The sequence below is a fragment of the Oryzias latipes genome, chromosome 6 (genome assembly GCF_053564925.1).
Source record: "Oryzias latipes strain Hd-rR chromosome 6, Olatipes_Hd-rR_3.1".
In the NCBI taxonomy this organism is placed as follows: Eukaryota; Metazoa; Chordata; class Actinopteri; order Beloniformes; family Adrianichthyidae; genus Oryzias; species Oryzias latipes.
The window spans coordinates 7,976,413-8,222,500 of record NC_136242.1 but is presented as its reverse complement, the minus strand read 5'-3'; the positions used below and the strand labels follow the sequence as shown (position 1 = coordinate 8,222,500).

Sequence of the window (246,088 nt, the reverse complement as noted above, 5' to 3'; positions counted from 1 at the left end):
GTAGTCATACATGATACATACATGATGTCCAGTTGTTTTTTTTCTTTTTTTACAAAGTAATTGTGCAATTGCGCTTCTGGCTTTTGGCATTAGGGCAATTTCTTTTATGTAAAAGGTGATTTTTTTTTTTTAGTTAGATAAATAGGAATAGAAATAACATGGAGTGAAATGAATGTACTTTTCAGTCTATCAAGGAGCAACACCGAGTTGCCAAAATGTTTATATTGCACTGCAAAAATGAAGGGTTTGATTGTTGATAATAAGCCACTGAGTCATGTCCTCTGAAAATATGCAAAACAGTGCATTTCACCATATTACTCTACTGTTTTGTAGAAAAGGATTCAGGTGTTGCATCAGTTTCAGGTCCAAGTGAGATGTTGTATAGGGAATTTAAGACAAATAAGTAGGAATGAAACCTACAGTGACTAAATTCTGCTCAACAGTCCCAGCGACTAGTATTAAAATATGGTATGAAAAGAAGAAGCTGCACCTTCTGCAAAAACACCTCAGAGTACCTGTCTGAAAATTCTACCTATATTCAGATGACCTCATTAGACAGGTGTCCATACAGGGCATTGAACTTTCCTGCTGGTCTTCATTTATGCATCAGTTACTCTGTCAGATCTCACCTTCTCCTCTGTGTCCTCCCACTCCACCTCCGACAGATCCACACTGTTGTAGTTCGGTTTAGGCTTCAGTTTCTTTCCATCTTTATACTGTTTTAGACAAAAGTCACGGCAGTTTCACCAGTTTACAACTTCCTGTATTTTTCTGAGCAGCTGCTGCTCTACAGCAAAGTCAGTCATGTGTAGCAAATCCGAACCAGAACTTACTAGAGGTCGAAGGTCTGGATGCGCCAGGATGTAACCATTGTTGTTGATGAGGAAGGCGTAGCCATGAGCTCCCAGCTGAAAGACAGCAGGACAACAGAGGTTGTTTCTTTTTTTTTCCAGAGATGTGTGTAAACCTGACCTTGAACAGGTGAGGGGGGTGTTCAGACTCACCATGTATCTGGGTGCCAGCTTCATCACTTCCATCAATGGGATGTCAGTTCCAACTACGCCAAGCAGAATCCCATGAGACAGCTGGAGACAGCAGCAACACAGAACCCTGTATTACTCTTCAGGTTTGCTTTTGTTTCCGATTCAGAAATTAAAGGACAAGAAACATCTGTCTGCATGTGGGTCCTCCACCAGAACCCAAACTTCTCTTTTTCTTCCTCACTTTTCAACAACAGCATTGAATCTTCAAGCAGAATTTGCAATAACAAGTCTTTACAGAGAAGTGCAAACTAGTAAAAAACTGGCATTTTCCTGTAAAAATACATGTGAGAATGCTAAAGTACAATAGAGAACTACAGAAAAAAGTATGCTGAAACAGTTCCTAAGAATTTCAGCTAATTTGCTAAAGAAGTGCATCATTTTCATGAAAAATTAGAATTAATAAAGGGTGTAAAACTTATCAAAATAAATATTTGGATCTTAAGCATTTATCTACATGGTAAATCATTGAAAAACAAAATGAAATTCTCAGAGGGGAAAGGTCCTGATGCTCACTGAAGCACTAAAAGCTGGAATGATCTGTGTAGTTTGGTGAGGTTACGGACTCAAAAACGAGGAAACCTGCTGGAGGAGCTCAGAATGTTAACATCAGTCAGGAAGATGAAGATTTTATGTACAGAGGAATTAGAAGAAGATCTCAAGAGTGATAGAAATGCAGGAGACAAAAAAGCCCCCCGCCCCTCCACTGCCCCCAGGGGGCATATCAGGTCATTAAGAAACAAAGCAGTGAGGTGAGTTGACAGCAACGAACTGCCAGAATAGATCATTGATCTCATGTAGGGTCATAAAGCTCCTGATGATCTGTGTTTGAAACGGTGAAAAACATGTAAAGCTGTCTTCTTGAGGACAGACGGTGGGCAGAAGGGAAGCTGACACATGAGTGGACGACTGCACTTTAGCCTCAAACTCACCGTCTCCTTCTTCCTGCTGAAGACTGGCATGGCCACTGATGTCATCAGCAGCAGACTCTGAGCCTTGCTGTTGAAGAGCTGTGACAGAGCAGAACAAATGGCAAACCATGTCAGTTTTCTTAAACATGCATGTTTGAAATGGTATACTCGTCATGCAGGAATGTAATGCTGCACTTATTTTGTAGTAATCCTTTAAAATAATTTGCAAACTTTTCAAAAACCTGTCAGAGATTTTCAGTCCTGCAGAGTGATTCCTCTGTGTTGTTTGCTTGATAACTACCTAACACTAACATTTGAAGCATAAACAAGCACCAACAGCCAACTACTTCACTAAACCACTGCTGTTTCTACAGAAAATAATAAAGGGAAAACTCCTTAAAGGTTGTCAGGTAGGAAAAAACAAACGTAAGGAGGATGTAAAACCAACCATTGCCTGAAAAAAGTATGAATCCTTCTTAAGCCTAAAGTCCGTGGAAGGTCGTAGAGAAGAGCAGCCACACCTTAAAGGGAGTGCAGGTGTGTTCTGCACTTCCCTTGAGCCACGTACAGCCACCTCCGGGGACGTCATGAAAATGGAACTTACATCGTTGTGCATGTGGTAAGTTTTGGTAAATTATTGGTAAGGCTACTGGAAGCTGCACACCTTATGACGCACTAGAGATGCTGCCGTACAGTGCCCAACAAGCGGTCTTTGACATAGATATACCTGCGTACCCTGTACAGGTTTGCCCATTTTTTACCTGCAGACAGCCCAATGTAGGGTTCATAACTCAGAGGGAGCTGCATGTCAAACCCACTGAAAGTGAGACAATGAATGCATAAACATTCTATTATAAAGTCAGGAAGCTACGTCTGTTTAGACTTTCAATAAAATGACTCATTTGAAACTGAAATGTTCAGGCAACTCATTTAGATACGTGGCACTCTTCAATGCTCAGTGGGAGGTCTTACAGGTCGTTATTACGCTCTATATCCGCTCTCAATTCTGTCTACTCACTATGGGTCAAACCATGAAGGTGAAGCCTTACAAAACCCCAGAAAACAATGTCTGTGTCAGTCAGATGGCCATCTATGGCTCTATATTCAAAGTGTTTTCACCTCTGTGCTCTTTACCTCATTTGTGTTGGGAAGCTGCCAAAGAGATGGAAGAGAACACCCAGAGGACAATGGGAGGATGAGTGCAGGTTTGTAGAGAGGAAACGTACAAATGGTCATGAAGACAGAGATGTGAAGGAACAGCACGATCACAACAGGCCTCTGAAAGGTGGTCTCTAAATGAAAATATTTACTAAACCCTTTCAAAGAAAAAGCTGCACGTATTTGAAAATTCTCTTGAACAATCAGGACATGAGCGTACCACAGAGTCCATGTAGGCCTCAGTCCAGATGATGTCGTGGTCATGGTTGATGACCATTGGCCGACTGAGAACATGCAGGTACTCCATGACGTTCTCCTGAACGTCCGCAAGTGTTGAGATGTGAGTGTAAAAACCTGCAGAACACATCCAGACTGAGTGTGTGCGAAGACAAAAACACCAGAATGACTCACACAAACTCACCCTTGTTGTTACAAGCAATCCATTTGGTGTTTTGGGCAAAGGTCATCTCCCTGCCAATCAGGTAGGTGAAGACTCGCACCTGCATGGAGACATTCCCACCAAGTTCCATCAGCATCACAAAGCCTTTGACTGAGATTTCCACACTATGTCAGCATGCTAACAAAAACAGTAAAAGAGCAAAGCTTTTATTAAATGTGAAAAAAGATATACTTGTTTGAACTGACAGGAATATACATGATGTGACCAAATAGAAAATAGAAGGACCAGAAAGAGATGTGGAGCACAGCTTTAGTCCTTACTCTGCGCTCAGGCCAGTTAAACTCCTCAAAGACAGACTCAAAGTCCTCCATGGCTCCGTCTGTGATCAGCATGATGGCCTGGTTACACATGCTGCCCTGACCGTTCACCCTCGCCTGCACACAAGCAGTTGGACAATCAAAGATTCTAACCATACTACCTTCTTCCAAGAGCAGAGTCAACCTCTGTCACCACAAACCTCGTTCAGGATCTTGAAGGACTCCTTCATGGCATTCTTGATTTTTGCCTCTCCTTTAACATGCAGATCCTCCACCAGCAGCTTAAAGTGCTGCAAGAGGAAGAAAGAGGGATTATGTTCTCTCCAACAGCTCTTTAACAAATACCGAAATCCAATAGCAATGCTGATATGCAGTCTCAGTTACAGTGTTGTGTGGACACATGGTTTTTTCCCGGAGGAGCTGTTGACACCAACAGAGCCTGGCTAACCAGCTGCAGGGTGAGCAACACTGAAGGTAATTGAAGTCACTGCAAAGCTTCTGTGATTACAGGTGGGCCCTGGGCTCCTCTGAAGGACCCCCTAACCGCCCTGACTCTTCATAGGACGAAGGTCCTCTCAAACTTTCGGGAACATAAATCTTGTATGGAACAGAATTTCTAGATGTCGTAAGGGGCAGAGGGAGTCTGGTTTGGGGGCTTCAGGATTTACTCTCTGCTTTTTGCAGATGATGTTGTGCTGTTGCCTTCATCAAACCAAGCCCCAGTGTACCCATGAACGGTTAATGGTCAAGTGTGAAGCAGCTGAAATGAGAATCAGGACCTCCAAGTCTGAGCCCATGGGTCTTCCCCAGAGAAAGTGGTTTGAACTCTCTGGAGGGTGGATAGCTCATGTCCTAAATGGAGAGGTTTTAGTATTTTGAGGATTTGGTTCACGTGTGAAGGAAGGATTGAGTGTAAGATTGTGGGCCGATTGGTGCAGCGGCTGCAGTCATGCTATCGCTGTTTTGATCTGTTGTTGTGAAGATGAAGCTGAGCTGAAAAGCAAAGCTCTGGATTTATTGATCTATCCATGTTGCTACCCTCACCTCTGAGCTTATGACCCACCTTGGATGAGGGGGAGAATATGGATAGATCGATAGGCAGACTGATTTGGACAGATCTTCATGATGAATTGGTCAATAACTGGAATGGAACTCTGACCAGAAGCTCTCAAGCCTTCTTTCGACAGGGAACCCTGAACTTGATCTGGAATTCCTCAAAGCCTGCTACTTGACATAGGCCTGACGAGTAAATTTACCTCCTCAGTCTACACTCTGAGAACAGCAAAAGCAAAAATCCAAGCTGCCGCCATGGTATTTCTGAAAAAACTAAAAATATACATTTGTTTTCTCTTACAGAACCCAGCCGTCACCATTTCCATTCTCTCATCTTTTTCTTGTGACATACTCACAAGTGTAACCTTTTTGTATGATAAAGCCATTTTAAGATTTGATTTTTTTTTTTGAAATGGTTTATTTCAAGCAATTAAGTAGAAATAATACACAACAGCAATATAATCATCAGTTATACATTCATACAGTAACTAATCAAACTTAGGATAATTTGACATATTAATAAATATTGCTTGAAAGGGAGTGGAAGGAAGCAAACTTATATAATCCCACCTCGTTATACTGTAACCATTTGATTACATGATTTATCATTATCCGGTTCCTAGCTTTTATCAGACAGGGGGCATGGTCAGCTCTCTTTTTTTGGAGAAAATCAACTTTTTAAGTACTTTGAAGATAGTTGTATTTGCAGAGAGGCACGCCACCCGTCCTGCTGTGTAACCCGGAACCGGAAAAAAAGATATGATAATTATAATGTCATGTTTGTAAAACACAGCAAACAGACGAACCAAATAAATCTCAACCCACATCTTGTCATCTTTGTGAATGTTGTTTGGGGTTTCATGTTTTTGGTGACCTCTGGTTTTAAAATGAGGTAAAACAGCAGCACCAAAGTGTGAAGAGCCTCTGGAACATTACAGACAGCACTTTGCATTGATGTTGAATCCTATAAAAGGATCAATATTCTGACAAAATGCACGCATAACAAGACATTTGTTTGTGGATAACGGTGGCGAATGTTTCTCTCTGAGTGCTGAGGCAAATGAAGGCCCCTTCCTATGGCAGAGGGCTTGCAGACTGTGGGCTTACCTCCCTGTTGTCTAGGTCAGCCTGCACTAGCGTTCCTTTGAAGCATGGCTCCACGTAGCGAACATAGTCGGTGTACTAAAATGAAGAAAAATAAAAAAAGCAGGACATTTGTGGTGCAAAGAAGCTACAACACTAATGTTGGTATCCCTCTGCAAATAAAAGAAACGCCCATGCCACTGACATAGCTTCAAATAAAAAAAACACAGAAATTACAGGAAATCAACTACTGAAAATCAAACTTTAGGCATTGCTTCAGACAGACGTAGGTAGTAACGCGTTACATTTATTCTGTTACATTTACTTAAATAACTTTGAGGGTAATTTGTACTTGGGAGAGTAGTCATAATACAACATACTTTTAACTTTTTTTAAGTACATCTCTGAGAAAAAAATGCGGCTTTCACTCCAGTACACTGGCCCTCTTGCTGCTCCTTACCATTACTTTGAACTGTATATAATCAAAATAATCTGCATTTGATCCTTTGGCGGAGAAACTTCCACCAAAGGTTCCGTAACGTGACTTCATGTGACCAATCATATGAAGCCACACAGTCGCGTGACTGCACGTCAGTGCTCCCCAACTTCCGGGCCGCAGACCGGTCCGCGGGCCACTTGGTACCGGGCCGCAGACAGAAAAAAAAAAGAACATACACTGACTGATCATTTCTGTTTAGTTTATTTTCTGGTAGTGAAGGCAGTTTTATTTTGAAGAACTACTGGATTCTGTTCACCACATCCGGCTGTCCTGACGCGTCACGTGATTTGAAGCAGCTGCTCGGACCGCTAAGTTAGTAGCCCAAAGCTAACACCCTAATAAAATCAAACAATAAAACGTATTTGGAAAATTTCTTCTGGGAGAAAAGAGTCAGAGAGGAAACTGAATAAGAGCTTCAACCTCAAAGAAACATAAAGCTGCTGTTTATAGACCAAACAAGAAGTTTTTCCTCCAAATGTGGATTTATTAAGACGGTTGTTCTCACGGACCAGAAGCTGCTCTGCCTGAAACGTGGCGACTGATTCTCGAAAGTCCCACACACAGTGATAAAAAAAATTCACATTTATCATTATATTTAGAAAATAGCAGTTTTTGACGGTTGTGTCGCTTTTTTAATTTTGCTTTTTTTATCCATTACACCTTAAAAGTTGTCACAGCTAAAGTTAGCATCTGGCTGTTTGCCTCCACTTGACGCCTTCATCTTCATCACAAAGTTTAAGTTTAAACCAGCCGCAAACATTTGACAGAAAATGAAAATGCAATCAAATAAAGTTGCCGACCTGCTGAAGATGTTTCTGAAATGAGGAAACTTGTAACATTGACAGTATGGGTGAATTAGGCAGGCAGCTGTTAAGAACCGCTTAACACAAAAAATGCTCTTGTGTTAGAAATGAATACACAATGAATCGGGATTTAGGTTAAAACAAAATCAATTTTTTTGCTCTTAAAGATGATCTGAGCCTGTGTTATAATGGGATTCTATGGAAAAAAACCTGTAATGCCGCTTTTATTGAATTTTTACAAATCAGAAACAACTTCTACAAATCAACAATTGTCCTTCACTGAATCTGCAAAAAAAAAAAAACTACTGATGTTTTCAAATTTTGTAAACTAAATTTCTTGTAGTAGCATTTTAACATGAAAAGTATGTTTTTCCCTAAAGCCAAGAATAATAAACTAATCTTCGGCTCCGTTAAGACCGGTCCGGGAAAATATTGTCTGACATTAAACCGGTCCGCGGCCTGAAAAAGGTTGGAGACCACTGTTGTAGAGAACAGCTTCATCGTGTGGTCGTTGGAAGGATCTGGAAATGACCATGTCACCACACACCAAACCCAAGTTTAGCAAAAACTTTCAACCTGGAGCCATCATTTGTAAGTACAAAGTGTGATTCATGAATGAAATGGATGCATTGTGTCTGGTTGTTTCTGCGAAGAATAATTCTCACAGCGATGACATTGACAAAGTCGTTCTCCCCCAGTGTGTCCAGGATGGTGTTGATGGTGTGCTTGGCGATTGTCATTTTCAAGCCCTTCATGCTGCCACTGATGTCTACCATGATGATGATGTCCTTTGGGGATGTGGCTGCCTGGATGTACCTACAAAAGCAGTGAAAAAGACAAATGATTAAACCAGCATGTGAATGACTCTGAACTGTGGCCCCTCCCTCTGTTCAGCATGATAGGATTTCAGGTAGACTTACAACTCAGCAGTGCTTGCAGAGGCATGCAAAAGCTGCAGCAGCTGAGCTGCAGAAAGGCAATGGGATGAGGTGCTCGGGAACATATGGAGTTCCCTGGTGTTATTTAGAGAGGCATGAATGGTCACATATGGTGCCATCTGGACTGCAGTGACCTGGCTAAGGAGCAGCTTAACGTGTTTCAGAGAGGATCAAGACTCATTTCAGAGCTGAGCAGCAATCAGTCTGCTGCTGCACCCACACACAGTCTGAGCAGCTCCTGCTCCCTGACGCTCAGCACGGTGCAAGAACAATGGTGTATGAGAAGATGACATGGCTCAGTAGGTAAATGTTGGGATGAAAGACCCAATGCTGATGTCCTTTTCCAGAGATGATTGTTGTTGTTCACCTTTCAGCATATCCCTTCAGGGAACGCTACAGTGAACCACCTTTCACTGATTTGGACAGGTGTTTAGGCCAGATGTCCTTCCTGACACAACCCTGTATTCTATCTGGGCTGGGGACCGGCAGAGGAGGACCCAGACTTGGATCCCGTTGTGGCTACATGAGGCAGCAGCTCCAAGGACCCACACTGGATGAAAGTCAAGACGATTTTAATCGTAAAATGAAAATTAATTATGTAAACCTCTGAATAAGAACTCCTCTGTTGCTGTGTTCTATGTCAGGGTGTTATTAGATTGCAAAATGACAACTTCAGGAAAAAATGATTTTAAAGTTTTCAGGGTTCATCCATCACATTTGATGCAACATCAGTTCAGGAGTTTAGTCCCTCCCCAAGAAAAATACTCCAGCTGTCTATTACCTCCCTGAGTGTCCGGTTGGTGTTGCAGCTACATAAAACTACACTCTGCACAACAGACTCCAGCTTCTGTCCGTAAACATACAGAGCCCAAACGAGTACAGTCTTTTCCAGGCTTTTTTATAAGGAATCCCAGTGTTGGATTTTTTTGGTTTGCTGTGTAGACCAGAGCATATGAAGTTCTGCACAACTTCCAATTGTTCTGCTCAGCTTATCCCTCCAACATTTCTGTAGTAATCCTCATACAGAAGATGATCCTGCCTGATTGTTCTCAATGCTCAGCACGACCTCCCACCCCCATCCCTCCATATTGAGCTGTTTCCAAGTCTGTTTGTGTCTCTTGAGAGTCTGATGAGGATGAAGAGGGTGTCAGAGAGGAAGTACTCTTTACTGCTGCTTTCCACTCACTCACCCACAAAGACCTGCACTCGCAGACCTTTCACTCGCTAGATCCAGAAAACACACAGAACAGTGTGAATAAGGTTGTGTTTTACCAACAGACGCAATAAAAGGTTTCATGATTTAAGTTGGATGATATCATAATGAAGTGAAAGGCGGGGACTCGTGGTAACCTGGTGACTGACTCGACATACGTTTGTATTGGCCATGCAGCAAAACAGAATTAATGATGTTGCTTCATGAATGGGTTGAGCAGTTATTCTTCATTTATTTGTGAGTATTTTCAAAGCTTTACCAAACTTAATTGTTATTATTCCGTATAAGTCATATTCCAATGAATGTATTATTCCATAAATGCAAAGAGTTCAGAAGAATTATGATAACAATAAACATTGTAGTCGTATAAAGCGAATGTAAACATTTTTTATTTTTTATTTGGATTTATTAATAGTGAAATTTGCGTTTTGGGGTTTGCAGAGCGTTCAAGATCTGATCAGATTATGGTTTGGTTTCCGTCATGCTTCCATGCTTTGACGTGCCTTTGGGCGCAACACTGAACCCCAAATTGCTCCTGGTGGTTATAGGCTGATGCCTGTGTTCTGCAGCGGTGTGTGCATGTGTTTATGAATGGGTGAAGGGGACTGGGACTGTAAAGTGCTTCAGGGCTTCTTAGAAGGTAGTAGCGTGCTGAATAAGTATGCATCATTTACTAATTTGGTCAGATTTTTAAAAATTTTCGGTGACATGACAATCATACACACCAATTCCTGTTCCTGCAGTCAAAAGCTACCACTCCATTGGAGTCTGGAGTCCATTTAATGCCTGCAAGAAAACACAAGGAATACATTTATGTGATTTTCAAGTCAAGAGTTAAATGGTTTTGCTGACCTCAAATCGGAAAATCCTGAAAAACAGCCTGACTGTTTTTCTAACCAGCCTTCTTCTTGTTTGGTCATTTAATCAATAAACTTGTTTAGAGATTATGAACAACAGTCAAAAATAAAAGCTCTAATGCAAATGCTTAGAAATAAATCGGAGAGCTAAAAAGCAAGCAAAAATGTCATGAATTAAAAAAACGGAATAGCATTTACAAGGCAGATAATAGAATTATACAGTTTGAACTTGGATAAACATACCAGGATAGATCCGGAAGAAACCATAGGAACTGCCAAAGTACTGCCAGGTGAGTGTGGGGTCTTTTTGGAAGTTACTAATGAAGACATCATTTAAGGCCTCTGTGTTGTAGATGGAGTTGAGAATGTTTGGATCTGCAAAGAAGATTGAACCCTCCTGGATTAGGCCTTTGGGATTGTTTAGGTGGGAACATGTGATGCAGAACTTGTCTCACCTTTATTGTAAACATTGGTGGGCACCTGGATGTCGCTCTGCAGAGTGTTCACTGGCAAGTTGTTGAAATGTTCGTTCTCCTCCAGGGGAAACTCTCCTCCCAGCTCCACATTATTCCCATCTTCATCCACAGTGTTGATCAGCATGGAGTTGTAGTAATCAAACTAAACAGCAGGAAAACGTGCACGAATGTGTGAAATCTGGCAGCTTTGCAGTACAGCTTTGGAGTCTGACACCAACGTTCATTAAAAATGCAGCCTAAAATATGTGACCTTTTTTCATTTTTTTCCCTGGAGGATGTTTAGCACCCCTGATGAAGCAGTGCAGCTGCAGGAGGGAACCAGGGTTACGAGTCTCAGCTCCAATCATGTGACAGTACTGTGCAGAAACATTTCTAAAGGGCATTTTGAGCAGCCAGCAGGGGCAGCTGTTGTAACTATGGGTTACATTGAAGAAATGGAAAAATACTGCTTTGTTCATTCCAATAATCTGTGCAAAATTACATTTGATTTAGTGTCATTAAGCAGTGGGTTGGTAGCTGTTGAAAATGAGCGGCACGGTTTTTGTATTGTGTTTGTATTGGACTGTTAACGCAAGTTAAAAAGATAATAGACTGAACTTTGATTTTGAGCTGTGTGATTTAGTCCAAGCTTGTTTACAATTATTCAACAGATATCTCGCATAAACAATATATATGATTTACATAGCTCCAAAGGTGAGTGGGAGAAACTTTTATGGTTTGGAGAACAATATCACAAAATTGTTATAATGTTTACAACTCCACGCAAATACATAATAAGATACATAATACAAATACATAATTACTGCATCATTCATTATCTGTTCCAATATTTAGACTATTTATTTTTCACTACATATTAGCTGAATATCAAAGTGATTACTGTACTTATTTCATGGTGCCTTTCCTTATATTCTATATGTTGACGATAACTTGTCCTTGTATTTTGCTTTAAAATGTTTAATTCTGGGCTTTGCTTTACATGGATCTCTAGCTGAACTCCACACATCGACACTTTTTGAATTGTTCTGATTGATGGTCGTTTGTGTAAACCATATCTCCAATATAATAATCACCCTTCCTTTGTGTAAACAGTTTTTGAATGTTGATAGGTAGTGTCCTGTTACTAGCTCTGTAAATGAGCTAAACAATAACTAAATAACTAATTATTTAGTTTTAATAATTAAGACTTTAAAAATAGATTGTTTGTATAATCACAACATCTAACATTATGCATATCCACAGTGCTTTATGTATGATATGAACTAGAACTGCTTTTTGGTCATGAAACTGCTCATAACAGCAGTTTTTGATGAACACTCGATTCTGATTGGCTGCTGGGTGTGCATTAAAAAGTGATAACGCATGCCCCAAAAATAAGTTCCGGTCACATAGCATAAAAATTCATATCACTGCGCAGGCTTCTTTAAAACAAACTTTATCTTCATCATCTGGACAAAAACAAGCGGTAAGAACTGAACTGATGCTTTATCCCATCCGGACGATCAGCATGCATACATACATACACACATACACATACACATACACATACACACACCCACACACACACACACACACACACACACACACACACACACACACACACACACACACACACACACACACACACACACCCACACACACACACACACACACACACCCACACACCCACACACACACACACACACACACACACACACACACACACACACACACACACACACACACATATATATATATATATATATATATATATATATGCAATGTAATAGTCCGCTTTTTGTGGAAAAAGTGATCCAAATCAGGGAAAAAAAAACAAGAATTAAGGACTAAAAAATGGTTAATATTTATTTCTTTTGTAAGTGACCATGGTATAAGCGGGTTTATGATTATACGTCCGTCGCGTCGGACGGTTCAGGCTTCCCCGGCGTGCGTTAAATTTATACTTCGTTGGCCATTAACCCTTACATAATGCACGCCTAAAAAAGAAGTTCCGGTCACATATCTTACATGTTCTGTATCACTGTTTTGGCTTCTTTCAAACAAACTTTCGCTTCATCATCTGGACAAAAACAAGCAGTAAGAGGAGAACTTTCTGTCTAAAATGTGGCACAGTGTGCATTTACTGTGTCAGTTCATTTGCAAATGTCTAAGTAATCCTGAGTTAATCACACAAAAACATACCTGAATCATTTATGGGTCTTTTTGGTCTAACTAATGTATTAAAAATAGTAATAAAGTTTATAATAGAATTTAGAGTCGACTTACTTTTTAAAAGGAAGTTGGATGTGTATCCATGGATCTGTGCCTGCATGCATTTCTTTAATTTCTTTTAATTTTTTGTTTACTTTAAAATCAGATTATGCCAGAAAAAATACCTGTTCTAAAGTTGGAAATCTTTAGTTTCCACGGCATCAACTGTTGAACAGCTTGTTCAAATACTTTTTATCTGGTTAACCAGCAGCTTATGTAAAGACCACCTCAGGCCAACCCAAGAATAAAGGCAGCGGGGAGAAAAGAGTTTTAACATGAAAACGGAAATGCCTGGGGCCTGAAGAGGGTACTGACCTCCATTGTAGCATTGTATTCATGGTATAGGTCAGAATCCTCTGCAGACTCTGCTAACCTCTGAAAAGAAACCAGAAGAGAATAATCTGACTGAAAACACAGTGCAAAGATAGAAAACATAAGGTTTGCCAAACACAAGCAGAGGAAGCTCCAAAATTCTTACTCAAGAACAAGACAATTTAAATTTAAAATGACTTAAATTTTGCAGCTAGAAGTCCAAAATCCATTAATTCTGTGTTTTTTTTTAAATTTTATATATTATATACATTATATAATATTATTCATTGATTGTTCTGACCTTCACAGACTTCATCTTGCTTCCCAACATGCGCTCGATTTCATCTGCATACTCCCTCACCAGATGGTTTCCATTCAGCTCCACAATCTTGACAATAGACTCCACATCTTTCAGTTTCTGAGGGGATACAGTCAAGGAAAGTCGTTAGATCTATAGCATCACAACTTTGATCATAAACATTCCTTCTCAGGTGACCAAGCCTGCAACTAAACGTACAACAAGGTGCATGTGAACACCGAAATTCAGTCTTATTGTCTGCAACTTGGGAAATTTAGTAAACTTCCACGTCATCTGAAATGGTTTGCACACTCAGTTTTTTGGTGGATTTACATTGTAAGTTATGTTGGTCTTATGGGCAAATGTACTCTGAGCTGATTTTATTAACTGGGACGGTTGAGGCTTTAGGGAAGTCTGCCCACACCTCTTGGTTTACAAACTGCTCCAAACTGCTTTCGCTTTTTTTCCACAGTTTCCAGAGATGAACTCCAACAGACTATCTTTTATACTTGTAAATATAACTGTTCACTATTTCTTGGTTAAATGAGAAGCTTGAAGTGCATCAACCCTCTGAATGAGCAGGTGGGACAACCCATTTGCAATCATGAATGTTTAAAACGTTAAAAATGAGCATGAATGAAAATTAGCACCAACATGCACCAAACTATAGCAAAGACTTGACAGTACTACTTCCAAACTAATTACTTCCATTAATTAGTCTCTCCCTGTGGTTCATTTCTTGCTCTTCTTTGCGTGTCTCGGTGAACTGTTTACACTAGAGTACAATACAGCAGAGCTTGTTCTCAACAGGTTTGATCATTTGATTGCTGACAGAGATTAAGGGAGCTTTGAACCGACAACACAAATAGAACTTCAGAGAAAAAACTGTTGCACATTGGGCTAGCTAGTGTGTATGTGCTCTCAAATTAAGAGAGTTGAAAACCTGACATTTCATTCGACTGACAGCTTTATTTTTACAGTGAACGACTTTAAAAGTGCTGACCTTAACTCAGCTTCCTCATCTGTTTGCCACTTTGGAAAATGTGTTTGCTAATTGAAAGCTGCACTTCTGGGTTACTCTAACAGAAAATGAATCTCATATTAATGTGACCGTATAGATGGGTAGAATCCGCCATGCAGTCCTTTCATTTTTGTCTGATAGTTTGAGTTTGAACTCAAAACAAGCAGGCGTGTTTGGCTAAAAGCTGTTCTTTTTAGCTCAGTGTATCTAAAAAAGGTTTATTTGAACTTCTCTCATTTGTCTTGTGCTGAAATGAGTAGTTTTGGATTTTGCGGTCTTTATTGTACTTTTTGTCTGTGCTTTAAATTTCTCTATAAAACATGTTAAGTTACAATGTGGATGAAAAAAACTACCAAGCAAATGTCTTGTTTTTCCTTTATTTGCAAGTAAATCAAGGCCTGAGATTTGAACTATTATCTGCAACAAGTCAACAGTCATTTGACCTATTTTGACTTTATTGACCTTTTGTAGCAGCAGAGAGCCAGAATACTTGACCGTTAGGTCCCGAAGCTGAACAGAGAACTCTGATGCCCACTGCTGAACCCTGAGGAAAGAAGAGCAAATCAGGATCAGGTAAGAACAGACAAAAAAAAAAACTATTTTGATTATGTTTGAATAATGTATATAAGTTATCTCATATTTGCTTTTGTTTGCAGAAGTGTCTGTGTCCAAATCTGTTTCACTGGGAGGTGGAGGTGACACCCTTGGGAGAAAACGATTATCTTTTTGTTTCTTTTCAGCATTCTCCTGAGAACCTGTGTTAGCTGTGTGTAAAATGAATCGAAGGACGCTCTGTGTTAGTTTATCCATGAAAATAGGCTTTGCAGGTCCGGAGATGATGTGAGAGGACTGTGGAAGCATGGACATGTTGCAATTATTGTTTCTGATAGCGCTGCAGCTGTGTTTTTATCTCTTTCCCCTTCTTAGAGCTCAGCGCATGTGTAACTTAGGGAAAACCCAAAACAACTTATTGAAAGGGGAGTGCAGCAGAATATGCGCCAGAGTGGAGAGAGATTGTTTACTGGGTAGATCTCTGTCTGCTCTCCTCGTAAAGCTACCTTGGTCTGTTTGTCTTTCTTTTCCTTTTTGAATTGTCATGATGTTGCAGGTTGTTTTTACCCAACAGATTTTCACATTATTTGATTGTAACATTTGAACAAAATGATGGTTGATAAAAGACTGATAGTGGTTTTCACTTTAATTCATAAGACTTATCACAAGGACAAAATGTGCATACCTTTGTTTTATGTTTTTTTTGTGCTGAAAAATTACCAACAGATTTATGAGTTTTAGATAAAGTTTTCAGTTCCTCCTGCTAATCTGACACTACTGGTGATGATAACAGCTGTTGCTCACATCACTGACTTGATATACTTAAAGGGTTCCCTCAGAGTTTATACGAAGTTGTGATAAAAATCTCTGTTGTGGTGTGAAAACATGTCAACTCAGAAAACCACCAGGACTTCAACTCAAAAAGTAAATTACAAAATATATGTAGACTTTCTATGCCCTGGGAAAGTTCAAAAAATGCCTAATGCATTTTGGATGATCTATTTATTTTGAAACTAACTACATGGACTATTGTGTGAGGAAATTGTGTAAGCGTCATGGATTGTGTTTTGGTTTCAGGGTCTTTATATGATTTGTTTCCTGCAGGTTGACTGCAGGACTTCTCCTGGATGCCCTGCCTCTCCTGGGTTCTCCTGGAGGTGTTCACCAACAGCGTGCTATGCTACATTAACAACTGCATAGACACAGTCACAGTGGACAAACGGATCCATGTCTCCCCAAACCAGAAGCCCTGGATGACTCAGGAAGTCAAACAGCTTCTGAGGAGGAGGAACGCCGCCCACAAGTCTGGAAACAAACCAGCTGAACCAACCTGAAGAGAGGCCTCAGAAAAGCCAAAGCAGGCTACAGGAGGAAGATTGAAAACCACCTTGACAGTAATGACAGCCAACAGGTGTGGTAGGAAATCCAACACCTCCAACTAAAGAACCAACTTTAGAGCTGCGGAAAGTGACATCGCACTGGCTGAGGACTTGAAGCTCTCCTATGCCAGCTTTTATCTCACTGCACCACAAACACACCAGTTCCACCGCACAGCCCATAGCGGCACCGTCTTCATCCTAGATGAGCATGAGGTGAGATGCACCCTGCATGCAGTCAATCTGAGGAAGGCTGCCAGTCCCGAAGGGTTTCCCAGGGCGAGTGCTAAGGGATTGTGTGGACGAGCTGACTGAAGTCTTCACAAAGATCTTCAACCAAGTCCTGGCACAGTCAACAGTCTCACTCTGCCTGAAGTTCTCCACCATAGTTCCCCAGCCCAAGATGCCTCATATCTCCAGGTTCAATGACTACAGACCAGTGTCTCTCACTCCAACAGCCATGACGTGCTTTGAAAAGCTGGTCCATAGTCACATAACAGCAGCCCCCCCACCAGGAGTGGCCCCACACCAATTTGCTTACAGGGCAAACTGATCCACGGAGGATGCTATAGCAACTTCTCTGCACGCTGCTCTCTCCCAGCTGGACCCTGGCCTTCAGCACCATTCTCCCACACAAGCTGATGGCACACCTGCCCACCATAGCAACACCATTGTAAAGTTCACTGATGACCTCACCGTGGTGGGGCTCATCTCTGAAAAGGAAGAATCTGTATACAGAGAGGGGCGTAAAAGTATATATGTATATATATATATATATATATATATATATATATATATATATATATATATATATATATATATATATATATATATATATATATATATATATATATAAACAGTAAAACAAAGTTTTACATGAAGTTTGTCAAAACCAGAAATGGTGTCATCACATACACACAGGTTGAAGGAGGTTTTCTTTCTCCTTATTCAATATTTATTAAAAAAATTTTTTTTTCTTTTTCTTTTGTGAGTAAATAAAAGGATAATCAAAAACTCAAAACTGCAAGATGGGTAAAATACATGCTATAGATGTAAAACACAGCATTTAAACTGTTCTGATATAAGATTTTAATATGAATATCTTCTCTCAGAATATCACTCAGCATTTTTGCAAACATTATGCTGCAATGAGTGTATGTTGCCATGGTGATTTGGCAGCTGTAAAAGGCCAGTAAATATGACGTGGATAAAGAGATTTAGATAATCTGATCCTGATCTGGGTCACAGGATGGACCTGGAGGTGTCTCTCAGGACAAGCTCATGTGACAGCACCACACCAATGCTCAGAGGGTGAAGAACAGAAGCAGGTTTGGTCTCACTCAGGTCATTGAAAAAGCAAAGGGAGGTTGTAGTGCGTTTCTTTAAAAATAACAAATGACCCATTGCTTCCAAATGGTCAAACAAGTACTCTTAAAGAGAGGGAGAAATGGAACACAAAAGTTTAGCTCTCAACAGGTTAGCTGTACCTTTGATCAGATGGCAGTGCACTCATTACTGGCAAACACAGCCCAGGCACACACCCCATCTCTATGAGATGCTTATAGGACATTCATGTTGTCATGGATGCATGGGCTCTCTTGATTAGTAAATCTGTGCAGCGTTGTGTGGGTTTGGGGGGAAGTACCTCTGAACTGTCACACAACTCTAAGAACATCTATTTAAACCCCACAAATGTGGGGACCACAGGGTATGTTTTAACTGAAGAAAGCCTGTGTAAATCCCAATGAGTTTCTTATTTTGATCAGGAATCTTTACCAGTTCTTTTACTTTGAGCTAATGTCTGGAAGTTGAGTTTTGGCAGCAACACTTAAAATTATTCTTTCTTGAAATGTTTCAACACTCATCCAAGATCCAAGTAACTTAATCAGTCTGAGTCAGAATGGTAAAATTTGTGTCTGACCTCCCTTAAGGTAAGGGTTATTAATAGGGGTGTGGATTGGCAAGAGTCTGGCGATACGATATGTATCCCGATACACGTCCCAAGAAACGATACGTAGCCCGATATTTTACTGGAACACTTTTTCTTTCTTTTAAAATAAAATTGTGACTCAGAAAAAACTGTACCTGAATTTCAATACGTCTTTTATTGTAATAAAATTGTCAGTTTCAGTTTATTTAATGATCACAATGTTAAGCACTGCAGCTGTATCTCATATATAAGTTGCTTTTACACACACAAATTCATAGTGCTTTTATTTTGGTAACTAAAATATAGAAAGGGGAACAGTCAACATTGTCTGATTTTCAAAACAAAATATTTTTCAGTATAGGAAAAAAAATGGAATGGATGTGCCTTAACAATAACCAATAAAGTGCTGTTTATTTCCAACATTGCTTAATGTAGCTTCTCCACTACTTTTAAACGGTTCAGCATCCTTCAAAAATAAAAGGAAAGAAACACAAATTCTTTCCATAAACATTAAAGTGTGATGATGAGGCAGCATGACAGAATTAAGGAATGTTGCTTTAATGTGGCTAAGATGCTTTGTTTACATGACAGTCTGCACTCCAGTGCGGCAGCTCACACGCGGTAGTAAACTAGTAACGGTCATTGCCACGACGTCTGCCTTTTTTCAGAGCTTTGCCGACAGAATTTTGACTGAGGCTCAGTGCATTAGCTGCTGTGCAGCTGCAGGGCTTCACTCTTCTTATCTGAGCCGCTACAAAGCACCGCAATCCACGTTTTTATAAGATACTGGCAGCAACATGGTACAGTTTTGGTTCAGTTCCCATCCTAAGTAAAAACCAAGTAGTTCATGTCTCATAACAAGCAAGCTGCCTCTAGCTGAGGTCTTCCTGTTGTTTTGTGCAGAGTAGAGCTGCTCAAAGAGGCTCAGTGTGCTCTGCTGCCAACTAGCGGTCGGAGGTTGAAGTGAACAACAAGAGTCAGACAATGAAGGAAGTTCAGAAATAATTCAATAAACATCGTCCTGACAGCATTTTGAATCAATAAAAGTATCACCAAATTACCTATGGCGATATATGAGGAGAACCAGCTTCTGCCTCTGTGTGTGGAAAGTTTAAAATGCTCCCATCAGCCAATGCTGTCACTCCCAGGAGCCCCACAGCTGTTTCCCATCAGTAATCACTCCCCAGCAGTATGTAGACAGTCGAAGTCTTGTTTGTGTCTCTGGCCTCCAGTATTCATCCACCATCCCCCTCTGCTGATCCTCGACTGATCCTCGACTGATCCTCGACTCTCGCCTGTCTCTGACCCACCTCTGCCAGCCTCATGACTCCGGCTCCTTGTTACAATAATGTTTGTATTGAACTTTCACAAATATGTATACATGGTTCTTTTTCCCAATTTATTGTTTTTTCTTATTTGTAAATAATTGTTATGTAATAAGTAGTTCAGTCTAAACCTGCTGCTCATTGGAAGTTATCTCCAGATTTTTTTCAAGCAACTGTTTTGTTCTACAGTTCCTTTACAGAACTGACTACCGCAACAGCTGGAATTTCTCTACAAGACATAGGAGATTTTTCATTATTATTCTTTTTAAATTCCTTTATAGATTTTTTTGTAAGAAAATATTTTTTTCATGCCAGCAAAATCACACTGTCTAAATGCATGGCTTCCTTTTTTATTTCAAGGTTTGGAAGGAGAGGGTTACTGAATTTTGCCAAATGCATTATTAGTATCTTCCCACATAATATCCCATCTCTTGTTTGTGTCAGCAAAATGTGTTCTCCACATTTGACCTATCCCCAAGGGGAGCGGTATGTCTCAGGTAATTGACTTCTGGAGGAGAACATCACAATACCCACCGGTGAGCATCCAGGGATCAGACATTGAGGTAGTGGACAGTTTTAGGTACCTGAGTGTTCACGTTAACAAGAAACTGGACTGGACTCACAACACCGATGCCCTGTATAAGAAGGGCCAAAATCACCTCCACCTTCTGAGGAGACTGAGGTCTTTTGGAGTGTGTAGGCCTCTCTTAAGGACTTTTTATGACTCTGTGGTAGCCTCTGCTTTCCACTACGCTGTGGCCTGTTGGGGAGCAGGCAGCACAGACCGGGACAGGAAGAGACTCAACAAGCTGGTCAGGAGGGCCAGTTCTGTCCTGGGCTGTCCACTGGACTTTGTGGAGGAAGTGGGTGAAAGGAGGATGTTGGCCAAGCTAAAATCCATTATGGTCAACACCTCTCACCCACTACATCAGACAGTGGAGGCGCTGAGCTGCTCCTTCAGTTGCTGACTGTTACACCCTCCATGTAGGAAGGAACGGTTCCGCAGGTCATTCATACCAACAGCTGTGAGATTGTACAGTGCCACAGTTTAAAGATGCATGTAAAAACCGGTTATCATGCATCCATAGCCCATCCAAATATTCTGTCTTTTACTTTATTTTATTTTATGTATAACACATGTTATGTTAAGTGTATATAAGTGTCTTGTTGTCAAATGTCATTACAATTTTAAACACCCTTTGATTCTTTTTGCACATTGCTGTTGTTTCTTCTTTTTTCCCTATTTTGCACTGAACTGCTGTAGCAATTGAATTTCCCCAACGTGGGATCAATAAAGAATATCTCTATCTAGGTTCAACCCCCTCAAGCTAACTCATAAGTGCAGAGTGTTATACAGGGATAACAATGGATTTTATTCCTACAACCTCCCAGTTGTAAAGCAGACCCTTTACCACTAGGCCACCAAGTTAACAATATGAACAATGTGTTCTAAATGTGCAAATTTGAATCCTTTGTGGACATGAGTCATTAGCACATGTCCTGATCATTTGAGCTATCTATTTTATAAAGTCTATAAGGTTTTGCACTACCGATTGAGAGCATGTAAGGACACTGTGCAGAGGCAGCGCCATTTTTAAATCCAGGAACTTCGCCAATGGCAGCCGGCCAGGTGTGTCAGGGTAAGAGGTGACTAAGCTGCCAGAATGCTGCTGATGACCAATGATGGACCAGAAACCAGAATAACTTTGGAACTGACAACAAGAAACCTGACCCCAAGTAAAGACAGCAGGTGTCTTTAATTTTGTTGTTTAACCAGCAAAGGCCCGTTGAGATTTTCCTTTTTCAAGGGGGTCAAGATGCAGATCACACCACACCCCAACACAAAAACACATCAAGGCTTTTCAGAATACCATCAAACCAAGACGGTTACGAGATGTGTTAGCTGAATTGTCCTTTGCAGAGTTTCCAGTGTGTCGGTGAGACATAAAATTGTATGCTTGTCCAGCACATGGCTGGAAGAAGACCATGAGACCTCTCATTCATGTTCACCCAGAGTTTAGGAATTGAAAAATGGAACACATTTGTCTGTGAGCAGACAGTTGAGGTTGATTTGAGGTTTCTTTTGAATTTGTTGTGATCTCTTGAAATACCAGAACTTATTATAACTGAGTTTTTGATGTTACAGTTGGTCTTGAACCCAAGACTTGATGTTGGTCCACTCATCCAAATGGCATCAGATGCTAAGATTCAACTTCGGTACAACGTCACCTTGATAACTGAGAACCTTTCTCCACTTGTCACAGTTCAATCTTATATTTTCGTTTTTGAGACTTAGTTCTAAATTCAGGTTGTTCAGAACTTTAAGCAGATGCAGCTTGGTTAGAGTTTTCACTTTATTACTTGCATTTAACCAAATGCTATGGTTATTTTAAAATTCCTTACATAGAATAATTGCTTAAATAGTTTTTAATCAAGGCAGCAGAAATTCTGATGTTTTGACGATCATGTCATGTAAATCACAGTAAGTTAATAGTGATCAGAAACAAGTAGTGATGGGTCGGTCGCGAATGAAACAACTCCAAGAGCCAGCTCTTTGGAGTGGGTTTTTTTTTCTGGAAGCCGTGTTCTTTTAAAAAAAAACTTTCTTTCAACCTCTCTTTTTTTTCTCTTGAAGTGCACATCTCTGAGCCATAGACATATACCCACTTATTTGAGTTTCACTATTCGCAGTCTCACATATTCGCAGATTTATTTCAGTCACGTGACTCTTCAGCTTCATCACAAAAGCTCTGACAACTCAAGATGCTTGTATGACACTTTTGCGTCCGAGGGAAGTGCTGCGCAAGTTTCAGGGGAAGGGAGGGGAGATGGAGAGCACGCTGGCCTGTCCGCCTCCAAGGGTGGGTTACACCGGTTCCTGAATCGCTATAAACAAAGTATGTGTTGCTGCATGGAGAAATGACATCAGCTGACTCAGAAACAGCTGGAAAATCTCCTGAAGAAGAAAGTCATGGAGAATAATTATTATCCAGATGAATGAATGATGGATGAAAGCGTCCTCTTCTGGAAGAAGATGACCTGTCACACTTAACTGATGAAGAAGAACGGACTCAGAGAGACACTCCGAATGTATTAAACTACAGTACAGTCTATTGACCTGAATACAAAAACTTTTGTTGAGCGTTATTACAATGTTCTTTAATCTTTAATAAATGTTTTACAGGTTCTTTTTAGTGAGCCTATCCAAAAGAGCCAAATCTCTAAGAAGAGCCAGGATTCCCATCACTAGAAACAAGCCCTTCATTTAGTAGAAATCTTAGCTTGAGGCACAGAATTTTTTTTTTCTTTTGTTAGAGGACCCAGAGTTTTAGAGTGCAGGAAGGATTCCTGCTGTCACATCTGCAGAGGCGGCCATCATTGTTCTATGTTATGTGGCCATTGATCTGAGGATCTGGGACATTTGCTGAAGGTAAACACATTCAATCCAGTTCAAACTCTTTTAGAGTGAAGCTGGTTGAAGATCGTGTTGGATTACGACAGGATTTAGGGCTAAAGGTTGGAAATGCTATCAAGCTGATGGCTGCATTTAGATCCCAGGGTGGACAGTGTTTGCTTATGCATGAGTGTCTCAATACAGTTGGAACAACGGCATAAAAGATTTGGCTGCACATTGGAGTCAGGAAAGGAGAAAACAGAGATCCTGAGGGGAAACTGCTGCCTGCTGGGACAAACTCCACTCTCTCAGGACATGAAACACAGGAAGACGTGAAATGACACGTGAAGCCCATATCAAATGTCAGAGAGAAGGTTCCTATTTGAACAGCATTCAGGCAAAATGTTGGAGCCCTCTTCAGATACAAAGTTGTTTTGAAGCTTAGTTTATCAAAAAGCTTGTATTGCCTTAACCCAGTTCTGCTGAGTTATAAATCAATTATTTACATGAGATAGAAGCACAAATGCTTTGATTTTGTCAGGTTTTTTTTGTTATGAAAACCCACAGATACCTTAGAGTTAACTGTTACATTTTCTAAGCCACTGATATCTATGTATAATGATGGAATTGAGATATTTATTCAAAAATTTATAGGTCTCAGGAAGACTTTTGTGTTTTGAATGAACACTGTGAGAATCAGAGTTGAAAGTGACTGCAGAGGGTACATACGTCTCTGGTGGGATCTTCATTTGAGCATCAGCTGTAATCCACAAGCAGAAAGCTCCCAGAATCCTCAAATAGGTCCTGATAACAAGTCTCCTGCCCTCCATCCCCTCTCTCGACAATCTGTAAAATTTCCTTAGTCCTTCAAATTTCTGAGAATAGCTTCATTAAATGAGAGACGATGTGCAAGTTAACTTGGATCTGTTTAGTTGAAAAGAGTTTCCTCATGTTGGCTTCAGACAGGAGACGGAGGTGCTTGTAGCTTTTTGAGCTTTTGACCCTGAATGCACTCCATCATGGTTACAGAGAGCTGAGGTGCAGCTGTCATCTTTTGCCGGTTTCCAAAAAATAATTAAAAGAAAAAATGACAAGGAGAAAAATCCCGATGGTTTAGTTAACAATCTGGCAAAAAAGTCCCATCAGAAAAAACTGAAACAGAAGTTGTTGGTTCTCTTAGGTTTTTACATAGTTCCTTATGTAACATGGGATGAAAAATTGGCTTCATTTCTCCTGCAGACGTTTGTGTTGTTGTAAATGTGGAAGTCCACAACAGATTTGCTCGCCTTCACTGTCGTCCAATTTGGAACATAATCCACTTGGATTAAAAGCATGGACAGAGAAAGAGAGGGAGGGAGATTAGAGGGGAGGAGAGAGCCTAGGGGAGGAGCCAGTGAAGCAAGGGATTGGATAAAGGATAAAGAATATTATTGGTAATTTGGATACAGATTTCTATAACCAATCAGAGAAGACTGAAGAACTAAACTGGTGTTCATTTGGAAAAGAGAAAACGCAAAAAAGCAAAAAACAACAACAAACAAACAAAGCCTGTAGCCTTACGCCAAGAGTTCATTAGTCAACAAAATGCATAAAAAGGACTCTTCTGCTAAAATCAAAGGGCCGCTAGATTGACTTTGCTCAAATTTAATCCAAGTCTAGCTTTTTCCAACAAAAACTGACAAACCTACGGAGCCCGAGTCCTGACATTTAAAAACTAAAATATATCTCGTTCCCACAAATTAATATCTTGTTCCCACAAGTTAATATTTCGTTCCCTCGAAATAATTAATTCGTGCGAACAAATTAATTATTCACGACATAAGTCATTAATAAACACGGATATGCTCTCTGTCAAGCCGCAAAAGCCGCTTTCAGCTGTAACTTCTGTGTCTCCCACATTCGTTCCAGAAAGGAAAAAGAAAAACAAGAATGAACAATTTATTATTGTCTCAATGGATGTAAGAAAAATATCATAAGATTTATGATACTGTTTTGCCATACGATTCACCGGACATAGCTCCTACTAGCTCTGCCGCGGAGCTCTTTTGCTTGTCATGCTGGCATTCGGGCAGCTGGCTGGTTTAGTTTCGAATAGGAATAAAAATATTCAGGACTTGTCTTTTATTAACATAGCAGACTTTAGGAGTCGCTTTACATTCGAAGGCTGGTTGGCTACATGCTAACTAGCCGATCATTTATCCTGTTATTCACGTCATAGATTTACAGCAGATACCTTCACATTTCTGTCTGTGTGTGTCTCATTACATTGCATTGAAGACACGGAGGATGTTTAGAGATCAGATTTATTTTTTCTAAAAAGCACAAAAGCATCGGTAATCACGTTCATTCATATGATCCCAGTACGCTCTCCATCCATCTAGCTGCAAAAGCCGCTTTCTGCTGCTACTTCCGTGTCTCTGTGAGCATTCAATAGGGGTAAAAATAAAAGCAAGAATGATCGATCTATTATTGTATTGATGAAAATCAGAAAAATATCATAAGATTAGGCTGGCTGCTTCGCCTACCGGACTTCAATGAAAAATTCTTTCCAGTGTGTTAATTACTCAGCCTAAGGAGGCTAAAAAGACCAAGTGTTGGGGTTTTTAGTACACATAGCTCGTAACATAGTCTCCAAATCTTGGTTGTTGCGCTCTACCTGTCAGTTGGTTTGAGGGTTTATTCCCGAACTTTGACCTTGATGCCAAGGAGCTTGCAGAATTCTCTCTCAAGTGCTGCTATTTCTTTAACTGATGGCAATTTCTGCAGGGGCATAGCATGAACCAGTTTAGAGAATCTGTCCATGATGGTCCTGGATCAAGGCTGGCGGCTAATCCTGAGCGGTTAAGTCCTCATTTGCGGTTTGCAGGGGTAAGTCTCTGGCGTGCGAACCTCCTGCTGGGTCTGATATGACAGGAGTGAAATGTTACAACGCCTCGTAGAGGGAGGCCCAAAAGCAGGAATTAGAGGAATTTAATAAAAAAAGCCAGAACATCACAACAAGGAAATATGCTCTTATAAGAGCAACTAAAGAGATGCTTTAAATATCACATTCTAAATGAGATTATTGCAAGCAGCTGGGACATCTGATGAGAAGCCCGGCCAACCTGCAAAGAACAAACCCAAAAACACAACGCTACAGGGCAAGCATGACAGCAAGATCCAGAATCCTCTGTCATTCTGACTTCATCTACACTACTCACACAAAAATTTGGTCTAGCCACAGTTCTTGCTGTGACCTCTAAGGTCATTGGCATTCATTTCAGTTGAAACTTTTTAATCCAAGTTTCTTTTTATTTGAGTATTCAGCAACATATACAGTGTAAAAGACAAACTTTTATTTTATTTTATATATACCCCAAACAAACAAACCCACCCTGTTGCACCATAAAAGAAAAATAATTCAATACAATATACAAGAATTTTACTGATTGGAGTAACAGTTTTACCCCTCAGAAAGAAGCGATGGATCAAAATCTTTGATTTTGCTCAGAACTGGCTGCCAGACATTAAAAAACCCTGCAGTACAACCCTTCATTGATAATCTGATTTTTTCTAAGGTAAAATGGCACATAAGATCGACAAGATATTTCCTAAAAGTAGGGGGTTGTTTATTTTTCCAGTGTTGGAGGATTAGCCTTCTGGCCAGAAGTGTAGTAAAAGCGATTACACTTTTGGATTTACTAGGAAGTTTACTATGTCATAGCTAGCAAGACAAAACAGACCCAGACGCTGGAACCCGGAAGGAGACACGTGAGTTTTGAGGTGAGTAAGAAAGTTTTATTTTTTCTTGATGATGTAGGCTGTAGGCGTAGCAGGAAAATCCGAGGAGGACCCACGACGTGGCTGGATGGTAGTCTGTGGCTCGTGGCGTCACTGGAGGAAACGACCGTGGCTCGTGGTGTGACTGGAGTATCGGCAGATGCTCGTGGCGTGCCAGGATGAAATGCAGAGGCTTGGATCTGGGAGTGTAGAAGACTCAGGCGACCACTCGTGGTAATGGTTTCCTGGGAACAAGGTAGAGAGCGAGACTTAGGCAAAGGCTTAGTAACGAGAGCTATGAACTTGACGACCATACTATGCACCATCAGGGGCAACGAACTGGCGAAGAATGGTGGAACTGGATCTCCTTTAGAAGGCAGGTAGGTGATGAGGTGAGTGGTCGCAGCTGTGTCGAATCAGGAGCCTAGCAGAGAGGGGAGGAGGAGGAGAGCTGACAGAGGCACCATGACACAGCAGAGAGAACTCTGATTCACCAAATAACGTAATTGAGGCCTCAGGAGCAATGTGTGTCCCCAATGCATCAGAAAGGAGTTGAAAATGTTGTGCCAGAAGGCCCCCAGTGTCGGACAAAACCAAAACACATGTGACAGTTTACCTGGTTCCATTTCACATCGATCACAATTAGCATTAAGGTCTTGTTTGATTTTAGCTAGCTTTACTTTGGACCAATGCAGTCTGTGAACCACCTTGAATCGTTTAACCCTTTGTCTTAAGCATATTAAATATTCTGAAGACCAGTCTGCCATACATCCTCTGATAGGTCTGTAGCCAAAATCTTCTTCCCACTTTCTTTTGGTATGAGTCAGTGGATCTGTGTTTGTAAAGAGGCAGATTGACATGAAATTTGTTGAAGATATAACCATTTAAAATCCTCATAACTTGATGTCTCTAGCCAATAAAGCAATGTACGGATATTGGCAGCCCAGTAATGGTATTGGAATTTGGAAAGTGACATTCCCCCATAATCTTTGTGGTATTGTAAAATATTTCTGCGATTGCGGGCAGTCTTTCCATTCCATATAAATGATGAAATCCGTGTGTCTAAGTTAGAAAAGAATGTTTTTGTTAAAAAAAGGTATCGACTGAAAAAGATATAGAAACTTAGGTAAGATGATCATTTTAACAACATTAATTCTGCCTCCCAAATAAATTGGTAAGGATTACCAGCGTTGCAAGTTGTTTTACACTATCTAACAATGGAATAAAGTTTGTTTTGTACATCTGTTTATAATTGCTTGTGATCCAAATCCCTAGATACTTGAATTTATGCTGGCTTAATTTAATTGGTGTAGAATTTTACACATCTTTTCGTGTTGATGGCTAAAATAGCCTGAGCCACTTGCTGATGACGAAGCTGATGGGCGAGTGTTTTACCTATCTTTTCCCCATGTTCATATGATTTATATCGACATTTATTTAAAAGATTTTGAATCTGCTGTGTTGTCGACAGATTATATTCGGTCTGAAGAGTTAGGCGCTTTTTGAACAGGTCAGGTGAAGGGGAGTTAGCTAGCATATAATCGAATTGGAGAATATCATTTTCAATCCTCTTAATCTTCTCAGTAAAACTTTTTTCATTCTAGCAATATAAGATATGATTTGGCCTCTAAGGTATGCTTTTAATGATTCCCAAATTAAGCCAGAGGACATTCCGGGGGTGTTATTACGTGTAATATATTCCTTTATTTCCTTTGAAATAAATTTAACAAATTCTCTATCTGAAAGCAGTAGAGTATTAAATGTCCATGGTCGATATTTACTACCTGGACTTGGCATTTTCAGTCATTAAAAATGGTGCATGGTCAGCTATAACTGTTCTTGGTATTCACACTTATTGACTAGAGAAAGTTGGTTGCTATCAAGGAAGAAATAATGGTTTTGTGGATTTAGGCGAACTACGGTCAAGGGAATGAGTTAGTACACAATTTATATCACCTCCGAGAATGAGATGGTGCGAATCTATGTTTGGTATTCGGGAAAAAATTCCAGTAAAAAGAAACACCATTGTCCCAACTAGGAGCATATATGTTTGCCAGTTTAACAGGAGTATTATTCAATCTTCCCACTACTATTGTATATCTTCCAGACGGGTCAGCTTCTACTTTTGTCATGTTAAAAGAAATTGATTTTTTAATAGGAATGGCTGTACCTCTGGATTTAGAATGAAAGGTAGAATGACCAATGTGTCCCACCCATCCCCCTTTAAATCTGGAGTGATCATAGGTGTTTAAATGAGTTTCTTGGATGAAGGTGATGTCAGTATTCAGCTGCTCCAAATGTGAGAGCACCTTTCTACGTTTTAATGGATGATTTAGTGATTTGACATTCCAGCTAACAAAATTAACTGGGCAACAGCCATACTGATTATTCAATAACTGACTAGCCATATGCTGTGAGAAACAGTATGATGCATTAATCTGGCCAAGTAAATACAATCTGTAAGACATGAGATCTCATCACTTTAACAGAAATAGATACGACAGATGAAAACAAAATAACTTTAGGTGCAACAGGTAACCCACCCAAACCCTCACCAACAAGAACATGGTGATCATAAACAACCCTCTTACAACAAAATCCACACATTATGTGCTTGTTAGAACTCTAGTGTCCAGTTTGCTCTGCAAAAATATTTAAGATTAGAAATACCAAAAAGCCTTTTAACATTTGACATTTAGATTAAATGTCCATGTAAATGTTGCACGTGAAGAGGTCACACACAAATAATAAAAATAAAATATAAAATTAAAAAAATAAGTAAAGTAAGTAAAAATTAAAGTTATAATAGATAAATAAATAATAAAAAATGGAGGAAAAAGTATGGCTCATTCCGATCATAGTTTACCTATTTATTCAGATTACCATCCTTTTAGTAATCATATGGAGTAAAAGTATGTTTGTGTATAACAGATGAGCATTTCCGTCAGTCTCCCGGTGTGACAAAAAACCCCACAGGAATAACAAAGATGCGTAAAAAATGGAGAGAAAAAATAGTCAAAAATGATCACTCCTCAAAGAATATTTTTCTTCACATTCGTCATGGCTTGTGCTGCATCCCTAAATCGCTTTTCAATTTCATTGTGTGTAAACCGCAGCTGTGCTGGGTGGAGCAGCCCATAACTCACGTTCTCCCTTCCACACAGAAGCTTTTTTACCTAATTGAAGGCCACCCTGGCGCTGGCTACACTCGGTGGATAATCGGGAAAAATGAAGATGGTGGCACCTTTGTAGAGGAGAGGACCTGCTGCTCGGGCACGGCGGAATATCTCAGTGTAATCCTGATCGTAGTGCATCTTCGCGACGATCGCTCTGGCTTTCCCATCTGCTTGTCTCGTCTGTAGAGCGTGGTGGCATCTGTCAATGAGCACTTCTTTATCGATTTTCAACACTTCTTTCAGTAGCTTGGCGATTGAATCGGGTATGCTTGGGACTTCCTCGGTACCTTCAATATGTGAATTTTTGATCTCTGCAAGCCATTTCAGTGGAAACTTGTTCAAACTTTAGCTAAGATGTTCTGGACAATAGGTGGGGCAAAGAAAATCTTCACACACTGCAAAGCCGACATAAATTTCAGTGTTCTCGACCAAATTTACAGGAAAATTTAAGAATGACTAAAGGCCCGTACACACCAGGACGAATTTCGCGTGCGATATTCGCCGACATTTAACGCCTCGTGACTAAACAAATGGCACCAATGTGAGTGTGCACACCGACGCGTAAAAGTGTCATTTTTTAAAAAACGCCTCGGGTTCGTTTTTTTGGTTTGACGCGCCGTGTCAAAAACTATACGACCAATAAGAATGGCGCTTTTCCACACGTATCTGGAGCTTATGAAGTTACAGTAAAACACAACTTGGGGGCGCTCAAACACAAAACTGCCTTTCTGAGCACACATACGTCACGGCGAAGAAGATAGACGCCAAATAGCATCTACACTGCCGCAAAGAAATAATGACGGACATTCTAAAATATCCCCGAAAACGCTCATGATACATTTTCAGCTCTTGTACCAGTCGATAAAACTCCCCATGTTCTTCTCTTCTCGTAACTATGGGATGTACCCAAAATCGGCGTCTTTTCCGGTGTCTTTCATCATTCAACAGAACAATAATTTCTTCATCGCTGGAACTGGACCTAGAGCTGCTGGTGCTGGAAATATTCATGTTTTCTTTGTATGATTCTGACAAGCGCGTAAATACTTGCTCTCTTCTGAGTGAAAAGCGACTTTAAGAAGCGTAAAGTTGCGCAGCGCCACCTTGTGTACAGGAGTGTTTCTGTTTTAGATTAAGCGCCATCTAATGTCAGGGAATGACATTGCATGTTCGCTCGGCTCATCGTCAGTGAAAATCGCCTGGGTGTGAACACAAAAAACGTGGCGAAAAACGCTGGCGAATAACGGCTGGCGAATATTCGTCCCGGTGTGTACGGGCCTTAAGTCAGGAGAAATTAACAGCTGCTTGGAGTGATTTCCAGGACCTTTCCAGACATGGATAGGGCTGTACGTAAAGTGCAAGTCAGACCCCCAAAACCTTTAACAGGCTGGTTTCTGAATGTGTCTGTTTATTCTTTCTAGAATGTGTGGCATCATTATAGATGCCAGACAGGAAGTGTTCTGGACTATAATCCGTCTCCCTCTTGTCATTGGACCAACCCCCACCACTGACACATTTCAATATTGCCACCTTGGACCCTAAATAGAGCCTGTGTGTCATAGTCAGAACACGAGACGGACCCAGATGCTGAAACCTGGAAGGAGGAGACAGGTAAGTGGTAGGTAAATTGAAAGTTTTATTTTTGATGGACCAGGAATGTTGTGGCTGGAGATCTTGACGAGAGGCGTGGCTGGAGTTCTTGGCGAGGAGCGAGGCTGGATATCTTGAGGAGCACAGAGGCTGTGGCTCTTGAAGGGAGGAGGCGTCGGCGTGAGTGGAAATGAAGCTGCTGCTCGAGGTGGTGTCAGACTCAGGTGACTCTCGTGGCATGAGAAAAAACCTGAGGCACAAAAACAAGGCAAGGTTAGCGAGGCATGAGGTAAGGGGGCCAGACGTAGAGCTCAGAGAGACTAGGTACCATCAGGGTTAACGATCTGGCGATGAATGCTGGAGCTGGATCTCCTTATGAAGAGCAGGTGGCTGATGAGGTGAGTAGTCACAGCTGGTGAGTCTGGAGCAGAGCAGAGCTGGGAGGGGGAGGAGCACTGACAGAGGCACCATGACACTGTGACTGAATATGGGGTGCTCATGGGCATGTTTAGCGGGGCATCACCACATGTGGATGTGCAATCACCATTCAGTTTCGTCTGTTGTCCTGAACTCAGATAGGTGCAATGACGGTGAGTATTCTGCATTTCTAAGTTATTGTGTACATTTTAGAAATGCTATTTGGGTTAATTGTTTATGTAGAAATGATTTGTGCTGCATAAGAAGGTTTGTTGATCATTTCTAAAGGCTAATTGTATTTATGTTTCTGTTTATAGTTTCACACTTCCCTTTATTAGACGTCCAGTTTGGCACACCAGTCTTTCCTAGGAGTCTGACTTTGAGGAAGAGTTAAGCTGGCTGTGAGCACCTGACATTGCACTCCAAGTCAACGATAGGCTTCAACAGCTCAAAACCGGTGGTGAGAAAACCAATGGTGCAAAGTGGAGCAAAGAGAAATGAATAAAGGCGTCCAAGTTGAATCATGCAAGCCAGTTTAAGAGATGGACAGCTGAAGTCAGTTATAACAGATTTCCCATCCCAATTAAACTTGTACTACTGTAACCTTTAATCTTTATATAGGCACCCAGACATTTAAACATTTCACATTTGCATGGTTCTGATGAAAGACCTGTAAATTTGTTTGGCAGGAAAGGGTCCTAGTGTTTATTTGGAAGTCACACTGACCTGTGAACGCGGGTCTACCAACAACAGCTCCTAAAATCCCATGAATTATTAATCAGAGTCACAAGAATAACCACAAAGTGATCAATAGATCAGGGTTAGGGAGGTTGTGATCCTGCCGCGTGACTTCAGCTGCACGGACAACTACACTATCCACTTCTATAGACCTTAGTGGTGCTACATCTCGGCCCAAATTTCAGCGGATAAACCCAACAAACACACTATCAGCCATGTGACCAAAGGAGACTGTAAAACTGTTCCAAAAAAACTCTGACAAAGAGAAAAAAACAGGACAACTCCACTGATGCATATCCTCACACACCAACGTCCTTGTGTGCAGGCAGCCTATTGAACAGCCAACAGCTCCCTCTGGTGTGTTGGATGTGACATGAAATCTAACTCAACTGTGCAGAAACAAAAACTCTCATATTCCTGCCACCTTTTCCAAAATTTTATTTTCCTGACTTCTGGGTGAGTGCATTCACTCTAATTCATGCCTCGAATGCATGTAGAATTAATGACTGAATAGTTTTCTTCTCTGGTCTCCCAAAGAAGTCTGTAGCTGAACTTTGGCTCCTTCAAAATTCAGTTGCTCACCTGTTGACTTTCATAAGGAAGCAGGGAAACATCGCCCCCTGCCTGTGCTTGTGGGACATTTTGATTCCTTTAAATGCAGGTCAGTGCTACAAAATAAACAGTGCTGTATATTTTAAAAGAACTACAAACTATATCCTTACATTAAAAATATGCGTATGTGTGTTTCCTTGATTGACTATTGAACACTTAATGTTGTATAAAGCCTAAAGTTTACTGGCACACATGCAGAGCAGTTATTTCTACAGAGAGAAGTTTCAAAACAAAACCATAAGAATGTATAAGACTTGATGATGACATATTTAGGACTCAAGTTCAGGCCTAAATTTTAATTTCAACTATTAAAAGTAAGTTATTAAAGTACAATTCAACTATGTAATGAAATCATCCTGTGATTGAAAGAACTTTGGTTTACACAGAGCACAAAAACCTGGAAACATATCATTACTGCAATATAATATTTTATAAACAAGATAATAATAGTTGATTAAACTGTAAAGTTGTCATTTCTCATCACTGTCTTATGATGCTGAAAAAACCTAAGATCATTTGTCAAAAATGGAAGTTTTATTGTTTTTTTAAACTGAAGGCTTGATGGACCATAAACAGCTTATTATTGCAAAGCCCATAAAAGTAAGCAAAACCAAAGCAGTAAGCCTGAGAATGGCTGAAACAGCCAAAAATAGGAATACGTTAAGCTTTTCTCATTATTTACACAACTTCTGTATGACACCACTGTCAACCTGCTTTGCATTAACCCTTGTGTTATCTTAGATGACCCCACCCTTACATTGACGTGTTCTCCCTACCATGACAAAGGTGGATAAAGGTGGAAAGATTTCATGTAATCCATGGACACCAGTGAAGATCACAAATCATTGAAGAAAAAAGGTTCAGTGCACTGTCTAGTGGGTCTAGATGACCCAACTCCCAATGGTAAAGTGCCTAGGATAGAACAAGGGTTAAGCTTTCAAAGAGATTTTAGCCTTTTTGTGGAGGTACTGGATTTTGTAGAGTCGCACACAAACATCAGTGTGTGTGCACATGCGTAAGTGAAAAAGGTTGTTGGTGGAGTTTAACCTGTATGCTTTTATTTTCAAGACCAGCATCCCTCCAAACAGTCAAACCTGTGGGTTTGCTCTGAACTTTCTCATAGACTTGAGCTCAGAACTGAAGCATGCGTGTCGTGAAGTCCACATGTTCTTCTGGCAACAGGTTAGCTGCTCAGATAATACAGTTTAGTGTATTTCGACCAGTAGATTTTCTACTCAGAAAACAGCTGCTGAGTTATCAAAGAGCAGTCCATCATCCTTGGCCTTGTGCTAACACACTACCACACTAATGAGCGCTCTTGTGTGTGTAAGTGCATGTGTGCGCCCAGGGCTTCATCCCTCTTATATGAAGGGCTTAGCTGGCCCAGAGCACAATGACTGCATTGAAGAGAAAGCTGTCCCACGTGGCTTGATGTTGTCCAAGTGTTATGGAAGGAGTGTGTGTGTCTGTGGGTATGTTTTGGGTGGTTGGGGGACCTTTTAGGGGAGGGGTTGTTATGGGAAGAGACCCTGATCCCTGCAGCTGTCGCCTGGCACGCTCCATGCTCAGGGAGAACCGACTGCTGATATCAATGCCAGGGGTCCTGCTGCGGGTGTGTGTGTGGGGGGTTGTCATCGGGGGGCATCTGGAAGGGGGTAAATGGGAGAGGGTGATGGGTAGCAGAGCAGTGAAGACCAAAACACCATCGAACCTTAATGTTTTTCTACCTAGCGGTGAGCTAGAGGTCATAGAAACTCCATTAGGTTTTTGTTCAAGTATTTCAGTTCGGTCTGACCCCGGCATCAAACGCAGCACAGGGAATCTCTGTCAGAAACAAGGTTACACATCTACCACCCATTTACATGAAATGCTTCTCTCTCGTCATTTCTTTGTCATTCTATATCTATGAAAATCACTAACAAAGAGACAAACAAACAAAACAATTCATTGTCTTGTATTTTTATTAGTAGTGTGTATCTCTCCTTCTCAAATGTTTTGAAACTCCTCTCTATACATGGTCACCTACAAACAAGCAAGATTTTTGTCTCTAGCACACCTGTAACTTCTTCTGTGGAGGATCCTCTGTCCTCCACAGGTTACCTGTATCAATGGTTAATGTTTGAACTGGTTATCTATAGAAAGACACCTGTCCACAACCTCAAACAGTCACACTCCAAACTCCACTATGGAGACCAAAGAGCTGTCTAAGGACACCAGAAACCAAATTGTTGACCTGCACCAAGCTGGAAGACTGAATCTGCAACAGGTAAGCAGCTTGGTGTCAAGAAATCACCCGTGGGAGCAATTATTAGGAAATGGAAGACATACAAGACCACTGAGAATCTCCCTCCATCTGGGGCTCCCCCGAAGATCTCACCCCGTGGGGTCAAAATGATCACAAGAACAGTGAGCAAAAATCCCAGAACCACACGGGGGACCTAGTGGATGTTCAATATTCAATGTGATTCATATTCAGAGTTTACTTAGCATTTAACAACATTTACATTATGTGACAAACCTTACAGTGACACTAATTAAAAAGCAACCCTGTTTTAAAAAATTAAACAATGTTAAATAAAATATTGTCACAAAAGACATAAAACCCAGCATGAACAAGCAAGTTTTTTGCAATTAAAAATTGAATACATTTTACAGATCATGGATTTCTGTCTAATTTTGGTCATTTGTTTACCAAAAACTGTTCTGAACTTGACATTCGTTTTTGCTTTTAATCAGCAATGCCTATGCTTATGCCTAATTCAATGTACTGTATTGAGACAGTAATGCATTATGTCCATTAGAAACACCACTTCCATTCTCACACACATACTGTGGACCCGGATGGCTGCTGCTCAGTCTTTCCCTCCCTGTTATCTTCTTTTATCATCTGCTTCTTCATAAAGAAATCTCCAATCTTTTGTGAGCTTTTCATTTTTTTCCTGTTATTTCTCTTATGTCCAATGTTGATCCTAAAGAAATAAAGAAACATTTTCTATCAAAATAAATTTTTTTGGTTAAAAGTCTGACTTTATCAGTATAAGGACGAGTGTATTCTAGTCCCTAGAGTCTCCTGTCGTTCAGGTTTGAGATGTTTCCTGCTTCAACAGACCAGTTTCTGATTAATTCTAAAGTGATTATCCCCAAGCTGTAGTAACCCATTAAATCAGATGTAATGAAATGGGTAAATACCTAAAATCTAAAAGGACTTAACAACCAGGATAGGGACTCCATAGGAACAGTGTTGTCATGTATGCCCACAAATATACTGTCGTTTCGTGTCAACAATTTTCAAGTCCTATTGATAACATTTAAACTGCCTGTAGGAAAATTGCTTCCATAACTTTTGTTCAGGCTGGTACTGGTATGGTAACACTGACATGGAATTTTCTCCTGCAACCAAACCAGCAACTAAAATCGTTTTTTTTCGTTTTTAATGCTTGAAATACTGTTTGTTGGTTAAATATTCTTTTTTAAAATTTACTTGTTTCATTATATTTTGATGCCATTGACTTAACTTAACTTAAAACTGTAAAATCATCGTGTGAAAATTGCTCCTTTTGGTTTCTGCCATGAATGTAACTTTCCAGCCTTTTCTAGTATGTGGTAGCGATGGTTGGGGATGGGGGCAGCTGGTAGAGGCACGTCACACGTTGGTGGTTCGTTCAAGGACGCTCTGACGGGTTTCACTATAGAGAAGTCTTTCAACATGTAATTCTAAACCAAGTTTCAGTGTCTCAGCTTGGGGGGGGGGCACGTCTGAGCAGCGGGGGGACCCATGTGCCCCCCCAGCTGGACACGCGCCTACCCGAGGACCCACACTGGAATAGGCACATCGCCCCACCTGGGACCCTGGCTTCCCATATGCCTGTGCTGCATCCAGCCGCTCCAGGTGTTGTTTGAAATTATCATTAGTTTAGTGAACACAACACACATCCCTCACTGTTATTGACCCAACTTTATCACAGCAAGTTTGTGATTGGACGTCTTTTTGTTTACATCACATGCACATAAAAAGGTAAAGACACAACCAAAACATTTGATATTAATTACACGTTGAAAGACTTTTATTTGTTGTGCTTTTATAGCAGAATTAACCCTTGTGCTATCTTAGTTGACCCCACCCTTGCATTGACGTGTTCTCCCTACCATGACAAAGGTGGATAAAGGTGGAAAGATTTCATGTAATCCATGGACACCAGGGAAGATCACAAATCATTGAAGAAAAAAGGTTCAGAGCACTGTCTAATGGGTCTAGATGACCCAACTCCCAATGTTAAAGTGCCTAGGATAGCACAAGGGTTAAGTACTGTGGGAATCCAGAATGAGATGTCCACGCATGTGGATGCCAGGTCTGCAGAGGTTAAAAGCCGAACTGAGCCTCCAGAGTGGAAAATTGGTCTCTAGTTTCAATAAACTAAAAAAAATCTCTTATACTTACAGTTACTTGTTATCCTTTTTTACAGTTAACGATTACTGCTGATCCTCTTTCCTGTTACATTTTTTAACCAAGCACCTGGGGGATCCAGAACAACATACCAAACTGAACTACTAAAGTGAACTCCATCATTTGATTAGCCAGACACAGCTGACTGTCTCCAGCAAAGCAGTAAAATGTTGAAAATGCTCTGACTCAGTGTCAAACGGGATGCTCTGTTGTTCATCTGTGACTGAATTTACCTCAAGATGTAGAAATACCCAAGTGTTTCATTGTTATGTACTCACAACAAACATACAAGCTCACATAAGAAGCATGCATCAGTAGTTTTATGAACTATGGGATTTGGTCATCTACATCAACTCCTCTTTTGTTGCCATGTAACTGCGTCACAAGCCACCTGTGAGCAAATAATCATTTCATTTACTAGTAAAGGTTTGATCAATTATTTTCTGTATTTGTACATGCACACGTTCAGCTTTCCAGAGAATTTACATACAAATACAGTTTTACTTGGTTTATTAATAAAGAGCATTTTTACAATGTAAGTCAAATCTCAAAATTAGTTAAGAGAACATCATTTTGGGAAATCTGAGACAAAAAAACTGTAAGGAAAAATGTCTTTATGAGGCTCAAGAGACAACATTAAACTGATGTGTTGCAGTTCATGCCTCCAAAAATAAGTTTATTAGACACACAACAACTAAAAAGGTTTGTGGTGGCATGTGCTCCCCCACCCCCCTTCTCCCTTGGTAACACCTCTGGTTCCTGATGAGCAAAGCTTGCCTCACAGTTGGGTTATTATTTGAGCGCTGGCATCAGGCCAACAGTTGCTGCTTTGCCTGTTGTCCTTTCCATCGCTCTGCCCCACCACCTGGAGCTGTCACTTCACTTCATGTCCACAGATGCTCTCCAGAAGGAGACGGAGCCTGAAAACGTAACAAATGGGATTCACATGGCAGCAGGACCTAAAAATCAGTTGGAAGCACCAAGGCGTTCTTTGCTCCAATTCCAACAGAAAATAATGCACAAGAAAAAGCTAAAGGGAGTCAAGGAAATGCAGGAGATTATAGTGAATTACACAACGGCAAAAGTCTGAAGCCACTCCGCTGAAAAACAACAGAAAAAAGATCTGCATGGTAACCGAAGAGTTAGAAGGAAACTGTGATCACTGTATAAAACACTTTCACATAGCTAAATAAGCCAAACACCCTTTTACTACTGCATGTGGAAAACAACATTTACAGGATCTTCCTGTCATTTTTTGTGTTAGATTTTAATGTAAAACTTTTCATTAGTGAGTAGTGCTCATTAGAGAGTAGAAATTCAGAGTTTCACTTTCATGTTCTAATGTCTAGCTTTTTTGTACTCATGTTTTATTGCGGTTATTCATGAAAAAGGTTCTGCTTTGACTGTGGTAAAACCCATAATATTCAGTAACGTACAGTCAAATATATTCAATTTCCATTTTATCTACATAGCCCAATATTACAGCAATAGTCGTCTCAATAGGCTTCATACCGGTAATTGTATAACAAACATGAAATCATAAAGAACATAAAGCCATGGAATTCAATAGGTAATGGCTAAACGTAACTAAACAGACTAAACTTAACCGGACATCCCAACCCTTAGACCAGGAGTGTCAAACGCAAATTCACAGTGGGCCAAAATGAAGCAGTGAAGTAAAGTCACGGGCCAAACTTCATATCTATTGAAAAATGAACTGCAACTAATATGTAAGGTTTAACCTTTTCTTATGGAAAAAAACTTTAGTTTTGCTTAAACACAGAATCTGGAACAACCAAACTAGTTATTACAAACACATGAGAAATGAAATTTAAAATAAAATAAAAATAAAATAAAAGACAAATCAGTGGTATTCTTATTTTATTTAAATAAATACATAAAGTATGTCCTTTGCCAAAGCCAACAAGTCAAAGTCAAAGTCAGCTTTATTTTCATCTATGCTGCATACACAAGACATACAGCACAGATGAAATTGCTTTCCCCTGTCCCCACAGTGCAAGCAGCTTTTAAAATAATAAATGAAATAAAATAGATAAAATGACAGTAAAAATAAAAAGAATAACAGTAATCTAAACAGTGCAAAAGAGCAATGAGATGGTAAAAGTGGCAGTTTGAAGTGACAACAGTGCTGAGAACAGTAAGTAGATGAGTCAGTGGTGGCAGTCTTTGGTGAAGATGATGTTCTGAACTGGTGTGAAAGTTTTCAATGTGAGTTTGTAGCAGGGAGTGGAGGGGGCAGAGGGGGGAGGGCAGGGAGGGAGTTGAGTGTCCTTATTGCCTAGTGGAGAAAACTGTCCTTGAGTCTGCTGCTTCTGGCCTGGAGACTTTGCAGTCTCCTCCCTGATGGCAGCAGGTTGAAGTGTCTCTGGGATGGGTGTGAGGGGCCCGGTGGGAGGGGCCCCCTGCAATCCTGATGGCTTTGCGGGTGAGGCGGGAGTGATAAATGTCCGAGAGGCCAGTGAGAGGGACACCGATGATCTTCCCTCTTCAGTTTGCGGAGGAAGTACAGGTGTTGTTGGGCTTTCTTGGCCAGTGATGCAGTGTTGTGGTTCCAAGACAGGTCGTCGGAGACGTGCACCCCCAGGAACTTGGTGCAGCTCACCCTTTCCACAGCAGCACCATTGATGATCAGTGGAACGTGCTGGGTGGGAGTTCTCCTGAAGTCCACAACCATCTCCTTTGTCTTCTCCACATTCAGGTGGAGATTTTTGTCTTTGCACCACAGAGCCAGCCTGCTCACCTCCCTTCTGTAGGTGGTCTCATCGTTGTTGTTGATGAGACCCACCACTGTTGTGTCATCCGCAAACTTGATGAAGAGGTTGGAGCTTGATGTTGGGGTGCAGTCGTGAGTCAGCAGAGTGAAGAGAAGGGGGCTCGGCACACATCCTTGGGGGACCCCTGTGGTCGTTGTGATGGTGCTGGAGGTGTTGCTGCCGACAGTCACACAGGGAGGTGTTGAGTCCTAGTTGGTCCAGCTTGTGGATGAGCTGCTGGGGGATGACTGTATTGAAGGGGGAGCTGAAGTCAATGAACAGCATTCTGACATGAGAGTCTTTTGTTTCCAGGTGGGTGAGGGCTGAGTGGAGGGCTGTGGAGATGGCATCATCGGTCGAACGGTTAGACCGATATGCAAACTGGAAGGGGTCCAGAGTGGGGGGGAGGCTAGACTTGATGTGCTGCATGACCAGCCGCTCAAAGGACTTCATGAGAATGGGGGTGAGAGCGATCGGGCGGTAGTCGTTGTAGCAGGAGGAAGATGACTTCTTTGGGACCGGGATGATGGTGGTGGTTTTGAAGCAAGCAGGGACAACAGCCTGGCTCAGTGAGAGGTTGAAGATATCGGTGATGACATCTGTGAGCTCATCGGCACTGTTCCTCAGGATACAGCCAGGAATGTTGTCAGGTCCTGGGGCTCTCTGTGGTTTTATCCTTCTAAGTGAGCACCTCACGCTGTCACATGATAGCGTCAGTGCCAGGTCACTGGGAGGGGGAGGAGTCTTCTGTGCTGGGGTGCTGTTGTCTGCCTCAAAGCGGGCAAAGGAGGTGTTTAGCTGGTCCAGCAGTTGAGTCATCGCAGGCCTGTGGGGCGGGCTTGTAATCCGTGATGGTCTGAATGCCCCGCCACAGGTTCCCAACAAAGGAACCAAAAATAACAATGTCAGTCAATAAAAATCCAACATTTCAACTTTTGACAGACCATGCCTTGCAGTAGAAGAAGTGCAGAAAAAACAGATATATTCAAGCGAAGTTTGCTACACTCTGATTTACTCTGCGCATTGGTCTACGCCAGATACCTGCCATCTTTTCTTAAATGCTGTGTCTTCAGCTTTAACTGAACAATTCAATTCAACAATTCAATTCAACTCTACAATAACTCACAGTGTAGCAGATGACTTTTGCACATTGTTACCTGTTTACCTGATTGTAAATAGTCTTTAAATTATTTAAAGATTTCTGCTACATTATTGTTTTTTTTATTTTTATATTATTCTGTATTCTCTCATGTTTACTGCTATGGCAACACACAAATTTCCCATGTGTCTGATTCTGAATTCTACACAGGTGAAATGACCCACATGCCCTTGTTTACCTTGCGTGCAGAGGAGAGGAGGAGGTTGTAACTCTAAAAGAACACATGCAAATAATAATGGATTAGATTTATCTGTGCTTTTCCAGACACCCAAAGCTCTTACAATGCGTCCATTATTCCTTCACTCCCCATGTATACTTGGTGATGACAGAGGCGTGGCTGCCAGTTCACGCCTACGGCCCCTTTTGACCATCACCAGTGTTGCCAGATTGGGCGGTTTTCCGCCCAATTGCGCGGTTTTGGTTCTAAATTTGCGGGTAAAAATGGCTTTGGGTGGGTATGCATACTTTGGGCGGTTTTAGGGTCGGTTCGGCGGGTTTTTCCCCTCATGAATATATAATAACGGACTACGTTAGGCTGTGTGCCTGTTGGAATCCTATGTACTGAAGCTCCGTGTACGCACCAGGCAGAGGCGATAATGGGCTCTGTCATTAGAACCTGTTGGGGGTGTGCAACGCCCCTCCTCTTAGAAATTGTGTTCTTTAAAGGATGATACCGGGCTAGAAAACTGTGACTCTATCTGGCAACACTGACCATCACTGGGACATTCATTCACATTCACACACCAGTGGAGCCACACTGGAGGCAGGGAAGGTGAAGTGTCTTGTCCAAGGACACAACGACAGTTGACTGGGGGGAGCGGAGATCGAACCCTTCGATCATTGGACAATCTGCTCAACCGCCTGAGCCACTACTGGGAATTTGTCAGATGTGATTTTTTTAGTTGAACTTTACAGCAGAAGACTTTTACACACAGATGCACATTTTTGGTGCGCAACTTCTCACATCAAATCTACAAGCTTGTCCATTTTGGAACCTTAGAGGACAAAAGAAATTCACCATAAGGAGGGCTAATAAGCATGAATCATTTTACGCAAACGTTCACTCACCATGTTGCGACTATCCCTCTAACTTTTCTTCGCCAAACAGGAGAAAATGCTCGCAACTGGGGAGTGTTCATTTCTGACCCTTCAAAATAAAAGTCTATCGGGATAGACTCAGTGTTCTATCAAGAAAAAGTTATAGCGCAATATATCTTGGTATCGTTTTATTGCCCAGCCCTACCTGAGCCTATGTTACCTTAATTTAATCCTTGTAAATAAATCCATGGGACTTTGCTTCAATGTGCTTGTGGTTCTTCCCTGCTACCGGGTTTCCTCTTGCTTGCCTAACTGTGACAGCCTGTCTGTTAACCCACACCAACAAAAGAACACACATCACTGCAGTTTGAGCAGCACTCCAAAGGCTAACCTTTTTAAAATTTTAATTGTTAGAGCTCTTAGATAATCAGGTTTTGTTGGTTATTGCTCATACACATTTTAAAACTAGAGGGATCATGAGTTCTGAACGATGGCTTCCTGTGCTCCTCCAATGCAGATGAGATTTTTTAAATGGAATTGAAGTTTTAATTTCAACAGGCCTTTATGCTATACGTGTGTTTTTTTGTAATTTCAGGTTTTTATCTTTAATATGCATTACTTCCTGTGTTCTCATTTTTACGCATTTTTGCCCTGCATTGTACTGCACTTTGTGATTCTTTCTGGGAAAAGGCTTAATAAATAAGCTTTACTAACTAGATCAAAAATACTGATAGGAAAAAAACAGTAATACTTCTAAAACAAAGTTCCTGGATCTGGTGGACCTTTGACGGAACCGGACCAGAGGCTTCAAGAGTGCTGTTTGCACACCATGTTCACTATGACTGTGTCAATATGTCAGTGCGCGGTATCACTGTCCTGGTTCAGCAGAGCATATTTCCACTTCTGACAAGCCAGAATTCCATAACCTGTGTGACTGTGACATCTTCTGTGAATAATTGAAGGGAACAGAGTTGGTTAGACATTTTTTCGCCATGCAGTATAGAGCCAGGGCAGTGTAAAAGTGCAAAAGAGTCCCCTGCCTAATCCAGCAGTTTTAGTGTGGTGCAGCTGTCCACGGCTGGAAGAATTAACAAATTGTCCTGCACATGCTCATGTTCATTCAGCTGCAGGAACAGATGTCATGAAAGTCAAGTGAGTGAGGAACAAGTCAAACTCCTCCACTTCTCTTCCACACACATGTAGTGCAGTCGGAGACCTACACAAGTGTACAGGCTATGACAGAGACTCAACTCCTGAATGTAAAAGAGGCAGAAACAAAACTTTTCTTCTTTCTGTTCCCTTTTATTTCCCATGTGTAAGATCTAATGTTATTGTTGTTTCACGGAAATGAAAAGAAATAAAGAAATTGAAAATTTGAATTGAGACAGATGAAGGCACGGTCCTAACAAAAACTTTAAAATGGTGAATATGCTGAATTCCTGCAAACATTAATCAATAAAAAACAATGAGGTTACCTGCAAAAAAAGGATGAACTGGAGTTTTCTGTTAAACAAGTTGTGGAAAAATCATAGCTGCATCTAAATTTTGTAAACCTGATTCTGCAATGGAGATAATGCCATGTACAAAGCAGCACTTAAACAGTTTTTTGTTTTTGCTGAGTGAGGAAGAAGAGACATTGAATGACACACATTCACTGAATATTACAACATTTGTTGACTGTAAAGTCGCAGATGTGTCAGAGCTACTTAAAAAGCTGCAACAAACAATAAAAATGTGAGGAAAACCAATGAAGACATCTGTCAATAATAATACATTATTATGTATAAAAGTTATAAGGTTGACAGGTTTGTAGAACATGCAAATAAAAGGATTACCAAGAGAGACTCTTGAGGCTGCACAAAGACCAGTAAGTTCTGAATGAAAGCTGACACTAGCTTATTGGGTAAGTGACTGCTAGCTGTAGTTATATCAATGGGACTGTAAACTCTGTTAACATCAGATTGTGTGGGCGTGCAGCCAGCCAGCTCAGCACATTTCCATCCAGATCCTTTCCTACTGTTACAGGCAAGGATCTGGATCTTCTCATGTATGTACTTTCAATGGATGGGACAGAGCATTGATTGTAAAATTAACGCCAGCGATCATGGTGGACAGAAACGCAGATAACAGTCAGCATCACTGCCAGGGCTGTTAGTTTTGAAGGGGTTGTCTTGGCTGCTTATGAGTGGAGCATCTGCAAGAGTCTTTGTAATCTTTGGAAGATTAAGAAGGTGACATTGACGAGTGTTTTGAGCGAATAGTCATGGGGAAGACGCACGCCGCCTCCTCTCCAACTTCAAAGCGCGGACATCAGGATGACTTGCCTGGAGCTGCGTCCTCTCCCGGCAGCTCCTTCAAAGGATTCCTGGAGTCCATTGATAAAGCTGCTTTGCTTTGGCTCACTCGCCCTAGTGGAAGTTCTCCACAGAGAATTCCAGGCGCCACGGGAGGAACTGGAATTCTGTCAAAATGAAGTCATGGGGCTCGTTGTCGAAAATCGATGGCTCAGAGACAGGGTGGAGAAGCTTAAACAGAGCAGCAAATCTACCGCAAGTTTAAAGAGACGGTGGTGTCATGATTTGAACTTGTCTTGTTTTTGGTCCTTGTTCTGTCTTGTTTCTGTTTCCTGTTTTATTTTGAAAGTCCCCTGTCTTGTCTGGTTTCTTGAGTTTTACTTCCTTTGGTTCCCATTCAGCCCTGATCGTGTCCACCTGTGTCTTGTCTGCCCTGTCTGTATATAAGTCTTGTCTCTGCCTTCCTCCTGGGTTGGTCCATTAGTTACCCCTGTTATGGTGTTCATGCCATGTTCCTCGTCCATGTTTCATGCCACGCCAAGTAAGTTTTTGTTTCCTTTGTCATCCTGCTCTGCAGCGCTTTTTGTTTGTTCTTTTTGTGCATTAAAACCCACTAGCCCTGATCCTTGCCTCCTGCCTCTGCATCTGGGTCCAACCGGCTCTCGAGCCACCTCACCGTGACAGGTGGTGGACCTCCAGGCCCATAGTGTGAGGGACAACCTGGTTGTCTCAGGCATCGTGGAGCAGCTAAGTAAAGTACCCAAAAAACCCCTGAAAACCTTCATCAAAGACCAACTTAAAATCCCAGAAGAAACAGCCAACAGAGTCACCTTCCACCATGTCCATCATTTTGGTGGTAAAAAGCTCAACGGCCAAAGACCTGACCGTTCGTGGCTAAATTTGAACATTACTAACAGAAGAACTTTGTCAAGAGCCACGGACGTGAACTGAAAGGAACCAATCTGAGCATAAATGACCAATTTCCATTTCTTTTTTCAATCTGGAAAAGGTTCATTCAGGCTGGTTCCAAGGCGGTCATCTCAGTGGACAAGCACTCCACCTGGACAGAGTCTCCACCTGGCGGAACTAAGCTCAAGATTCAGGTGATATCAGTCCACCACACTCCACGGTGGTGCAGTGGTTATAGCTCTTGCCTCACAGCAAGAAGGCCCCTGGGGACCTGAAACAGAACATCAATGGGGGATCTTTTTGTGTGGAGTTTGCATGTTCTCCATACCATGTGTTCCATACCATAGGTGTGAATGTAAGTGTGCATGGGTGTGTGATTGTGGCCCTGCGACAGACTGGCAACTTGTCCAGGGTGTCCACAGCCTTCGCCCGGAAGTGGCTGGTATAGGCTCCGGCAGCCCGGTGACCTTTAAAGGGAAAAAACGGCTCAGAACAGGGCTGGGCAAACTACGTTCCTCGGGCTGGATCCGGCCAACCTCCATGTTTGGTCCGGCCCACTGAACAATATCAGAAACCCATGTGACATTTTACTCCCGCCTTCTGCAGTCCGTTCTCCAACCTGAAACCCTCTAAAAATCTCTGTCAAACAGAACAGAAGACAGTCTTTCCTTTCTACGTCGCAGTTCATCTTTCCCGGTTTAGCTCATTGTTTTAGAGGAATTACGCTGTTTTTTTAAACAGAGCACCCTGTTCTGTGTCCCGATTGGCTGGAGACCCTGTCAATCAATCTCCTCTGTGCCGTGTCTCCTGTACAGAAACGCGGAGCTCTACAGATCTACAGAAATCTGTGATCGATCAAATCTTTGTTTTCATTCTAAGATCCTGGATCTAATTTCTATGAAGGTTTGAGAATTTAAACAAGAGAGAAAAGGGTGAAAATGTTCATGTCTGTCTGAGAAAAGTGTAGAAAGTGTGCAGTGAGGAGTTTTACTGCCATAAACTTCTGTAATCAGCATCCTCAAAGCAAAGATTGCATCTCTTTCTTGACATGAAACCATACTGCTACTCACAAATGTTCACTTCTGTTCTTCATGTAGCTTCAACTACTCTTTTCCATAACTTCGTTGTATGGCTCATCAGCTTTATTCCTATGCAGTTGCCACAACTCTACACATCTCCTGTATTCTTAAAAATGGGTACCATCACAATACTCCATCACTCAGGCATCTTTTCACCACCTAAGATCCTGTTGAATAACCCAGTCAAAAACTCCACTGCTGTCTCTCCCAGACCCTTCCTTACCTCCACAGGTACATCATTAGGACCAAGTGCCCATTCTGCTCTTCATCCTCTTCAATGCCCCTTTCACTTCACCCTGACTATTCTTTGCTACTTCCTACTCTACAAGGAGCGGGAAGTAGCTCTTTCCATTATACTCCTGGTACCTGTACATTACAATCTCTCTGTTTTTATAACCTGTATTGGTCAGTTTTTCCCTTTTTACTAACCAACCTAGCATACAAGTCATCATAATGAATGAAACTGAAGGAATGAAACTTTATAAATATACCACTGTACAACTCCTTCAGGGTACTAAAGTGCTTCAGAGAAAAAGAAAGACACAAGAAAGTTTAAAATTAGAAAAATTAAGAACAAAAATTACATAATAAAGAGCATAACACTATAAAAAGCATTCATTCATTCATTTTCTTAACCGCTTTTCCCTTTCGGTCACGGGGCTGCTGGAGCCTATCCCGGCCACTTGTGGGTGAAGGCAGGGAACACCCTGGACAGGTCGCCAGTCTGTTGCAGGGTAGAATGTCCACAATCACACACTCATTCACACCTAGGGACAATTGAGAGTTGCCAATTAACCTATGAAGCATGTTTTTGGATGGTGGGAGGAAGCTGGAGACCCCGGAAAGAAGGAAAGTACACACAGAAAGGACTCCCATTGATGTAGTTTTTAACGTCCCCCAGCCGGGACTTGAACTGGAGGCCTTCTTGCTGTGAGGCAAGAGCGCTAACCACTGCGCCACCGTGCAGCACACTATAAAAAGCAATTAGTATTACAATAACTAAAAGACAAATAAGATAAACAGATCAATTTAAAAAAATAAAAATGTCCACCAACAAATGAGAATTAAAAGCCATTCTAAAAAGGTAAGTTTTCAATTGACACTTAAAACTGTTAAGGTCTGATGTCATGTGCAATTCTGCAGGAATGTTATGAAGCCCCTTGTTTGAGCTTTGACACCTCTACTTTCACCATACGCTGCATCTCCTGTCTACTCTCCACAGCCCTCTCAGTGCCCCACTTCTTAGCTAGCCTCTTGCTTCGTATACACTCCTGCACCTCCTCATTCCACCACCATGTCTCCTTTTCAACTTTTTTTTCCTGGTGACACACAAAGTACATTCCTACCTGTCTCCCTGATCACATTAGCTGGAATAATCCAGTCATCTGGGAGTACCTCCTGACCACCCAAAGCCTGTTAAACTGCTTCTTGAAAGTCGTGCAACATTCTTCCTTTTTGAGATTCCTCCAGTTTGTTCTCTTCTCTGCCTTTGCCCTTCTCTGCCTAACCTTTCTTAATCTTCTTCATCACCAGAGTCATCCTACATGTGGCAGGATGAGTTAATTGGGCCTCACGGTGTAGGCACTCCCATCCTGGTGCTGCTAATGAGCACCTGGCCACTTAGAAAAGGAGACTTTTGCTTATCTCACCCTGTTCCTCTCAGTGATATCCCGCACTGACTGGCATGTTTGTGATGCGTGCCTCTTCGCCCTGCATGTCCTCTGGTTGCTGAGGTGATGCCCTGCTGCCCTTCCTTCGGTTTGCCTCCACAGGGTTTTTGAGGAACCTGCTGCTGCTTGAACGTTTTTTTCATTGGCTGTTATTGGGAGTGTTCAACAGGGTTTTCACAGGTCCCTTTCATCCGCTCCACTGGTCAGCCGGACAGTCTCCTCTCCCACCTCCTTTGTGGCAGATGACATGACTGCGCAGGCGCTCCTGGGACTTGGAGGCCTGTTGGGACTCGTAACCATTTAACCCTCCCTGGCTACCTGCAACAGTGACTGACTGGTTCACATGTTTGCGTTTTACTTTTGCTTTGGTTTTCACAATGTGTACCTGCATTTGAGTGGGGTGTTTTTGTTCTGTTTTGGTTTTTGTTGAGTACCAGCTCTGTTTGCAGGTGGGCTTGAGGCCCCTCGTGTTTTTATTCTGTCTTTTAAACCTATTTATAATTAATCTTTCATATTTGGAACCACGTCTCCACCTGGTTGAGTCCCCATATTTATTAGTGTGCCTGAACCACTTGTGTTGCCACATACACACCACCATTCTATGCTGTCTGGAAACTCTCTCACCTACCACTGCAGTAACTGATCTCCTTTGAATTACACCATCTACACAAAATGTAGTATCTGTGTGGTTCTAACACCACTCTTACAGGTCACCCTGTGTTCCTGCCTCTTTTAAAATAAGGTGTTCACTACAACCATTTCCTTTTTTTTGTGCAAAATCAACCATCTGTCCTTCTACATTGCTCTCCTGGATACCAATTTTGCCAATCACCTCCTGCACCAATATGTCCATTGAAATCGGCACCTATGACAAGATATGTACCTTCTATGTCTATTAAAAAGAAGCTAATGAGATATGAAACACAAACATGAGCTAGTTAAACATATTTGGTTCATATGTCTTTAAATCTGACTTTGAAGGAGTCAGTGCTTCATCAGCCAAACTCAATAGACATCACTGGTCTGTAGTGAGGGGATTTAATATGGGTGGCCGTGGTGCAGCGGTAAGGCGGTCGACCCATGATCGTAATATTGCAGTTTCTTTTCACGCCTTGCACACCCATGAGCCAAAGTGTCCTTGGGCAAGACACTGAACCCCACCTTGCCTCTGGTGGGAGGTTGGTGTCTGTGTTTGGCAGTGGAGCAGCCACCAGTGTGTGAACGTGTGTGTGGGTGAATGGGTCTGTGACTGTAAAGCACTTTGTCCTTGTAGGTAGAAAAGCGCTATATAAGTATACGCCATTTACCAATATTCAGACTGCAGCATGCCATCTCTGGGTTACAACAAATGCAAATGTGGTAAACTGGGTTTTTGTTGTAAAGAAATCGTTTTGGATTTTTAAAGTAGGAATGCATGAGCTCAGAGGGAATTTGCCAAATATGTTTGCAAAATGTTGATAAATACAGTTCCTAAAAGCATACACAGTCTGTGTAAATATTACTCTGTTGTTGAAATGGACTTGAAGGGACTTGGATTTGACTTTGGACTTGTTGGTCTTGACTTGGACTCAAGTTGGGACTAACCTACATTGACTTGGGACTTGACTCAGTACTTGAGGACAAAGTCTTGAGACTTACTTGTGACTAGCAAAATATTGAGCTGTCTCTAGGTGCTTTAACGCTGGCACACACGGAACAGGAGCAGACAAAAGCCTTTATGTCAGAGGACATGGTGGGGCGCCAGAGGAAAGCGGTCCTCTTCATGTACTCAAACTTCTTGTGATCAGTCCACACAAGAAATGTGTGTTTGTCCACCTCCAGCCAGACCATTCCTCCAGGGCTAATTTGACTGCTAGCAGCTCCATGTTTCCTGTGTCGTAGTTTCAGCGGTGATGTTGCAGGAAAAGCAGAGCAGAAATAAAATTTGTTGTTGGACACTCTCTGTGATGGTTCATTGTTTAAAGACAGTGCTCGCTAACTCTGTTCCTCAAGCTCTACCACCCTGCCTCGTTTCCAACTTTCCCTGGACTTTTTGTTGCTGAAAACCTGAATCGGGTGTGTTCAGTGAATCAGAATGAGGAGACGTGATACAGTTAATTATGATACAATGCAGAAAGAACTGGCAGGGTGGTAGATCCCAAGGACCAGATCTGGACTGACCTTTCTTATGCTCTCGTAACCCTTGTGCTATCCTAGGCACTTTAACATTGGGAGTTGGGTCATCTAGACCAGTGTTTTTCAACCTTTTTTGAGCCACGGCACACTTTAACCCTGACAAAAATCCCGCGGCACACCAGCATCCAAAAAAAAAAAAAGCAGAAATTCATGGTCTGTATTGATCGACCCCCCCCCCCCCGCGAAATCTCACGTGGATTTTTGTGATGATTGTGGCAGAAAAAGCAGGAAGTTGCGGCTGTTTTTTTTCTAAGAGATGAACCACCAGCTAAAGACGAGCTTTAGCTGGTATTTTTGTTAGAACTGAGCGACTTTATCAGCAGAATTAAGAACAAGGAAGTGAAGACTTTAACCACTTCTGATTGGTCAGACTGATGACATGTGATTAAGCCTTCAAGAATGATTGGCGGAGACAGTTAAAGGGGCGGGACTTTTCCTTACACAGTCAAAGCTGCAGCTAAATCGCGGTACCGTGATTCTTATCAAAATGTCTTTAATAGAATTAAATAAACACAAAGAAAAAGTCATTTTAAGATCTTTTATATTCCTAACTCCTCAGTGTTTTATCAGGGCCTGTTTGGATGAACACAGAGCTGAAATCCTGGAGATGGAAAATGTTTTTACATCAGTGAATGAGGGCAATTTCTCCACGGCGCACTTGACCATCTCCCACGGCACACTAGTGTGCCGCGGCACACTGGTTGAAAAACACTGATCTAGACCCACTAGACAGAGATCTGAACCTCTTCAATGATTTGTGATCTTCACTGGTGTCCATGGATTTCATGAAATCTTTCCACCTTTATCCACCTTTGTCCTAATAGGGAGAACACGTCAATGTAAGGGTGTGGTCATCTAAGATAGCACAAGGGTTAATGACAAGATTGTTTGTGTGTGTGTGCAGTAAATTACTGAAATAAAAGGCATCATTTTGTGTGATTAACAAAAAAAAAAAAATCTAGTGTGGGTCTTTAGCCAAGACCCTTTACGCTGTTGCCTATCAGGGTCTCCCTGTGCCTCCCTGTGTTGTCAGGAAGGGCCTCCAGCATAAAAACTCTCTGCCAAACCACCTTTGCGGATCATTGAAGGCTAATTCGCTGTGGCGACCCAAAAACAGGAGAAGCCAAACAGTAAACATTTTGTTGTTTAGTCATAAAACGGTGTCTTAAAAGACTGTGTCAGCTAGTGTGTGTGACAAATCTCTCTAATAAAGGAATTCTTTAGGCACTCAGAGGAATCAGTCAGATCTCTTACTTCCAACTTAAGGTGAATTTTACAAAAAAATAATTTTTTTTATTGACACATTTACACCACACAAAAACACAAACACAGTTCAGATAAAAGGACAACTTTGAGTTTATTGATTGTTGAGGAATGTCTACTGCCTTTTCAAATCTTAGAGTAAAAACAATGAGGCTGAAAGCTGTTTTAAACAGACAAACAGACAAAACAAGTTGACCTCATTTTGACAAGTATTACGAGCAAAAGGTTCTCTGCCTGTTATCGTTGATTAACACAGAAGGTTCAAAACACCATAGCACAAAATAAAACTGGAAAACTGCTTGGACATTTTTCTTTACAAATAAATGCATGCAATGTTCTTCCGCTCCCTAAATAAACTGATGACCCAGCAGGATAAATATAAAAGCTCCTTTCACTGTGGCAAACTCAGAGTGGAGCAAATATCAGATGAGGGCAGAAGATTAAAAAGCCATGCCACAGTGCTGAGCATGTCTCAAAATGAAAACAAGCATTCAGCTAACGTCACAGAAAGATATGATTACAAGGGACGGTAATAGATCCACGGAACGAAGGCAGCAAGTATCTTCCTGTTTTTCCCAACTCAGCTTTCCAGATGATGTGGAGGAGGACTAGTGGAGGTGTATCAGTATCTGCATGTTGCCCCTCCTCTGCTGAAAACTCTGCATGCTCATCATTATCTTGATGATTTAAAAAGGATCCATCGTCACACGTCTTTACTGACAAGTTAAACTCAGGAGAAGGTCACATTCTCCGTTCATTCACTCATTGAAGCTCAAGACCAAAATAGTGTTAAAAGTCATCAATCAAACAAGTGAGCCAAAGGTCAACAAAAACTGGCAGCTGAAATGACTGATATAATATAGCATGGCAGGAAAATAGTCCCGGAGAACTTTGGAGCTCTTCAGAACCAAATGATTCTTTGATAAACCAGCTTTTCTCAAATCCTGTAACGGGGCAGAATACACATTGTGCCAAGCTTCTGCAAAGACCGGGTTGTCCACATGATGGCTTTTCTTTCCAGATGTCTCTCACTTCAGCCAAGCAGAATTACAATGGCTGGATCACTGGTTCTTATGCGTGGCAAAGTGTCTTTAGGCAAGAACCTTTTCGCAAACATTGCTCATGGTGGCCCAAAATGTAAATTGCTTTAACATGTTGACAAGCTTTAATATCTTTCAGGAGTCAATCCAAGAGGTTGACTTTGGAAGCTTGAGATCAGTTTCCTTTGCAGTCTTTCCATGTTGGAGTCTGTGTTGCCATGAAGTGAAAGGAACATGAGAATCGAGCTGCTGCAGAGAATTTTGACTATCACAGGGGTGGCAGATCAACCAGAAAGGTTCCTGCCCCCAAGTGACAAACACACCCCTGAACACTGCCCCCAAGTTACAAAAACGCCCCCTTAACACTGCACGCAACCCAGCGAGCGCGCAGGAACGAAGTGCGTATTGAACACATAAAGAAAAGGAGGGGTAAAAAGGTCTGGCAAGCCAAGAAAGCAGCTGGAGTTTGTCAGTATTCAGAAGGTTAACCTGCCCCCTATTAGTGCAAAGTAATATATGCTGGTATAGACCTGATTGATGCCTAAGTATTTTGCACTAAGTATTAAATAAATTTCAGTAAGCGTGTTCAATACTTATTCCCTGTGCCATTTCACTTTATTACACATAACTTCATTTATGGACATAAATGTTTGGATTTCTTTCTATGTGTGCATTACTTGGGTTGATGCCAACATCTAGTGAAAATTTCATGTCAATAGCTCGATTAGAAATATGTTTTTTGAGAGAAATGTTGACGTGTTCAATACTTATTTTCTCCGCTGTAAAAGCTCACTCCATGGAGAAAGTGGGTGTTTGTTTTAGTCTGGAGGCGGTGCTGGCAGGGCAGACTCTTCCTGGAAGGGGCTGTTCTCACTGGTCTATGCCAGCTCGGGAAACCCACTCGTTTTTGTGGATTAGGAGGGGTTGGTGCTCAGATAGCAGGTTTTTAGAGGAAGGCTCGGAATTATGGAAGCATTTGTGTCTCAGAATTCAAAATAAAAGTCTATGCGGGAAACGCTTTTTAATTTTCAAAATAAAGCTGTGTTTGTATGGAAGCATTTCTGTAGCATAATTAAAAATAAAAGTCAATACCAGAAATGTTTTTCAAAATGAAGCTGCATTTGTTGACTCAAAAATAAAAATAAATCCGCCAAACCGCTTTTTTCTTCTTCAACACCGCTAATTTTGTCACTTAATTAAAATGATAAAGAAAATGGTATTTGACATTTCATTTTCAAGAAGTTCTCTAGTAAATGTGTTGCAAAATTCGATTAGAAATATCTAATTTCACAAGTGAATGCTTTTTCATTTTCGCAATGTAACTGCATTAGTTGACTCAAAATTAAAAAGAAAAAGCAATCTGCCAAACTGCTTTATTTATTTATTTTTGAGTCAATTGATGCAGTTACATTGTGAAAATGAAAAAAGCATTTATTTTCGTCCATTTGTGTCCGAATTGCTTTTAAAATCCAGGGCGCTAGATAGTCCTACACCATATAGTGTTTTAGTGGTTAGGGGTTAGGGTGGGAAGTCAGACATAGGTTAAGACTTGAACCTGCCTGAGTTAATTAAAATTACTGCCCTGTTGGTATAGTGCAGGGGTGGGCAAACTACCGCCCGCGGGATGGATCTGGCCCGCCTCCATGTTTGGTCTGGCCCACTGAACAATGTCAGAGACCCGTTATTTATTTATCTGGCCACACGATCAAGACCTGCATAGAACGTGACATTTTATTCCCGCCTTCTGCAGTCCGTTCTCCAACCTGAAACCCTCTTAAATTTCTGTCAAACAGAACAGAAGACAGTCTTCCCTTTCTATGTCGCAGTTCATCTTTCCCGGTTTAGCTCATTCTTTTAGAGCGATTATGCTGCTTTTTTTTAAACAGCGCACCCTGTTCTGTGTCCCGATTGGCTGGAGACCCTGTCCAGGTCCAAGATCCTGGACCTAATTTCTATGACGGTTTGAGAATTTAAACAAGAGAGAAGGGTGAAAATGTTCATGTCTGTCTGAAAAGAGTGTAGAAAGTGTGCAGTGAGGAGTTTTACTGCCATGAACTTCTGTAATCAGACTCCGTGGATTTCACCGATCACGATTGCTTTTAGAATGTAACTCCTGCAATAAACGAGGAGATCTGTCCTGATGAAAAGGTAACGCAGATATATGAGTAGCTGCAGCAGAAGATGTAGAAATGCTTGTTTCATTATTACTGGATGAGAAACAGACGTGCAGGACACAGCTAATCAGTTTTAGTGCAAACTATGAGACGTGTGAGGAGCAGCTGGCCTCAAAGTCTCAGCGGGAAAATGACGGGAGAGGATTGATTTTTTTTTTTTTTTTTAATGTATCAGTATTGTTTTTCCTGACTGTTTGTCTTTTAAAAATCACATAGTTATTTGGTCATTTTTTTATTTCATAAATAGTGTTATTTATTTCATTAAAGGATCATGAATTATTTAAACTTTATTATAGGGCTTTACAATAAAAGAAAGATCACAGAAGTTTAAAGTTTTAAAGAAAAAGAGTTATTGTGGCCTCACAAGAAAAGGTTTGGGGACTCTAGCATCCATGTGGTGTTGGAAGATTTGTTGTTTTTCATTCTTACGATTATGCTAACACCACATGAACGCAGCATTTCTCTAAGTTTTACATGAGGTACAATTGGTGCAATTGGCTCTAAAATGAGAACAAAAGTTTTAACCCTTAAAACTCTAAAATTCTCTGTAAAATATAAATTTTAATCCAAATGTTTTCATCCAGCTTCCTTGTTATTTTTTTTTCTTACTCCACACATCTGCTCCTGGTCCACTTCTATCCAATTTTTGAACCCTATGTGGCCCGCCAGTCAAAATAGTTGCCCACCCCTGGTATAGAGTTAAAGTATTTTGTGTTCTACTTCTTGAGTAGAGATCAGAGTATAACATGGTGGCAGCGGCGGAGAACTTTGTTTGAAAACCAGCTACGGAGTTTTGCAGCACGTCTTGACTCGTGAGAAAATCGGAGACCGGCAATACATAAAGCTATGGAGGGTCTGAAACCTCCTCATCCTCTCTGTTTTGAATCCCGTAACCTTTCATGGATTTGGAAGACCTGGAGAGACAAATTCATTTTTTATATGGATCTAACTGTTCCCGCCCATGATGAAAAAAAAAAAAAAAGTTAACCGTAACATTCTGCTTCATGAACGGCGGAGTTCAAGCATCCAGTTAAAGCTTTTGTCAGAAGGTCAAAGCTTTTAGTCTGAAAGACCTTTTAGTCTGAGAAACGTCTTTCCTGAGTTCCTGTACAGGCACAGAACAGACTCTGAAACTGATCTGCTGCCCGAATCTAAAACAAAATGAAAACCAAACAAATCCCGACCTTTTTCCCATGCTGCATGTCTTCATTATCATTCCATAAGAAAACAACAAACCTACCAGTGCTGATCAGCGACCATAAATATCAAACAATCGCTGGGTCCAGATGGGGAGGATTATGCCGCCTTAAGGTCATTACAAACACATCCTCTCCTTAAGCTCTCAATTCCCCTCTCAGCGTATTGTAATGCCTCACTACGGATCATTTTTCCATATAAAGTCCCTGTTTACCCAAGACCCTTTAATGCCTTTGTTTTGCTTTATTCAGGCAGATAAAAGTAGGTGCGTTCGTTTAATTTCAACTCAAATGAGCCAAAAATACTGTGAAATCAAACAGTATGGGGCTTGAGTGGGACACTTCCTCAGTTGTGGTTTCTTTTTCGCCCCGTTGTCTACTTTAAAGTGAAGACAGTCTGTGCTTCATGCTCAAAGTAGCTGTCAGAAGTCCGACGGCATATATAACAGCCTGTAACCTGAGAGCAAATGGGCTTAGGCTTCTCCAACTAGAGTTTTGATTTCTATTAGATCTGTGTCACCTGATACTTAATGGGCCATGAACTAAACATCTACATGGGATACTGAGAAGATGAGGAGGAGAGCCTTGAAATCTGCTGTGGTACCTTGGCACTGGTGTTAGATCTGCAAAACAGCAGCCAGGGCTAAGTAATACCACTGGCTGGTATCCCGATCAGACATTTTTGGAATTTGATTTTTATCAAATGACATGAAAACTATCTCTTTTGCGTGCTCTGACCAGGGGTCTGACACGTTTGCTTTGTTCGAGCCATCAGAGTCAGAGCTCCATGCTGGGCTTCTGGTCTCACCAGATTTGGTAGAAGTGCAGTGACTGACAGCACATGTCCCTGTGGTCAATGTGGGTTCTACGGGTGTGGGACTTCATCCACGTACCATGATTGGTATTGACCCCAGCCAGTGATGGATTGAGACGTCCTCAGTCAGGGATGTGCACAGGATCATAGGATAGCAGTGGCTCAAAGTTGTAAAAGGGCAGCAGAAACACATTATTTTTGTTCTTTAAAGGACATGGAAATTAAATATTTAAAGCAAAGTAATAATAGGTTACTACTCAGCTACCAGTCACCATGAGGTCTTTTACTTCATCATAGACTTGGAAGACATCAAAGCAATAAAACACTGGAGGCTGTTTTATGTTGGCAGAATGTGCTGCTGGCATAATCAATATGAATCAAGTTAAACACGGTAATATTTTAAACACAGACATCAAACAACTTTCATCCCCAGAATGCTGAAATCATCAATAATATTTTGTGATTCCTTCCACAAGCAGCATGTCACACAGCTCCCTCCACACCGGTCCTATGACTGTGCCATCGACCTTCTGCCCGGAGCAATGCCCACTGAGGACGGGTGTACCAGCTTTCACAGCCTGAGTCAGAGGCCATGCAAACTTACATCCTAGAGGAGTTAGCAAAGGACTTCAGCTGACTGTCAGCATCCCCAGCCTCCGCCAATGTTATCTTTTTCAAGACGAAAAATGGTTTTCTGAGGCCGTGTGTTGACTACTGCTGCCTTAATGACGTGTCTGATAAGTACCGTTAGCCCCTGCCTCTGGTTCCTGCAGCTCTTGAGCAGCTCCGCACAGCTCCCTTCTTTACGAAACTGGATTTGAGATGACCTCATCCGCATTAGAGCAGGGGATGAATGGAAGACTGCCTATTCAACCACCACTGGACACTATGAGTACCTGGTAATGCCCTTTGGTCTCTGTAACGCCCCCTCTGTTTTCCAGGCAGTTGTCAATGATGTCTTCCAGGAAATGTTGCAACACTTTGCTGTCGTCTACACTGACAACATCCTGATCTACTCGGACACATTGGAGGAGCACGTTGCGCACGTTTGACAGGTGTTACAGTGGCTGATCAAATGTAATCTTTAGCCAAAGGGAAGAAATGTGAGTTCCGTAAAACCTCAGTCACATTTCTAGGCTATGTGATCAGTGCGGGGGGCGTGCCAATGGGCCAGGACAAGGTGGAGGCAGTGCTGCAATGGTCCCAGCCGACCTCAGTGAAGGAGCTGCAGCGGTTACTTGGGTTTGCAAATTTCTACCAGCACTTCATTTCACCGCTTTAGCACGATGGCCACTCCTCTCACCTTTCTACTTAAGGGCGCTACCAAAGGCCTGTTCTGGACTCCGGCTGCCACTGAGACATTCCGGACACTGAAACAATGCTTTACATAGGCGACCATCCTTCATCACCCAGGCCCAGTCATGCAATTTATTGTGGAGGTGGACGCTTCTAACACAGAGGCTGGAGCCGTGTTTTCACAGCGTCATGGTCAGCCAGTCAAGATGGTCCTGTGCGCCTGCTTTTCTTGAAAACGTAACACTGTGGAATGGAACTATGACGTGGGCAACCGGGACCTGCTGGCCATGAAGGAGGCATTCTTCAAGTGGCTCCCATCTCATTGCTGCTGGATTGGACACAGGTGTGCACTAGAGGGGCGTGCAGATGAGAGACTTGTTTTAAGGAACAGTGGGACATGAGAGAAGCTTGCTCTAAAGCAAGGACATGGCAGCGTGCTTCCTCTCAACTTCTGGTTGTGCTAATGGCTGCCCAGGAAGGGCCAGACAGCGGAGCGAAAGGAATGCAATTGGAGGAGAAGCAAATGTGCAAGGGTCTGGGCATCAACGTGAGTCTCACCTCCGACTACCACCCTCAGTCTAATGGCCAAGTGGAACGCCTGAACCAGGAGATCACCCGGTTCTTCCGTACCAACTGTAATTAACATTAGGAGGACCGGAGTCGATTCCTAGTTTGGGCTGAATATGCCCAGAATTCCTTAAAGAAGGCTCTAGCCCTTTCAGTGTGTGTTTCAGTCCCAAATATGAACAACAACACAAACAGATCACCCTTTGTCTTATTGTCTCTAGTTGCCTCCTGAATACCGCACCTCACCCACCTTTCACGTCTCTCTGTTGAAACCCGCCAGTGGACCTCCGGATGGGGGGTCACGGTCTGAACCCGCTGACGGCGGCATGCCCCCCTTGATGGTGGATGGCAATTCAGCCTATCTGGTCAGGGGAATCCTATACTCCTGGCGCTGAGGGGGTTGGCTTTTCTATCTGGTGGATTGGGAGGGGTACAGCCCAGAGAAATGCTCCTTGGTCGCCGCTGAGATCCTTGACCCCTTCCTGATCAGCGCCTTCCACCTCATGGTCGACTTCGGCGTCGGAGGTCCCCTCACCTCCGGAGCTGCTTGCAGGAGGAGGGCTCTGTCAGGAGTCTGAGTTCTGTCTCCCCCTCTTGTCACCGGTGGGAGCCGTCTCCTGAGTTCTAACCACACTACAGCTCCCAGCAACCAGCGCAAATTTCCTGGATGAGCGCATCTGACTCTCATTGACTCAATCAACCACAGCATACTAAAGCACTGCACTGAGATTGTTTGTGCCACTCTGCCTTCTTTACCGTGCGTTGTATTTAGACCCAATCTTCAGTCTCCTGACCCTGTTTCTGACTTGTTTGCCTGCTGCCTGCCCCGGCTCTCACCTGGATCCTGACTACCTCGTCTCTCCTCTGATAATCTCATGTCTATTATTGGCTCCTGCCTGCCTGACCTTGATTTAGCTTTGTGGACTTTAAGCTGTACTAATAAAACCAGCTGCAAACCAGCCATCTGTCCGTTTTGTGACAGATATGTTTTCTTTAAATGTATTAATACTAAAGCTACATTAACAGCATGCTGAGAATCCCTTAAAATAACTAATTCTGATTCTAAATTGAGGAAACTGACTCCAATTTGGACCAATCCTGACATCCCAATGAATGAGAAAATACTTAACTTCTCAACCTGGCAGGCATATTGAAACATATAGAAGATATAATTCAAGAAAAAACTTTTGTATCTTTTGAAAATTTGAAGGAAATATATGGAATAAGTAATACCAACCTCTTTAAATATCAACAATTGAAGACAGTTACAAGCACAAGGTTTAAATTGAATCAGATGAATTTGACGCCACCGGAATCAGTGAATATGTTTTTGAATTTATCATCATATAAACTTCTGTCCAAAGTATATTTATTTCTAAATAACATTGGAAATGAAGTTACAATGCCAACTAAAAAATGGGAACCAGACCTGGGTGTAGAAAGAGCAGACAAATTTTTTTTCTGCACTTTTCCCTTAAGACTAACCAAACATCTCAATCTGCAGCTCATACAATATAAAACTCTTCATAGGACTCACTACACAGGACAAAGAATGGCCCCCTTTGCTTCCGGGGATTGGTGGTTTTCCACTCACCCGGGGCTGCAGCGGGCCTTGGGGAGGGGACTTCCCAGGGGCTGAGTCCCTTTGCTTCGGACCCTGGTGGTAGGGTTAGAGCAGCCTACCTGTAGCCCAGGTGCTTTCTGTCAGGGTGGTGGGGGCGGGGTCGTCGGTCTCCTGGGGGGTGGGGGGTGCTTGGTGGGGGTCTTCTGGTGGAGTTGGGGGTCTGGCGTCTGGCCTAGCTCCTCCCCGGCCACGTGGTTTTGAGTGGCTGGAGATGGTAACTGGTGAGATCAATGGCGCCCTTGCTGTGCTGCCCCCTTGACCTGGCGTGTTCAGTTTGGAGAGGGGCTCCTTTAACGCACTTGAAGAGTAACAAACAACCCTGATGGTAAAAGCTTAACATGTCCATCACAAGAGGCACTCAATCTCAATCACTGCAATCATTTGCTGGACAGGACAAAAAAAAAATAGTTTAGTAACGGCAAAAACAGGATGAAGATATTGTAAAGGAAAATAACAGAAAACTGGAAAAACTGGTAAAAAGCGCAAAAACATGACTTGATTTCTTGATATTAGCCTTGACTTTGGTTTTTGCGCCAGGAATCCAGACGACCCCTGTTCCCCCTATGACATGTCTGACCTCTACCCTAACCGCGCCTGAATTTACATTCTTCAACAATCCTTTAAGCTCAGCAGCCAAGATCTTCTTATCCCCTGATCACAACAGACCTGTTGACACGTCCAACTGAGTCCCAGGGCAGTTTGTGTTCTTGGGATTGATGCACTGAGGAAGAAATCTCCTCAGGAAAGACAAGCAGAGGAAAAGGGCTGTCACACAGACTCCTCTGACTGCTGCTGAGTGTTTTCCATGTGAACGTACAGCTTCATTAAGAGGGAATAAACAAAGTGGGGATGGGTCAGAGGTCAAACATGACATTTAAAGGCCTGAACACCTGCAGAGTAAAGCGGTGGAGTTCAGGGGGACATTGACTGCACAGAATGTCAATTTGATGCATCTGGAGAAGAGTCTGGCAAAGCAAAACCATTTGATAGGTTTCACTTGACATCAGGGGCTCAACATAAACATCTGTGCTTTAAAAGTTTGACCAATGTTTTTCAAAACGTACAATACATATGTGTATAGCTGCAATTGTGAGTAATTTTATCTTTTTCTTTCTATTTCTGTTTTTTATGTCTTTTTTTGTCTTGTCCAGCAAATGAATAGACAGATTGCAGATTTTATGTTCATATCTTGATATTTATGTCTTTGCACAGTGAAAAAGCAGGTGTCCAGACTTAACTGGAAGAGGCAATAGCAAGTAAAGAAAGTGTATTTGATATTGCATAAACCACACAACACGACAGTAGTTTCTTGTAAAAACAAACAAACTCAGAGCTGTAGACAAACACACCACTTAAGATGCAACTGCCCTGCAAAAAAACCAAATTATAACAAAACATGGGGGAGGCAACACTGCAAATAAAACCACACACTGAAGAACAGCTCCCACTATTAAACAAACCCCCCCTGTCTGTTTACAACAGTTGGGTCTAGAGGTCCCATGATTAAAATGATTTAAAAGCCTGTTCATTAAACTAGTGACAGTACTAAAATACAAAAAAAGTTAAAGGCATATGTAGTGGAATAGTTTAGTGGCAGATTTAAAAAGAATTTGATGGATGAAAATCAAATAAAACTTAAATCAATGTGCTTCAGTACATAAACAAACTAGGACATAATTAACATTAAAATACAATGTGGACATGATCGGCATTCTGACCAAGTTCAGTTTATGTTCAAACCCGACATTTTGCACACCGCTGTGTTCCGTAAGATTGAGGCTTGTTGCAGCCCATAAAACCTATTTTAGATCTGGTACCCCACCCGCTGCAGCCTTCCGGAGGACTGGAGCTTATCACAGTGCATAAAACAAGTTTTGGGACTCAACACGCTGCACAAACATCAGTTTGTTTGGGCTGTGTCTGAATTCCCCACCTAATCCATAACTACTAAAAAACAACATAGTGTTGGATTATGTGGTGCCCTGGAATTTAACAGCAATTGGAACAACTTACTCACTACTTTTTTTTTAAAACGGCAAATATGACATCACTGATTTCACAAAGAGATAGTCTGATCAATATGAGCGTTTTACTATGACTATTTGTGAATCCACTGTGTTCAGATGATGAAACCATTGATGGTTTATTAAAAAAAAATATATATATATATATTTGTAACCGCACGGTGGTGCAGTGGTTGGCACTCTTACCTCACAGCAAGAACGCCCCTGGTTCAAGTCCCAGCTGGGGGATCCAGAACATAACGCCAATTTCTATGTAAAGTCCTACCGTCCAAAATCCTTCATAGGTTAATTGGTTAGTCTAAATTGTCCCTAGCTGTGTGTGATTTGGGGCCCTGTACAGGATGCCCCCTGTCTTCGCCCACAAGTGGCTGGGAAACCGTTTTGACCCTGAATGGGACAAAACTGTTAAGAAGATGAATCAATGACCATTTGTAACTGTTTTTGTGGGACCAGACTGAAAAAATGAGAAGGGAGGAAGAGAAAGGGGTGTTAGAGAGGGGGGAGTAAAATCATAAATCAAGAAGCAACAAGTTGCTGGAAGTTTATAATCATTACTGTCAGCTGTAGATGTATAATAAATCTAAAATGGGCGGGGCCTATCCACACGCACACTCAAATGTTACAAACATACCTGCTCGCTCCAAAAATGTTCACGTAAAACAAGTAAACATGTACATGTCACAAATACCCTTCACACGCATACATTTCAGAATCTCAAAGAATGAGGGAGCGCAATCCCCACACCAAGACCCCCACCGCAGCAGCGAGGAGAGAACAACCGCCCACCGGGCAATCCCAGGCCAGGGCAGGACTGCCACAGGGGCCCCCAACCAGGGAGGTACAGGGACACGGAGAGGGAAAGCTCCAGCCCAACCAGAAGATAAGAATCCCCAAAGAGTGTTGTAAATATGGCTTGAACAGGTTTACCCACTGTTGGAATTTTGGCAAGACCCAGTGCTTGAGGGCAAGTACCAGAACCTTCACCACAGCGACAAGACTCCCCCAGGCTCAGATGTGATGTGATCCCCGGCTCTTGGTCTTTCCAGGGAACTCAGGGATCCCTCTCCCTGAATGGAGAGGAAGCCGGCACCCAGGGAACACGGCCGCCGCTACAGATGGCCTGGTTCTTCCGCCAGGGATGGGGTATGGGACAGAAAATCAGAGGTCCCACCTTCCTTGTATGCATGTTTCTGTATGTGTGTGTGTGTTGAAGTGTATATTATTATGGGGAAAAGTGTGTGTGTACTAAAGGGGGGAGTTAAAATTAGCAGGTAGGGCATTGAGAGGACATCTCCTGATTGCTCACAGTGATGTCCAAGCTCCCAAGGGGGACCACTGGCAAGTAGCTACTCCCCCTGAGGTGCACTGCAAGGATGACCCCCCCCCCCCCCCCCCCCCATCACCCTAAAATTGTGTCTGTATTTGCCAATATAGCAAGCATCGATTTTGGAATTGCAGTTTCGGACAGCACTACAAAATGGCGAAAACCACTATAAAAATCACTAAGTATGAGTGATATTTCTGCCACAACGTTGCACACAAAACTTTCTAAGTTGCAAGTGAAAATGTTAAATATTTGCTTTTTAATTATTTTTTATTTTGCTTTTAAAAACTTTTTTTGCTTTTGCAAAACACTTTTCGCATGCGTTGTGTCAAATCTCGCTTTTTTCCTATTTTTGATTTTGCTGAGTTAAGTTTCTGTTTAGCGTGACAAAACTGCCATCAAACAGCTGCTGATTGGTCCAGAATCTAACCAATTAAATCGCCACATTTATCTAACATGGTGCATGCTACCAAGGCTCAGAAACCGAACCAGCTCTTCTTACCCTCAATGTTTTCTCTTTGGATGAAGACGTTTTCATTTTTTATAATTTTAGCAATAATTCATGCTTTCTTTCTTTTTTAGCTTTGATTATTTTTTTTTATTAAGTCAGATTTGTGAATTTATGGCTGAGGATCTCCTGAAACTATAAAATTTATTTGCTGACATTAAATCAACCGGCCTGTGTGAAATATGTGAATCCTGCAGAGCAAATTATTGTTAAAAAGTTTGATTTTCCGTAAACCTTGTGTTATCCTAGGCACTTTAACTTTAACAAAATCAAAGATAGGAAAAAAGCGAGATGTGACACAAAGCATGCGAAAACATGTGTTTTTGAAAGTTTTCGAAAGCAAAAAATACGTTTCTAAAGGAAAAAACATTTAAAGGCAAAAAAAATTAAAAGCAAAATAAAAGATAATTGAAAAGCAAATATTTAATATTTTTATTTGAAATTTAGAAAGTTTTTTGTGCAACGTGGTGGCAGAAATATCATTCCATATAAGTAGTGAGAAGTGAAGTAATTTGGACGCAGCCTATAAAGTGCACTAGTCCCCCATCACCGAACAGAACCTATCACCTGGTGCAAAGCCCTCTCTGGGTCCTAGTGCCCCAATAGTTACACCTGGTTATATTTGCAAATAAAACTGAACAAACAAGGTTATCCTGTGGCTGGTGCGGTTGTGCTGCCTCTGAACACTTAAATGAAAATCATAATATGCACGGAGAACTCTGCCTCATTACTATCATGTCAGTATTTATAATTCATGAGCCTTTTTCTAACACAAAAGATAACAGTGATGTCTGAGACATGATGAATAAATTAGCACAGAACTCAAATGGACAAGTGTTTTCATTGTTATATTTAAGTTTCTGTCATTTTCTGACAAATGTTTTGTATTCCCAAAATGTGTGCAGATTTTAAAAGGCAAAATAAGTAAATTAAAAAATTATAAACAGCTAGGTTTTCTACCACGACTTCTACCACCTTGTTTATTTACAAGGGAAGGGATTCAGCAAGGTTCACTGGAACAAATCTTTGACCGTTAAGGAAAAAACAAAAAGTCCTCAATACATGACCAACTTTAGCTCATAAAATTTGAATACCAACCAGAACAACAAGAAAATAGAGGGAGTGATTTGACTGAAATAATATGCCTTTTTATTTGATATATACATCTTAAGGAAAAAAACAGAATTTGCAGAAAACATCAGTTTCTAAGATGGAAGCTTGTCATCAAAGAAGACAGCGATGCTGCACCTCCCATTTTAACATGCTGACACCTACGGTTGTTAATGTGGCAGCAAAAAGTTTGGGTTGCAGCTTAAGTTGAGGCTGATCCACACGTGTCATACTTTAAGATGAAACTTTAAGATGAAACGGAAAATCACAAAACGTTTCTTTCTTCAAGATCAATTTCTTTTAGTTGATGTTGCAGCCTTCACGCATGAATCTCCTCAGCCAATACTTTGTAGAAGTAAATTTTCCTGATGCATATGGTTGGTCCTAATTATTTTAAGAGAAGTCTTGGTCAGGCATGAGTGTGGCTGGATGCCTCAGGCCTCTCTGTCATAAAACTTGCTCTAATCAATTACAGAATACAGCTGCAGTGTGTCGAGGTGATAGTGTTTCTTGTTCAGAGCACCTGCTGTCAGTCGTGATCACCGCCCCTGACTCACAGTTGGCTGGAGTACTTAGACGGCACTCACATGGGTACAGATCAGCTTACAGAGCGGCGTGCGTGCCAACACTCTCCTCCACGCACAGCCTCACAAACGCCGTCATTTTATTTTCGTGCCTGCCACAATTTCACACGTCTTTTCCCGGCGTGGTTGACTAATCCCTCGCGGGGGGCCAGCTGGGCCACAGCATGCCGGGCTGAAGGTGTCACGAGTGTTGAGCGCACAGCAAGATTTCATGTTTCTGTGATGACACTTCTACCAACAACAACCAACAACAGCTTCTACAAGTCTTTTGACTAGAGGACTCCCCGCACCAAAGACCAAGTCAATCACCACAATATATCAAGAACGATCTGAGAAAAATTCAACAAACCTGTGATGTGATAAACCAATGCTATGACAAACTATAACAATCAGAACTAATCACTAACGTCATGTGAACAATTAGAAAATGACTGGAGACCAGCAATAAATGTCTGCTTTTTTTAAGCTACATTTTACCGTCATGTTATGTAATTACGGGACACCAAAAGATCAAAATCTGAACATGGCAAGAGTTATCCTGCCACCACCTTGTAAAATAATTTTTTTAGGGGATGTTTCTTCTGGAGGGTCAATGTATCCAGCAGGCCACAGGACAGCAATGCAGTCTTCATTGACTTTGGCTGCCTAAACATTAATCTTGTGAAATGCTTAAGTGTGTCTGCTGTCCTCCATAAAGAGAGAAACGCTTATGTTAAAATAAAAACAAACAGCTTGACAGTGCATTTATTTATTCATTCATTTTCCAAAGCCTACGAATCCCTGTCCCTTGCATGAACTCTGTGAGTAATTGCAAGTACTTTACTGTACATATTGAAAAATAAAACTGGGATGAAAGTATCAAAAGTATCAGTAGTATCAATCCCATCATGCTTATATCAATACCCACCTCGGTATCAATAGGACTTGTACTTGGATCGATCTATCCGTCCCTTCAGCTAACCCAAACACATGCATCACTGGAAAGATTGATTTACAAGGCATTTAAACTTCATGCATAAAAAATTATGCTCGCATCCCTTTTTTCAATGTTGAGGTTTTGTCAGTCCACTAGTTAAGGTTTTTTCTACCTTCAACCTGATTGGTCAGAGGGTTCAACTATACATTATTTGCATTTGTGCAACAAGGACTCTGATTTGTTGTTAAAATGAATGTAATATTTAAACTCAAGAAAATGAAGCAAAAACAATTTTCCTTCAAAACTTTAGGTAATATAGGTCCTTGCAAAAGTTCTTCTTCAGAGGAGCATAGGATGGGCTGTGTGCTCAGGATGAAGAGGGGAATGAACCCCCAAAGAAAGCTTACAGTGTGTGGGACTTTGCCAAATAATGTGGTTTGTTTCATCTGCGAGTTAGTCACAGCTGTTAAAGCTCCTCTTGCTTCCAGTGTTGTGTCAGGGCTTGTAAAAAACGGGGATTACCTCAGCAGTGGTGCTTGGTGAATGCCAAGACGGAGACATTCCTTCCAGTTTACTGCTTGAGCTGGATCGAGGGCCAAGCTTTGGACATTAAAGACCAAAGTTCCTCTTTGAGGTGTAGTGACTGTCAACCCACTGCACCTGACAAATCACAAGTTATCAGGTCAAAGCAAAACACCTAAAACACACTAGAATCTTGCACATAGATTTTTTTTAATATAACCTATAGTATTAAATAAATGTATGACATAATTTGTTAGATTTTATGTAAATACATCAAGCAAAGAGCACAATTTACTGCACAAAATTGTACCTTTGTATCTTTTAAATTGATTACGAATGAAACACAAGAATAAGTAACACCAGATTGCCCATGAATCCCAGCTAAAAGGTCAAAGTCATTGCTATACTAAACTGACCCTGTACTAATTTCTAGTAACCCTAAATTAATTTAGAATAGAGTTGAGAATTATGGGACAACAATTGACTCATGTATACCTGAGAGAACTCAATAGGTATAGTCGGAATTTGTTGACCAGAGCAAATCATAATGTCGGGTGCCACGCTACAACCAGACCACCTGTAGGAATTCTACCTAAAAATCTCCTAAAACACAGCACAAACGATTATTCTTATAAAGAAACATGAGACAGTTATGTTTAATTTAACAAGATGCATCTATTCAAGTTGAAGTCATCAAAGCTATTTAAACAGTCTCCTAAATTCAACCACACACACAGAGCACAGGACTCCAGCTCAGTGGTTTCATGATAATGTTACAAACTTTACCAGGAAAAAAGGGAAAACAATAAGAAAAGACAAAACAGTGCACCAAATATCAGAAATTGCTTCGATAACCACACACACTAGCTCATCATCTCTCAATTCACAAGAGAATGGTCCGATGTGGCAGCATTTCCAGTAACAGTACAAATGACTCTGTAAGGCTTTATTCAGACATTTGGCCCGCTTTGAGTGAACCAGAGTTCCTTTCCCTCGAAAATCTGGAACACATTTTTAATCTGAATACACCCAAGTGGACCCTGGTCCGGGACCAGGAACCGCTCTTGGACCCATCTTTTGAAGTTGTCTCATTCATTCGGCTTCGGCTGGCTCTGACATTTTGTTGTCTGAATATAATCCGTCCTCGGAGCGGCACAACTGGACTAAAACGGCCACTGTAGGACAAATGTAGAGCAACAATTGTTGTGTCATCAAAGAGAAGAAAAGTATAACACAACTTAACATGCTTTTCTGTGTCTCGTTACGCAGCATTTACTGCTGTGACGTCATCCTAAAAGCTACCTTGTAGTTTCAGAATTCTCTCAAAACACCACAATGTTGAGACACAGCAACTCTTTGAAATGTGATTGAATGAATGCAGGCTCATTGAAACAACTTTTAGAGTGATCCACATTGCTTCTCAAATTTCCCCATAATCTATATGTCATAAACGCTTATCAGTCTACCTTAGTCTACCTAGCTCAATCTGGACCAAAGTAAACCCACAGTCAGGGCTGTCCAACTCAATTACTCAGGGAGCCAAAATCTAAAACGAGGGTCATGGGTCGAACAGGATAAACTTTCGTCGAACACACTAAAACTAAGTCATAAAAAGTCATAAAATTGTGAAAACCTGCACACAGATTTTAATTAGCCATTAAATTATTAAATATATTTCCTTTTGCTTTAAAAACCTGTTTCATTATTTAAAAACATTTTAAAATGTTCATTTTTGATCAGGTTGAATAAGATTATAATTTTATGGCTTTTTTTAGAAACTCAGATTTCAAAATTAAATTTTCCAAAGTAGCTTTGTTTTTATTTCCCATTGCTGTTTTCAGAATTACTTATTTTTTCACGATGATCATGATATGTATTCTCTTTTATTGTGTAAAAGCAGCATACCCATTATGATTATCATGCTGCTTCCAGACAGCGACGTGGAAAAATGCCATTATAACACTCATATTTAAGAAGGGAGACAAGAAAGACCTTGCTAATTATAGACCAATCAGCTTACTCTCCCAAGTCTACAAACTCTTCATGAACATCTTGAAGAATAGGATGAATGACAATCTGAGAGACCACCAGCTGCCAGAACAAGCTGCCTACAGAAGAGGTCATTCAACTATCGACCATCTGGAGTCAGTCATGTAAATATTTGAGAAAACCAATGAGTATAAAATACCCATTTATATGGCGTTTGTAGACTATGAAAAAGCCTTTGATTCTATCCTGCACAAGGCTGTTTTTGAGGCGCTAAAACAACACAGCGTAGAGGATAGGTACATCAACATCCTGAAAGAGACATATGGTGGAGGCACTGCTCAGGTTCGGAATGAATTACTTAGCCGAAAGATTAAGATCATGAAGGGAGTGCGACAAGGACACACCTTGTCACCAGTGATGTTCACAGCAGCGTTGGAAGAAATATTCAGGAGAATGGAAGCTGAAGCGGGAATTAACATCAATGGAGAGAGGATGAACAACCTGAGATTTGCAGATGATATCATCTTATTTGCAGAAAAGGAAGAGGATCTCAGAACAAGGAAGGGAGAAAAGATGGCATGAAAATGAACAAAAAGAAAACCAAAATCATGTGCAATGAAATAGCAAGGAAAAGGAGAAGGAAAGGAATAATTGTGGATGGAGAACAACTGGAGGAGGTGGATGAGTATAAGTATTTGGGAAGACTGCTAACACCCGGAAATGAGATGGCGAAAGAAATAGACGAGAGAGTATCATCCGCTTGGAAGAGATTTGGACAGTACAGCACGTTTCTGAGAGATCAAAAAATGCCCATGTGTCTCAAGAGGAAGATCATGAACACTGTCATACCGCCATCAATGACGTATGGAGCTGAGACATGGTAACTAACCAACCGCCAAAGAGAGAAACTGGCAATCACCCAGAGGAGCATGGAACGATCAATGCTGGGTGTTACGAGGAGAGATAAGGTCAGGAACGAAGACTTAAGATCAAGAACAGGGGTGAAGGATGTCATCCAGAAAGTGATTGAAGCCAAAGGCAAGTGGGCAGGACATGTAGCCCGAATGAAGAACCACGAATGGGCTAAGAAAACAACAGAATGGACTCTGTGGGACAGGAAGAGAGGAAGGGGAAGACCGAAGAAAAGATGGAGAGATGACATCGAGCAGAAGGCAGGCAGCACGTGGACCCAGAGTGCCCAAAACCGTGATGAGTGGAGTAAGATGTGGAGGCCACCCGCCAGCAGTGGCGTGACAGGCTGATGATGATGATGATGATGGGCATGCTGCGGACGACAGGTGGTTGCGAACACTTATCCAACCTGTAAGAGTAAGAAAGGCTGGAGTAGGGGAGAAGGATTTTTCATTTTTTTCACCCCCCAAAATTTTGCACACTGCGCATGGAGCACATTAGTGCCATTATGTCATAAATCTGTGCTCCTTGCGTGCAGCCTGACTGTTAGAAATGAAGAAATTAGACAGAGTGTAGTTTGTATGGACATCCAACAGGGGACCTACAGACACTTTTGCACACCTCGACATTTGTGCATGGTCAGTAATTGTGGCTTACAATTACTTAATGCTTTTACCATAAGCATGAGCACAGGACTAGGACTAGGATTAGGTATAGAGATAGGGCTAGGACTTTAATTCATCCCACAATGGGGGAATTTATTTGTTGCAATAGCTAAAAAAACTAAGAAAAAAAACCCAGTATAATACAATATATACAATGAAGTGTCTATGGGGCATGGTCTAATGGCTGATGTGCAAAAGAGGTCCTTCATGCAGCGAAGGGTTTCAGTCTCAGACTGAAGAAGCTGCTCAGTGCACCCATGGTGTCATGCAGAGGGTGACGAGGATTGTCCATGATGGATGCGATCCCCTTAAAATGCAGACGCTCCTCTCTACAGCCCTTCGGGTTTTTGGGTTAGGACAACCCAAAAACCCACAGCAAAGGTGTATATGAAGAAGGCTAAGAGTCAAAAACTGAAATATATATATATATATATATATATATATATATATATATATATATATATATATATATATATATATATATATATATATATATATATTCATTCATGAACCAGAAGCAGGCTCCCCCGATGCTACTCCCTGCTAAATGTAGCTCCAAGATGAATTAGTTTTAATGTTACGGAAGGTGAAAGGGAGGAGCACCCAGACGCAGAGAGGAGGGGAGGCAGGAATTCCAGGGAAGACGGAGCTTTACTAAACAAACCAAAAACTACAAAACAAATCCACTGCAACAGGCAGGCAAAACTCTAAACTTGAAACAAGAACCACACAGGAACTCGTGGTATGACATAATATGGACCAGCACAGGAGGAAGGGAAAGACAAGACTTAAATACATAGAAGGCAACAAGACACAGGTGGAAACACTCAGGACTGATGGGGAAAGGTAAAACTTGAAACAACAACAAAACAGGAAATGCTACAAAATAAAACAGGAAGTAACTCAAACAGGCCCAAACATAAAACAACTAGAACATAATGGCAAAGAACCCAAAACCGTGACATTTAAACAAAGCAGAAGTAAAGATGAAGGTACAGATGGATAACTGAACAGGAAAAATCACTGATATGTCTCAGTCCTTACAGTATTTATGTGTTTACTAGCTGGTTAGGATTAAAAAAAGGGGTTTCTATTATTTACTGTGATGTTAATATAGATTCGTTGATGTTAAATTGTTTCCATCTCTTTGCTTGTAACCCCTTTGAATCTTCTGATCATATGTCCCACAGTGACCTGAGCAAACATCTCAACAAAATCAATCTGAAGTTAAAACAGGTAATATTCAGCGGTAAGGGGGGAGAAGTCAGCTGTGCACCACCTTTGACACAAACACGTCCTCAGAGTGCTTTCAGAGACTAACTGCAGCAGATATCCTTCTCTGCCTTAGCATTTTTTTGTTTTCTGCCGCAGATAAGGCAACAACCTAACTTTTAAATGGTTTTGAAGTTATTCTAAGATAATTTGAGAAAATGCCCTGGCATAAACCTTTTCAGAGAAAACAATAATAATAACATGGATTGTGGTCATTTCAGGATGAAGAGTATGTCACAGTGTACATTAGTACATGGTGTTTCAAAAGTTCTAGAATGGAGGAGTAGGTGGGTTCAGGAATTAGAGGGTTATGGGTGAGGAGGGGTAAAAACAGCATGGTGAGGCAGATATGACTTAAGCTTTATTTATGAAACCCCAGGGCTGGGGTCATGGTTACTTGGAGCGACATGGGGTTGTTAGCTTGCCCAGTGGGATTGGAAGCTATTCTTTGGGTCAGAGGTCTGTGGGTGTCTGTGGGGGTGTGTGCGAGGGTGGGGCAGAGGGGGAGGCACAGAGGTGGTCAGATCAACAGGTGGGGACCACAGTGGGGCCACACCTGCCATGTCTGTCATTTACCATAAATGTGTGCTCACAGACGGTTTGAGCATGTGTGACGATGTGCGTGCTACATACAAATACTGGATTACAAAAACAGAAATACAAACAATGATGAAGACGATGGCAAGCCCTGCCATGATGAAGCAGCAGCAAATACAAATCTGACTTCTTCAGTGGCTTTAGTCGCTCAGAACGGTCTGAGTTTTGGCCAACGTGTGGTTTGCTCCATTACATTTCAAATGAAAACATCCAGGAAGCAGCCCAGCTTTCTAAAATCAAATACTCATAAAAACTGCTGTCACTCCCATGTTGTTTATGGCGAGCATGTGCAGAGCAGGCAAGAAAGATACACGAGAAATAGGTAGCAAAATTTATTTTTTAGTAACAATGTACTTGAAGACTTTTAAAAGATGAGGCAATTTCAAAGAAAATGAAATTATATATTGTATTAAAAAGTATTGTATTTACTTAGAACTGTCAGTTTTTTCCAAATACTCTCAAAATAAACACACATATTTTCTTAACCCTTTGTACAGCTTTGCCAAACTATTTCAAATAAGCTGGAGTTTGGAACCTTTAATGAGACAACTTTGAAGACTTGATCTTTTTATTATTTGTGAAGCTAGTTAGCTTTTTGTGTTTTTAACCAAGACAGCTAGAGTCATGCTTGACTCTTTTTCTACTGTGTGGCTTTAGATGCCCAGGTTACACAGCTGCAGAACAAGCCCGGTATAGCTTTGCAGTGGGTGTGATGAGCTTTTACCTGTATGGATCGACCTTTTAGAGGTTTGTTCTGTAGTTTTCTTAACCTGACTCGTGTTTTTCTTTATTACTTTGTTTGATTTTGGTATCTGGCTACCTGGTTAAAATAAGGCTCAGTTCCCTGAGATGCACTGGACTTCCTTTGGAATGTCCTATTTTAACATGTTAATGACCATTTGATCGAGGATTGATGATTTGATTGATTGATTGATTTATTTATTTTAGTGTCAAGCACCAAAGGTGCCCAGCCCACATAGGCTTACAAAGACACAAACAAAAGACAGACAGGTTTTCCATCATTTTAAATAAAAGATCTTACGGCGTTCCCAAGCTTTCAACAAAAAATGAACTGTTTTAAACACATTAAACTAAAAAACAAATGTTTCAATCTGTCTTCATCTGACATCAAACAAAAATAAAGAAGAGAAATATTCACTTCTCAGATCGTGATAGATGTACGGAGCCGGGACACGGAAACATAAAATGGCATTTTCTATTTCATTTAGGAGTCAGAGGGTACAAATGGACTGTGTCCCATTTCAGCCTTTTGTAAAATGTCAGCAGGAAAAACTTAGTGTTGCCTGCACCTTTTCTTATCTTGATTTTGTAGTCAGTGTTGGCACAGTGAAAAGACAAATTTGATCTTATATTTTGATCTTGATTCTACATACTTGCATAAGCTCGCACACACACATGTTTGCACTGGGCCAGCAGATCAACCCTAGAGGAGTTTGGTGGTCCTGTGGCCTGTTCTCCATGGCTGTTCAGTCAGATGTCTGGCTCCGTCCAACTCCTTTGAGCCCTGCCTCTGAGTGTTTTTATGTGCGTGTCTGTGGAAGTGTGCACATACATTTGCTGCGTCAGTGGCAGGTGCAGATCACACAGGTCATTGTCCTGACAGTTGCAGTGGAGTCACAACAACACATGCAGCACAGAGCACAACGTGACCTCTGTACATAAAGCAGCACAGTCATGAACAAAACCTGCAAGACTTTAATCAATCATATCATCATTTTACCCAACATGACAGACTTAAAAGAAGAAAAAAACTGAAAACTGAATTACAATTTTGGTGACAAATTTACTAGGAATTTGATTTTATGAAATTTTGTAAAAAAAAAAAAAAAATAGGCTTTTTAGGTTAAGCTTACTTTTCTTTCTGTTAAAACATCAGCATTTGTATGAGAGACTTTCTACTACTTACGTAATGTATCATTTTAAAATGCCACTCTTTTATCTTGAAACCTCCTGTAAATTGTCTTTGGATAGTGATTTAATAGATTATTAGGATTCAGAAGGTTTTAGTAGCACATTGTTTAAACAGGGATTCCTGCTTAGCTAACAACTGACCAATCAATAGTCTTCTAAAACACGAGCTCTATGGTTTAACTTATACGTACTAATGAATTAGATGGTAGTCTGTTGTTTGTTCCTGGGTACCTCAGCTCAGATTCTGAGTACCTTCTGAAGGGTTTCCGGCTTTTATGGTTTTATTTTAGCATGCTAACAGTTGGGACTTGATGAAAAGTCTAAGAGCCCCATGAGAAAGTGGACACAGACCTCAGCTGTGCAGCTTAATGCCGTATCCGTATGGTACAGACACTAAGGCTCCTTGTGAAGTGTAATTTCATGGTTCCTTGACACATTTTGCCATAAAATTTGTATTTAATTTTTTTAACTGAAGTTGTTCAACGCAACTTTATTCCTATCCCAATCATTTTATAAAATGTTGTTTTGTTCAAAGTTGCGTCTAAAAGTACGTCTGTATTATTTTGTACAAACCAGTAGTTATGGAAGTTGGTCTTTTTGTAAGGGTTCTAAGAATCATTCTGAGTTTCTTCTCACACTTGGGCAAATGCCACATTGAGTGATAAACCAATCTGTCCAGAACTTTATTCTCTCTAGAGGGCGCTAATCCTGCTGTCTGTGACTGTGAGCGTGGGTTCTGAAGGCCAGGGGGGGACCTCAGGGACTATCCAGTTGCAGGCCTGCAGACTGGCTGGCACCCTCAAAGTAGCTTCTTCATCCTGGAGACAGCTGTTGTCTCTGTGACGACACAATCAGCCAATCATGTAGCAGCTGGGAGGGTGATGGTGTGGTGAACTTGGCTCGTCCACCCATGTTTGAATGATGGTTGTGTGTAATGCTACTCATACTAAGTAAAAAATTTAATGTTAAAAATGCCTTTATTATTGACAATAACTACAGTGATTTGCGGTTTTTGTAGGACACATCCTTTGTTTGCTGTCTTTTTGCTTCTTTTAATGTGTGTTAAAACATGCCTGTGTCTGCGTGCATTTGCGATTGTGTGCATTTGTGTGAGAGTTCTGTGGTCCAATTGGCCCTGAGCAGTAAACACCATTCCTTCAGTCCCACTGTGGCAGTGGAAAAGACTCCACATTCATTCAACAACAAGGAAACAAAATTCTGGATGTGATCCTGCAGTTAAAGGCTGGATGTATGTAAGCCTGCTGGGACGGGGCGGTATAGGCTTACACACCACTTTAAGGGGCACTTTCTTTTACATCCAAAATTATTCTGGATGAGAAATCCACTGGGGAGAAGAATACAGTCAAATATACAAGTCAGTTATTACATTTTGCCCTTGGATGATTGTAAAGGTATGTATCACAGCTGAGCCAGTAATGGTGAGCAGTGGGGATGATCTGTGTTTTCCCTAAAAACATTGAAACATTTACACATACATTTCAACACAAATAAAGAATAAACAATCACCCTCTTTGAGTGTCAGCTCTTCAGGGCCTTAACAGTTGAATCTTGAGTGAATTATGATCCCTGTGAATGCTGAAAGTAATATCAAATATAACCATAACCCCAAACATGCAGTGTTTGCTCTTGAAAATTTTCTAAAATGATTAAAGATTCTCTGCTTCTTAGATTTAATGAACACCAACTGACACAGTGAGCAACCTTTAAAATATGATGAATAATCCTTTGAAAAAAAAGGAAGAGCAGAGTATTCAACCCCACTATTATTTCCTGGCACAACTTTTGAGACAAAACTGATGAATCACAGCTAAAAGCTTTTACCTGTTTAATTTGAAAAGCTGTTCTTTTTTTTTTTATTAAGATACCACAGACAAAACTCCTGCTGAATAAACTGAAGATGTTTCCCAAGATGAGAGAAATATAGAAGACAGCCAGAGTGCAGTCTGGGATTTAATATTGAGGCAGCATTGTCTACAACCCAAAGTTACATATATTAAACATGTAGCTATTCTTATAAAAACAGCTCAACCCTGTGCCCAGTTTAGCAAAGCTTAGCATACATAAAAATGCATGTGACCTCAATAATGTGCAAAAACACTATGTGTAACTGCAGTGACTTACCAACAGTTGCCAGTAGTGAAGTAGGAATATAGGTGTTTCTGGCAGAATGCATAAAAAACTGCAAGGAGGAGATGTGAGTAGATCAATATTCATGCAATATAAGTCTATCAAAAGTGATGCAGGATGGCACCCTGTGGATAATATTTTGGAATGCCAAAAGCAAGGATTGTTGCATGAGGAATTATTGCATTTACAATTTTTTAGCTCCTGAAAGTCTTATGGACATAATATGGAGCCAGGCATGGTAATCAACACTGATGGTACTCACATTTTTTTTTTTTTACTTGTCCTGTCCATCAGACAGATTTTTACTGTTACAATGGGGGTTATGTGTCCCAATCGGCTGTGATGTAAATAGACACAAGCGCTGGAACCCAGAAAGATCACGCACGAGGAGTGACAGAGAAGTGTTTAATTTAGTTTATGGTAGTTTGATGAGGAGTCCGAGGATAAGTCACCATAGCGGAGGACTGTAAGACGAGAATCCGAAGGTAGGTGGTTTTCTTTGGGTAAGGTGGAGCGTAGTGAAGATGGTATTTGTAGCTGGTGGAAGCGTGGCGTTACGAGGGGTGAAGTTGTGGCATGGCTGGAGTTTCCGGCGTGGCTGGAGTTGGTGGCTTGGCTGGAGATTTACGACAATAAGACGGTCTTTGTGGTCTGGAGCTTGAGACTGAAGCCAGGTCGGCACTTGTGAAAGGTTGTGTTCTGTAGACAAGAATGATAACGAGGTTACTTGAAGAGCAAGAATAGAAATTGGCTTATTAAACAAGAAAACACTGTGTACCAAGTACTGGACTATAGTGGGCGACGAACTGGCGATGAATATTGGAGCAAGGCCATCTTAAATATTGGAGGCCCGTAACCCTCCCAATCCACCAAAAACTGGAAACCCTGACGCCGGACGTCCAGAACCCGACTTGCAGTGAAGGCGGGGGCGCCGTCAATGATACGGGCAGGAGGAGGGGCTGCGGACGGCGGGCAAAGTGGACGCTCATTGACCGGCTTGATTTGGGAAATGATGGAAGGTTCTTAAGAGCAGCAGGTAGTCAGAGATGGACACAGGTGGGTTTGATGATCTTGTCAATTTCATAAGGGCCAATGAAATGTGTGGCTAGCTTCCGTGAAGTGGCCTGAATGGGAATGTTCTTGGATGAGAGCCACACCCTCTGACCAGGTTGGTAAGTGGGCCCTACCACCCTGTGTCGATTGGCGATTTTGCAGTTGTTCTCCTTGGTGCGGAGCAGAGGTTCCCTGGTTTGTCTCCAGATGGGCGGTGGAGATGGTGTTGGACTGAGGGCACCGCCAAATCGACTTCCTGAGACGGAAACAGAGGTGGTAGGTACCCAAGGGAGGCCTCAAACGGAGAAAGCCCAGTAGCAGATGAAGGATGCGAATTGTGAGAATTCAATTGTGCGAATTAAATCCACACCAGGTAGGTAGACCAGTCAGAGGTGTTTTTGAGCCGCTAGGAAACGGAGTGCCACTTCCAACTCTTGCTTGGCCCGTTCCGCTTGACCGTTAGACTGGGGATGGTATCCTGAGGAAAGACTGATGGTAGCTCCGAGGGCTGAGCAAAAGACTTTCCACAGCTGTGCCACCCACACCCACAGCCATGTTTCCTGAGGGCAGAAGTGAAGTGGTACTCACGGGAGTTGTAGTCACATGACTATTCAGATCCATCAAAGCTTGAGAGATATTGTCAATATGACAAAACAGATCTTGTTGAACAGAGGACATTCGGGCCAGATCGCCGACTTGACGTCCCCGGAGAGCGCCTTGCTGGGAAACAGCAAAGCGCAGATCTTCCAGGTCAGCTGGGTATTGAGTTTGGAAAGTTTATTCTGTCATGATCGGCTGTGACGAGAACAGACACAAGCCCTGGAACCCAGAAAGATCATGCACAGGGAGTGACACAGAAGTGTTTATAATAGTTTGTGGTGGTTTGGCAAGGAGTACGAGGATGAGTCACCAGAGCGGAGGACTGCGAGACGAGGATCCGAAGATAAGTAGTTTTCTTTGGGTGAGGTGGAGCGTAGTATTAACGGGGCAGGTGAAGATGGTATCTGCAGCTGGTGGAAGCGTGGCGTGCCGATGGGCGAAGTCGTGGTGTGGCTGGAGTTGGTGGCTTAGCTGGAGATTTACGACGATCAGACGAACTTTGTGGTCTGGAGCTTGAGACTGAACCGAGGTCGGCACTTGTGAAAGGTTGTGTTCTGTAGACAAGAATGATAACGAGGTTACTTGAAGAGCAAGACTAGAAATTGGCTTATTAAACAAGAAAACACTGTGGACCAAGTACTGCACCATAGTGGGCCCATCGAGACGACTGTTGTTGTGATTTTGGGCTATACAAATAAAATTGAATTTTGAAATTGAATTGAACGAACTGGCGATGAATACTGGAGCAAGGCCATCTTAAATACTGGAGTGGAGATGAGGGAAGTGCCGCACACCCCTGACCCCACACAAGGAGAGAGGAGCCAAGAAAGCGCCGCCCCCACGGAGCAAGCCCCGGTCCCCACCCCTAAGTGCCTGGGAGAACTTTGGTCAGGTCTCGACGAGACAGAGGCAGCCGACCAGCCGGGGCAACCACTGATTGCCTCAGTGAAGACCCCAACCCGCCAAACCTCCAAGGTCCCGAACGGATAGTGACCCACCCCCCCCTCCAACAGGACCAACCAGCCTAGCCGCCTGCACCCCCAGACCCTGTGGCCAAGTGGGCGACGCCCGAAGAGACCGCGGGACCCAAGGGAGTTTCCCCGCCCCGTCCCAGAGCCAGGGAGGGAGTGATCCCAGCCCCAGATGCAGATGGGAGCAGACCCCCCACCAGCCCCCCAGCACAGGCAAAAAAACCATCCCCCAAGCCAGGCTGAACCCCCACCCAATAATTTTTAGACTGTAGGAGGAACCTGGAGTGCTCGGAGAAAACCCACTCATGCACGAGGAGAACATGCAAACTCCACACAGAAAGATTCCAACTGGGATTTGAATCAGAACATTCTGGCTGTGAGATGAGAGCCCTAAACACTGCACCACCACGCAGTCTAAAAAAAAAGGAAACTATCAAAAAGTATTGCGAAACCAGGCTAGAAAACATGAAAGAAACGCCATCAGATGAAGCTGTTCTACCTTTTTATTTTAACATTTACTTGATCTTTACTCACATTGTTCATTGTTGCCATTGATACGATGTTGCCTCCATTCTCAAAGGCATACATGCCCTTGAGTGCTAACCTATGGTGCTAACCAGTGTGGCTAAAGTTGCCCATGAGGTTCTAGAGGGGATTATTTGTGCAAAAGTAAAAACATTTCCAGAGGAGCCAAGTACTGTTCTTCTGTGAGCAGAGTATCCTGCTGACAACAAGCCGGCCAAACAAAGAAGTTAGGTCAGCAGATGGAACCACAGCACATAACCCGGTGCTGAAAAATAACAATCAGATTCCGGCAACATTATTGCAGGAAGGTTGAAAACTCCAAAGGACTTGCAACCTTTGAAACCATCTACTAAACAAAGAAGGTCAGAAGAAAACCCAATCATTTTTTCGGGGAAGTTGCCACAGAAAAGCAACAAAAGTCATGTGGTTTGAAATAATATCCTCATTCTAAATGAGTGAAAGCTGCTTAAAAGCTGAGGTATTGTAAGACGGTTAGTGCTGGCATGTTTTAGCTCAACAGCTGTCAGTACACCACAACACTGTAGTAAGCTGAGTGGAAGATGAACAAAGTGGAGTGAATGTCCAGATGCTGTTTAGAGAGGTCATGACTTTTGCTCCTTAGGAAGTGACCCCTCACCTCTGAACAAGTTCTTATGCACCAGAAAGTGCTGATGTATGGAGTGGATGCTGGGAAACACCAATATGTCCTCACAACGGCAAAGAGTCAGGTGTGTGTCTGTAGGGTCTTTCGCTTGCCTTGTGAGGACACTTTTTAATCAATATAATGCGTTTTTTGTGAGAAATATAATACAAAGGTAGGAAAACTAATTTATTCAATGTGATCAAAGCCATTGCATTTTGCTTTATTTTAATTTTTAGCTTGTCCAGTCCAACAGCTGAGCTGACAGATCAGAGCTTAAGTCCTCTTGTGTTGCACAGATTTATTGTTACAATAGGGGGTAATGAATTATCTGACACATATTTGTATAAACCCCATTTGTATTTGAGGCTAACCTTTATTCATGTTATTGCATCCCTGTTGAACAAAAGAACCTTCTCTTGCATTTTGTATGATCTGTAACTTTTTTCATTCATCTGAGAAACAAACGCTTGCTTTTTTTAGCAGTGAAATTTCTACAAAAACATGTGAGATGAAGACAATCAACCATCAAATCCTCCGAAAAGAGCAGAGCCCACTCGCCCACGCATTGCTGAAACAGGATTCTGCATTCTGCTTTTGTATTCTGACTGTCCTGTGCAGTTGTGCTGTAAATTGATTATAAATTGGTGTGCTTGCATTGTTGAGCTTTACATATTAATGAGAATCCACTAATTACATTTCTTATCAAATTGGAAAAGATCTGCTACTGAATGTGCTGCATTGATTCCATGTTAATTTTTCTAGCAATGCAAAGCAGCTTCTGAACTATTACAGGTCAACCACAGAGTGAATACTCATCTGCAGAATCTATCTCTCTTCCTTCACTGACTAAATGCCGTCAGACTGAGGTGTCATTTTGCTGAAGGGGGATTAAAAAAGCAAATAATTAAATTTTTAGACACAGGCATCAGAATCAAAGAACATTTTCGATTTTATGTCAGCATCAGTGGATTTTGACTAATGAAAGTTTTCATAACGTCTCCATCACTTCAGGTGATTTAACAGGATGTTTAGCCAAGAAACCCGTACACTTTATCCCTTCAGCCATTTATCACTATACAATGCTCTGATCCATATTTTTCTTAAACTTTATCCACAGCTACTGGTCAGCAAATCTTATTGCTGTTGCAGCAAATCCCAGCCAGACAGTCTTCATGAACACTTTTTTATGTATACTGTATATCTATTTTTGCTGAACTGGAAAGCAGCAAAATCTTTAGGTTGGCCTCTACAGACAGATTACCCACAACCCCTAGCTCTCTGTTACTGGTACTTCCTGGTCAAAAGGCACTTGTCAGTATTAAAGTGGATCATGTGGGAAGCCTCTGTAGATACTAGGCTTAGGCTGCAGCAGATGAGTAAACATGGGTCAGGTGTCAGTGCTGAGCTGGCTGCTGGCCTCTGTGCAAAGGCAGCTTTTGAGTTCTCCTGCTCAGATATCATACAGACCCATAAATGAGCCTCTTCACATTTCCGTCACTCTGATGGACAAGTAGGGGCTGGAAGCAGAGAGGCAGACAGTGACTTGGTGTTCATGTCTCCTGCATATTAATCAAACCAATGAGTGTGAGCAGAAGATCCCTCAAAATTAGTTTCCATATGGGTTTGTCAGCAGTTTCTGTGGTGGCCCTACCTGTACTTAAGCGGGCCCTCAATGGGCTGGCTCACTGTGCCAGCCAGCCGCCCAGTGGACGGCGTAGCTACCTCTACTGGCCCCTGGGCGGTGCCGCTTGCTTGCTCTGCCGGACCCTAAACAGCAGGGTTTGCTACGCTGTCCACTGGACGGCCGGCCCACTGAAAGCCCACTTAAGCCAATGTAGGCAAATAGAGGTGGGGCCATCAAGGAAACTGAGGACAGACCCATTCGGGGCCCACATTTTATGCCCACTTTTAAACCATATGGGGCCCACTTGCTGGTTGGGAATACACTTAATAGTTCAAACAATTATTTTGCACGGCAAAGGCTCCTTTAAAACCTAATGGAATTTTTTTCTTTTTTACCCATAATTCAGTGATATTGAGTTTTAATTTGACAATTGTGGAAATTGATCTTGCAATTTGAACATCCATTTTGCAATTTACAATTCAGTATCCGAAAGTGTCATTTTAATTCCTTGATTGTTTTAAACGTATTTTGAAGTGACTTGAGCACATGGAATATGTATTTCCTAGCAAAACTCCAGCAGGATTAAACATCTGACCTCTGCATTGATTCAGATTGACTCTGTTGAGTCTTTTAAATCTCAGATCAAGACGTTTTCATTCAGGAGAGCTTTAGTTGATTTTTATAACAGAGTTTAAGGGCCACCCAAAAAAAAAAAGAAAAAAAAAAGTAAAATTACGAGATTTTATCTAGTAAATTTAGGAGATAAAAACTCGTAAGTTTACGAGTTTTTATCTCCTAAATTTACGATTTAAAATCTCGTAGATTTGCGAGAAAAAAGTCATAGATTAACAAGGAGGAGACACCGAAGTTGTCTGTTTATCGGGGCCTAGCTTGAAAATGAATTATGTGGAGCCTTTTGTGAAGCTTTATTTCCGGATAATTATAGGTTTAAAACAAAGAGATTTTGAACCTTTTGGCAACTCAAAATCAGATTATTTTCAGTGAACCTGGCTTTCCGGGGTTCGGCGTCAGTAAAGCGGACTTTTATCTGTAAAATAAGGAGCGCAGAGTCACGTTTGGTTGTAGAGGATCGCTGCAGCCTTTATTCTCCTTTTCATTCACATAACCTGAAGTTCATCTGTCACGTTACGTCATAAACCTGTCATCCGAACACCAATGCGGAAGTAAGCAGTGTTACATACGCCCCCTCCTCCAGATGAATCTGTCATGGTGCCTCTGCCAGCTACTCTCCCCCTCCCTCGCCTGCTCTGTTTTTGGACGCGACCAGCTGCCACCACTAACCTCATCATCGCCATTGCCCTCTTAAGGAGCATCTGGATCTTCATTCAACGCCAGTTCGTTGTTCCTCCCACGGTGCATAGTCTGGCCCGCTCATGCTCCTGTTTGTTGCCAAGCTTCATGTTAGTCATTGCTCCTCTCGTCTCTGTCTCAGGAAGAATCATCTCTGGAACTCACCTGGTCGTAGTCCTCTGGCTTCACGCTGTCTCACCTCCGGAATCCTGCTGCCGCTCTCCCCCAGCCAGCCGCCGTGCCTCCTCTGGAAAAAGCCATTACTCACCTTTCTATATAAAATCTACTAAACTTACCCCGTTGTCCGAGTCTCCTTCTGGGTTCCAGAATTTGGGTCACTCTGAACTCTAGTCAGATCATGACAGAAACCTCTCTTTCAACAGAAAACAATAAAGAGGAATGAAAATAGTCTGTTATATTGGCATTACAACGTTGAAAAGGGCAAAAGTGCTCCTCCTCGGACGTCACACAAACGTAGAGATCTGGTCTTTGGTGGAGGAAGAAAGGATTGAAGTGGACAGCTGCAGGGACACCGATGGCTTCATCGGGCTGCAGGGATCCTGCAAACCAACCATCAATAAATAACACTTTAATAACTTGTAAATCAAACAAATGAGCTTCCAGACATTTGGAACCTTATCAATAAACATTCAGCTCACCTATTCAACTGAGTTTAGTCGGTCTGATCTGCTGCTGCGCGGCCTTCACCTGCTGCTCTGCATGCTCACTTCCACTTCAATCGTAAATTTACGTGTTTTTTTCTCATAAATTTACGATTTTTTGATCTCCCAAGTTTACAAGATAAAATCTCGTAATTTTACTTTTTTTGTGGTGGCCCTAATACTCCATCGTAGATTTTTGTCCTTACTTTACTATGTTTCACTGTGTTTTTTTTATTATCATTTTGTATTTTATTACCTTTTTGCATTTTGATTGGATTTCATGCTCCTTTTGTAAAGCACTTTGTGATTCTGGGAAAAGACTATATAAATAGAGATATTAAATTCTATTGGTTTGTCTCTAATCTTTGAAAGTGTTCTATTTGACTTTCTTTGTTTTCTACCTTTATTTGAAGGTCATAAGACATCAACAGAGCCACACAAATGCTGCTATAATAAAAGAGTAAAGAAATATTGTACACATGGATAAGAGCCAACCCCTGGTTTTCTCTTACAGACTAAATACATCTGTTGTGGGTCCCTCCAGGACATAAAGGCAGAGGAGCCAAGGTGAGAGCGTTCTTTCTTTAATTCAAAAACCATCAGCACGATACTTGCTCCACGCAGGGCACATCAGGACATGACACCTCCGACCCCCCACCTTTTACATCCATCATAGGCTTCTTGGTGACTAAACTGTCTTTTAGGATTGAGTCTGAGTCTGGTGAGCCATCCAGGGTGAACCCCACCCTCACCCTACTGGACCTGGGATAAACGTCAGCAACCCTGTGAGCCAGCACAAGATAGCAGATATAGAGGATGGAAAGGTGAATAAATGGAATAAAAAATAAGTTTTTGTTCTGAGTGAACATGAACAGAGATGTTTTAGGTATTTGATTAACTCGTCGTATAGATTTCACAACAGTGTGTTGCTCAGTCGTCTAAGATCAAACTTTTTTCTCTGTTCTGCTTTAGCATTGAACTTGGCGCTCCCTTGCCTGTATCTAGTGAACTGTTTGACACAAAGCTATCCAGTTTCCAAAACAATTGTTAGTTTCCACACAGATGATGAAATGTTCAATGATGCTTGGGTTTCACTTCTTCTTCAGCCAGAATGCAACGGCCTGCTCTTTGGTATCCTCAAGGCACTTTGTCCACTGGGCCATCAACCTCCTGTGCAGATTTTGGCCCCATCAGCTGAAAGCAGGCCCCCGAGAGACGTTGATAATGTGACCCCAACCCAAGTGACAGCACTCATTGTCCTGCACTTTTCAGCCAAGTGTTAACAGAGAGTCTTAAAAATGTTCCATAGTCCAGACGTTTAAATGAGCCTTTCATCAACTCAGGGGTCATTTCTTTTTTCTCCTGAAGCCAAAAGCACTCCAAAGGAAGGCCAGCCACCTGCTGACATGTTAGTGTTGTTCTTCTTATCCCATGAATCAATTGTTAAGATTTTGCCCCAAATGAGATTTTTCAAAATAATCAACAGTGCCTTACTTCTAAGTTTTCTTTTGTTTTAAAACAGGAAAAAATGTGCTCAAAGGAATCTTTATTTTTTAGGCATTTTTATTTCTGCCTTTTTTATCTTGAATGCCTTAGACTGAGTTTGGAAATGATCTTTTATGACCATCTGGTCACAAAAACAAAACACAATGGCCCATAATTGTTTCCATTTGATTTCCAGAAGTTTTAGTTCATTAATGAGTATCATAGAAACTAATCATTTTATATTTACAAAACAGACCTAAATTGTACAAATGGCTGACCCTACTAGTCTGGTTTTGCTGAAGGTTCCTTCCTAAATCTACTATTTAGAACAGGGGTGTCAAACATCCGGTATTGGTTCAATCCAGCCCAGTCATGAAGAGTAAAAATTATAAGGATGTCTTAAAAAAAAGCACATTTCTAGTGTATTTCTGTGGCGAGCTATAATTCTTATAAGAAATAACCGAAATGTGCAATTCCGTCACTAAGGGGAGCAAAGAAAAAGGAAAATAGGTGAAACATCATATCTCTGCACATGCCAAAAGCAGAACCTAACAGCTCTGTGTCTGGGTAAGATTCAGTTTGGTTCCCAGCGAGCCTCACCTCTGTTACGTTGATTTAAGAAAGATCAGTAGTGACACAATAATGACCAAGATGTTGTCGCAAAGTAAAAAAGGTTGAAGTGAAGGGCACGTTACGTTTTCATGGCCTTGATCAGCAGGTAGAATAATAATCCAATATGGCCGATCATTGCGAGGGTCTTCGTCCTAAACTTCATTTTCATTTTTTAAAGCTGCTGGGGCCGCTGAGTTGCCGGAGACTGTCCCAGCAACTGCTGTGCGAAGGCGGGATACACCCTGGACAAGTGGTCAGCCTGTCTCAGGGTCCATGGAGCTGGAGCGATCGCGCCAGCTACACTGGCTGCTCTTTTTCTGCTGGCCAACCAGCCGCCCAGGGTCCAGCAGAGCTCGCTAGCCGGCAGGAGGAGACCCAGCAGTGGGATTGGGAGGCAGCCTGCTCGGGCCTCCTGACCTTTATGATATTTATTTTTATGTTCATCGAGACAGTGATTAAAAGACCCTCTGGTTTGATTCTTATTTTTATTTCTCCCCTCTTGGACTAATGCGGGACAGCAATGAGTCATCAAACTTGGTCACAGAGACACGGAAAGTGACCTTGATTCTGACGCAGCTCCTGCAGTAGATGGTGAGGCTCACCGTCTCGGCAGAGACTGAATGATCTCATGAACCCAGACATGCTGACCTGATTAGTGAGCTTTTTAAAATAAAGAAATCGGATCTCTAATCATCCTCCATGTCTTGAATGCTTTGTAATGAGATTTACGCAGACACCGCTCCGTGTAGCAAAAACATCTGGCAGTAGCTCCTCCCACTCGCGTCTGCGGCGTCAAATGCATTTTTGGTCAGCCGTCGAGCTGTTAATTTGACACACGTCGAAAGAGGAACGTCCAACGTGAATTTGATGCATGAATCGAGTCCGATGTGAATGCAGCTTTAAAACCAGGTTAATTTGTTTGTCTAATTCTTATTTACCGCCAAAACTCATCAATAGTGTTTCTCATGGCCTTGTTATCATTTTATTTGGATTTCTGAATTCTTGTTCTTGAATTTTGTTGTTACGAATGTTGTTGAGTGGGGGCTTGGATTTTTATAAGCATAAGCTTCTTCCATTCCCCTTCAAATCCTATTTTCAAAGTCGTGTGTAGACTTATTTTTTCATTAAAGGGAAATTTGGATTTGATTTGAAATAAATCTTGTACTACTACTAATAATTTTGATTTGCTGACTTTTCTTGGGCTTCGACCTGTTTTATAAAAGTACATTTTTGTATTACTTTTCTTATAATAGATTTTAATTGAACACATTTTTGACTGAAAAAGAAACAGTTGGGAAAAAATTACAGTATTAGCACATTTCATTTCCAGTCTGTAAAGACATCTATATACAAGTGACAAACAAGAGGATTTCTATGTGTCCTAAATTTAAGCCTGGAGACTTGAGTTCCTGTTTTTGGGAATGTGAACTATGAACATCATTCAAAGTCCAGGACTGGATTCCTCCTTAAAATAGAAACCTGGGTAAGGAGAGGCCTTCTGAAGGCCCGGAGTTCTGCTGGGATTTCCACATCCGCTAATTGGTTGTTTTTTCATAGCACTGAGACATTGAAAGAAGACTCAGAAATATCAGTGAAGTCTGTTTTAAAGGCACCCACCTGGTTTTAGTTTTTCATTATGTTGATCACTGGCGACATTTCCAATATGTTGGTTAAACTCTTTACCTCTTTACAACTCTATCTCTTTACTAATAGCAGAAATCAGAAAATATTTGTGGGTCTCTGATTTAAACTTAATCTTTAGAAAAATGGAAACACAGAAACATCTCACAGAAATAAAGTGACTATACGTTTCCAACAAAATAAGAAAATGAAGTAAGGCTAAATTTATTGCTGGGGAATAATTTTGAACAAGGTCACACCGAAGTAATCTGGAGATTTGAGGGTTTTTAGAATTGTTTTTACAGCTTTTAAAACATTTAAGTTTGGTGTTTAAACACACATTTGATCAAGTTTTTGTAAGGGAAATATGTCCAAAGATGACCTGAATGTTTTTACGCCTTCAAGAGAATCTAATTAGGCACCAGAAAGTATTTTTTACAATATGCACCACCAGCAGCAGGTACAGACAAAACATCATCAGAGGACGACTGTTATGGTGAATCTGTCAAGTGTTTCCAACATGAAGATGAATGAATTTCAAGAAAACACGTCGAAGAATATTCTAGCAGAGGGGTTATTAGGAGCCCTGTGCAGCTCTTCTGAAAACACAGAGCGTGCTCCTGTGGAAAATGCAGCCATTTCTACTTCTTCTCTGTCTGGTTTAACAGAGATGCTGAAGTTAGGCCCAATCCAGATTCCTCCTCCACCCGGCACAGTATCAGTGTAAAAATAATGTTCCTCGCCCAAACCAATAAACATTGACAGATATACAGCATGTTGAGGTTAAACCAGGGTACAAATACAACATTCATGTTTACTTTTTCTCACAATTTTTTATCTAACATCTCTAACAATACCTACAGCAATATTCCTCTTAACAGTGTGTTAAAGTACAAAGTATTTCTCATGTACAGTATATTTGTACATATAGGACAAACATACAGTTGGGCTTTCATTATAAGTTTCTTTCTTAAATAATTACAATTTTAAGTTATTTAAGGAATAAAAGTTTGAAGGTTTTTGTTTTTGAGTGGGGATTTTTAATCAATGATCAGAGTTAAAACAATAAAGTGAAAAAAAAGATTGCATCCCTTCTGCATACAAGTGTACATTCACTAATTTTGAAGGTTTTTGTCAATCGTGAGATTTTTTTACCTTTTCTACATGCATGACAGGAAAAATTTAACCGTGACCAGAGAACAGCTTGTACCTTGATTCAGAGTAAACCTAACCTTTCATTTGTTTCACGGATGGAGAGCCACCTGTTGTGTTCAGAAAATGACCCCCCAGTTAGTAGGACAGAGGTCACGATCACATACTTGTGAACGCAGACATTTGTGAAGGGAAGACACTGTCTGTGAGGTCTTTGTGTACAGAGAACTACTGTGTGTTCAGGATATTAATGAGGTCTGCAACTAAGTGAGCAAACTGGCTTAGTTGCGACTGTCCTGTCGGCTAGATACAGGCTGGCGAAAAATGGGCAAACCTGTTCAGTGCACGCAGGTGGAAAAAAAAAGAAATTTCTGTACAACACGCCTGCGTCTCACCTACTTCACCCTTACTCACTACCCTTACACACATTACTAGTACTGGGTTGGACCCTTTTTTTCTATCAGAACTGCCTTAATCCTTGGTGGCAGAGATACAACGAGGTTCTGGAAACATTCCTCACAGAGTTTGGTCCATGTTGACATGACAGCATCACACAGTTGCTGCAGATTTGTCGCCTGCACATCCATGATGTCACTCTCCCGTTCCACCACTTCCCAAAGGTTATGACATGGTGCCTTGTCCTGCTGGAAGTACCTATCAGACGATGGTTCACTGTGGTCAGAAAGGGATGGACATGGTCAACAACAATCCTCAGGTAGGCTGTGGGGTTTGAACCAAACTCAGTTGGTACTAAGGGGCCCAAAGTGTTCCAAGAAAATGCCACCCACACCATTTCACTACCATCACCAGCCTGAACCGTTGATACAAGGCAGGATGGATCATGCCTTTGCCATGCTTTCATGATGACGCGAAATTCTGACCCTACTATCAGAATGTGGCAGCATAGATGGAGACTCATCAGATCAGATGATGTTTTTCCAATTTTCTATTTTCCAATTTTGGTGAGTTTGTGAGAATTGTAGCTTCAGTTTCCTGTTTTTAGCTGCCAGGAGTGACTGTAAGGATTCTGTTGTTTTGTTTGGTTTCTACGTGGATATGGTCATGTTCTGAGATGCCCTGTCTGTCACACCGGGTTCAGGTTGTCCACAACTGATCTTCATTTAGTTATTCAACCTCAGTGTATATAAGCATCTGGTTTTCACTTCTTCTGAGTCCGATCATCTGCTCTGCTCTGTTCTGCTTTATCACCTTTTTTGTTGCTCCCATGGTCTTGTCATGTTTCAGTTTATTTACTAAATATTTTAAGTTTCTGTCAACAAGTCTGGTCTCTGGCATTTTGGGTTCTGCACCACCAGCCTGACCACCTTGGGCTCAGGAAGAGAACTTTTGCTGAAGTGGCAGGGTTTTATGTCAATGCAGTCCACATCATGCCACACCACATCAGTTGGGTTTTCCTGCAGCCATGTTTATATCATGTCATTTCACAACCAGCCTATACATTCCTGAACTCTACACCCTCCAGGGTGCTAGAGGATTCATAGGAGTTCTCTAAACTAGTCCACAAGTGTTTTGTTGATTTGGAAAAGGTATTTGACGGTATTCCCCGTGGAGTCCCGTGGAGGATATTCTGGGAGTGTGGGGTCCGGGGAGCCTTGCTGAGGACTGTCCGGTCTCTGAATAACCGGAGCAGGATCTTTGTTCGCACAGCCAGCTGTATGTCTGACCTGTTCCCGGTGCATGTTAGACTCCGACAGGGCTGCCCTTAATCCCCGGTTCTGCTCATGGTCTTCATTGACAGAATGGGCTCAGGGGCCTAGAGGAGGTCTGGTTTAGGGAGCAGGATCCCCCCTCTGCTCTTTGCAGCTGATGTTGTCCTGTTGGTTTCATCGAGCTAGGACCTCCAGCATGCATTGGGGCAGTTTGTGGCAAAGTGTGAAGTGGCTGGGATGACGATCAGCACGGCTAAATTTGAGGCCATGGTTCTTGACTGGAGAAAGGTAGTTTGCCATCTCTGGGTGGGTGGAGTGCTCCTGTCCCAGGTGGAGGAGTTTAAATATCTTAGGGTCTTGTTCACAAGTGATGGAAAATAGGAGCATGAGATTGACAGTCTAGTTGGTGCGCTATCCGTAGTTATGCGGTCGTTGTACCGGTCCGTTGTGGTGAAGAGAGAGTTGAGCCAGAAAGCAAAGCTCTTAATTTATCGGTCGATCTTTGTTCCAATACTCAATTATGGTCATGATCCCTGGGTCGTGACTGAAAGAATGAGGTCCCAGATACAAGCAGCTGAAATGAGCTTCCTCCCTTAAAGATGGGGGGAGAAACTTCTCCCCTACGTTCAGAGGAACCAGTGGAGGTGGCTTGGGCATCTAGATCGGATACCTCCTGGACGCCTCCCAGGGGAGATGTTTCGGGCATGAGTCCCCAGGGAAGACCCAGGACACGATCGAGAGACTTATGCCTCTTGGCTGGCCTGGGAACGCTTTGGGGTCCCCCCCCCCAGAGGAACTGGAGAAAGTGGCAGAGTTGAGGGAAGTTTGGACCTCTTTGTCTGGCCCCGTCTGCCCCAGAACGTGTCTGTCTCCACTTCAGTTCGCTTCTCGTACCCCAGTTCAGTGACTTTAACTCTCATGGTCTTCTGACATGAGTTTGAGTTTGCGAAGGAAGCAGTTAAAAAAGAAGAAGATGGAACTTGAGGTGAAGCAATCATTTCAGTCCAAACACTCAGAGGTACTGCCTCCCACCAACTCTGCCACCTTCTTCTTCTCTTTCATCATTCAGACTCCACACTACTTTCCTTCTCACACTGATCAAGCACACACATGCACTTTTAGCGACCATGATGGGTCAGATTCTGCTGCTCTGGGTGGGTCAGAAGACCCCCCACCCTGCTTTGGCTGAGTGCCGGGTGGCAGCGGCCAGGTTGGCGCCTGCACTTCTTAGAGAACACAAGGTTCACAGCTTCATCTGAGAGTGAAAAATGAGAACAAACCCTGTGGTTCATGAAACTTCGCTGGCACAGACAAAATCCATTTTCTTTGAGGTTTTTAATGCTCAAGCCTGTTTAAGAGGCAGAGGAAGCATTACAGAACATCTGAGGCATTCAGCTGGCTTCCTGACAGAGTCTAGATGGTCAAGCAGGCTAGTGTAAACTAAATTAGAGTTCAGCTCTTAAGCTGGTAAAAAAAAAAAAAAATGCAAAAACTAACACACAATAAGTGTGGAGCTTTGGAGCAAGCTTAGTTGGACACATTCTGCACCTCATACTTTTTAGAACCTGTGCTGTTTTGTGCTCAAAACCTTCTGACCTGATCTTTTTTACTTAACAAACTAGAGAAGATAAATTTAGCCTAAACGAAGGCTGAAGACTGTGGGACTGCTTCTTTTTGCCGTTTTGTAAATTTAAGTTACATATAGGAATTTGAGTGTATTGGCAATAGTCTTTAAAAAAAAACATTTTTGTTATTATTATATTACCTTCTCTAGCTTTCAGCTTACAGCAATAACCAGCATACTTGTCCGCAGTCTGTGTTTCTAAAAATCAGGAGCTTCAGTCTGTGCTAATACTATGTTGAAAAGTGAGCTAAATACGCTTTTTAACTTCTGAAAATGTCAGGATTTGCCCAATCAGAATCAAACCCTCAGCCTCAGCTCTCACTGTGCTTTTCTCTCCAAGTTGCGCAGGACACTTGATCCAAGTCATATCAGAGGGTTTAAACAGGCTTAAATGAGGGCTCTGGGGAGAGGTGAAGCAGTGAGTAGGAGTGTGTAGATATGTGTGCGGAAGGGGTGGGGTGGGAGGAGGCCCATGCTGGGGGTTGGGTGTGCAAAAGATGAATGACTGTCATCGGGAACCGAGGGGCATTCTGGGAACTGATCACACTGAGCCCTTCCTTATGGCTCACTATGAAATTGAGAGAGAGACAGGAGCCAAATGGAGCTGACAGCCCACTGGTTAGACTTTCTTTACGACCCCCCCAAACACACTCACACACTGAACCTGAGTCAAACCTCAACATGCAGTGTCTATTTTTTCCCTCCTCCATGATTTTGTTTGGGAAAAGCAAAAGCTCAAGTTTCTGGTCTGTTCCCGATCCCAACCCCTCTAGCTTTCATGCTTCTCTGCTGCGCCGAAACTCAGCTCCTTACAGTCTTCTGTCTGGCTGCAACAAAACTGAAAGCAGGTTCTGGCACATCAGAAGGAACAAATTAAAACAAACATGGAACAAATCCCATAATACAAAGAAAAAAAGCATTCTGCTTGACATTGTTGGTTCAAAAACTAAAGGTATGTGGGAATGTGAAAGATCAGACAAGAGGCGTGAATCACAGCTACAATTACAATACAATTGAATAGGTGAGTAACAACAATCATTTTAACAATGATTTGATTCACATCATAATTTGTGGTTGACATAGTTGATATTGTTTCATTTTGGACAAATCGATTTGATCCAGCCAAAAATATCCTTTTTATTTTCTAGGACTCTCGGCTCCCTCTCAGGTGGATGCAGGAACCTGATTGACCCTCTTTGCTCTCTGGGTGTGGAGAAGGACCTGCCGCTGCCTGCTATTGCTGTGATTGGGGACCAGGGGAAAAGCTCCGTGGGGAGGCGCCGCCAAGGTTGGCGCTGCCGAGAGGAAGGGGAGAGTCCTGAAAAATGTATTTAAAAAGTGATGGATGTTTTAAAAATATGCATGCTATTGGTAATTATTGCTAATTGATGATGGGGGCATATCTTTTTAAGAAAGTTGATAAAATGTCAAGTTTTTACTAGATATTATGGGGTCTGGGTCACGACCAAAAGACGAAGGTCCTGTTAACAAGCAGCTTTTTATGGCTTGTAGTGGCTTTTAATGGGTTTTAGGGTGGCTAGGTGTTCTTTTGGAGATTTGGAGTAAGGAGGCACCCAGAAGGAGCTCAGAGTGTAGCCGTTGTTCATTCACACCAAGTGAGCCAGTTGAGGCAACTTGGACATCTAGTCCAGATGCCTCCTGGACGCCTCCCTGGCGTGCCATGCATGTTCCACAAGGTGGAAAACCCTGGACACGCTGGTGAGATGACGTCTTTCAGCTGGCCTGGGAAATACCTCAGGATTTCCCAGGTGAACCTGGAAGAAGTGGCTGGGCAGAGGAAAGTCTTACCGTCACCTAGCCCAGGCAGGAAATGGATGGATGGATACCTGGTATCCAGAGTGATTGCTTATATATTGTGAGGTTTGAAAGGGGTGAGCCTGAACTCCAAACCTGTGCTTCATTGTGAAAAAAAGAAAACATGACAGTTGGCAATGAAACACAAATTACAATTTCAATTCATCTGCATTAAATAAAATCTCTCAAAACGTCCAGAGATCATTTTTTATTTTTGTCCATAAATCTGTTAAGTACTTTGTGATTTGTTTTAAATTTGCAAAAAAATCTTCATAAATAAAAGTTTAACTATCTGATAAGTTGCTATAATTGACTTTTAATTAAAAAAAGCCAAAACTTCACCTTTTTAAGGTTGAATCATTCAAGGCTCTAAAACTGATACTTGCTGTCAGTTTTAGTAGTAGTTATAGTTCTGTTAGGTTCTGTTGGGTTATTTTTTGCTGTCAAGCTGCTGGATGTTGAATCCATCATGGGGAACCGGCTGAAACCTGATCTCTGTTAGTTCCTGAGGCTTCTTGCCCTTCCTACCAGGTGTTTATGACAAGAACTCTACAGTTACAGCACCACAGTGAAGGCTGCTCTTTCCTGCCAACAGCCTGTTCTGTCCCTTTTACTCACTCTACACAGAACACCAGACGGAAATGAATCAACAAGATCCTGGTTAGATGCCAAAACCGGGATCGGCCTGAATTCTAGTTTCTGACACCATGTAAATGATTCAAAACGCTTGCAGCCAAGAATTTCACAAATTTGTGAATGATGAGAATATACTGAATTGCAGACATACAAGGTGTAGACGGATGCCCAGACGGATTTAACTTCATATTTATGAAGGCAAAAATGTGTTAATATGGACGAGCTTGTAGATTTGATGTGAGAACTTATAAAATAAAAAGTGAGAACTTGCGCACCAAAAACCTACATCTGTGTGTAAAAATCTCTTGCTGTAAGGGTACACACGTAAAAAAGTCAAACAATTTCTACAAATGTATGAATGTATATTTCAACAAAAACAATTACAACTGACAAATTCTCATTTGCATGTGTTCATTTAGAGTTACAAAATCAAATTGACAATTATAACTGCACAACTCTGCTGCCGCCAATCACAGCTCGCTACATCTGTTTTTGGACTTTTGACACATTCCTTGGAAGAAATTTGTATCAAAAATGATCCATGTCCGATAATGGAACAAGTGGTGAAGGGGGTTAGAAGGTCTAGGAGGGGGCAAAAGAGTCAACCAATCAGAGTGCTGGACACATATGTAGCGGCAGAAAATGGCTTTTGCGGCAGGACCGAGATGTGAATGAACCCAGACATGAAGACGTGATTTTTTAGAGCTTTTTAAAATAAATAAATCTGATCTCTAAACATCCTCAATGTCTTCTATGCATTATAATGAAATATATACAGACAGAAATGTAAAGAGCCTGTAAGTCCAAGTATTGTTCACATCCGTGTTTATAAATGACTTATCACATGAATCATTATTTCGTTCTCACAAAATTATTATTCCGTGGGAACAAAAAATTATTTTGTGGAAACAAATTAATTAATTCATGGGAACAAATGAACTAATTAATTATTTCCCTATTCATTCATTCATTCATTCATTCATTCATTCATTCATTCATTCATTCATTCATTCATTCATTCATTCATTTATTTATTTATTTATTTATTTATTTATTTATTCATTCATTCATTCATTCATTCATTCATTCATTCATTTTCGAATCCGTTTTTATCTCTTTCAGGGTCACAGGGCTGCTGGAGCCTATCCTGGCCACTTGTGGGCGAAGGCTGGGGACCCCCTGGATAGGTTGCCAGTCTTTTGCAGGGCTACAATCACACACCCATGCACACTCACATTGAAACCAATGCACAATTTAGACCAATGAACCTATGAAGCATGTTTTTGGACGGTGGGAGGAAGCCGGAGTCCCCAGTAAAAAAAAACACATGCACTGGGAGAACATGCAAATCCACATGGAATGGTCCCCCATTGATGTTCTGGTTCAGGTCCCCTAACTGGGACTTGAACCAGGGGCATTCCTGCTGTGAGGCAAGAGCGCTCTCCACTGCCCCACCATGCAGCCTAATTCGTTATAATCCGTTATTATTATCAAGTAATTATCCATGCTGAATATTGTTCTGTCAACAATCTTCTCTTTTTAAGATTTGAGACCCACTGTCTTGCATATTTTAGGAGGGACATCACATTTTGTGGTCACAGTTGATGATGTGTTTCTGATCTTAAATTTTCTTATTTGATGATGTGTTGGATGTATTGTCTGGAGGATCAGGACTGCAGAAAATGTGGTTTAGATAAACCAGTTTTCTTTATTATGTTATGTTTTGAGATGACAGACATAAAACTTTGTACAGCGTTACTAAAAGATAAATTTAAAAAGAATAATCTGAACATTGAATGAAACATTCATGAAACGAATGAAAAGTTTAATTAAGCAGATAAATGGCTTCAATATCAATAACTTAAAAGAGAAGGTGGCTTCCCAACAGGAACTGAGTTTAAATACTTTAAACTTTACTAGTTTAAATGCAGTAATCTGTCTAGGAGAAATGTACTATCGGAGGTATTAGATAAAATTGAGTCCTTGCAAACAGAAATCACTTTCCGTACAGAAGATCGGGTCTTTAATTACACAGTTCAAGACAACAGGTTCAGACATTTAATGAAACATTGGAAAAACAATATCTGAGAAGGTCTTAAGGCAAAAATCACAAGGCAGATCTTTAAAACCCAGATCTAGTCAGAGATGTAGCAGGATCTGATCACTTTAAAACTTGAGGACGATTATTAACACCCTCCATAGTAGACAATACCAGAGAGGAAAGTTGAGAGCTTCAGCAGCATCGGTTACATGGGCAGAATATCTTGATCGGATCAATGGTCGGGTTAAAATTCAACCGTGCACATGGGATCAGAAAACCTTTTTCCGATTAGAAGAAACGTTCACATGGGTCACACTTTCGATCGGAATAAATCATTTGGGCATGCGCAGTAGTGTCGAAAATACCGGAAGGAAAATGTGTCCCACAGTAAACAAACCTTTGCTGTCACATATATTTATGCAGCAGCTCGGTAAAAGAGGTGATCTTCCAAACGGGCTTTTATTAATGCTATGAATATTATGAAGTGCCTGTTCGCTCATCATTTTATATTTAATCCGTGTGGTCAGTGCTTTATTTGTGGAAGAACTGAGCTGGAAGAAGAACCCAGTGTTAGGACAGGCTAACACGCGCTAACATCATTAGCCTTTTGATGGACACAAAATCCAGGACCATGCGGGAAAAGCTGCAATCTGCAGCTTGGCTGCATGTAAATGTCTGGGAATAACATCAGCCTTTATTTTGTCGGGGCACAACTTTCAATGTAACAAATCACCCTCCCCTCAAACACATTAATAAATGCGGCTGCTCTGCTCAGAGAGGTTCACTCGGTCCACTGGCACCGGAGCCCGAACGCAGAGCTCGGGTGCCGGGTCCAGACCTCAGTGGACACGCTTCCCAACTGCATCTCCCTCGTGAGGGGTGAAAGAGAGGGGAGAGCCAGCGGGGTGAGAGCGGAGCGGTGCTTTTCACAGGGCATCCGCAGAGCAGCTGGTCGGTCCTATATGCGCTCCAAGGCTTTCTCTTAGCAAAACACCATCTATGCATGACGTAAACCAGAGCAGTAGTGAACTGCACTGTTGTTCCTGGATCTGAGGTTCGACTATCGGACAGACTCTCCTCTCCAGTACCCTGGCATAGACTTTCCCAGGGAGGCTGAGTAGTGCGATTCCCCGGTAGTTGGAACACACCCTCCGGTCCTTCTTCTTAGAAATGGGAACCACCATCCCCGTCTGCCAATCCAGTTGTACAGTTCCTCATTGCCACGCGATGCTGCAGAGACGTGTCAACCAAGACACTCCTACAGACTTGAGGTACTCAGGGCAGACTACGTCCACTCCCGGAGCCTTGCCACCGAGGAGGTCATTGACTACCTTGGTGATTTCAGCTCGGGTGATAGACAGCTTCACCCCAAAGTTCTCATTATCTGCTTTCTAAAAGAAGATGTGTCAGTGGGATTAAGGAGTTCCTCTAAGTATTCCTTCCACCACAATGTCCCCAGTCAAAGTCAACAGCTCCCCACCTGCACTGAAAACGGTGCCTGTAGAGAACTGCTTTCCCATCCTGAGGCGCCGGAGGGTTTGCCAGAATCTCTTCAAGGCCAACCGATAGTCCTTCTCCATGACCTCACCAAACTCCTCCTAGGACCAGGTTTTTGTCTCAGCAACAGTCCGGGCCGCATCTCGCTTAGACTACCGCGACAGGCTCCAGAGATCTTGCGACCACAGCTTAGAGCAGCAGCAGAGACAATGGAAGTAGAAAATATGGTCCACTCGGACTCAATGTCCCAGACCTCCCTCGGTACCTGTCTGAAGTTCTCCCGGATGTGGGAGTTAAAGACTTCCCAACGGAGGCCTCAGCCAGACATTCCCAGCAGACCCTCATAGTGCGTTTAGGTTTCCTATGTCTTTCCGGCCTCCTTGCCCGCCAGCGAATCCCACTCACCACCAGGTAATGATTGGTGGACAGCTCTGCCCCTCTCTTTACCTAAGTGTCCACGACACAAGGCCGAAGTGTGCCTGAAACAACTACAAAGTCGATCATTGACCTCCTGCCTAAGGCGTCCTGATGTCACCTGTATTAATACCTTCTGTGCTCGAACATGGTGTTCGTGCACAGAAGTCCAATAACAAAACACCGCTCAGGTTCCGATCAGGGAGGCCATTCCTACTAATCACGCCCCTCCAGGTGCCCACATGGGCATTGATGTCCCCCAGGAGGACAGTAGAGTCCCCCATTGGTGCACTTTCCAGTACCCCTTCAAGAGACACCAAGAAGTCTGGGTACTCCAAATTGCTGTTCGGCCCGTAAGCCGTAACCACAGTGAGAGACCTGTCCCCCACCTGTAGACGGTGGGACATGACCCAGTCGTCCACCGGGGTGAACTCCAACACTTGCCGGTTGAGATGGGGGCTCACTAGTAAGCTCACACCAGCCCGCTGCCTCTCACCATGAGCAACTCCATAGTGATACAGAGTCCAACCCCTAAGGACTGATTTTCAGAGCCTAGACAATGTATCCAGGTGAGCTCAACTAAATTTAGACGGTATCTCTCAACTTATCGCACAAGCTCAGGCTCCTTCCCTCCCAGAGAGGTGACGTTCCATGTCCCAAAAGGCAAGTTCCATGACCAGGATTTAGGCCGCCGAGGCACCCGCCTTCGACTGCCACCCAAACCATTTTGCAACGGCCTCTTTTGAGGTCTCCTACAGTTGGTGGGCCCATGGAAGAGTGGTCCCACGTCGCTCCTTTGGGCTGAGCCCGACCGGGGTCCGTGGGAAGAGCCCCGGTCACCAGGCACTCTCCTGCAAGCCCCAACCCCAATCCAATCCGCTGGCTCCAGAGCGGGGCTCTGGTGACAAATATCCGGGCCACATAATTGTGTCCTTGATTTTTCTTGTCATCAGAGGTTTCTGAACCGCTCTTTGTGTGACTCGTCACCAACGACCTGTCTGCCATGGGAGACCCTACCAGGGGCTTAAGGCCCAAACAGCTTAGTTCCTGGGATCACTCAGGCTCTCAAACTCCCCCACCATGTTAAGGTGGCGGTTCACGGGAAAAAAGGAAATCCGTATTAATATTGATACCACAGTCCATGAACAGATCACAATTCACATGTGAATTACATTTTCTGGATTTCTTCACTGAGCAAAACTAATTAGTGTAAAAAAATTTGTAATCCAAAAGCTTGTCATGAAACATTGGATGAAGTCCTGTCTCTATGCAAATTAACCAGAGATGTAAAACTAAAAAATAAAACCAGAAATCTAGAAATTACATAAAACTGAAAAACCCAAAGGTCTAGCCAATAAATGGTGAATTAGATTTGAACACTTTCCAAAAATTCTATGTAAGGTTATAATAGTTACTTCACCTCTGCATTGTCAGCATCATCTGCAAGAGTGGCAGTTCTCCTTCCTATTCCTGCTTGCAAGAGCACTGTTTCACCTTTTGGAGTTCTGGACGAATTGTCGAGTAAAAGGCAGAACTGGAGTTCTAATAAACGTGCATATGTTGGTTGGTCTTTGTGTTACAGGTGCCTTTCTGTTAAAACGTGCATGGTTTCCAGCAATATTTATTGTGCACAACACAAAATAACACAATACAATTCTGTTACAACACTAGAAAAATTAACTCACAACACGAAACAATAACTCACATGAAACAATAACTCACGACACAACAAAACACTTTAACTCACATCACAACACAATAACTCACAACACATCACTTTAACTCACAGCACAACACAACAACTGACAACACAATAACTCGTAACACAACACTTTAACTCACAGCACAACACAATAACTCAAAACACAACACTTTACTGTAACATTTTAATTTTCCTTGCCTAAGCTGACATCTAACTCTAGACCAGTGTTTTTCAACCTTTTTTGAGCGATGGCACACTTTAACCTTCACAAAAATCCCGCGGCACACCAGCATCCAAAAATAAAATAAAAACTCATAGTCTGCATTGATTTACAATCTCACATGCATGTTTGTGATAATTATGGCAGAAAAAGCTGGAAGTTCTAGCTGTTTTTTCTAAAAGATGTAATAAAAGTTAGTTAAAAGATTTGAAAACGCTTTGATGTGTGTTCATTGTGGTTTCAAGACGTTTAACAAAGAAAGCCTCATTGTGCGCTGTGACGCTGTCACTTTAACCCAATGCATCATGGGAGATGTAATGCCATCTGCCTCCGAACGCATAGACTCGCGTCTCTGAGCTTCATTGTTTTGTTCACTTGTTCCACGGTCTGATACCGGATTCTGTGGAAAGCTACACCGCTAAAGATGAGCTTTAGCTGTTATTTTTGTTGGAACTGAGAGACTTTATGAGCAGAATCAGAACAAGGAAGTGAAGACTTTAACCACTTCTGATTGGTCAGACTGATGACGTATGATCAAGCCTCCAAGAATGATTGGTGGAGACAGTTAAAGGGGCGGGACTTTCAGAAAACACTTGTAGCTGAAGCTAAATCGTGGTACCTTCATTCTTATCAAAATGTCTTTAATAGAATCGAATAAACACAAAGAAAAAAGTATGTTATGATCTTTCATATTCCATATTCATATTCCTAACTACCATATCCTGGATATGGTAAATGCTTTTAGATCAGTTAATGAGGGCAATTTCCCACGGCACACCTGACCATCTCCCACAGCACACTAGTGTGCCGCGGCACACTGGTTGAAAAACACTGATCTAGACTGTACGACTGGATAGCTCCAATATTGGTCACCATTTTTATTGCAATGCTGTTAGGCTGGGGTTGTGAGAAACTGAAAACTAGCCGGAGAAAGTGTAAACAAACGGTTGATAGAACATCAGCAGAGCCTTATATCCCTACCAACAGTCTCACTCATAACTCAGAGGTGTATATCTGATGAAGTCCTGTCACTCTGCAGAAACTATGTCCTACAAAACTACACAGGTTTTTGGATTCTGGCTAAAAATGGCATATTCATAATATCATACACACACTAAAATAAAAATTTCTGCACAATTTGCAAAATTCTTCTACAATGAACAAAACAGATTTACACAACAATACACAAAACAGACCCCTCTCCCTTGGTTTACACACACACACGCACACACATATTACAAGGAATGTGGGACCTCTCACCATCTGTCCCCTACCCCATCCCTGGCAGGGGGTATGGGCCCTTGGCAACGGCGGCCGTGTCCCTGAGGTGCTGGCTTCCTGGGCCCGGCGGCCCCTGAGGAATTCCTGAGTTCTCTGGCAAGACTAAGAGCCGGGGATCACATAATATCTGAGCCTGGGGATGTCTGTGTCCCTGTGATGTGGGTTCTAGTCCTTGCCCTTGTGCGCCGGCCTTCTCCAAAATTCCAACTATTGGTTAGCCTGGTCGGGCCATGTTTACAACACTCATGGTGGACCCCCACCAGTCTTTGGTGTCCTCCTCCTGGGTAGGGGTGGCTGGCCCCTGCCTCACTCTCTACTGGACCACCTGGGCGCTGGGTGGTTGGCTGCCTGGAGCATGGGGCAGGTCTCCCTTGGGGGGCCCTGGCCCGTGCCTGGGGTTAGGGGATTCTCAGAACTCCTAGCGTGGCGGGCGGCTGCCCTCCTGGCTGGGCTGGGGCCTGCACTCTCTCTCCCCTTATGCCTTCCTGCTCTCTGGCTTTGGGGGGCCCCATGGCAGTCCTGCTGGCCCTGGCCTGGGTGGCAGAACTGACTGCCCGGCGGGCGGCTGTTCTCTATCTGCTACCATGCGGGTGTTGGGGGGTTCTAGCTGATGCTGCTGCTGCGGCGGGGGTCTTTGTCTGGGGATGGCTGGACACTCTCCCTCATTCTTTTTACATTCCATCATCCATTTTAGAAGAACATAAACAATCACTCAAGGTGTTAACTCACCTTTGCATAAATAGTTAGTGCGTTTGAATAAAATGTTTCACACTAGTCAGTCAGAAGGCATAAGTATGGGTGTTTGAACATTAGTTGTATTGTGTACATGTTGACATGTGAACATTTTTGGAGCCAACAGGTATGTTTATAACATTTGAGTGTGTGTGGACAGGCCCCGCCCTTACAGACTTGTATTACATCTGAACCTACCCGTATGATTATGACCATCCAGGAACTTGTTGCCTAATGCTGTTTCATGGTTTTACCCCCTATTCTATGATCACCCTTCTACCCCCCCCCCCCCTCTCTAACATCCCTCTCTCCTCTTCCCTCCTCTTCCTTTCCAACAAAAACAAAAAAAAAAACTGTTACAGAAATTAGTAAGATGAATAAAGTTTGGCCTAAATCACAAAAGGGGTTTATTCAGACATACCTCTGGTTTGTCAGAAGATTCATAACCCCTGTTGTTAAAGTAAAATATGTCCAAGACAAGAGGCCTTCAGCTCTCATCTGTTTGCTCAGCTGTTGGACAGGAAAAGATAGGACAAAATAAATAAATAAATAAAACTCGACACACATTCAATGACTATCAATGACCACACTAATAAATTAATTTGATAACTATGGAGAAAAATAGAATCACTGGATTTGTAAGTGCGTCATTTATAATTTGTAACTCATAAAATATATTTTGCCTATATATTTTTAAGTATGGACACCTTGTGGCCGGAAGAAACTACCCAAATGGTTTGTTTACAACAAGCCAAAGAGACATTTCTCATGTTTACTGTTAACTTTATTTTAAAATAATGCAGGACTGTAGTAGGAAATTGTTCACTGAAGCCATCACATCTCTTGGAGCAGTACACGTGAGCAGTCCCACAATGTAATAAATGTAACAATATAATTGCTCAACTGCTGCCAATGATAATAAAAATAGATTAGATTTATCTGTGCTTTTCCAGATGATCAAAGCTCTTACAATGTATATCTCTGGGGCTGCCAGTGCACCAACAGTCCCTCTGACCATCACCATCAAAGTCGATTGTTGTAAATTTGTTGCTATGTGAGGTGTTTTTTTATATTGTTGTTATAGCAACAAGGCATCAAATTCTTGGAATAGTTACTTGAAGGATGTTTAATAAGTTATCTATTTTTTCTTTCTTTCAGCCATAACACAGTGGATACAGCCCTGCAATGACTAGACTTTTGATCATTGCTGTGTTTCTACAAAGCTACCCTCCCAAAACAAAAACACAAAAATGTTGTTTAGAAATGATTCTGGATGTTCTGAAAAGTTTCTGTCAAGCTGGAAAAATTACCTGAAGCTTTTTTTTTCTCCCACAAAGCCTCCTCCAAAATCTACACCTTACTTAATGAGAACAAAAGGAAGACACCAGGATCAGATGGTATTAGGTTGTTGAAAAATATTCAGTTGATCCGTGGACCATCTACCCTTTAGTCTCTTTACTCTGAGGTCAATAAGGATGTAGGAGAAGGTCATATCAAGAAGATAAAATTGTCAGATAAGAGAAATATCATTCCAAAGAACTGAACCCTTTGAGCAGTGTCAGCCAGATCACTGTGTAAATGCTCCAGCAGAGGGCGCCATAAATCCATAAAAATATTGCCTTTCCCAGTGGTTTATTAATTATTTTTTAATTAATCTGCCATTTTTAAAATGGCCGATTAATGGAATATGAAAAAGTTAAAAAAACTTTTCCTCTGATTTGTGGGCGGGACTGTTGACGGGGAAGTAATCCTCCGCTGATATCCCATCATGCCTTTGTTTACACTCTCCCACTAGTTTACAGCCCCTCACAACCCCAACTTAACATTAGCGAAGGAGTTTAGAGACGGATTCCAGCTCAGACGAGGAAAGCAAAGATGTACACGGATCAACTTGGATGCATCAGAAAGAAGCAGAGCAGGGAGCTTGTGGTGATTGTAGTTTCTACGTAACAACTATAAGCTTTTTCCAACGTCATTTTTTTATCTGCTCCTGATCCACAACAATTTGAAAAAAGTAATACTCAGAGACATAATTTTAATTGTAATTCATGATCAGAAAAAGTCTGCAAGAACATTTTAAAAAACACAGTTTTCATTAGAGTGGGTCTTTAAAGCAGGTGTCTGCAACGTCACGGCGGTGGAATGGTAATATCCGTGACTTGATAATAATGGAGAAAAAGAGAAAAACAAGAAAACAATATCAAGAGGACAATCAGGAGATGTCCTCCCACAACAATATACACTCCAACAAACACACACACATACGCATGCAAGGAAGGAGGGACCTCTGATCTTCTGCCCCCTATCCCATCCCTGAGGGGGGGGGGGGGAGGACTAGGCTCTCTGCAACGAGCAGCCATCAGGGTCCACAGTGAGTTCTCCAGATCAAGGTATGTGCGTGAGAATGGAAAAAGTGTGAGGAAGTGGTATTCCTAATGGACATAATAGAGTTCTATCTGAATACATTGACAAGGTCAAGTCACTGTAATCTTGTTTTTTAGCCAGGTTAAAAAGTAGTAGTATGTCACATAATTTCAATATTGTTACTTAAACTCTGAATGTGAATCACAAGCTGTAGTAGAACTGAACGTTTTTGATCCTGTAATGTACATGGAGGATCGTAAATCTCTGCCCTGTTGTATTTGAAATCTCATCACTTTGACGGTGAAAGCATTTTTAAAACCCTTACTTTTTTATATGTATCAGAAAGTATCAAGAGGGTTTGCTGTGGCTTGATTACATTTTCCGTTGGGTATTGAAACCATTTACGAGATGAGGACCACAAGCGTTTATGACAAAAATTAAAACCTGCTGCTTATTGCCTTGGGGGACTAAGACACACAATCAACGTTTTTGATGAAATATTGTGTAAATGTGCTCCACTGTCTGGTTGAGAAGCCAGTTAAATGGTTAAAGCAGCTGCTTTGTATCACTACAGGTATGTTTAAACCCCCATAATGTAAAGATATGAAAAGTAAACATCTTTGCAAAGTGTATTTGTACACAAAGAGCTGGAGTAGAAAGAAACATGGGAAAAGCTTTCGACTTCAACAAAGAAAGCAGCTTTCAACAGGCAAAATCAGAAGTTATCTTTATGGAATGTGACGTTCCAACCAAAATACTCCAATATTCCACAAGCTTTTATTATGGTGTTGTACTGCAGCTGCTGTGAACATAAATATGGCTGCATCTCTTTCAGTGACAGTCATTGTGTGAACATGCTTTGCTGTGTTCAATGTGTGAAGAGCAGCAGCAGCAGTAATTGCTTCTCAGGTCAAGAGGTTAAAGGCTAACAGACCACACAGAAAGAGCTGCAACTTTACACACACTACAAACATTACCCAGGTCACAACCTTGCTGTCTCATCTGAGTGTTTTTAGTCTGAGAATGATTATTTAGTCTCTGCATCACAGCGTTAGAGCTCACGTGAATCCACTCCACTCCTCTTACAAAGTCAAGAGTTTTATTCCGTTCTATTCAAAACTTTAAAGATTTTTTTCACTCAACACCACACAGATTGTTGATGAAATACTTACTAGTGTTGAGATGAGTTATGCTAATATTTTAAATGGCACTTCTAGTAGTTGACAGTTTTCTCATTTTCTTTTTAATTTACAGTAGGTGTTAATGACTTTTAGTATTTTGGAATTTTGTCTTTTTATGTTGCCCATAACTTTAATTGTCATGTCTGCTTGTTTCCATTGCAAACATTTTACGGTTACAGGTTCTATTTGGACCATATGTAATAGATGAGAGCAGGGCAGGCACTGCTTTGAGGCCGGTACTCAGTAACGGCACTTCTAAAAATAGCTGTTTTGTACTGGTAATTCTGGACTGCAAAACTTTAATTATGATTTGTATTCTTTTAAGAAACGCAAGAAATATTTTTTATAAATCATTGGATTATTCCATACCCGCCCACACCGCACACTTGCACCACAACTAGTGAATTGATTTCTGCATCAAGGCTTCGAGGCGCGTTAGAAGTAGTGGAGGAGTATTTTCTGCTAAGCTCAGATCAAGGCTTGCTACACTTAGGAGAGGAGCTGAAAATGATGACGTCCAAAGCTTCACTTCCCGGCTGTACCACGTGACTGATTCATGAAATGATTCAGAATGTGGATCGATGTTTGGGGAAGTATTCTGTCACAGGAACAGGCAGACGGCTGGTTCCAACTGCAGCAGGTTCATGAGCTCACCTAAAAGTCCACAAAGCTAAATCAGGGTCTGACTGGCAGGATTCAATAACAGGCATGAGATCATCAGAGGAGAGGCAGGGTAGTCAGGATCCAGGCAAGAGCCGGGGCAGGCGGCAGGCAAACAGAGTCAGAAACAGGGTCAGGAGACTAAAGACCGGGTCCAAATGCAACACATGGTAAAGAAGGCAGAGTGGCACAAACAATACTTCACACTGAGTGAGGCTGATTGGTCAGACTGATAACGATTCTGCTACTGCCCACCAAAGTTGGAGGGGATGGAGATGACGCAGAACAGGGAGTGGAGCACATCCCAGGGGAAACCCTGGGAAGAGTTTTACAAGGACTATCTATGAGTCCACTGTTTTCTGATGATGAAAACATGGAAGATTTGTGAATATCAAATTTACATACATTTTAATCAAATGAGAAATTGTTTAAATGTGTTATGATTTATATTCGCCTATCTAGTGAGCATCAAGGCACACTGGTTTTTCACAGAGACTTCGGGGGAAATTCCAGGCCACCGGAATTTGGAATTGTAGTTTCAGACACGGCAACAAAAACAGTGAACGACCTATCTAATGTGATAAGTAGTGAATAGTGAGCGATTTTGGACAAAGCCTTAGACTTTTTTTCCTGAACGTCTTCCTGTAGATTCTTCTCCAAACGCACTGAAAAACTGTCGACAAAGCTGTTGAACACTTGTAATGTTTTGTTTGTTTTTTCATAGATCTGCAGATGATATCAAATATATGGCAAGAGTGTTCTCCATTGTGATAGCCATAATTCCCACTGACGCCAAACACATCGTATGATAAAAGAATGCTCTCAGCCTTCCTAGAGGGGAGACTTCCCTGTTCACTGAGGATTACCAGTCCTCAATGTTCAGTTTCAGCCATTTACGTAGCACTTTGGCATCCATTTTTCATCCCCTACGCCCAACCCCACCCCACACTGATTTGTCACTGTGCTATAATTATCTCTCTAGTGAGGAAGGGCCATCTCAAAGGCCTTCTATGGGTCAATCTAATCTCTGAAATAAAACCAACAAACCAGCATTTGTTTCAACTTTTGTCCTACTGAGAATTGTTCTGCCTGTTTACACATTTAATAACCAAAAGAAAATATTTTCGCCCCCCCCAAAATACAAAGCAATTAAACACTTAGAATGTGAATATGCTTTGAAGTCCTACTCCAATCACTTTTTGATCTATTTTCAAAGCGTTCCCAGTGGCCTTTTAATTATGATTTTGCCATTAAGGTAAAATTAGAAAAGACCAGAGTTGTTCTCTAGAACCAAGTTTTTGCAGAGCGGCAGAAGTTCACCAGAAACTCGACTGTTGGCAGGTTAGTTACCCTCCGCTCATGTCCCATCATCCCTTTGTTTGCACACTCTCCAGCTAGCTCATGATTGAGGCAGATCTTGCAGCCTGGGCTGAAATTGAAAAGGAAATACACAAAATTTACAGCTATTTTGAGGACAAATATGATTCAAATGATTAGAATCAAAGATATAAATTGCATTCATAGAACAGGTTAGTTCACACACTTACATATTATTATTAGTGCTGCTTCACCTGCCTCCCTTGACCTCAGGTCCCAGTCTGCCCCAGGGCAGCTGTGGCTACAACCGTAGCTTACCATCACCAAGTATGAATGAGGAGTGAATGAATAATGGACACAATGTAAGCGCTTTGGGTGTCTTGAAAAGCGCAGATAAATCCAATCCATTATTATTATTATTATTATTATTATTATTATTATTATTATTATTATTATATCTCAATAAGGAACTAAAAGCTGCCAAACCGATCCCAAATCCCCCAAATCATGTCCACCCACCCAATGTAGTTTTTACCCACATAGTCGGAAACAAAACTGCTCAATTAGGTGGAAAACCCCCCAATCTGCCAACGCTGAATTCTCTGCTCACTAACTTTCTGTTGACTGTAACATTTCATTGTTTTTTTTATGACAGAGTTAAATAATAACAGAAAATTTTATTTTTTTAAGTGTTCAGCTCTGGGCCCCAGAGTGTTAAGGGGCCCAGGAAATCACCTGCCTTTCCCTAATGGTAAGTCCACCCCTGCCAAGACACATGGCGGTTTACTGATTTTACCTTCTCGTGCCCTGTAAGTCACAATCAGCCGATTCCACCTTCCGAATGCCGAGGCCTCCTGATTCTTTTTAAGATGTTTCTGGTTTGTTTCTTAAACCAAGGGTGCTTGTAGATTTAGAGGTACTAGAGTTACAGGTGAAACATGACACCATGACACCATAAACAGTCAGCAAGCATAGCCTCCAAATATTACAAAAAACCTATGAGAACAAAAATGACAGAGATCCATTTTAACACACAGGTGTCAAACTCCAGGCCTTGAGGACCAGGGCCAGCTCCTGATTGGCTAAACACAGCGGATCCAGCTAATCAGCAGCTGATAAGGCAGGATTTTTTTAACAACTAGCAGGCCCTCGAGGCCTGGAGTCTGAGGCCCCTCGAAATTTGAACAAAAACAAGGAAAGAGCAGCCGCTCTTCTATACATCCTGTTCAGTCACAGAGTTGCAGCAACCCAGCAAAGTTGGGTTACACAACAGATGGTTTACAATTCTATTTGCAGAGCAAAAAAAAGAGACCAAAGTTTCACATTTTGAGCAAAGGTTGCAGTGTTTTGTGTTGCTTTGCTTCAAATTTGTTTAAAAGAAAAAGCAACATTTTTATATAACGGTGGTCAAGGGTTGAATTGTAAAATTTCGAACTTTTTTTTGATTGTTCTTTATATCTGAGCGAAACATCAGTGATTGATAGAAAAGTTCAATAGGAATCCATATTTTCATGTTTTTCTCTGACTGACTGCAAAAATGGTGGATGTAATCTCATTAAGAAGGTGCTAAAGTTGCACTTTCAATCCAGTCAGGAAGTAATAATTAACGGATAGTTAATTACTGATGATTAATCACTAATTAATATTGTGTGTGTTTTTTTTTATCTATGTTTTTGTTGGGCTTGTGGTCTTTAGATGACTTTTGGGCATGAAAACCACAACTGAAACAGAGTGATCTGAGGGGCTGTGAAAAGAGAAAGCAAAATATTTGTTGCCAAACTTCCAAAAGAGCTGGAAGACATAAAATAGGAAAAACAAGAACAGAATAAAAAACTCTGAAAAAAACAACTGTTTCTCCTGCTTCTGTAGTGAAACCTGACAAATGAAATAAAAGACAGAAATCATCATTTGTTCCTAAGAAGTGAGGGAATAACTAATTAATGCATTCAATAAATGTAATGTTTTTCTAAGAAAAAAAAATGTATATAATGTAAAATACATTTCTGATTTCTGTTTTTAAATTCTCATCAAAACATTTGGATTCTTGACATTGACGTTGTCTAAAAGTGGACCTGACACGTTCTGACCCCCCACTCAGCACAAACAAGTACAGTACTGACCAATTATAGAGAGAAAAATAGTAAGAAAGAGTGAAGTAGAACAAAGGGTTCCCAGGAGGAAGCCGGCTCTTGTTTGCTTTAAAGAGCCAAGCGGTTGGTCATCATAGCAGCAGTTTATCCACATTCGCACGTTAGCTTGGATGTTCTGCAACTGTTCACCAGAACTGAGATGAACTTCTGAGCTGCGTTTCTACTTTTCAAACAATGCGATCGTCTCCAGGGTTTATCTATAAGATGAAGGACATCCTGCTCATTGACTTGCTGGGTCTGTGAACACGCTGAGGAAGAGGAGGGTGGTGTGTTCATCCAATAAGCAGAAGCAGGAAACGCAGAGGCGAAAAAAAGAAGTGAATAGAATTTTTTAGTCTATTGCAAAATATGAGATATATTTATGTGAGAAAAGAGCTTTTTGTCCAGTCTGCCTTTCTTGTTCCTGTAGCTATAAATAAAAAGGGCTGTGTGGTTTTTTTTTCTAAAAAAGAAAGACAAACTGTCAAAGCAGGAGTGAACATATCCTAAAATCAAATTAACTGATCTTTACCTGAATAAAAAAAACTGACTTGGCGAGCTCTAATTTAATCATCTCAGGATACAAATCCGATATTTCACATGGAAACTGACATTAAATGTAAAAAAACAAAAAAGCTATTGCGATGACAGAGAAGTGGGCGGAGGAGGATGCATTTAACCCCGCCCACATTGAGCCACGCCTCAGTCTGCACACTGCAGCCAGGGATGCTGGAGGAGTTCCCAGCTGCACCCTGCTAGTTGATGAAGTTGTCTGCCTATTGCAGTCACCTCGCTTCATTTCTCAGTGATGGAAACGTTCTGCGGGCTGTTTGGGTCTCTTTTCATGTTGCACACACTGCCTCTTAGTTTGAATTTATTGACCTTTCCTTTTTTCCCTGTTGTGAAGTGATTTTTTTTTTTGTTGTTGCTGTCAATAGACAAGCTTCAACTTATCCTTTTGCGTCCGAGCCTTTTTCTGAATCTGGGTTAGTGATGGCCAAATCGACGCCTCGTGAAGCACTGACCAACTTTGACACAACTGGGCTGAGATGGACACTCTGCTCGGATTATTTCAGTTAGAAACAGTGACATCTGCTGGTCGCCTCTTATTAATACATCCGAGCACACATGCAGTCAAAACCTCATGACTTCAAGAAGATTTTCAAGCTCAGTCGATGTTTGTCTTTTCATGAAATGTTTGATCAAAGGTGTAAACAAAGAACAGGAAAATAGTTTCCATATAAAAGCAGCTCCACAACCAACCTGTCCAGACACCTGAGAGAATCTTCTCCAGAACCGGACAGATCAAAGCAGAAAGAACCAGATCAGCTCCTCAAAGCTGAAACATTTATTAAGTAATATTTATGCCACCTTATTGCAAACAAAGCTTTCTAAGTTGCAAATGAAAATATTAAATGTTTGCTTTCAAATACTTTTTGGTTTCGCTTTCTTTTTTTTGCTTTTAAAAATGTCTCGCGTTTTCAGTTTAGTGTGACATATGGCAGCTATGTCACGCTAAGCTGAAACCTATGACACGCAAAAAAATTTTTTGAAAGCAAAGAAAAAGTATGTGAAAGCAAATATTTAATATTTTCATTTGCAGCTTAGAAAGTTTTGTTTGCTATGTGGTGGCGTAAATATAACTTGATAGACATTTGGAATTTCTAAATGCCAAATATTTAGTCTTTTCTTCGGCTTGCACATCTTTACTTTTATTCCGGATTGTGTTGATTCGCTTCAAACTTGTTTAATAAGAGCAAGATAAAAATATAAATAATTAAAAGTTGAATTGTAAACAGCTGGTTTTGTTTTTTTGTTTTTTTGCACGTTTTATCTGGAAGGAATAAATAACATACATATCATACACATGTATGAATAACAACTTTTTTTTTACACTTATTCATCTTATATGCTTCATTCTGACTGAAATAAAGCAACAAAAACCAAAAAAGTCTTTTGGGAGCTGAGAGGCTCTTTTTAGTGAGCCGATCCAGGATTCCCATCACAACAATGAGCCCACACTGGCAACAATGTCTGGTCTTAACAAACAGCTCGACTGCTGACAGTCAATGTGCTCGACATGTGATGACGTAACCACGCCTACTAGAGTCCCTGCTGAGCGACGCTTCTGGGTAAAAAAATTGATGTCAAGAGGAGGAGTCAAGCTGGATATCTGTAATCTGGGTTGTTGAACTCCATAACAGAGCTAGAAAGTTCTCTTATGTTTTACCCTAAATGTAAGGATTTAAAAAATAAAATACAACCGTTGTTATTCGCCAGGGGCCTCCGAACTCTAAAGTCCGCCACTGACGACAACATTTACCCTGAGACGCAATGCGAATGTGTGGGGGGGATCAACACCACAATGTGTCTCTTGGCCGCACATATTAAGTGTTTTTCTGTCTGGTCCTACGTAAATATGTGCAAATAACAAAAAGAAAAGTAGATTTTGAAAATTATTAAGATCATTTCTGAGTAGAATTGATGTGAATACATGAAAACCAAAGCACAGAGACACTCAGTTAGCATTATTTTCACAACTATTGTTGTAGTTTAGAATAAATACCGACTTTTTGAATATGGGAAAGCAAAACCTTTTTTTCATGCCATTTTTCTCCATTAAAACAACAACTTTGTGGTGTTTTTTAAAAAAAAAAGAGACTTCATTTGTTTTTCAAAATAGCTCTAAAAACAACCAAAGCTCGTCTTGCATTGCCAGCTTTTCACACATTTCTTGCTGCTCATTAAATGTTCTGCTGACAGTCTTTTCTTTCAGTGCAAACATTTCATTTGTCTCTGACATTCTGAATTGCCTCATTTTTCCTACTTACAATGAAAACAAAAAAAAGAGTGGTGTGTGCGCATGTGAAGGTGCGTTCCAGAGCGCGCTCCACGCAGTTTCATGAACACTCATTCGGTGTACAGACCGGACGGACCAGCGCCAGACACGCAGGTACCTGCAGGGGCGGTTCTTCTTTTCATCAGCGCTCCTCCGCCACCTACAATATATTTATTGTAATTAAATCAACTTATTGGAAGAGGTTCGATCTGCAAAATCAAAGCGGTTCAATTCCCTCAAATCTTGCTCCAGCCTTTTTGTTTTCACAGATCTGTTCCTATAAATGTCCATCTTGGTGTCATTTTATTCCGGCCAAAAACAAACCGCAATTATTCATTTCTCCTTAGTGATCATGTTTACAACGGTTGATAACTGTTTCTTGAAAAGACGCTACAAACACTATCAAATCCTAATTTCTGATTGGTCACAGCGCTGCGTTGCTGAGATTCAGCGTGAAAAAGTTCAACCGGTTGAACTTTCAGCGCGCGACCAACGAACGCTTGATTTGTTTGTAGGCTCCGCACCCAACTTAAAAACCTGCTGGTGATGTGCGACCGCTAGCCTTCCAGACGCCACAGCCCCAAATTCTGGTGTGTGCGCATTCAAAGAGGCGCTTGAACACGGGTGTGTAAGGCGGAAATGCGTGTGCGGCCTTCCTTTAGCTGTTCCGTTAACTGCAGGCCTCTAATTACCGTGCAGTTGTAACCCCTCCACTTACACACACGCACACCCCTGCAGCTGCCCACCGATTGGTCACACTCCTCTGACCCCTTGGCCCCCCTGCCTGCTGCTGATGTGCCAGGTATAAGAGGCTTCAGGTCAGCAGTAGTCCAGTTCAAAACTCCTGACAGGACCCACATTACCGGACCCGCGGATCGCGAGTCTCTCTTCGGTTTGCTGGATAGCTCGGCTCGGCCCGTTGATCTCAGTATTTCTTTTCTGCGGGCCTGTTTTGGACCGGGTCATGGAGCTGTCGGATATTCCTTTCCCCATCCCGGCTGCTGATGATTTCTATGATGACCCCTGTTTTAACACAAGTGACATGCACTTCTTCGAGGACCTAGACCCACGGCTAGTCCATGGCGGTCTGCTGAAGCCGGATGACTCCTCTTCTTCCCCCTCATCCTCTCCTTGCTCGTCCTCCTCCTCCCCGTCCTCCGTCCTCCATGTGCACCAGCGCGCGGAGGTGGAGGACGATGAGCACGTCCGTGCGCCCAGTGGCCACCACCAGGCGGGCCGCTGCCTGCTGTGGGCCTGCAAAGCCTGCAAGCGGAAAACCACCAACGCAGACAGACGCAAGGCAGCGACGCTGCGCGAGCGCCGGCGCCTCAGCAAGGTCAATGACGCCTTCGAAACGCTGAAGCGCTGCACGTCAGCCAACCCCAACCAGAGGCTGCCCAAGGTGGAGATCCTGCGCAACGCCATCAGCTACATCGAGTCCCTGCAGGCGCTGCTGCGCGCCGGCCAGGAGGATGGCTTCTACCCGGTGTTGGAGCACTACAGCGGGGACTCGGACGCGTCCAGCCCCCGCTCCAACTGCTCTGACGGAATGGTGAGTCCGCTGTTCGGACAAGCTGCGAAGGCTGGAGCTACAGCGCGTCTTTACGCATGGAGTCTTGACTTAGTTAGTCGTTTCATGACGGCACAAGTTTTTACAAAACTTCAGTAAAAAAGAAAAGAAAAAGGAAAGGCAACTTTCACCGTTTTAGATTCGATTATACAGGCGCGTTACTCAGTTAATTCAGAGGATTACCAGTTACTACCTCTCCCGAAAATAAGATTTTTAAACGTAAAACCTTTTCTTTTTTTTTTTTAATCGTGAAAATCTTTTTTACGTATTTCTTGAATAGACTGACAGCGTCGTTTGGAGCAGTTCGCTGCTTGAATAAAAATCGGTTATAATTTGCACCAAACATCCGGATTTATTCAAACGAATTTCCTTCATAAAACATACGAGTCCCGTCATTAGGATTTCTATTATTTGACAAATTTCCTTTTATAACGCGTGCGAAACACTCAGGAAGATGAAATAATAATATTGTTGCTGCTGTTTTGTGCTTGTTTGTTCAAAGAAAGCCCATATATATATATATATATATTCCAGTTTAAAAATACACGAGTGTTTACTATCGGAAAATATCCCTTGTGTTGATATTTCAAAAATGTGACATTGTGTAAATTGTGTTTTATTTACTCTTTTGGCGTGCTCTAAAAAAAGCATTGTGTTTTATTCCAGACTGACTTTAATGGACCGAGGTGTCAGACGACGCAAAAGGGGAGTTATGACGGCGGCTCCTACTTCTCCGAGGCTCTGAACGGTGAGCTGCGCGCGGGCCAGAGGGGGCCGCGTCACGCGCCAACATTTTACACAGGAAAGATCCGATTTGCGCTTTAACCAGCCGACAGCATTGCTCATCTGAAATGATAAAGCGTTTGCAATCTAACTAAATCTGTTCATGAAGCCAAAGATGTGCTTTTATTTTTGCTAAATAAATTTAGTTTTCATGAGGTTAAAGAAAACAATGACATTCTCTATAAATTCTATAAATGAGAAAAAGGATATATATATAGATATATATCTATATCTATATTTACAGCTGAGCAAGTATGTCAGAGCTGAAGGCCTCTTGTGTTGGACAAATTTTACTTTTACAACAGGACTTTATGGATCTTTAGACAAACACAATTTATTTAGGGGTTAATATCCTTCAAAGGGTGCATTATTAACGCTTGCCGTGTAAGCCTGCGTTGAACTGCAAAGTGCATTAAAAATATGAACACTTTGAAGTAAATCTACTCACTTATACCATGGTGACTTTCAAAATAAATAAATAGTCAACCAGTACTTTATTCTGGTCATTTTTACGGTTTAGATTGCTTTTTCACAAAAGCGAACTATTTGTCATGCGGTGCAGCCTGTTGTCACAGTAACATGCCACTTAGCCAACCTCGAGTGGTGCGGCAAAGGAAAGTGATATCTATGCTGATGATCACGATGGGTTGAATAAAGCATCAGTTCAGAGAGAAAGTTCTCCTGTCACTGATCATTTTTGTCCAGATGATGAAGCTAAAGATTCTGATACAGAACATTTAAGATATGTGACCGGAACTGCTTTTTAGATGTACATTAACACATTTTTATCCACACCCAGCAGCCAATCAGAATCGAGTATTTCCCTGGACAATGGTATCAATTGGTGTAAACCCCTTATGTATTTGAGGTTAGGCTTTATTCATAATAATTATGTTTATATGCATTCTTTGTTGGACCGGACGGAAAACAAGAAGAGAGAGAGTGGATGTTAGAGATGGGGGGTGGGGGAGCAGTGGATAATACAGAGTCAAGAGTGTCATAAGTAAACTGCATGACTTGGTTCTCACACACACACACACACACCCACACACACACACACCAATAAATAGTCTGCACACAGCTGTTTACAGGTTTTATTCACACATAGAGGAGTGACCTCACAGTCTAGTTTGAATCATGTTTGACTGACGGTGTTTTCTGCCGTAGGAGGCCACAGGAATGACCGCAGCTCCGTCGTCTCCAGTCTGGACTGCCTGTCCAGCATTGTGGAGCGGATCTCCACCGACAGCAGCTGCCTCCCAGCCACGGCCGATGCTCCTGCCTCCCCGGCCGCCGCTGCGCTCAGTGAGACAGAGCGCGGCCCTCGGGCCGCTCCGACCTCTTCTCCGGCCTCCAGCCAAGACCCGAACCTGATCTATCAGGATCTATAGACCCTGACACCCTTGATGAACAGCAATGCTGTGGCACCGTGTGGAAATGAGCTCACAGACATGGAAACTGTTTAATTAGTTTGGCTCTGCAGATTCTTTTTAACATTTTCAAAACTTCTGTGGTCTTCTTAACCTTTAGAGGCTCATTCCTGCCAGGAAAATAGTATTTGTTTTTTGTTCGTTTTTTTGTTCAGTCTTCTTTTTTCCTGAATTGATATCTTATCAGTTTCAAACAACACGCACTGATGAAAAACATGAAATGTGGATTTGTAAAAAATGAAAAATGTCTTAATGAAGTCTTTATTTTAAAAAGGGAGTTAAAAGGGGAACAAAAGTCTCAGTTTTTTTAAATGAAATAATTGAAAACAGATCATCTAAACCAGAATATCTGGAGATAAAATATGAAATAAGTTTATTGCAGGTGGATTTTACCATTCCCAGACAGGCATATTTTCCAGCAGAAATGAGCTTCTGTTTTCCTGCTTAAAAACATGTGAAAGAATTCAGAGTAAAAACTGTAATGCTGGTAATACAGAGGAATTCACCTGAAAACAGGCGGTTTCCGTTTTTGTTGAATTTTTATTTTAAGTTATGCAAAAATATTTAAGTCTTGTTTTCTGTATTCATTTGAAAATGGAGGCCAAATGGAAGCCGGTGACGCTTCAGAGTCCTTCAGGCCTGCAGGTTTCTTCTCTCTAAAAAAAATCATCAAGCAGCAACACCACAATATTGTTGTGCATTCATGTGCACAATAAAAGAAAAGAAAAACCAGTAATGAGAGTGCTGGTTCAGAAGATGAAACCTCCACCAGCCTTTAGTCTTTCATTTTCAGCCTCTGAGGACCATGATTCTGTACATATAATGTAAATAAGAGCTGATTTGTTCCAACTGAAAGTATTATGTATCCTATTTATTGTTTTGCTCACATGTACTTTTGTTTGTTGTGAAATGTTTATATTTATACACCTGAAAACTGTGTGGAAACCAATAAATAAATGGCCTTATTTATACGATGGATGTGACTGCCCATTTTTGTTCAGTTAGTTGGAATGTAGCAAGAAATACGGATATTTTTACTGACCTTAGAAAATGTCTGTATTAACATTTTTCTTCATTTTTATTCATTTTGTGGTGCCTTGAAAATAGATGAACCCAATACCACTTCATGTAACTCAGCCGCCCGCCCCCCACCTTCATACATGACCCTCTGATGGAAAAACTAATCACAGGAAAACAGCGCCACCCTATGGTCAGAGTAAAAAGTTCAAGTCTGTCAAAGGCTGGCGTGTGTAAACTAAGGGGCACTCGACAGTGCGCTGAACCTTTTTTCTTCAATGATTTGTGAACCACACTGGTGAAATCTTTCCACCTTTATCCACCTTTGTCATGGTAGGAATAACACGTCAATGTAAGGGTGGGGTCATCTAAGATAGCACAAGGGTTAACATTGGGATCTCATCAGTGATGCAAAAAAATTCTTGTCCTCATATTTAAAAAATCTTTAAAAGATCAATTAGAAACAACTCCAACACAACTAAAGGCCTGTTCACACCGGGACGAATTTCGCCGGCGATTTTCGCCGACGTTTAACGCCTCGTGACTAAACAAAGGGCACCAACGAGAGTGTGCACACCGACGCGAAAAAACGCCAAGCGTTAAAGCGTCAAAAAAAAAAACGCCTCGGGTTCGTTTTTTTTTTTCGACGCGTCGCGTCGAAATCTACTCGACCAATGAGAACGGCGCTTTTGCTCACGTGTCTGGAGCTTCTGAAGTTACAGTAAAACACAAATTGGGGGCGCTCAAACACAAAACTGCCTTGCTGAGCACACATACCAGCGAAGAAGATAGACGCCAAGTAGCGTCTACACTGCCGCGAAGCAATAATGACGGACATTCTAAAATATCCCCGAACCAAGCACCAGTTGGAGCTACTGGTGCTTGAAATATTCATGTTTTCTTTGTTTGATTCTGACAAGCGTGTAAATACTTGCTCTCTTCTTCTGAGTGAAAAGCGACTTTAAGAAGCGTAAAGTTGGGCAGCGCCACCTTGTGTACAGGAGTATTTCTGTTTTACATTAAGCGCCATCTAATGTCAGGGAAGGAAATTGCATGTTCACTCCACTCATCGTCAGCGAGAATCGCCTGGGTGTGAACACAAAAAACGTGGCGAAGAACGCTGGCGAATAACGCCTGGCGAATATTCGTCCCGGTGTGTACGGGCCTTAAGTCAGCAAAAAACACACATCACTGATTCACATCACTGAGCGCTTCTTCCACCACTGGGGGTTCACTCTGTGGTCAGCATGGACATGCACAGGATTTCAGAGGGGGAGGGGCTCAAAGTCGGAAAAGAGCACCCCCACCCCCCTTTTCATCCTTTAAACAATACAGAAATTGATAAAAAGTTTTAAATAAGGAACCTTCTCGGCTACTGTAGGTAAAAGTATTGCACTTGTCATTTCTTTTATGTAAACAAATTATTGTCAAAAAGTTTGTTCACTTTATCATAGACTTGGAAGACATAGAAAGCAGTAAAACCCTGAAGGCTGTTTATGTTGGCAATGTGCTGCAGGCACAATCAGCATGAATCAGTGCACTACAAACAGTAATGCTTTAAACACAAACATCCTACAATTTTCACCCCCAGAATGCTGGAATCATTACTAATAATTTAATGATATCATACTGTTGCAGCGAGGATTCTGCAGTTTAGTTCAGGTTTTCAGTGTTTTTGGTCATGTTCTGTCCTCTGTCAGTCACTCCGGGTCCTTCAGTTTCATTGTCCAGACAGTGACAATAAAAGTATATCTTATCTCATCTTATGTTATTCATCCACAGCTTTCCTCTTTTCTGTTCATTGTCTGGTTTTCAGGTCTGCATTGTCAGGTCATCTGCTTTTTGTTTCTCCACGGTTTTTGTCCTGTTTAAGTTTATTTCTCCAAGATGGAAGCGATTCTGTAGCATTATTAAAAATAATGGTCAAAACCAGAAATGCTTTTTCATTTTCAAAATGTAACTGCATCAAATGACTCAAAATTAAAATGAAAAAACAATACTTCATAATTCTTTTTCATTTTCTACTTAATCTAATCTACTCATCGATCATTTATTGTTTAGTTCACATGCCCCTGTTTGGTGCAGTGTATGGTCCCTCTTTCCCCCCCTGGAGAGCGGGAGTGATTCCAGATTCCAATTGGCTGGTCTGTGCCCCTGTACTTGGCCGTGGACCTTGCCTCTGGCTCATGTCACGCCCCCAGCCGTCCCCCAATTCTGTTCAGTTAAATTAAAAATAAAAGTAAAAAAAGAGATAAATGCAATGAATACAGAAGAGGTCCAAAAAAAATAATGATACAGACTAAGAAAACAGCTGGCAGAAAGATCTACCCATAAAATTAAACACCCTGTAGCAAACACAATAGAAACCAATTCCACAAAAATACAAGTGTTTTTGTAAAAACTATCAACAACTGTCTTCTCAACCTGGAGTGAGTAGCAACGGGGCAGATACTGGTACATTTTTACCACCACTAGATTTACCTCAAATTACAGATAATTAGAACACAAAAATGAATGTAATTATAAATAACTAAAGAGGAAGTTATTCTAGCAATTATGAGATTGAAGAATGGTAAAGCTAAAGGGGCAGTTGGATATAATTCTGAATGGTTTTAAATAATGCAACCCCAGCTACTCCCAGTAAAAGATTCAATTGTATAATTGAAAGGAAAACTATGCCACCTGCATGGAAGGAAGCCATAATTTTTGTAATTTCCAAAGAAAATAAAGATAAATTAGACTGTAGTTTCTGCAGGAGTTCATTAGAAATTCACCTCCGAGTTGTGGAACTGTTGGCGTGGAGTAAGCCTGCCCTAATTTCCTATCATCTTTTTTATTTATACTCTCTTTCACTAGCTTACAGCCCTTCACAACCCCAAGCTAATATTACCGGTGCTCATGCCGTTTCTTATTACAGGCAAACTAGGCTACCGCTGCAAGCTACATGCCTATTCTCTTATGAGGAGGATTAAAATGTCCTTTTTTTAACCATCTCCTGTGTTACTTACACCCCTTATGTGTCGGTACCGCAAAGGGTGTCACTTCGCATGCCGTTTGCGCATTTTCACGTCCACATACAAGAACTTGGTGTCTGCACTGGAAAATTCATAGTGTTAATAAATGTGCTGTGGTGCTTACCACCATGCTTGTTGATGTCATGAGCTTTGTCTTTGCAAGAGCAATTCTGTAATGTTATGGAGATCCAGACATTGAGCCAGAGGGATCTCCCCAGCCTCCTGACCAATGAGCTCCAGGACCATCAGGGACCTCAGGACCTGGACCTCCCTCTTATGTAAAAGCATCATCTGCTGATTTACATGGTCATCAGCCTGTTTTCACTAAACAACCACGGCAACAACCACAGACCAAGCCAGCAAGTCCTGGTAGAAAAGATGTAGTGAGTAGTGAAGGATTTCAGACACAAACACAATGATGATACAGGCTTTGCAGAATTCCAGGGGACCTTTGACGCTTTCCATTTGATTTATTCACTGTTTGCTGTAAAGCCAAAACCAAAACACTTTGTTACGCGTGGTTGGACTATATTCAGTTTGTATGAGTATTGTTTAACTAGATTATTATTAAACCTTTATGTTACCATCATGCTAGTATAGGTGAAGGACTTTGTGATGGCTGCCTACGCTGCCACACCATCAGGGCAGTAACCTCCTGCACCACACCCTACATATATCTGTTCACTTTATTTGTTTGCATATACTTTTAGATTTCTTTTTCAAAAGTAACACACATTTGATCATAAAATTTATTAAGATGTTTCAGTTTACTTTATTATAATTTGCTTTATTAATTTGATGTTATGCTTTGAGTTACCAGTGCTAAAGGGAACCATTGCTATTGCTGCTGCTGCTGCTGCCATCTGCTGCTGGAACAATCAAGTCAGGCCTGACACAAGAATGCTTGCCAGTCAGCAGAGGCCTTATATTCAGCAGGCAGCTAATTGGACTGAACCATCGCCCAGTGGACAAGGAACTCTTTTTGTGTTTCTTTACTTTAGTTTCCATTTTGATGGTCCTTAGTTTCATTCATTGTGTATGTTAATTTACTATAGGATGGACTTTAGTTTAGTTTGTTCTCTGTATTTTGTCTTAGTCTTTTTAAGTTCCCCCTTGTGTGTCTAGTTGGTTTGATCAGCCACTATATATGTTCCCTTGTGTTTGCAATTAGGGAGGTCAGTTTAATTATGTTGCTTTGTCTGTTCAGTTGTCCTCTGTTACATTTAAAAACTTGAGTTAACTTTGTTGCTTTGACCTCTTTTAAGGGCCCATTTTTGCCCATTTACACATTTTGAAGAATAAATTTAAATATTTTTGATTAAATTGTTTGCTGTCCTTGCCTTCTACTGCTCGGTCCACCACAGACTTGGACAATTTGCTAATTGCTAATTTGTTATGTAACCATTATATTTACTTAAGTCAGGCAACTCATGCGGTAAATAAATGTATTTTCACATTCTTTTAGTTTGGCATAAGGCTCCGTTCAATTACATAAGACAAGATCTCCGTAAAACTTTTGGGTAATAAACTACCCCTAACGGAGCTTATAGGTGGAAGCCGGGGAGAAGGGTGGGGCGACGAACGCAGCGCTTGCGGTAAAGGAAGAGAAGGAAAAACTTGCACACCTGGACTTAAATAGGATGCTGAACAGGTGAGTAGATTAAATTGAACCTTCCTAGGGAGGAGTAAACGTACTGCTTGAGTAGTCTGCCTGAAATGCTCTCAAGGTCGCTCACTTTATGGTAGCTCATTTAGCTAATTTGGCATCTACTGATGTCTTTAAGCTTATTTTGCTAAAATTGTGGTAATATGCTATATAGTTTTTTTTGTTTAATTTGGCATCTACTAAGGTTTTTTTTAAGCTAATTTGGCATTTAGCTCAAATTGTACATGGTTTCTTAAGAAACAACAAAATCTCTATCCTTGCATTTCCTCTTTCAGTATCCTTTTTCGCCATTAATTAACAATTTTGCTTACTTCTGCAATTTTTTCATGCAACTTGTGATTTTCTGCAATGTAATATAATTGCAACATTACAATAGAAAAGCTTTTCTGCAGCTTTACACTTACAGCCCTAAAAATTCAGCAAAGTTTCGACACACAACTTCAGGAATTTTTCCAAGTTTTTCATTTCAATAAACCTCTGCTTCTTCTGCTAAAAGTTGTGCAATTAAAGCAACCACCTTTAGCAATTACGCAATCAAACACATTTCTGCATTAAATGCAGACTTCCTACTTAAATTATTTCTCTCTCATAAGAAAAATGCCAAACCTGCGTGTCAAAAACAAAAAAAAATGGATTTTTTTTTGGAGGGGGACTTTAAATCAGTTTAACTTGTCTGAGTGGGTCAATTTGAAAGTAGCCTGTTGTGCTCATGATGTGTCTTACATTGGGCTGTATCAGTAGAATTAGAGGGTTAGGAATTTCTCCATTACAGTTTACAAAATGGAGGCCCACAAACAGAATCTTGCCTGGGGCCCCCACAAAGCTAGAAACGGCCCTGCCCGTGCAACAGAAATGGCAAGCTATATCGGAGCTATTCAGGCACACAGTCAGATGTTGGCTCAGATGAGAAAAACAGTGACGTGCGTGGATCTTCTTTGTCTGCAAATGGTCTTTAGGTCCCATTCAGAGTTCACGTAGTATGGCTTAGCTTCATCTGCTTATGGTCGCCATAGAAATCATGTGACTGGACAGCTACAGCTAAAATAATCATGACAGTTGGGGGAAAGAATCTTGGGGGTTGGTGGATCTGTGCAGATGAGACAGACATACAGAGATGGAAGGATGTTGAGCATGTTGGGGTGATGAAGGACAAAGATGGAAATGTGTTGACAGATTCCAAAAGTGTGAGGGAAAGATGGAAGGAGAAGGTTATACAGGAATCTCTGCAGACCAGAACGTTTGCAGATGACATTGATCTTTACTGCGAGCAGGAAGCAGGAAGCAGGCGGAGGTTTGTTCTGGAAAGGAGAGGAATGAAGGTCAGCTTTGTCAGGACAGAGAATCTGTTTTTGAATGAGAGGAACCTAAGAGGAACGGTAAAGTTAGGGAGCAGAGAAGGTGAAGGAGGTTCTTAGGGTAAACAGTCCAAAACCAATTAAACATGTAAATTTTCACCTTTTTTTTTCTCTGCAGACAACAACTTCTTGTAGTTAAAGTGATCAAATGCTTTCAGCTTCCTCAGTTGTCTTTCATACTTTGTATTTTTATGCTATTGTGTGCACATATTTTTATTTGTTTTTGTGCAGGAATGTAGAAAAAGTGCATTTTTATAAAATTTGCCATAAAATAAAAAATTGGATTAATGAAAAAAGGTCAAAACAAATCAAAGTCTTTTAAGCGATTTTTTTTTTTCATTCATTTGTTTTGCCAAATTAAAAAAAAAGGCACAAAAATAAGCAAGCTCTTTCTGTTTTTTTTTTACTAGACTGATTTGAGTTTTTCTGTTTGTCATTTCAAATGTATTAAATTAGTTTGCAAAGGAAAATTGTGTTGAACAAACGACCTTAAAATAGCAAATCTAAAAATACGGAATTTTATTGATTTTGAATAACAACAGATCTACAGACATGCCTTGAAGAGTCACACTTTATTTACAAAAATACTGAGAACCAGCAATGGAGGGAGAGGAAGCATGACAAAAATTTTCCTTCTTTTAATTGCTATTGAACAGCAGCTAAAGGCATTTGGTTGGCTTTTCTCCATTTGGCTTGGTAACTGCGGCGCAGATCTCAGAGACAATAGTTTCTTTGGTGCAATGATCTTCGCCACAGCATGCTGTGCTTCATCTGGCGTGTGTTGATCATCGTTTGGTTTTCGTGCAGAGGCAGTCTGAGCCAGTCTACTTCCTGCGGCGGGCAGCAGCTCCCTTCTTGCTGCTGTAATGTGAAACAGGAAAACAGAAGGAACGTTAAAACTGAGCTTGATGACAGCCTCAGGGTCTGCAATGGTAGCAAAGTAAAAGCAAAGGGCCAAGCTGTGCAAAAAGTTCTCATCACTTTCAACCCCTCACAGGACGCAGGTTAGTGTTGTACGCAGGGTTCTCCTTTATTTAGCTTCTCTTTTGTCATAATCATTTCTCCTTCCTTTGTGTATGTTTTTTGTGTACCATATTACCATATGAGGGATTTATCTTATTCTTATATTACATATGTGGGGAATGGTGTTTTTGTTCATTTCTTGTGATGTGTACAGCACCTTGAGCTTTTTCTTTGTATGAGAGGTGCTTTACAAACACAATGCATTTGAATTTTAAATCATTCAATGTTATAGAAAATTGTTAGGTCATATAATAGTTTCAAAATCACCCTAACTCTTCACTAATGGGCATGTGCACTTTAAATGAGATGGGTTGGATGTACAGTAACATATTTTACAATAACTGATAACAAAGTTGTGCAAGGCATTGCTAATCGACAAACCTGACTAGCCCACCTTTACGTGGCTTTTGTAGGTCATTAGGAATAATATCAGATTTTGTTAAAAAGGAGTGCAGGTTCTTTGTCTGTTTCAGAACTGTGAGGAGTTTGATATGATACCTTTTCATTTGGATTCAGATAAGAGAAGGAATGTAGCTGATGCAGTTGACAAGCTTGTCCAAAAAAAACCACGCCATGCTGCACGTACCTGGATTACTGGTGTCCAACAGCCTCCGTTTTCACACAGCAACCACATAGTTGCTGTAGTACTTCTCACAGTGAGAGTTGAAGAGTGAAAACATGAACATGGTGCTCGTGGAAGCACAGCAAAAAGCACCGTTTGTGGTCATGGCTTAGAGGCTACAGCTGGATCAGCATCCAACGCAGGTGAGACTTTGGCTGAATGGGACTTTCTCCCCTACCCCTCTGGCTCCTCCCTATGGCACCAATTGTAGGGGCATTTGAAGTTAGTGGTGCCCGAAAGTTATTTTTAAGCGGTGGCCGTAGAAACTTACGGCTGGGTAGCCATCCACTGGTAGGGTGTTTCGCATTGCGCTTTGCCGTGACCAGAAATGCATTTCTTTATGTGGGTGTCTTTGTTTCTGCATGACTTTTTACAGTTATAAACCCATTGTTGTTAGGTCCGAGCGCAGGCAGCTGACTTAGCTCACCGGCGACTACCGATGAAGTCATGTAGTGTTAGTGACGTAGGAATTTCTATAACTCCTCTTGGAGGACTAAATGTAGAGGTAGGAAGAAGTCAGAGAGGTCAGGACGCAATTCGAATTCAGCCCTAATGTTGTGATCATCTAATCCTCTTCAGCATAATCATACTTTAGATTTCAATCTTTATTTGGTTATTTATTTTTGCTATTCTTAGTCTGTTAACCATTTCCTGTTTAATCAATAATTTCTGTTATTTCTGGTTAAAGCATGTTTCCACCCAGAGAGCAGTGGGCGAAACATATCAGCTACAGTACTTACTGCTTCTGCAGTACATCGATGCGGTTTCTGAGGGTGAGCACCTGGAAACAACACGCATCTTTAACATTCAGCAGGTCACCTTTACCTGTGAGGGGACAACGGCCGCTGCTCCTGCTTTACCACAGGCTGCGGTACGTCTGAGGAGATGCATTATGGGAAACCAAGACAGTGACGGACCGTTAACTTACCTGACTGAGCACACACACCTGACAAAGACTCTGTGACATTAAAAAAATGTGATCCTGTTCTACAGCAATTACTACTTTGATTAAATATTAGCCAAGATTTACTTGAAGAAAGCCTCTGGACCACAAACAAATGAGAGTGTAGCTGTTTGCTTAAAGAAAAAAAGGCCAAAAGAAAGAAGTTGTCCTAAATTCCTACACTCTGTTTTGTTTGGGATTTGTAAATTACAATTTGTTTTTGTTTCAAAAGCTGAAAAAACTCATTCCTAATTAGTTTAAACAGCCTACTTGAGCTGGAGCTTCCTTTAGCCCTAAAAAGCATCAGTACACCTCTGGATTCAGGCGGGCTCAGAAGCTGCTGCATCCTCTCCCGACCAGCAGCAATGCTCTGACTTTTCAATCTTCCTTCATGCTGTCATGCAGCGAGCTTGAAGCTGGCAGCAGCTGTGCTCAGCTACTCTACTTACAATTTACTGAGTTCCTCCACTCTCTTACGCAGAGTTGTAACCTGAAGGGAATCAGAGTTCAGGGTGGTTCACATCTTTCACGTGATGGAAAGTGATCAAGAAGATTGTTTTCTTTCACTGATAATTCTATAATGTTCTTTAGCAAGAATTTATCCAAAGTCATTGTCTGTTTTTTGAGATGGGTGGCTCTTTATGACTCTTTTCCTGGTTCACCAGAGCACTTCAGAGAGTGTGCTTTTGTGTGGGCACAACACAGATTGATGAACATGTTATTTGAACAAACTAAACGTCACCAGATACATGAAGATACTTCCGCAATGCCCAGAGAAATTTTGAGTCCGTCTGTTTTGACATTTTTTGAAGATAAATAAAATGGAATCAAGGGAGCCTGGTGGGTATGTCCTTCATGGTCTGTGGATCAGTGGTCTGTGAGACCTCCCTGTATGACTCGAGTCAGTACAGTAAGACCGAGTCGAGCCGGGGAAGCTCAGGGCTGGAGGGGGTTGCTTTGGTGTGGAGCCGAGCTCTCACCTCATACTTCTGCCTCTTCAGTCTCTCCATGTGCTCGAACTTCTCAGACTCCAGCTGGCGCATCCATTCATACAGCTCAGTAATCTTATCCCTGCAGAGCAGAAGAAGTGATGCTACAGATCCACCTTTAAACACCATCAGTAAGTGTAAAATAAAAACCCATGAAATAAAAATAAAACGATTTCATAGCATTGTAAGGCTGAGGAAACTGGAAGGAAAGGGACTTTAACATTAACAACGCGTTTCTGCTTATTCAGGTAGTAGATGAGTGGGGAACTGGGTAAATGGAATACAGGAGTGTGTGTGTGTGAGACTTTTACTTCAGCTTGTCTTCACTCAGATGGTCGATGTTGAGCTGCTTGCGTCTGGCAGCGAGGATCTTCTTCTTCTTCTCTCTCTCAGTCTCTTTCTTTCCTCCTCTCTTCTGGTCAGCCTGTTTCACACAGACAGGTTAATCATGTTCACGGTGAATGTCCCCCAACACTGATGTGGGAGTGTTTTTGACAGACCTTCTGCAGGTGGCTGCTGTAGGTGGAGCTGGTCATAGCAGACTTCTTCTTGGCATCCTCCTCAGCCTTCTTCTTGGCATCCGACTCCTCCTTGATACGCCTCTCCTCCTGCATTCAACACAAACCGAGACTGTGATCCATGTGGTCAAACTCTGACAGGCTGGATCATGGATGAGACTGATCTTACAACTTAGAGCATCAAAATGAAACATCAGGGATAGCAGAGTTAGCAGAAAAGCTAAAGGGCTGTGTGACAACAGCAGACCTCACGTCTGGCCTGGCGCTCCTTGTCCTTCTCAGCACGGATCCTCTGCTGCTCCGCCCTCTCAGCGCGACGCTTTTCCTGAAGGCCAGAAGATTCTGGGTCACAGCTCAGACTCTTTCCACACGCACCTCTGTGTGTAATTTCAACTGGTGAAGTTCATCTTTAAAGTTAGAACTCACAATCCTCTCCTTCAGTGCAATCAGCTCTTCCTCCTCCTTCTTCCTGCACTCGAAGTGAGCATCGATCAGGCCCTGCAGCTCCACCAGATCCTTGTTCTGACGTTTCTTCTGGATGTCCTGCATGTGGAAAGAACAGATCCAGACTTAGGGGGAGAGACACACACGTTCCGTCATCAGTTTTTGATATACTCACATCAAAGTCCACTTTCTCACCATCTGGGATCTTTGGGGCCGTGGGCCTGTGGGAGATAGTTTGGCCCTTCAATATCAGTGTCAAAAATCACCTGCTGATTTATTGGTTGGCTCCAACCAGAACTTCTTCAGAAATCAATTAAAATTAAAATCCACGAAAAGCAAACTTACTTGAACTTTGGCTTCTCCTCTGTAGTTTAGGAAAAGAAGGGATGAGTACATGGTTAGAAACAAGACACATTATTTCAGTTTCCACAGGCATCACATCAATCAAAGTTTGTAGTTTTTATTCTGTTACAAGAAAGATTAATTAAGAAAGCATCCAAGGTTTTAAAATTGTGATTAGAACAGGTAAATGAGAGCAAATTATTTACATCGGGGATTCAAACAGAGGCGTTCAAACAGTGTGTTAGGGCACTATGTGGTAACAACCTTTCTTTGATTACACTCCAGTCTGAATAGTTAGTGTTGTATGCTGTTTCCTAACAATTTCAATTCTTTTGTACTGCTTTTTGAACGTTTTATTGGTGTCACTTTCAACACCTTTGCATGTCTTTTTTGGCTTGACCCCATGAGGATTCTTTTACAAGCATGGCACTTAATTGTCCTTGTTCCTTCTGGTTCTAGCAGCTCCACACCATGCAGGTGGCATGTCTCAAACTGTAGGTTTGCTGCACACTGAAGCCAAGGTTAGCATATTCTTCATTTCCTTTCTAAACTCAGTGAAAAGGGTCAGTGCCACATGGGGAGCACTCCTCAAGTTTGACAGAAAGGTGGCGCAGCTCCACCACAAGAGAAACGGATTTCAGGTCCACCAGAGGATTTTAGATGGACATACTTCCTCTTTAAAGACTGCATGCATCAAGCATGGAAGAAAGTCCAAAGTGTTAGTGTGAGAGACAGAGCAGACGTTACATTTTTAAAACAAGTTTCCTATGAGTTGACCACAATAATTATTCAAAAAAGTAAACCAGAATTAGGTAGTTATATATCAGGGAAAGTAAAACCATTGTTTAAAGCATTTATGGACCACCATAAAAATATCTCACAGATATATGTTGCTGTTGTACCGATTATCCATGTGTACATTTTTTTTCTTAAACAAACTGAGTTCCTGGTTTCACCTTCATTTTAGATAAAAACTACATTTCCTATTGAGATGAAAGGAGAGTAGGTTGATTGCTGTAAATGGATCCTAAAAACATAAGGTGTGTCAGATCCAGCTTGTTCAGTGTGTAAGGCTAACATTTTCAACCCGAGATCCTGCTGAATGTAGCAGAATCCACAGGGGCCCAATGAGCGCAACAGCAGAGGAAGACCAGTGAAGAGTGATGGTGACCATCTAAGAAGTTACTAAGATTTAGCTGCATGCTGAATGAAAGGAGGAAAAAAACGGTGATGATCGCACATTTCCTGAGTCTTACTGTCAAATGACGTCCTGGGATTAACATTCAGAGATACAGCAAGGAGGTTCAAATGGAAAAGAGGTCAAATATGCATGCTTACAAACTTTAGAGTGAATGTTTCATAAGTGCAGTCAGTCCAGCACACAATGAGCATCAGTTTCTTAAAAAAGCATGGGTGGCCTTCATTTTTGGTTCTTTGCTGAAATTGGTACCTTTAAAGATTATGCGGCTGATCGGAAGATTTTCAGTTCATTAATAAACAAATACAAGAATAAACAAAGCAGAAAAACCTGCTTGTAAAACGAGAAGAAACTGATCCTTGCAGTTACTTAAAAGAATCATGGGTTAAATTAGACTTTAGTCAGATGTGACTTAAAGGCTGAAGTCACTTTGAATCTGAAGCTAATGGTTCTTCCTATCTTTGCATAACAAAGTCAGAGTCCCTTTAGCAGCTATTCTGACTTAGGCTTCTTTTGCTGATATGTTAGTTGAAGTGATGAGCTGCTAAAAGTTTGATCATTTTAATAGTGTTTGATAGTACTATGCTGCTGGTTTTTAGACAGAAAATCCACAAGAAAGTCTCAGCCTCCCAGCCAGAGTAGTAAACCAGGAAAATTGAAAAAATAAAGTTGTGATACAAATGACTTACAAATTACAAAATATATTTTTTAACATCAGCAAACACTCACAGGAGGATTTTTGAGGCCTCTTTTATCAGCCACAAGACTAACTTTATGGGGGATCAATTTAACAGCTTGGCTTTAGTAGAAAGTTCTGCACTATAAGTTAATAGCGAAAGCAAAACATGTGTCTAGAGTTGAGAGGAAGGTGAAATGTGTCTAACTTTTATCATTTCATGCTGTTCCCAAGCTCAGAGGATGTTATGGGCCTGACTGGGTCAGGGAACCGAATAGTGGGGTCTGCCTGTCTGGCTTTAAGCAGTGGAGCACACCTGATGCCTGATAGAAAAGACCTCTTCCCCATCTTGGCACACATACCTTCAGGCTCAGGCTCAGGCTCTGCTTCTGGTTCTGGCTCTGGCTCTGGCTCTGGTTCTGGCTCTACCACTGGTTCTGGCTCTGGTTCTGGCTCTGCGGCTGCCTCTGGGGCTGCCTCTGGGGCCACCTCTACTTCCACTACTACCTCCTCTTCTACAGCTAAACGTCATGCAGCCAGGATGAGGAGGAGGCCAGTGAGAGGGTTAACGGAGGCAGGAAGGGAAGAGGGTGGAGGAAAAGAGGCGGATGGGGTGAGTAGATGGAAAGGAAGATGTGAGAAATGAGGAGGTTCATGAAGGGTGACGTTTTTGGGCAATGCCACCAGGTTGCAAACAGTTACAGGGGCGAAGAAGGTGTCACTGAACATGGCCTGAGATCGCCTTTGGGAAACCAGCACAGCTATTCAAGGACAGCCTGAGACAGATTTTGACCGGATGCTTCAATTTATGTATTTTCCGACTTTTGGGTTCTGTTAGTGTTGATCAGCATGCCACCAAAGGTAACCGTGGAGCAAGAAACACAACCTTCAAGAGTGAATGACAAATTAGTATCAGATCTGCCGACTGTCTTACCATCATATTCTTCATGTCCATTGGAAGAAAGAAAGGAGCAGAAGAACAACATCAAAAGATCCCATATATACCCACTCAGACAGAATACTCAAGTACAATGTGGGTACACTGAGGATCCATGCTAAGCATTCATTAAGCAGTCCTTCTGGGCTGATTGGAGCTCTTAGAATGAAGCTTCACATTGAGGAGAAAAAAAGCAGTTTTTTCATCTCACTGATCAGCTTTGGAGGACTGCAAAATTTCAGACAGTCATGCAGAGCTGCAGGATTCTTTGCCAACAGGTAAGCATAACACTGTGTCTGAGGAAGACAGATGTTGTTTCGACACACACGACACTGTCCTGTTGTTGGTGCTGCTGCCTGCAGTCATGCTTCAGCAAGACCACAATATGTGCTGGCTGCACGGCGCAAATCTGGAGGAGTCAAGCCAAACTGGCAAACATATTCTGTTCCTCAATGCAAATACTTATGGAAAATGAAAATGTAGTTAGGGACGTTTCAGAGGTTTTGGTGGGATTTAACATCGAGTTCCTGACTGCGCCTAAATCAAATGAATGATGTTTTGATCTTTTTAAAGAGGGGAGGGGGATGCTACTTACCCTCAACCTGTTCTCTGCAAGACAGAAGACAAAAGCAGTGATTAGAGGTAGAGTTTCACATTTATTCTCTTTAAGAGAAACAATGCATTGAACTTAAAAACCCCAACTCAGAATCTCCACACAAGGAATGATTAAAATATACTCCTGAAAAACAGGAGCGAGACCAGAACTGTGGTGTCTGACAGTTGTCCAATAGTTACAGATTTGGAAGTGCTGGATAAAAGCGAGTTGACTTACACTTCTTCTGTGTCAGACATGGTGACAGTGGACTTTGAAACCTGAAAATCCGAGAAAAGAAATGAACTTGAAGTCTGTTAGAAAGCATTTTAGGCCACCATGTTGTATTTTTAGCTCCGGGTTATGTTTCAGATGTCTTCAACATGTGCTGCCGACCCCGCCCTGATCAAGGCGTCTCTACCCAGGACACCTTTTTCTCCCAGCACACACACAAAATTCAGTTTGGATGAGTGCAGATTCATCTGAAGAATTTTTTTTAGATAAAACCTTTACAAGGAGCTTCTATTTGTTGTGAAGTTTGTCCCATCTGTCTCGGTTTATAATTATGAGTTATGTCTGACTGAAATGTGAGCCTCAGCTCAAATCTGCTTCACTTGTGATAAATGAGAAGGAGTCCAAACATAGATTTCTAGCAATGGTCAGTATTCAGCTGCCAAACAAGAAGACTAATGTGGCAGTTGAGCAAAACAGTATACCAATGAGCAAGTGTCAAAGGTCCTTCTTTTCCTGTCCTCTCCATCAAAGGTGCTGCAGATGCATTTGTGGTATCGCTTTTCCCAAAACCCCAGATTTTTCTCAACTCAAGATCCTGCAAGAATTCATCTGACTGTATAGAATGTAGCACAGGAAGCCGTTGAAGACAAACAAACCTGACCTGAATTTACTCAGAAATGAATCTGCATCTGATTTCGGCTTATCCTACATTAACCTCATAATCAGAAAAGACTTCATGAAGGTGCCCCAAAGTCAGAGGTGTTGCCAACAAACAGCTGTTCACAGCTCAGATCCAGTTTTAGCAGCCATGATTTTGAGGATTGGGTTCCATTCTCTGGACCATAACCCATAAATCCACCTTCATTCCCTTTTTGGGCCGTTCTGCTGTCACATGGTTCTTTCAATCATCCAGCTGAGGCTGCCTGTCTATGGAGGCCGGTCTTTGCTTCAGAATATAGTACAAGTCTAACAGGTGGTAGTTTGGGACAGATCTAGCTTCCAAATTTCTTTGTTGGGTCTCCTAAAGTCCAAAATGAAAGTCTCCAGAAGAAACAATTGACACTGAGAGATTTTCTTCAATGTGTTCCAGATTCTAAAGTGGTCGTTGTCAGAGCATGAAAGCATTGGGTACATACGTTCACAGCCTCACCAACTAACAGGCTAACATTAACATTTGAATGCCCATGCCTAAATGACAAAAATCAACCATTGGGTTTGTCCCTTCTCTTCTCATCATGTCACAGTTGACATTGGATGTCTGCTGGGGTGGAAAGCTGCTTCAAAGGCTTTAAGCCATCTGTAAATCCCCCAGGTATGACCCTTTCCAACATCCCTGGGCCACCAAACAAAAACAAGCTAACATCCTCATCTGCTCTACGCCTCTAAAACTCCACAGTTAAACATGGCCAAGAGCCAAACCCAGTGCTGATGAGTTCATCTTCTCTGTGTCCAGTGTCAGGACTCTAACATATTGATATGAGGCCGTTTTCTCTATGATCTGTCTTTTTTTCTTGGCCACAGTTTGAACCCAGCTGTTTCCTCTCTAAAACATGCAGTCTCAGCAGCTGAAGTTTGTTGATGTTTGGGAACATTCTACTATTCATGCTTTCATTCTCTCCCCACCTCCTTACCTCAGAAACGCTGACAGAAGTGAGCTCCCTGCTGGCCAAGACAGGCTGTAGGGTTCTGCAAACTTACCACGCTGATTATGTCCTTCTGTTATAGTGACACCCAATCCAGTGGACCTCCTCATTGGCTGAAGATGGGCTCTGATGTGAAGTCGTCCATGTCATGGGGCAGGAGTCACGTCTGCAACCCCCCCCCCCCCCCACCCTCTGATGGAGCTCCAAAAGGAGATGGAAGGGCTGAGTGCTTTGGAAGGAGACTCAAGTTTGGGAAAGGCTGCAGCCAAGATGGACACGGGATTCTATTCTGGGGCCACTGCATTAGGCAAGCACATTTCCTCTGAGAGTTAGCTGAGAGTTGGATATCAGTGAAGCATGGCAGGTGTTGTTTCTGAGCATTCACAGAGGATGTCTGCAAACACATCATGTTCACTGGAGCAGAAAAATGCAAATGAAACCGTTTAAGCTTCTAGAGAACTTTGTCTTGTTTGTTTTCTCATTATGTAGCATGAACGGCAGGCAGATGTATTTTTGCAGAAAAAGCAGGATGAATCATCTAGAGAGCTTCACAGCTGCTCCAGTTTGCTAGATGATGAGACTGAAGCCACGGCTTGGTTTGACTGGGTGAGAGATGACTAAAAATGTTTATACTTTCATTTCTTTAGCTTGTTGTCTCACTGGTAGGGCCTGGACACATCACAGAGTTAAGCAGCTGCTTATTTGGGGCTTTTTTTCCTAACCTGAAACACACTGTGCTTAGTTCACTGACTAAATCCAAGTCACCACCGCTCACTAGGCAGCTCCATGTGTTGAATACAGTCTGACTGCTGTACATCTTTTCTTACATGCTCTACAAAAGCCTACTCATCCAAGGACTATTTATCACAAACTAGTCTAAGCATTATGGATCCATGGATCCTCTTATGAAGCTCCTTTAGTCTGTTTTCACGAGTGGAGCCTATTCCTTATGTCATCAGGTGGCAGACAGGCATGACAGGTCTCCAATCCATCACACACAGAGACAACCATCACCACACAACTGCACAGACTCTACTGTAACCCTTGTGCTATCCCAGGCACTTTAACATTGAGAGTTGGGTCATGTAGACCCACTAGACAGTGCGCTGAACTTTTTTCTTCAATGATTTGTGATTTTCACTGGTGTCCATGGACTACATGAAATCTTTCCACCTTTATCCTACTTTGTCATGGTAGGGAGAACACGTCAATGTAAGGGTGGGGTCATCTAAGATAGCACAAGGGTTAAGTCTTCATTACAGTCTGAGGGCTGCCTGTTCAGTGCTTGTGTGTAGTCTTCCTGTAGTTTCCTCAGATAAAGCCTGACTCCCAACTGCCCTTACTGATGAATAAGTCAAACTTGTAAGAGGCACACAGAGGGTTGTAGAATGCTCCGTCAACCTGTGGACCAAAAATGCTCATGCACATATTTTTCTACGGGAATGCTGCGAGTGATAGTTATCCGACATGTAAGGCTAAAATGAGGTTAAAGTGGGTTAGCTGCAGGCATGTCATACGAAGTTTTCAGTTTTTTAACACTCCCCAAATCCTGCAACCAGCCTGTGAGGACTGTTCATGTGTTAAGCAAGCTCCTTGTGCAAAGCCTAACTGTTAGAAATGAGAAAATAAGACAATCAGAGTTTAGTTTGTGTGGACAATCTATGTGTGTTTATGCACTTGCGTGTATTACTCCCAAAAGGCAAGATAGCTCGTGCTGGTTTGCGGCGCCTTCCGTCCGTGAAACCAGTGTTCGAATCCGGGCTGCTCCCTATTCCCTTCTGTGCCGGTCCCAAGCCTGGATGAATTGAGAGGATTGCGTCAGGAAGGGCATCCGGCGTAAAACATTGCCAAGTTAACCATGCAACTCATCCTCGAATGAGAGGTTGTTTCACCGTGGCGACCCCTGATGGTACAAGCCGAAAGAGAAAGAAGGCAAAAAGCAAGCAGAAAGAAAACATTTTGTAATTCATTTAGGCTTGGTTCAGTAGTTAAAGGGTTAGGATGCAGCCACTCCTCTCTGCAACCCTCCACAGGCCCAGACAACCCAAAAACATGTGACTAAACGTCTTGTACTTGTACTTCTGCTATAGAGGGTTCCAAAGTCAGAACTGAGTGTAAGTGTGTGTGTTGTGCGTGACCCTTGTGATTGAGTGGTGACCTGTGCATGATGCATCATGTCGTAGTCTGAAAACAGATGGATTATGCTTTCCTGACTACTCTGACCTCAATCAGGAAAGCATCGGTTGCAGATCAATAGATTATAGTTTGATGACAGAAAAACCCATCAGTTGTAGCACACACCCTCTTGAGGATCTGAGGTCACTCAGCATCACAGAGGAAAAGTCAGTTGGTAGGATTTCAGTGTTTGATGTACTGGACTAAAATACTATAGCCGACCATTTGCCATGAAGTGACGTAAAGCATATATATAGAACCCCATGCACCTATGATTTTTTAAAAAAAATCATGAGGATTATGAGGATTTGACCTGACTCCTCTTATGTTACCATGCAGAAAGTTAATGTATGGAGCACAAAGTGTCAGAAAAAGTTTGAAACATCCAAAAATGTGGAAAAAAAAACATTTGACAGCTTAAGGTCATTCTGAGAAATCTGGAACCTTTCCGTTTGATTTAAATAATATTGCAATCCAATTGTCTTTCACTTCACTGACCTGACTTTCCAAAAAGTAAGTGAGGGGTGCTTGTTAGACCCTTTAGGAACCCCTGGGTGGCCCTCAGACCTCACTTTTGGACGTGTGGGCTGGTGTTGGGCCGGAGATGTCCCAGTCACTTCACTCTCGTTGCTGTCACTGAGTAGCTCCAGGGCTAAGGATTTATTTTTGGATGCCCATGGCGCCGGGTCCTTCCATTTGTAGGAAGGGGGGTCAAGTTGTGCTCGAAATGAACCTGCCATCCTGACACTCTAGGCTGGGACGAGTAGGCAGCAGCCGGGTGGCCCCTGAAGCAACTACCCTTCAGGTAAGCAGTCCATACCATTCCACCCTTTGTAGTCCAGACAGACTGAAAACCATAGTCCAGAGAGCTAAAGAGGAATCAGCTGCAGAGTCTGCTGTGTTTAAGCTGTGTTTACTGACCTAAACACAGGCAGGGCTGAGCTAAATGTTAGCCGGGCAATGTTTGCAATTCTCAGTGGCCTCAAAGCACAGCGCAGTTTCTATGCTCTAGTTGCAATGAGGCATGCCCAACACAGATCCCAATATAGATTGGAACTTCGATTTTAGTGTAGCATAGTTTTACAGAAAAAAGTTGTTTAGTTTGATATTTTTTAAAGAGTATTACATCTTGTTCTTTAAGGGGATCCAGCCTGGAGTGCTTTGGAAAACGGCTAAAAAGCTCTTACCGGGTAAGTCCAACAAGTGCTCAATTCAGCTAACTGTCTGCCATTTTTGTGTAGATCCTCATAATGTCACTGAAGGTAGAAGTACAACGCACTTTGGAGCTGGAAGCATTTACTTAAAGAGTCCAATATTTGGAATCTGCATAATGTTTTCATTACACAGCTATTATTACTCTTTCCTCTTTTGAACTTGGTCGTGAAGGCGCTCCAAATACCAAACCTAGCAAAGCCTTAAAAGGAAGACTGAGCATCTCATGTGTCAGTCAGGCAGAGAGTTCAGGAAGGAGGAGTTGGATGAGTCTCAAGCCACCACCCCCTGCCCCCACCCCACCCCACCCCACCCCACAACAATGCAAGCCTACATTTCACTGAGGTGACATTTAAGTGTGAACTGATTCTCTCACACTTGTTTACACACAGACTTCAAAATTTCAGGTATCGTGTGTGTGTAGCTCCAAGCTTCAGGACATTCTGTGAATAACCTCATGCGACGGCTACTTTTATTTCAGAATCACTGCACAGTGTCAAAGCTTAATAATTCTTATAATGCTTGCAAAATTGTAACTGATAGCAAATTAAAAGAAGGAAGTCCCAAAACATTTCCATGCATAAGACATCAGAAAAACAGGTGATCTTCAAACTGACCACATGAGCGTGCACACTTGTTTGTGCAGTCCTGAGAGGGACCTGATATGTATAATGAAGTACCAATAAATCTCAGTCAACATGGAATCTTACGAGGAGAGTTGGAGTAAAAATAAACAAGACAAGTTTCTGTTATGATCAGTTTTACTCATTTTTTTTGTTTTAACCCTTTTACTACCTTAGATGACCCCACCCTTACATTGACGTGTTCTCCCTACCCTGACAAAGGTGGATAAAGGTGGAAAGATTTCATGTAATCCATGGACACCAGTGAAGATCACAAATCACTGAAGAAAAAAGGTTCAGAGCACTGTCTAGTGGGTCTAGATGACCCAACTCCCAATGTTAAAGTGCCTAGGATAGCACAAGGGTTACAGAGTCTGTGGTGGGAGGAATCTGGGCATCTCTGCTCAGACTGCTGCGTCCCACCAAAGATCCAGCCCTTTGACCCGTTAGAAAAGGATAGATGGACAAAATGCTGTGCTGCTTGATATTACAAACAAAATGAGGGGTAACAAAACTCCTCCAGTTTTATTTAAAAAAAAAGGTCACACCCATTAACAGGCAGGAATCTTAGCAAAGAAGAATAAAAAATGTGTCTACCATGAAGGAACGAGAAAGGCATCAGCAGGTTAACTAAAACAAATTTCTGTAAGAATATATTTGTCTGTGTCTAATAAAGCTTCTGACAAGTGAATCATTTTAATCAAATGTAGGGGGAAAAACCTCATCCAGTGAGCATTGGCAAGATGCACCAAGTGTCTTTTAGCTGTCTCTTGTTTCATCAGTTTGTCTCTTTTGCAGGTTTTTTATATGCAGCTCAATTTTCCCAGATTGTTTTGCAGTCAAAAGATCCGTGTGAACCTGGTCAGATTCAGGATGCACAAGAAGCCAGACATTATTTATTTATGCCATCTCTAAACAGTTTCCCCAAAATCATATAACGCTCAAACTGATATCAAGAATCCACTCTGGAACTATGTGAAGGTGAAAAAATAGGATATTTAAAAATTCAGAAAATGCAAAACAAAAGACAACACAATCCTATTATAAAAATAAAAAAATTGACAGCTAGGCAAAAACATACTTTTGTTGAATATTCTGGACAATATCACAGTGACCTTAAAGTGAACCCTGCTTTCACTTTTCAATAGCTGGGAGAAACTCCAGCAACCCCTCTGACAATCCTTAGGATGTGGCAGAGAGAAGTGAGGCTGTAGAGATGCTTGGCTGTGCTGAGATCAGATGCAGACATGGCACCACCTCAGCAGCTGATATGATAGGAATCTGTAAAAGAGAAAGGCAAAAAATGTTTAGAAATGTCAAATACAATATGAAGTGTTGTATGTGTACACTTCAGGCCTGAATTTAAGTTTACAGAGAATAAGGGATATTACAGATTTGACGCTGAAGAAAGGAGTAGGGTCCAAAACACACCACCACCCCAAAGTAGAAATTGTAGTGTGTGGCTCAGAGGGTCCTGATAAGAGCCCTGTTTAGTGGTCTTACATTTTCACATTTAATTTAAATTAGTTTAAAGCACACTAAACTTAGCTTTTTCCTGATTGGTTATTTTTTATAATGGGTCATGGGCAGGCTCTCGGTTGATTGGCTTCTGTTTAGAGGCGGGAGATCTTTGTTTTACTTGAAATGTAACTTTATTTTCAGCTATCATCTGGAAAGACAAAGCCCTACCTGACTGTAAGACTTTGGTCTGTGCCAAACAAGTTTCACACTCTCCTTGTTAAAGCTGAACTGCATGCAAAAGCACCACCAAGTAAAACATTCAATACACTGATCTCCAGTATAAGTATATTTTTAATGACTAAACATCTTGATGATTAAAAAATGATTCTTTTTTAATACCTCAAAACCATCCGTTAAACACACTTTCAACTTTTTACATGAGTTTGTGATAAGCAAACATTATCATTTATGATTAGTGTCATCAAGATGTTATTTTTTTATGTAATTTTGTCCACTTGATTGAGGAGAGACATTTGTAAGGTTCAATAGCGGAAAAACTACTTCCACAATTTTAAAGGACTCTTTTTTTGATCATTTTAATCTCTTGTTTGCAGTGATGTACTGTTTCTCAGTGCACTTCTCTGTGACTTCTCACCAAGAACCAGCCGGAAATGGACAGGTTACTTGGTGAATGAAGCAAAGTGCAGTTTGGAGGTTTGCTTGTAATCCAGCAGACTTTTTTTTTGTGCGCCTGCAATCAAGTACTAGTTTCTGCAGTACGTAAATAAGAAAAAAACAACATGTAGGCTGTTGTTCTGTTTGTCACTGCACCAAAGATAACTAAAAACTATCTGCACTACAAAACATTTGGTGCCACATGAATTTAAAGTGTTTTTTTGTTTTTCACAGGGTGCTAAAATATTAATGGCTGTTGCTTATGGAACCATCGGCCGTCCAGGCCTGCTTTCCCAGCAATACGGTCCACCCCTGCTTCCCAAGCCAGGAAAGGACAATGCCCGACTCCAGAAACTACTTAAGAGGACTGCGAAGAAGAAAGCCTCTGCTCAGGCATCACAGTCAACTGCACCTTTCCGCTCCAGCTTATCCCCTGTAAATGAAGCAAGCCCGGATCTCGAGCGTAGTGACCATTTTACCCCTCCCAGAACACCAGAAACATCTCCCAGCCTCTTTGGTATTCAGCAGCCTCCACGGTTCACTGTAAGGCCACTGTATCAACATGTTCCTTCCCCTTATCCACAGCGAGCAGCTTTTGGTAGAGCAGCTAAAATGTCCCCTCCAACAGTGGCCCTCCCTTCATACTCATCCTCACAGCATGCTGCAACAATTCTGTCACATTCTACATCAGCTCATCATTCTGAAGTACCAACCTTGATGGAGCATGGCAGCCAGCCAGTGGTAGCTAAAATATCTCAGTTATATTCCATTATGCCTGATGTGATTCTACCAACTCCAGGCCCGTCGTCATATATACCATCAGAAGGTCATGCTGTTATTCGACCTCTCACTGTTTTGACCACAATTGTCAAATCAAGAAGTCCACGACCCACGTTTAAAGCAACAGAGCCTTCTAAATCTCCAAAGCCAATGTTTGAAGTCCCTCAAATTAGGATGTACACAGCAAGCACATCGTATTATGAGACAACCAGGACACCACCAGTATATGACTCCGCTGGATTAACAGCCATCGGCAGCACAGTCTCTCAAAGTAAAACGTCAACAGAGATCAAACAAAAAATCACAGAAGCATCTGAAGTCAGAGGAGGGGGGACCCCAACAGCTCAGACTCCTTCATTAAAAACAGATCCTCAGAGACATACAACTTTGACGGGCAAAATGGGTTCTTCACCATTTTTAGGTGTTGACACTTTTAAAAATGATGCAGCAGAAAGCAAAATAGCCACTTCAGGGCTTAAAACCAATGGATCAACTTTAATACCCATATTCCAAAGAAGATCCCCTGTGCCTGAAATCCAAAGAGCAACTCCAACATTTGACGTCCAAAGAGCAACTCCAACATTTGACGTCCAAAGAGCAACTCCAACATCTGACGTCCATAGAGCAACTCCAACATCTGTTGTCCAAAGAGCAACTCCAACATCTGTTGTCCAAAGAGCAACTCCAACATCTTACGTCCAAAGAGCAATTCCAACATCTGACGTCCAAAGAGCAACTCCAACATCTGACGTCCAAAAAGCAACTCCAACATTTGACATCCAAAAAGCAACTCCAACATCTGACGTCCAAAAAGCAACTGCAACATATGTTGTCCAAAGAGCAACTCCAACATCTGTTGTCCAAATAGCAACTCCAACATCTGATGTCCAAAAAGCAACTCCAACATTTGACATCCAAAAAGCAACTCCAACATCTGTTGTCCAAAGAGCAACTCCAACATCTGTTGTCCAAAGAGCAACTCCAACATCTTACGTCCAAAGAGCAATTCCAACATCTGACGTCCAAAGAGCAACTCCAACATCTGACGTCCAAAAAGCAACTCCAACATTTGACATCCAAAAAGCAACTCCAACATCTGACGTCCAAAAAGCAACTGCAACATATGTTGTCCAAAGAGCAACTCCAACATCTGTTGTCCAAAAAGCAACTCCAACATCTGATGTCCAAAAAGCAACTCCAACATTTGACATCCAAAAAGCAACTCCAACATCTGTTGTCCAAAGAGCAATTCCAACATCTGACGTCCAAAGAGCAACTCCAACATCTGTTGTCCAAAGAGCAACTCCAACATCTGACGTCCAAAGAGCAACTCCAACATCTGTCGTCCAAAGAGCAACTCCAACATCTGATGTCCAAAAAGCAACTCCAACATTTGACATCCAAAAAGCAACTCCAACATCTGACGTCCAAAAAGCAACTGCAACATCTGTTGTCCAAAGAGCAACTCCAACATCTGTTGTCCAAAGAGCAATTCCAACATCTGACGTCCAAAGAGCAACTCCAACATCTGTTGTCCAAAGAGCAACTCCAACATCTGTCGTCCAAAGAGCAACTCCAACATCTGACGTCCAAAGAGCAACTCCAACATCTGTCGTCCAAAGAGCAACTCCAACATCTGACGTCCAAAGAGCAACTCCAACATCTGATGTCCAAAGAGCAACTCCAACATCTGACATCAAACATCCGTCATTTGAAGCTGAAAGAGTTAAAACCTCCACTTATGAGTTTCAAACATCAAGAAACTTGGTGGGACGCCCTAGGACCCCAGCATATTATGTGACTCGGCCCACAACACCCATCTTTGAAGTCTCAAGACCCAACCCTCTTTTGTTTGCGGTGTCACCAATCACAGTAGAGTCAGAGAGGCCAAAAACTGATGAAACACTTTCTGAAGTCAGTAGTTTGTCTACTCATTTAAGTGGTAAGTCTGCAGAACTCCATAAAAGATTAGCAAACGGGGACATTTCATCTGTGGAGAAGCCTGATGTTAAAACAGTACAGCAAAGTATTACAGAGCCAAAGCCATGTCATGACCTAACAAAAGGAAGGATCTCAACTCCAGCAGATGGCGTTCAAAAAGCTGAAACTCCTTCACCTGGACCATTAATACGAGAAGCTGCTGTCTTTCAGAGGCCAAAGACTCCAACTTATGAAGCGTCTCGACTCATGACTATTTCACCTGGCTATAAAAGACCAAAGACACCGACATACGGCATTTCAGCTCCCAATGTGTCTGGAACAGCCATCCAGAAACTCCCAGCCCCGCTTTCTCAAAAACAAAAGTCTGCCTATCGTGGACTCACACCAGCTGAATATGCTGCTTATGGTGGAATCAAAACATATTCCCCAGCCTTTGGGATATCAAGTTTTGAGATGGCAACGACAGATGAAGTAAAAGCTGAAAAAGAAATACCAGGAGAGAGCAGTCAAGAGCCAAAATTGAAACAACAAACAACCAGTGAGGTTGTTAAGACTAAAGAAAACCCTGAAGATCTAAAAGAATTAGTCTTGGTTCATCATAAACTTTCTGCTATGCCTTCAACCCCTGTCATTGTAGTTTCTCAAGCAGCGGATTCCTGTGAAACAACTCTGCCAGAAGGGACAGAAACCGTATCTGTTGATTCTGTGGCAAAGCAAGATGTAGCTTTGGTTCAAACAGTGGAAAAATATCCAACACCCACATGTAACACTTCGGAAAGCCACGGGGAAGGATTTTTAACTCAACACACCAAGACAAATGGTGCTGAAACCAAACCTGAAGAAAGTAGCCAAGATCCCCTAAAAGCAGTGAAAAGGCTTCTTGGCAAAAACAAAGAATTTACAGCTGACGCAGAAGTCAAAACTGGGTCTAAAGCCAACATTTATGCACAGCAAGAACAAGAGGCTCAAACGTCTGTCACCACGATCAAACCTGAAGGTCCAAAGCCAAGTCTCAAAGCACTGGATCAGAAGACGACCACCATAGAATCAGACGGAGGAGACAAACAACGAGAAGAGACACCAGAAAAAGTATCAGAAGAGAAAAAGGAAACTGAGAATCTCTTACCCTCTGAGCCTCCCGTAAAAGTAATGCAAAAGCTTAAAAGTGCAAAATCTAAAGGAAGTGGTTGGTCTCGACTCAAGAAACACATGGTAGTGGAACAGGAAGAACCCAAATTTCCAGAAAAAGGTTCTCAGAAAGAGGTCACTGAGCAGGACCAAGATCAAGAAAGAATTGTAGAGGACACGCATAAGAATGAGCCCCGACTCCAGGATGAGAACCAACCTAAGGAGATGGCAACAAAAATGTGGGACGCTGTCCTCTTCCAAATGTTCTCTTCCAAAGAGAACATCATGCACCAGATTGAGCTGAACCAAAGTGAGGAGGACAAAAACGAGGAAGAAAACAATGAGCTGAAAGAGATACCTTCGTTTGCATACCGACTGCCTGTGTTGCTTTTTAGTCCAAAGTTTGATGCTAAAAAGCTGAAGGAGGCAGCATCACGGCCTGTGACAAAAATATCAACAGTGTTTGAAATGGGTTTGATTGGGAGGAAAAGTAAAGATGAGGAACCAAAAGACTTTAACAGAACAGCAAGAGGGTTTACGTCAACTTAGCTTTGTGTAAAGTGCCCAATTCTGAATCAGAAAATGTGTTTGGCAGAGACGAAGAGCCATCATCAGCAGAAATAATGTACAGGTCTAGATGTAGTCTCTGTGTAAGGAAATATTGTTTGTCAGATTGCTGTGGGAAAATCCCACCAGACCTTTGTACTTGACAATTACATATTAGGTTTGTAGCTGAAGATGGCTTAAAAAAAAGGAGCTGAATCTGTCTTAAATGATCGTTGAAGTGTTTATCTAATCTACATAGTTCACTTTTGTCTTTGTCATCATACATTCTCAATAAAAAGGTATTATTAGATCACTGGGTATTTATACACAGAGTGCTGTCTTGTTTTAATTGTTTTGTCTTGATTTTGCTGGTAATTACAACCCTTTGTTCTTTCAATGAGATGTGCATAAACATTAAGAATACCAAACTATAAAATGGTATGAACAAAAGGATTTGAAGTCTTGTGGAGTATTTTGAAGACTTGGGGCCCTGTGCTATCCAAGTGCATAGTGTGCAGACTAGGGTGTAGCACAACTGTTAAAGGTGAACTAAAACAGTGTTTTTCAACCAGTGTGCTGCTGAGGAGTTAGGAATATGAAAGATCTTTAAAAACTTTGTTCTTTGTGTTTCTTTGATTAAATTAAAGACATTTTTATAAGAATGATGGTACCGCGATTTAGCCGTAGCTTCAGCTGTTTTCGGAAATGTCCCGCCCCTTTAACTTTCTCCACCACTCATTCTTGGAGGCTTAATCACATGTCATCAGTCTGACCAATCAGAAGTGGTTAAAGTCTTAACGTCCTTGTTCCTATCTAGCTCAAAAAGTCTCTCAGTTCCAACAAAAATACCAGCTAAAGCTCGTCTTTAGCGGTGTAGCTTTCCACAGAATCCGGTATCAGACCGTGGAATTAGTGAACAAAACAATGAAGCTCAGAGACGCAAGTCTGTTTGCGTTCAGCGGCTGATGCACTACATCTCCCATGATGCATTGGGTTAAAGTGAGCATCTCAGCGCACAATGAACCTCTCCTCTTAACGTCTTGAAACAACAACGAACACACAAACAGTTTTTGAATCTTCTAACTTAACTTTCATTACATCTTTTAGAAAAAAACAGCTGCAACTTCCAGCTTTTTCTGCCACAATTATCACAAAAATGCATGTGAGATTGCAGAGGGGCTGTAGATCAATACAGACTATGAGTTTCTCCTTTTTTATTTTATTTTTGGGTGCTGGTGTCCCGTGGGATTTTTGTCAAGGTTAAAATGTGCCGTGGCTCATAAAAGGTTGAAAAACACTGAACTAAAGATCTTCTCTAACATTTATCCTAATAATGAACACACAGAGTATTGTTTGTGAAATAGTCTATCAAAACAATACAGTAATAAAATAAAACTGTGTTCAAATGGTTTATGAGATTATCTCATACACACTGTGAATGTCCACTCAGGTATGATCAAAAGTTTGATCCAGGTTAGAGGGGAGACGAGGTGGGAGCATGAGGATGTTGGTCAGAACAGAGAGCCGGACATCACTGTGCCGGTCAGTGAAGCTGAATCAGCTGGGAAGGCGGTCTGCTGTGAAGAAGGGTTGTTGCATTGGTTTTGTTTCATTTTACTGCAGTCAGTTATGCAGGCACTGTTAAATTGCTGGGACACAGAACAAATGTTTTTTAATTTATTTTTTTAGTTTACTGTTAAGTGATACTAATGAAGCTTTGGTTAATTTCTCCAGATAATCAGAGCTTGCTTACATGCTGTAATCAAGCAGCCTTCTGCCTTATGTTGAGTTATTTCTTTCTTGTTTTTGTGGAAACCCTTACATGCAGTTGTAAGATTTTCTAGATTTAAAATTTAACTTTTTCCAGTTCACTCAACACTCAAATACTTCATTTTTTAATGTAATTCAGATTTTTCTTGCATTTGGGTACATTTGCTTAACATGATGATGTTGCTCTTTGAATTGTGTCATTAAAAATGACTGTTTTGAAAAACTTTGCTTTTACTGTGTGAATCCATCAACCTTATGGTCTGTTGCTTCTTTTCTGGAGCACAGTTTCACACCACTGCTGAAGCTGCATTGCCATTTAAATGTTAGTGTAGTTCAGACTTATGTTCTCAGATTTCAGTCTCATAAGAAACAGCAAACCTCACATAAAACCTCAAGTTCTCTCTGCAACACCGCTGGGACAAGAGGAAAGCAGATGAATAAACCTTGGCCCATTTTCTACAGAAGTGCAAAAACACCTTTGTTACGTACAAAAGAAGGAACCCAAGAGGAGAGAGTAAAGTGGCTCCTCCACTAAACCCACAGTCCCTGTTACAATTCTCACCAGACTTGGATTGTCCTCCACTCTGGTCTTTTGCTGGAATCTTCTCGTATTTGCCATGGCCGGTCACAACAAACTTGAACTTTTTTTCAGCTGCTGAACCCTGAGGAGAGACAATTCAAAGCCTTAGCTATTTTTATTTATTTATTTCCTTAAATAAATTCTAAAGCAGTTTTTAAAATTATAACTGAAAGCATGTAGGTGTAAACTGCTGAAAAAGACATTTTCATTGCGTTGAATGAGGTCAGTTTAAGAAGCTTTTATCATTGCTACAAAAATTGAACACCTGAGGTGAAAAATAGCAAGACTTTAAAGTTGTCACAGTCACTACTGACCTTTAGTCTTTGTTCCTGCCTCCCTGAGTCTCCCATAACCTCCCACATGTTCTTCTTCTGCATCACATCTCCAGGCTTCACATCCTGACCAAATAGGATTCAGGAAACTTGGTTGAACAGGCAAACATTATTAGCTTACTCGACACACAATCATTCAGCCTCTGCCATCGATATAAAAAACTGATTTCAACAATGAGCAAATAATTCCTTTGGCTTTGCAAAAACACAACCCATATAAAAAAGGCTGTTGTATCTGATGGGCCCACATGAGGGAACCCTCTTGCAACCGTGTTTTGATTGCTGCTGCACACCGCACTGCAGCTGCTCTGAGCTGACCAGCTGCACATGGATGGACTCAGGCTCTCGTTTCGTACTTTGTCTGTCTGCCCTTTTCATTCATTCACTTATCCCTTTCGGGGTCACGGGGCTGCTGGAGCCTATCCCAGGTATCCCCCTGTCCAGGCAGGGGAAACCCTGGACAGGTCGCCAGTCTGTCGCAGGGTCACAATCACACACCCATGCACTCTCACATTCACACCATAGGGTCAATTTAGAGACCAATTAACCTATGAAGCATGTTTTGGACAGTGGGAGGCAGCCGGAGTCCCCGGAGAAAACCCACGCATGCACGGGGAGAACATGCTAACTCCACACAGAAAGGTCACTTGAGTGATTACAGAAATAACTACTGTTAAAAAATGTATTTACATTGAAATCTATTTCATTTGTTTTTGCTTATTCAGAGCCAAAAAAAGAGTGCAGGAGCAAAGCATCCTTCAGACAAACAATTGGAGAGAGTGCTTGGCGTGAGTGCAGGAAAACCATATGTCATGTTTGCAGTGACTTACTGCTGCTCTGCAGGCTGACGGCCTGCCACTGCTGTCTGACTGGCCTCTCACCCACTGGTTGATCAGACTGGCCACGCCCACCTTCAGACCCTCAGCATCCTGATTGGAAACAGCAGAAAGTCTAGAAAACACTTCAACATTACTCATCTTTCACTTATTACAAATTTTGTTTAACATTGATGAGTTCATTGCCTGAACTTGAAAAAAATTTCCTTTACCATGGATAATGCAAAGAAATACATTGTTTATATTTCCCTGCTCTTTATCTCGCAAGGGTTGGTTTCTATGTTAGAAAATGTCGTAACTGAAAGTCATCCACATTAAAAACTGGCTGCTTGAGATCATGCAGAGGTCTTTGAGCCCAGAATGAACATCGAGACAACAAGATCGATATACTGGAGAAACGAGCGGACAACTTGGAACAACACTCCAATATGAACAACGTGATTTTTCTGGATCACAGATCAAATTTCGGTCAATGGCTAACACAGCTAAAGCTATCAATGCTAAATGTCACAACACTTCTGATTCCGGTGAGAAGGACGGCATCTCTGTGGAGCAACAGGTTGAAGTTTTTCTCAAGTCTAAAGGGATTTCCCTGGATGTAAACACCATGGAGACCTGCCATCGGCTCCCCACGAGAAAGGAGACGGAAAAACCAGCGACCATCCTCAGGTTTCAAAAACACAAACTTCCTCTAATGAAGGAAAAAGCTCAAGGGAGCTACTATTTATCAGAGTGACCATCTGACCAGGCTGAATGCTAAAGTTGCCAAGAAAACCGCCCAGACTCTTAAGAATCATCAAAAACTTTAAACCTCTTGGACCACCGGACCAGTTGGTTGTCAACAACATGGAAGACTTTGAGAAGAGTTTGATCAGACATCCAAGTTATAATTAAATGGCGTATACTTATATAGCGCCTTACTTCCTACAAGAACAGTCACAGACCCATTCACCCAGTCACACACACAGTCACTCACACATTCACACACTGGTGGCTCTGCTGCCAAACACAGACGCCCGCCTACCACCAGATGCAAGGTGGGGTTCAGTGTCTTGCCCAAGGACACTTCGACTAATGGGTGTGCAAGGCGGGAATCAAACCTGGAATACTACGATCATGGGTCGACCGCCCTACCGCTGCACCACGGCCGCCCTAATTAACACAGAAATAAGTTAAATAACATTTGAAGAAAACCACTGTGGCAACTAAGATCTTCACTATCTGTAATTTTTTTTCAGCTGAGGTCTGACCTGCAGACGACAACCTCAACTAACTCAGTAACTCTGATAACAGCTGTTGAAAGACAAGGACCCTGTCGGCAGAACTTCAAAATCTCAGGACAGCTGTCAATCTGACACCAAAAGCAGGAACAGAACCTTGGACTCTTGACAGAATATGGATCTTTTTTTTAAATCTGTAATTTGGTTTAGCTGTGACACAGATTTTGACCAAATAAAAAATAATTAATAAAAAATTAAATAAAATCCAACTGGATGGTACTGTCAACTTAACCTACATGGTTTAGGGTCGTTGAGAGTCCTTTGTCCTCAGCTGGGGGTTGGGGAGCCATTGACTCCCTCACCAAACTGGTCATCTCTTTCAATTCTTAACGACCCTGGTGGAACTGGTTTGGTTTGTTTGGGTTTCAGAACAGTGCCGTAGATGGATGGAAGAATAAACCTGAGACCACCATTTTTATAATCTCTTAATAGGAATGGTGGTCTCAGGTTTATAAACTAAAAGCAGTTATTTTTTATGGAAGTTCTTTTAAGTCATAATACCATGTAATATGCAATTTTCAATTTGATGTTCAAATGTAACTCGACCTTGGAATATAAAAATACATTTTTCAATTTAGAATTCAATCTAAAGACTTACAATTCAATGACAATAAAAAAAAGTCAAATTTATTTTAAATCGTCATGGTTCTTTGTTGTCATAATTGAAATGACATTGCATTTTGCAATTTTTAATTTAATATGCAATTTCTCCATTCATTGTGCAAATGTATTTTGCAATTTCCTATACAATATTAAAAATAACATTTAAATTTATTTTAAAGTAACTTCAAATCTTTTGTATTTTACTTTGATATGGTGTCTTTGTGTAAAAATTCAACTGAAATTACGACCCCCCCATGTATTTTCATTTGCAAAACCTGCGTCAACAGTCAAATTGAAATGCTAGATGTCAGATGCTCATTATCACCTTCCTTGTTTGCGCGTCATTTATTATGTTGAATAGATATGTGGAAGGATACATGCAGATCAGGTATCGAACTGTATGGATCCAACAGTTTAAATTTTGACACAAAAACTCCATGGTGTTTAAAATGCAATAGATTTTAAGTTACTTTAAAATTACTTTAAAGCAAACAATGTGTTGAAATGTCATATTTTTAATATTGAATTGCAACCTGCAAACTTGATTTTTTTTTTAAACGGTCAAAGTCAGCATTGAATTGCAAATTGAATTATAATTTATTTGAATTATAACACCAAGAACTCACGACAAGTTAAAATGCAACTGATTTTGCTTTTATTTAGAATATTAATTATAAATTTGTACGACAGAATATATTGAATTCTAAATAGCAAAATGTAATTTTACATTTCATGGCCAAATTGTAAATTAAATGTTCAATGGGGATTCCATATTATTTTAAAATATGACTCGTTATTTTTAATGCTTCATCTGGATACTTAATGATTTCTGAAATCAATTAATGTATTCTAAAATATGTAACATGTTCTTCATATTTGTCATTTGATTTGATTTATTTTCAATTTTTTTTAATGACCTGCATTGTTGCATTGTTAGAAGATTGCCCACACCCTAAAACTGTGCTGCTGGTACAGCGACCAAGACCAACCATCCATGATCACCAAAGAAGTTGGGTGCATGTTCTCAGCATCACTTTCAAAAGCGGGCTTTGAAACATAAATGTATTCAAGTGCTTCAAGCTTTGCTGCAGAGGTTGAAGGAATGGGGGGTCAGTCTATCAGCGCTCAGACCATATCACACACTGGATCAAATTAGTCTGTCGTCCCAGAAGCAAGACTTTCTAAAGTTGATGCACAAGAAAACCTCCAGATACTGAAGACAAGCAGACTAAGGACATGGATTGCTGGAAACATGTCCTGTGGTCTGATGAGACCAAGGTAAACCTATTTGGTTCAGATGGTGTCACGCGTGCGTGGTGTTAAAACAGGTGAGGGGCACAAAGACAAGTGTGTCTTGCCTACAGTCAAGCATGGTGGTGGGGAGTCATGGTCTGAGACTGCATGAATGCTGCCAGCATTGGGGAGCTACAAGTCACTGAGGGAAACATGAACGCTAATATTTACTGCAACATATTGAAGCAGAGGATGATTCCCTGCGGTCTGGGCCGCAGGACAGTATTCCCGCATGATAATGACCTTCAAGACACCTCCAAGATGACTACTCCTTTGCTTAAGAGACTGAGGTGTAAAGGTGATGGACTGGTCTAGCAGGTATCCAGATCTAAACCCTAAACCCTATCTTTGGGGCATCCTAAAATGGAAGGTGCAGGAACACAACATCTCAAATGTCCGCCAGCTCTGTGATGTCATCATGGAGGAATGGAAGAGGACTCCAGTAGCAACCTGTAAGCCTCTGGTGAACTCTATGCCCAGGAGAGTTAAGGCAGTGCTGGACAACCATGATGGACAGACAAAGTATGACACCGAGCATTTCCACTTGGGGGTGTCTTCACTTTTGAACAAGATGAACACTGAATACTTTTCATTGTGTGATTCCCGCAGTGTTGTCCCATGACAGGAGATACATAAATGGCCACAGAAATGTGAAAGGTGTTTCACTTTGGTGAGATACTATATATCTGTTGTTTTCTTGTTTAGCTTCCTTTTTGTTTTTGATTGCCTTATTCCAAATCCAAATCTCCAAAACAAACACAACGGCGTCATGAACAGATTCATTTCACCTTGCAGGAGGCTCCTTTGCTGGGACTCTGGCTCCAGGCCTCCCCAGCCTCAAAAAGACTTTTCTTGGAGGCAACAACTTCTGGGGACATGGGTATATCAGTCAATGATGCCTTCACTGCCCGTGCGTCCTGAGAGTTCTGCAGGAAGACAAGCCCAAAGGGTTCGTCATGTTTATGTTTTTACACGAGGAAAGACTTAAGCAAACATTCCTTAACAATGGCGACACTAAAAGACAACATTTCAATACTGTAACATTGGCTCTGCTGTCAGTGACCTTTTAAACCACTTAGTAAAACTTTTTCAAGTTTAAAATATACTCTCAGCAGAAAATAAATCTATCAAATTCAAAACAACAGTTTTTTCAACTCCACTCCGGTCGGTTTCATTAGTGTTAGAGTTTAAAGCCTCGATATCATACCATGATATGCATTATTTGAAAACTTTAATGTGCCTAACACTTAAAATTTGATTAGCTACTAATCTTCCCAGAGGAACAAGAAACACAAAGCCACCAAGAGTTTTATCACACTGTTCCACAGTACAATTTCAACAATAGAATAAATAAATGCTGTGCAGTTTCCACAAAGAGAACATAGAGGCTTTTATAAGATTTATGTAAGTAATATATTTTTCCTTTGAGTTCCATTATGTCTTAAATAAAAATTCATCAACTTTGTATGCAGGCGCAAAAAAGTAAATAGCAGTCATAGATTCTGCAAGTTGGTAAAAATCAAACTATGAGATTTCCTGGATTCTTTTATTTCCACTCTGTTTCTCAAAGTTAAAGGGTTGAACATTACAGACCAAACTCAGCTTTTAAACTGGGACAACTTGCAGAAACTGACCGACAAAATCATGTTTGCTCTGCCGTCTTATGTGTTACAAAAGTGACAGGACGGCTCACCTCCACAGCACTGGTATACTGCTCCAGTTTGTCATCAATCTTGGGCAAAAGGATGAGAGGCTGCATCTTCTTAAAGCTGTTACTATTTCACATAAAAACAGAATGGAATTACAGTCATTTCTTAAAAGACTTTGAGATTCTATGTGACCCAAGCCACCATTTAAAATGTGACAGGCAGAGTGCCAAAACAGTCTCCTTGCTTCAAGTCATTGTTTTAAAAATACAGTAGCATACTTCTGAGGATTCATTTATGATCCAACCCTACAAGGCCCAAAGGAAGTAAAGAATAGAATAGAACAGACAGTATGCAGCAATATCTTCAAAGTGAAGAAAAGCCATCTTTATGCATTTGTTTCCCTGAGATATTTCTAAAATATGGAGTGATATTTCTGCCACCATGTTGCACACAAAACTTTCTAAGTTGAACACACAAAACTTTCTAAGTTTTTTGCTCAAAATTTTTTTTTTTGCTTTCAAAAACATTTTTTGCGTTTGCAAAACACATTTTTTTATGTGCGTTGTGTCAAATCTCGCTTTTGTCTTATCTTTGATTTTGCTGACTACTTTGAGCGCGACTTAGCGTGATGTGACTGCCACTGTCATCGCCAAAAAGAAATTCGCATGCGTTGTGTGTCATCTCACTTTTTTCCTATCTTTGCTAAGTTACCGTAAGTTTCGGTTTGACGTGACCAACCTGCCATCAAACAGCTGCTGATTTGAAATATGCCGTTTTTAGCCAAAACCTGAAAGACTGCAGTGACAGTTCATTAGAAATTTGCCTTTTTTTGTGGGCAGGACTGTTGGCATGAAGCAACCCCGCCCCCCCGTTCCTTCTTGTCACAGAGAGCTCTATTTGTATCACGCTCTGCCGCTACTCTTCGGCCTTAGCCCAACATTAGCGGTAGAAATACACTTGACAGTGTCTTGATGAAAGGCATCAGGCTTGCCAGCATAGTGCATTTTTTCTTTCTTCAATAAAGTGTTGACTGCACAGGCGGCTGGTGGAAGACTTTGTAGCCTGCAACAGGAACAATCACCTGCAGCTGAATGTCCAGGAGACCAAGGAAATTGTTCTTGACTTCAGAAGAAACCCTGCTACACCTCAGCCCATTCATACAGTATTTAGGGAGACAGCGTGGAGATGGTACAGTTGGGGGTTGTGTTGGACAACAAGCTAAACTGGACCACCAATACAGATCACCTTTACAAGAAGAACCAGTCCAGGCTGTATTTTTTCCATAGACTGATTCATTTACCTCTGCTCCAAACTTCCACACATGCTTTCTCAGTCTGTGGTGGCAAGCGTCCTCCTCTATGCTGCTGTGGGCTGGTGATGGATTGCTGCACATGGATGTTGAACGTTAATTATTTCTCACACACCAAAGTGTGAGTGTTCCAGGGTGAACGCAGGGGGGAGAAGGAGCGGAGCGAAGCAGTGTAACTTTGGTCCTCCTATTTCAGTTTTGATGTAACAACTGAAAGCTTTTTTTAAATTGCATTTTTTCATCTGCTTCTTCCTCACCACAATTGGAATAAAGAAATACTCATAAATACAATTCGGGGCATACATACATCTGAGCTACATTCTCTAGAACCGCTCCAGGTTGTCCAGAATGCTGCTGCGTGGCTTTTAACCAATTCATCCAAGTTTTCACACGTCACCCAGTTATTAATCCAGCTGCACTGGGTCCCCATCTGTTACCGAGTGCATTTTAAAATCCTGGTTTTAACATACACAGCCCTAATAATCAGGCACCGGTCAATAGAAAACACCTTGTGCAGCCGTCCACTCCCAGCAGGTCCCTGAGGTCATGTGACCAGGGTCTGCTGGTTGTTAAGAGAACCCGTTTAAAGACTAAAGGAGACAGAGCCTTTGCTGCAGTGGCTCCATCCCTCTGGAACTCCCTTCCTCTCAGCCTCAGATCTGCAGACTCAGTGTTTTGAAAAGCAGCTAAAAACCTATCTTTTTAAAATTGCTTTTCATAATTCTTTTTATATTTAGTGTCTTGGAGTGTTTTACTGCAATTTACCATGTTTTAGCGTGAAGCCCTTTGTGATTTTATCTTGAAAGATGCTATACAAATAAAGTTTATTATTATTATTATTATGAAATTGATACCTAGCACATCACAACAGTCAACTTGCTCATGATGGTCCTTACACTACAAACTGTCCATCATAGACATTTGAAACATGTCTGTGACATCCTCACAGCAGAACCCCTCCTCCCCAGAGCTGAGCTGGTGCTGTGGCAGACTCCCTGGAGCCTCCTTACCTCATTGAGATACAACTACTGGCATCTGGACAGAGTTAAGCAAAGCCATAAATCACAGCTGTGGAGTGGGAAACGCAAGAAAAATGTGCTCTCTCATGACCTTCTCCATTGTGCTTCTCTTCAGACGGCTGCGTCCTAACGAGCTTCAGGAAAGCAGAGGTACTGGAGAGTTCATGAAAACTGAAAATATTAGTTTTTAAAGTTTTCATCCCAAAGATGTAGACTAAAAAATTCCTTTAGCACTTAATGAAATCTGCAGGGTTAATGTTTATTCAAACCACCAATGTTAATTTCCGATTTCTTTCACTTGGACATGTTTTTTCAAATAGTTCTCTGACATCTCTTCCAAGTCCCTCTGTTATAGTTGCCTTTTAGTTTAGACTTTAATGGTTTGTTAATGAATGGGACCCTGCTTCAGTTCCCACAAAGATCAGGATTGAAAGGATGGAATTCATCTTTTACAGTATTTGATAAATGCACCCAGCTGAATCTTTACTACCATCCCTTATGCTGACCTTTTTTTAGCGTGTTGGCCAAGACCAGCATTCAAAATTCAAAATCAGATTTCATATTTTTCTCATTCATCACAGTATAACACCAGGTCCATATGTTATCATCAAATAACATTTGTGGTGTTCAACAAAGGTGGTTTCATGCTGGCACACAATGCTGCTGCTTTATAACCATTGCAAACATCAAATGTGTGAAGATTTGACCACAACATGGTTGTCAGTCAGTGCGAGGAATTACATCTACAGAACAGCAGAAATGTTTGTGTCATCTGACACTGAGATGTATTGTTTTAAGAAATTATCTTCTAATATTGTTCTGATGACATTATGCATCCTAACGCAGAAAAGGGTCATTATGTACATCTGGCTAAGAGTCCTTTCAATGGATTCCACTCCTGAGAATGACTCACTGCTCCAATGTTTTATAGTTTTAGTCAGAAACATTGCAAAATATTGAAAAAAATGGCCAGCATGAAGTAATCTCTGGATCCCTCTGTTGATCCTGCAGTCAGATGTTTTCATCCTCTGATGTAAACATGGGCTTCTGATGGAACTTTTTTGGAGACCAGCACTGCTGGAATGATCTTGTTTTGAGTCTGGAGAAACTGTCCTACAGTTTTCACCATCAGGAGGTCTATCGTTAGTGCAGATGAATAGACAGGAAAAGTGTTGAAGGCGTGTGCTGTTCACCTTTTCCTCAGCGATCGGTTCAGGGATTCTGTCTTCTCTGTGATCTGAAAAAAAGGTCACAGATGATGTTGAGTCATTGAACTTTGGCTTTGCCTGCATCAGCTTAATTGTCAGAAGGCAAACCTGTCAATCACTGTTTGTGGGTCTTTGGAGTGTTCCCAGTGTGGGTGGAACAAACTGACGTTGTGTTTTTAGTTTTTGTTTCAGTTGAAATATTGATGAGTGTATTGATCGGGTGAAGGATGTCGCGTTTGATCCACTGCAGATTTTGGTTCTTTCCTGGGAATGGTGTGTGTGAAAGGAAACACGCTATATGAACAGGACTGTCCAAATGTGAAAGCCATGTTAAGAAGTTCATCCTGTGTGGGCAGTTGGTTTGTCAACAGTCAACACAGGGCAAACGGAATGACAACACAAATTTTGTTTTTGTTCTGGAATAGCAAAGCCAAAATGTACAACGTAAAACTGTAGAGTAAACTTCCAAGAAATACATAATCTCAAGCTTATTCATTATGTTGTTGTTGTTGTTGTTGACCTTGCGGTACATCCCATCAGGGGTTGCCATAGTGACTCAGCTTGCACTGATTTTGGCAGAGAACTTTTATGCCGGATGCCCTTCCTGAAACAACCCTGTAGTTTAAGGTACAGGAATACCCAGATAGGCAGCATCGCAAAGGTTTCGACTAAGGCCATATCAGTTTATATAATTGTATTTTCGTCAATTCAACAAGCTGTACTACAGATTTGTCAGGATTTTTTTTCTTCTGGTTAGTTCTGCCTGAATAAGTTTGACTTTAAAACAGAGAACATTTGCAAAAATGTGCAAATGTTTAAAAACACATGCAGTGTCATGCACTCAGAAAAATGAACCAGAGCAAACCTCCTGTTCAAGTTTCTCTGGTAAGGTCATCACCCCAAACACAGAAAACAGTGAAGAGGAGCTCTACAGCAGAGAGCACGCCAAAGCCAGAACACGGCAAGAACATGCATTGTGGTAGAAACTCACAGTAAACACAGTGAAGCCAGGACATGCTGGCTACAAACTCACACCTTTCGGCTTATCCTGTCAGCTGTCATCACAGGTGGTTTGGCAGAGAGTTTTCATGCCAGACACAACCCTGAATTTTCAAGGCACAGAGAGACCCAGATCAGCATTAGTGCAAAGGGTCTTGCCCAAGGATTAGCCCTAACAACCCACAGCCCCTAACCCTAACAATCCACTCTGGAATTAGCTCATTGCAAATCCCGGAAAGCAAACCCTGTTTTCCTGCGTGACAGTCCTACACCCAGCTGCTTCTTGAAACTCAAACACTTTCAGGCAGAGACCGAAGCCATCAGCTGTAAAACAACAGACACTACAATTAGCAACAGTTCTAAGTATCATACTGTGCTTCTACTGATAGAGCAGCTCAACTCTTGGAAGCAGTCATTCCATTCAGTTCAACAATGGCGGAAGTCTTTAGCTTTGGAAACTGAAAGGAAAGTTACTGTGGAACTTTGTTCTATAGGGAGCAAATCTTGATGTCATAACTGGGTAAAACTATTGGCCCAGGAGCAAGATGAAGGTAAGAACTTCAGCTTTTTCTCATCTTAATCACACACTAAAGCTGAATTTGAATTCTTCCTCTATCCCTATGGTTTTTCCCTTTCCCTCCAACTGTAGGGGCATCTGGAGGGGTAGGGTTGTCTGAAATAGTTTTTTAGGGGCTAACGCTCCAAGCCCTTCGCCGTTGAAGGTGTTCTGTGTCGAGCTGTGCTGCAGAGAAATAACATATTTCTTCACATGGATGTGCTCTGAAGCACAAAAGTTTACATGTAAAAGTACGAAGGGACTTTTTCTTTAAGCATTACCTTTTTAAAGTTATGAACCGATGCTGTTATGCATTTTCTGAACGCTAGTAGCTCCATGCTATAACGTAGCTGACTGGCGAAAATTGATGACGTCATCGAGTTGGAAAGATGATCCAAATCGGAAGACACTGTTTTTCTATAACTCTCCGTACAGAGGGAAAAATGTAGAGGGTAGAGAGAAGCCGGAGGGGTAGGGGAAGAGTTCAGATTCGGCCTAAATCACCTCCCCATACTTAAAGGTTTTCTGTATTTTGTCAGAAAAAAGGCAACAGTCTGAGTCCAGTGTAAGTGTTCTGTAGTGCAAGCACCACAATGAGACAGCAGCAGAAGCTGGTACCCTTTGAGTTGAAACTTTGGGGCTAATTGGACTGAATATTTCTTCCCCATCAATGCTGGAAGTGCTCAGGGTCTTCATCCTTTCAGCTGCCTCCATCCTCCTCTTCTCAATCTCTTCCTTCATCCGTTTCCTTTCGTCCTATAAGTTTATTCAAAAAGCATTTGTCATTCATACGTAAAGTTTCATCTGGGAAAACTTATCAAATCTGGATTTGATTGGCCAGATAAGAATCTATGCTCACCTCTTCCTTGGCTAGCCGCTGCTGTTCCTCCTCTTCTTTAAAGCGCTCCTCTACCTTTCGGAGTTTCTGCCTCTCCTCTCTCCTCTTCTTCATCTCCTCCAGCTCCTGTTCAGCCTCAGCTTGTCTCAGTTTCAGTTGTTCCAGTTCTTGGCTCTCTTTTTCTTGGAAGCTGTGGCGGATCCTCTCCAGTCGCTGTTCCACCTCCTGGATAGCCTCAGCCTCCTCTGGCTCCACGTTCCTGCTGTATTCATACCCAATTATATAATAATGCAAGTGTTCACATGCAATCTGTGGCCTTTAGAACAGTGTTAATTGACTGTGCTCTATTAGCATTTCCGAGAGAAGTAGCTAAAAAAGTACTTTAGTGATTTCAAAGGAGGGGGGCCCCAACCCCAGGGGCTGCAGACCAGGAGTGGTCCATGAGTCACTTGGTACCAGACCGCAAAGAAAAAAAAACACAACTATTATAATTTCCTTTTTATTTGTTATCTAATTCAGAAGACAGTTATATTTTAACTATCAGCTTTTCTCCACCACATCCGTCTATGACTCATGCATGTCAAGTGGCTCGCCTTGGTCTGTTACCTTCAAAAACTGTGACCGCTACAATGAAACCCCCAAGCTAGGCAAACTTAACACAGAAACCCACCATGAAACGTATTTGGAAAGTTTCTTTGTTCAGAAAAAAAGCCAATGAAGAAACAGAAAAATAGCCTTCAACTTCAGCTGAATAAAATAATCAGCATTTCACAGACAAAACCAGGAGTTGCACTGAAAATATGGATCGTTTGCAACGGTTGTTCCCGCTTACCAATCCCAAACTGCACAATATGTGGTGACCAACGGTGAGATTACAGGGAAGCTGCTAATAAAGTTGCATACAAGGTGGATTCTCATTTGTTACTGTGTTTTTAAAAAATACCAGTTTTGTGATGATTTCATAACATTAGTTATGTCTATCTGCCGTGCAGGCCAGTATGTGAAAATTTGATCTGACATTAAACTGGTCCAATAGAGGAGACAATTTATTTAACGTATTTTGGGAGCAAGGAAAGACCTATAACTTCAGAATCAGCTCCAGCAAAAAATAAAAACAATAATGTATTGTTCACTGGAACATAATACCACTGGTGTAGCTGACCAGGTTGATAGGAATTTTAGTTTAAAGGAAATGCTCTCTAAAATTAGCTTGAGGTAAATAACAACCACACAAGTTTAAAGATGTCGGCAACACTCCTGAGGTCACCACCAAAGGCCAGAAATCCTACTGACAGGCAGATTAGAGCTCTGGGCTTTCTAGGAAAAAAGCCTCATGACTTCATGCTGTTCTGTGAAAAAGGTCAATTCTGAAGAGAGCTGATTCTTCTTATATTTGAACAGCAACAGGGATAACACAAACAAAGGGCATCGTCCTCCCTGATTTTCCGATATGACAGCTGTACTCTAACAAGGATCAGGTGCCTTCAGCAAATCCACCAAGACAACAGTGGTGGAAAATAAAAAACAACTGGTAAGTGGTATAAACGGAAAAAAAGCACAACACCAACCTGCTTGATCTGTTTGCTTTCTTGAGGTGTGACATGACTTCATTGGTGGGGCCGTGCCCGTTGAAGATGCCGTGTTTTAAATCCTGACGAAGGAAAGCCTTTGAGGTGAAGGGGTCTGTCATTTGCAGTCTTTTCTCTGTCTATTCAAGTGAAGATAAAAGGATCTTTTCAGCAAAAGTCATCTTTACTTACTTTTGGTCCCTACAATTAGAAACTTTTGAAAAAAAACACTTTTCAATATCTTAACGGGAAGGATCTAAGCTTCTGGCTGACACACTTTCTCTCCAAGGTCTAATTTAATAAATATGGTCTGACTCAAATCTCTTATATGTGAAGAAGTCTACTACTTTGATGATGTGAAAAATTATATGTCACATTTTGGGCTGCATTGAATCTTTCTCAGAATCAATAATGGAAATAAATGGTCTATATTTTGTAAGCCTTTTATAGAAAACAAGATGCATACATTGATAATATTACCTTTGGCACTCTAAAAAATTTTTTTTTAAATTAAATATTCGTTATTTGCTTGAGTTCTTTTTCAACCCAGAAGTGAAGTGACTTGATCTCGGAGGCCCCACCCTTTCTCTCCTTGTGGGTGCCGCCCATTTCATGACGTCAACCTAGAGCTAGCCTCGGCAGTGTGTCTGCGTTTCTCCCACCAAATCAAACGACATCCAAACTTTTGCGAAGATGGATGTGCAGATTGTGCACAGAAATGAAAGTGTTTAGCCGATCAGCGCTCGCTCGGTGGAGAATATCTATGTCAGCGTGTGAGAACCAGCTTGTTTTGGTGGGTTGGGAGGGGCTGGTGCTTTCCAGGAATACTCAGAAATGCGTGACTGGATCAGAACGCAGCTTTGGTTTTTTTTTTTTGGTGAGGAATGAACACTACAACACACTTTAAAGCTCAAAACATTAATTTATACATGATATAGGCCCTTTCATATAATTTGTTGCTTTGGTTAATGCAATTTTTGGCAAATGCTGAGTAATAAATAAGAAAATAAAGGTTGGGTCAACAACCAACTTCAATTTTGTTTGATTTTTGTTCCACTTCTTTCTGCCACATTTGCAAAAAGCAGTGTTCATAACGTCTGATGCACATGAATAACAGTGCCATATAGTGTCTCTGCGGTGTTTGAAACTCCTCAGTAAGTAAACATACACTTTGCTAACATATTAGCTAGTAGTATTCCAAGAAGTTATGATCTGTCTAGTGCTCCCATTAGTGTATTCAAATTAAAGGAAATATATTATCTAATTATTGTTGTTTCAGTCTGTCTTTAGATATTCTGAAGAGATTCAACAAAGCACTTTCTTGTGAAAGTTGTCTCTGATTTGCAATTTTTGAACTGAATAGAATTACTGTGGTAAAAATAATTTAATTACTTAATGTTTTAGGGTGATAGTTTCTCCTACATTTTATCTTAGCTGCCAAATCAAAAGAAAAGAATATGATTCCCTCTGAAATCCGAACCAGAGGGAATCAAGATTAATCAGCTTGAACGTAGGTGGGATTTGTTCCTTTAGTTCCTTTTCTGCTCTCTCAGAGTAGCTGAGAGAGCAGAAATTAATTTGATGTCTTAAAAGTTGGCCAAATCAATCATTTCTCTACATTTTTTTAACCCTTGTGCTATCCTAGGCACTTTAACATTGGGAGTTGGGTCATCTAGACCCACTAGACAGTGCTCTGAACCTTTTTTCTTCATTGATTTGTGATCTTCACTGGTGTCCATGGATTACATGAAATCTTTCCACCTTTATCCACCTTTGTCATGGCAGGGAGAACACGTCAAAGTAAGGGTGGGGTCATCTAAGATAGCACAAGGGTTAATGTTGGAACAGTGGAGTTGGACCTTGAAATGATCTGAATTTCAATGAAAGTGTTGACTCAGGCACATTTTGATTAAGTTCTTGAGGTGGAGCTAAACTGCTATTGTTAAGCTTGTACTTTTAAACTTCCTTTCTGTGGGGTTAGCACGGGATGTAGTGACATCTTGTGTCACTGCTGACTGAGCAAACAATTTCAAGAAACATTAAGCACGCAAAGTCGATCCCAGTTCAGTTGAGCTGCAGTCATGTTTAAACTGTGTTTAGTTTTATTTTCAGTTAGTACATTTTCTAATAATTCAAATTTGATTGTTGTACAAACCGTACCTCAGATTTTGGCTTCTGAATCTCTTCCTGTCTGCTTGGACTCAGCACTTCTCTGTTCTTTTCCTTCTTCTCCATCCTCCCTTCCACATCATCTTCCATCCTCTTCTCAGTCTCAACTCTGTTATTCAGGATCTCTCCCTCTTCTTTTCTTGGGAGTCGGCTTGCAGAAGCAGCATGGATGTCAGTGGTTTTTGTAGGCTGAAGTTTGTTGAAGAAGACTTCTTCCTTCTCATCCTGCACTTCCTGGCCTCCCAAATTGAGCTCCTGCAGACACTGCTGCCTCCGTCTCTCTCTGCGTTGAGTCCAGTCACTGAAACCCTCATCTTCCTCCAGGGAACTGGTTGGTTTGAAGCTCATGTCAAATCTGAGGATGGAAGATGAAGGAACGCTGTATCAAAGAGTCTGCTTGCTTTTAAATGAACACAAAAAGGTAAGAGACATTAGACATTTACTAAAAAAATGATGTTGAAATGATGTTGTCACTACAGTATTTAAGTACTTTGACCAAAACTGCACTACATCTCCCAGCAACCTCAGTGCACACTTCCTGGATGCCACACACCTGACTTTCATTTACTTAATCAATCGCAGCATACCTAAACACTGTACTGAGCCTCACTCATTGCGAAATATTGTTTGGGGCCACTCTGCCTGCATCACCAAGCGTTTTACCTGGATCTGATCCATCCAGCAGACGGTAAAGACCCGTACAGGTAAAGACCCGTACAGTTTAAGTTATTAAGAAGGGGTGGCAGACCGCAGCAGCGTGCTCGCTACACGAGCTGCAGCTGGATCTGGCGTGTTGAGACGGGGGATTATCTTTCGACCAACTCATCACCATAACCACCTGGTCATGGCCTTTGGTCTCTGTAACATCCCCTCTGTATTCCTGTCTTTCGTTAACAACATCTTCCGTGACATGCTGCAACGCTTCGTTGTTGTTTACATCAACGACATCTTGGTTTACTCTGACACGTTTGAGGAGCACGTTGCGCATGTCCAGCAGGTGTTACAGCGGCTGATTCAACACCATCTGTATGCCAAAGGGGAGAAATGTGAGTTCCTTAAAACATCTTCCGCATTTGTGGGCTTTGTGATCAGTGCGGGGGGCTTGGCAATGGACCAGGTCAAGGTGGAGGGGGTGCTGCAATGATCCTAACCGACCGCAGTGAAATAGCTGCAGCCATTCCTCTGGCTCACCAAGTTTTGCCAGCATTCACGGCTTCAGCACAGTGGGGGCTCCTCTCATCTCTCTTCTGCAGGGTGGCAGCTGGTGAGGCATTCCGGACGCTGAAACAGTGCTCTACCCAGGCGCCCATCCTCCATCACCTGGACCCAGCCATGCATTTTATCATGGAAGTGGACGCCTATAACACAGGGGTTGGAGCCGTGCTCTCACAGCATCATGGTCAACCAGCTGAGATTTTCCCATGCGCCTACTTTTCCCGGAAACTTAACAACACGGAACGGAACTATGACGTGGGCGTCCGGGAACTGCTGGTCCTGAAGGAGGCTTTCTCCGAGTGTAGTTATTGGCTCAAAGGGTCGGCTCAACCCCTCCTGGTTCTAAACTGACCACAAGAACCTGGAGTACATAAGGTTTGCTTGAACCCACGGCAGACACTTTCACTTCCAGATCACATATCACCTAGGGTTCAAGAACAGAAAGGCTGATGCGCTGTCTCGTTTATATAACACGTCTGCTCTCGGACTTGAACCCGATGTGCCCTTATCACTGATGTTAGCTCCTGTATAGTGGTACATAATGACGGAGTTGTCTGAAATCAATGCCACAGAGGCTCCACCACCATCCTGTCCGGCCGATAGGGTGTACATTCCCCAGTCTCACAGGCAACGGGTTCTCCAACTTGTGCACAACTTACCTGCAGCCAGACACCCAGGTATGGCCAACACACAAGCCTTAATTGCAAATTCCTTCAAGTGGCCCATGCTGCAGGCTGACATAGCCCAGTACGAAACCCGATGTGCATCCTGCCAAATGGCTAAGTCGTCTTGACAGCTTCCGGCCGCCTCCTGCATCCACTGCTCATACCACGACAGCCCTGGTCACACATGGATTTCATCACTGATCTATCTTGTTCACGAGGTAACATTACCATCCTCTCAGTTATTGATTGCTTTTCCAAGTCATACCGGTTGATTCCTCTGCCTAAGTTGCCCACAGCTCAGGAAACGGCGGATCAACTGATCAACCACGTGTTCCGACACTATGGCTTTCTGGAGGACATTGTGTCAGACCGTGGCCCCCAGTTCACCTCATGTGTGTTGTGTGAAATGTGTAAGGCTCTGGGCAATAACTAGAGTCTCACCTTCAGCAACCATCCACAGTCCACTGAGCTCCTGAGAGCAGCCCATTCTTTCACAAATGTTTGTGAAAACAGTCTGCATGCCTGAGGGCTTGATTTTAAAGGGCCAGACCAAGTGATTAGGACACCTTATTCTGATTGTTTGGATGGGGGAGCCAATACTTTTGGCAATATAGTGTATGTGCAAATAACATCTGCTGAAAAAATACTGCAGGATAATAAATGGAGAACTTTAAAATTTTAGATTCGAAATCTTTGTAACTGAACAAAAGTTTTATATTTCCTCTATTTAGGAACATGATGACATGGTAAAGTTTTCACCTTAGGGCCTAAAACTAAAAGAAGATAACTTTGACACTAAAGTCACAGAGCATTTGTCTAGAATAGGACATGCAGAGTTAATTTACACGTAAAGGTGAGAAGAGTGCGTGAATTAACTGTGTGTGAAAGAAAAAAAGCATGTGCCATTGTGTTGGTTGTGTCTCTTGTGTCAGTCTGTCTGGGAGCCACGCTAAACCACTATACATTTTAAATTCGTCCTTGGCCCAAAATGCAAGGAAGTGCATGGAAATAATGCTGATGTGAAATAGGAATCACAACCGGTTGTTGGACAAAATGGCAAAAAAACAACTCTGAGCGTCACCTCCTGCATCCTCCTCACACCAACCGCTGTCATGTCCTACTTCTCTACATCCAAGAACCTCCTCTTTGGACTTCCTTTAGACCCATAACCCTTCCTCACTTCATCCTTACTGATCTTTGCTACTTCTCACTACTCAACAGTTATCTGTTATCTCCAACATTTTCTATACTCATCAGATCTTCAAAGTTCTCCTTCCATTTTTCCATCCCATTTGTACAACCTGTCAACACATTTCCATCTATGTCCTTGACCATCCTAACCTGCTGCACATCTCTGTTTCTCTGTCTCACACGAACAAATCCACCTGTCTCTCCTGCCAATTGCCCCTCTGATCCAAAGTAATTAAAGTTAGTTTGGCTTCTCTGAAAGCTAACAAAAAGGAACAATCCTGGTTAACTAGATGGTTACCCTGCCTGGACTGTCTTCAAATGATCATTCTGAGAGAATTTGGGGTCACAGCTGTGACTCTGTCTGTGGAAATCTTTGCAATTAAGCATCTGCTCAGGAAGGAAGAAGGCATTTATGTTTTGTTTCTTTTAGTTTTAGTGAAAGGGTGCAGTGAAACACATTTGAGATGTAGCAGACTTGGATTTGTTCCAGTGTCTCCCTTTTCACATTCTTTGAACATTGTGTAATAAGGAGGCAGAGGATAGCTGCCCCCCCCTCGTGAAATAGTTAGTAAATGCAGAAATCCACAAGCATATGGTGAGGTAGGAAGGGTGTGTGTGGGGGGGCCAGAAACATGGTTGCTATCCTTAGTAAAACAGATTGTCTGCACATGAAGTCAGCGACCTTCAGAGCATTTAGTCAATGACGTGATCGCTCTCACAGTGATTAATCCACATTCCAAGTGTTTCATGCAGAGGGAATTTACCCACATTCGGGTGTTGGGTTTTAAGGATCGGGGGGGGTCCAAAACTGATTTCCACATGTTTAGCTGAATAGCTTCCATGCGGTGGAGATCCTCTCCTGGATCTTGCTTTCAGCTGTTTCAACCAAGCAGTTGACAGTTCCTCAGAGTTTTATTCATTGTCAGTGTTTCTGAAATATCAATAATTAGAACAGGAAAAGCTTCTCAGACATTGGACCCAGCTTTTGAAAAATGCGTGGTGTTGTTTTTACAGCTGCATGAGGTTTATGGTCTGGTCGTTGTTTTGTAATGGTTACATTTTTCTGTTACCTAGTTAAGCCACCAACAAAAGTTTTATTTATTTTTTGTGTAGTCCCCTGAAAGGTTTTACCTTATTTTCACAATTGTTCAAGACGACAGCAGGATGAACTTTCCCTCTAATCTTGATACAGCAACCTGTCTATTTTACAGTCTTAAAACAGACAGACACACATTTCAATTTCTTTGTTTAGCAGAGATTAGACAACAATGGTGCAGAGTTAGCATTTCACATCAGGATTTTGTTTAGATAACAAGCACAACTTCCAGGTCTCTATATGTTTTTTTTTTTTTTAGTATTTTACTCCTACATGTCTGAAGGATAACCTCCAGTGTGTTCTGACCTGTGACGCATGCAGCTAAGCTTCTGACCCTATTCATCTTTCACAAGCAGTTTAGATAAAAACAGGAATCTAACCCAACAGTAAAGCGGAGAAAAGCTGCTGTTGAAGCAAGAAAGCACTGATGGAGTGAGTTGACCTTTTCTGAAATTTCTTCAAATTGTAACATTTTGGGACAAACAAGAGGATAAATAAGATGTTGACAGAAAGTCTCGTTTTTTCTAAGGAACATTTGTCGACTGTTTTGCTGTGTTTGGTTATCAGCCTGTGCTGGAGCTATGGAGGCATTCAAGTCCTAAATTAGATGGAGGGTGAATATGCTGACTAAAGGCCGTGTCACACAGCCATTACGTACAATGTGTGCTTATTGCACAGATGAATACTGGTTACATATGAAAAAGTGAAAAAAGATGTGGTCTTTACATTACATTTTCATAGATGTATCAAAAATGAACCATGTTAAGACCATGGAAGAAGTAAAAATAAACCAGGCAAAGAACATGCAAACCCACGCTTCATTGATTTTCTTCACTTTGACATTCAGAGCACTGAGCAGAAATCACATCGCCATGGTCAGCACCTGCCACGGGCCCTCGCGCTGTTTTGTTTTTTTATTTGAAAAGAGAGCAAGAAGGGCCCGGCGTGCGTCCAGAGTCGAACCCGGCCGCGTTCCTCACGGTGCGGGACACCGCCCCACCGCCTGGACAAGCCATACAGGGGAAGCAGGAGACTCCCACTTGGTATAGATTGCTGGATGAGTGAAAGATCGGCCGATTTATATACCCATCACACAATACGCCAACCATGAACCGTGCATGATTATTGCACAGTTTATGCTATTCATTAGTGACACATCCATCAATTACAGAATTTTAACCTGATTATATATAAAAGTTATATATCTGTGGTACATGCATGACATGTCATGGAAAAGCACAAATTTGCATCTACATCTCACAAGACTTTATAATTGCATATTAACTATAAAAATGCATGAACTGTGTGAGTCTCAACTGACCAAAAATTCCAAACAGCTCAAAACCAAATTTAGGTAAAGACCCGTCAGCCAAGACGGGCATCTGAGCACAATGATGAATGAAGGCTAAAACCTGTATTTACTTATATCAGTCATGCATCACGAAAGACTGAAACTTTTTACTTGGACAATGCGCAAATTGTAATTATTGGCAGTGTGACAAAAAAACCAAACTCAATCTTTTCTGTCTTTCATCAATCACCTGTTCTCTCCTGCTAACACCTCGCTGTCGGGGGATGATTCTCCAGGGGTGGAGCCACTGCTTCTTCGGTGTAAAGCCTCCCGGGCTCTTCGACGGCGCTCTCTCTCCACCTCTTCAGCGTCCTCGATGCTCCTCTGAGCAGTCAGTCTGGATAAGACAGGACAGATCTCACTGAAGGAGGGCAGGTGCACAAAGTTCACTGCGACTTTATTCTGTCACTAATACAAAGTTTAGAGGACCAAAAGCCTAAATAAGGAGACTTCACATCCAACCTCCCTCTTAAAGCAGAAGAAAATCATGCAGGCTTTATCCCACAAGCTTCAATAATCCACTAACAGCCACAGAGGACACATCCTCTGTGCTTACAGCCATCTCTCAGACGTACAGATGTTGAGGAACATCAGCATCAGTGGAGAAACACTGACAGCTGTTGGAGAAGCCGTTGAGCCGCACGCTCGGGCCTCTTGTGAGAATCACAAAGTTATGACCGAGGAGACAAAGACAAACGTTAGATCTGAGGTGCACAAACCTGTTGATCACAGAGAGACAGCAGCTGTCAAAGCTGCATGGAAGTAACAAAGATAAAGCTTATTTAGTCTGCTGTTCCTCAGTGGATCAGGAAGGTTTGGTCATGATCATCTGATTTTGAACAGTTATTGAAATGAGAGAGAAGGAAACAGGTGAGCATCAACCATGTAATGTGAGGCTTCAGTTATCTCACCCAATCGTCTTTTTAAAGACTGCTTCATTAGTATTTTAACTTTGATGTTTTTGTGTGGGAGGAATAAAAATGACTGATCAGACTTATTTACAGCAGTGGTGAAATATACACTATAGAATGTAACTTCTTAATTCTTTCAAACTCCAGACAAACTTTTGGTTTCTTTATTACTCAAATCTCTCATTTTAGGGCTGCGATCTCAGTTTTTTTGCTGGCTGTAAATGTTGTTTCATGTTGTTTTCATATACCAGATGGGTTCAAAAAACTACTACTATTTCCTGTGACAGACCATTGGAAATCCTTGCAGGGAGCTTCCTCTGTCATGATCTGGGTTTTTGACCCCTCTGAGCATAAAACTGGGGCGTGGAATGCGGGAACCCCTTTCTTCTAAAACAAGTCATTGCTGTTGTTGATGTATCTTTCTTGAGGATCCAAAGCTCTTTGGTGAAGCCAAAGAACAGAAAGTGAGCCATATTTGCACTTTTCTAACTACTGCTGCTGCGAAGAACATGGGGAATTTCTAAAGTGAGACTCCTGACAGTTGAATGAGATGGGTGACATCGTTGTCATGTACTTTTATGGGATCTTGATTAATTGCTGTGGGAGCAGGCAGACTCCTGAATCACTCAAACAGATCTAGTCTTCGTGCTGAATCATGAATCACCGAATGCTCTAATGCTAGACAGAGGAGTAATCCGAATGAGCAGAAAAACAGCTGACTCAGATGATTTGGTTCTCTGACATCATTCCTGTCAGTTCTAAACAATAGATTCAAAACTAGGTTAGTTTAATTGTGTCTGTTGGACACTTCACCTTAATGCTGGTTCTTTCTTTTTGTTATTACTTATATTTAAACTTATTCTATAGATTGTTGTATACATACTAAAATTTTGCTCTGCTCATAATTCAAACACTGCACCTGGTCTGTGTACCTGTTCTTCTCCTCTAGAGCAAGTATTCTGACGGCTATGAAGGCAGCACAGATCCCCTCTTTGTCTTCTTTAAATTGAGTTAGTGCTCATCTCATTCCTGTCTCAAAGGGGCATCTCATAGGCCAGCGGGTCAATAAACTCAAAGGTCTACTGAAGTATTGAGTTACTAAGATTTGGCCTCAGATTTATCACTAACCCTGCTTAGACTCCATCTGTTCCTCCTGCTGTACTGATCTTGAAAAGCAGTATAAAAAGAAGACAGATGCAGCAACCCTCTAAGTGTTTATTGGGTTGAAGGTCTTCTATCTTCTCAACTTTCAATTCTGGGTTCTTTAAATTCACTCATACAGCATTAGCTCCTTCAACTGAAAACCTTGTGCCCTTTAGTTTTTGTGTTAGGGGAAGAAAGTCACCCAAGAAGAAGAAAGGGAGGGAGTGTTGTCTCTGCCTTTCCAAGGACCTGTAGTCTTTCTCTAAACGTTAATTTATTCAGAAGGCGTGAGCTGACATAGAAGTGGAAGCTACCACCAGCCACAGATCCACCTGTACCTGTACATTACAAACAAGGAGTCATGGGTCTGAAAGCAACCAGTCGACAGAAAAACTGCTTCATATTGACCAGCATCCTCTCTTTGTGCACAGTTTCATTTCTCTGTCAAAGCCAGAGACACAAGAGAAAAAGTTAAATGAAATGAGAGGAAAGATGGTGGTTGTGAGCCTGAGCACACCTGGATGCACATCTGCTCGGTGTGCCACCAAACTCAGGCTGGAAAAAAAAGGAACTGAAGGTGAGGAGACTCTGTTCCTGAAGCCGTGAGAGCAGGAGATTAGCAGCGGTCAGTATTCAGGCCCTGACCATTCCTGATCTTGACCGATGTAAAGTTCTGTGATCTTGAATGGGTTGAAACGCTTGTACGGTCAGGGAGCATTTCCACTGGTTGTTTTGATTCATATGCACCAGAGTTGGTTCAGTCAGAATGGAATTGGATGGCCCAGAGAACAAAAACTGGAAGCAAACCAAAGAAAACAAATGATGTGAGCACCACAAAGAAAGAAAGAAAGAAAGAAAGCTCTGATTACAAGGGTAACAGAGATCATCTCTAATTCTATATTTCAGACGCAGTACCTGAACAACTCATACAGTCAATATTTATGTGATCCAAGGCAGCAATTGTGAGGAGGATCACTGGTGTTGTCCTTCATGTTCCCTTGAGACCCTAAAGGTCACCGAATGTCTGCATTCAGATGAAAGCTGGGCTCTGGTACAAACTTGACTCCAGCTGACGAGTGTGACGTCAAACAACCGAATCCTCATTTTCTAATCCCTCAGCTAAGAGTTACCAAACTGAGATCTAAGTGTGCACAGGTAACCAAACATGCCTACAGCTGTGGCTTTTTACCCAAAACATCTGAGGTAATGCAGGTGGGAATGGATTCCTGTGTTGCAGTAAAACTGTAATTATGACTGACACCACAAACCTTGTATGAGTTTATAAAAGCTGTTGGGGTTGCCGTAGTGTGGGTTGGTCAGGTGTTGACGTGTGGACGGTCGGAGCTGAACTGCTCTGCCCTTTCATTACACAGCAGGATTCCGTCATACTTGGCAGCAGCTCAAACATCTGCTTTGGCTGAATGATTCTTCTCCAGTAGAGAGATTCGGAAAAACTGAGATTACATCAAGTCTCCTCCTCCTCCGTGTTTTTTTTATTTTGCCAAAGAAACTGTCTGGACTTTGCCAAGAAAAGGTTACCGATAAAATGACAAATTCTTCTCTTCGTGGCAGAGCAAAGGAAGTTTTTTCAGAAAATTGAAATTTGTTTCAAGACTGAACAGGCTGTCTAGTTGAATGTGTCCTTTTTTAACGGCTGACAAAGTGCCCTTGAGCAAAAGCAGTCACAAAGAGTCTCATGAGGTGATAAATCAACATTAGGGGCAAACATGTACGTGTTCAGGTGTGAAAAGTAAATGTATTTAGTTGACACAGACGAGCTGCAGCTCATGAAACTGTCACAAATGCAGTTTCCCAGTTTAGAGAGATGGGCCATTGTAACAGAAGCTGGGGGGTGTGGGTGGGGGTTCACACACCTCAGTATCAGGACTCCCACACTAACTCTGCTGGACCTTTTAAACTCTTTTGTTTCTTTTTTTTTTTTTTTTGCTACTGTAACTGGCATTCATGTTAAATGAAAATCCGAAACAGAAGAACAAGCTTTTATATTTATTAAGAATTAACTGGAAATGTTAAACACCCCTGGCTGTAATTTTTTGTTTTTTTTACTGTTGTGTAGCACTTTTTGATTTTTGTCTGAGGAAGGTGCTATGGAAACAAACATTTGCTTACTTTACTTTACTTACATTTTGTGAGTACTTAGGTTGTCACCATGTCATTTCTTTTTCACACAAACATTCATTCAGTTGCCATTAAAGCAATGCTTAAAAAAAAACGTCACATAGCGCCTCAAGGTTTGATTCCTTGACCTCTGCTGTTCAACATGTAAATGCTCCCATAGTCAGACTCCCTTCAGTTAAATGATGAAGACATTGGTAACCAGAAGAAAAGGTACTGGAGAATTCAGCTCTAGAGAACTTGACCAAAAAAAAAAAAAATCACATTTAGACTCGGAGAAGAGTTTGAAAGACTCAGAGCCCAGAACAAAAGCCATCTACTTACCATCTCAATCACATTAGCTGCGTTTACATGGACAAAAGTAATCGGAATGAACGCCTGATCGGAAGGAAGATGTCATGTAAACACGCCGTTCGGAATAGTCTGCCCCGATCAGACTTGTTTGGATCAAAATTTCTTTCCGATCGAGATAGGTGGGTTATACCGATCGTTGTTCATTCCAATCGTGTGTCACTACTGCTCTGGTTTTACGTCAAGCATAGATGGTGTTTCGCTCCAGAGAAAGCTTTGGAGCGCATGCCGGACCGACCAGCTGCTCTGCGGAGGGGCAAAGGGAGGGGAGGATGCTTTGTTACGTGTGCGTTTTGTTGTTTGTGTGACTCCAATCTGTCCTGCCGGTCTGGGTTAGCTGCTGTCAGGAGAACCGTGTGTCTCTGAGCAGAGTTCAGACTTCCAGCTCACCCACAGCGGCTTTGGGGCGGTGTGCAAAATTTTCGAAGCAGAATGCCGCTCAGTCCTTAGAAACCGTTCAAACAATCACGTGGATTTGTGTTTATAGTCGTGTCCCGGCAAAATAAATGCTGATGTTATTCCCACATATTTACGTGCAGCCAAGATGCAGATTGCGGCATTTCCCGCATGGATTTATCAAACAAGGCTAATGTTGTTAGCGCATGTTAGCCTCCCTCTCCTGAGAGCTCCGTTCTTCCACAAAAAAAAGCACCAAACACACGGATTAAATATAAAATGATGAGCGAACAGGCGCTTCATAATGTTCATAACATTAATAAAAAAAAGTTTAGAAGATCGTCTCGTATATTACCGAGCTGCTGCATAAATTTATATGACAGCAAAGGTTTGTTTACTGTGGGACTCATTTCCTTTTTCCGGTATTTTCAACACTACTGCGCATGGCCAAATGATTTATTCCGACCGAAAGTGTGACCGTGTGAACGTTTGTTCTAATCGGAAAAAGGTTTTCTGGGCCCATGTGCACGGTTGGATTTTAATCCGACCATTGATCCGATCAGGATATTTTGCCCATGTAACCACGACTAATGACAGAGGTCTTATTTCAGAGAACTGCTTCCGGCTTTTACCTCCTACAGGCTGGACAGAACCAGCTCATTCATGGTTGGATTTAAATAACATCAGAGACCTTTTGAATTACGCATGATATTCTTGTGATCTTGGCCCCTAATAAAGCAGATTGATTAATAACCCCAAAACTCCTCAGCTCAAAAGCATGGTAAAGGAAGGGTTATGATATGGGCTGTTGGATTGCAGTTTTTCAGTCAGATGTGATGTCTTACAGCTAAGGCTCTGTCCAAACTGAGTCCTGCAGCAGGACAACCAGCTGAAACAAAGCAGCCAAACAATGGCAGTGAAGCTGAAAAAACACTCTGCTGGTCAAAACCCAGTGTTCAACCCAATTCCAGTGTCCACCATAGCTTTTCCCAAAGCTGCAAAAGGAGATATATCAGTAAACTGAAGCCTTGCTGAGGAGGCGAGGGGGGCAAAATTCCTGCGTAAGAGACTGACACAGGAAATCCCCACTTCAAAGTTTCACTGCTGCAGACTGACATTCATTTCTGTCTCTAATCTTGCTTTAGTTCTGACTCAGTTAATGATGGATACTGCAGTGAAGCTAGATGCTTAGCAGAGCGCAATTCTTTCAGTGTCAAAATTGAATTTTGTAGACACTTTTTGATCTCAAAATGTCAATCACTGGAGTTCTGACACCCATGAAAATCTGATGCACTGAGAAGTCCTAATGAAGTTATGAATATTTTGATAAATCTCTTTACATGCCTCAAAGTTTCTTCACAAACATATTTTTGTTCATATCTTTAGCGATTTCATTTTGTTTTTTATCGTCTTTTGATCAAGAGATTGTGCCAAAGTGAAAAGTTCAAGAGGCGAGATTGACATGACAGTGCTTTTTTTGTTTGAACTAAAAAAGTCTTGCGCTTTTATGCCATTTTTTCACATCCGTGTTTTATTATTTTTACTGCTGTCACTCATTCTGATATTTACTTATTTGTTACAACTTCATGATATTTTTTTTCTTCTTTTAGGGCCTTTACTACAAAATCTGCTTTGTCTAAAATTACAACAAATCATTGAAGGAAGGTCAAGAAACAAAGCCCTAATTAATTTTTCATCAACACATAGAATAAACAAGTCATTTTTTCTTACAATAAAACCTAAAACTCATCCAGAGTAATCCATTGGGTAAAAATTGTATCTGCATTCAAACCCTGGTCTGTCTGTTAGGTGTTTTTGTTTTGGAGTCAGAAGTGGTCTCTAGCAGACCTGTGACACAAAGATATCAGTGCTCTCCAGTATCGCATTCAACCAGCAACACAGCATCAATCTCTCTCTCACTAATAAAGCCTGTGGCGCCTTTCAACAGAACCACTGAGCCTCATATATTGTTAGTCTCTCTGTCTCCACTTGTTCAGGTTTGAGTTTGTTGTCCTGGAATATTTAACCGGAACAAGAATGAGAGAAGGATTTGTCATCAGGAGGAAGAGTTAAAAGTCCTAAATCCCCAGCTGCTCTTTGGTGAGCACACATGCTGTCAGCCAGGGGTGATTGAGCTGAATGACAAATGATAACATGGTTCATTTTCAGCCTGAAAGCCTGCCAGCCTCTGCGGTGCAGAAGGGGAAGGTGGGAAGACACTTGAGAGGTGAAGTCACTGTTTTGCTTGAACAAGTCAAGACGGTGAAGGGCACTGAGTCATGCTGACACACAAAACAAGACTTCCCAGAAAGTGATTATTCCATCATCTGAGCGCTGTGACGAGCCACTCAGCACCTCCCTCCAGCACAGATCAGGAAGTCCCACTGTAATATGTTTTCATTGTGATGTCCCTTCTGTTTCTTCATACTGGCAGAAAATCAAATTGTAGACGGGATGATATAGCAGTTTGAATCAGAACTCCACACACAAACCTGATGGGGCCTTTCGGCACAGAGAAGAATCCCAACTGTGGTGTGAACAAATGTCGGCCAAGAACAGTTACAGTCCGGTGAAAAGGCTTCGGCTAGAACGCTTTCCATGGTCTCTGTGAGGACAGACAGTGCATGAGCGGCTGCTCAGCGGACGTCACGAGTCTCAGTTCAAAGTAAAACAAGCTCAGTCTCTTATTTTGGTAACAAATGGGACTCACATTGTTTCTCGCAACACTTTAGACATACCGGATCGGTCGAGGCCCGGGTTAACAACGACCGCCACCGATGCTGTTAACCTACAGGGTGTCGGTGGAAATTTCACTACTGTTGGTCGAAGAAAGAGGGGAGGCAGAAGGGTCCGTTGCCAGAGAGAGAAGGGAAAAGGCAGGAACATAGGTTTGAGAATAGGGACTCTTAACGTTGGCACAATGACAGGGAAAGGCAGAGAGCTGGCAGACATGATGGAGAGAAGGAAGGTAGATGTACTGTGTGTGCAGGAGACAAGGTGGAAGGGCAGCAAGGCACGTAGTATTGGAGGAGGATACAAACTATTCTATCATGGTGTTGGGAAGAGAAACGGGGTAGGAGTGATTCTGAAGGGGGAGTTTGTAAACAGTGTTCTAGAGGTGAAAAGAGTCTCAGACAGGATGATGAGCCTAAAGTTAGAAATTGAAGGGGTGATGGTGAATGTAGTCAGTGGGTATGCGCCACAGGTTGGCTGTGAGTTAGAAGTGAAGGAGAGATTCTGGAATGAGTTGGATGAGGTCATAGAGAGTATCCCCAGAGGAGAGAGAGTTGTTATTGGAGCAGACTTTAATGGGCATGTTGGTGAGGGCAACAGAGGTGATGAGGAGGTGATGGGCAGGTTTGGTGTGAAGGAAAGGAATCTGGAGGGACAGATGGTGGTGGACTTTGCGAAGAGGATGGAAATGGCTGTAGTCAACACTTACTTCCAGAAGAGAGAGGAACATAGAGTGACATACAGAAGTGGAGGTAGGAGTACTCAGGTGGACTACATCCTATGTAGACGAGGTCATTTGAGAGAGGTTAATGACTGCAAAGTGGTGGTAGGAGAGAGTGTAGCCAGACAGCACCGCATGGTGGTGTGTAAGATGACTCTGGAGGTCAGGAAGAAGAAGATAGGGAAAACAGAAAAGAAGACCAAGTGGTGGAAGCTACAGAATGAAAAAAACTTGTGAGGAATTTAGGCAGAAGTTGAGGCAGGTCCTGGGTGGTCAGGATGAACTTCCAGATGACTGGGAAACTACAGCAGAGATTATCAGGGAAACAGGTAGGAAGGTGCTAGGTGTGTCATCTGGAAAGAGGAAAGACGGTAAAGAGACTTGGTGGTGGAATGAGGAAGTACAGGAATGCGTCCAGAGGAAGAGGTTGGCTAAAAGGAAGTGGGATGTAGAAAGGACTGAGGAAGGTAGACAGGAGTACAAGGAAGCGCAGCGTAGAGTGAAGAGAGAGGTGGCAAAGGCCAAACAGAAAGCTTACGATGAGCTTTATGACAGGTTAGACACAAAGGAAGGAGAGAAGGACTTGTACAGGCTAGCCAGACAGAGAGACAGGGATGGGAAGGACGTGCAACAGATAAGGGCGATTAAGGACAGAGATGGAAAGGTGCTAACAACCCAAGAGAGTGTACAGAAAAGATGGAAGGAGTATTTTGAGGAGCTGATGAACGAGGAAAATGACAGGGAAAGAAGGGAGGAAGATGTGGTTGTTGTGGAGCAGGAAGTAGCAGAGATTGGAAAGGATGAGGTTAGGAAGGCTCTGAAAAGGATGAAGAGCGGAAAGGCCGTTGGTCCTGATGACGTACCTGTGGAGGTATGGAAGTGCTTAGGAGAGACAGCAGTGGAATTTCTAACAAGGTTGTTCAATAGGATTTTAGAGAGTGAGAAGATGCCTGAGGAATGGAGGAGAAGCGTTCTGGTCCCGATCTTTAAGAACAAGGGTGACACGCAGAACTGCAGCAACTATAGAGGAATAAAGTTGATGAGCCACACAATGAAGCTGTGGGAAAGAGTAGTGGAAGCCAGGCTTAGGAAGAAGGTGGAGATTTGTGAGCAGCAGTATGGTTTCATGCCCCGTAAGAGCACCACTGATGCCATTTTTGCTTTGAGAATGTTGATGGAAAAGTACAGAGAAGGTCAGAAGGAGCTGCATTGTGTGTTCGTAGATTTAGAGAAGGCGTATGACAGGGTGCCGAGGGAGGAGCTGTGGTACTGTATGAGGTCGTCTGGAGTGGCAGAGAAGTATGTCAGAGTAGTTCAGGACATGTATGAGAGAAGTATGACGGTGGTGAGATGTGCTGTAGGTCAGACAGAGGAGTTCAAGGTGGAGGTGGGACTACACCAAGGATCAGCTTTGAGTCCTTTTTTGTTTGCTATGCTGATGGACAGGCTGACAGACGAGGTAAGACAGGAATCTCCCTGGACAATGATGTTTGCGGATGACATTGTAACTTGCAGTGAGAGTAGAGAGCAGGTGGAGGAACAGCTAGAGAGGTGGAGGTTTGCTCTGGAAAGAAGAGGTATGAAGGTCAGTCGTAGTAAGACAGAATACATGTGTCTGAACGAGAGGGATCAAGGTAGAAGCGTTAGGTTACAGGGGACTGAGGTGAAGAAGGTGCAGGAGTTTAAGTACTTGGGGTCAACAGTTCAGTGTGATGGGGATTGTGGAAAAGAGGTGAAGAGGCGAGTGCAGGCAGGTTGGAGCGGTTGGAGGAAAGTGTCAGGAGTGTTGTGTGACAGAAGAGTGCCAGCAAGACTCAAAGGAAAGGTGTACAAGACAGTGGTGAGACCAGCTCTGCTCTATGGGTTACAGACGGTAGCAGTGAGACAGAGACAAGAGGCTGAGATGGAGGTAGCGGAGATGAAGATGTTGAGGTTCTCCTTAGGAGTGACCAGGTTAGACAGGATAAGGAACGAGTACATCAGAGGGACGGCTCACGTTGCCTGTGTTAGCGACAAAGTCAGAGAAGCCAGACTGAGATGGTTTGGACATGTTCAGAGGAGGGATAGTGGATATATTGGTAGAAGGATGTTGGAGATGGAGCTGCCTGGCCGGAGGGCAAGAGGACGGCCAAAGAGGAGATATATGGATGTCTTAACAGAGGACATGAAGTTGGCTAACGTTAGGGTAGAAGATGTTCATGATAGAGTGAGGTGGAAAAGGATGATTCGCTGTGGCGACCCCTGATGGGAAAAGCCGAAAGAGAAAGAAGATTGTTTCTCGCAGCACCCACATCTACTCGTCACACTGCTTTCAGTCACTGCAGTTTGATCATTTTTCCATTCATCTTCTCTTCCTGCCTATTCCAAGGTCACAGTTGCTGGAGCTTATCCCAACCACCTTAGGGTGCAGGTGGGGGGGTTCAACCAGAGGGATGCAGCCTTTTCAAGGCTTGAAGCGTCTGGTGTTTCCTTCAAAAGAACCTTCCTGATGCTCTGCTTGACTGCTTAGAACTTCACATGTTGGTCAGAGAGATCAAAGATATTAGAAATGTGGCCCCTGGAAACATGAAACCCCAATTGTTTACCTTCTCTCCATCTTATAGATGACGGCGATCTCTTGAGTGAAGGATTGGGGGTCGGAGGCTCGTCACCTAACAGCTAAGCCTGCCCTACCTCCCCAGAAACATTCTTGCATCTCTTATCTTTCTGTATTGTAAACACTAGGGTAACCCCTCCCTCTGTGGGGGATTCAGGGGTCGGAGGTCACAGCCATCTTGGGGCAGGTTTGGCTCCTGGCTGATATCCCTGTCAAGGGGCCAACCAGGCCATCTTAAGGGGGTATTTGTCTCCCACATGGATGTGATCAAAAACAGATTGGAACTGTTGCATGCTTGCTCTGACCCCCAGATCAACTGCACCCCCTCTCAAAAACAAAAGGTTGAGTCTCTTCTGTCTGCAGTCACGTGTCCAAATCCATGCGGAGGGCTGGAATGCCGAGAAATCAGAAAACACCAGAACTGTTTTAGTGCAGTCTGAACCTGAAAAGTGTGTGTGCTGTCAGAGCAGCTGCTGCAGCTTTCTCCCATGACAAGAAAATTCCAAATGAGGTCAGAAACGTGGAAATATTTAATGTCCACAGAAAGATAGACGAGAAATCCCCCCAAAAGAAGAAGAGCTGTTTCCGCTAGAGCCTGAACCCTTGTATGCATCCAAGATTTCGACATAGATGTGGAGCAGCTTGGGTAAACACCTGGTGTGATGTCATTCATGCCGTCTGCCCCGTCAGGCTGGAGATGTCTGGTGAGCGAGCTGAGTCCCAGAGACATGCCACCTCCTCCAGCTGTTATCCAGGTCCAGGATGTGTAGTAACCACATTCAGAGGCACCTGAACACCCCCCAAGCTCATAAATCTGTGTGCAACCTTCACCTCTGACAAATTCATGCATCACTGTTTAGTGAAACACTATGTTAAGGGAAAATCCCCAGGCACACTGCGAGGAAGAGCACTGTCCATCTAAGACCACAAGCATTCAAACTGTTGTCCTGAGGAGGAGGAGGAGCTTCATCTTAACTGCAGCAATGTTGGGGGGGGGGGGGGGGGGTTCCAGAACACCCAAGGAGTTTAACATTTTCACAAAGTGACAATGATGGATGAGAAGCAAATTTTAAGCTGAATTTGGGCCAAACTGCACTGAACCGTGGGGACTTGACAACTCTGATAACATATTGTACCAGACCAGTGTACTTGGCAGGGGGGGCGCAAGACATTTTTCAAAAAGGGGAACCAGGTCTCCTGGTAGCATTATGTTAAGCACAAGAAGCATCATTGTTTGTCACACCTGAAATAGACCCGATAGACTGAACTCAGTCGATTGAGGAAGATATTCTGATAGGTTTTATAATGGTCCCACATGCTTTGTGATACAATGCTTCCATTCTCCCAACCAGCTGTTCACTTCCTTTTTTTTTCTTTTTTGAAAAACCTGCAGCTTATCGTGTGACAAAATGTCGTTTTCTTTCTTGGAAAAAGTCTATGCAATACATTTTTACCTCATTGAGTTCTTCAGACAGACACAGGCTACGAGATTTCCTCATGTGAAACTTTTCAGATTACTTTCAAATGATCCAAATATCAAATAGGAGCAAACATATTCATCACACCACCTGTTGGAACAAACACTAAACTCCAATGCGTCTCCACACGGGGGGGGGGGGGTAGTTATGAAATAATTGTAGGGAAGACATCAAAAATTGTTAAACCATACATACATTAAAAGCACTTATAGGGCGATAAAATGAATAAATATGGAGAAACTAGTAAAATAAGATGTTATAGATAAAAATACTTTTGCATGTACTTTGTGTGGATATGTACAAATATCTTATTTAACTGTCCTGTATTACTGTGGATATAGATCTAAAGACCTCTATGTCTATTTATTTTAGGCTAAATAAAAAGGGGGGCTTGGAGTTGATCAGCTTTTAGCTCCATCTAAAGGCTTTTTGTTAACTTTAACCGTTCTCATTTTGGGATATCTTGCTTTTGTTTTTGGTTCTTGTTCGAAAATAAAAAAAGAAATACAAAAATTCCAAAGAGAATTGTTTCATTTTATTTTAAATGTATATTTTTTAACTGCTACACTTCTTGTAAACTTAAATACCGCTGTGGTTTTTGCTGGTCAGTCACACTTTTTAAAACCACAATGAACCTGGAAATGTTCATGATTCAGTCAAATACACCACCAGCCAGAAGTCCATGGGCTGAGTGCAAACTAACAGGGCTTACAAAGTCAAACTAACCACAAATAACTCTCACCTCTTGATATTAATTAAGAGGTTAACCAAAGATATCTTCCAAATATTAGAAACATACTCAAAAATGCTTAAATTCTTTCCTTTTAAATACTCTTTTTTTCAAACTGTTGCCCTGCCTGCTGTGCATGCATTTAAAACCGTCAGATAACAATTACTTCATGAAAAGTCATGAGAAGAACTGTTTGTTTTGATGAAACATTGGTCTCTTGAAATTCATAGTTCCAAATAATTTTCTATATTTATCAATCTGGCTATCCGAACCCGTGTAACTTTATTCAGGAACTTTTCTTTGTTTTTTTCAATGTTTTCTACCACCAAGATCCTAAAAACTTCACAATTGGTCATCTTTATTATCTTTATGCATGTGCAGCCGCACTGAAAATGTATTTATTAAATACCAGAATGGGGGGTCAGTGAAGAACTTCTTGAGAGGTCCTAAAACTATGTAAAAGCAAAGTACAAGAAAAAACAAGAGAGCAAGCTTGAAGTGAGGACATTGCTAAAGAATTACCAAAGACAACTGGCTCAAATGATGCACACCATTAGCATTTGTCCCATGCTATCCTATGATTTCATAGCAGTAATAGTAACAGTTGGCTGGGTTCTGTGTTGAAGAGACTCCCTCCAGGATGTCCAGGAAACAAAGGGTGGACGGAGTGAGCCTTTCACCTCTGACACCAGGCAAAAACAGTTCTTTCCTCTGCAGCTTAACAGAGGAGTCTCAGCATTGGCCATGCCTTTTTCTTTACTGCTGCTCTGCCTCCACCAAAAATGACAAAAAAAAAAAAAACCTTTGCCACCTCGAATTTGGTAAGTTCTGTCTTTCAAAAGGAAGATACTGATCAGTGGATTATTTCTTTGTTATAAAGAAACAATGAGAGATAAACTGAGGTCATTGGAAAAGCCTAAATCCTCACATGACCCAAAATGTTTCCAGTAATCCTTTTTGCCCCATTTAGACAGCGGTGTTTACGCCACAAACAATGACTGTCTAAACTGAAAACCTTCCCAGTTTCCTGCCGGTGAGACAAAAAGTTTTCCACACACACATTTTAAAAAGTCATTTAAGAAAAGGAAAACAAACTGCTTTGAAGCACCTCAGTCTGAGCCTGAACTGTGCCGTTTAAATATTAACCAGATTTGCTTTTTTGGGTGACAGGACAGAACAAACAGAGACAGCAGCAGAAAGAGGAGAAACCCGATCACACACCTCATGAGGTTCTGCAGACCCTGTTTGCTGGAGTTTCTCCTAAGCAGAGCGTTGGACATGTTTGTTGCTTTCTTCTAGCAGATCCTCTTCTTGCTTTCTTGATCAGCTTTCTTCTTTTTCTCTTCCACCCCAAGTGAACACAGAGGTTTGCTTTCTGTCCAGAAGCCGTGCCGTGCTGTAAAGAAGTGTGTGACAGAGCGCGGGTTGAAGGAACCCCCTCACAGTTAATCTACTGTTCTTCACACTGTTCAATCCCCTGCAGCGCTCGGGAATGTCAGCAAAGCTTGGAGGGACTACCTCCTCTCTCACTCTGAGGCTGGAGTTTTAGTCACCACAGCACTCCCCCCCCCACACACACACACATCCAGACACACACCTCTGCCCCCTCCCACTGCGCTACATGTGGTTTCCATTGAAGAGCTCAGAGCACTGAGGCCCAAATCTCGTTTCTTTTTTTCGTTGCTGTTTTTCCTTCGTTATCCCTGGTCATGTGATCTGCCTTGTGTGTTGGTGTGTGCGTCTGTTTCTGTAGATAGTGGGAGGGTACAAAAGACAATGTTTTATTCTCAAAATAGAAAAAAAGGAAAAAGAAAATCTACTTCTGACTGGGTCTGGGCTCCTCCCATCATTCACCAAAAGAAAAGATGGGAATGAAGGAGACATCCCTGATACAGTGACAATGCAGAGCTCCAAACACATTGGTTTCTTCAGCTGCTCATAGTGGCTAATCTATCTGAAGCCATTGTACAAATGTGTTACCCTACCAGTAAGAGGTAATCAATTTTCAGAGAACAAACAACAACAAAGACAACTCTTCTGTCACTTGTATTCTTGAAATAACTTTTGTTTGGCAGTGACTAACTGAAGTACAGACCCATCTGGTGCTCCATCAAACTTGACTTCTTACTGATTGTTTGATGACAAATGAGACTAATGGCCTTTCCTCTGAAAGATGTTTTGGCTGTTGCCATGGTAACATGATGCCAGACTTAAGTCCCATCTCATGTTGGAATGACTTCTACCTAAGTCAGAAATGTTGCAGCATTCATTGAAGGGCCCATACTGTATCATGGAAAATCCCTTTAATCGGCGTTAAAAAGTAATACAGTGATCCCTTGCTATAACGCGGTTTACTTTTCACGGTTTTGCTACTTCACGGATTTGCATCGTGCATTGTGTTCTGCATTCTGATTGGCTAAAAAGTCTTCTCTACCTGTGCGTCAATAACGTTGCAGTTTAATATGCACACGTACGTAAAACAGTTTGCCAAATTTACAACACGTACGTGCAAATCATCTTGCAATTTCGAGTTTCTCTAAAACCCATAGAAAAAGAGCGACAACAACTGGCCATCACTCACTATGTTCTTCTCCTGAACAAACACAGCTGCACCGCGGGCTTCAAAAGAAGAAAACACTGCAGAGCGGAGTCAGGATGCAGCGGCTCAGTCTGAAGAGCAGTGAAATACACCTGAGTCACTATTTGTACGACTGTACTTTGTATTTTTTTCATGATTATTTTAAATTTTCTCTCGCTTAATCCAATTACTCGGGTCGCGGTGGGCGGGGCTAATCTCCGCAATTTGAAGCCTTCTGTTCACATTGATGATTACAATTATTATTTGACAGTTACACTACAGAAGTTATTTGTTGAAAAAAACGTTTCTAAAGTACTTTTATTTGTGAAACAAATGCTTGAGCCTGTAAAATGGTTTGTTCTTTCTTTTCAATGTATAAAAGAGTATTTAATTGTATAATAATTTAAAAAAAATAAGTTTTCTACTTCACGGATTTTGCCTATCACGGGTTCTTTTTGGAACGTAACCCCTGCGAAAAACAAGGGTTTACTGTATTGTAATGTTCATTCACACAAAAAGAAACCCCAAAGTGGTATTTTGATTCAGTCACTCATTTCTGAGGATTCCTCTAAAAACCTGCGCTCTGAGCACCAGCCCATCCCAACCCACCAAAGCAAGAGGGTTCTCACGAGCTGACATAGACCAGTGAGAACAGCCCCTTCCAGAAAGAGTCTACACTGCCAGTCCCGCCCCCAGGCTAACACACACATCCACTTTATCCACTGAGCTAGGGATGATCCGCTAAACGCTTTCCTTGTAAATGCACAATATGCACATCCATCTTTGCAAAAGTTTGGATGCTGTTTGTTTTTGTGAGTGAAACGCAGACACGCTGCCAAAGAAGGCCAGGAAATGGCCGGCACCCACAAGGAGTGAAGGGGCGGTATGTCAGAGATCGAGTCATCTTAAGATCTCAGGAAAATAACCAATATTTTATTTAAAAAATGATTCTTTTGTGTGCCAAAGGTAATACGTTATCATCTACATCAGGGATGCGCATTACGTCGATTGCGATTGACCAGTCAATCTTCAAGGACATGAGGGTAGATTGCAGGCTAGCAAAGATAAATGACCAAAAAAATAAAAATATTTTTCTAAAAAATCCGTCAGCGAATCAAAATCCTCACCGAGAAGTACGGGACTTGATTGACATGCAGAACGGCCAATCGAGGATCCTCTGGTACATACATCACTGCACATGCGTGTTTAAATACACTGAGGGCAAACTCTGTCTGTCATCAGAAAGTCGCTACTTGCCCCGCGGCACGTCAAGTCCCCTGCAGAAGACCACTCCAGACAACTGGAGTGTTTATTGAGGCCCGGATCGCCCCGTGTGCCTCCACAGTTCCCGCCCGATAGATCCCAGCCCACTAAGGGAAGCAATGTTTTCCTGTAGCACGCGCTTCCCAGGTAGCCACCAGCGCTGATATATGTACCACGTGAAGCAAGGAGGAGGTGTGGGGGTGTTTTGCTGGTGGCACTGTTGGGGATTTATTCAAAATGGAAGGCATACTGAACCAGCATGGCTACCACAGCATCTTGCAGCAGCATGCTATTCCATCTTGTTTGGGTATAACTGGACCATCATTTATTTTTCAACAGGACAATGACCCCAAACACACCTCCAGGCTGTGTAAGGGCTATTTGACCAAGACGAAGAGTGATGGGGTGCTGCGCCAGATGACCTGGCCTCCACAGTCACCGGACCTGAACCCAATGGAGATGGTTTGGGCCAACAAGTGCTAAGCATCTCTGGGAAGACTGTTGGAAGACCATTTCAGGTGACTACCTCTTGAGGCTCATCAAGAGAATGCCAAGAGTGTGCAAAGCAGTAATCAAGAGGTGGCTTCTATGAAGAACCTACAATATGACATGTTTTCAGTTGTTTCACACTTTTTTGTTATTAATATAATTTCACATGTGTTAATTCACGGTTTTGATGCATTCAGTGTGACTCTACAATTTTCATAGTCATGAACTTAAAGAAAACTCTTTGAATGAGAAGGTGTGTACAAACTTTTGGTCTGTACTGTGTAACCCTTGTGCTATCCTAGGCACTTAAATATTGGTAGTGGGGTCATTTAGACCCCACAAGACAGTGCTCTGAACCTTTTTTCTTCAATGATTTGTGATCTTCACTGGTGTCCATGGATTACATGAAATCTCTCCACCTTTATCCTCCTTTGTCATGGTAGGGAGAACACGTCAATGTAAGGGTGGGTTCATAGGACAGCACAAGGGATATACACACATATATGTGCCTACGGCCCCTCTGACCATCACCAGGACATTCATACACATTCACAGACCAGTGGAGCCACACTGGAGGCAGGCAGCATGAACTGTCTTACCAAAGGACACAACGACAGTTTACTGGGGAGGAGCGGGGATCAAACTGGCAACCCTTTGATCATTGGACAACCTGCTCAACCACTGCCGCCCAATATGTGCCACAAGGTCACTTTAAATTCAACTTCAAGGTAACAACTTATAGAGTATTTTTAGAAAATAAAATACTAACCCAAGTCATGGCCTGGAATAATGCACCAAAGTCACTTTATTGAACTTCAAAGTTGACAAATTCAGTCAATAATATGTAAAGAATGTGTACTATAATAATAACTCAAACCTATTACACAAATCTTTTTCGTGTGTATTTATATTATTTTGAAGTAACACGTAATTAGAAGAGATTAGGTGTTGTATTATATCTCAGGTCAAAGCGTTTTTATTCAGATGAGCTTTAGTTGATTTTATTCCTTGCTTTACTACTTTTTACTGTGTTTTGTTTTATTATAGATAGTGTATTTTATTACTTCTTGGTGTTTGATACGATTTTATGCTGCTTTTGTAAAGCACTTAGTGATTCATTCTGGGAAAAGTTCATTCATTCATCTTCTTTTTCCGTTTGATCCCTTTCGGGGTCACAGGGCTGCTGGAGCCTATCCCAGCCACTTATGGGCGAAGGGGGGGGGGCACTCTGTCACAGGGTAGCGTGTCCACAATCACATACTCACATTCACACCTAGGGACAATTTAGATTAACCAATTAACCTGAAGCATGTCTTTGGACGGTGGGAGGAAGCTGGAGACCCAGGAGTAAACCCATGCCTGCATGGGGAGAACATGCTAACTCCACACAGAAAGGCCCCCCATTGATATTCTGGTTCCTGTCCCCCAGCTGGAACTTGAACCAGGGGCCTTCTTGCTGTGAGGCAAGAGCGCTAAGCACTGCGCCAACATGCAGCCCACACGAGGAACTTCTGGGACAAGAACTTAATAAATAAAGATATTCTATTCTATTCTATTCTATTCTATTCTGAAAACTGCGACAATCGAGTTTCATGCCCTGCTGTGAACCATGGTAACCCTTGTGCTGTCCTAGGCACTTTAACATTGGAAGTTGGGTCATCTAGACCCACTAGACAGTTCTCTGAACCTTTTTTCTTCAATGATTTGTGATCTTCACTGGTGTCCATGGATTACATGAAATCTTTCCACCTTTATCCACCTTTGTCATGGTAGGAAGAACACGTCAATGTAAGGGGTGGGGTCATAGGATAGAACAAGGGTTAAAGGGGGACATAACATTTCTAAAGCGCGGCTGGCTTAACCCTGACTGATAGAACAGTGGGCCCTGCTCCCTTAGTGGGCTCGGATCCAGGCTCGGATTCTGCAGAAAGTGTGACTCCTGCACAGCAAGCAAGAGCCCAGTGGGTCAGTCACATGTTCCCCTCCATGTTTCCTGCAGGCTGTCCCATGGAGAGAGTGGCGATTGATGTTCTATTTCACCAAGTGGCCTGAGGCATACTGCCTTCCTGACTAAGAAGCAAAAACTTTGGTGGATGCTCTGTTGGATGGGCTTTTAAGATAAGATAAGATAAGATATTCTATATTGATCCCACATTGGGGAAATTCAATTGTTACAGCAGTTCAGTGCAAAATAGAGAAAAAAGAAGAACAACAGCAAGGTGCAAAAAGAGCGAAAGGGTATTTTTAAATGTGCAAAAATGCAAAAGTAATGACATTTAACAACAAGCAGAATCTACACTTAGATACACTGTTACGACATAACATATTTTATGCGTAAAATTAAATTAAATTAAGTAAAAGAGAGAATACTCGGAGGGGCTTTGGATGCATGATAACTGGTTTGTACATGCATATATACATGCACATTAGTAGGCTTCGGATGCTGGCGGTAGTTCACACAGATCACGGAAGAAACTTTGAGTCCAAAGTTTTTGCAGCTATGTGTGCAAAACTGGGCGCCCACCAAATCCGGTGTAGGTACCAAAAGTATTCCGCCTGCAATAACTGTTCGGGGTCCTTTGGGGTTCTGCGACTAATGATGACGTCACATTATGTGATTGGCTGTACGTTGGTCTGATGACGTTTAAGATAGTGATTGGTCCGCAAGTTTACATGCCAACACCGTTCTTCGTGAGAGCGAATACAGTGCTTTGTGAGAAACATGGATGTCTTGTACATCGAAATTTCCCACTATATATCACAAGGGACTTATTTTAACTCCCCTTTCAGCAAATCATCTGTGGCCAGCTGTGGAAAAGAGCAGAAAATTGGATTCAAGACATTCGGCATTTGTTTTAGTGCTAATTTCTTGTTTTTTTGGGTTGGTTTTTGTTTCAATGTTAGAATAATACATAAAAATTGAACAAAAAATAAGGTGTGTGTTTATTTTTTTGTAATTAGTATATTAATGCTTTCAACGTGTTTTAAGAAGGAAATAAAAACTTTGCAATAATAACTGTTAAAAATTGCCATTAAGCCCAATACCAGACTGCGCACCATAAATAAACTTTGTTACTCATACAGTCATTCATTTATTCAAGTCGGAAAAATAAGTTTATATTGCCAATGTGTCTCCCTACATTTGGTGTAACAAACAATTATGACAATTAAAATTCAAAATGGGATTAGTAGCTATTACATTTTTATTTTATTTTAGAACACTGGTGACATACAGCAAAAAAAAAAAAAAAAAAACAATAAACAAAGTTCCATGTAAACGCCATGAGGGATACAAACACAAATAAACTTATATTAAATTATAAAGCTGAGCAAAATGACACGTTTTAATTGCTTTTTTGTTAGTACTGGGGGAAGGCATTATTAGTTATGAGGGAAAAGAACAGCTCAACACTACGTAGCTATGTAGTTTGTCCAAGCAGTGTTACCGTAGTATGACGTCATCATTAGTAGCAGGACCACCAACAGGACCCTGAACAGTTATTGCAAGCCGAATACTTTTGGTACCTACACCGTACCCCCCCCCCTACACACACACACATCCACACATTGGCTAAACGGCTGGTCATCGTGGCAGATAAACATCAGCGGGACTGGGATGCCATTTTCCCCTGCTGCTCATGGCTTACAGGTCAGCAGTCCAAGACTCAACTTCCTGTTCTCCTGCCTTACTGATGCTGGACGGGGAGATGCATACACAGCCAGAGATGGAAATTGGGAGGCCCCCAGACGTGCCCAGGGACCCCCTGGGGTGAGACTATGCCACCAAGCTGCAGGACCTGCTGAAGTTTGCTCACAACTTTACAAGGAACAAGCTGTTGAGTGCTGAACAGAGACAAAAAAGGAATTAAGATGTGCACACTAGGGGGCGCCACTTTCAGGTGGGAGAGTTGTTGTGTCTCTACAGTCCCCCAAAGGATGAAAACCAGGTGTCCAAAACAGGACAGTGACTGTGTAAGCCCTTATGAGATATTGGAGAGGCTTGGTGAGGTGGTTTACCGGGTTCAACTACCCCCTAGGGGCTGGAAAGTGGCACTACATTGAGATAGGCTGGCTCTATACCAGGGCTGCTCATTCCTGGTCCTGGAGATCTATACCCTAACTGTTTTCCAGATCTCCAGGTCCTGCTAGCTGCTGATGAGCTCAATCAGATGTCTCCACATTCTGACTGAATGAGCACACCTGGTCCAGGTAATCAGCAGCAAGCAGTGCAGGGAGAGCTGGAAAACAAGCAGGGAGGTAGATCTCCAGGACCAGGGATGAGCAGCCCTGCTCTATACAGAGGTGCTGCAAGGTTGGAAACACCCGCAGTGGAGACGCAGGAGACTACAACAAGTGCCAAAGTGTCATTGAAACATTCAAACAGACCCATTGTGCAAAATTCCCCCACGGGAGCGACATGCCCCATTCCTCCTGATGCCTCTGGGTCACCTGGGGTAATTTTTACTGGACCCACATGGTGTACGCGGCTGAGAGATTATGTCTCAGTGTGGAAAGGGATGCTACAATAAGGCCAACATTTGCCCACTTTAAAAGACATAAAATATTTTGTCATCTTAAAATAAATTGTAAGTGGTCCCAATGGTATTTCATGATGTAATAATATTGTTCATGTGTTAAATGTTTTACACTTTCTACCATGTGTGACTTACAGTAAGCTAGTATAACATTTACCAGACATTTTAAAAACACATTATGAGTGGATGGAAACAGATTCAATCCATTCCCCTGACGAGAAAGGAAGTCATACTTCTTTCTAACCTATCTGAAAGGCAGGAGAAAATATTTCTACACTGAACATGTGCAAAGTTGGCAGTATAACAAGCCTATTGTTCTTGAACCGATGCTTTTAAAATAACCTAGTTATGATGAATTTAATTACCTATATTTAGCTGTTTTGAAAGAATCATAGTGTTATTTATTAAAAATATGAAGTAACTTGTTTGTGTTTCCTTGTTAAAATTGATTAGTGGCGATTATTTTGTCTCTCGTGACTGCTTACCATAGAAGGCATAGGAAAATTCCTGGGTGGTCGCTACTTTGTAAATATAAGGACCATTCTTATCAAAGTAGTCAATAAAGTCAGGGTCTCTGAGCAACGATGTATTGAACCTCCAGCTCCTTAATGAAGATGGTGATGTTTTGTTTTTTAGAGTCAGGGATACCGGTGCGTGATCACTAACAGTAATGGGGTGGATCTGTGCTTCCGTAGTTATACTCATCAAGGAGCCATTGATCAGGAGATAATCTATCCTGGAGTATGATTGAGGAACTGTGTAACAAAAAGTGCAGGCTCTCGTTGAAGGGTGGAATAATCGCCAAATATCACAAAGACCAAAATCCTCCATGTACTGTTTAGCAGTGTTTGTGACTGCCAGGTTCTAAGATTTCCTGTGTTACTTAGCCTATCCATTTCTGGATCTAAAGGCAAGGCAAGGCAAGTTTATTTGTATAGCACAATTCATACACAAAGTAATTCAAGGTGCTTCACAAAACAGAAAAATGCATTAAAATCACAATACATCATAGAAATAATCAACATAAAATTTACTTTAAAAGAAAAGAAAAAAAAAATTTTGAAAACTGATTTAAAAATAAAGGAAGGAAAGGAAAGAAAAGTGCAGATAGGACCTTTCAGTCATATACACGGCTAAACAAAAATGTTTTAAGTCTAGATTTGAACATGAACACAGAAGAGGCCTGTCTTACGACTTCAGGGAGGCTGTTCCAGATTTTAGCTGCAGAATATTGAAACGCTGATTCCCCTTGTTTAGTTCTGACTCTGGGAATCAACAGGAGGCCGGCCCCTGAGGTCCTCAGAGTACGAGATGGTTCATATGGCACTAACATGTCAGAGATGTACTTTGGTGCTCGGCCATGGAGAGACTTGTACACAAGCAGAGCTGCTTTGAAGTCTATTCTTTCAGGTACAGGGAGCCAGTGCAGAGACCTGAGCACAGGACTAATGTGATCATACTTCCTGGTTCTGGTCAGGACTCGAGCAGCAGCATTCTGGATGTACTGAAGCTGTTTTACAGCTCGTTTGGAGAGGCCGGTGAGCAGGCCGTTACAGTAGTCTAACCTACTGGAGACAAATGCATGAATAAGTATCTCCAGGTCTGGCTTTGACACTATGTTTTTGATTTTGGCAATGTTTTTCAGATGGTAAAATGCCGCTGATGTTACTGACTTGATATGGCTGTTAAAGTTCAGGTCAGAGTCCATGATTACCCCTAGATTTCTGACTTGATTTGAGGGTTTAAGAGACAGAGAATGAAGGTAGCTGCTGAGACTTTCTCTTTGTTTCTGTGGGCCAAAAATAACAACTTCGGTCTTGTTTGAGTTTAGCTGGAGAAAGTTGTTCTGCATCCACGCACTGATCTGTTGGAGGCAGTGGCTGAGTGAATCCACCGGCCCATATTCACCTGTTGTCAGTGACACATAGATCTGAGTATCATCTGCATAGTTGTGATAAGATATGTTATTACTGCGTATTAACTGCCCTAGTGGCAGCATGTAGAGGTTGAACAGAAGGGGTCCCAGGATCGATCCCTGGGGCACACCACAAGTCAAGGCCATGTAGTCTGAGACACAACTCCCAATTTCAACAAAATATTTCCTGTCTTCTAGATAAGACTTGAGCCAACTTAGGGCAGATCCAGAGATGCCAACCCAGTCTTGGAGTCTGTGCAAAAGGATCCCATGATCAACAGTATCAAAGGCAGCACTCAGGTCTAGCAGGATTAAGACAGAGACTTTGCCATCATCAGTGTTCAGGCGGATGTCGTTGGTTACCTTGATAAGAGCAGTTTCTGTGCTATGATGGGGTCTAAAACCTGACTGGAAAACATCAAATGAATTGTTTAATAAGAGAAAATCAGTGAGCTGTTGGTAGACAACTTTTTCAAGGACTTTTCCTAAAAATGGCAGATTAGAGATAGGTCTGTAATTATTCAGTACAGTGGGATCAAGACCGTTTTTCTTCAGGAGAGGTTTAATGACTGCAGTTTTTAATGCCTCTGGAAATATTCCAGATTGAAGAGACATGTTAACTATTTGAGTAATTGATGGCAACACACTGTTCAGGACAGACTTTAGAAATCTAGTGGGTAACACATCAAGGCAGCATGTAGACGAGCTCAGACGGGTGATGGTCTCTTGGACAGTTTGGTCAGTGACAGGTACAAAGTGAGTCAGCTTAGAGTGAGTAGGTGGCCGTTCGATAGTTATATGTGTTGTGGAGTTGATGGCTTTTTTAATGCCCTGAACCTTGTCATTAAAAAATACAGCAAACTCATTACATTTAGGTGTGCAAACCAGTTCTATTGGTAGCTGGGTTGGAGGGTTAGTTAATCTGTTTACTGTTGTGAACAGGACACGAGAGTTGCTGCTGCAACTTCCAATGATTTCAGAGAAGTACCTTTCCCTTGTTCTGCATAAGATCTGGTTGTAAGCGTACAACTCCCCCTTATACATTTCATAATGAACCTGGAGTTTTGACTTGCGCCACTTTCGCTCAGCTCTGCGGCACTGTTGTTTCTGTGCCCTGACTAGATCATCGTTCCTCCAGGGAGCTTTCTGTCTATGTTTTCTCAATTTAACCTTCATAGGGGCAATGGCATCCAGAACATTCAAGATGCTAGAAGTAACAGAATTCAGCATTTCATCAACATTGGCACCAGAGGCGTTTTCAGGGTTTATCATTTCTACAAACTGTGCCCTAGTGCTCTCATTTATTTGTCTCCTTTGGACAACTGCAGGGCCAGGCGGTGGTTCGGGAGTAACAGACAGGTCAAAGAATACACAGAAATGATCAGAGAGGGCGACATCAACCACACTGACATTGTAAATAGTAACCCCCCTTGTGATGAGCAGGTCCAGAGTGTGCCCTCTGCTGTGGGTGGGGCAATTTACATGCTGAATTAGATCAAAGGTTTCAAGGACAGCATTGAGCTCTTTTGCATTTCTGTCATTGACATTATCAACATGAACATTAAAATCACCTGTAATGACTAGACCATCAAAGTCTGTGCACACAACTGAGAGCATTTCAGTGAAATCATCAATGAAACTTTGGCTGTGCTGAGGAGGTTTGTACATGACTATGCAGAGTAAGGGAGGAGTTTGTTTTAACTCAATCTTAAAGGACACATACTCAAATGATGAAAACACACCAAATGATAGTCTGCGGGTTGCAATATTATCTCTAAACAGTGCAGGAACGCCTCCACCCTTTTTATTTTCTCGTATTTCCGATACATGTTTGTAGTTGGGGGGAGTTGATTCGACTAGAACTATGTTTCCTGTGTTTTTGTCAAGCCATGTTTCAGTTAATAACATAAAATCAAGATTAAAAGAAGAGATAAGATTATTGATTAAAAATGATTTGTTGCATAAAGATCTGACATTGAGTGCAGCAAGTTTGAGCTTAGTTTCCTTGGGACTGGTCGAAACCTTCTTGCTGGGGATATGAACTAGATTTCTTTGATTGGACAGTCTAACTGCCCTTTTTTGCATTCTACGTGGTGCAACTACAGGTATAGCACCAGAAGGAAGCTGTTCATCACAGGGCCCCAGTTTGACATAACCTTTCCTAGGACACTGGGGGCCCGTTTCATCCTAGCTCTGGGGGATAGCACGTCTAGAGGCGCGCAGGGGAGGTCGAGTTGAGGGTAGTTTGGGTGTTGGACCAGGAGGAGCGGGAGCTGGACGGGATTTGGGTGAACGATGGAGGGGGCGTGTTGGAGGGGCTTTGGATGAAGGACGTGTTGGAGGGACTTTGGGTGAAGGATAAGGAGGGAGTGCTGGAGGGGTAGGAGAGCTCCTGTGTGGTGTGAGGCTCACAGGTGTTAGGGGAGCCATCTTAATTCCTGACTTAATGAGGCTATCAAAATGGCTAGGTAGGGCCATGGGTGAAAGTGGGGGGGACGAAAAGGAAAGTGAGTCTTCACTGGGAGTAGATGTAGTCTAAAGACGTGTTAAGGTCTCCCGCAATAATCACAGATTTGTCTGTGTGCTCAGATAGCACAGAGAAGAAGGAATGAAAGAATGACAGATCATCTGCATTGCAAATGCCTGTGTTGGTTTAGGTGAATTTAACTTCCTTATTTATCAGAATTGCTACTCCTCTATGTCTAGAATCATAACAAGCTGAATATACGTTTGGAAAATCTGCTGTGGCCAGGTTATTCACTGATGAACTAGACATATTATTTTCTTGAAGAAACACAAAATCAGTTTTAAGATTTGGTCATTATTTTTCAGTCTTTTCTCTCTAGTTCTGGCTATAACTAGAGAGCTTCCATATAACTAACCTAAGGGTGGACATGCTGTTGTTAAGGTGAATGTTAGATCATGTATATTATTAATTAGTGCAAAAATGAGTATATACATACACATGCAAATGATCCTATGGTTGCTATGTGGCATTATGTGTATTACGCAGTGTCTGTGATATAATATTGGACATGTTAAGTGTCTAAAGTGTGTTTGTTTGTTTTACAAACTTGTAAAACATCTGGTCTCATTGAGTTAGACAAATCTCAGTAATTCCAACTGATACTTTTCCCTTCTGAAGACCACATACTGTTATGTTTCCTTATCAGAGCTGTTCTTAGAGTTGTTGGTTCTCTTATAATTCAAAAATTGCAAATAATTAATAATAATTACATAATAATAATCACATTTTCATGCCTAATGAGCAAACCAGTTCTCTGACTATTTTTGTCATTTGCTTCTATTTTATTAGCTATAAGGAGAAAAACTAACAAAAGACTGAATCTTTCCCCCGCCGTGTCTTCCACAGTATTCTTGTAATATTTGTAAATAACGTGAGAAAACAGACAAAAGTCGGCTTTTTTCTCTCAGATTTGATTTTATTGTGTTTATTGACATTTTCATTTGGTTTAAATGTTTCTGTAGTTGTATCTAGGTGAAGACATTATGTTTGTGTGAACCTTCTGAAACCCTCCACACCTTCTCCTCCTCCCTCCAGACCCCAACAAAGTGCAAAAAACCTTCAGCACTGAGACCTAAAATAATCAACTGCTTTAGCCAACAGCGGAGATAATGGACACAAAGAAACAAACAGCAACAGAGCAGTTAGGAAGACTCGAACATCTTCTTCCTGTCAGCTTTGTCCTCAATGTTCTTACGCCAGTCACCCACAGCTTCTGTTGACTGCAGAAGACAAAAAAAGGTGTATATTCCACAGATTTATTCCAGCTGAGAGACCAAACAGAAAGGCATTTTTTTACCTCCTCTTTGGTCTCCTTCTTGACCTGCTTGAGGTTGGCTCTCAGATCCATGGTCACTGTGTGTTTGGAGCCCAGCAGGGCCTTCAGCATGGTGTCAGCTGACATGCGCACCTTCTTCAGGGCGGGCTTCTTTACTCCTACCAGGTCAACTACTTTGATCTTCAGGTCTTCGATCTGTGAGCAGGACAAAGGGTTGGATCTGCCCTACTTTACAGTTGTCAGTGGGCTGGAGTCTTTGCTCTGAGACAACACGCACCTCTTTGTTAGCTTTGAGCACTTTGGCTTCAGCATCGTACCTGTCTTCATCAATCTTGTCAAGGGCCGAGTGGAGCTTCTTGCAAACTTCCTGAAAATAATAATGTCTCAGTCAGAGGTATTGCTGATCAAAGATGACTAACTTCTGAGAGAACAATGTTCACGGGACAGGAAGCCAGCATGTATATATTTAAACCTGTCACTACATAACTTCACTAAATTCTATGGGGAACAAATTGAATCTCTGCTTGCTTTCCCAATAAACTCCAGTTATTTCAGAAAGCTCTAAGCAGACTGTTGAAGTCCTTTGGGCGTAAATCTGATCAGTTTGTCTATAATCTTGGCATTAAGAAGATACAAAAAAACATTACTTTTAGACTAACTTTGACATTTAATTCAATTCAATTCACTCTTATTCGTATAGCTCAATATTTACAACAAAAGTCGTTTCAGTGGGCTTCATACTGGTAACTGTATAATAAACATGAAAGTCATAGAATTCAATTACTGATTGCTAAACTAAACTAAACAGACTAAACTCATTCGAGACGGTCAGCGTGGGTTCTTCAAAACAAAATGAGCTTTTATTATTTGATATTCTAGGGATGATTTGTATTTTCATGAAAACTGTGAGTAAATCCTACATTAAAGCTCCACGAAGACTATTAGAACTTTTTTGGTACTAGAAATGGTGGTTTTCTTCCTTCTCACCATGAGAGCAGCCTGATCTCCATTCATGTCTGGAGCGGGACAGTGCTCTGCCATGTAAGCTTCCTTGGCTGCCTCAATGTCTGCCTTCTCCTGCTCAAGCATGCCCTGAGCGACTTGAAGGATCAAACTCTGCAGGTGACACAACAAAAGTCATCAGGAGCAAACATTCAGAGGTTTTTGCAATTTGGGAGAGAAAAAGACATTACAACAGATGATAATGTGAAGAACTGAATGAAGGGGTTACAACTTTTTATGCTTTGCTGAAAGAAAGAGTCCATCTAACAATCCACCCTTACAGTGTCTCAAACCTAATCCAACAAGACACACACTACATTTTTAAGGCAATTGTTTGTATTTCTTGAGTTATTCACCTTCAAGTGATGCCTGCGGCTGGAAGTCATCTTCTTACTGTTTGGGAAAATATTCAACCATTAGTGAACCCACATATTTCCTTTTTTTTTTTGGACAGCGGAAAAAAATGCCAATCTTTAACACGTTTTTTTTTGTTACATGTATTTGTCCCTAACATGATAACTTGTTAGTATCGTGCAGCACACTTACTCAGACATGTTGGCAGGTTTCTGTGGCTCACAGCCTAAGTGAAGAAACACAGAAGAACATGGTGAGCGCAGAAGATAGGCCGGCTGAGCACGGATATCGGCATGTTCTTTTGCTCTGCTGGAGATTGATGGACGGGAGATTCTGGAACGAAACTCAATCTGAGGCCACAGCTGAAGATCAGCGATGCTGACTGAAATATGGTGGGGCAGGGGGGCTCAGGTGTCGCTTTTCTGAGTCGCATGACTACATACAGCAAGTCAAAGGCTCATGTAGAAAATTCTTTTGACAGCATCGCTCAATGAAGTTAATTGTAGAAACGTTTTCATGACTGAAGACGAAACTCACAATTCAAGCCAGGATGCTCTAATAAAATATATATATATATATATATATATATATATATATATATATACATATTTCTTAAAACATATTTATACTTAAGGAAAAAAAATTGCAATAATCAGCCTTTCTACACTTTAACCCTATAAATGACACTTCCCTCCAGAAGATATTTCAATTACCGGACTGTGCAGTCAGTCATGCACTGCTTCGGAGAAATTCAACAACAGAGGTAGAGTTATGAATATCAATAGAAGAGTTCCGTAGTAAGTGGATGAATATTGTTATGTAGCAGGAATCTAACATCTCACCCACAGCACATTTAAGAGAGACAAAGTATTTTGTAATCCATTTAAAACTGCTAATGCTGGCTTAATCCCATTTTATCTCGCAAAAACTTCAACTACATTGTCTGATTACGTTTGAATGAAATTGCTGACATGAAAGTACAACTTGTTCCATTGAATTCAGATCATGTTGTACAACACAAAGTGGCACAGGTGGCAGAGATCAAGGATCTTCGTTTCTTACAAAGATAAAGAAAAACTTTTCAGGCTGTCAGGATGGCTCAAAGGTGCAGACATTTGTCCGTCTAATCCAGTTAAAATTTAGAAATGAATTGTGACTCAGCTCTATATTTCTTTATCCTGCCTCGTAAAGGTAAATATGATGTATTTCAAAATGTTTTGAAGACACTGCAGGAAAAACAAGGTTTTCTCACCTGTTGAGAGGAGGAAGAAGGAGGTTTAGACACACTGATGGAAGAAAAGGACACACTGCCAAAGCCACAGAGGGAGAAAAATCAAATAGATATATATGGTGACTGCAGATGTCTCAGCAAAATACCCAGATTCTCTTTAAGGGAATGGATCCCCAGTCAGACCAATGGCCCTGCGAGCTCCTGAAATACACCCAGCCAAGCCCCACTTTGTGAGCTGACCTCCATCTGAGAGCACCAGAAGATGAGCTGCAGGGTTTTTATTGCTCTTTTGCAGCATGTCTTTTTTTCTGTGTAAAACAACATGGGCATTGAGATTAACACATTCCATTTTTGTGGTGGAGACGCATCTTTGGGGTGTTTGAAAAGCTGGAACTCAGCTGTTTTTTTTCCCAAATGTAAAGGAACCAAAGCTTTGGAAATTTAAGAGGCTTGGTGAGAATTTGTTCAGATTCACTAGTAGGCAGTCAGTCGAATCAAAAAGCCTCTGTCTAAGATCTTCGTTTGAACTTTTTTCTCAATTTTAAGTTCTGACTCCTTAGAACTAAGTAAACAAACATTTCCTAGGTAAGAAACTCATTTTCTTGCGAGCTGTCACAAATTCTGTGGCCGGTTAATGCTGCACCACTTCTGTCTTGCCTTAAGCCCCAAAAGACTTTTACATGTATTCATCTACCTGTCATTATTTTGTTTTGTTTACTTATTTGTGACGCGGATGAAGGAACCTTTACTGCAGTTTTCGTCAGTCAGGTGCTCTGTTGGAGACCGTGAGGATATTAACGACAAGGTAGAAGAAATTCATCCCCAAATCAATTGTTTTATTTCTATTGTTTGCATGTTGAAATGTACATAGCGTGATGCTTCTTTAGCACAGGTTTTTGCAGCATGCAACATGATGCTTCTGTTTTTGGGTTCAATGTCTCTCGGGTGACTGCGTCACGAAAACAGCCAAAATCAGAGAGTGGCACTGCGACTCCTGACCCATTTGTCTGTGAGACAGACACAGGCTTTCAGTCACTCAGACCTCAGGTAGAAACATTTCTCCTGCCTTTGTCCTCAGTACTTCACTCAGGGTTTAGGAGGACTCGAACATCTTCTTTCTGTCAGCCTTGTCTTCAATGTTCTTGCGCCAGTCGCCGACTGCCTCTGTGGACTGGAAGGAACAACATTTTTCCATGAGAGTCGCTTTGAAGCAACTTAATCGAACCACAGAAATGTTCCAATTGTATCTTGATAAAATGTTATTGCACTAAACAGGAAACTGCTTTGCATGTATGTATGAAATTTGTATGTATGAAGAACAAAAGTCCTCTTAGCAGATCGCCTGACTGGACAACGTCTCTAAAACACAGTTAAAAAAAAATCTAAAGGGAACACCTAAATAACTAAATGTCATTTCAAGTCAGTCTCACCATTATGACACCTCCAATAAAGAAGTGGTTGTGCAAGTGGTGACCAGAGACAACTTCTCCATCCTTATGCTTTCTGGTTGATGTTTTGGTGACTTTTGAATGCCGACAGTGCTGTCACTCCAGTAGTACCTTGAGGTGGCCCAGGAAGTACAACCCATTTAGGACGGCACATCAATGTGAGCAGTGGCAACAAGGTTTACCGTGTCTGTCAGCGTAGTGTCCAGAGAATAGAGTACAGGCCAGTACATCAGAAAATGTAGAAGAGGAGGGCAACAACCCTTCATCAGGACCACTACCTCCTCCTTTGTGTAAAGAGAAACAGTAGAGGCCTGCAAAATGACCTCCAGGAGGCCACAAATGTACTGTACATGTGTCTGCTTAAACTGTTAGAAACAGACCCCATCAGGGGGGTCTGAGGGCCCAACTTCCACAGGTGGGAGTTGTGCTTACAGCCCAACACTGTGCAAGAAATTTGCCGTTTGCTAAAGAACGCAAAGACTGGCACCCTGTGCTCTTCACAGATGAAAGCCGGTTCACACTGAGCACGTGTGACAGACTTGACAGAGTCTGGAGACGCCGTGGAGAACGTTCTGCTTCCTGCAACATTATCCATCATGACCAGTTTGGCAGTGGGTCAGTAATGGTTTAGAGTGGCATTTCTTTGGAGGGCCGCACAGCTCTCCATGTGCTCACGAGAGGTAGACTGACTGCCATAAGGAACTAAGATAAGATTCTCAGAGCCCTTGTGAGACTGTGTGCTGGTGTGATTGGCCCTGGGTTCTTCCTAAAGCAGGACAATGCTAAACCTCATGTCGCTGGAGTATGTCAGCAGTTTCTGCTAGACAAAGGTATTGATGTGATGGACCGGCCCGCTGTGATGGACCGGCCCGCTTGTTCTCCAGACCTGAATCTAACTGAGCACATCTGGGACATCGTGTCTCGGTCCATCCACCAACGCCAGGTTGCACCACAGACTATGCAGGAGTTGGAGGATGCTTTGGTGCAGGTGTGGGAGGAGATGCCCCAGGAGAACATCCTCAGAGGTACACCCAGACGTTGAGGGAAATCATACGGCCACGTGGAGGCCACACCCACTACTGAACCTCATTTTGACTGTTTCAAAGACATTACATCCAAGTTGGATCAGCCTGTAGTGTTTTTCCATTTTGATTTGATTTGATCCAGACCTGCGTAAGCTAATACATTTTATTTCTATTAATATTTTTTTTGTGGTTGTGTTGTCAGCACATGCAACTATGTAAAGAATAAAAAAGATGATATTTCATTTATTCAGGTATAGGATGTGTTCCCTTCATTTTTTTGAGCAGTGTACCTCCCTTTTAGCTTTTCATGTCTGTGTTACAGCGTCTCTCCTCACCTCCTCTTTGGTCTCCTTCTTGACCTGCTTGAGGTTGGCTCTCAGATCCATGTTGACCGTGTGTTTGGAGCCCAGCAGGGCCTTCAGCATGGCGTCAGCTGACATGCGCACCTTCTTCAGGGCGGGCTTCTTCACTCCGGCCAGCTCGATCACCTTCAGCTTCAGATCCTGGATCTGAGCCACACAGACGATCATTCAGTTGTTGAAATTAATCCTTTCCATCAGATTTGACTTCCTGGTTTGATTCATCTTTGTGTGAATGTGGTGGGAATTTATGTGGAGCCAATAGAAAAACCCTTAAATAATTCTTTGCATTCACACATTTTAAAAACCTTTCATTAGTATATTTGCTAAAAATGTACAAACAATGAAACAACCAACCCAACAACAGTTTCTAACAATTCAATTGAAATGAAATCCTCCCCAGTTACCATCAGTGGGACTTTGTGTGTTTACCCACTAAGCCATTTGTTTTTCAATTCAAAAGACCTAACTGAAGTTTAAAAACTCTTTAAAACAGCAAGCACCTTCATCTGTCAACATTTATTTAGATACAAATATCACTGGAGCTACACTCCAACTCTGCAGGGTTGTTTCTTTGATGAGCAGAACAACGTGTTTGCTGCCTCTCACCTCTTTATCCACCTTCTCCACCTTGGCTGCTGTGTCGTACCTTTCCTCATCGATCTTGTCAATGGCGTGGTGGAGCTTCTTGCAGATCTCCTGTAGATGCACAGAATTTATGAGATTGAAATTGCTTTAGCAGTCTTCTGGGTACAGAGCTGCCTTTTACCTTCAAAGAAAAACAAACTGTGGTTTCCTGTCAAACAGCTCGTCATTAGAGTAGACAAGAAAGCAAATGAATGAAAAACAACCCAGTCATACCACCGTTAGTTAAGCGCATAGAGACACCCAACAGCTTCAGTTCTCACCATGAGGGCAGCCGTGTCTCCGCTGAGGTCGGGTGCAGGGCAGTTCTCAGCTATGTAGGCCTCCTTTGCTACAATAGCATCCTTCTTCTCCTGCTCCAGCCAGCCTGCAGCGATCTGCAGCATCAAGCTCTGCCGGGAGATTCAACTATGAAGAAAACCTGAAGCAGGGCACCAAGCTGAGAGAACTGCTCTCACCTTCAGATGATGCCTGCGGCTGGAGGTCATTTTCTTTCCCCTGTTAGATGACAATTAGAAAGACTGACTGAGTGTCAGTTGTGTCATTTCTTTTGGAATGTTAGCAACTTGAAAATAGCTTTGAATAATTTGAATAAAAGTGTTCATTAAGTACATGGAGTCACATGGCTCTTTCTCTAAACAACTGTTTGCAGACACAATGACCCCACAGGTAACTTTCCTAAGCGAAAACAATCTTTTTTTTGAGAAAACTAAACTTTTTTTCAGAGCCCACAGTTTCTGGTTTTTTGTGGGACCGAAGCTTGTTCCAGTTCTCAAAGGGCAGATGTGGAATAAACCCTGGACGGGTCTCCAGCCCTTCCCGGGGCCACATGCAGAAACAGACCACCACAAAACTCCCACTCACTGCGAAGTGTCAAAGTACTGTATATTGATGAAAATAAGAAAGCCCTGTTGATGTCCCCCGCCTGCGAGTGGCCGGGATATATGGAGAGAAATTAGACTCAGTCGGATTTGTGCGTGCGTAATTCTTGATTTGTGCGTAAATTTGGATTTGTGCGTGATTTGTTACTCACATAATACGTTTTGTGTATAAGTTAAAAAAATATAAAATGAAAAAAATACAAAATGCAATTTACGTATGCACAAATTACAACAAATTACAACAGCTTGAAACTACTTACACACACACACACACATCTTTAAAAAACACGCACAAATCCCTTGTTACGCACACACGAAGCCAAAGTTACGCACGGATCTACCGTGAGACTGTTTTCACGTCTCACAAATTCGTCCGTAAGTGCTGCGTTTAAATACCAGTGGAATGCTCGGTCATTAGAATTTTCCTATCAGCCTTCCCTTCTAAACGTATTTCCTTCAGTGGGTGTAGCAGGGCTTAAAAAAATTGTAAAGGAAAATAAAAATTATTATCGGAGAATATGACGGTCACTTTTAAACGCTAATATATATATTAAAAGCAAATTATTCTCCGAGACACCGAATTGATACAAAATGTGTAACAGGAACGACCACTAGGGGGCACTGTTTTTTTTCTTTCGGAAAATCAAAGGCAGTCAGACCGAGAGAGTCACGGGAAGAATGGCGGCCCATCTCGGTGGTCAGCGCCCCGAAGTAAGTAGCCTCTATGTTCAACACTAACATCTACTGTCTTCATGTATTGATTGAGTCATTGTCTGGATACGTTTAGAAGGGAAGGCTGATAGGAAAATTCTAATGACCGAGCATTCCACTGGTATTTAAACGCAGCACTTACGGACGAATTTGTGAGACGTGAAAACAGTCTCACGGTAGATCCGTGCGTAACTTTGGCTTCGTGTGTGCGTAACAAGGGATTCGTGCGTGTTTTTTAAAGATGTGTGTGTGTAAGTAGTTTCAAGCTGTTGTAATCTTAATTTGTGCATACGTAAATTGCATTTTGTATTTTTTTCATTTTATATTTTTTTAACTTATACACAAAACGTATTATGTGAGTAACAAATTACGCACAAATCCAAATTTATGCACAAATCCTAATTTACGCACGCACAAAGCAAGAATATGCATACACAAATCCTAATTTACGCACAAATCAAGAATTACGCACGCACAAATCCGACTGAGTCTAATTTCTCTCCATAGGGATAGGCTCCAGCAGCCTCTTGATCCCGAATGAATGCATGAATGAATGAATGACAAAGAAAACATCATAAGCTGCGGGAGCTGCAGTGATTGCCCTCACTATGATGCCACCCGCAGCAGCTCCCAGTCTGCCGGGGAGCCAACCGTCGGTGGGCCAGCACAGCGAGCTCTGCTGCCCAGGGCCCGGCAGCCTAGGCGGCGGCGCACGCTAGCTCTGTCAGACCCCGGGTGGCGACGCCTGCTTGTCCTGCTGGACCCCGGGCAGCGCAGCTCGCCATGTTGTCCACCGGGCGGCTGGCTAGCGTAGCGGGCTGGATCGCTCCAGCTCCATGGGCTCTGTCCCACAGGCCCGTCTAGGGTGTATCTCGCCTTTGCCCAACAGTAACCGGTGCAGTCTCCAGCAACCCCGCAGCCCCAGGGGGTTAAGAAAGTGGAAAGTGGCCATATGAATCAAACATTCTCTGGTGACGTCTATGACAAATCCGCTAAATTCATTTTTAGAAAAATGTATAGTGAAAAGAATAATCTAAACAAAACCTGAAATAGCAGGAAGGACACTAGTCTCTTCTGAACAAGACAGCAAGATTTCAGCCCTTTTCCGTGTTTTGTAATGATTCAGTTTTAACATGATTAGGTTTCATTATAACTTGGTTTACATGTTTGTAATCATGTTTTGGTTATGTTTGTTTATGATTTAGTTTCTTCTTTAGATTATCTGAGTTTCCAACTGCTAAATCCTGTATATGGATCATTCACAATGCCTTTTTTAGAGTTGTTCATCCCTTTGGGTTTTTTTAGGGTGTCATACTGAGCTTGTGCAGCTTTTAGCCCAATTTCAATTAGTGGAAATGCTATCTTTTTAGTACAAAGGATTTTTTTCACAAATATAAAAATGACTTCAGAGCATGCACTACATAACAGTCGAAATAATCCTAGACCATGACTAGAAGACTTTAGGAGAAACGTCTAACTGAAAATGACATCACAAACATGCTCTGTCTAACAAGCTTGGAACAATTACTTGTCCCATTCTAGATCCTGTCTTGGTGGGAGGTCCAAGTGTACTTACTCAGACATTTTGGCTGGTCTTGATCGTCACACCCTGCTGGAACAGAAGAAAACAGCTAGTAAATACTGGATACAGCTAAAATTAACCCCACTGACCCTGTTGATCCCATTTCTCCTGTTTTATCGATCTACACTCTTTGACCTCTCGCAAGAAATGTGACACTCTTCACAAAACGGACAAAGTGGCTAATTTTGGGTGAGTGGGGTCAAAGGTTAGGGCGCAACTGTTGCTCCTCTGATGACACCTGGCATGAAATTAAAGTTAGAAGTCAAAAGCCTGAGGACAAACTGCCTGCAGTACGGACACTAAGTATGTAACAGAAAGCATGCAGAGAGAGCAGTTAACACGACTGCAGCAGCCTGCAGGCACCAAACAACAGGTGTGTCCAGAAGCTGCTTCAAATACCAACTAAAACAATCAGACAATTGCTGGAAAAATAAGTCCCGTTACACAGGAACCTCCTTTATCTTTTCCTAGATTAACTTGAAAAAAGGATAACATGTGACAAACCAACCATATGTCACAGACTTATGGGCGAGAAGAAGTGACCTTCTGATTAACCATTTCAACATTAAGGCTCCACATTGCTGAGAATGACCAGAAAGTTAATTACGAAACAGAAGATTCATATGAAAAATACAAAAAGCATTTGGTAGCACATAGGACCTCAGAGCTGCTCTTAAATTGGTGTCGTTTCAGTCAACTTCATAAAGCTGCAAATGACTGTCCAAGTAAGAGTTGCAGAAGAAAAAAAACTTGTATCTCCTAACAAAAACAGCACAGGTGGTCTGATAACTTCTCCTGTGTAGCTGAGCATCCTTAAATGTCTTTTGGTGCGTCAAATCAGTGCTGGGGAGTGCAGAGGACACACCTGCAGCACCATCTCTGAAAGTCCTAAAAAAACTCAAAAAGCACCTCACCTGCACAGAGGAGCTCAGAAGCAGGTTTCAGCTGTTCCCTTACAAGAAGTAGTGAGCTTCAGGATCGACTCTTGCTCAACAAACGTGACAAAGATGAGGACAAGGACCAGAGGGAGGGAAGATCCTGCCAAGTCCCAAATAGTAAAGATTAAACATGGTATATAGGGTGGGAAGTGCTGGCTCAGCTGGAAAGTCAGCTCTTTTTATGGTAACAGAGGCACCTCAGACCAATAGGCCAACAGGCTCCAGAAATACCACATCTCTGAGGAACCTCATAAATTTCAGCAGCAGGAAATTACTATCAATCCCCCCGCAAACACACCCACACATACACACACACACACACACACACACACACACACACACACACACACACACACACACACACACACACACACACACACACACACACACACACACACACACACACACACACACACACACACACACACACACACACACACACACACACACACACACACACACACACACACACACACACACACACACGTGAGGAGCTGCAGGGATTTTTGCACAATAATCATGGCGCGAGATCAGTGGTTGATCACGTTCTTTTCCTGAGTCTGGCTCTGCAGGAAGCCTCCATAAATCAGGATCAATTTTTGGATCAAAAAGCGGACATTCTCCTCAGAGGGGATGATGTTGACACTCCTGACTAGTGAGGCCAGGAGTGTAAACCTGCAGATTCAGACATCTAAAAGCCCCTTTCACCAAGAGTTTGAATTTCTTTAAAAATATTCATTTAATATGAGGAACAAAATCAAAAAGTCTTGAAGAAGCAGTAAAAAATTCCAAACACTATAAGAAGTTTTATTTAAGAAGGTATCACGTTAAATCAAGCTTGAACTGATTCTCACAACTTGAAGTAAACATGCAAATTCAATTCAAAGTGAGAGGAAGTTGGTCTGTAAATTTAGAGAATGTGCCAAAAGATAGTACTGAATCCAAAATACTTTGGGAACAAACTTGAACAAAGATGGATTAAAACCATCCTTTGAACCCCATTTATTTGAAGGTTAAGTAACATATATTTTTGGTGGACATCATTTCTACTGCCCTATTAAGGCTAGTAAATTTGAGTTATTACCGTTTAGAAAAGTGCAGATTCTGATTTCAGACTCATCAAACCAATGTCAAGTCAATGTTTGAGAATGAAGAGAAAAATAAAAGAGAACACCACTCACTGTTTGCAGAAGAAAGAGTGCTTTGTTTATGAAGATTATGGAGCTAAGTGAATCCACAGTATGACTCAATGAGCATCTGTAGCATAAGAAGCATGAGTAGCTTCACTTCTCTCCATCTCTTTGGTCTTCTTCTTGGTGTGCTTTAGGTTGGCTCTCGCCCAGCATGGTCTTCAGCTGATCCTGTCATGGTCAGATAAGGAGAGGTGATGGGTGATTGAAAACAAAAGATTTATTTAAATATAAGTCCCCCCCCTCCCCACCCCCCGGCAGGTCAGAGGCCAAAAGGAGTCCAGGTGGAGCGAGGTCAGAACAGGCTGAACAGTTCCAGGTCAGAGCAGACTAAAAAAGGGCAACAAAATGATCCTTTTAGGATATGAGTAGACGGCCAGGGAAGCAAACTCCAATGTGGGCTCCATAGCACTTGAGGTGAACAGACGGACTGGCAGAGAAAAGCTGGTCCTCACTGCTGTTGGGGTGATGAGTTGCAGGTGTGTCAGAATGCCCTGCCTTATTCTGAACACCTGTGGAGGGGAAACAGGGAGAGGGCAAGCATAGCCTTCAACTGATCATTTAGCAGAGCCCTCGGCTGATCCTTCAGCAGGGCCTTCAGCTGATCCTTCAGCAGGGCCTTCAGCTGATCCTTCAGCAGGGCCTTCAGCTGATCCGTCAACAGGGCCTTCAGCTGATCCTTCAACAGGGCCTTCAGCTGATCCTTCAACAGGGCCTTCAGCTGATCCTTCAACAGGGCCTTCAGCTGATCCTTCAACAGGGCCTTCAGCTGATCCTTCAACAGGGCCTTCAGCTGATCCTTCAACAGGGCCTTCAGCTGATCCTTCAACAGGGCCTTCAGCTGATCCTTCAACAGGGCCTTCAGCTGATCCTTCAGCTGATCCTTTGGCAGAGCCCTCGGCTGATCCGTCAACAGGATTTTCAGCTGATACTTCAGCAGGACCTTCAGCTGATCCTTTAGCTGATCCTTTAGCAGAGGCTTCAGCTTGGCTACTGTTATCCTGCTTGAAGTACAGCATAACTAATGGTGTTTTACTTAGGAAAATGTGCTCCTAACAGTTTTATGTTTAATTTATTCCGCTGGCACTTAGAAAAGACAATTTTTTCTTTTGTGTTTTCTTACACATTTTTGACAGTTGTCAGAAGGCCTCCAGGGCCAAACCAGGCTCTGTCCTTTCTCTTCATAGGGGAGGATCATGAGATGTCAGCAAGGGCTGGTCCCAACTTGGAGCCAGTTCTCCTGACAAGTGATGCATCAAAGGCTTTTCCTGATTTGACAAAGAAGGAAGGTTTCAGCCACTTGCTCTGAGTGGTAACACAATCATTCTACTAAAATTTTAAACATAATCTGGGTCCGTCTTCTGCAGGCCTTTGCAGTCACGTCTGTGACAATAGCTCTTCATTATTTTTTACTCTTCTGCCTATTTACAAAGTGCAGATTCATGTTAGCTAAAAGCATGGACTGAAAGGATACAAGATTTCAATTTTTCTACATCAGACTTGTTTGATTTGAGTATACATTAGGAAAGTCACTAAAACAGCTTTTAGGAGTTTAGCAAGTTTTTTTTTTATCTTTCCCTCAAAGAAAAATATTTTTCATAACGTTAATCCATTAAAGAGACCACTAAAAGCTATATATGGTACAGTGCTCATCATAAATGAGTGCACCCCACTACATTTGTCAGAAAACCTTCAATCTTGTTTCAGAATCAACATTCAGAAATACTAGACGACAAAATACATCTACAAGGTCGGTCATTTAATGTAACCAAGATCTGTTCATTTGAACAGACAAAAAAGTGATTTTCTAACATAATAATTTAGGCCAATGTTGCAAAAATTAGTACACCCCAGTCATGGTCTTAGTAGAAAAGCCAAACTTAATACTACAAAATTGTAATTAACATTCAACCACAGGTGAGTCTAATGATTCATTTAGGAGGTGTCCAGCACATAGGGACTAGTCAGCAATGGCGCCCCACAGAAAAGAAAGGTCACAAAATCTGAGAATGGACATCATTTCTTTTTTCAAAAAAAGGTGAGGGTTACAAGAAGATCAGCAAAGCTTTACATATCAGGCAAAATACTACAGAAAAAGAGATCCACTGGGACTACTCAATATTCTGGACTGATGAGACAAATATCACAGTTTTTGGAACCAATGCTTTTAAAACTGTACGGCGTTGTCAAGGTGAGGACAAATGCATGGTAGAGTTCTGATGTGGGCTGCATGAGAGCAGCTGGTGTGTGTGTGTGGGGGGGGGGGGGGTGCATTTCATTGATGGTATGAACTCAACAATGTACGGCTCTATTGAAGGAGAAGATGCTGCCATCACTCTATGCACTTGGTTGTCGAGTACTTTTCCTACAAGGCAATGATCCAATACACACTTCTAAAGCTGCTGCTACATTTCTGAAGAGCAGAATGAAGGTGACTAAAAGTTCAAGTATGTCTCCTGATCTGAACCCAATTGAACACCTGTAAATACTGGAGACCTCCCATTTAACACACTGCCCCCCCACACCACAGTACATAGGTGGGATCGGGGAGGGGCGGCCGGTCTTCATCCGTCTGGTCGTGGTCCTGGGCCTCTCAGGGCAGCCTGGCGAGTGGCCGGGTGCACGGTGCTGGGGGGTCGGCCGGCCAGCGGGTGTTACTGTGTGGCGAAGGGGAGTGGGGGGCAGCCAGAAGAATGTGTTTGTGTAGGTGTGCATGGGAGGGGCTCACCCTTCCTTTTGCAGAGTGGGGAGGACATTGGGAGAGGGGGAGGGGGCAAAGGGAGGAGGGGTTGAGGAAGGTGTTGGGTGAGGGGGGTTGTAGAGGGTAGTGTAGTGTGGGGGGAACTAGGGGTGGAGCTGTGGTTGCGTCGTGATCTTTGGGCTACTTGGGTCGGCTGGCCTGCGGTGACCAAGCTCCGGCTGGGTGGTGGACGGCTCCTGGGCCCTCTAGGTCCTGGCTTCATCATTGGCCCGCGCTAGATGTCCAGCGCCCGGTGTCCGGTGCCTGGTGGCAGGCGCCCAGTGACCCTAATGGCTGCCGCCCAGTACGGCGAAGCCCTTGGTCGCTTATGCTCCCCGGTGCCGGAGGAGCCCCTGTCGGGCAGCCTCCTCTGCACCTGGCTGGGTGGGCGGTCCCTCCCCGCACGGGCTGCATGGGTCCGGGGGGTCTCCCCCTCTCTCCTGGTCTGGCTGGTCGGGCTGGGGAGGATCTGGTTCCCCTTATGATCACATGGTTCACTTTGGCAGCGTGCATGTATCTCCACCCCCACGTGTACATGCACGTGCACACTGCTCCCTGTCTGCTTTATCCCTCCTCCTAACCCACAGTGTATCGATGGACAGAAATTTTCAGCTTATCTTGGTGTCAGAATTTCACTTTGGGATGTAAAATTTTGTCTTTCCAGCAGACCTAGCATAACTGGTTCACAGCTTAAAATCATAATTAATTCAAATTAGCAACTCGGCACTTGTATCCCCTCACTTTCTCTACCTCTCTCTTTTTTTTTTCTTCTACCCCCCCACACACACACTTTCCACAATATATATATATATATATATATATATATATATAATGTACATTTGTAATTAATACGTATTTCAAATACAAAATGTAACAAATAAAAAAAAAAAGAATAAAAACAACAAAAAGGGATTTAAACAAATTTACACCCTGGTTATTTAAAGATACATAACCTCTTTTTGTAAACCTGTCCAACACAAAAGGCCTTCAGCTCTCATCTGTTCGCTCAGTTGTTGGACAGAACAGGTTAAAAAAGAAATAACTAGATGTAGCAGTTTTTATTGGAGGGTGTGTTAATTTTTGCTTCGACCAATTTTGCTTCGACCTTCATTTCATGATATGGAGTTAAAGACGTGTTCAATAAAACTCAACCTTGTGGAAAGTTTGGACATTTTTCTTTTCTTCATTGAGCTTCTGGTTAAATTTGTGCTTTTTAAAGTACTTTGTATGCTGAGCACTGTCTATAAACATGTTTAGTGTTGCAACTTCACATTAGCAAGAAAAGTTAAAGACGTGGCATTTTTAGACTGCACCATAACTATCTTGTTAAGGTTGTCTTGAAAAAAGCCCCAAAAAGTTTAGTTTGACCCAGACACAACACCATGGTTGAATGTTAGATGAGATGCAGAGGTCATACATGGAAAAATGTGTTCTTTAAAAATGAGTACATCCATCCATCCATTTTCTCAACCTGCTTTATCCCTTCAGGATAAAAATGTAAAGCAGAAGAAAAACATGGTTCAAATGTCCCGTCTCAGTGGCTTGAGAGGAAACCATATACTACCCATAAATACACATTTGTTTTGCTGGTATGACGACTAACAAAATGCAGAAAAACTGTTTTTGCTATGCAGGTTTGGAGCAACAGCTGACAAACGTTGGAAAAGTTTACCTTTTCTGTTCCTAATTTTTCCGTGTTTTTTCACTTTGACGATTCAGAGTATCTGAAAAACAGAGACAGGATCTTAACCAGTTATGGGAAAACTACAAAATGGTGCTTTTTAAAAACATCACACTCACCTTTGTGTGACTCAATCAGTCCTTCTCTGTCAGTGGTTTTGCTTTCAGTCAATCTATGGATCATGTTTGGTTTATCTTTAGGCAGCCAGCACTCCAGAGAGCTGCTCTGCTGCCCTCGCCTGGCGGAGGTCTGCAGGGTGATGCAGTTCTGCAGAGAACCACAGCCACCCACAGCCTCCGACGAACATTACAAGTGTTTCCTTTACTCACCGGAAGGTCAGATGACAACACTTGAACACTTCTCATATCCCCGTGATGTTGATGATCTACACATATTTATATTAGTGAAGCTGTGTTTGTTGCGTCCTCCTTGCAAAACACAAAGCTAAAGCAGAAATAGATAGAAATTAGCGGCGGTTAAAATCTGGCATATTTACATTTAAGCTGGTGGTGGCACTCAGAAGCAGTTCAGGCAGCAGTGACACCGCAGATGCACTCCATGCTGCGTTTGCATCTCCGGGACACTCAGTCAGTTTAGAAATTACTGATATTTTTGGAATTCTGAATCAGTGAACAGGCCAGTGATGCTGTTGCCTTTGCTGCAGCTGGTACAGGTGTAAAACGCCAACATTCTCAAGCAAACAATACATCCGTGCTATGCATGTTTAAGTTCTGAATCTGAGTTCCAGCTGAAGCAGAAGGGAACAATGTGCCCACATGCGTAACCTGGTTTCTGAGGAAAACCTGGCTCCTGAAGAAATTAACGTATGAGTTTACTTGAAAAGAAGGAGCATGTTTCCCTGTCTCCATTATCTTCCGTCACTTTTCCTTTACTCGGCAGCTTTTCACATCAAAGTGAGTGTTTGAGTAAGGAAAGCAAGGATGCTGTTTTCTCCGAGCCTGGTTGCAGAAACTAGGTTTTCAGCTTGCATGACATTTAAGAGACTATAGGTGACTCCAGAAGCTGATTCGAACCTTAAGTGCATGTAAAGATTCCTCTGATCATTGAGTCTTGCTCCTCAGTGAAGTGCAAAGCACCACAAAGAGCACAAAAAGGAAATGTTACAGTCTGCCATTTCATTCAAGCCAAAATCCTGCTCAGCACTGTTCAGTAGCATTAGAGGCTTCCTCAGGAGTTTTTGAGTTCTGACTGAAGCGACATATGGTTCATTTTTTTCAAAGACTGCACCTCATGGCAGCAGGAGTGAGAAAAAGATGAGAGGTTCTTAAAAGTGAGCCGACAGAGAGCTTTGCACCAGAGTAACTAACACAGTTAGAAAACATGGAAAAGAAGAAATCTGAACCATCACATTTATTCACGTTGCTTATACTTTCATCCCAACCCACTTACAAAAGAAGACCACATCAAGGACAACATGCCCTTTAGGATCTTCAGCATGTGGAGGCTTGGGATCAAACTACCAACCTTCTGATTGAACTCAGCCCCTCTGAGCTACAGCTGCTCCCACCATTAATTCTGACTTCATGAAACAAATGTATTTCAATTCAATGACAAATTCCAGAAGTTCAAAAAACAAAAAAACAAAACAAGCAGCGGCAGCAGCCCAGCACGGCTGCAGAGCTTCAGTTTAGTTCTTTAGGAGGTCTCAAACATCTTCTTCCTGTCAGCCTTGTCCTCAATGTTCTTACGCCAGTCGCCGACTGCCTCTGTGGGCTGCATCACACAAACACAACCCACAGTCAGTGAAAAGCAGCCCCCTCTCCAGAGAACCACCCTGCTTCTGCAAATGCTCACCTCCTCTTTGACCTCCTTCTTGACCTGCTTGAGGTTGGCTCTCAGATCCATGTTGACCGTGTGTTTGGAGCCCAGCAGGGCCTTCAGCATGGCGTCGGCTGACATGCGCACCTTCTTCAGGGCGGGCTTCTTCACTCCCTGAAGGTCAACAACCTTGATCTTCAGGTCTTGGATCTAGGAGTGGCCAAGTGTTTCAATCAGGAAAGTCAACCAAAAGGTTTCTGTTTTGGCATCATTTGTAGACTTATGCTTTTGAGCCGCATAATGAAAAACACACAAAGGCAGACAGAACTATTACAAAAACAGAAATCTCTGTTCTTGGTGGTCATTCAAGGTGTTCAAAACAAGATTCCTTCTTTTCAGAAAACCTTAAAATCAGTTTGTGATACTGTTTTAAAGTTAGCGACCCTTTTTAGCTGAACATTTCAGGGAAGGTTTCCTTTTGTTTGACAGAATTTTGCAGACTTGTGTTTACATCAGGGTTTTACCTGTAATTACAAAGTGCCAAGAAGCATAACAGCGGCTGAACAGTTGTCTCTGCCATTCAGGTGTTAGAATTGGAAATACTTGTTCAGTTCTTTTAAATGCACACCTACTGACTGGTAAAAAAAAAGGCCTTACAGAAAGGACTATCACTCTGATGATAAAATAAAACAAAGAACTTCAAAAATAATACGATTTAACCCTTGTGCTATCCTAGGCACTTCAACATTGGGAGTTGGGTCATCTAGACCCACTAGACCAGGGATGTCAAAGTCAAACTGAGGGCCAAAAAAACAAATTGGCTAGAGGCCGAGGGCCGGACTGGTTCAATGTTTATTAAACATTTTGAAATGGTTGCACACAGCTTATTGAACCAAGACCTAACATAGTGTATCATTTAATGATTAAATGAATAATCGGGAGAACATTTTTCAGCAGGCACACAGACAAGAACAAACTGCCTTCAAAGAAAAATCACATGTCCTGTATATTAAATGAATAAAGTAATGTTTTCTTATGGCTCTGTCAGTAAGTTGAAGAGAAAACATTTTCAACAGGCAAACAGCAAAAAAGCAATTTTCCTTCAAAAACAAAATATGTTCCTTATATCAAGATAAATGCATAAACGAAACTGCAAGCAGTATAAATATTATAAATATTATGCTGCTCTATTATCCCACCAATTACTGCTTCAAATAGTAAAATGAGAAAATATAGAATAAATCAAAACAGTTGTATTCTTTCTCATGGCTCTTAACTGCAATTTCCCCTGAGTCCAGTAACTGAAAAATAAATATAAATAAATGAAATAAAATAAAATGCAAAAATATATGGCACACAGACAAAACAATACGTCCTTCAAAGAAAAATCCCATTTCTTGTAGAAACAAATGTAAAAATTTAACTGAATTAAAAACTAAAAATACGTTAATGCTCTGTGATGCTCACTTGTCTGAGGATGAGCCTGTACTTGGTGATGTCTCATCTTTTGTACAAGTTCAATGTTCGGGGTAAGGCTCTGAGCTGAGGTAATCCTCAGGATTGAGTGAAGGTGCTGATCAATAAGACGGCTCCTGTGTGATGTTTGGTTTAGCTTCATCAAAGAGAACAGTCGTTCACACAGGTATGTGCTGCCAAACATAGAGAGCGTCTGAGCAGATTGGATGCGCAGCTCGGCCATTGTGTCGGGGATGAATGATGAGGCCGAGGTCCGCTTGCTGCGCTGCAGTGAGTTCGCGGGTTACCGTTGCATTATGGGAAACGTAGTATTGGTGCGTGCAAAACACCAGCGGGCGGCTACAGCCTGCGGGCCGGTTCTAATACTAATCAAATATCATCCCGGGGGCCATAGATAACTCATTCGCGGGCCGGATTCTGCCCGCGGGCCTTGACTTTGACATATGTGCACTAGACAGTGCTCTGAACCTTTTTTCTTCAATGATTTGTGATCTTCACTGGTGTCCATGGATTACATGAAATCTTTCCACCTTTATCCACCTTTGTCATGGTAGGGAGAAAACGTCAATGTAAGGATCGGGTCATCTGGACCCATAGGATAGCTTAAGGGGTTAAGAAATGTATGCATACTCCATCAACAGCAGATGGATTCAGGTGTGGGTAATTAAGTTCAGGTAGTCCATTTTTTTGGAAGCTAAAAAGACTCCGGAACTCTTTAAATACATTTTCCTACTCATGTGTTTTTCTCAGAAATACAATCGATGTAATCTCAGGTTGCAGTTTTAAATATCAGACTCTTTCTTTAAATAACTAAACTTAATGACTATTTAGTGCAGATTCTTGACATAATGGCACTGGTTTATATTTGTGTTAGTTTGATCAGATAGTCAGGCATCTACAGTGAAAAAGGCTTTTTTCGGGGGGGGGGGGGTGTTACGTCTTTAAAATGTCTTTTTGATTTATTTTCTTCACAGATCCTTTATGAAGCACTTGACGCAGAGTCAACAGAGTAGAAGTAGGAGGCTCAGCCTCAATTTCAGGGGGAACATTTGGATGAAGATGACGCCTAAGACTCATTGAAAACCGTAGCTCATTATTTCTGTGTGTAACTTTCATGGCTGTTTTATTTTAATATCGTATTTTCTCAACTCATCATACATATTTTGCTTTGAAGAATATAATGAGGATGACTACAAATGACATATGGAGTTCTGTGCGCTTTGATTAAAGTTTGCACTTTGCGCAAGTCAGACAGTTTTTGCACAAATACTTGCTGCTCCACATCTTCTTTTATCAACATGACCATGAAGCTTCAACTGATTCTTCATGACTGATAAAAGTGAACTCGAAACACACAAAAAAAGCTTCTTTTTTTTAAATTGTCCTTAAAATATGGTAACAGTCAACATGCCTGTCATGCCTTTTTCAATTGATGATTTTTGTGGCAGTTTTACCTCTTTATCGGCCTTTCCCACTTTGGCCTCCAGGTCATACCTGTCTTCATCAATCTTGTCAATGAGAGCGTACAGCTTTTTGCAGGTTTCCTTGGTGAAGACACAGGTACAATGTTTACTGGATTTTTTCTTAAAGAAGAAGCACAGGTGCAAAAGAATCCACTGTTTTAACTGCTGATTTCGCTCAGTGGTTTCTCTCACCATGAGGGCAGCTTGGTCTCCACTCATGTCAGGAGCAGGACAATTCTCAGACATGTAAGCCTCCTTGGCGGCCACAAGTTCCTTTTTCTCCTGTTCAAGCCAATTGGCGGCAACCTGAAGAACCAAACTCTGCAGAACAAATGAAGAGTCCAATAGTTAGTGAAGGAGAGGCCTGCAGCAATCAGGTTCATGTCCTGCCAGCGTCACTAGGGCATTAAAGAAACTCCCCTTTTCCAAGTCTTCAGGGAGCATCCAGAGGAAATCAGGGAAATATAATTACCCTTGCATGGTCTGGGTCTGCATTGAGGGCTCTTTTCAGTGGGGCTTTGCATCCAAGTCTAACCAGGAGGTTCTCATTACAAGATTATCATCGTATCGGTACTACATACTCAGCTGCAACTCTAAGAGCTCAAGGTCAAAGCTTGAAGGACCTAAAAGGACTGCAGACTAAATCTACCAAAAGCCCTCTAAATGCAGGAGCCCCAAGCATGCAAACACCCAAGGTCATTCAAGGATTCCAGCAGTGCATTAGCGTTGGTCCATTGTGGCATAGCCAGACCACACTTTTCCTCCTGAATCTGAGAATGTACGATCAGCCAGATTCTCCTCTCCAGTAGTGGAATGAAGACTGTATACCAGGAAAGGTGAGCAGTGAGAGTCATCTGGGGGCTGGCAAACCCCCTCCATTTTTCTTTTAAAGATGATAACCATCCAGGTTTGCTAGAAGCTTTGTTGAGATGGTCAAGCCATTTTACAAGAACTCAGCAAAGCCCAAATGTATCCTATCCTATTTAGCGGCGGCGACAGCCAAGGCAGGAGAACATAGAAATGTATGTATGTGTGTGTGTGTGTGTGTGTGTGTGTGGGTGTGTGTGTTTGTGTGTCCTATTTAAAAAAGAAGACATCAAACTTGAAACCTAAAAGCCTGAAACTGAAATCCTCAATCAACTGTAAAGTTCATTCTATATTGAAGTGTGCTAAAATACATATGAAACCACTGTAATATAATGCCCTTACTTTTATTACAAAAGAGAGCTATTTAAAGTATTAATTATTTTCTTTTATTGTCATTTATTCTTTTACTTGTGCTTGTTTTTGTGTATTTTATTATGAGGGGCTTATTTAATTATGTTTGCATTCTTGTTTGTTTGTACAGCACCTTGAGCTGGTTTCTTTACATTAAAAGGTCCTATAAAAATAAATTAATTTGATTTGATTTAAAGGAATGGAATGTATTTACCAAAATATGGATTTATTTGAACTGTATTTGGTGAAATCTGAGCACAGGTGATGATGTGAGAAATGTAGAAATGATGCAATGTTCAAAAGAGGGCAGACAACTAGAAGAATAGTATTTTTCCCTTTTGCTCCTTTCCAATCGTGACAATGTTCAATTGTACAAAAATCATGTAAACATATTTTGCATTCAACAATTTTCCTGAAAGGGACAAACATAGATGAATGACTGAAAGTTGTGGAATATGTTAGAGCCACCAGGAATCTGTAGGTATGCACAGACAAACAAACATCAGAGGTGTACCTTCAGGTGGTGCCTGCGGCTTGAAGTCATCTTTTTCCTGGAAAACAACAAAGAGCGCTGTCAGTGTCTGCATTATCCGTCTCAGTTCTACAAAGATGGACTTAAGGCCATAACAGCACAGACAGTAAAGTTCATGTTGAATCTTTATCCCTTTGGTCCACTTCAAAATCTCTGATTCAGAACATTTATAACCCTTGTGCTATCCTAGGCACTTTAACATTGGGAGTTGGGTCATTTAGACCCACTAGACAGAGCTCTGAACCTTTTTTCTTCAAGGATTTGTGATCTTCACTGGTGTCCATGGATTACATGAAATCTTTCCACCTTTATCCACCTTTGTCATGGTAGGGAGAACACGGCAAAGTAAGGGTGGGGTCATCTAAGATGGCACAAGGGTTTAAAAATATGAAAGCAATAATATCTGCTTGAAGTGAATCACATGACAAAATAAGAAAAACGTGGATTTATGTTGTTGATAAAGGAGAAAGCCGAGCCTTTTAAGCTTTGGTGAAAGTGGCTACCAACACCAAAAAAACCTGCTAACCCTTGTGCTATTTCAGACAACCCCACCCTTACACTGACGTTTTATTCTATGACAAAGGTGGATAAAGGTGGAAAGATTTCATGTCATCCATGGACAGCAGTGAAGATCACAAATCATTGAAGAAAAAAGGTTCAGTCAGTCTAGTGGGTCTAGATGACCCAACTCCCAATGTTAAAGTGCCTAGGATAGCACAAGGGTTAATAGAGTCAGTCTCATTGAGCAGACATTACATGACTAGACATAAGAAGGAGATGCAAATTTGATCATTAGTTCTGCTTAGCATTTCGTCACCTAAAGAATATTCTTGAATTGTTTTTACGGGAACTAACATCTATGATCCCAGTAAGCTGGAACTATGGACTTTCTGGGTTCAGAGGTGACCGCTTTGCTACCTGAGGACTTTCTGACTGGATCATGTGTTTGTTTGAATACTGTCTCACAAGGCTCACCACAAAATAAGTAATGATATATGATGTGCTTGTTTTTTGTTAAACAAAAAAGTTGAAATCCTGTGAAGTCTGTGTACAAATAACCTGCTTTCTAAAGTTTCAGTTTTCCTGTAGGATCTACCTCACTTTTCCTTGTTTTCTTTTTCTCTCTAGCTTTAGTAAATGCTTTCGCTATTGTCTCACTGCTAATGCGTTTTCTTGTCACTTTTCTTTCGTCTGTTGCTTACCTTCACTACATGCTGACGTCGGGCCTTATTCTCACTGTATTTTTGCTTTCGTCCTTAATTTTATTTTCTACTGCTGTGTTTGTTTCTTCCATTATTTTTCTCCTGTTTTGTACATCTGACTTATCCAAATATCCTTTATCCTTTCCTTTTCCTTCAATACCAGTTTGATATGTGTGAGTAAAACTTGTGAAGAGGCAGCACTTACTCAGACATGTTGACGGTTTCTGTTCTTCACAGCCTGTTTGAAGACACAAGAAACAGAGGAAATGAGGAATCTGGCTGCATAGCATCTGAGTGAGTCAAGCACCGAAAAGCAGCTGAGTAGACACAGAGCTAAGTTGAGGTCTGCATCAGATGTCACTGTTGATGCCAGAGTTAAGCTCCTTTACAGGTGTTCAGAACTAAATACCCCGCTGGAGTTAACACTTCAATTCCTTTCACAGACAGAAGTCATTCCAACAAAATGTGCTGCGGCAGCATGTCAGCTGCCAGCTGGAGTCAGGATGAACCTCACGCTCTCCAAAAACAAACAGGCCCATCCCAGAATCAGACGTCTCAAGTTATTTTTACTAAAAATTCATCGAAGATCAAATGATTCATTTGACACTGACAGAATCAGACAGATAACAGCTGAAGCTCACTCTCTGGGAATATTAATCATCTTTTCTCAGAGAAAAACAAACCCAGAGATCAAACAAAAGAAAACCCATATTCATACTTCAGCATATTTCCTGTCGTGTCATTTCTAATCTTGTTAGATAAAGGTTTCAATGACAGTTTAGATGGCTTCTAGAAACTTTAAATTAAACCCTTCTTTTCATTGGAGCAAAAGCAGAATACGGAGAAAGGTTTATTTTTGACTTTACAGACTTTACTCTCCAGAGGAGAGCTGAAACTTAGTTTTCAATTGACAAGTCATCTGGTTTCTACAATGATAAGTACTTTTATAAACAACAAGGTAGAATTCTCAACATCTAAACAACCTGTATTTTAAAGAAAATTTGAGAAAACGGTCATTTAATTTTGAGACCAAACAAATATGATTTTATAAACTTTTCCCTCCCGTTAAAATGCAAAAGTTATCTAGAGATTCAATCATTCAAACCACCATATTGTACAGTTCTTTGTAAAAAGTAATCCAAAACATTAACATTTTTGACAACAACAAAAAAGCCAAGCAACCTATAAACTTAAATCTAAACTAAAATCCTCAGTTTTCAGACGGGTAATTCTTTCAAACCTCAATAAATGACTAATCTTCAGAGAAATCAAAGCATCATCTTGTCTGAGCTGCACTGACTGGTCTTCTTCTTCTTCAAAAGCTCCAGACTCCACTCAGAAGCTGTTCTGCATCCATCCAACAGCTGCACAGACGCATGGAGAGCAGGAGGTGGAGGAAAGGGAAACTGGTCTCACCTACACTGAGACGAAAAGTCGAGGAGGAGGGCCTCAGAGGCAGTGGGAAGAAATCCCGGCCTGCCTGTTTATATATATATGAGGCTACGGATGTGAATGTGGAGCTGCTGTTTATGGAAATGCAGGATCCTCAGTCCAATAGGCCATCAAGCTCCTTAAATATCCCCATCCCCCAACTTCATCCCATAAATCAGGCATCATCGAGGAGGAGCATGATTTCATTTGAGACCTCTGCTTGCTGAACCCCTTTGGTCTGAGAGGAGGTGGGGGGTTATGATAACCTGACAAACTGTTTACATTAAAATCTACAGAGTTCCCAACGCATTTCAAGAATACAGAGAGAACAGTGTCAGATGGGACTTTTTTCTGTGAAAGACCCCATTCTGCAGAGGAACTATTTTATTTCAGAATCAAAACTCCTCACATCCACAAAATATGTGTTCGGTGGAAAGAACACATGTTGTTTCCTGCAAAGAATGCTAATAAATAATCAGACTGTGGGAAACTTTGGATACGATTGAGGCAATCCAAAGTCCTGACATCTGCGGTTGTGCTTCAGGTTTGACTTGAGCTTGATGTGATGAACAAGACTCACAGAACTGAAGGAATCAAAAAACGAAAAATCCTAAATCTGAATATTAATTTGAACTTTTACTCCACAGTAAGTGCCTAATGAAATTGCATTCTTCCATCTATAAATATCCCCCTTCTGCTTGCTGGCCTGGTTAATGTTTCATTTTGGATTGCTGATTGTAAATGTGGATCTGGGAGCAGAAACGCTTCCAGATCTTTCTCCGGCTACAAGCAACCGTCTCATATTAACACTTGTGCTATAAAAATAATGGTGCATGACTTCAGATGGGTGAGGAGGGAGATCTCGCAGGATATAAGGTTCCTTGCTGCCTCAGATTTAACTCTATGCTAATGAATTTAGCTGAACTGGAGCTCCTCTTGTTTAGGAGCAGGGCTTCCTGAACAAAATGGCCCACTTCCCCATAGGATTCACTATTTCTCTTTCCACTCCAAAAAATCCCTGATCAGCTTCTCAATGATTTAGTTTCTGTTGGAGAAAGTAGTTAAAATGTGGGCTCTGGTAATGTCAGTGCGATCATTCTTAGTACTGACCCTCTCAGAAGAAGTGTGATGAAGGCTCCTGTCATCAGGCACACAGAACGTGTGTTGATCTCTAAGTTCACATCCCTGATGGTCATGCCTGGACATGGCAACATTAGGGCCTCTGCCCCCCCCTCAAAGTGACAACATTTTGACTGACATCCAAATTGGTTTCTAGTCTGAAGACATATCAAACTGTTGTGTTTTAGCCATGTCCTGCTAATGACTTCCTGTAAAATCTAAAAAACATTTTTAGGCACTGATGGGACAAACGTCCTGAGCGTGTGTGGAGAAAAGGACAGTCCTAGAGACAGCTTCAGGGAGTCTTACTATTGGCTGTAGAAGTGAGAACTGGACTGAGCGAGTGTGACATCACACACAGAAAATGCCTTCCCTGCGGCTCCAGTGAAATCCAGTGAAGACAATTCAGTCGCCATTTTTCTGCGAACTGGACGCCGCCATGTTGGAGCCAGATTACAGTGATTGGTCCGAGTTGTCTGAATCAACGCCTCTGTGGTAGAGGTAAGATCTTAAGTCCGAGCCCGAGTCAGAAACCGACCCGGCCTGAAATTCGGATCGGGTCGGGCCGGGCTTCTCTCTCGCTGACTTATCACTTATCATGATCATAAAAATATGTAGATGATTTTAATACTATGGGATAAATTGAAATTTCGGGTTTGCTTCGAGCTCTGGCCTGCAAATCAAGTTAATTGGTCGGGTTCGGGCTGGGTTCGGCTTTAATGCCCGCGGGCCTGTGTCGGGTCGGGCTGGATTTTTACCTCTACTCTCTGGCAACTTCTGTGGTGATTTATGAGTAAGCTTGTTCAAAACTAGCTCAAAAAACTCTGTCAGTCAAGCGTTTGAGGTGGGGGCCAGTGGGCAACCACATGCTTTTACCGGGGCATCTGACTAGTCAGTTTACAACTTGAATAACTTGTGATAAAGTAAAAGATATAATGACAAAAAATAAAAATTATCATGTTAAAAAAGGGCATCAGAGTAAGAATATTTATTCTGACCAATAGAATGACTGAGTAACAGCTGGTTATTACTCTATAGATGTGTGTGGGATTTTGGTTTCTTGGAGCCATCAGGCACTTCCTGTTTGGAAGGTGAGGGGGTAGGATTGGCTCAGTCCAGTTCTAGCTCCACCACTGCAGAAAGGTGTCAGAAAAAGTAATGACAGGATGTAGTCCCTTCAAAACCAATCTTCCCCAACTTGACACCGGGCTGCTTTTACAATAGATCCAAAGATGATCAGAGAGGAATTTTAATGCCCAAACTGGCCTGGCATTCACAACCATGTATGTGCAGCAGTCCTGGAATGTGTGTCCTCTGTCTTTAACCAATTATAGTTAAGTGCTTTGGGTTTTCACTCCCTCACAAGGCTGTACCACTTTACGAAATCAACATGAGAAGTGACAGCAGAAAAAGAAGTCAAAGGCACAGCCATAAGCATACAAAAAAACAAATGTTCATAAATGTAAGGACTAAAAACCCAACTTAAGATAATTGGACCATGGTGTTTATACTTTGACAGGAGGTTTTGTGTGAAAGTCAGAAGCAACCCTCAACCCTGCTGTTGAATGCAACATCTGTAGTGATGCTGCACAAGCCAAATCCTGGCTTCGGATCAGAGAAGAGACACTTTGGATTTAACAGAGAAGGATGCCAGCCTGAACAGGTTTCATATTTCAGTTTGTGGAGGAAGAAAGGTTCCAATCTGATGAGGAAAACGAATCAATTGTCATTAAATCCTGCTGGCCTGCTGGAGATGCCACCTTTGCTCATTTGAAGTTGGCAGATTTTCTTCACCTAGAGAACATTTTCTGAAGCAAAACTAGCTCAAACAGAAGTATGAGCAGTGTATGCAGTAGAAGATTATCAAAGTTCAAAAGAGAAAAAACTAAAAGAAAGGCCTATGCACAGGTTCCAGTGCAGATTCATTCTTTGAGCAACTTCTATGAATCCTTTCCAAAGGACCCAAACTAAGACAGAAACTGTCCTCATTTAGTTTAGATTTTTCTAAACGTGGACTCGAGTCCTAAATCTTCTAACGCAGGGGAAATTCTACACGTCTTTCAGATTGTGATTGTTGATAAGAAAACTCTGCATAAACAGTGAACAGTAAACTGTAACCAGATTTTTTCTTAGCTTACAAGAAAATTGTCCAAGACCGTTTTTAACGTTTGATTCCACCACAAACTGAAAGGAATCTTAAAAAAGGGGATTGCCACAACTCAGACTAAGAAGAAGGCAGCTGCTGATGAGTTGGAGTTATGGCAGGAATGTCACGGCGGAGCGCAACATGTGGGGCGGTTTGGCGCTCTGTCAGAGCAACAAGCAAGTTTGTCCTACAAAGAGGCCTCAGCTACAACTTGACCTTTAGGAATGTTCTCTGCATCCAGAGAAAATCCCATGTAGAAGCATTGATAATCCTATGAGTATGTCTGCATGATGATTGGATGTGACACACTGCCAATGGGGTAAGTAGTTTTCTCAGATCCCTCCACCGTCAGCTGGAAGTTCGTTTTTTTGTCACCACATCTTGGGAGGGGCTAGCTAGATTTACTGCCTGTTTGCAGAGTGTCGTCCATCTTCAGCGTGTGACTCATGTCAGAGAAAGAAGAGTCTGAGTCAGATGAGGAAGAATGACAGGATCAGAACTCCGATAGGGCATCTTATAAAAATGCTTGACAGGATTATATGCACCCATAGCATATTTCTGCTCTTTCAGCTCAGGCTCAAAGAAGTGAATTCCACTTTTTTTTGTCCCTTTAACCCTTGTTCTATCTTAGATGACCCCACCCTCACATTGACGTGTTCTCCCTACCATGACAAAGGTGGATAAAGGTGGAAAGATTTCATGTAATCCGTGGACACCAGTGAAGATCACAAATCATTGAAGAAAAAAGGTTCAGAGCACTGACTATGGGGTCTAGATGACCCAGCTCCAAATGTTAAAGTGCCTAGGATAGCACAAGGTTTAAGGAAGCACATTGCAGGTTGTAGAGGCAAAGCCAGAGTCCTACTGTCTAGATAAAGCATGTCCAAAGTAGGGTTGTGCCGATGGACGATATCATCGTCCATCGTGATGGGTGACTGACATCCCGATGGAGAGACCACCATCGTGATGCCATGCCCCCGCCACGTTGCGCGTCGACACCATAAGCCGCGGTTACATGTACAAAATATTTTGATGGGATCAATGGTCGGATTAGAATCCAACCGTGTACATTGGCCCAGAAAAATGTTTTCAGAATATAAAAACGTTCACTAAGGTCACACTTTCCGTCGGAATAAATCATTCGCACATGCGCAGTAGGGTTTGAAAAGCGAGCGGCTTTTTTTTTCTTCAAACTTTATTGAATGTAACAATTCAATACAAAACAATGTTAAACAGCGCCAAGCGGCTATATACATTGACATGTCAGCTCGGTAAAATACGAGATGATCTTCTAAACGTGCTTTTAATAATGTTACGGTTATTATGAAACACCTGTTCGCTCATCATTTGAATTTTAATCCGTGTGGTCAGTGCTTTTTCTGAACGAAGCCAGGATTAGCAGTATGCTAACACGGGCTAACAACATTAGCTTTGGGTGGTGCTGCTTGCTGGCTGCACGTAAACATGTAAGAATAACATCAGACTTTATTTAGTCGGGACACGACTGGAAACACAAATCCGTGTGATTGTTTGAATGTTTTCTAAGGACTGAGCGACATTTCTGCTTTGAAGCTCAAAGCGCTGTGTGTGCTGACGATCCGAGCTGTGCTCACACACACACTTTTAGACCCGGTTCTGAGTTCGGTTGCTTGTACCTCTAGAGCTGCGGGACGGATCGCAGTCTTAAATCTCCCACACATAGCGCTCATGTAACAAAGCAGTGGACAGTGAGGGACAGTAAGGCCCACCGCTGATTCTGGCAGACACACGGTCCTTGTCTTACTAGATCTTTCATCAGCCTTTGACACGGTTGACCACCAGATCTTATTGGACAGATTGAGGGACCTGATTGGTTTGTCAGGGTCAGTTCTCCACTGGTTTTCCTCTTACTTATCCGGTCGGAATTTCAGTGTCATGGCCAACCACAAAATGTCTCAGTCAGTAGACTTACTGTGTGGGGTTCCCCAGGGCTCTGTTCTAGGCCCTGTTCTGTTTCTCCTATACATGATCCCTCTTGGAAAGATCATTCAGGATTTCAGTGATGTTTCCTACCATCTCTTTGCTGATGATATCCAGCTATATTGCTCTTTTAAGCCCTCCGAGACACACAAGCTGGATTCTCTGATGAACTGCTTGATGCAGATAAAACAATGGCTCTGTAAAAACTCTCTGCAACTAAACTCAGAGAAAACAGAAACCTTAGTTGTTGCCCCTGATGATGCTATACCAGGGATTAAGCAGCACTTGGGTTCTCTTGGCCAGGATGTCAAACCCAGCCTTAGAAATTTGGGTGTCATTTTTGACAAAGATATGTCGCTGGAGCAGCACTCCAAGCAGTTGATCAGGAACTGTTTCTTCCAGTTGAGGAACATTTCTAAGCTACGGAAGATGGTGTCATATGAAGATCTAGAACTTCTTATTCATGCCTTTGTTTCTACACGGCTAGACTACTGTAACAGTCTGTTTTCCTGTCTGAATAAGAAGGAGCTGTCTCGCCTGCAGCTGATCCAGAACTCTGCTGCGAGGATCTTGACTCGCACCAAGAGAAGAGATCACATCTCCCCGATCCTCAAAGCTCTTCATTGGCTCCCGGTTGCTTACCGCTACCAATACAAAATTCTAGTTTTGACTTTTAGGGCCCTTCATTCCCAAGCTCCTCCATATGTTTGTGATCTGATCGCCCCTTACAGACCATCTCGTGCACTGAGGTCTGCGGATCAGAACCTGTTGATGGTCCCTCGCACACGGTTCCGAACTAGAGGAGACAGATCCTTCCAGGCTGTTGCTCCCAAACTCTGGAATGAACTTCCATTGTCGCTACGTTCCCTGGACTCTGTGAATTCTTTTAAAAGTCAACTAAAAACTTTTTATTTTTGCAAAGCATTTTAACTGAAACTACTTTTATTGGGCTTGAGATGATTGTTTTACATAGTTTATGCTTTTTATATTTTATGTTTTTATGTTTTTATATGTGTATGTATACATATTTTAACCTGTGAAGCACCTTGTGACCTTTGTCTGCGAAAGGTGCTATACAAATAAAATTTACTTACTTACTTACTTACTTACTTACCGCTTCCAACAGACCTATTTTTTCAGAGAAATATGAAGCAATTGTGTTTGCCTAAGAAACTGAAAATGTTTTCAAGGAGTTCAATATCAAGAGGCAGACAAGACATGCTACCTACGACAAGCTAACCGAGAATAGAACGGGGTGAAAAAAATGGACAAATTGACAGTAATTCTGATAAAGACGTATTTATATGCATTTGTTATCTATGAGAAAGTATGCCATTGCCAAAAAAAAATTTTGAAATAGTTTAACTGCATTTAATGATATTAAAATAGTTCAAAGAATATCAGGCAAAATGGTTGACCCTCAAACATTTACACCTCACCAAACATTTTATCCTCTCACAGAGGATGCTGCCATTTAACAATAAAAACATTTGATTGGAGCAGCATCTTGTGGTCACTCAAGGAAATGCAGCCAAATTCTTTTTTGTTTTTTTTCTATTCTCTTTTACCTTATCCTATCCAACAGCTGAGCAGACAGATGAGAGCTGAAAGCCTCTTGTGTTGGACATATTTTACTGTTACAATGGGGCTTATTAATCTGCTGACACACAAGGTGGATATTTGAATCAACTCATTTTGTAATTTAGGCTCAACTTTATTCATCTTGACCTAAACATATGTTGTGTACAGGGTTCGGGTGGGAATTCGGACATAGCGATACATTGCTGACTGAATGAACAGCTTTATTTACTCACAGGCAGGAAATTTCCAAACTCTTATAAGGAAATACTTTTAAAAATACCATTTGTGTTCTAAAGCACTGCTCAAATCTTCTGGAATAGTGTAATGCAAAAGCCTGCGCTCCATCTAGAGGAAGAACATTTATATCTGTAAAATAAGCCATTTTAGAGCCTTTACACTGTTAATAAAAAAAAATTGTTCTCTGTTTGAGAAATCATGTAACACTGTATTAACAATCTCATTGTTTTTTTATTTCACTAATACATTTTACAGTATGTGAACTGTATCAGATTAATATCTTCAAAACATACAGAGATTATGAATGTATTTCTCTACAAATATGTCTACATGTGTAAATTGATTAAAATCAAGAGGATCAAAAGAGTCGTGAATTGAATCGAATGGATTCTGGAAATTATTTGTTATGCAAAGCCTTACTTCTCCGTGGAAGTAAAGTAGTAAACGTTTTGTTGTAAATTCTCAAAAATCCTCATTTTTTCAGAGTTCATTTTCATGAGGACTCACCTAAGTTTCCTTCTAGCTGTAGTTTCTGATCAGGAGAGGGACACATCTACCTCCCATCTGTGTAGAAAAAAACGAAAAACGTTTGAATCTATAGATTTACGAGGGTTGTTTTCACTTTCAAACAGCTTTAATTAAACTGCAAATGCTACTGTTGTAACTGCTCCTCGTTAACAATTCTCACCTTTGTTTTTAGCTCCATAGGTTAAAAGTCCCATCAGGCCGTTGTGATCATTGTGCACATCAAAGATGACAAACAGTTACAAAGATTACAGGGAATGTAGGTGGAATTATGCAGATGACAAAAACATGCTGATGAGAGAATAATGTTATGTTCTGTGTTTGTTCACCAGATGGCTCTCCTCCTCTGCTAACACATTTCTAATTCTGGTTTGGGTTAGTCTGAAGAGAGCAGCTGCTCTGCAAGGACATGATACAGTTGTCAGCAAAGGTCAAATATAACCCTGTCTACTCTGAGGAACGGCATACCAAATGCCGAAGAAATAGTTAAGGCAGTAGATGCTGGAGCGGAGTGACTTATGTCCCACAGAAAACATTTAACCTCTAAGTCTTTCTGACCTGAATTCCACGTCAAAAGCTGCATGAAGTATAAGTGCAAAAGAATCTGAATGAAGGTGCAGTTTACCTGATAATTACAGTGAATGCTAGAAAAACAAACGGTGTAATGTTAGAGATATTTGCTTTACAGTCAATAAAGACGCTGCCAAGCTGTGGCAAAGACTTTGAATGTCTTTAGATAGTAGTTTTTCATGCTGAAGACCACACAGGCTTTTTAAAGACAGTTTAATAGAGAAAAGAGAGAGGGCAGCCAACCTCATGCCAGCTGCATTCAAGGTCTTTAGTTTGTCTTTAGCTTTCTTTTATTAGATGAGCGTACCTTTTGACACAAATCCCATGCTCACAATTTAGTTATGAGAAAGCAAAAAAGATTTTTTTAAAGAAAACAATCATGACACAAATATAATCATTTCCTGCCAGTTTGATAAAAAACTTGCCTTGTCTGAGAGAAACTAAGAGCGAAGTTTGCATACAAAAACACTCCATGAAACAGAGCAAAATGAAAAACAACTTCAAGAGGTTTCTATTTTTTGCAAAAAACATATGCATTTATAGTTGTACCCCTTACAAAACTATTGAATTATTGTAAAATCTGAGAAAATCAATGACAATTTATGGATATTTTTTATATGTATCTTACAAGTTTTTTTAATCGTAAATAAAATTGTACATTTTAAACTTTCAATTTAAATGTCTATTGATGATTCCTCGGTAGACTAACATAGGAGTCAACACGTCTTTGATGCTCAAACTGCAGGATCACAAGATTCCAAAAGGGTTCACAGCAAATGACTTAAGATCAGAACCATGTCCCAGCCGCATGAAGTGAGTTTATGAATTTGTGAAAATTATGAGGAAGTGAACATGAGGCTCCTGCTTTACCCAAAAAGACTAAAAGAAAAGTCTACGATGCTGTTTATTAAACCCAATAAAACCATTTCGATGGTGGGACACATGGAAGAATGAAAGGTTTATGATGGGGGAGACGCAGCTGCTCTCTCATCCATGTGGCATCTCTTCATTTACAAAAGGTTAGATTGTCAGTATGGAGGTGTGCAGGTGAACAGGAGTTCTCAAATGTTGGATCAGTCTTGACATCGTTCCTTTTTTGGGTGGAAATAAAGGTTGTAAAAATGCAACCAAGTTAGAAAAGCAACCTCTAAAGTGGAGCAGAGCAGAGAGAGGTTGATAGAAGTACAATTCTAGGCTCATGAGTCAGATTTCTATTACTTAACATTTTCAGTTTTTATATTTCAGTTCATGGATCTGTTTGAATTCACTCAGTACATCATCACGAATCAAAGCAAAATGACTCATTCCTGAAAGTAATGAGTTTGAAAACGTGTGTAAACCCCAGCCATGTGTCAGTCTAAGAGAACATGTATGCTCAGGAAAAACACCACAATATATGAAGCTGAGGAAGTTGTCTTTATAGATGTTAATGCATTCCATCATAATTACAGAGGGACTGTGCCGTTCGGATGAACATGTCACAATGTTCCGTCACAGCACACCAGCTACTGTACTTACATACCAAACAAATGAAAGTTCTAGTGCAGCACTACTACTGTATCAACAATACATTTACCCGCTAAGTGATGTATGGAAGAAGGTACAAAGCAGGTCAAGAACATTTGGAGACACCTCCTCAGGTAAGAAGAGCAGCAGGGAAGTTGCATTTGCTACTGTGTTTTCAGACTATGGTAGATTGTTTGCCCAGAAACAAAAGCAAAGCTAGTGATCATTTTGTACTTATGTACAAATACATCAAAAATGGTTTTCAGGCATGCAAAAGCAGAAGGCAGCTTACATCAACCAGAAGAATAAGATTCAAAATGTGAAATGGAAAACATACAAAAGCCATCTTCCGTCAGTCTAAGTGCATTTTCTCCTGAAATGTGCAAGTACTTTCATCAATATCAAAGTACAAACTAACGTAAGAAGAAAACAGCCCATTTTACCATTTGACTTACAATGTTTTGTAACGCTCTCTTTTTAACTCTGCAAATGATCACTTCACTACAGCCTGGAATTAATACTATTTTAGGGGTTTCCACAAAACCTTCAATTGTTTGTTCTTTCATGTCACATTTTGGAGTAAAATGCTTGAGTTGCTCAGACACAACACCTGACGCAGGCCCGAGGGTCTGTTTTAAGGAGGTTCACTTTAACTGTCAAACATCTTCTTCCTGTCTGACTTGTCTTCAATGTTCTTACGCCAGTCGCCAACATCCCGCAGCTGTTTGTCCTGAAAACAAAAGATTGGGGAGTGTGAAAACAAGACAAAAAAGTACTAAGAAATGTTACAGAAAGGCTAAATACTATGTAAAACAATACAGTCATTTGTAGAATTTAGATGCAGTTATTTGGAAAACCAGATGGATTTTTTCTTAATGAATTCTCTTTGTTTTCTGTTGCTCTCTTATATAAGACTCTGCTAAATGTATCAGGTCTAACTGCCTTGTTGACCAGAGTCAGCCAAACATTACTTTAAAGAACTTTCTGGATCTTAGGCAGAAATCCAGGTTGACTAGACAGCTCACCTCTTCCTTGACCTCCTTCTTGACCTGCTTCAGATTGGCCCTCAGGTCCATGTTGACGGTGTGTTTGGAGCCCAGCAGGGCTTTTAGCATGGCGTCGGCAGACATTCGCACCTTCTTGAGCCGGGGTCTCTTAAACTTTCCCCGAAGATCCACAATCTTGATGTTAAGGTCCCTGACCTTTTCAAGGGTTCCAGACAAAACAAACTTTTTTTTAGAAAAGCAATACTTCCTAATTTAATACATATTAGACACAGTTCAAATCATAATGGGATTATGCAGAACTATGTGGTTTACATACATTATCTTGCTGCAATACTCATTTCTAAAAGGAACTTCTTAGATGGTTGCAAACTGCATTTTCATGCATTTTCACCACAGAAACTCCAGGCAGCAATTTTATCCTCCCATAAAAACCCTGCAGTTAGCCAGTCCATCACAGGGCCGTACTCTCATAACGGACAATTAATTAAAAAGCCAATATCATACAAAATCCATTTTTTGAGCTTTTAAGTGCATAATAATGTTAATTCCCCACGAAAAGAGACTCCAAAGCGGTGTTTTGATCTGTTCTTGCATTTCTGAGAATTCCTCTCTGAGCACCAGCCCCTTCCAACCCATGAAAACAAGAGGACTCTCACAAGCTGACAGACCAGTAAGAACCGCCCCCTTACAGGAAGAGTCTCCACTGCCAGCTCCGCCCCCAGCCTAACAGACACACACACAAACACACACTTTGGCCATGGAGCTAGCGGTGAACGGATAAACTCTTTTCCTTTAATGTGCACAATCTGCACATCCATCTTTGCAAAAGTTTGGATGCTGTTTGTTTTTGTCGGTGAAACACAGACACGCCACTGAGGATGATGTCATAAAATGGGTGGTACCCACAATTAGCAAAAGCCGGAGCCTCAGGGATCAGGTATGCCAGTAGAATGCCTGTAGAAAAGCCACTGAGGCATGAGGACAACATGCCAACTCCTCACAGAAAACACTCAACTAAGTCTCCTCACTATGAATTAAGAATGCTAACACCCACACCACCATGCTGCCCCCTATGAAAAGTCATCCTTCTGCACTTTAACCTGATTTTATTGTTTCCCAACAAGTTAGTAAACAGCATGCAGGGTTTTTACTAACATACTGGAAGTGCTTTAGGTAGAGGCAAAACTCTATTCTTTGAAAGATTACCATTACAAAAAACTTGGTCATCAAGATGGTAAATGATAGTTGATAGTTGTGAGCTCAAAACTGTGGGTGTAAATTTAGTTGATAAGACAGCAGGTCTCAAGGCTCTCACCTCATTAAGCACCATGTTCAGCTTAAATTCTGCACTGTATCGCTCCTCCTCACTGATGCCAATCTGCTCATGGAGTTTCTTGCAAAGTTCCTAAAGATAAAAAATATTAACCAAAGTTTGTTTTTTTTTAAACAATGAGAACTAAAAACAAGGACTAAATTACATTTTCTTTACTTGAAGACAGTTTTTTTTAAACGTATATTTACTCTGAATGATGCTGGGCACAATCTTCTTACCAAGAGCTCATCCCTGGAGTACGGCAGGTCCAGAGGAGGACACGCCTCTGCCAGGAACTTCTCCCGCTCCTGAGCCTTCGCTGTAGCTTCTGTGTCCAACAAGGTGTTTGCTACCATCAGCATACAACTCTGAGGATTGACATTTATTACAAAGTTAAAAGAGATATTGTCCCACTCTTGTCTGCATTATAGATAAATACAACCAAAGCTCTCCATGGAAAGACACCAACAAAACTCTTAATCAATGAAGTGAACAGAATTGTGAAAGTGTAATAGATTCCTATGGAGCTTTATATGTAATATGGGAAGTAAGTTAAGCAGCTGTTGCGTGTGAATCTCATTTAGCTAAGCAGTTATTCTTTTATTTGAAAGTGCTATGAAAAGTAAAGGAATATAAACATGTAGATACAATAGCCAGACATATTTATACTTCTCTATGACTATTTATATTATGAGGCAGTAAAGTGTTGGTGAGTCACCAAATGTGCAAGTTGTCCCACTGAAAAGATGAGTTTGGTCTCTATGTTCATCATGGAAACACTTCAACTGTCAGAGACAGCATGTAAAATAGAAGATTTCAGGAAATCACATAGTAGAATTGAATCGGTTAATTCAAAAGGGGCCCAAGTTCACAACTTTTCAAAATAGAAATATTATATGTTCTATGGTCTTCTAGGGAAAACCTATCTGATTATGTGCAAAAAGTCCCAAGTCCGTTTATAATGTATTGACTATGCTTGACATTTAAAATGCATTAAGTGCAAAATTCCTGGACTTGGGCCTCTCTTGCATGGGTTTTGCTTTATCCCATAGATGGCAGCACTAGTTATCTAATATGGCAGCGCCCCTGTTTAATTCAAGAAGGGCCCAAGTCCAGAGACTTTGGTTTGCTAGTCCTCTGAAATTATAAAAGTGAGGTGCTTCACATTATTGCATTTGTAAGCTATGAACTGGTGCTAAATCTGGGTAAAGTGTTAAGTGGTATGAAGGGCGCCACTAAAATCCTCCTACCCCCCCCCCCACACACACACACAAACACAATTTGAGGATGTCCTTTTCTGTGCCCTACTTTTATTTACTCATTTTACACACAAAAGCATGCATGAATTTTCTAGACTCGTATTACAGGGGGGGTCAAAGTCCAATTTCCAAATCTGCTACCCGTGCCCCATGCAAAGTACAACCCCGGTTTGTTGAGAACAACATTCACATTAGCGAACAATCATATCTGTCTGTTTATTTTTAACACACCCACCACCAGCAAAACAGCATTAACCTCACTTCTGCTCACGGCTCCGTCACTTATGTTGAGCGATTCAACACACCCAAGATTCCCCACTTCCCATGGGTCTTAAAAGCTGAAGGCGGGGCTAACCCCCAGATCGCCACAATGTATTGATTTGCTATAAGAGCAGTGCTATTTTTGGAGCATTCCCGTTAAATGATATTTACCCTTCCAATCATTTTTTACATTCTCGCTTTAACTGGGAGATTGATCTTTGTGTCTATTGTGGAAATGATGTGCAAACTGTGGAAAATCTTTTTTCTTTGAATGATTTCATGTGAAAGAGTTTTGGTCTTCTTTTCATAATTGGCTCGAATCCAAAAAAATCATCATTAACCCTTTAAATTGGAATACAATTAAAATTCGATTACAATTAATTCACATCTGGACTTTCTGATTAATGCACTGATTGTAATTTCAAAGCATTTTATTAATTCTTGTAAATGTTTAAATGTGAAACCTCACATTAATGGATTACTCAACCGTCTCAACCTATCCTCTAAATCTTTACATTACATGAATCATAAGAATGCCCAGACATGGTGTAATTTATTTGATCCATTTAAACTTTTGTTGTAGACCCTTATTTTTATGGATTATTTTTTTAATTTATATTTGTTTTCATATTTTTTTTGTCTACATTTATCTCAGAATTGATATTGTTGTCATTGACAGACATGCCGTGATTGTTTGTTGATTATTTGCTTCAATAAAAAAAAAGAAAAAAAATTGGTGTATTCCCTGCGGGCGCCACAAGGGGTGCCCGCGGACGCATGTGCGCCCGCGGGCACAGGGTGGTGACCCCTGTTTTCAAAGTCCCACTCCAATCATCTTAGGTCTTAAGAAGGTTTGCACTGTAGCTGCTATTTAGTCCATTCTTCCATGCTGATCTCCTATGATGTTTTAGGCTTCTCCACTGGAATAAGGTCCAAAGACTGGATAGAACACTCCAGAACCTTGACATAATTTTTAAGTAACAACTCTTTTGTTGCTAGGGTGATTTGTTTTGGATCACTGTCCTGCTGGAAGATCCATGGAATGATGGAAGGAGGTTTTTCACCAAAATGTCTATCTGGGTGAAGGACTATCACACAGGAAACCTGGGATAGATTCCCAGGAATCTTTTTTGTAATGAGCCAAAAAAAATCCTGTGTGAGTCCTTTGGCAAGAGCTTTTGTACTGCTGCCTATCGAGGTCTCCCTGTCCCTTGAAAATGCAGGATTGTGTCAGGAAGAGTATCCGGCATGGAAACTGTCTGCCCAACCACTTGTGCGAATCAGTGAAAGCTGATTCGTTGTGGCTACCCCTAATGGAAAAAGCCGAAAGGTGAAAACCAACAGCATGGATCCATTCATCCTACAAACACAGCCCCAATGCATGTCGTCTCCACCTCAGTGCTTCAGAGTGGGTTTGGTGTTGTTTGGATGAAACTCAGCATTCTTCCTCTCAAAACACAGCAAGTGGTGTTCATACCAATGAGTTCCACTTTTATCACATCACCACTTGACTTAGACGGGTCTAGAAATGTGCTGGCTAAAGCAGGGGGACCATTGGAGCTCTGCTGGATTTGAAAGACGTCATGTGTTACTATAGACTCCTCCACTCAGGTCATGTGCCCTGTTGTCTGCCATTTTTAGAGTCAAATATACATTCTTCCTAACTGTTTCTTTACTGTTCTCCAGATCATTTGTACTCCACCAGGTGAGATCTTTCATGGAGCTCCCGGAGGAAGGAAATCCAAACTTCTTGTTTATGATAGATAAGTTTATCCCAGTCTGGTTCAGGTCTACAGTTTTCTCCCTGGTGTCCTTTGACAGCTCGTTGGCCATGGCCACAGTGGAGAGGTTGCAGTCTGACTGTTTAAGGGTGTGGACAGGTGTCTTTATACAGATAACCAGTTCAAACAGGTGACAATAATACAGGCAAAGATTAGAATGGAATAGAATAGAATCGAATAGAATAGAATTAATTGAATAGAATAAAATAGAACAACTACAACACTTTTCATAGAAAGAAATCCCAAAGTGCTTTACAAAAAGATGGCATAAAATCAAACTAAAGCACAGAGATAATAGAATCCAATAAAAGTCTAACTAAAAGTTAAAGCATAATACAACAATAAAACAAAATTGAACCAAAGAGCTCTCCTTATTAAAAAAAAAAAGTCTTTTTAAAACACTCAACGGAGTCCATCTGACACAGCAACAATGGGAGGAACTTCCAAAGAAGATGAGTGACTGCTTGAAAGGAGAGATCGCTGCAGGCTTAAAGTGGCTTTTTAGAATTTTTAGAGATGTCGGTTTGAAACCCTCAAGGATGGGGACAAAAAGTATGGAATTACACAGTCAGAGACGTACATTGGGGTCTAACCAGGCTTGATAAACTAAAAGTTCAATTTTAAAATGATTTGAAAATTTAATAGGCAATTACAGCTGGGCAATGTCGCCAAAAAAATACAATCTCAAATTTTTTCATTCCAAATTCGATTTTAATCGATTTTTTTCTCCATGCTTTTTCTTTCTTTAACAAAAATGACAAATGATAAAATATATTTAACCAAGACTATTTTATTTTAACGTCTCCTTTGGAAATTGTCTCGAACACAAAGATCAACTAAATACAAACTGTAAAAATGTTTGCAGAACAATGCAGCAGATGTTTTGTGAGCTACCGCTAGCTTGAGCCTCCCATAAAGAGAAATACTAGAACAACTCTGCAGAGCATTTCTGGCAGCAACAGCCTTGAAACTGATTTTGCTGTTTGTGGTTTGATGCTCCAAGTTTGAAGTTACAACCCCACAGAAACCAAAATTTTATTTTTGACTCACCAACAAGTTGACTGGTTGATAAAAAATCTACCAACCAAATGATTCCATTATTTTACAAAGAAAAACTGTAGGTGTTGTTTTAAAAAATGACATGAGGCTAAAGGAAAACGGAGAGGAAGTCACAACATAACAACATCAGATTTAAACAACTACTCCTGTATTCATTTCTAATCAATCTTTTCTCTCTGCTTTTGCCGTTTTTTTACGCCATCTATGAAATGTTTGATTTGCAATCCCAAATGAGTCGTTTCTGTTTTCCTGCTGAAAAAAGCCCCCATGAGAAGAGGGGTTTCAGGCCGTCACCTGTGGTCTGAACCAGCTGGAAAGATTCAAACCTGCTGAGAAAACAAGGACAGATTTACTAAAGGGCAGCAGACTGACAGGAAAGCACTGTCTCCAAATCAACCCTTTTATTACACTTTATGTTGCTGCTGTAAGTCCAGCAGGTTGACCCTCACGTTCTTTCTGGATCCTGGTACAAATCCTCAAATGTTCTTAAACTGAAGCTACACGATTTAGGAACCACTAGAGAATAGAAGGATAGAGGAGGTTCTTAAAGAAGAAGTCACAGGTCTTTGTAAGAGTAGCATTCTTTTTTGTTTTAGCAACTTATTTTCAGGCCATTTTATTAATAATCATAGTTTATGATACAAATACATTTTTTAAACCATACAGAGTGATGTCTTGGATTCCTTTCTACCTTGTCTGTGACAGTTGAAGCAATTATATGATGAACATTACATTAAATTAGTTTTTTAAGTAGGACAACTTGTAAAATCAAGTACAAGGACAAGTACATCTTAGCCCCGCTTTATCTCCCTATTTATTTATATTCCACACATACACAAACATACTCAAAAGTTTAATTTTAATTCACAAAATGTATCAGATGCGCACTATTCCTTTTTTTAATCTGAGATGCTAATGTAGCTGAGTTATACACTCTGAAGCTTCCAGGAAAACAAATAAAGTAGATTAAAGTTCACAGTGAGGATAGTGTACTTACCAAATGTATTATGGACTTCTCTCTAAACATTGTCATTAGAGGCAAATGCTGTTGGATGTTAGGCAGACTATTGTGGCACAGAAATAAGAATGGTTTCTTTTAGAACCAGGATTGTGAATGTTAAAACAGACAGAGCTGTTTGTCAGGTATTATTGTCCGTCACCAAAATGTTTATTTCCAGGTGTGACACAACTTGACGATTGAACTTCTGATTTCCGGTTCCGGGTTACAACGGAGGCGTGGGAGCCCACGGCGGCTCTACAACTATCTTCAAATGACTTAAAAAGTTGATTTTCTCCAAAAAAGAGAGCTGACCATGGCCCCCAAGAAAACCCAGGAATAAGAAGACCTTAAAAAGATTCTTGATGAAATCAAAGCTACGCTGTATCCCTTTATGGAACAAGTGAATGCTAAGCTAGCTCCACTGATTGAACTGATGGAAGAGTTCCGAAGATTTCGGGCTCAAAACGAGCAACGAAAAAACCGGGTCGACATTCTGGAGAAAAGACTGGACGATGTGGAACAACAAGTAAGGATGAATAATGTCATTCTCACTGGAGTACCGATCAAACCTCGGGCAAGTGCAGCTGGAGCTAGCACTGCCAATGCTAATAGCGCTAGCATCGCTAGCAGTTCTGAAACGGAGAACGGTGGAGAGTCTCTGGTACACCAAATGGAATCATTTCTCACGTCTAAAGGGATTTCCCTGGATCTAAATACAATGGAGACCTGCCACCCGCTCCCCAGGAGAAAGGAGACGGATAAACCAGCGATCCTCATCAGGTTTGTGAATCAAAAACACAAGCTAGCTCTGATTAATCAAAAGAAGAATCTGAAAGGTTCTGCTGTTTATCTGAACGACCATCTGACCAGAAGGAATGCTGAAATCACTAAACACGCCAGGCTTCTCAGGAAGCAGAAGCAGATTGAGAACACTTGGGTTAAAGGCTGCAGGATTTACGTCAAACCACTCTGTCCAACGGACCGGTCCAAGGTTCTGGTTGTGAACACCATGAAGGACTTTGAGAAGTGTTTGATCACGGACGTCTGAACCAACATGCAGTAGTAAATCAAAGAGTCAAATAATTTCAAGAAATATGACACCTTGATTCATCGCTTTCTCCGAATGTCTAACGTCACCTGATTCTCAGCAGAAAGTTTTGACCTGCAGACAACTTGACCTCAACTTTCACCGTCGCTGATATCAGCTGAAGAAGGATATGGACCTGAATCTAATGTCTGCAGACGTAACATCAAAAGAACTATAAACTCTGTTTGTACCCAGAAGAACGGCTGACAATCAGCAGAAGAAGAAATGCCAACCTTGGACAATCGACAGATTATGGACCCTTTTTTATTTCCCTTTACAGCTTTACTTTATTATAGAAAATTAAAAAAAAACATTAAAAAAATAGTAAAACAAATGATTAATCAATTATTGAAAATGGTTAAATTGATTGACTTTTAATGATATTACTTCACTTGCTCCAAAAAAAATTGATAAATTGATTGAAAAATCTTTCCTAATGTGACATAATTTTGCACATGTTTTTATGTTTTGATACTTTATGAAATTTTGCTATGAAAATCTCTGAAACAGTGTTGTGTATTTTACTGATATAGTATTGTTTTAATCATATGAATGACTTTTATAAGTAACATAATCTGCATATATTCTAGATAACTGATCTGCATTTGCAATTTTGATTTCTGAAATAGTTATTTTTACATAATAATTAAATAATTCATCTTTGTCATGTGCTTTATTGATACTTTACGATTCTTAATTCTGTCTGATAAAAGCTAGGAACCGGATATTGATAAAGCCACACACTCACACTTATGGTTACAGTAGAACAGGGGTGGGATTATATAAATTTGCTTCCTTCCACTCCCTTTCAAGCAATATTTATTAATATTTCTAATTATCCTAAGTTTGATTAGTTACTTTATGAATGTATAACTGATGATTGTATTGCTTTTGTGTATCATTTCTATTTGATTGCTTGAAATAAACCATTTCAAATCAAAACTTCACAGGGGTACACCACACTCACAAGGCTAGATCAAATAGCTCAGTGACTCACATTGATGACAGTTTTTAAAAATTTCTTATCAATTCTTCAAGTTTACTAGGATTTATCTACCACAGGGAAACAATGCAATGCAAAAAATGAGCATAGATTTCATTTAAAAGGGATTAAGTGAGAATGAAAACTCTCACCTTCAGGGTGTGCTTTCTCCTTGCTGAGAGCCTTTTCCTGCAAACAGAAACACAAAACCAAGACAAAACAGTGTCAGACTATGTGGATTAAACAATAGAATATTTGCTCATAATAGAGATTCTTTTGAATTTGAATTTAAAATAGATCTGCAACAATAACAAGTCAAAAGCTTTTTCAAGACACACGTTCATTTAATGCATGGGATAACATGCCAAGTAACAAAATGTCCATTTTAAAAAGGTTGTTTGAACAGAAAGATGGTGGGTAAACGGCCTGTTAAAGAAAAGTTTTGTTTTTAGAAAAGAACACCAAATAGGTTTTCTTCCATAACCAGAACTTTACCATCTACTTGAGATTAGTAGTTTTACTCACTCAGTGGCCATGTTTGCTGCAGGATGCTGATGAGATCTGTCCAAAAGACACAGCAAAAAACAAAAGTAGTTCTTCTTTTGATTAGCAGTAAAAACTGGTGCTGTAATGCACCTGTAATGTACCTGTTACATCACTAATACTGCATTCACACTGGGCTTGATTCGCGTGTCAAATTTGTGTCTACCGACTCTCTTTTGACGCCACTTAAATTTACTGCTCGACAGCTTGACACCCTGGCGCCACGGAGCGACCGCCAACGGTTTTCTGGACTTCATCCGTTGCCACATAATGGAAAGCATGAATGATGATGAGCAAGTAGGTTGGGTTTGTATGTTTTGGGGAGTTCTACAGAGGCGCGGCAGGTACGTCGTCCTGTCCGGGTTACGGCCAATTTAAATGTTACTTCTGTCTCTCTGTGGCCCCGTTTGAGCATTAACCCGCTGAGGTCAAATCAAAATATTACTGGAGGATCTTGTATTATTCTCTTGATGAAAATAAGTTACACATGGAGCTCTCTCAGGCCAGCATAGCTGCTCAGGGCCTGACTGTTGGACCCTGAGCAGTGACGCTTGCTCGATCCTCTTCCTTTGCTCGCTATACGCTGAGTTGTCACTGTTACTTTTGAGCAAAGGTGGGACAGGTCGCCAGCCTGTCACCTGCTGACAGGCTACGTGTCCAGGGTATATTCCACCTTCACCTAACAGTAACCGGGACAGCCTCTGGCAGCCCCGAAGCCCAGGTGGGTTAAGAAAATGAATGGAAGATTAGGATGAAAATCCTTGCATTGAGCGGCCAAATTGGATTAAACCCTTTGATCAAGACACTGAAAACTGAGTCCCTGATTGGTTGACGCACCGCCTCAACCTCACTACGCCGTGCCCGATGCCCAAATCACGCTGCAGGACTTCATATTGCGTCTATATGTTGACAGATGACTTCTTCTTTCCTTTGCGCATTGGGTCTTCTAGTTCGGCATCTAATGCCAATAGAATTCTCAACTGTAAAACATTCTTTCAGCATGGATTACCAGCAGAGTTGGGTGGGGGGGCTGCACGTTGGAACTTGCAATTTCCCCATCTGTGGGTTTTCTCCAAGCAGCCCTGTTTCCTCTAAAAACACGCTTCATTGGGAAATTGGTCTTTCTAAATTGTCCCTAGTGTTCATGTGTGAGTGTGTGGCCATGCAATGGACTGGCAACCTGTCCGGGGTGTACCTGCCTTCACCCAACCATGACTGGGTTGGTTGGTTCTGAAGATGGATGGATGGAATTCCAGCGGAGGTTACGATTCTTCTTCTTCTTCTTCTTATTATTATATCTTTTACATGCATGATTACAGTCGGTCCAGACTCAAGTGGACTGGGACTACACCAAGACTTGAAACTACAACCTGCCGATTACAAGCACAGCAGAGTGCACCTTGGGCCACAGCCCAGAGGGAGTGGGGACAGACAGGTCTTCTGGTTACTCAATGCTGTGGTCCTCACTGGGTGTATTAATATCGATATTTATGCAACAATTTTTATACTAATACAATGCTAATACCATCATTCTTGAAGACCACAAATGCCTTTCGGTAACTTACCACCTTAAGAATTCTGGCAAGAAAATGTATAAAACATGATTTACAAAAACTTGTTGTTGTTTCTCTTTTGGCTTTTCCCATCAGGGGTCGCCACAGCGAACGAGTCGCATGGTAAACTTGGCAATGTTTTACGCCGGATGCCCTTCCTGACGCAACCCTCTCAAAGCAACCGGGCTTATATTTACAAAAACTTGGAGGATCTATAAATTGAAAAGTCAAATGTCTTTTTTCTGTTGCAGTGGTGACAGATATAATTTATTTAAAGCCATTCCATTTTCTGGAGTGAGCCTGAGTAGGTGCACTTTGATGCACTCAATATAGTAAGATATACACATACAGTAAGAGGCCAGTAACACAAACTATCTGCTCTCCGGAGAATAAGACATTAAAAATCTCTTATTTTTGGCCAGCTAATCCAGTAGCTTCTGGAATATGTTTACACATTATTACAAATGTTTTCTTTTTTTACTTTTGTCTTCAGATGTAAATTATATTTAATCGATATTTACCTGCTTAATACAATCGGTTTGTATGCAAAAAACAAAATGTAAAAACTGTAGAGAATGGAAACACTGAGCTGAGTCAACCCTAACCCTTCAGCATATCCTCAGTTGTCCTTTCAGCCCAGCAAAGTTACTGCCGGAGCTGACTGCTGTGTTTAGAAGGACTTGGACTACATTTCCCAGGAAGTGGCTTGTCGGTAAGGCAGATATCCCCAGAAACAAGCCCCAAAGTTACGTAGCTCTGATTCAAAGGAATAAGAGTTAGACAGACAGGACGGTTTATCCGAAATCAAATCTTGGACTTCAGAAAACACAACAGCATGTGTCTCTAGCGGTTACATAATAGCTGCTGAGTTAAAATTAGGCTCAAACTTTTTTCCGAGCAGGTGTTTGTTAGCTTCAGGATTGTCTCTGAGGAAAAGATAACAGCCGCTGTAACTGAATATTGCAGGAAATCCCTCAGACAGCCAAGACACGAGAGCATGTCACAGAAATAACCTGGCACCAGGCTGATCTCTGAAAGTCCTGCTGTTCCATCTGCTTTAAACAAAGAAACAAACACAAGACCAGAAACACTCTAGACCACGAAACTTTGTGGTCAAACCTTACATTCACATGTTTTGTTGTTCGAAAAGAAAAGCAGAGCGTTATTGCTTTCTGAAATGTGTGGGTACATCCAAAATCTGAATGTGCTATTTTGTCACAAATAATCTATAGGTTCACAAAGCAAAGCAGAAGGATGTTTTCATCACAGAATTGGACAGTAAAATGGACCGACCACGGATCCTAATCATTAAACAGCTGAGGAGATATTGGTTTGAGGGATTAAGGACCTGAGGTGAGGCCAGTACTCCCTCTTCCCTGGTGCTGACAGATGGATAAACCCCGGTTACATTGCTTTTCAGATTTATGTCCTGTTGTGGTGTTGCCTGCACTTCTCCCTGTCATCAGACAGTCCATCACCCACCTGCTCCAGCATCACACTGTGGAGATGTTTTTAGAAAACTCCGCATTTGGAGTAGAAATTCCTTTGTAGATTAAAATAAAAGACATTACAGTGGAAGTAGGAACCAAAGACTTTAAAACGTACCTTCAACAACATCTGCCTTCATTCACAAATAAAAAAAAATCTACAGGCCATTAACCCTTGTGCTATTTTAGATGACCCCCCCCCCCCCCCTTCCATTGATAACAGCATATTTCTGCTCTTTCATCTCAGGCTCAAAGAAGTGAACTCCAATTTTTTTTGTCCCTTTAACCCTTGTGCTATCTTAGATGACCCCACCCTTACATTGACATGTTGTCCCTACCATGACAAAGGTGGATAAAGGTGGAAAGATTTCATGTAATCCATGGACACCAGTGAAGATCACAAATCATTGAAGAAAAAAGGTTCAGTGCATGTGTCTAGTGGGTCTAGATGACCCAACTCCCAATGTTAAAGTGCCTAGAATAGCACAAGGGTTATAGACCAGCAACTGAAGTCAAATTCAACAGTGATGACTGTTGTGTTAGCAGTGTTTAGAAACCTTACAAAGTTAATTGACAATGTGATACATCAACCTAGTGTGCAGCAAGAGCAGTTGCTCATTGTCTCCATCTTCAAAAAACCACGACAAATATGTAGAAAAACCATCTGCAGCTGTCCAGAGAACCATCTCTTCTTGAACAAACATGTTCAAGCAGCTGTCTGAAGAAACAAATCCACTTTTGTCTGGAGTTAAACAAGCAACCCTCAGACAAAGCCACCACCAAGCAGAGCCCTGCAACACCAGAGTGACAGAAAAAGAGCTCTTACCTCAGCGGGAAGAGTCGTCAGTCAGACTTTAGCCGAGTCCTGAGCTAAAGAAGTGTTAAGAAGGTATATATTGCAATCAGACATAGTCCTCCAAATCCTCCACCTTCTCTTTATGGAAGTGAACTACTGGACAAACCAATGAGCTGGCAAGGTCATGAAATACAGTCCAGTGTCATCTGCCCCCTTCCTCGGTTGTCTCATTATAAATAACCCACCCTGTAACATTGTTAGCAGCATTCTCTTTGCCATCAGTCCTCAAACAAGCAAAAGTCTTGACGTCAAACACTCTTTGTGGCACTAATGTACTATACAATTGAAAAAACGCCCGCCTCAAAGTGGTGCAAACAGTTTTTCTCACGTTTCATCATAACTTGTTCCTTTTATTTTGTATAAAAATTCTTTCTTCATTAATATTTTTAGTATTGATGCACTTTTGCCACACGGTGGTTCTTTGTTTACATTAAAAGACTCACTCCATTGAAAATGCTGTTTTTGTGTTTTTAACATGTTTTTGTTGCATTTTTCTCATGATGGAGGACATAAATAAAGAAAATTAAATTCAATCAAATTGCATTTCTTTTCTTTTTTTTAAATTAAAGTTGTTGTGTATCAGGCGTAGCGGATGACCCAGGCCTGGATGTTCACTCTTGTGGCGTCCCGCTTC

At 41.6% G+C, this 246,088-nt stretch overlaps 8 protein-coding genes, 2 long non-coding RNA genes and 1 other non-coding gene across 29 annotated transcripts in view; 3 read left to right on the top strand and 8 right to left on the bottom strand.

The window, feature by feature from the left end:
• Window positions 1-24,532, bottom strand: part of LOC101171407 (voltage-dependent calcium channel subunit alpha-2/delta-4) — a 54,834-nt gene extending 30,302 nt beyond the window's left edge. For 3 of the 6 annotated variants that reach the window (XM_020703765.3, XM_020703764.3, XM_011475758.4), the window contains exons 1-18: window positions 23,936-24,532; window positions 15,092-15,173; window positions 13,612-13,728; window positions 13,314-13,373; window positions 10,728-10,890; window positions 10,516-10,647; window positions 10,141-10,201; window positions 7,930-8,080; window positions 5,987-6,061; window positions 4,027-4,116; window positions 3,830-3,943; window positions 3,531-3,609; window positions 3,330-3,463; window positions 3,086-3,103; window positions 1,973-2,050; window positions 1,005-1,085; window positions 834-908; window positions 630-716 (exon numbers count right to left, since the gene is read on the bottom strand). In XM_020703765.3, coding sequence (XP_020559424.2) covers window positions 630-716; window positions 834-908; window positions 1,005-1,085; window positions 1,973-2,050; window positions 3,086-3,103; window positions 3,330-3,463; window positions 3,531-3,609; window positions 3,830-3,943; window positions 4,027-4,116; window positions 5,987-6,061; window positions 7,930-8,080; window positions 10,141-10,201; window positions 10,516-10,647; window positions 10,728-10,890; window positions 13,314-13,373; window positions 13,612-13,728; window positions 15,092-15,173; window positions 23,936-24,036 — 1,698 coding nt within the window. In that variant the 5' untranslated portion in view covers window positions 24,037-24,532. Of the gene's footprint in view, window positions 1-629; window positions 717-833; window positions 909-1,004; window positions 1,086-1,972; window positions 2,051-3,085; window positions 3,104-3,329; window positions 3,464-3,530; window positions 3,610-3,829; window positions 3,944-4,026; window positions 4,117-5,986; window positions 6,062-7,929; window positions 8,081-10,140; window positions 10,202-10,515; window positions 10,648-10,727; window positions 10,891-12,929; window positions 12,982-13,013; window positions 13,065-13,313; window positions 13,374-13,611; window positions 13,729-15,091; window positions 15,174-23,935 lie in introns of those variants that run through there. The other 3 variants (XM_020703763.3, XM_078948355.1, XM_078948353.1) reach the window with 3 other exon arrangements.
• A 55,049-nt stretch (window positions 24,533-79,581) lies between these two features.
• LOC144992414 (uncharacterized) lies at window positions 79,582-84,538 on the bottom strand. Its single transcript, XR_013656333.1, has 3 exons — window positions 84,407-84,538; window positions 84,233-84,330; window positions 79,582-79,721 (listed from the first exon to the last, which is right to left on the bottom strand). It is a non-coding gene; the product is annotated as an uncharacterized LOC144992414 (long non-coding RNA).
• Window positions 84,539-93,747: 9,209 nt separating this feature from the next.
• LOC110015219 (uncharacterized) lies at window positions 93,748-101,600 on the top strand. The gene is made up of 3 exons (XR_002290357.2): window positions 93,748-94,087; window positions 94,215-94,393; window positions 96,640-101,600. It is a non-coding gene; the product is annotated as an uncharacterized LOC110015219 (long non-coding RNA).
• Window positions 101,601-114,715: 13,115 nt separating this feature from the next.
• myod1 (myogenic differentiation 1) lies at window positions 114,716-118,648 on the top strand. The gene is made up of 3 exons (XM_004069431.5): window positions 114,716-115,446; window positions 116,131-116,212; window positions 117,415-118,648. Exons 1-3 carry the CDS (start codon window positions 114,859-114,861, stop codon window positions 117,636-117,638), a joined length of 894 nt encoding a protein of 297 aa, XP_004069479.1. The 5' UTR covers window positions 114,716-114,858; the 3' UTR covers window positions 117,639-118,648.
• Window positions 118,649-125,282: 6,634 nt separating this feature from the next.
• tnnt3a (troponin T type 3a (skeletal, fast)) lies at window positions 125,283-137,703 on the bottom strand. Of its 5 annotated transcripts, none has more exons than XM_078948363.1 (14): window positions 137,564-137,703; window positions 134,946-136,793; window positions 133,254-133,294; window positions 133,017-133,030; window positions 131,847-132,005; window positions 129,614-129,632; window positions 129,444-129,489; window positions 129,251-129,367; window positions 129,072-129,149; window positions 128,807-128,914; window positions 128,618-128,730; window positions 128,298-128,388; window positions 127,767-127,807; window positions 125,283-125,590 (listed from the first exon to the last, which is right to left on the bottom strand). In XM_078948363.1, exons 3-14 carry the CDS (start codon window positions 133,271-133,273, stop codon window positions 125,554-125,556), a joined length of 843 nt encoding a protein of 280 aa, XP_078804489.1. In that variant the 5' UTR covers window positions 133,274-133,294; window positions 134,946-136,793; window positions 137,564-137,703; the 3' UTR covers window positions 125,283-125,553. The 5 variants fall into 5 exon arrangements, with proteins under 5 accessions (XP_078804489.1, XP_023811330.1, XP_023811331.1 ...); XM_023955562.2 differs by having other exon boundaries at window positions 134,946-136,685; window positions 137,564-137,698; XM_023955563.2 differs by lacking the exon at window positions 131,847-132,005 and having other exon boundaries at window positions 134,946-136,685; window positions 137,564-137,698.
• On the top strand, window positions 137,633-145,755 carry prr33 (proline rich 33). Its single transcript, XR_013656331.1, has 3 exons — window positions 137,633-137,870; window positions 138,207-138,255; window positions 141,271-145,755. It is a non-coding gene; the product is annotated as a proline rich 33 (transcript).
• lsp1a (lymphocyte specific protein 1 a) lies at window positions 139,021-183,880 on the bottom strand. 2 transcript variants are annotated; one of them, XM_011475749.4, is made up of 13 exons: window positions 183,375-183,880; window positions 169,149-169,295; window positions 163,432-163,795; window positions 161,272-161,411; window positions 159,725-159,965; window positions 159,484-159,621; window positions 157,296-157,339; window positions 153,819-153,900; window positions 152,914-153,051; window positions 148,944-149,042; window positions 148,096-148,179; window positions 147,764-147,863; window positions 139,021-140,181 (listed from the first exon to the last, which is right to left on the bottom strand). In XM_011475749.4, the coding sequence occupies exons 1-13, from the start codon at window positions 183,431-183,433 to the stop codon at window positions 140,159-140,161; spliced, it is 1,659 nt and encodes a 552-aa protein (XP_011474051.1). In that variant the 5' UTR covers window positions 183,434-183,880; the 3' UTR covers window positions 139,021-140,158. The 2 variants fall into 2 exon arrangements, with proteins under 2 accessions (XP_011474051.1, XP_011474052.1); XM_011475750.4 differs by having other exon boundaries at window positions 159,725-159,962; window positions 183,375-183,689.
• A 12,475-nt stretch (window positions 183,881-196,355) lies between these two features.
• On the bottom strand, window positions 196,356-199,581 carry LOC101156888 (troponin I, fast skeletal muscle). The gene is made up of 7 exons (XM_023955559.2): window positions 199,345-199,581; window positions 198,285-198,318; window positions 198,095-198,131; window positions 197,724-197,852; window positions 197,014-197,103; window positions 196,758-196,931; window positions 196,356-196,680 (listed from the first exon to the last, which is right to left on the bottom strand). Exons 2-7 carry the CDS (start codon window positions 198,290-198,292, stop codon window positions 196,603-196,605), a joined length of 516 nt encoding a protein of 171 aa, XP_023811327.1. The 5' UTR covers window positions 198,293-198,318; window positions 199,345-199,581; the 3' UTR covers window positions 196,356-196,602.
• Window positions 199,582-200,138: 557 nt separating this feature from the next.
• On the bottom strand, window positions 200,139-213,704 carry LOC101156490 (troponin I, fast skeletal muscle). 6 transcript variants are annotated; one of them, XM_078948366.1, is made up of 12 exons: window positions 212,853-213,704; window positions 212,643-212,695; window positions 212,515-212,566; window positions 209,226-209,370; window positions 208,094-208,273; window positions 206,889-207,012; window positions 205,969-206,004; window positions 203,259-203,298; window positions 203,064-203,192; window positions 202,765-202,854; window positions 202,132-202,305; window positions 200,139-200,494 (listed from the first exon to the last, which is right to left on the bottom strand). In XM_078948366.1, the coding sequence occupies exons 7-12, from the start codon at window positions 205,974-205,976 to the stop codon at window positions 200,417-200,419; spliced, it is 519 nt and encodes a 172-aa protein (XP_078804492.1). In that variant the 5' UTR covers window positions 205,977-206,004; window positions 206,889-207,012; window positions 208,094-208,273; window positions 209,226-209,370; window positions 212,515-212,566; window positions 212,643-212,695; window positions 212,853-213,704; the 3' UTR covers window positions 200,139-200,416. The 6 variants fall into 6 exon arrangements, with proteins under 6 accessions (XP_078804492.1, XP_078804493.1, XP_020559419.1 ...); XM_078948367.1 differs by having other exon boundaries at window positions 205,969-206,001; window positions 212,853-213,330; XM_020703760.3 differs by lacking the exons at window positions 209,226-209,370; window positions 212,515-212,566; window positions 212,643-212,695; window positions 212,853-213,704 and having other exon boundaries at window positions 208,094-208,298.
• Window positions 213,705-213,879: 175 nt separating this feature from the next.
• Window positions 213,880-221,744, bottom strand: LOC101155923 (troponin I, fast skeletal muscle). 4 transcript variants are annotated; one of them, XM_004069368.5, is made up of 7 exons: window positions 221,610-221,744; window positions 220,399-220,431; window positions 218,974-219,010; window positions 217,434-217,562; window positions 217,233-217,322; window positions 214,339-214,512; window positions 213,880-214,257 (listed from the first exon to the last, which is right to left on the bottom strand). In XM_004069368.5, exons 2-7 carry the CDS (start codon window positions 220,404-220,406, stop codon window positions 214,180-214,182), a joined length of 516 nt encoding a protein of 171 aa, XP_004069416.1. In that variant the 5' UTR covers window positions 220,407-220,431; window positions 221,610-221,744; the 3' UTR covers window positions 213,880-214,179. The 4 variants fall into 4 exon arrangements, with proteins under 4 accessions (XP_004069416.1, XP_011474050.1, XP_020559420.1 ...); XM_011475748.4 differs by having other exon boundaries at window positions 221,614-221,718; XM_020703761.2 differs by having other exon boundaries at window positions 221,494-221,659.
• A 9,414-nt stretch (window positions 221,745-231,158) lies between these two features.
• LOC101155682 (troponin I, fast skeletal muscle) lies at window positions 231,159-245,602 on the bottom strand. The gene is made up of 7 exons (XM_004069367.4): window positions 245,425-245,602; window positions 241,541-241,576; window positions 241,168-241,204; window positions 233,826-233,954; window positions 233,590-233,679; window positions 232,293-232,469; window positions 231,159-231,997 (listed from the first exon to the last, which is right to left on the bottom strand). The coding sequence occupies exons 2-7, from the start codon at window positions 241,549-241,551 to the stop codon at window positions 231,917-231,919; spliced, it is 525 nt and encodes a 174-aa protein (XP_004069415.1). The 5' UTR covers window positions 241,552-241,576; window positions 245,425-245,602; the 3' UTR covers window positions 231,159-231,916.
• Between the last annotated feature and the right edge of the window lie 486 nt (window positions 245,603-246,088).

Coding starts and splice junctions, on each gene's coding strand:
- LOC101155923 (XM_004069368.5), bottom strand. Junction 217,563..218,973: donor GCCGCAGGCACCACCTGAAG/GTACACCTCTGA, acceptor TTTGTTCTGCAG/AGTTTGGTTCTTCAGGTTGC. Junction 217,323..217,433: donor GAGACCAAGCTGCCCTCATG/GTGAGAGAAACC, acceptor GTCTTCACCAAG/GAAACCTGCAAAAAGCTGTA.
- LOC101156490 (XM_078948365.1), bottom strand. CDS start 209,300: ATGATCCTCCCCTATGAAGAGAAAGGACAGAGCCTGGTTTGGCCCTGG. Junction 209,058..209,225: donor CTGACAACTGTCAAAAATGT/GTAAGAAAACAC, acceptor GATCAGCTAAAG/GATCAGCTGAAGGTCCTGCT.
- myod1 (XM_004069431.5), top strand. CDS start 114,859: ATGGAGCTGTCGGATATTCCTTTCCCCATCCCGGCTGCTGATGATTTC. Junction 115,447..116,130: donor CCAACTGCTCTGACGGAATG/GTGAGTCCGCTG, acceptor GTTTTATTCCAG/ACTGACTTTAATGGACCGAG. Junction 116,213..117,414: donor CTTCTCCGAGGCTCTGAACG/GTGAGCTGCGCG, acceptor TTTCTGCCGTAG/GAGGCCACAGGAATGACCGC.
- lsp1a (XM_011475749.4), bottom strand. CDS start 183,433: ATGTCCAACGCTCTGCTTAGGAGAAACTCCAGCAAACAGGGTCTGCAG. Junction 169,296..183,374: donor GGTCTGCAGAACCTCATGAG/GTGTGTGATCGG, acceptor TGTCTTATCCAG/ACTGACTGCTCAGAGGAGCA. Junction 153,052..153,818: donor AGTATACCAGTGCTGTGGAG/GTGAGCCGTCCT, acceptor GTCTTCCTGCAG/AACTCTCAGGACGCACGGGC.
- tnnt3a (XM_078948363.1), bottom strand. CDS start 133,273: ATGTCTGACACAGAAGAAGT. Junction 129,150..129,250: donor TTGCACTGAAGGAGAGGATT/GTGAGTTCTAAC, acceptor TCTGGCCTTCAG/GAAAAGCGTCGCGCTGAGAG. Junction 125,591..127,766: donor GTGGAGGAACTCAGTAAATT/GTAAGTAGAGTA, acceptor TTCACATTACAG/CAGCAAGAAGGGAGCTGCTG.
- LOC101155682 (XM_004069367.4), bottom strand. Junction 233,680..233,825: donor ACTCCAGGGATGAGCTCTTG/GTAAGAAGATTG, acceptor TTTTATCTTTAG/GAACTTTGCAAGAAACTCCA. Junction 232,470..233,589: donor TGAACATGGTGCTTAATGAG/GTGAGAGCCTTG, acceptor ACCCTTGAAAAG/GTCAGGGACCTTAACATCAA.
- LOC101156888 (XM_023955559.2), bottom strand. Junction 197,853..198,094: donor GCCGCAGGCATCACTTGAAG/GTGAATAACTCA, acceptor TGTCACCTGCAG/AGTTTGATCCTTCAAGTCGC. Junction 197,104..197,723: donor GAGATCAGGCTGCTCTCATG/GTGAGAAGGAAG, acceptor TATTATTTTCAG/GAAGTTTGCAAGAAGCTCCA.